A 216723-nucleotide genomic window follows, 5' to 3' on the forward strand; every position below is an offset into this window, starting at 1 on the left:
TAGACTTTTTTTCACTTGCTCATGTGTACCTGGGAGCGTGTCCCTCATGTCTCTGCAGTGAGACTCTCTCCTTAGCCCACAGGTTATCAGGAGGGTAACACCTAAGGCACAACAGCAGTGTATGCACGGGGCTACAGCTCAGGGGAAGATTTCCCCAGCCCTGTGCCCGATGCCCCTAAACATACAGAGACACCTTTTTCTTCTTCCTTCTGTTAGCTGCCTGTCCTTCTTCCTTTCCCCACACCATTTCATGCTCCCCTTGCTCTTTGGGGCAATTAGCTTGTTGGGCGATGGGGCCAGCAGCTACAAATATTGTTTGACCCCTGGAAAGAGTAAGAAGGAAATAGAGTTACGGGATGTGCTGCAAAAGGGCAGCCTTAGGGGCCTCCTCTGCCTGTCAGAAAACCTCCAAATCTTGTTTTCCCTGCAGCCTTGAGTGCTTAAAATTTGGCAGACTGGCCTGGAGCAGTGGGAGCAGAGCTGTCTGCCAGGCGCCCCATCCCGGGGCCGCTTCTGGCAGCCAGCAGCAATGTGAGCAGTGGCTCACAAGAGGGCACTGCGCGGCCAGCATTGCGTCGATCTGCGCTGGAAGGAAAACGGAAGGTGATTTTGGATGTCAGGAAGATACCCGACGCTAGCTACTTAAACAGACTTCCCACTCCTGACCCGCTTGGCCCTGGCACACGGGCTGTAACACTTCTCCGATGAAGGAAGCTGGATTCTTGCTCGTTACATAGTGAAAACTACCTGAATGCACCCAACCATCTCAAGCAAAGCCCCAGGGAAAGCCACCTTTCCTTGCAACGTCTCAGGGACTCTAGCCTGAACGCAATTGCTTTGATCCTTTACTATTTATGCTCAATTAGCTTCATTGGTCTACGGTTCCCCTTCGCAAAGAGGACAGTGAGGAAGAGAGGTCACAGGGCCCGCACAATCCAACACCGAAAACATTTCACAGCTTACCATAAGATATAAAGACAGCACTTTTTTCTTTGAGTCGACACGGTGCAAACAGCCTAGGACCCACTTTGTGCTTGCAGAATGATTTTCCAAGGGGAATGTTTTCTCACCCAAGGAATGGGTTTCTCACTTGAAGAGTGGCAGACCTCTAATGTACAAAGTGATAGTAGTCCTATGGCAGACTCCTGAGGTTCACAGCGATCTCCAGCTTACTGCGTCGGCCTCAGAGCCTCTGAACAATTTCAGGCTGAGTTCAGTTTAAGCAAAACTACTGCAAAATTCAGTCCATTCTTCTCCCAGACACCCACCTTTCAACTTTGCCCTTCTCCCTAGGCATCCCGCACTTGCGCTGGGCCCCATTTGTCTCCAGTTGACTGGAAGCCATGGAAAGACAGGACGTGCACGGGCCCCCTGAGCCGTTCGGGAAGGCGGTCGGGCTGGAGATTTATCACGGGTCCATTGTCACGTTCTTTAACTTCCCTCCGCCCTGCGCACCCAGTGACCCCTAAATTAGCTCTGAAAGGGGAGATGTGCTTTTCAGTGCTCAGAGGCGCCTAGCACAGCAGCCTCGCACCCCTCCCTCTGCCCAGACCGCTTTGAAGGGCCAGGCGGAGGAGGAAAGAGCGTGACAGTCAGCAGATGGTCTCGCGGTGGGAAGCTGGCGCTGGGCACGGGGGAGGCCTGGCCCTGCAGAGCACCCCTTCGGAGGCGGCCGGCCTGACCTGCCACGACTTTGCTGGGTCACCTCCCTGCTTCCCAGCAGGACAAAACGAGAAGGACCTGGGTCTGCTGAAAGCGCCCAAATGCCTTCGTCCTGCCAGATGTCCTGCCTTGATGCCCTCTCACAAAGGGCCTGTGTCCTTACTGAACCTACTTTACCAAGCAAGCCAAGCACTTGCAGGACCAAGCACCTTTGGAACTGAAAAAGTAGGTGCTTCCCTCAGGACTTGTCCCAGCTCCCCAGCCAAAAATACCTGCGTAACAGTTCCCCGTAGGCACCGGGCATCTGGCCTCTAAGGAATGGTTGCTGCAAGGCAATTTCCACGTCACCATGCTTTGCAGCCAAAGCAATCTACCAATGGCTTATTTAAAATTCAGGCCCTTTGCAACCTCCTCTTTTACCCTCCCAACTGCAAGTAAAGGCTCCAGGTAGCCCTTCCGTGCTCCGGCCCTGCTGAAGCCTGACCCACTTGCACAAACCCAGAGGCAGAAGGAGAAGAGGCTTTGCCTGGGGCATGGATATATCTGGTTTCTTCTCCCTTTCTGACTAGGTGGCCAAGGCAGCTCTTCCTGCTAACACACTGGGACTGGCCGGTAACTTTGCAACATGCTGGACAGACAAGCCCTACCAAAGAGCATGTTTCAGTGGACACTGAAGGCATCGGGGTAGCGTAGGCTTAAAAGATTGATTTACTAAAGATGCTTTAAAGTTTGGATGTTTTAAGTGTTTGGATTTCAATCCCAGCAGCCAGCTTTAAACATGCAGCCCGTCTGTCCCACCTAGTTTTCACTACCGGAGTAGCTGAGCGCCTGACACACACCACTGCACTTCTCAGCCTTAGAGGACTGTGCTGCGCGTCCTCCTATTACGTATTAGGAGCGGGGTTTCCCAGCACATCTCCGTCAAAGTGCTTCGGACTTGCAATTGGGAAAGATTGTAGGAAACCCACGGTTGATTTTGTGGCAAGCACAGAGGCCGTTTCTCCACATCTCTCTGCGTTTCTTCTGCTGGAGCTACAGAGGTCAGGGAAGCCAGTGGCAGTTCTGTCAACAGTGAGGCGCAACTTGAAGGGAGGTCACTCGCTGTAAAGACAGGCTGCATTGGGAGTCCTTTCAAAACAAAACCGCTAACCAAGGCTTATCTTCCTTTCTCCTGAGAGCTGGAGGAAAGGAAAGAGCGGAGCAGCTCAGAGCGAAAAAGCGTGCAGGGGCGAGGGATGAAAAGGCGCAGGGAGTGGAACCGAACGCAGCGGCAAGGCGGCAACAACAGAAACTCGGGGAAAAGGGAACAAAGGCGAAAGAAAGTAAAGGGAGTCGGGAGGGTAGGAGGGGAAGCAAGAAAGGGAGAACTACTTAAAGTTTGCCGTGAATGCAACAGTGTCACGGTCTTTTGCCTGGGCCACAGCGCCTGCTGGGAAGCATGCAGCTCCATTATCACACGCCGAGGAGAGGTGACAAATGGTCACCCCGTAGCATTGAAGCCGGCTGATGAACGTCCAGCTCCTTGGGGAGGAGCAGCCCGGGGTCCCCCCTCCGCCGTCACCATTCGCCTGCTGACAATAGCAGAAAATCACAATGCCTCTGCTTTGAGGGTGCTCAGGCAAGGGCGAGTTAGGAGGAGGGCACAGCGGGGGGAGAGGCGCCGATGGGCTCAGCCCTCTCCTCCGCTTCCTCCTCCCTCCCACTCCAACGCAGTCTCGCCCCTCTCTGCTCAGATGATGAAGTCCTTGCTGGGATTGCACGCCTGCCACGTCCAGCTGCTCCTGCTCTAAGGATGATGCACGCGCGGTGCCTTCCCCTTCCCCTTCCCCCAGCACGCTCCGCTTTCTTCCACCCTTAGCCCAAAGCTATGGAGAACAAAGAGCTCAGTGCAGACTGGCTCTGTTAGCAGAGGCAAAAAGAGCCCCAGCAGAACCCAGCACTAACTAAAAATAGCGTTACTGGATGAAGCAGCTTTGGTTGGCCCGAAAAAAGGCTGGGGTCCAAAGCTGGCCATTCCTACGGTTCTTCAGTATCTGCATACAGAGCGTTTCCATCCCAGCAGTGCTTTCTTTGGAAGACCCAGAGCAGACCAGAATAGACAGGAAAGTCTCAGACAAGTATTGGCAAGGTCTTCTTGCTTACAATTCATTCCGGGAAGTGGGAAAAAGAATCTGAAAGGAGGCATATACTCGTAAAGCTGTGTTCAAAAAGTGTATTTTTTCCAGATTTGCACCTGTATTCAATTAGAAGTGCAAACGCCGCATTTCCAAATTAAGGAAGATATATATCAGTGGCCTATCACTGGCCCTGCAAGTCTGCAGGGCAAAGCTTGTCTTATCCTCGGTGTTTATCCATCATCTTGTCTAGTACATCCCTTGAAGGTAGATTCTAGGTAGCTCCGTAATAAAAGTAATAACATTAATTATTATAATTAAGAGTAAACAGGACATATTCACTTTAGAGACAGAGGGGTAGGCAAAGTTTTCAGGTCCACAGGGGAGCACACAGGTCATAAATTAAAGAAGTAAAAAGGCAGCAGAGGCTATGGCAATGCGGCAAGGTACGGGAGTGCTTTGCAGCTCAGGGTGCCGGGAGGTGCTCCAGCCACCCCGCTCCCCCAGAGGGGACACATCCTTGATCTTTAAGCTTAGGGCAAGTGTATCTATGCACTGCATGGAGTACAGAAGCTCTGGAAAGTTGGTCTTTTCTATGAAGAACCCATGTTTGCTGAAAAACACCCCTGTAACACAAGTACAACCCCTTTCTCCTCATATACTGCCACTGTTTATACCTGAGCAATCCTCAGTCTGTCCCCACTGACAGTAACATAAGCTCGCTGCTTGATCCATGAGATGGGGTGACACCCAAAGGTGCTGCCTTTGCAAGGCTAAGGGGAGTGAAATGCCACTGCCACTAAAGTGCACGGACATGACTTCGACAAACAGAGGCAGACGGACCTGCAGCTTAAGAGGTTTCCGTCTGCACCAGCCACTTTGCAGGGGAGAGCTGTAGCTGAAAGATGAAACCCTTTGAACTCCGAGGAGGATGGGAGAAGGGTGAAGAGGAGGGAGATACAGATTTCACCGCTGAAGGAGGGTTAATTGCTGACGGCAAAGCACAAAGCAACCCTGCTCAGAACAAAACCCCTTTTTCTTTCCCTCCTTTCCTTATCTCTCCAAGCCCTCCAAGTCCATCTGATCAGGAAGCCAGGATGCACAGGGGAAGGCTCTCCTAGGCACCCATCTAGAAGTCCTCTTGGGAGAAAGGGACCTCACCGCCCTCTTGAAAGCTATTCCCCGAGTGCTTTCCCTCATCGAGCCTGGCTCCATAGGACCGGGGAGGGCAGCTGGGCCGGCATGGGGCGAAAGGGCCGGCAACAGCAAGGCACCGCACTGCTTGCAGCCTGCATGTCTGGGCTCTCTGGGGCCATGGAGGCGTGTGGGGACTTGCCTTGCATAAGACTGCCATCCACGTGGAGGCAGATGCTCAAGTGTAGGAGCTATCTGTCTCAGTTCCCTTAAGGGCCATAGGAAGCAGGTATCCTGCACCATCAAGCTTTCTGCAGTCTGAGCATCTTTCCAGCACAGCTCTGACCTTGCTCCAGCAGACACCCTCCATCTCTTCACAATGACATGTGCTCATGTCAGCCTTTGTACATGAGCCAGGGCAAACGACAAAAAGGGCAGGAGGACTTCTCCTGCCCAGCACACACTGGCCGTATCATCCTCACTGGAAAAGTCTTTCTGGTAGGATTTCTTCAGCGTTTGCAAAGATGCCAGGCCCTGAGTGCCATTTCTGTAGATTGCCCAAGCAGATGCTGTCTGTAACAGCCTCTTCTACATTAAAATAGCATACTCCGTCACTGCTTCTAGGCTTGTCCGGAAGGAGTCATGCTTCCAGGTCATCTGGCAGACCTTTGGGCTTCAAGAATTTCTGCTGATAATGTACACATTGCACAAGAGCAAACCCAGCTGCAAGACCAATGGGGTACTAGTAGCTGGTTACGTCTTCTCAGCACATCTAGTACCTGCCATCCAGCAGACAGAAAATAAAATATGTGTTCCTGAATCTGTAAGTTCATTTTAGCTTTCTCTTCCACAACACCGCTTGACTCCTTTGCCCACCTTCAGGTAGCTCCTGAGAACAGCGAAGATTTAAGAACACTTAGTTTCTACTTCCCCTGGCCCTAAAACTGAGCTAAATTAGGAGTCGCTTCCTTTCAATCAGTGTCTCCACCCTCCCACTGCTTTCTCCTTTGCCCCAAGAGGATTTCCTTGAGGACTTTCTTCCCTTCTCTCAGTGCTCTCCCTCCTCCTTCAAGGGGAACTTTATGCAACTAAACTGCAAAAGTAGCACCAGCACCGGCGGCCTCTGAAAGGAGCTTCACCTCAAAATATTTTTTAGCATCTAAGTGGTTAAGCTTGGAAACAGCTTGCGGACTCGCCTGTAGAGCTGCTCGCACAAAATACCATTAAAAGAGCAAAATGACAGCTTGGTACTGGAGGGCTTCATAAACCAGAAGGAACGATTAAAAAAAAAAAAAGACGTAGATCCATGAGAAAGTTCTCAGAGTGACTCAGAGTGAAAACCTGATTTGCTTGCAGGTGGGATCTTCTTCTTCCCCCTCCCCGCTGTCCCCCCCAGCTCCGCGTTTCTGGTGGCCGAGTCCGAGAGACTGCCTGCTGCCGGGCTCAGAGGCAGCGGCAGCCACCGGTGCCCTCTGAAATGCCACGGGCGACCGGGAGCTTGGCAGCTCCTCGGCTGTGCTCCAAAGTGACACTTGGAGAAGGCGAGAGGAGGGGGGACACTGCCGCGCAGGGCTCGGGGGCCCGTCAGCCAGCCCGGCGCTAATCCGGAGGCACAGCTCGCTGCCCCGGGGACGGACAGCGGGACGCAGGGCGGCAGCCTCGTCTCCGCTCGCTCTTTTGGTGGCCACGGCCTGCAGCAGCTGAGAAACGCTCCTCAGCCGCCAAGCTCACGCTGAAAAAGGCAGCGGGAGACTTGCCTTCCCGTCCTACTTGTGCTAACTTCTTCCTCTCGTTGGCTCCATCCATTGGGACCAGAGGGACATTTCAGTGTCTCGCACCTGCCAGCCCCTTAGCGAGCTGCTTCAAATCAGCACTTCAAGGCAGACATTAAAATGCCCCCAGATCTGGAGCTCCTGTTAGTGGCCACCCGTGTTTCCGTCTCTGAGCACCAAGCAGCCCCGAGGACTGCGTACCTCTTACCTGCCCTGCATCGCTTACTTTCTTGCTGTCGTGCACTTCACCTCTGTAAACTAGCGGAAACATCGGGTTCTCCTGTAAAGCTGCACATTTAATCTCAAGGGAGGCCTCCTCTCAGTTTTATGGAAAAATAGTGCTGCTGGAATATAACAGGTGCTTCTTGTGGTCTGCAAAACACGCATGCTTAGGGCTTATTCTTGTCCCCAAAAGCTGCTTTTTTTCCTTTCTTTCTCGCCCCTAGGCAGTGTGGTCAGGTTCCCCACTATAGCAGTGTCCAAGTCACTGGACGTGTGCTCCTACCAGCTGGCGGTTTGGACTCTGCTATTCCCAGGGTGTCTTTTCCAGGCTGTTTTGGAGCCCAAAGAGTTCTTGTAAAACCAGGAGGATGAACCCTGGTCCAGGGCGGGCGAGAGCGGCTCGCACCCGGCCGGGAGCGCTCCTGCAGGCTGAGCCGGGACGAAGCCCCAGCCGCGGCCGCTCCGATTGTGGGGAGATAAAAAGCGTGCTGGGGGGCAATGCGTTTTCAGCTCCGGCTGCAGGTTGCCTTGAGTAATGGGCCTCGCATCTGCCGAGGTACGGCACTTGGCAAAGTCTCGGCAGGAGAAAGGTGGGTGGGGAAAGTGGAGTTTGGTTTGTTTGTTCTTTTTTTTTTTTCCTCAGGGCCACCTCCTCTCCCAGATTTTGGAGAAATTGTGTGTATGTTTTAAATTCGAAAGCATCCACTCCCCTTTTCCAGGGGCCTAAAGTGCCCCTGCATTAACCTCTCCCGCGTAAGGAACCCCCCTGGTTTTGAAACTTTAATGTCATAACCTGTTTGTCCTGTTTAAAAGTGCAGGGCAGGGCTGGGGAGTTGACAGATTCTGAGTAAGCTAAGCCTGCAGCTACCCGGCGGCTTTGTGGCTCAGCAAGGGAGCAGGAGGGGGAAAAACAACCCTTGGAGCCTCACATTTTTCTGCCTCGATTTTTTTTTTTTTTTTGCCTTCACAAGTTGTGCCGCGACGCTTTGCCTGCGTGCTGGCTGGCATCCGCCTCAGCGCGGGGAGTGCAGCTCTGTGATTTGTTCGGTAATGAGCATATTGGGGGGGGGGGGTCTGCCGGCTCAGAGAGCGTGTGCGAAGGCTGGTAGCAAACGTTCCCCGAGATGAAAAGGCTCCCTCCGCTATCTCCAAAATCAGACTAGCTTGGATCTCTCATCCCAACCGGCAGCGGCGGCTTGTGCGAGTGTTTACGCGCCTCGGCAGCCAGGCTGCTGGGCACCGCGGTGCGTGCCTGCCCGGGCAGGAAGCACGGGCCAGCGGTCAGGGCACCGGCAGCGCCCGCTGGATACCAAAAATCCCACCCTCGCGTCACCTACCGGCTTCGCATCCCCGGGCCTCCGCTCCTCAAACCACGCTAACCGTAGCGATCTGCCGCTCAAGCGTGTTTGTCACGCTACATAGCTTAGAGACTGCGCGTTTCTGTGCTTGTGCAAGTGCCGGGGATGCAAACACGCTGTGGATGCGGGGGCTGGATCACTTTTTTGGAGGGGATGAAGCATTGCTGCTTAGCGAACGCACAACTGAACGCCCAACTGCACAACTGAAAAGGTGTCCGGGTGCTTTCTGCTCCCACTAGGCAAACCACCGATCCCTCCTTCAGGCCTCTGCTGGTGGCATCCACACGATAAGCAGGAGAAAGGCAGATGAAACCCACGTTTTGCCAGGTGCCCCATGTCCAGCATTGCATCTTCTCTCAAGTTTCCAGCACTCCAGACAGCTGAAACATTTTATGCAACTTATCACTTGGGAAGAAAAACAGGGTTCGCTAAATAAGGCGATTCAAAGCATTCTGGAAAAGTAGAATCTTCGTCTGTTTAAAGCATTAGAGAATAGGCTAAGGATGCTTTAAAATTCCTTAGGGTGCTACAGATTCATAGTATATTTTTTGAAACAAGTGATTTATGCTTTGCTCTGTTTTTGATGATGATGATGATGATGATGCCAATTTAGCGTTTTCTGCCTGGATCTAATAAAGGCTATGCCAGGCGAAAAGACAAATGCCCTCTGACAGCAATGAACTCCTGTAAGGTGCATTGGCTCCCAGGTTGCACTAGTTCGGGAGCCCGTGGGCGAAGTGGCCACGTGTAAATTCTCTGTCAGTACTCAAGACCAGGTCTAAACAATGAGTAAGGTGTCTGAGCAGTTGGCCAGCACATAGGTAAAAACCCACTTGAAGTGGCAGCGGGCAGTCATGCGTTACCACCATCCCTCGCTTCCTTCTCCTGCTTTCCTTTGGGAAACGTTTTATTTTGCCCGCGTGCAGACAGAAAAGTCCTTTTCACACAGGCGCCCGCACACGTAGGGAGGTGAAGCGACAGGACTTGGCACCTCCTCACGAGGCAGCTTGCAAGCGCTGGTGGCCCAACAGTTGCTCGACACGTGCCCAAAGCAGCGCCAGCGCCTTTGCCTTCGGGTAGTTGCAAACAGAGAGCCGAGCACCCCAGCTACCCGACAGGAAACATCTGCAATCAGTGAATCATAAAGCGAGCCGGTCGCGTTTTATCCCTTATTTTATGGCAAAAATAAAACGATAAGTTCACTTTGAAACCCGTTCTTGCCTTTGGTGCATAGGAACGTAAAACAAATGGGTTTATGGCCCCCCCCCCATCCAATATCTCTGCTTGCAGGTGGCAGAGGCAGGCTCAGCCCGATAAGGCTGCTGATAGGGAACAAAATTGCTGCGCTGAGCAAACGCGCTCATTAAGCAGGAATCTTAAGCTGTTGGGGATATTTGCCTAATGTCCTCCTCCTCCCCTGCTTGAGGAGGGAGGAGCAGAGGGGACATCCGCCAGACTCGGCTCCAGAGCAGGCGTGACGGCGGCAGGATCAACCAGGTGGCTCCTCACCCAAGGGGGATTGCAGGTGCACCCCGAGGGATGGCAGCGGGGGACAAGCGTGCCCAAAAAGCCATCGGTACCTTCCAGTGAGCCACAGCCAGCTACCTACATGAGGCTCGGTTGGGATTTCAGGTCTACTGAGCCCGTCACTAATTACCTCCAGATTTAGGGTCATCTTTGCACACAGGGAGCCGTAATTGTCCTGTGGTTGCTGGATGATGAACAACTTAGTCATCCCGAGCAAAGATTAGGAGAACAGGCCTATGACAAGTACGGCTCTGTTCCACCTTTATTTGAAGACAAGCTGTTAAGCAACCACTTTTTGTTGGCCCTGTTAGTGGTTTAGCGGTTGCATTAGGCATGTTTCGCTTTTGCCTTTTCCTTTTCAGGAGGGGATAAAACTGTCACCATGAAAGGAAATAAGTTCCTCGAGCTCGCTTCACTGTGTTTTCTGCTTTTTGGCCAAGGATTTTTATATGCCTGGATTCCAAACTTCCTTGTTCCTTATTTATTGTTAATTGAAATAATAGTAACTTCTCGTTGAAGGGGTGGAAATCAGCAGGGGGGAGGACAACGAGCCCCCAGGGCTGGGTCTCCTGCCTAGGCTGGCTCCCGCCACGGCGGTGGCCATGCTCCCGCAGCACGCTCTTTCCTCCAGTGCCTCCATCCCTCACGAGGTGGAGCAGGTGAGACACCACGGGCCCCCGGGGGTCCCTGGAGGCTGCGCAGCCTCTCAGGTGCTGGGCTGGCATTTTATGTGTTCTTGATAAAATATAACCCTGAAGAGTGCAATGAGTAATGTTTCAGCTGAGCTAAAAGAATGGAAAGGAGAATGGCTGCCATTCAGAGGGGAGATGAAGTTAAGAAACTCAAAGTGCTTCTTGAAAGAGACCTTCTGGTGGCTACAGGAGTTTATTCGCTACCGAACAGCGGTGACATCACCGAGAAAGAAATAACAGCTGGAAATTTAAAATGCAGCTGCTATAATTTGGTTTGATTATGCTTTCTAGTTTGGCTGCAAATGTCTTTTAGAACTTACCAAAAGGTAAGGAGGAGGCCTGATATCCACGGCCTGCAGCACCCCTCCTCGGCCTCGCTGGCAGGAGGTGCTGTGGGCTCCATACCTCTCCATGCAGCACGTCCTCTCAGCAGGGGAACTTTCTCTCTCCAGGTTTGTGTTTTGTCTGTCAGATCCATTGCAATTACTTAGGGCAAAGATAACAGGAAAACGTGTTGTTAGTATTCAAAGCACCCTGCAATATGAGCTCACATAGTCACGCTATAACAAAGCACAAAGATCGCAGATTATCGCTGGTGACACCAGGCTTTACCAAGCCCTGGGTAGTGATACGAGATGTTAACACGAAGGCAGCGCAATCTCGGCTGCACGTTAACCGAGCGGCCAGGGGAATCACAGACCTGGGCATACTGGCTCCGCTTCAGTGAGTCTTCTGCTTTGCTCCAGCAGCTGGCTCTGAAAGATGTTTTGCCTCCGAGTCCGCCAGACTTGGGAGGCTTTTTCTCATTTTGGTCCAGGTATTTCTCCTCCTTTCATTCTCTCCCGCACAATCAAAACTACAAAGATTATTCCCATCACCCATCTGTCAGTTCAACACGCTGCAAAAGTCACATCCACCAGCAAGACCTGACTGGAGCGGACAGGCGGGATGGGATGTTGGAAGGACCCTTTACCAAAAAAGAGAGGCATGTCTTTATATGCCGGGCTGAGCACTTAATAGCGGTGTTGCAAAGTTACAAGGCAAGATGTCACCTAGCATGGTAAATCACAACTCCAGAAAGGTTTAAGCCAAATAGAGAAGAAGGACATAGAGAAGCAGAGCACACGAGTAAGGAAAGGGAAACGGGGCTGATGTGGCCTAGAGAGGCAAAGGACCAGAACGGGGAAAGTGCTGAGAGGTGGATAAGACAGGACAGGACAGAAAGTGCAGGGGAGGAGGAATGACAGAAACAGACTCCTTTCCTTGCTAGAGACAGTCGTTTCCTCCACATATAAGGGCAAATGAGGGAAAAGATGTACCTCCGTGAGCAATGGAGAAGTGGGAGAGATTACTGCAGAAAGACCCGTTTTGCTAAAAAGAACATGTTGTGCTGGCTATAAACATGGTATCAGTTGGGCTTTTTTAGAAAACAAACAAAACAAAAAAAACACCCCGACTGAAACTCTTCGACATTCCAGAAATAACAAAACTGCATCCCTCAGTGTCTAAATCACAAAGGCCAGAGCTCAAGCTGTAACACGCTGGCTGGTTTCTGCTCCGCGCTGCATTTTAGCCAGCTCTCCAAAGCAAACTGAAAGCCCCAGCTCCTCCTCCCAAGGAGCCAAACATCTAGCAATAAAGCCGCCCTAAATTTCGGAGAGGAGAGGAAGCCTTGCTCAAGGCTGTGCAGTGCCTCGGCTGGGGTCCAGGCAAAGCAGCCAGCATGAGGGGACGTGACACAACCTGCCGCAGGAATTGTACTGAAACTCCGAGCGTGTCAGAGCAGGAGAGCATCAGGGCAATGACTGATGAAGATTAGTCCAGATAGCGAGGAGGAATGGTATGCGGGAGAAGGAGGGGGGAAGCGATATGGCTAAGGGGAAGGAAAGGCAGGGTGGAGCCAGCGGTTCTCCTTGGTGCCCTGCCAAGGTACATATATGTTAATTGAGCAATCCTGTTTCTCTGCTTTTCCTCGCAGGTAACAAAAGGCGAGCGGGCGCGCGCCTCTGCGTAGGAAGGGCGGATTAGCAACGCTCTACCGGTCGTGTGGAGCTGTCTCCTAGCAAAGCCCTCGCCCGGCGGAGGCCCCCCTGCCCTGCCATGTGCCAGAGTTCATCGCAGTTGCCTCCAAACAGTGGTTTATCCGCTCAGAATTTTAAAAAAGGACCTGTATGCCAACGGTGGGTGTAAACGGGAAGGGCTTGCAGCCACCTGCAGAGACGGAGCTGCAACGGCACACTGACCAACAGGAGTTTCCTGGGCACTTCTCCGAGAGCGGCTCGTTGCACGTACGCTGCAAGGGAAGGATGCCCTGCCCTGAGGAGAGGCTGGCCACCATCCCCGAAAGGGCCACCATCTTGCCCAGAAACCTTTATGGTCTTCACCTTTCCGCTTGCAAGAGCAAACGTGTGTCGTGACTGTCCCCATCGCTATTGCCCATGCACACGGTCCCATCCTCTTCCCCAGCAGCCTTCAGGCTCTGCACTGCTGCCTCGACATACTAGGTGTTGCTCCCCAGTCCACTGTCTACACCGAGCGAGGGCTGTAATTTTGCTTCTGCAGGGTGAAGAGACGCTCAGGAATATGCCCTCTCTCAACAGGAGCCTTACTCTGCTGAAAAGGTGCACTAGATGCTGTGCTTTGACATAAGGAGTATCATCCCTCCATATCTTTATTTGTTACCTTGCGAACCTAATGATATGATCAAAATAACTGGCATCTTTCTACTAGTCCTCCATCATAGTTTTCCCAGCTACAGCTTTCAAAGCCTTTTAAGCTTTGCCTTAGGTTTATATAGAAGGGCACAGGGAAAAGCAAAGACAGCTTCGTCGACAGCTGTCGCCTACCTAGCCGAGGAAACCCTCCCCACCGCCGCTCGGTCTGCTAGGCTGCAATGTCCCTCTTCCATCACACACCTCTCTCTGTAGGTTGGCTGATGAAATGTGGTTAGGTGAAGTTGAAATCAGTTTTGGGGCCATGCCAGTGTGGGTAAAGCAAAGCTGCTTGAATTTCCACCTAAGATTTGGGCTTGGGAAGAGACCAAATTCTCTGAACATGTCTGCGTAAGTGAGTAGCTGAAGGCCGCTGTTTTAATGCTGCTTTCATCTGGTTTGTATAAAGGACATACACACAGCCTATGTGCTGGTTCATCCAAAGCAGAAATGGGGAAAGCAGCTGCAACTGCAGCGATTTAATGGGGCAAAGTGCCTTGTCAGTTCAGGCTGCAGACTCAAGGGAAAGGAAAGCCTAGACAAAGGGCTGAAAATACAGGGCAGACTGCAAGGCACAGCCTAATACTGCTTTCAAATTTATGATCCAACAAGCTAAAATTAGGGTTTTATTGATACTAGCACAGGCCATTACAATCAGTTATATTAATCGCCTGCACATCATCCAAACAGCTAACCCAGGCTCATCAACTAACATATAAAAAAGATAATTTTTTGATAAAATCATGAGACTGAGAGCCCACATATTAATGAAGGAACCCCTTCCGGCCTTCACAACTTCAGCATCTTTCCACACACTCAAATCTTACTTTTAAAGTCTTTCTCCATAACAGCTGTGGTTTGAGCAGGTCTTCATATGGCCCTAAAGGTGGAAAGTGTGAGGCTGGAGGGTCTCAGAGCCAGCCCACACTTCTCAGTCACAGAGCTGCGCTGCTCTCCAGGCTTTGCCAGCCCTTAGAAATTAGACAGGCTTGTTGTAACACCAACGCCATGTGCACTCAGCTGGCAGCCAAACAGCGTTTCAGTACCCACAGGTTATAGAGACAGCGCTACGCTAAAATCCCACATCTTACGTCCCCTTGGCTGGCCAGATGATGTCCCGAGCTCCCCACCTGTTTGCTCAGACTTCCCAAGAAACGTTTGGAGACCGCTCCTGATGCTTGCCTGGCTTCCCAGGAACTGACCCAGATTTAGTTTTCTGCTGGTGAAAAACAAGAAGTGTTTCCGCTTTGTGGAACAGGGGAAAACATCCCCGGCAATAAGCAGCAAAGACAAAGATGCAGCTGCACAGCCACGTTCCAGCCCTTACGAGCTTTGAGAGCTATTGCTCTGCCCCTTCACGCACTGTCGGTGCTTGCTGGTGCTTACGTGCCTTTTTGGGGACACGAGCCATTACCTTCCACAGGTTAATAAAAAGATACAATTCCTTGTCAGTGGACACAGGCAAAGAATCAGACAAGCCCGTGAGCGGTAAGTCCCTCTTCTCTCTCCTCCTCTTCCAGCCAGCCCTCCTCATTCAATCCCACCATGCTGCCAAAGCGCAAATTTTAAGAGCAGCAGCCAGACACGTCCTCTCCCCAGGACTGCCGCCTCCTAACGCACCGTGGCCTCACCACCGGGCTCCTCGCCTCGTCCGCTGAGATGCTAGGAAACGCTCACCCCTTCCCGGCGAGGAGCAGAGGGGAGAGAAGAGAAAAGGTATTATTAATTCACTGTGTTATCCGCCGGCAGCGCACACATCACAGATGATCGTTTCTGATAGAAATGCGGTCCTCAGGGCTGTGGAGCAAATCTGGGGCAGGTCATCCCGCTGGGCAATGGCCCTATCCACACGCCCAGCGAGCGCAGGGTGCATACCACCCCGGGCCAGCGCGCCGGGCCAGCGCGGGCCACCACAGCTCCCGGGGAGGGCTGGCTGAGCGGGGAGGTGCACCACGAAGCATAAATTCATCCCAGATAGTAGGAGTTTGGGTAGCAATCCCCTCCCCGTCCTTCCAAGGTTTGCCATGGAGGTCTGCTAGGTCTAATCAGCTCTGAAGGGCACTTATCGAATAGGAAGCACTTGTACCTCTCCACAGAAGTACCCAAGGAGCAGATGCACTCATGCACTCCTTAAGAGAGGTGTGAAGCGCTTTGCAGGACTTGCAGCCTTGTGCTGGTGGTGAGTAACCCTAGCATGGCTTTCAAGGTCCCGCCAGGCTCAGCCTTCGACTGCTGTTCACCCTGCCAAATGAGGGCTAAAATCGAAATATGGCACCTAGAAAAAGGGCATGGGCAGGCTTGCGCTGCTCCATTTCTAGGAATAGTGCAGCAGTACAAATCACTGCCTTGTCTCTGGGCCTCTCTCCTAGGGAGATGGAAACAGGCAGTATGTTGCAGCAGAGCTCTCCTTGCTAGTTCCCCTACTCTACATTTGCACGCTCTCTCGGGCAGTGGGGGCTCTTCTAGGACATGGCCAGAGCATCCATAGTCATGATAAACCCCTGGTGCTCTGTACCCTGCCTGGATTATGTACTGCTCACCATCTAAGTGTAAGATAACTGCAAGAGCAAAGCAGAGACCCTGGTACATTTGTCTCTAAATGGGGTAGGTGTTTGTGGCGAGTACTACACCGTCTCACCAGAAACATGAGAATTATCATGCGCACCCCAGTTAGAGTTCAGCCCAGCCACACACACAGCTTCTGCTTGAGTCCCAAAGGCTTTGAGGAGATGTAGGCATGCATTCAAAAGGGAACACAGTGCATCGCTGAGTCTCAGCCTTACTTCTGACAGAGGGGCATACGGTGTTGCAGAAACTGCTGATTGAACTCTGGTTACCACTGTAGCTTTAATTTTGCAATGGGGAGTTTATAGATCTCTAGCTATATGTGTATAAAATAGGTAGATAGAAAGGTAGATAGATAGGTAAGTGGGAAGGTCTAAAAGACACAGTTACTGACCCCAGAGGCACTGGGGCTGTGGTCCATACTGTGAGCACTCCAGGCACTCCACAGGTTATGGCGTACAGGTGCTGATGCACGCTTCAGCCAATGTTGCCTTGTCTTTCTACGAAACAGCCACCAGTACATGCAGCTGATTCACAGCATTTGCATGGATTTGATTAAGTGGCAGGGCAGGGTTGAACCTTTCTGTTGGGCAGCAATAACAAGAACATCTCATTTGCCTTGTTCTCCTGTTCACTTCCTGGCCTGGTGCAAACTTAGATTTTGACCGCTGAAATACCCCTCTTGCAAAGCAAAGCCCAAAGGGAATTAAGACTAGGCAAAATCACCATTTTGTAATTTGTGCTATCTCTTTACGCTAGTGTGCTGTGCTCAGCTCCTTGGCAAGGCTCATGAGGCAGCGCAGCCCCCAGCCCAGCACCCCAGGCTCCCAGGGTCCCTGCAGTCGGGCAAAGCACCTCCCAGCCACCAGCATTTCTACGCCCTCCAGACCCTAAAGCAAAATGGTAAGCGATGACTTGCCGAGACATAATTGTATGAATTTTCATGAGTCCAGTTTTCCTTCTATTCATGCCTAGCCCCTTCAGTTAACCCTTGGGGAAGAGCCATAAATGACGCTCCTTAAGACACTTCTGTCATGCTGATGGATCTGTTTTGCTATTTGAATGCAGCTCATGCTTCTGCACTAACGGGGTGAAATATGCCCTCTTTCTTGAAGACTGATGCAAGAGCTGAACCTCTGAGCTTTCTATTTTGAAATGAACCAGTAAGGTGGCAAGGGAGAAGGAGAGAGATGCGCACACTCCTGGGTATTAACAGTATTAGCATGAAGGATCTTTTATGGTGTAAAAGATGCCATTACAGATCCAAGAAAGGGAAGTCACACGGTGGGCCCTGTGTAGGTCTGGAGAAAACTGCTTCCAGCATCAGTGCTTTTGTCATCCCCATGAATCCTGTAGATGGAGAAATAGAGTGGAATGAGATATTAGCAGGTCCCAAATATTCCTTACAGCTTGGGGAAAAAAAACAGAGAAATTGCGAAGTTCACGCAAAGAGTGGGAAAACATTTTGCCCAAGGCTGATCAGAGCAGGGCTCGCACAAAGCTGGGCACTGGCCTGTGTGAATGCTAACCCTTAAATTTGGATTCAGTTGGCCTGCTGCTGCTGCCCTGACTCCTTGCGCCCTGCGCCAGAACAAATGATGATCATCCCCGTCTTCATCCAGGGACACAAAGCCTGTGAGTCATCCATAAACCAAGGGTAATAGAGAAATAGAAGCTGTGAGGGAGCCGTTAGAGCTCTTATGAAAATAACTTTGACAAAACTACATTGCAGAGAGAAGCTGGGCTCCGAAGTGTTGACTTGATAAGTGGCAACAGAGTTTGGGCAGTTGAGGCCTTAAGGAGCACCCTCAACGTACATGTGCCCCTGAGCACCTGCAGAAATGTGTCCTGCTCAAGGAGAACGTGTAACATGAGCACAGATCCCATTTCTTGGTGCACAGCTACGTTTTGCGAGGTGCATATTTTGTGACCATGTTTGAGGCACCTGTTTTTGAAAACGTAGCCTCAGGCCTTTATTTTATAGCTGCGCTCAGGGATAAACACTACCTTTAAGCAGCTGAAGAATGCAGCTATCAGTGTCGCCAGCCACTAGCAGAGTAATAACTAGTGAACTCTTTTTATAGAGTACGCTCTACCCAAAGATCTCCAGGTATTTTGCAAAAGATCAGTCCCGGGTGCCCTCTTTCACAAATGGGGAAGACAAGGCGGCGGAAGGTGGAATGATGCACCAGAGGTTATGCAGTAAGTCGGTGGCATAGCGTGGCAGATTTCGGGGTCCAAATCCGGGGCTCTGGCTGGTAAATTGCAAGGCTTTGCCATGCAAGTGTGTGCACCAGCCACCCAGCGATTAGGTTAACACTGCAGTTACCATGGTCAGTAAGACAGTATAACATGCCCAAAGATACATTTGCATCCATGTTACACTCAGGGAAATGTTATGTATCAGTATAGCTCCTTCTGAGATCGTTCAAGGAAAATAAGGCAAGTAATATGAGAATCGGAAAATATATCAGTTACTGGAGAAAGAAAAATACTACACGAGAAAGAAATGACAGTCTCACATTGGTGAGGCTCTGCTGGGGCGATGAGCCATAATGTGGGGTGAACGTATTTCTCTTCTCTGAATCGCTCCTGTGTCTTGTTTGTTGCGTTCTCAAATTAATGAACAATGGTCAAATACCTCCCGTTTCTTTGGTCTGCCCCACTAACAAACTATTTTACAATCAAAATTTCAGCCTTTCTTCTCCTTTTAATGTGACTCAAGAGGAAATAGAGAATTCAGCCTCCTGTGCCATGGCTGTTGTTTCTCCTTGAAAGCTGTTGTCCGTGGCAAGATCCTGCTGGTCCGTGTGGTAGAAGACACCCAGGGCTGGTCTCTGAGCGGAAATGCTCAGAGTCGCTCTCCTGGAAGACTTGCATGCTCTATTGTGAGATAAAAGCGTTTCTCATGAGTAAGCTAAATTTTGGAAATGGGGATAAAATGCATGCTTATTCTGGTTTCAGTGCAGTCAAAGCTGAATAATTATTTCAGAGCAGTTATTACAGTAAATTTGTAAATGCAATGGAAGGAGGTATTTTGAATGAGTAGCCTACGGGTTTTGTGCTGTCAACAGGGCTTTCCACTTGTGCTTTCTCCAGACAGGTCAAGATCTGGCATTTTTCAGGTTCAGGCTATGTCATTCGTCCCAGAGGGTTACACCAGGCTTGTAACGAGCCACTTACACACATTCCCCAGGTAAAGCCAGGGCTGATGACAATGGGGACTGCGGAGGCCCAGCGCCCCCTCAGCTGCCACCACTGCGAGCGGACGAGCAGTCAGAAGGTCCAGTCTCCGAGTTAAAAATATAGGCGCTCTCTCCTGGCCAACGCTGTTTCCTGGAAGAAGTTTTATTGCCACTGAAATGCTTAAAGCTCTGTGAAGCCTTTGCCAGCTGGAATAGTCTCTTTGCACCTGTCTTTTTGTTGACACAAATCCCTTCTCTAATAGAGCTAATCACTCCGCTTTGATAAATCTGCCAGGGCCCCCGATACAGGCTCCTTCCTAGCCCTTGGCGCTAAACAAACAGACCATTGTCTCCACGGGGCTGGCCAGCTTGTTAATGGTTAAACTGGGCCGCGGGGCAGGAGGGGCGCAGGAGGCTGTGCGCGGGCTGCCCGGGGCCGCGCTGCTGCTGCAGCTCTACTGCAATGCGTTAAGGTCCTCGAAGGCTCCTGCGAGCCCGCAGCATTCGTGCCGGGAGCGCAGAGGGATTACGTTGGCATCCTACATCCTCTCTCTTTCCACACAAACCTTCCCGCTTTGCCTCCCTCCCTATGGCACCATACGCTCCCTCCTTCATCACTCCCGGGAGCAGGGGCACCTCGTTTCACAGCTAATTGCATGAACTCTGCCACGGCATCAGGAGCATCTCTCCTGGGCCTTTTTCTTCCTAGCATTTTGCCCGCACTTCTGACCCTGAGAAGGTCAAAACTGGGGAGATGGCTAGCCATCCTCCTGGATCCGTGGTGGGACAGCACCCCGGGCCAGCACACACACCAAACAGTCGATGGCTCGCTGCTCAGCAATAGCCCATAGCTACCACTCGTTTTCTGCTAACACAAGAGGACTGTTCTTCTTAAGGCTTCTTATTTTGCCTTACTTGATAGCACCTTCAGCAATCTTTTCCCTTTGGGCAGGTAGGAGAAGGTAAGGTGATCTTTCACATAACTATTCAGGACACAGTCTCCATCTTCTCTCGCATCTGCTGCATATTTCTCTGCTCCTTTTCCCTGGAAAGAAACAGTTGCAGGCCACAGTCTGTCCAGAGCTTCTCTGCTCATCTCTGGTGGCTTTAGGACATGCGATTCATTTGGAGCATCTAGCACCAGCAAGTGTGGTGGAAAGGCCGTCCCTCATGGAGGGCTGATGGAGAGGGAGGAAGCACTTTTAGGAAAACACAGAGAACATTAGCCAGGAGAGAAAAATGCTAAAGCAGACTGAGGAACAGGTCAAGAAAGCGATGCTTAAGAATGTTGTAAGCAAGGCTGGGTAAAGAGCAAGAGGAAGAGATGGGATTTAGAAAACTGGAAGTTTGGCCATAAAATACTAAAAGCTAGTTTTGAAGTGAGGGACAGGAGACATTGGACATCAGCAGTGCATTCCTCCAGCAGCTCTCCTCCCGGGTTAAGAGAGCAGGCCAGTGCCAAAACCTACGGCACTAGGGAATTGCCTTGTTCTCTACACTCTGCTGTAACCACATAACCCTAGTTTAAAGCTGGTAACGCCACCACAAATGAAATACTGCAACAGATTTCCTTCACTTGAAGAAGCAATATAAGACTTGTTCTGTACCTCAAGGCCTTTGCTGGTAGAGTTTTTCAGCTAATCTTGGCAAAATAGATGTTTTGGGCAGTTAGCCACTTCCAGGCATGACGTAGGCTACCCAAATTCCTCTGCATCTATAAGATGGGCAAACGCAGAGGTCTTGAGGGGTTGCTTCATGGCGGTGTAGTTATGGCTACAAAACTCTGCAGTGCAGTCCAACCACATGGCACAGCAGCAAACGAGGATGAGCCGCCTACCCTTCACTGGTATTCACTGCCTCTGTAAGAAAATCTTTGCCTGTATTACCTAGACCAGCTCTCTAGCAAGCTGTAATCATCCCCACACTGTTCAGATTAAAGGCGGTGTACCATTTGTACCAGCTCACAGATCTCTCAGCACCAGTGGCTGATTTTTCGATTGCTTTGCTCAGGCCTGCTCTCTGCCTCAGGCAAGCGTTATGCGTGTAACCAGCGAGACAGGAGGGTGCCTTCAGAGGCATCTCTGTCACTCTCGCTTAGGCTCCAGCACTGATTCTCCCTGCGAGCCTTCAGCCCGGCGCCCAAGCTTCGTTTCGCAGCGTGGTGTGGTCAGTGGGGCAGAGCCCCAGCGTGCGGGTGAAGATGGACCAGTCCTCCCCTCTGCTCAGCCCCCCGTGCCTGCAGCAGCCACGTATCCCTCCACGCTGTGCTTTCCTTGGCTGCCAAATAGAAACAATTGTGCTTCAGCCTCTGTGTAGCACAGCTTGAAATCGCAGACCCTGAGAGGTTTCCACTGGACCTTCTTCCAGGGCCCTGGTCTCCAACCACATTTAGTAACTGCAACATCCCCACCATGATGCATGTCACCTAGCTGCCTGCCAGTGCCACTCCTCCTAAAGCTGCCAGGGTCTCAGGTCCACGCGGTGGACTTCTGTCATTCAGCAGATGATCTTGGCTGTTGGTTGCACTGCTGAGCAGTCCCTTCTCGGCCTGCCACTTTGTTACAGGCTTTTGAACATAGGCTGACTGTCTGAAACAGCACATCAGGCATCCACACAGCACAGAAAAACAGTGGAATTAAGAGTTGTGTCCATATTTGATCTTACCCCTTCCCGAAACATCTGCTTTCCTATCGGCAGTCAAACCGACGTGAAAGGAGCTCATCATCTCCTGCTGCAGGAGCCATGACTTCATCTGAGTCCTTCGCTCCCCACCCTGAAGTCCCAGAAGTGACCTTCTTTGGGCCTCAGCTAGGGGAATGACCTTTCATGGCTAGTGCCCATGATTGCTCCTGAGATAAAGCCAGCAGGAAAAGCAGCTCCCAAATTATTATTGCTTGGAGATGCTGTGTGTAACTGGGGCCCTTAGGGCCTAAATTCTTGAGTGAAGAAATGTGGATGCTTTCATCCCTCCCAGAGAAGTGCATCACAGATAATCAGGGCCTGAGGTGTTAATTACAGCTCCTGAAGTCCTTCTGCCCTTCTCTACCTTCCTCCCTTGATTTACTGAAGCTTCTTTCATTATATCAAAGCCGTTAGGCCTCTTACTCAGAACAGATACCGTATCTCAGCCTCGCAACGGAAAGCTGGCTCTCAAAGGGCTTGCTGAAGAGCTATCCACAAAGAGCACCTTACGCTTCGCCTATACTGGAAAAATACGTATGTGCTGGTATGTCAACACTTTTGTTCCTCGAGCCGTGTTGAAGAGAAGCTGAGAGCTCTTCGGATGCTGTCAGCCGCTCAGCAGTGGCCAGGAAAGATTTGCAGGGTGTCTTCTCCATGCTGTGGAGGAAACTGGTTATTCCCCGAAGAGATGGGTGGAAAGACTAGGGTCAAACCAGTAGGCAAAGTAATTTATAGCTGAAAGTGCCACAGACTTTGCATGCGGAGGCCCAAAGAATAATTGCCCTCCTCAGAGGCAGCCTGGAGGAGTGAGGTGGCTCGCCCGGAGACTGCCAAACTGGACGATTTGGGACTTGTTCATGCACAGTCTAGTTCTTCTTTGCTGCTCGCGAGGGTGCAAGAGCCTTCCAGCTCCTTTACATCCTCCCTGAGAACAGGAAAAAACTGGCACCTGAGGAACTCAGCGACGCAGGGGAGCCTCCAGGTTTGCACACGGATTACACACGGCCCACGGAGGAAAACGCAATAGCGGGGAGGAAGAGTGATATGAATAGCTAAGACATTTAAACTGCCAAAGGTTTATAAACCTTCATGCACCATCCAGGAATTAAGCAGCAGGGAGAAGGGGAAAACGGCCGCGAGGGCAGCACCCAGCGAGGTCGGGTTCAAGCCCCAGCTCCCTGCACGGCCGCCGCTCTCCGCCTCACGTGCTCGCAACCAAAGGGATTTTTCTTTTGCTTCTCCTTCCCCAAACAATTAATGTCAGCGCGGAGAGGCAGGTGCTCCTGGCGTGATGCCCTCCTTTTTTGTTTACAGAGCACTCCTTGAAGGTTATTTGTGTTGAAATCTTTTGGCGTTTCTCTCTCTGCTGCTCTCTTCCCCGCGCTCCGTCTTGGCGCCGGTTTTCGTGCCCCGCGGGCCCCGGGTGGCAAAGCCACGGGGAGCCCGGTCCCGCTGCCCAGCGGCCGCCCGGCAGCCCTGCGAAGCCGCCCTTGGTCCGAGCCTGCTGCTGACCCCCATTTCCATCTGAAAAGCAGCATTCCTGCAAAAGGCTCTCTGGGGAGGCACCTCTAATAACTCTTTGCCGGCAGACCCCGGGCCCCCCGCGCCAGCCGTTGCCTCTCTTTCCCCCCCCCCCCCCCGTTGTCTCACCACGGGCAGGTGAAAGAGAGGAGCAAGGTGGGAGCAAAGCAGGCAGCTCCAACCAAAACCCCTGGGGGAGAGATCAGGGGCTCGTCTCTCCCGGCTCCGGGGCTTTTCCCTGGAGCATGAAAAATCCCACCAGTGGCTCTGCTCAGCCTTTCGTTTGTCTTTGTTACCCATCTCAGTAATAGAAATCTTTCGGCAATGTTTACAAAGTGATAGCACGAGCATCTCCTCTGCTTTTTTTTTTTTAAACCTCATGAATGCATGCCTTTTTAGTGCCTGCAAAATTAGAGTTGACTCTACTCCATTTCCGGAGAGGTATGTACAGCAAGAGCACAGATTTACCGAAAAAATGGTCACAACAAGTCCCTACACTAAAGGCTCTATCTCCCTGAAAATCTGCTTTCGCTTCAGTGCAAATTTGTCCTCCTTGCTCCCACCAGCCCCAAGCCTGGACCGCTAAAAGGGGCCCGGGAAAGTGCGTCTGCCTGGTTTTTCGCTCCGTGTCACTCTCGGAGAGGAGGGAGGCACAGACGCGGGACCATGGCCTTTGCGAGTGAGTCACGCAGGTGGGACAGACAGATTATAGAGAGCTTTATAGTCTTCCCCAGCCGTTTCAAAATGCAAAGCAGCCGGAACAGGTTTGAGGCAGCATTTGAAGGTTGCAAAAGATTCGGACAAAAGGCAAAAGTGCATTCATTTTTTAAGGGGCGGGGGGGAAGAAGACATTTTGGCCTCACTGCAGTGTCTGTAGTAAAACCCCCTCCTGCCTTCACGAAGCCCCAAATTTCACCCCGCGTGCTGGCGACCCCTCTGCCAGCTCCTGACTCAGCAGCAGCCCGTGTTCGCTCTTGCAGCGGAGAGGGGGGTTTCCAGCGGCTTCGCGTCTGAACGGGGCCATGGCAAAGCACTGAACAAGTGCCACCAACATCCACTCGGAGGGAAAAAAACAACCTTGAATGGCATCTGCCTCCATTCAGCTTTTGCCCAACGGTGCTTTTTCCCAAACAGCCCTCGTCACACTGAACTCTTGTTCCGCTGAACTGCTCCTTTCTGGTAAACAAAGAATAAATTCTCTGAATAAACTGTTACAGCAATGTGCCTTGGCCAAATATTTTTGTGCCTATAAAATAAGCAAACAAACAAATGTTTAAACCGCTCAGAAGAGGAACTGGCACATCCCAGGATAAACTCCCGGGCATTAAGAAATCGTGGGGGGAAACCGCGCAGCCAGACGGCGATGCGCAGGCTTCTGGGCTTTACGGTGCACAAACGCTGCGTTAGCAACACGGCTGGACGTGGTGCTGGTGGAGAGGACATACACATGAAACAGCGTATCTCCAGCTGGGTCCTTAGCGCAAGGCTAGGTGGACGAATCTTTATCTAGAAACGACAGGCCCAAAGGTTTTCTGTCCGTTGAGGTTCACGCTGCCGTCTCCGCTGCTGATGCTGGCGCTGGTCCGGGAGCCGGATTTTCCGTCGACGAAAATAGGCCGAGCTCTGGCTGATTTCGGTAGCGTTTCGTCCCCTTTGCTCTGTTGAACTTGGTCCAGCGTCTCCAGGGCGTTTGCCAGGGCCACCCAGGGAGCGAGCGCAAAGGACCCGCTCGCCACCGGCCAGCAACGCCGCAGACGGGAGCTCCGGGAGCTCCCCAGCTCGCTCTGCCCTGAGCCTGTCGTTCCCCGGGTCAGACTATTTTTTAGGCATGAGTCCCATTCCTGAGGACGGGGGACCCTGCGTTGGGGGAGGATTAGCGCGCGCCTCGGATGCGCCGAGCCGCCCCCTCCAGCACGCCCGGCGGCACGGCACGCTCCTCCGGCAGCGCGCCGCTTACCAGGTCGCGCCGCTCACGCAGAACACGGCCCCATCTCCTCCGGCGAGAGCGGCCGCGCTCCGACGCCCCGCGCTCCAGGCGCAGCATCCCTCCGCCCGCCGGCGGCCCCGGCCAGTCCTCCGGTTAGCTTTCTTCTTGCTTTCTTTCGGCAGTGAGACGGGCTTGGAAACAGCCCTTTGACGCCAGGGGGACGTGCAGTATACATAAAATGCACGCACCCGTATCTGCTGTCTCCGGCGGGCGTCCCCACGCTACGGACAAAGAGAGGTGCCCGTGCTGTTACTGGGCTCTCTCAAACTAGGGGAATGACTGAAGTATTTCAACAGTGCTTTTGTTTTCAAACTCCATACAAAACAGAAACCCCAGCAAGCAGTTTAACTAGTCTTTCCCTCTGTGTGTATGTGGTTTGTGTGCGTGCACGGCTGGCTCTCTACCCCTACGCGCGTGGGGGAATGTTACACCCAAAAAAAAGAAGAAAAAAAGAAAAAAAAAAGAAAAAGAAAGCCAGACAGAAACACAGTCCCCCAAAGAACAACTGGAATTGGTGGATGGTTGCTTTGCTGGCAGCATGTTTCTTACCCCAGCGAGGCGGCTTTGCAAAGGACTTTCGAACTCGTCGGCTAGTCCCAAGGCTTCCTCGCAAAAGGCTGCTGGGCTTGTTGCAACATATCCCAGGTGTGTAAGCGGTGCCCTGCCTTGTGCCTTTCGCAGCGCCGAGCCCGGGGCCTCGAAGTGAGCAGGGAGGAGGAGAGAGGCAGAGCTGCGCGTGTTCGCCTTAAATGAAGCAGAAAGAGAAAGCTGGAATCTGCCGCCCCCGGGGCACTGCTATTGAGCAGGTTGAACCTGATAGCAGGACAAGAGAGGCAGCAGGAGGGAGCAGAGCCATCTTCCAGCGTCCAGCCGGCGGTGCGGACCTGGCCGGCCGGAGAGGCCGGGGACGGGTCAAGAAGCCAAGCTTGGTAAGCTGAGGAGTTAGGAGAAGGGGGCCAAGGTGAGGAGAAGTGGGGGAGTGGGAGGGAGACTTCAGAAGAAAGAGCTAACTCATCATTAGCACGAAAAAGGAAGGCAAAACAGAAGGAGGGCAGGCATCCCCACACCCCCCCCCACCGTCTGTGTGTAGGTTAAATGGGGGAAAAAAGATCATTCCTGTCCATTCATGTCCTGTCCTGTCCTGTTATAGCCTAAGGCCACAGCCCAATGGTGCAGTAAATGTGGCTTTAGGGCTCCTACACGCTCAGCCACATGGCACCAAGCTGACTCTGGCTAGGACCCTCTGCCCGTCCACCGTCGCTCAAAATAGGTCAAGTGGCTAAATTTGTTCCGACGGCCTTGTGCTGTACCTATGCCCGTGCCACTCCAGCTTCACGGCAATGAGGTGCCATCCGTCCTCCCACACCTGGCACACCCGCGCCAAGTGTTGCGTCCTCTGGCTGCTGGGACAAAAAGGCGAGTGGTGCCCACCTAGGCTGGGACCAGACGTGTCCTGCTGGGTGACCTGATGCGCTGCAGACCCCGTGAATGACTGGACCCACTTGGGAGCACAGTGCTCAGGAGGCCCTGGCCCCATCCTCAGCAGGCCACAGTTGCAAGAAAGTTGTCTAAAAGCCAGGGCATAGGGAGAGCTATGCTGAGGGGGGGGTCACTCGTGTTCCTCCTCCCAGTCTTAAATGAAAAAAAGCACCCCAAAACATGAAAATACTGACTTTCAGACTTCTTTCAAAGCTGACCTCGCTACACAACTGCCTGAGGCTTGCCAGCTCCTCATTCCAGAAGCCCTCAAGCTGTAGGCTGCACGTTGTCTCTGCGTAGAGGCTTCCTGCTAAAGGATCAGGGCTTTCTTTCCCAACTCCAGTGACCAAGGAGGATAACATTTTCCTCCTGGCTCTGATTTGAAGAGTCCGCCTAAGGGGCCAGAGGGACCCTCTGGGACAGAGCCGTCCTGGGGCAGGGGCAGCCCAGCTGCCTCGGTGGCCCTTGTATTTCCTCCATCGGGAAGCAGGGAGACAAGGAAGAGACAGTGAGAAACACGAGAGCTTTGCAATTCAACGGCACTTCTTTAGCAGTGCCAACCTCATCCCAAGAGCTTGCCCTCCACTGCCACGGGGATGGACCCAAACCCCCCTCGTGCCAAGAGCAAGCTCAGCTGCAAGGTGTCTGCGGCAGCTGCTGCTGCTGTAGCCCCATGCCGGCTAGCACCTTGGGGGTGAACAGATCGCACTCTGCAAGCCCTCCCCGAGAAGACATCTTCACTGATGACAGCCTGCTGAAAGTGGCCCAGGGTGGTCCTCACTCACCAAAGTGAGCCTCTGAACTGTAACGAAACACACTTCTGAGGAGCGTGCAGAAACCCTGCCCTTCGTTATTACTCTTCATCTCCAAGTCTGCCAGCTGCGACCGTGCCCAGCACATCTAATTAACAGGGTTTTCTTTCCTTTACGCCCAACACAAACTCCGTGGAGCTGGCATGAAAGCCCCTGGAAGGGATCCAGAGAGCAACGCAGCCACCAGCCGCGTAACGGCTCGGGGCCTGGCAGCCGGACAGCCTCGAGAGATCGTCTTTGCGGGCCAGGTGGAGGCACGGCCGCAGGGCAGCGGTGAGCCAGCTGCCCGGCATCTGGGCCTGAAGGCTGGGCTTAGCCCCAGGGGGGGCTGAGGCTGCCCACAGCAAAGGTCTCCTTGCACGGACACAGAGATGGTGTCCTTGGCTGCTCTGTATTTCAGGGAGTTGCAGGGACGTACTTCTGCCCCCCGCTGCTTAAAACAGCCCCTTAGCATGCTCCTGCAAGGTGGGAAGAGCAGTTTGCAGGGGGTTTGCGGGGATCTGGGACGAAGACGGGTGCTAGCCTTGCCGCGGTGGCAAGGGTGAGCTCCTCGGGGCCGGCGCTCTGCCCGCGTGTGTGCTTGTTCACCGTAGAGCCCAATGACTCCGCGTCACCGATTCACGCCTGTAGGCGCTACTGCAATACAAACGGGGGAACAGTCATAATAACAATTAATAAACATGCCGAAACAGAAATGCTCTGCTCGTTTAATTAACGTTGGTCTTCAGCAGCTTTATCTTTGGGCGAGCGGCTACTTTCTCAGGGCTCTGCCTTCGCGCCGTGCCTGACCCACCGCGGCGGAGGCGTGCAAGTCTTTCCCGTGCAAACTGGAAGGCCCCTCAGAAAGTGGGGCTGAAGGCCCGGTCCTTGACCCCGCGCCGGCACACGAGCCCGAAAGGCTCCTCGCTGGCTCCGGGCAGCCGCGGCAGGAGCGGGACGGCCGGGCGGCCTCCCCGCGCTCCAATCTCTGCGGCTTTGAAGAAGTGCTGCCGCAATCTTTACAAGGCCGCGGAGATAGGAGCGCGCTGGGCACGCTCCAAGCAGAGCCGGCCATCTGCTCCGGTTTTAATGTGCTTTCCCGCCAAAGCCCTGCGCGCCCCCCCCCTTCCTCCTCACCCCATCCGAGTTAAAGTCGTTTCCTTCACAGTAAAGATTTATAGAGCTGTACCTGCAGCCAGCAAGCCAGGTAAATTCAAGGTCCTGGGCTGCTTCCAAAAGCAATTGGGAGGGAGCTGATGGGGGGAGGAGAGCCAGAGGGAAGACCGCTCGCCAGCACCCGGCAAGCAGCCACGGCCGCAATGTCACCGGAGCTGCTAGCTGGGCAGGAGAGGAGAGATGGGCCTGAAAGGCAGAGAGGGGATGGTGCTCGGCTTTCACAGAAGTCACAGAACGGCTGAGGGACCTCTGGAGATCATCTAGTCCAACCCCCCTGCTCAAGCAGGGTCAGTAGACCATGTTGCCCAGGACTTCGTCCAGACGGCTTTGAGTAGCTCCAAGGATGGAGACTCCACAACCTCCCTGGGCAACCTGTTCCCGTGCTCTGTCACCCTCACAGCAAAGTTTTTGCTTTCGCACACTTTGTCTCACCCTGTCGCCCAAACACTTCATGCCACCAAGATTAGCCCCCTCTCCGTGCAAGCGTGCATGCACGCTCGCGCACGCTCCAGCTTCCCGATGCCAGTCTGCTGTCCTCCCTTTTTTTGCTTTTTAATGAGAACTACTTGCAATCTTCCCAGTCAGCCTGGGCTGAGGAGCTGTTACTTATTAATGGAGTCGTCCCTGCGGGAAGCGGGACAGGGGAGCTGCTGAAAACCTCAGCACCTCACACGCGCGTACACATACACGCGTGTTATTCCTCCTTGGGGTCTCAGGCCCCACCACCAACCCTCCTCTGCAACCCGCTCCTTGGGCTTCTGCTGGTCCTTTAAGTGCCGGTGCCTGGCCAGTAAAGCAGGCACGATAGCAGAGGTGCAAAAGTCCTTTCTGGTGATTAATGCGTCGTGTGTACAAAGAAGGTCTGTGGTGAATGGAGGCTGGAGCCGGGATTAATTGCATACCTTGAAGTGGAGAGATTTATGTAAGGAAGCAGACTTGGCGGGCTGCCTCGCTGAGGGCTGTGTTTACCTGCCCGAGCCTCCACACCTGTCGTGCCGCGGCAGCAAAATATCGTTTAATAACATTTGAAGGCAGATCTTAATAGCCGTGCTCGCTCCCCGCCTCGCCCCACCTTGCCGGGTGCCGCGGCAAAGCCCGGCCTCCCTCTTCCCGGCCCTTTGCAGGGCTCTCGCAGGGCGCGTGTCTCAGCCGTGAGTCACCCCGCCGCGTTTGGCCGGGCCGGAGGCACCCGCGCGCCGCAGCGCTGGAGCCCGCCGGGGCTGGAAAACAAGGTGCATCGGCAGAGCTCGATAAATCGCAAACCATGTTAAGTCAAAATTGAGCCAAGTGGGAGGAAAGGAGCCCTGCGTTATTACAGCGGAGATGTGCATTTGGCTCGTGAAATCGTTAGCAGAAAATGCAACAAAAAAGGATCATGTTGCAGGCCAGCCCTTGAACTGGTGCTAACGGACACGGCTCCACTAAAATTCATGAGCAAAGGGAGTCTTCCCCTTGGGGAGCTTAAAACCAGTCTTCCCACACAAATATTTGCATGTACGCAGAAGTGACTGCGTGTAGACAGATATGAATGGCACGGTTCAAAATGCTCATAAAGTCCATTCAAATAAGAGACAAATATTGGGCAAAATCCTGTTCAGAAACACTTTGAGCATGAGGCTGTTTCTTGAAAGTGATTTGGGTATTAATTGAAGTTCGTTGGCTAATTTGCATACTTATCAATGGGCTACGGGACCAAACAGAGCCCCACAGGCATCGGACGGGGGCACTTCAAGCTTATTTCTTGCAGACAAAGCCTCTTGGCGATGATAATTAAATGAGCGAGTGCTAAAGACTTTTGGAGGACTGTTGGAGGACTGTTGTCCTTGCCTGAAGAGCAGATTCCCACCACTCCATGTGTCATTTATCCTCAATATTTCCCTTCTGCCAGGAATGCTCTGGAGCTTGATTTGAGTTTGGCATCTGCTTCTGAACTTGGGTTGAAACCAAGGCAGATCACAGGTAGCCTGGATGTAAGGAGGGGCTTGGCCCTGCCTCTGATGGACGCTGTAACAAATGCGGGGTTGCTTAAGGACTATATTTCATCGTCCGTTTGTACAGGGGCTCCTGGCCATATCGTAATGCAAGCAATAACGGGGAGAGATCAAATGAAACTCTGTCCCCTGGGATAACTGCCCCAAGGATTGCACTTTCTCTTCTCAGAACAAGTCACATGTCCGGCATGAGGCAGATGAACTGACCCCTTTTGGCACCACAGTTTCCACCAACCCAAACTGTGCTGTAGCTGGCTCTCTTCTACATTATCTAGCGAAAGCTTTTTTTTTTTTTTTTAACCCTGCAGAACTTCAAAGGAGCAATGGAGATCTCCCCATTTCAATATGAAAAGCCCGGGAGACCTGTTCCCCAGGGCTCCTGTAGGCATCCTGCCTTATTTCATGTGATAATCGCAGCATGGGGTCCCAAGGGGGAGCAGGGGCAAGGTTGCCAAAGGTTAATCGCCAACTGCCTGCCGCGTGCATCGCAGCAATGGCTGATTGATGGGCGCCATTAATCACTGCCCAGAGAGGCTGGAGGTACTCAGGAGCACCCAGGGGGAGGGAGGGCTGCAGGGATGGCGAGAAGGTGCCAGGACAGGAGCCGGTGCCCGGTGGGCAGGGACACAGAGCCAGCGAGGGCTGGGAGCCGCAGGGCTGCCACATCTGCTCTCCGCTGGAGGCTCCAGGAGCCGAAGGAGAGCATTTATCATAGGGTTTTTCTAAAGGTAGCCCTCCCGCAATGCAAATGGCAGGCGCTTGGTCAGCGCGGAGCAGGTCTCTCTTCCCGTTGGCAGTTCCCTGTGGCTTTCAGCGGGGGATGCGAGTTGGGGGTTGCAGCAGGAGGAGGGGCCGGGGGGAGGCAGGGGGTGGGCCTGTCTCACAGCTTTAAGGCAATTCATTGAGTTTCCATCTTCTTAATGGACTGAAATCCCTCGGAGTTTTTTGCAGGAACAATGCAGGCAGTGAAAGCCACCCAACAGAGGAGGTCAGGTGACCTGCTTGTGTGGGGTAGGGACTCCATTTAGAGACTGGATACAAGCATGGGCATTTTCTGTCATTCCTGACAATTTAATACACTTCTTCCGTTCTTGTCCTAGCCGATGCTCAGATTTCTGGGCATGCAGGGACTCTGCCTGTAGTCATAATATTTGCATCATCCTTAACTACCTGTGGTGGTTTGCTTGTCCCCATGCAATTCCTTCTAACGTGGGCTGATGAACATCGTTCGTGTTACTAAGTTACCTGGCAGGGCTCTCACTTACATCGATGGGCGAGCTGGGTGCAGCACCACGACAAATGCAATCGAATTTGAATCCTACATGACTACTAGGACATAAAAAACATATCGCCCAGCCTTTGCTGAATGCATTTAGTGCCATTTAAAGATGCAGGCTTGACAGCCAGAGGAATGGGGTCTGAGGTTTTTTGTTCTGGCCTGTTTTGTGGATCGGGAACAGCAACCACCAGCAATAAGGCAGGGTCACTTTCTGATCCTGCCTCAGACCCGTTACTATGGACTTGATCCAGAAGCCGCAGAAAGCTCTACCAGCCTGGACTTCAGCGGACCATAAGTGTTATCTCAGAGATGATGCCTTGGATGGGGGAGAAGCGTTTCACAAGCATTCAGCTACATCAGGCGGGAGGCAGCTCACCTATCTGTGACCACCTAAAATGGGTTACAACTGATGCATCTACTCACCTCGGATCCTCCCACAGCCATCCTGTGGGATGACCAAACAGTCGCTGTATGCTTTGAAATGGAGTTTCTGCAAGATCCACTGGTGGGGAAGAATTCATTACAAAATGTGGTTTGGTTTGATTTTTCAATACTTTTTCAGTAGCCAAGGCTATCAGGCTTGTGGGCATGGTAGGTTTTATTCAGAATAGCTGCCTCTGATCCCTCTGTGGGACTCTCTGATTCAAGAATTATTCTGAATTAACTTAATCTATGTTGGTTATCTCTTCCCTGAACGATTTGTTCCCATCTCTTTGCTCCTGTCCAGAAATGGATTTAATTCTTTCACAATAAGGAACTTTCAGCATTAGAGTTTTCACCCCGAGAGTTAATCATCAATAGCTACCTTACTTTAAGTTCCTTTTTTTAGTCTGAATCACATTCCCTGTGTGACCAGAATTAAAAAAAAAAAAAAAAAGCATAAGAGATGTAAATCTGCTTCACAGGCTGGAGTTAATGGAAGAGGAGCGATGCGAAGCTCCAGCTGGACCCTGCGCATCCGCTTGCTCCTGCTCCGAGCTGCCCCGTCTCACCAGTTCGGGCTGCTGGGGTGAACCGAAATCTTTTATCATCACTGCCTGGCTTTTACTTCTGGATATTATCCCTGCCTTGCGAAATCTGAGAGCTGGACTGAATCAACAGGGATGAGGGTGGCCCGGGCATCTTGGAGCAGGCGGCTTCTTTTTAAAAAAAGGAAGGCACGGTCCTTGGGCCTGGAAACATCTTTAGGTAAGGGTTGTTTTGCCATCCCGGGTGCATGTTTCAACGGCAACATTATTGTAAAACAGCTTTGTGTTTACTTTGTGTACAGAAAAGATAAAATCAGCATTTATATGCAAACATGAACCAACAAGGAATTTCAAAATCCTGCCGTTTCACTCTGCCGAGAAGGAGAGCCAGGGTTATTGTGTAACCAGAAACATCTGAAAGTAGGGGATTTTCTGGGTCTAAATTCGACTTAGATTATAAGCGCCTAATTTAGGATCTGAGCGTATAACCCTTGGGCAGCCAAAATAAGATTTGAAACACACCGAGACAAGGACTTTGGCATGGAGACTTCTCCATCTCGGACAACCTGGGGCACCCTGCGGATCCGAGCTCTCCCTTTACAAATAACGAAAGGAAGGAGTGATCCCTGGAGAGAAATGAGCCAGAAGCTTGGCCAGGGCAGGTCTGAAGTACCAGCTCGCCCCAGCCGAGGACTGGCCAGAGAAGCATATTCACGCGCTGACCTCGATCCTGATTTTCCGAAGCCGCGAGCACGCACAGCTGCAAGAGAAGTCAACAGAAGCGCGGCCGTTTGAATGTCAAGGCCCAAAAGCACAGAATCTGCAGAATAAGGGTTTTTCCTTGGTTTTGCTGTTTGAAGCGCCGTGCGTGTGTTTAGGATTGGTCAGGGACACATGCCGGGCTGGAGGAGGCGGAGGCAACGCCGGGTCCAAAGCAGAGAGCTGTCTCCCGGCAGGACGGATAACTTGCGGGGCTTCGGTTTAAAGGTGATGAGGAGCTTTCCAGCCAGTCCTTGTCGGTTTTTAAGTATGCTCAGACCATCAGGCCTGGGTTTTCTTATAAAGGAATGGAAAACATTGTGACGGACAGCGGAGGAACATTTATGCTGGATGCAGGGAACAGTGATGTTATGGTTTCGGCATAAGCTCAGACACTCAGAGCCACGTCTTCCTCCGCTCCCCATCCTTGCGTTTCTAAAGACACCTGTTGCATTGGTTGCATTTTTCCAGCGCCCCTCTTAGTCCCATCACACATCTTCCCTCGCTTTCAGTCCTATACCCCACGATAACCAGCGTAAGACCAGCTTCTCGGCTGCACAAGCTGCATGATACACAGCTGCGAGTAGATTATTCCAGGCATGCCTACAGTTTTCTGAAAGAAAATACCTACCATAAAAACGTCAGGGTGCAGGTGTTATCCATCTCCTGGAGGCCTTGATGTTTGTTCAGTGCCCTGGAGAAAAAGACTTAATCCATTTAAAGCAGAGCCTGAGCTCTATATACTAATTCAGTCTTATCAGAAGTGAGTTTGGCCCTGTCTCTCGTGATAAGGCCAATGTGCCTCTTACTCCTCCAGTGCAGGCACACGAAACTCAGTTCAGCGCTTCTAAATATCGGGCTGGCTTTAAAAATCATATACCAGCAGAGCCCAGCATGACAGATGCTTAAACCCTGTTTGAGGAGAAAAATAACCCAGTGGAAACCATTGCAAGCAAGGTGGCCTTCCTTGCAGAGATGCCTGCAAGCGCAGCGGGGTGGCCTGAAGGCATCTTCACCCCAGCCAGCAAATGTGGGTTTTTTTTTCCCAGTGAACGTTCCCAGGTGGGATATTTGCTCTTGGTAGGCCCCGGGGCCAGATCCACCCAATGTCTCTGTCCCTTCCCTGCTGCCCCGGCTCGCTGCAGGACACGGGGGTGTATTTACGCAGGGGATGTCCGCAACAGGAACGGCGATGCACAAAAAGCAGCGGCCACAAAAGGGGGCCTTGTGCCGCGGGGAGGAGGTGGACAGACTTGGGACGGGGGTGGACAGACCCAAGGACGGGCTATTTTGATCCGGGTTGGGAGAAAAAAGAGACAAAGGGTGGGCATGTGGGGGGACAGGGGGCGACACCAAAACCGGGCAAATCGAAATTTTAAATAGCAAGTTGACCCAAAGGGAAGGCTTTGCTTCGGCAGATGTCCTGCTTCCTACTTCCACCACGCAGAGCTTTGGCATGGTTGAAGGAGAACGTCCACTCCATGCCCCCCAAAACACCCCCAAAAACAGATAGTTCAGAAACCAGAACTTTGCATTTATACAACAGAGGAGCCGGTGCAGACCCCGGCACGCTGCGGGCCTGCCCGCGCTGCCCTTCGAATCGGCTGTAACACCCCCGGCACAAACGCAGCGGAGCTGGGCCCCGGTTAACGGGGAGGTGAAAATAGATGGAGTCACTCATTCCCATAATTTGCAAACTTAAATCCGCCTGAAGCGTGCTGGCCCCCTGCGCTTTGCTCCGGTGCTGGACATCTCGCAGCTGAGCGGGGTGGCAGCGAACGGCCACGCACATGTGTGCCTTGCTGGGGGAAGCAGCCACTGCCAATTACCGCAATTAGCTGTCCTCATATTTAAGCAAGCCCTCCCTGCCCCCAGGTTGATGTCAGGAAGATGGAAAGAAACCTTTGCTGTCCTGGTAAGAGGAAGATTGTATTTGCTATTGCTTCTTAAATCACTTCTATTTACCCAATGGGTTTCACCTGTTCTTTTTCATACATAGCTTTGCTAAAGGGGATCTAACTCCTTTGTAAAATCTTCCAGGAGTTTGGTTTATGCAACTGGGAAATGGAGAGAAAGGGAAAATGTGTAGTGGGTATTACAACACTTTTTCCTAGTGCTTGCTATCCTGACAAAGTGCATTTCTTATAAAAGAAGAACTTGAAGTGTTTTGCTCTAAAGAAAGATATTTGCTGTGTTATAAAAGTGTCAATGTCTTGCTTACAAATTGGTCATTTTTTTTGGCAGTGACTTGAACAGAAAATTCCCCTTGGGGCTATAATGCCTCTCTCTGTTGGTTTTTCTTCCCCTTTAGGAAAGAAAACTTAAAGCCAGCACCATTTACAGTGTCTGGTGCCTGGCTTGCTGTTGCAGTGCACCCCTGAAGTGGAGGGGCTGAGGCCAGCAGATGAAAGGAGACCAAGGGGGAGGTGGCTGCTTCCAGGCTGGGGCTTTGCTGTGATTAAAGTGCTACCTCTGGTCCTGACAGCAAAGCAGTCATGTTGTTGGGGCTTTCTTTTATGATGCTTATGTACAAGCAGAAGCATTTATGGGATTGAGGTCAATGTTATTTTCTTTCCTGCTGCCTGCATGCCACACTGTATGAAGAGAGACATGATTGAAGCCACTAGGGTTAGCCTGCTGCTGCAGGTCACTTCTCTGTGGCTACAGCCCTGATTTAATGCACCTGACACTGCTAACCAGCTTCTCTTGCATTTGTTTCTCCTCTTGGCCTCCATGTTACTCTGCATGATTGTTTCTCCTTCTCCTCCCTTGAAGAGCAAGCCTGATATCCTGGGCAGGTATTGAATGTCTGCTTTGTCTGTTTTTTTTCAAATCAACCTTTTGCTTGGTAGATGCTTACTATGGGGAAGTAATGCCTGGAAGGAATAACTTAAATATAATAAAGATTGAGCTCTGATAGGTGGACAATCTCTTCACCTACTTGGTCACAGGAGTAGCAACTTGCTTCTCCAAAAAGCAACCTCCAGGGACCTACCTGAGGTGCCCTGCACTGAGGTCCCAGTGAATATCTGCTGCAAGTACCCTGAAGAGCTGCTCTATTACTGGCAGGTGGATAATGCATGAAGCTCTAAGGGAGCCATGGCTCTGTGGTGTTCCCAGAATTTTTAATTCATCTGTTAGGGCTGCCTTTTCTGCAAGGGTGTAGCATTAGCTTGTGGCTGTAGCTGATGCTGCTTTAAGGCTGTTAATTCTACTACTTCCAGATATGGTCTCTGCTGAAGCCTTTGCTGGAAGTGGTGCAGGCAGCTTCTGGGGAGCAGACCATGTCCCCAGTGCAGGATAACTGCTCAAGGCCAGTCTGGCTCTGCCTGCTGTTGAGTGTTGGAGGGGCTGCCTTGCTGTTAACAACCTCCGCTCCCAGGGGCCCGGTTTAATTCTGGTCCAGGTAAGAAATGACTGAAAACTGTTACTGTTATCTGGCTCTTCTGTGACCTGCATGAGAAGAGTGAAATGGCCTTGGTAGTAGTTGGGGTATACAGGTGTCTGCCCACAAACCATCACCAGTGAAAAGCCTGGGTGTACAGACTGAAGGCTGAAAAGATGAGTATTTTCCTGGAGGGAAGGTAAAACAAGTTGATATGCAGCAGCTTGCCTGGCTGCTTGCTGTGCTCTGCTGCTTCTGCAACAAGATCTTCCTGAGGCGCTCATGTAAAAGTGAGTTGTTAAAGTGCAAACAACAGTTGGTGGCTCTCTATGGGAGGACCTGTGGTAAACCTGGTTGTTTGCAGCAGTATCATGAGGTGCATGGGAATACTGCAAGCCTGATTCCTGTGGACTCTTGGTCCTTCGATATACTCCAGGATGGCTCTTGCCCCAAAGCAGTCACTGAGCCACTGGGGCTGGGTGCTCCGTGTGAACAATGTGCTTGGCTGGGAAGCACCATCTGCATCTGTGTGGAGAAACTGCAGGGGCTCTGACACACCTTCCTGGTGCCACATGTAATGTACAAGTCTTGGAGCAGCCTATGTAACTTTGCAAGCAAGGCAACTGTCTTAATTTCATTCAAGTAAGAAAGTTGGAAAGAGCGTGGTCATGAAGCCCAACCTCAGGTTGTCCATGAGGTGCAAGAATATTGCTCAAACTCTATAATGCTGTAATGCACAGGTGGCTGTGGGGATCTATTTTAGCATGTGCTAGACTTGATTGTCTTTGGGTGACAAAGATGCTTCAGGCTGAGCAACTCAAAATGCCAAAGGAAAAGAACCTGGCCAGAAACAAGTGTGCTTTCAGCCCAGGGAAATGCCAGCTAGTCCTGACACCATCTTGCAATCTGTTTCTGCTTCATTAGAAATGTCTGTCCTGCCTGAAGAGCCAGACAGGAAAATGGGAACTCTGAGCAGCTTTGGTATGTGAGAGGAGCTGGAGGCAGATTAGGAAGTGACATATAAGCCCTAAAGATCATGCTGAGAGGAATAACAGCATAAGTGAGAGCAGTAGGCTGCAGGACCAAGTGGTTGGAGAGCCTGTTAGCAAATTGTTCAGGTTTGGTTTCCTCCCTGTATTTGTGCAGGGGTGACTACTGGTGGATGTAAATATCTGAGGCTTACAGCAGTGTATGTTTTGTAGCCACATATTGACAAGCCTGTGCCTCCTGGCTCCCTTGGCTTGCTGCTGCTCAGCTCTCTGCTTAATCCCTGGAAATCCTCAGCACTTTTTTCTTCTGTCTGAATCTGACTGTCCTGCCTTCAGCCTTGTACCTTAGGGTTGGGCTCCTATCTCCCTGGGGAGTTAGATTTGTCACTTTAGGCACTGAATTTCTATTTATACATCTGAACAGAAGTGATCTGCTCATCAGATGTTCTCTGTTCCTGCCCAAGCATTTTTGCATAACTGTTCAGAGGGGTTTTCAGGAAGCCTGGGTGCCTAGCTCCAGCCCTCAGTTAAAAGCAGCTAACCTGGACACCAAATTTCCCACCACCACTTGGAGGTGGCTCCTCCAGGCTGGTGAGAAGTCTGGCTGAGGTGGACCTTGTGTTGCTCTTGCTGCTCACAGGTGACTTCAATGGTCAGAGGACTCATTTCTGAGGCTTTGCTCTGGCACTTTCTCCTTTGTGTGCAGCAGGGGCCCAGGGGTGAACTTGTAGGACCAGAAGTATTTTGGGGTGATTCTCAGCTGGCTGGAGCAGAATAAGGGCTGGAAGGGTTGACTAAAGGCACCTGCTGCCCCTGTGACTGTCACAAGAGCAGCCTTGATCTCTTTCCTGCAATGTGAGCTGAAAGACTTGAAGTGTTTTCTAGATGCATATATGCAGTGTCTGAATTTCTAAGCTATAGATAATAAACTGAGGCTAAAGAGCTTTTGCTCCTCTTAGTTTCTCTAAACTGTCACAAGCTGGTTTCATGGACTTAAATGTGTCATTAGGCATGTTTCTTTTATGCTGGCTGGTGAAGAAGGATGGAATTGATATAACCAGGTTAACGTGTACAGTTCCCAATGATGCTTTAATACTCCAAAGTACTAATAGAAGCTTTTTAAAAAGCTAACATTCTCCATAATGCTTTTGAAATAGGGCAGCATGATCCAATACTCACCTTTCTGGAGTAGCCTTTTTAGCAACTTGATCTGGGAATCTGTCAGTGACTTGTGGTCACCATGACTGAGGAGTCCCTCTGTCCATCTTGCCTTTCTAAAACAGCAATATGTCCTTTTCTTCCCCCTGCTCCCCTCCAGCCTCCAAAGCATTGAGAAGTCTTGTGACCACCTTGGTTCTTCCAAGCAGATTGCATTTGGACATTCCCAGGGCAACCAGAACACAGTAAAGCTTATTAACTTCAAAATTGGAAACATTTACTCTTCACTTATTTGATATTCCCAGCAAGACTTCTGTTTGAGACACGTGATGCAAATCTTGATGCTTCATCTGCAGCTTCTTCATAGGACTCCACCCACATTTGTGTACTACTGAAGCACTGGCTGACAACATCAAGGTAGTTTGTGATGCTCTGAGCTGTTCTTTCTCCTCATCCATGTTAATACTATGTTCCTCAGGTGAAAACTAGTCACAGCAACTTCTTGCTTGTACTGCTCTAACACCCACTGCAACAGTAGGTGATTCAGTGAACCTAGCAATAATGTTGGGAGTGGCTTGACTTAGTGTTTCCAAAGGGGATATTTGACTCCAAAATAACTAATCTTCTGAAGGAAGAAAAGTAACCTGCTAGGCAGTAAAATTCTCTGCATAAATGACCCCTGGCTTCTGCCATAATGGGACACTTTTAAAGATAAATACAACAGTCTTTCTCTCTAAATCTCTTGGAAAAGAGGGCGTGCAGTTTTAGGCTGAGAATAAGTATATGGGAATCTGTTGGTTTATGCTGGACTGAAGTTTTGGAGGTGCTCAGAGCAATGCTCCTAACACCACAGCAGGTATGTCCCCCCCACACACCCTACCACTCCTGAGCGTACCAGATTATTGAACTTGCAGGTCAGCTTGCAGCTTCCACTTGTACCCTGCTGCTGTGCTGCTGTTAAAGCTATACAGGGCAAAACCTTTGGGTGCTTTATTAAGTGCTTAGACTTCAATTCCCATAGGTCCTCCAAAAGGCCTGTTATTAGAGCTAACTTTGATTAAGGCACAGATGGAATATTGTTTTTATAGATCTGAGTTCTAAAGCACCTGCTCTAATTCCCAAACTTGGGACTGAGTGTGACCATGCCCCTCAAAATATAAAGTGGGGGAAGAACTCTAGCTTCCTCTTCTTTAAGAAGCAGAGAGGTTATACGGAGTCCCTGCAGAGTAGGTTGATTTTAATAAGCTGCTTTGTGTTGTGTTCACTCAGCATGTTCTACTGCCTGGCCCATCTTGCTCTGTTCAACTAATGAAGTTAACTAGAGCTATGTAAGGGAAGTAGCAACCTCTCTCGCTTCCCCTGCCATCATCACTGTACTTCAGTTCACTGCAATCTTCCTTACCTCTGGCTCACCTCTAGTGAGGCAGGCCTTCAGCATGGACCCAGGAGTAATAGATAGAGATCAGGAGTCTCTGACAACTGTTTGCAAGTAATTCATGCTTTCTCACTGTCTCTAGATACTAATAAATCATGTCTGGCTGCATGCACATGCAGTTAACAGGGCCTTAAAGTTAGGAACTGCTCTTGCTTTTTGAGTAACCAGTTTTCAGAGACCTTGTTTCTCTGAACAAGGGCACCCCAACCTGGCCTGTTGACTGCTCCTGGGGGTTAAATAAACCCCAAATACCCCTTCTCCCTCCTTGCTGTTCCTGGCAGGGCTGTACAGCTCACAGCACCTTCTGCACCCTGCAGAAGCAGGAGGCCAGCTGGAGGGAGGTATCTGTGCTGGACCCACCTTGTCTCTCCTACCCACACCTGCTTCTCCCTGTGCCTTGAGCCAGCTGAATCGGAAATCTGAATGGAAAAAGAGTAAGCCTCAGGTGGTTATGCTTTACTGCTCCTCACTCCCTTCTGCACATGAAGGCTGGTCCAGCAGAGCTCTGTTTCATTCATCGTTGTCCCTTTCACATGCATACACCATGTAACTTCTGCCTGAGGCAGCGCTGGTGCCTTACATACTTCTGGCAAATATATGCACCTTACCATCCAGAAGCCATTTATAAATAGATTTTTTTATTTATAAAGTCCATTTACATAAAATATGATACTCTTTAAAAACTGCATATGTACAACTTATGAAATCTTAGCAAGTGCATAGAAAAAATGCCTTCAATACATTAAAAAACTTCAGTTTTCAGAGATGTGAACCTTCACACCAGGCAAACTTGGACACCGCAGTGAGACCCAATGTAACTTTAGTAAAAGCTCCTGGCAACACTTTACAGCCCTTTATCTAAAGGGCGTTCGTTCCCGAAACGCTCCAGCCGGCAGTGGCTGCGACCAGCTAAAAACAATGTGCTCTCCTCACCCCTTTTCCCTTTTTTTAAAAAAAAAAAAAAAAGTCCCCGTACAAAAATAAGTCTTCATAGGCCAGTTTTTTCCTCCTAGGCAGTTCAAGTTGGGTATAAAATAGTTTGTTTGACGTTATAAAAACTCCCTACCCTGCTTCCCTTCCCCCCCCCCCCCACCCCGGTCCAGAAATAAGGAAGCATCAAGTGTGCGGGTCTCCTCAGCCCCCTCCCCGCGGGGCGGCAGCCGCCGAGCCGGGCGCCCCTCACCTCCCGTCGGGTCAGTAGGCACCGAGCCAGCCGCTGAGGTCCAGCAGGTCCCGCTCGTCGGGGCTGAGCACCGCGTCGTAGCCGCTCTCCTCGGAGGAGCAAGGCGAGCCGGGCGCCGAGGAGCCGAAGGAGGGCGAGGAAGAGGAGGAGGCGGCGGCGGGGGCGGCGGCGTCGTGCTCGGCGAGGAGGCGCTGCAAGGCGCGGATGTACTCGACGGCGGAGCGGAGGGTCTCCACTTTGCTCATCTTCTTGCTGGCGGCGCCGTGCGGGACGTGCTGCCGCAGCGCCGCGAAACCCAGGTTGACCAGCCGCACGCGGTTCCGCTCCCGCTCGTTGCGCCGCGCTACCGCCGCGGCTGCCGCCGCCGGTGCGTGTCCCGCTGCCGGGGCGCGTCCGGGTCCCGGGGCCGGCCCCGGTGCCGGTAGGGCGGCGAAGGCCAAGCGCCGCTTGCAGCGCAGCAGCTCGGGCGAGGCGGGTCGCCGCCGGCCGCCGCGGGGCGGGGGAGGGGGGGCGGGGGGCGGCTGGTGCCGGGAGCCGCCGTTCATCGCCGCGCAGCCACGGCGGCGGCACCACGGGGCGAGCGGGGAAAGGGGGAGGGAAAAATAAAAAAGCAACAGCCCCAGAAATGCAAAAGCGAGGGGCGGAAAAACCCGCGTGTAATAACAGCAATAATTATTATTGATGATAATAGCGAGGAAGGGAGAGCGGCGCTGGCGGTGCCCGCTCCCCCCCGCCGGGAGCGTGCCCGGCGCGTGGGGGCCGCCTCGCTGCGCGCCGCTCCGCGCCTCTGCCGCCGCCGCCGCCGCCGCCCGCCCCTTATCAACACGCGCCGCCGCGCGCCGGGGCCCCGCCGGCCGCACGCGCCGCGCCACGCGCGCCGGCCCCGCGGGTGGGGGGGGAGCGGCGGGGGGGGAGCGGCCGGCGCGTGCCGCCAGCCCCCGCCCCGCCCCGCGGGGGCGGGAGGAGATGCGCGCCTGCCGGCCTCGCCGCTGCTTTGCTTTGGGGTGGGGTTTCTTTTTTACGGATTTTTGTTTGTTTGTTTTGGGGGGGTTTTTTCCCTCCCCTCCTTCCTTTTGCTTCCTAATTTTGTTTTTTTTTTTTTTGTTGTTTTTTATTTCTTTCCTTTTGCGAGGGGAGGGGCCGCCCCCTTCCCACACCCAGCCCTCTCCCTTCCCTCAGGTAACTCCTAGCGCTGAGGGGGGAGGCCACCCCCTTTTCTAAATTGTGCCCCCCTCCAAAAAAAAAAAAACCAAGGGGGGCTGCGGGCCCACGGCGCTGACTGACACGCCGCCAGCAGTGAGATGAGCCGAGGGGGCTCAGCGCGGCCGGCCGGCCCCCCACTGCCACCCCAGGGTGCTCGCAGGCCGCGGCCCCGGGTTAGTCCTCCGGCAGGGCCCGAGCCCTTCGCGCCCAAAAAAGCGAGCTGAGAGGAATTTCTGGGGTGAAGGGTGGCGCTGGGTCGGGGGGGGCGTCCCCGACCGCCCGGCGGCGGCGGCTTGCTTGGGGCAGGGAGGTGGCGCAGGGGGAGCGGGGGGGGGGGAGGCAGCTACGGAGTTGCCTCGTGAAGGGCTCTTCGCCGCCGGCCAACTTGTCAGGGTTAAACGATGGTTTCAAGGATAGAGGGAGGTGGAGGGAGAGAAAAACGTGAAGCTTTCCCGGCTCAAACGTCCTGTCGAGCGAGCCTGCGGGCGTCCAGCGCTCGGGACGAGAGCGGGCCGGAAGAGATGCTTTTGGATACCCGAATTTAACAGATAGGACCGAGGGAGCTTCTTTCGGAGATCCCGGGCGCTTGCAGTGAGAAACTCCCTGCGTGGTGTTTGGCTAAATAAGCCAGGAGGAGGGAGGCGGGCGTTGTACCCGCCGCCCCAGCGGCTGTCTTCCTGCCCCTCTGTAAAAAAGAGAGGGAGATGGTACAGCAGCCCTGCTTCTCCGCACGTGACTGAAAGCCCGCTGCTGGATACTCTTTTAGCAGCCTCCGGGATCAGGCCGGCTCCTTTCTGCCTTGTCCCAAGCCACCTGCCCCCCTCCACGTTGATTTTCAGGTGGTCCCTAGGTTGAAACGCCCGCCGGCCACGGCAGGAGGTGCAGGGAGCCCGTTCCCTGGAGGGTGGCAGAAGGTAAGAGAGGCGCTGCCCTCCGAAGAAACCGTGGCTGGAGGGATGGACTTCGGCTATCTCCTTTCACTTTTTTGGCAGGGAGCTTAACTGCTTCGTGGGGAGGCGGCTCCTCGCGGCGGGGACGTCACCCTGCGGACGGGCGGCAGCGAGGCGCTGGGCAGCTCTGCAGCGGGAGTCCAGGTACCGAGGTAAGGATCCCTGTCCCCTTGAACGTCGCTGCTGCTGGTTTTAGGTTATGCCTAAGCTTTTGCCTAAAGGTGAGTCACAAGAGAAAGGCGTTTCCTCCTCCTTCCCTTCATCCCCGCTCCGCGTCCCTGACGCTCCCCTAGCGTTGGGGGTAGCCGTGGCGCAGCCAGAGGAGGGAGGCTGAGCTGGCTGATCCGGCAGAAAACAAAGCCTCCAAAAACAGGAACAAAAAGGGATATCCGTGCTCTCTAGGTGTGATGCAGAGGAGCAGGGGCCTGCCGAGCGGGAGGGAAGAGAGCCGACCCTTTCAGCTGGGCCCACCCTGCCCTGGTGTGGGCCCCCAGGCACCCAGGCCCCGGTTCCCCACCGCTCTGGGTCCAGCGCCCTCGCCCGCCCTGTGAGAAGGGATGCGCGGTGCATGCTGTCTCCTTGCTTCAGGCTCCCGGATGCCGCCGCGGCACAAAGACACCAAAGCCACTTGCTGGTGCTCTAGGTGTGTCTTTGTAAATCTCTGTTGATTGTTTTGCAGGGGTGTTCGGGGAGCTCCGTCTCACAGCAAGGTAATGTTTCTTCTTTTTTTTTTCCTTAATTGTTTTTAACAGTGTCTGCTTAAATGGCTGACAGTGAGTTGTGTGGCAGGACGCTGCTGCAGCCCAGTAGGCGTCTAGGCTGAAACGCTTGAAAGTGAGAGTCAGTAGCTCCTCTCAGTGGGAGCTTGCAAGAGCTTCGCATTTCTGCAAGTCCCACTCAAACGCGCATCAAACACAGAACCCAAATTCAGTATCTACCTAGACTTCTCTCTCCACGCCGTTGACCTGGGGAAAAATGTGCGCAGCAGCATGGCGGGTTTAAAAGGTTTGGCCCACGTAGAATAGCTTGCGACGTGCAGAGGAACCTTGCGAAAGCCAGTGCCTAGCAGTATTTTATCTTGCGCTAACTAGCAATTGTAGCTAGACAGAAAGTGTATTACAGCAACGGAGCAATACTGATGTTCTTTTATTACACAGCCTTGAAAAGAAATTCTGATCCAAGTCTCTCTCTGAGGAAAGAGGAAGCTCCTTTCTCTGAAGATGTGCGAGAGGAAGCCTTCTATACCGATGCGTAATACTCAAGAGTAGTAACTGGATTTTTGTCATACAAAAATAACTCCAGGGAATTTTTTAAAATTAATAACATACAGTTCAAACATCAGTAGATCCAGTCTGAAGGGAGAACATGCAGCCTCCAGCTCAAATGCTTCCACAGTTAATGCTTACGCGCAAGCTCAGCTACAAACTTGGCTAGCGCAAATTGGCTTCGGGGCTACTGATCACAACGCGTATCGCTAGCCAGGTGCGTGTTTGTAGGATCTGGGCCTGCATAAAGCACAAAGGAACTGTGTATGCTTTCTTAACAATAAAGCTAGTTTCCTGATGGTCTGAAGGAAGGTACATCTAGTACTCTGAGAAATGTAATCTTACATAAAAATCTCTTTATAAAGTTAATGACTATATAAGCTCCAGTAAAACAAGATGTCATTAAACACTGTGTATGTTCATAATCAACTTCCTGATCATAATCTGGGGAGAGAGCGCCCAGAGACACCCTATCCATTTCCAGAGAGGCAGAGGGCAGGGAGAAGAAATTCTCCTCTACTGGCAAGCGTATGGCCAAAGTAATAAATGCGGTATTTGAGCAGACACCTCACAGCACTGCATGGTGCAAGGTACAGCAAAACTGTACCTGGAGAGAAGGTAACTCTCCTAGCGAAGGTCCTCCAACCCCCAAAATCAGTGTTATTTCTTGCACCTGCCAAAGGTGAGTGCAAAGTGCTGCCACCTGGTTTGCACACGTGTAGGTGGGATGAGGACAGATGAGGTGCTGGGACCCATCTGCAGGGACCCTGTTCCTTAGACCCAGCTGGCTTGAGCATGATTACTGCAGGTGGCCAAAGCTTTCTGGAGCTCAGGGGGAAGCAATAAAGAGACCTGAGAGGGAAAGTGGGGGGAGGAAATGGTGAGGAGTGGTTGAGTGGCCATGTTCTCCTAGGTGAGTAGCTGTATTTTTTTTTTTTTTCTCCTTCCAAAGAGGGCTCCTCTTCTGCTCCTTTTGCTGGGAGTGGGGCTCAAGTTGTGTGTTTAAGTCTATCGCTTGCAAAACTTGACTTCTGAGCAGGTATGGTTTGTAATTAGAATACCATTTGGGCAGGGGGGAAAGCTTTTTAATTTAAGTAGGGTTACATGCTTTTGGTGGGGAAGAAAGGTATTTGAGTTTATTCTTTAAAGGGAACTCTCTGCCTTCAGCTTGTGCTCCTTTCAAATGTAATGTTTCTTGGAATTGATGAGCTCTTAAATAAGTCTCCTGGTATTTGGTGTTTTTTTTTTCCCCCTCGCTCATCTGAAATTCATGTGAAAATGCCTGAGAATCATTGTAGGGTTTCTAAGCATTCTAAGACACACTCTAGAAATTTAAAAAAAAAAAAAAAGTCCTTTGGGGGTTGTGTGATTTCTTTCTGATTTTGTTTCTTTCAAGGATTTTGTTTCTTTCTCTTCTTCCTTCCTTAAAAAGAGACAGCCTTGGGTTTAAAAGTTTATTTTAGCTTTGATGGTGTGTATGTGCTATATGAATGTTAAGTAGCCTTTACAATGCGTCCCTGTGATGAGCCGAAGAATGCAGACTTTGGCTGCGCGTTCTCTTTCTGTTTTTCTTCTTCTTTATAGCTTTTTTTTTTCTAGTTTGCTTTCCGTAATTAACGTAGCTTGTGTGTGTTTTGGTGAGAGGGGGGTCTAGTGATTTACTTCAAGGATGTTGTTATTTACAAGCAAGCTCAGAAGCAAATGTAACTGTGCTATAGGCAGCAGATGAAAGAGTTGATGCCCCCTGTAACTCTGTCGCATTTGGAGCTAGTTCCTGCTGCAAAGAAGAGGTATTCTGTGAAAACAACATGCTGGTTATTTGGCCACCTGCAGTTGGATGCGTGAAGGACTTCACTGCAGCCATGAAATTATTTTTCTCCTTGTTCTTAAGCCTGCTATGGAAGGAGCTCTATAGCGGTGGTTTCCTATGGCGAAAAACTCCTCAATTCAGTGGGTTAGAGTGAGTTTGTCCCCAGTCAGGACTTTGGGTTGTGCGAGTCTGAGCAGTCCTCAAGCAGGCCCACGGCAGCCTGCCCTGCCATGCTTGACCATGGCTCGGGTTAGCAGCAGAGGCTGAGGGTGTCAGCACGTCGAGTGCTCGGCCTCTTTTAGGAGGGACGTCTGACGGTGCCCCAGCAGGGTGGGCAGGGGCCAGCTTCCTCAAACACTGAGGAAGGCTGGAGGTTTCTGGCTCAGCAAAACGTAATTTGGTTTTGTTCCCTTTTTAGATAAATCCTTTCCTTTTGGACAAGGTGGCACGTGCTTCTGATTTCAGCGCAGCTGGGAGTGGTGTTATGTATTTCCAAAACTGAACAGAAGATTGGAAGCTGCTATGAGGCCTGAGGAAGAGGGCACCTGCAGACCGCTTGTGGTATTTTCAGCCTCAGACCCCCCTCCTGTGCTCTGGCCGAGTCGGCAGTGCAGCTGTGTCCTGGCTTGCCTTGTGTGGGAAGAGGTGAGGTGGCACGTTGCATCGAGGCAAAGCGTAGGAAGGGCTGGATGGGGTGTTTGTGGCTGCTACTGCTGCTGGGTTGGAGGCATCTGTGCGTGCTGTGAGAGCACAGCTCCGGGCTACAGGGGCGACCCAAGTTTTACCGCTCGCCTGCGTTTCCAATATCTCGCTGTACTTCCATCTGTGCCTCTTTTTCCATTTGGGTCAGGATAGTGGTGTTTTCTTTTTTGCCTCTGCAGCTGAAGCAGGATCTCCCAGAGGCCTTGAAACTGGAAATGTATGTCAGGAGCAATCTGTGTTTTGGAGGTCTTTGAGAAACGTAGCCGTTTTTCCACAAGCGCACTTTGAGAGCGCTGTGTCTCCCCAACAAACGCTGAATGTCAGAGGCCCCTCTGACACAGCAAGGCTTCAGGGTGCCGAGGCTGTGATGTGCACCTGGGTGTCTGTCTCCTGGTTAGGTGGAAAAATCACGATTCTTCCTGCTACAGCTACGAAAAATTCCTTAGCTCTTCCTGCTGTTGTGTTGGTGCAGGCAAACGCCGTGGCCGGGTTGTGACTGCTTTGCTTGAACGGGATGTGCAAAGCAGCGCTTGACAGGGAAGGGGAGGGAAGGGACCATCTTTTTTGTGAAGAAGGCCTGAAAAGTCAGCTTTAACGTTAGGAATCTTTTTCTTCTGTCCTTAACCTAAACAATCAGATGCCCTCTGTTTTGTGGGAGAACTTCTTGGGTGGTAGGATGGCCTCAAAGTATATGTTGGGAGCAGTCCCCCTTCAAAGCAGTAGGGGTGTTCACTCTTTGACAAAGACTTGATTTTTGCCCCAAAGTTTTCCTGAGGCCATGGAGTTAAATAAGTGTTGTAAACCCCCCTCCTTCTCCTTTTAATTGCAGCAATTAAGACCAGCACATATGCTTCCGATTCCATTCACTCTGGTAGCACTCGGACATGTGCTGAATGTACCTCCCTGAATTGAGGTCCAACCTCTTAACGTCACAGGTTTACTGTTTCTCTGACTATGGATTTCCTTCTTTGTGGAGGAAGTAACTTCCTTTGCTCTTTATTATCTTGTTTTCCTGTGTTGGGAATTGGCATATGCTCTGTCCCAAACAGAAGTCTTTCAAGTCATACCCGCACCTGAAAAAGCGGGTGGCAGGAGGGAGAGAAGAGAATAGCTACTCAAGGAAGCAGGCATAAAACGGAGCGTCCCTAGCGCTGAACGCTGGCAGCAGCATTTCTGCTATGGCAGGATCGAGTGTATGTGCTTGTCGGCTGGCGTTCGCTGGCGCGCCTGCTGGCTTCGGTCAGGTGTTTGCACTAATATGTTGGGGCATGAATGCCAGTTTTTGTATCTCTCTTTTTTCAGATGAAGTTACCCCACCCTGTGTTAACCCTGAAAGTTTGTCTTGGTTATTTTCAGTAGCCATTACAACTCCTATTTGGTTTATTAATCTCAAAAAATGTGTATGTATGAAGAATTTGATGTTTTTAGGAGGTATCTGTTCTAGTGCCTTGTAGAATATTATAGTAGCACATGAGAGAGGGAAAAACAGATGTATGCTCCCTTTCATAAGGCAAACAACTGCACCGTGGGAGGAAGGGCACATCTGAAGCAGCAGAGGACATGGGCCAAGCTATACTGTCACTTGCAACCAAATCAGATACTTTATCTGTTTAAATCCAGGTGTTTAAAGTTACAGACCTGCTTTGAAAGCTTTGTGAGGCACTTAATGTGACCGTTATTATGGTTGGAGATGAAAGGAAATGGAGCATCCTCTGTGGAGAGAATAGGTGCACCTCAAAGGTGAGTAGACAGTGATTTAGTGACCCCTCAGGTGGTCCTGCAGCGAGGTGTGAGGCTCCCAGAGGAACAGAGGAGGTCTTTGTGGAACAAAAGGTGTTGTAGAACAGGGAAGAGACTGCCTATCTCTTCCATATAGCAATGAGCCTCTCTGGGTACTGTGCAGGGCTTTTTGGCTAAAATCAGTTTCTCTACTCTTTTCCTGAAAGAAGAAATGTGTTCAGTATTGAACATGCTTTGCAATTTCTCTTGCTTACTATAAGTAGTCATGTATACCTGTTAGTCAGATATGATACTTGGAGGTCACAGAAATGTGTCTTGCACCCACTGCAGAATGTGGCAGCTTGTGACAAGCTGGGATGTGTGGTAGTGGAAGTACTTGGTGGGGCGGGGGGACTGTTAGTGAGCCTGGAGCTGTCTGTGAGCCTTCTCTGGCAATAGAGAAAGCCTTGTGGAATTGCACTGAAGAATTAGCACCTGTGTGCTGCTACTGGAGAATCTCCTAACTCTTGGTGGTGAGTCTCATCCTCCAGTGGGAGGAGAGACAGAGCCTTGAGCTCTTATTTCTTATTTTTATTATTATTTTCAGGGAGGGAAGGAAAATCCTGCTTCTAGCTTCCTTTCCTTTAACTCGAATCCCAAAATATCGTGCATTTTTCTGGGCTGTGGGAAAATGGCTCTGTCCCCTGTCTCTGCAGAAAGAGAACCTGAGGGGATGAAGTGAAACCTGATGCAGGGCGAGCAGCATGGGAACTTGTCTGCTGTGAAGGGCAGGAACTGGCCCCTGGCACTGGATGCATCCCTGCACATGGTCTGCTGCCTGGGGACACTGGTGGCGAGGTCCTCGCCTCCTTTTCCTTCTCTGCCCTTTTGGGGGCCGCAACACTTTGAATGGCTTGGGTCAACTTTTATTTCCAGTTTGTCCCCAGGTGCAGGCTGGGTGCGATGAGCGTGCATGGCTGCAGGGTTTGAAGACCCGGAGACCTGCAGGTGGACACTGCCGCCGTCCCCAGCCGGCAAGGTGTGACACCCCAGCAGCCGTGTAGTACAAGTCGGGCAGACCTGCTTCAGAAAGTGTACTTGAATCACCCAGGCCAACACAAAATGGGTTGTGCTAGCCTGTGGGGACCTCTAGCGTGAGATGTGGATTCTCGCAGGTCTCTCTGGCGCTGTGCGTTACAGCTTCTTGCAAACTTTCTAGTTTCAGTTCATGACCTTAAGTACCCATATGGATCGGCTCTACTGCCTTTATATGGGGGACTCTTCAGTGGTCGTTCACCTTGAAAACATAGGTGAGAATGCAACTAGGCCAAACGTCCTGTAGCACTGGAAGAAATGGCTAGTGGTAACAGCGTTATGTTGGGGTGCAGTCTTAATTCCCTACCTGCATGCAGATACGTCTTTCTCACCGTGCTTGGCGTCCGTGTGGGCTGCCCCACTGGGGCAGGGACCTGGGAGCCACTGGTGAAAGCGATTTTGAAAGAGGTCTCATTTGTGTCTCGGGAGCTTGAGACCAAGACGTTTTGCAAGAAAGCTCATTCTTTCCTGGATAATGATATAGTAAGAATATCATGTCATGCTTCTTCCTGTGCACGTGGCTTTGTGCAGCTCACTTTCTCTTGCTTCTCTGTGCTCTACAAAATGCCTCTTCCTTCCTATTTTCACTCCCCTGCTCTTTCTTCTTTGACACTTTATCATAGCTACTGTTATTGCTGTGGGATGGTTTTACTTTTTATTTACTTATTTTTCCCTCTCTCCTGTCTTTGTCATGTTGGGAGGTGTGGCTTGTTCTCCATTACTCTATCTCTTTTCTATTGATCTAGCTCTGAAACTAAGGATTATTGAGGCACTTGGTCATTTGGTGGTCTTCTGTACTGGAGGCTTGTTTGAGATCTGCGTTAGGGAAATGTACATTCAGCAGGCTGTTGTATTTGAAGTGCACATCTCTACTGAAAGGCATCTCCATGAAGATGGCATTGTAATGTTCAAGGCTGTGTTTTCACGTTTTCTCTGTTTTCAAGGAACAACCCTATTCCATGGGGTATTTTGTTTTCTGTGGATTTTGTTTTGTTTTTTTCTCCTCTTCTCACCCAGCTCCAAAGGCAGCTGGAAACTTCAGTCAAGCTGGGCTCTTATCCCCTGAGATGTTCCTGCTTCAGCGGTAACATGCTGCCCTTGGTTGCTGCTGTGCAGGTCTGGGCTTCTCATGACCTGTTCCCAGTGATGCTGCTTTGCTGCTCGTGGCCCTCAGAAAGGCATGTGGGCATGGAGAAAAAAGAGGAATTTGGCAGTTTTGTTCGTGATGCCCAAGATACACCAGAAGTCACCCTAGTCTTCTGAGGCCGTAGGCCCTTTGGGCCTTCAGTGCCAAGAGACAGGAAAGAAGGGAGTCAACACATGCATGCACAGAGTCATCTTGCATCAGGAGGTTAGATTTTCTTATAACCATTTTCAACACTATGTAAGTAACTTTTTTTTTTCCTCCCTTATCTGAAAGTATAAGTCTTCTGTAGAGTCTCAGCCAAATATTATTACCATTTGTATGTGGTGTTTTTTTGTTTGTTTATCTTATGGAGAGGGTAGGATCTCATGCAGATCAGGTTGGGCTTTTTTAACATATTCTTTAAACAACAGGTTAATTTTTAAGATTTGCCTAAACTTTCCCCTAGAAAATTGTTATCTAAATTAAAGAAAAAAAGTTATCAACAATGTTCGCTAAGCAAAACCGCTTCTCAGTGAAAATGGGGCATTTTGGTATTGACTTTTGATTTAGAAGCCTCACACAGGCTTCCCTCCCCCCCTTTCTTTTTTTGAGGTTTACTCTGAACTTTGAAAAGCCGTTTTCCTGCCTGCTTTTCTGTTATTTCCCAGCTGGCTGTATGGCTGTGTTTCACAGCTGCTGGTAGACCATGGAGAACCTGGGAAGAGGACAGCCACCCGCAGTAGGATTTACTCCTCCAGCTGGAGGAGGTGTGTCTGTGCGTAGGTGGAGACTACACTTCCCAAGAGGCCCTGCTGCGAGCAAGCCCCAGTTGGGCTGAAGCTCTGGCTTTATCAAGAGTTGTGGGGACCAGCAGCCGGCCACGGAGGGAGCGAGGCAGGCCGTGGGACCGAGGTGTGGGATGAGGACCACCAAGTGCCAGCTGCTGGCCACCAGCCTATGTGTCATGGTAACCCGCCGGGGCGAGAGGGTGGATCTTCACGCGACCGGGAACCCCTTGTGCCCAAAGGGTTAGATTTTTTTTTTTTCCCACGTTATGTTTTTTAACATGTGGAAGGCAAGCAAAGCCAGCTGCCCGCGCTATCGTCGCGGCCCGAGTGGTTATCACTGGCTGCCGGCGTTGCCGCCTCTCCCTGATAGACTTCTGGTTTCTCAAGGCTGTTGCTCTAGCACAACTGTTTCGCAACCTGGGGACAGCCTTTAAGGAGGGGGGAAGAAAGGTTGCGGCCGTCTGACTTGGCCGTTTTTAACGAGAGGAACAGGGACGCTTGCTTGTGTCTCTTCGGGTTTAAAAGAGCAAAAGAGGGAGGCTGATCTTGCTGTAATCGCACTCGTTTCTTGTGCGCTTTTCTCCTGGTCAGTTATAAACGTGATCGATAACAATATGAAACCATAGGACTCGATGGAAATATATGTGAAAGAGTGCCCCCTTTGAGGGCTTGTGTACCTGTACTGCAAAACAAAAGTAATCCTAGGGATCTTTTTAATTAGTGTTTGAAGCAAATTTAGTGGGAGTTTCTTGACATCTCACAAGGAATTCGGGGAAAACCATGCTGCTGTTAAGAGCTGGTGGGAAATAATGGAAACTTGTGAATGCTTCTGGGCATTTTTTGAGTTGTCTCCTTATTGTGTTTTAACTTGATCAAAACTTACTCCCCCTTCCCTTCCCCCCAAGTTTGAAAGCTCAATTTTTAGTCCAAGGAAGGATGGAGACTTGGAAAGAGTATAACTGAAAGGTAATGCCTTATTTTGAAAGTTATAGTTTGTCAAAATTTCAGTGTTTCAAAACTGTTGGCTGCCTGTAGTTGCTGTATATTGCTCACTCTTCCAAGAGAGGCTGTTAATGTATCTATGGAATATGTCCTTTGGAGAAAGTCAAAGGAGGGGTATTACCAAACATGTTTTAAGGAGATGCTAAAACACAGTGGCTGTGGATGGCTACGATCGTTTCATTGCTATTCTGTGGATTTACTTAGACTGGTGTTTCTCAGAAATCTGAGCTGACCAGTGTTGTACTGAGTGTTTTGGTGGGTGTGGATAGAGATATCCAATAATGCACAGTAATAAAGGAACAGTAGTTGCCATAAATTAGAATATCTGTAACCAGGATATGCTACAATTTGGATACACTTAGTCTTTAAAACTATAAGTCTCCAGCAGGAGCTATTAGTTGAGTCTAGAAGAAAATGTCGCACAGTGATACCTAGAGGGAAGTGAGAATGATATATACACCCCTGACTATAATGTTTTACATAAACATAGCTGCCTTGTGTTTCTATACCTTAAAGACCAACAGATGAAAACTTGTCTTAGGAGATGGACGTGAACTCGCATCTTTTTATCTTTGGGGTCTGTTACATTAGAGTTTGAGCTCTTTTTTTTACCTCACCTGCTGTTTCTGTCTTGGCTCCGTCGCTGGTTGTGTGGCAAAGAGCTACCATAGATCAGGATGCCATCAGAGATGTTGCCTCTCTGTCCCCTGGACTTGCTGAGGGCAACACAGAGGGTTACGTGCTGGTAGCCACCCGGGGGTCACCCTCAAATTCACGTGTGTAGCCTACAGAGTAGGAGGTGACTACCTGGGTGTGTTGCAAAAGCATGGATCCTCTGGCTTTTTCTTCACATAGCTGGGACTTTTTTTGGCTAACAGTGGCCAAGAGACTGCAGGTGGCAGTGTCACATGTACTCATTATGCAGGGCAGAAAAAGTTTTAGTATACTTAAGCGTCCAGGGTTTGTCCTTTGATGTGTGTTTTGGGTTACGTGCAGTGTTCAGTAAGTCAAGTTATATGCCCCTCAGTAGGACTCCAGAGTATCAGATACACCTTAAAGCTTTATGTACGCTCAGCAGGAGCTGCTGCCTTGTAACTCCCTTCATAAAAATCTTCTCTTTTAGCTGCTGGGGCTGTCGATTGCTGCACTGAGCACAGTTACTCGCTGCGGGCTCCATTTCACCCTCATCAGCAACATTGCTTTCGAGAGCAACTCCTACAGAGTCATCCACAACGCAGGTATGTTGCAGTCGCGTCCCAGTGAGATGTTCCGTGAGCCCAGGATCTGCAAAACATCGCAGGCTCCTAGGAGGAAAATCCCATGAAGAGGCAGGGAGTGGTTTTTGGAGGAGACCCTAGGGCTAGCATAGTCACGCAGAAAACTTTTTCTGTATTGGACCTGGCATCGAAGGGTGTTGTGGCCCTGCCTTGTTTTCTTGGCCATGTTTACACTGCCCTGATTGAAAGAAGATAATGAAAATGGAAGGATGGTATCAGGACCACAGCCCTGGTCCTCCAGCTGTAAGTGTTGAGGTGGGTTAGGGTGACAGAAGGGAAAATGGTGAGAAATGCAAGGGAGCAGGAGTATGAGCAGAGAGGTGGTTATAGAGGCTGCAAGAGAGCATAAAGAAATGAGAGGGGACAAGGAGAAAGGCAAGGAAATGCCCCTTCCTGGAGGAGATGGGGTGTTTTTTGGCTTGATTCATGCTCTGAAACATACAGAGGTTGCAAGAGGAAGACTACCCAAGTTAGCCAAGGGAGAAACAGAAACCGAGTCTCAGGTAAAAGGCTAGCCAAGAGCAAAGACTTGAGAACAGCCCAAATACTAAAATACTCTGCTTATGGCTGCTGCACTAGCATCTGCTGCTTCTCCAAAACTACACTTTGGGCTTAAGCATCCTCACACCCTCCCTAGATCCTGGTTACCAGCTCCACCTTGACATAAAATAGAAAGATGTAGAGACCGTTGTCTCCCAGAGCGTTGGACCAAAGCTAAGGTACAGCCCTCCTCCCTCTTCTGTACGCATCAGGGGTTATGTAAGTTGACGCTTAATTCGGCCTTGTAGGCTTTCCCTTTCTAGCCACCTCTCTGCTGCTTGGGGTCAAGGCTTTGAGTGGTCTTTCTGCTTGCTTTGCTTGCAAGTACGAATTTTCTGAACTGCTAGCCTGTGCTGTGGGTTACAACATCCTGGGCACCACTCTGTTCCCTGAGCCCTCCCATGGGGTATGGTTGTGACCCTGCTTTAGTCAGGAAACCAGAGAACGACTGTTGCCTGAGATTAGCAATGCATGAACTCCAGATAGGGGCTGTGCAATAGCCACTCCTGTTCTGCCCTGCCTGATTTGGGAGGATCTTTATCAGGCTGCTGAAATAATTGACAGCTTGTGGTCTATGGTGGGGGGGGGGGGGGATTGGTATGTTTCCAGGGTGCCTCGCTCTGCTGGAGTCAGGGGAAATTATTCGGAGGCTTACAGTTTTACAGGAGAAGTAAGCCATAGGCAGATAAGGAGTACTGAATAAGTTGCGGGACAACTGAGTTCTTCTGCAACCAGTCCTCTTATGTCAGGCCCCCAAATACGCTTTTTGGCCCCTATTTGGGTGAAAGCATCAGACTGCTTCCCTTAGTGGTGGTGCTAAAGTCTTGGTATCTGACTGCAGCTCCCGTGTCCGACTTCCTTCCAGCTTTCTACATCGGGATCTGTCTCAGCATGGTGCTGATCCTTGCTGCCCTCCTGAGCTCTGTTGCCACGGTGCGGGAATCGGAGCATCTCACAGCGATGGTACGTAGCTGGACTGACTAGCCAGGAGCAGCTCTTTGTAGCCTTCAGCTAATACCATGATAGAGAGAGACACAGAAGAGGCTCTTCGCCTCTGCTCTCTTCCAATCAACAGTAAAGTGTGATGTCTGTAGCGCTAGATCCTTGTTTTGTACCCTGGAGCATGCATCCGTGGAGAAAGACAAGAAGTTGTTCTGCACTGTGCTGCAGGGAGACTTTTTTTCTTTCTTTTTTGGCACAACGGAGCCTCGCCCTGCAAAGCTGCTCCAACTGGTGAATGTATCCTTATGTGCCTTGCTTCTCTTCCCAAGGTGCTTTGTACGCATACTTCAGCATGGGGTCAAAGCGAAGTGCTTACCCACCAAAGCAACTGTAGTGGTGATAATACTCGGTGTGTTTTTTTTTTTCCTCACAGTTGACACTCCTTGTGTGGTTAGTGTGGGGAAACCTTAACAGTGCAATTTTGAGGCAGAAGTTGAAGTCCAGTGTTGCTCTCCAGACATGAGACAGCAATGCCAACCCCTTCCACTTCCCTCTTGCTGGAGCATTTCTGTGAACATCCGCTGCAGTGAATGATGACGGGCTTACAAAGTATGCCAGAAGGCACATGGGCTTTTGACTCAATTGTCAGTTTTAGCCTCAATGGAAACAGTGGAGGGTCCCCTCAAGAGCTGAAATGCCGGCTGCATTGTGTGCAGTGAAATGCCTGTTTGGGCCCAGATCATGCCGGCATTAGCAAACTGGGCTATGAGTCCTTCAGCCAAAAAAAAGGCATTTGCAGAGAGGTTAGTCTGAACAGAGCAACTTCTGGGATCGGAGTCAGAGGAATGAGTGAAAAAGTGCTGTTCATTGCATGCTTGCTCATGCTCTGTTGCTGCAGCAGGAGTTGATAGGTGGTTGCTTTCTATAAAGCCATGCTATTCCTTTCTTTAACCACAGGTTAGTTCTGGGGAGAAGCACTTGCTATTTGGGTCTCTGAGACCTGCTGTTCCAAACATTGTTTCTGTCTTGTGTAGGGAAGAAGACTTCTTCCCCAACTCCTTTCTGGCATTCATACATGCCACTTCACTGTTTTTCTGAATGCCAAAAAACCAACTACGGAAAGACTCTGCCTTTCTAAGCCTGCCAGAAATACCACTGTGATTTTTGCCAGTTGTGTACTGGTGAAAGAACACAATCCCAGTTTAATATGAAATAATTGTATTGCTGTCATAAAAAATTAAAGAGGTTTTTCTAATATTTTTAATAGGAAAGAAACTGATTAAAGAAATGTGAAACTGACGCCTTAAAACTTAGTGCAAAGCAGCAACTGAACTGTTGCTGTTTCACCTTCTCAGTATGCAGTCTTTCTCTGTCTGAGATATTCATAAAGTTTGGGGGAGTCAGTGACACAATACCCATGGATATTGCTAGCAAAATACATATAATTACTCCCTCTTACTCTAAAATGGACTTTAGAGTGGCCTCTAACTGCGTGCCTGCAATTACCATCTCTGCAACAATAGATTGTGTGTTTGCATCTAATGGCAATTAGTTCAGGGCTGCCTGAAAATGCAGTTGAATTTTTTTTTTTGTAGTGTTTATTCAGTTTCCTTACCCTGTATGCTGCATGGTTTGGGACATGCCAATAGATAAAACAGGCTGTTAAAACTATAATCATTTCCTAAATGGATAGTTTAAAACAAAAAAAACACCCCACACAGCAAACTCCACAGACCACAATTGCTGCCTCTCCTATGAGGAGCCTGTGCTCACCCCCAGTCCATCTCTCCCTTCCCTTTTCCGCTAGGGTGAGGAGGGGGACGTAGCTGCTTCCAGCTTCCCCGCAGACTCCCCAGACCCAGTCAGCTTGGTGCAGCCAACCCCTTGCACCAGAGGAGCCTTTGGCAGGTGGAAACCCTGAACTAGCTGTTGAGCTTTCTCTGAGGTTCCTAGTGCATCCTGTTTTCGCTGTTTTGTCATTTGCACTTTAAGTTTTTCAGGAGATGCGGCTGTCTTTGTTTTGGGTCTCTTATGGTTCCAGCTTCTTGAAGATGTGATATGCCCTCCTTGTGGGAAGAGGGAAGGAGAGAGGGTGTAAGGCACTCTTCCCATGGCTCTGGCAGTGTGGCGTCCTGCTTGCCCTACTTCATCAGGGGATAACAAAATGGCCTTTCTTGTTTGTTTTTTAAGCTTCATCTTTTTAGTCTGTAGGAGCCCTGCAGTGTGAGAGGCAAGAACAGCATGCAAATATCACTGGCAGGGTGTAAAGGACAAGTTAGCGCATGAGTTAGGGACAACCGCTCCTCTTGAAGTGGTTTTGCTGTTACAAGGTGGTGACATAACTCGGACTATGGCCGCAGTAGGGTAGTTATAGTATGGTTATAATGTGGCCATAATATTAACAGCAGCTGCAGAGTAGCAAACTTCCCCCAAGAAGAAAGTAGCCCAGGGTGGTTTTTCAGCCATCTGTGGGTTTGGCTGTGCAGATCTTAGAGGCAGACATGGGATGTGAGCTTGTGCCAGATGCCACCAGCCGATGAGAAATAGTAGAAGGCAGACCTTTCTCAGCCCAAGCTGGGGACCATGTGCGTGTTCATCCTCTCCTCTGTGTTTCACCACTGGAGGGGGCTGAGTCCCTGCACTGGGTGTGCAGCAGCGCTCGCCACTGCTTCCCCTCTCTCCTCGCTGGGCGATGCTGCCCCTCAGGCCGGGCCCAAGGCAGTGAGCCTGGGGGCTGGTGGACACCTGGATTTCCACAGCTCCTCTGGAACAACAGTGAGGAGGCTGTAAATGAGCAAGTAGGGTGTCTTACCCTGCGTGGTGTAATCTAGGATTTGGAGTAAGCGCGCAGGAGTGCAGGGACCTGGACTGATGGAGAAAACTGGTTGAATAAGAGGGCGATCACCATAGTCCCTAGTGCTGCGATAGTGGTCGGTACCATGGCAATGGCATGTCCCCAGCCCTTCAGAAATGAACTGGCAGCCCTGAAGAATACTCAAGTGCTGATTGCTAGCAGCTTCATTCTCCAAGACCTCTGCTTGTTCTTTGATGCATCTTTGCAGCAGGGGTTAGTAACAGATGCTTTAGAAGCAGGTGCAAGTCATCTTCCCTGGAAAACTCTGGCACCTGCAGTGTCCCTCCATGTCCAGACAACTTGGCAGCATGGTAACATCCTAAATCCTATATTTGTATAGGAAAGTTTTCCTTATTCCTATAAATTGCTCCATCTGTTATAATTGTTACAGCTAGGATCAGTCCACAGTGTGTTTTCGGCTCTTACCCTTTCATAAGGCTGGTGATCTGATCTCTGAGCTGCAGGTAGGGAATGAAGGCAAAGGGAGCCAATATCTTCTGTCTGATGTTAGATGTGGTAGTATGTAGGAGGGGGCTCGAACTCGTGGTGCTCCAAGGTTTCTTGTCAGCCCTCCCGCACTTGCAGTTTTTTTCAGCTCCTTAATAGAGAGGATTTTTCAGCTTCCCCAGCTATTGATTTTTAAAGGACTTTCCTCCTCTATGAAGTCTGTCTTGTTTTAAGACCCTTTGAATTAAAGAGAGGAAGAAGCAGCAGTGCTGGTGTCTCACATCTGGGACTGTAGGAAACCAGGCCGTGTTCTGGGCTGGCTTGGAGGAACATCATCCTAGTCATTCACCTGTTGGGCAGATCCCATCTCCCCTTTTGCTTTCGTTTCCCTGCTAACACTTTGTCCATTTAGATTATAAATGTTCACCCTGCCTGGCTATCTGGTGGTTTGTGTGAGTATGGTGTATGCAGAAGAAGGGCCTCAGACTTTCTAGGCTTTATTGGTGCTGCCCTAACAATAATGGGTAGGCAGTTTTTAAAAAAAGTCAAATTGGTTAAAGCACACGTACCTCGGAGCTTGTCTTGTAGCTATGTTAGCAGAAACTACTGTGCGTTCATTGAGGCTTGCAAGGAAGCTGGTTTCTAGAGAGCAACTGCGATCTTGAAGATTACAAACTGTTCTAAAATCCTGGACTGTTTCCCCCAAAGCTCTTCTGAAGGAGAGAGAGCAGCAACAGTTTTATTGACTGTCCTCCAACGATAGTTCTGGCAAACCTTTAAATCCCTGCTTTTCAGTGATACGTGATATATCATTCAGTCAGTCCTGAATGTAAACATCCTGTAGCTCTCTCGGTCTCCAAAGGCCATGTCGCTGTTGAAGGGGAGGAGAAGGAAGGAAAGCTGCAGTTTTGCTAGTACTGCTTGTACAAAGGAAAAGAGTCTGTCCAGATACTAGCACACAGTATCTTAAGCTCTCCTGAAGCCAGACAGATAGAAGAGGAGATAAAAAACGACAGAGGAGAAAGCAACGTGTCACTCAAAATATCCCATCTGCAATTCTTACGTCTGAGTTTTCCAAGCCTAAAATCCCTAATCTAGTGCAAAACGTGTTCGGGACAGATCTGTTCCAAGCACTGGTTCCAAACAATTACTGGGATGAAAAAGCGCTGGCAAATGCCTGATCTACCCCAGCTTCTCACTGAAACCAGGAGTGATGTGCCAGTGGAGCCAGCACTCAGCACAAGCTCTTTGCTTTACTGTTCCCAAATGCATAATTGCAGGCAAGTGTGTCAAGGGTCCTTAATAACATAGTAGTGCACTTTGGTGTCTTGCTTTTGCTATGAATCTGCCTCCTGCACTCTCCTTCGTCGTGCACCACTCCTGAGCAAGAAATCAATCTGCCGGTCTCGTTCCCTGGGGAGCAGGCGCAGGTAGAGCTGGCACGGGGCTGGATCACAGCTGCGCCCAGCTGGAGTCGTGGATGGATTCCTTGTTCAGGTGGAGACTGCTGCTCATCGTTACCTGAAGGGTAGGCATGGCAAAGGCAAATTGAAAGGTATACCCGTCAATGGCCAAGAAGTGGTTTCTGTGCATCCTGCCAAGTCTCCAGGAGACACATTATTCCTTGCAGCAAGAATGAAAACAAGGTAATTCATGAAAGAGTAATTGATGTCTGGCCAGTGACAGCAACCTGCGGGTCCGGTTATGCTGTACCTTGCAGAGAGCATCCTGTGGCAGGCTGTGAAAAGCCCTGCTACAGCCTCCAGCAGGAAGGGTCTGGGAGGTGGTAAATCAGCCTCCACCCTTTGTATTTTATATGCAAACTGAAGCGTTGCTTTTATTTATTTATTTTCTCCGAATGCCTTCTAATGTAATTAAGAAGCTGTGTTATCAAAAGCCTTCTGGCTGGGAAAGGAAAAAGCAGCCTGTAATTCATTTATAAGCCCTTCTAGGAGCCACGTAATTGCTTATCGCTGGCTGGATGGAGGGTGAGCTTCCCAAGGGTCTGCGTTTCTGTATTCCCATGGACGCTGGGTTGAAATAAAGGGAGAGCAGATATTAAAAGGTGAAGGACTGAGAGAGAACCGTCTGTAATGACGTATTATTAGCAGTTGCATCTGTTTACTGCAACTGTAGAAGGATGAGTGCCAGTAAAGGAAAGAAAAGTGACAGAGGACTTCAGTCCTCTATGTCAGCTTTAACTTTAGTTAAGAAAACGGAGGTGAAGTAGTTGGGGAACTTATATCACGTTATGTGGAAGAGTTTTCTTTTTCATCCTAATTTCTAGTTGACTTTTCTCCAGGTTTTTTGTAACCTCTTGCTTCTTATCGCTCTGAAGACTAAATTATTTTTGAAGTGTTGTTAAATGTAAAGTTAATGAAAACTTGATTTTTGTTTGATGACAAATGCTGCTTTAAAAAAAAAAAACTTCCTTTATCCTAACAAAAAAAGGGAGAGAGAGTGAACATATATAATTCAGGCTCTTTCATAAGAACCATACCACGTTTTCCCCTGGCATCTGCTACAAAGCCTGTAAACAAGACAACTGTGAGTTGTGAAACGCCAAACAATAATTTCATTCCTGGAACAAAACTTCTCTGACAGTGCCTTGTCCTAGCTTGAGCAGAAATGCAGATCAGGCAAAAAAATGGACAAGAACCACCAAAAGTTATTTTGCTGGCATGTTTACACTTGTTTCTAGGATTTGAAATAACATATTTTCCCTTTTTATTGCCCCTTTTTTAAAGCAATATGTTTAAACAAGTGTTTTTGATAAAACAGGATGAATAACAGCAATGCTCTTATTCCTGTCCTTAAGCTTGTATTTGGTAAACACTTTCACAAAACATCTAATTTTTTTAAAAAATATTTCAGTGAAGTCATACTATTAAAATACTCGTATAAAAATTAAACACAATAAACTGCAGTCAAAGGGACAACTTTCCCCAGACATATAACCCCTTTTTGGAAGGCGGGGGGTGGTTAGATGGAAACTCTTGTAAGGGCAATAGTTTTCAGCTGCTGCTTGTTCAGCATCTTTTGCTGTTCCAAGACCAAATCCTGATTTGACATCAGGATTCATAATTGATGAGCCCATTTGGCCTTAAAATGTTTTCACGCACTTTCTTCTCTCTTTTTCCAACCCCCCCCCCCATTCAATGTAAATGAAGTCCTTCGGTCCAGCTGTCTCAATAGGCAACCATCAGGTTTGTGTTGTGTGGGGTTTGGGGGGGATTTTTTTTGTTGTTGCTTTTGGATCAAATTTTTGCGAATAAAGATGCAACATTTCTAACTTCCAGTTTTGTAAGCTTAGCAAAGAGTACAAAAGTCAGGCTGCCTTCTGTGTCACTGTCGTTATTGTTTATAAAGTTCAGGGTCGGTTACTGGCCTCGGTTATATTTCTGTCTTCCTTTTGTCTAAGTGGGACAGCGCTGATTTAAGAAAGGCAACTTGGCTCTGCTGGTAGCACGTTGTTAATAGCTCCGAGGTGCGGGCTGGAGTAAAATCTAGCTCACTTTCCAGAGCAGGTTGCTTTCTGTTCTTATCATGAACTTGTTTAAAGACCAATTCATTTGTGGCTGTTTTTGTTTGTTTTCCTCTTTAAAACTGATAGCTGAGTTACAAACACGGGGGAGATTGCGTCCCTTGGATAAGGAGGTGTTATCTCTGTATGTGGTCCTGCTTCTGAATAGTAGCACGCTGTAAATGTTTTTCTTTCCATTTTTTTCAAGAGGAACTTGGACAAAATAGGTTAACTGCTCCACAGGAAGGAGAAAGCTTTTTTTCTGGTCAACCCCTGTAAGAGGCTACAGTGCAATTGGAGGGCTCCTGCAGGAGACTCGTGAAGCTGTTAGGCGCCTAATTTCTTTCAAGTAACCAGCATTATGAGGCATATTACATGAAGGTGATGTAACCAACTTTAAACAGACTTGCTCCAACGAGCATATTAAATATGTTCCTGTCACCATATTAAATATGGTGTTTTCCAATAAATATTTTTCTCTTCATACTGTAACTCGCAATACTTTCTCTTTGTCCTCAGGGATTTTTCTGTTTTGCTCTTGCGTTCTGTGGATTGATACCAGCTGCCTTCTGGAGATACACTCACAGGACAGAGGTAAGCGTTGTTTGCTAGGAAATACCAGCAAACTCTCATCCGATAGAGGTTTTGTAGTGCTGATTTCTCCTATAAAAGGAACATCTGGTGGTAATTAAGCCGTCCTTGTAGAGGCCTATCAAATACATGCTCTGTCATATCTGTCCATTGCAAGAATGGAGACCGCCTTTACCAGCTGCCTTTCTGAAAGGGGAACATGAGGTGTTTGTCACAGAAGCCCTTGGACAGAAGAACTATTTACTCCTGAAGGCAAAATGAAATGCGAGTCTTGTTTCAAATAGCTTTGTGGGGGTTTTTTTGTTTGTTTTGTTTTGGTTTTTTTGGTAAGATTAGATGCTTGACTCCTAAAGTCTTTTTCTTGTCTCATCCAGCTCTAATTCCTGCTAAAGTCAGTTAGGAGTCTTTACTCAAAGACTGTGGTAGATTGCAACAGTTCTGATTGTCTTTGTCTGTGGTGATGTCCAGGAGCTAAACATCCAGATAGTGTGTTTACTAACCATCAGCAGTGATGACAGAGTAAAAAAGCTGGTATGAGACAAGGTGTTATGAGTTGCTGTCACATTGAGATAAGTGAGCTGGAAGGAGAGGGTTGCCCAGGGCCTCATCTTGAAGGTTGAATTTGCAAGAAAGTCGGTTTTTTGAATCACTGTTGTGGAGCTTGCTGGTGGTGTAGTAGACAGTGCTGGAGATCTGGCAGCAGTCTTGTCCGCTTTTCCTCTGTGAAGGAGTTTGCTGGGTGAAGGTGGTAGAGGAGCTATGGATGCCAAGCTCCTGCTCCTTTGCCAGCTGTCTCTCCTGAAGGTGATATGGATAGAGTTGGAGAGGTGCTCAGGAAATCAAAGGTGAGGTGCTTGGCAGCAGGACCAGTGAGGGATGGACCTACGAGGGACTGGGGTCAGTGGCAGCTCTGACCTTACTGTGGGCAGCTGGGGTTGCAGGCTGCTGTGAGAAGCAGAAGTTGAACTTAATATCTTGCAGCTTAAAGAAGCCTAGACTTTTTCTTGTTCTTTCATAATCTGGTATTGTTTTCTTTTTATGTATTTAATCCTCTTCCCTTTTAGAGGAGTTTCACTGGTTTTCTTGGTATTAATTCTCCTTCCCTGCCCCCGCTCTCATAAAACATTTTGAGAGACTTAGGAGTTCAAAAAAAAATGACATCCTTTTTGAAAGCAGAACAGCACTGACATTTTAGACTAACGTTTGAATGTGACGTGGGTTGTATGCTGTTGAACAGAAGCTCTGATAAGTGTTTCACACTTGCATATATGTTTCATGCAGTGGATTATGTCTGTTTAACTCCTTATCATCCCCAGGTGTGTGCCACAATCTGAAATGATCAGTCCAGCAATGAGAATATGGGTGATGCGAAACACTGTTGGTGGGTTAGTGTCAAGTTCATCCCCTCAGCTCATCTCTTTGGGGTTATAAATGTAGTGCAGGGATCTAAGACTAGTTTTTCAGGAAAAGTGTGTCAGAGGCCTGACTGTGAAATATCTTTCTGGGCTGGGAAAGCGTAATTCCATCAAAATCCTAATCCTAAAGGTTGGGTCCATGCTAGAACTGCTGCAGTTGCACCTCTAAAGAACTAGAAATGTTAGGAGGAGAGGTCATCCTTTTTGCTCAGGTGCGGCCCCCAGAACACAGCTTGTAGAAGCCCTGTCTTATAACTGTGTTCTGCGCAGAGCGCCCTCTGCGGAAATTAAAATACCATCCTTCTGGAAGCGTAAGACTAAAGGGAGATGTCCAGGTTAAAGCGAGGGGATACGGTCCTGCTTCTGTAGAAGTATGCCCAGAGCTGACCGGTGGCCACAGTAGTTGAAAACCCTTTGGAATACCCAAATGCCTACACTGGTTCGGACCAAGGATATTCAGAGGAACACAACGGCTGTTGGCCAACGTAAGAGCGTGAGAGCAGAGCCAAGCGTAAAGCGTTATTTTAACAGATGCCAGAAGTTTGAGTTAGGGGTAAGGTGCTGGTACCTTTGTATTTGATGGTCCCCTGTGGATTTTTCCTCCTCGAATTTGTCCAGCTTCTTCAAAAATGTTTGAGTGAATGCTGCTGGCACGGCAGCATAATCCCTATCGTGACACCAGTGTCTGTGCCCAACATTTCCTCTTTTACCTGGCAGAAGCAATGTCAATCAGAGCTGAGAAGTTGTCTTTGCACAGCCTGTGGGCATATTTTCCTTGGTTTCAGGCAAAACCATTTCAATTTGTTATTTTCACACTAATATTTTGATATGGAAATAACTTTATTTTCTTGATCAGTATAGAAGGGAGGCCTAGAACATTCTTTCTCATTCTTTCTCTTTCTTATTCCTCTGCAGAAGCTTGTAATGAGAGGTTTTTTTTAAAAAAATATGTTACTAAAGGAGAAGCAGTACTGGAAAATGTCTTGACTGGTCCTATGAAATTGCCATATATAAATAGACTACTTGGTCATTCTTTTTACTCCACAAATATAGAATAGGCTGTAAAAAGACCACAAGAAAGAACAGTATATTGAATGAAAAGGATGCAGCCGTTCAACATAATTCTTTCACTGCATTTCCCTTCCCTGTTCCCCTACTCCAACCTTGATTCATTGTCTTGGTGGTTTTTGCTTTGTGTGGGGAGGGGGTGGGGGTTGCTTTCAGAGTGACTTATCCATGAAGGGACCTGTGTGTCATGGTTCACTTCAGCAGAATCTTTGATTGTTTTGGTTTTCTTTTTGAGAATGTTTTTCATTAGAGAAAACGAGGGTAGCTTTTGAGGGAGGAAAAAAAAAAAAGTTTCCAGTTAAAAAGAAAAAAGTATTTCTGACAACAGAAAGATGAAAATTTCATTAGAGATCCTTTCAGGTTTATCTTCTTCCTGCAACGCAAAGAAAAACAGGGGACGCAAATGAGGGAAGGTTTCGTTAGGACTGTCCATGACAAGCCATATGGAATTTTGGTTGACGTGAAAGGTAACCTGTCTCACCAGTAAGAAAGAAATGCAGATAAGACTCCATCTCCAGAACAGAAAGAGGGTGCAGTAATACTGGAAACTGAAGGTGGCAGCAGGGGGAGAAGACTCCTGAAATTTAATTATAGAACATCTAGTTATCTGACTCTCCCAAGGTAAAACTGGAGAGTAAAAGTAAACCAGATGTCCTCACACCGCCTGCTTTATGTTGGTATTGTCAGAAATAGCTGATTGCAGTGCTCCAGGAAATAATATAGTCAAATTTACCTGTATCTTTTAAGCCTTTTGGTGTAGGCAACTACCAAGTCAGAAACAGAATTTAGGAAAGTAACCCTGTGTCCTCACCCAATACACATGCCTGAACCAGTGCCTCTGAAAGCACTGAGGGGCTGCTGCCCTTATGTTTGGGTCTTTAAAAAAAAAAAAAAAAATTGCTTTTTTCAACACACAAAATATGTTGACTTTCCAGTGAAAAGCCAGTGTACTTTGGCAGAAAATCAACACGTTCAGTTTGGAAATGCTAGCTGGGAGCTTGCATTGGTGGTAGATTCTTCTCCCTTCTTCTCTGTGGGACAAAGTGCCATATGCAGGCACCATTAAAAGCTGTGCCCTTCCCTCTGTGCAAGGCATAAGCTGTGTAGGCTACTCATGGTGCCAAATCACGGCAGGCTGTAACAGTGTTTTAGTCTTCTTGATCAGAAAAACCTAAGTTTTTCCTTATAAAGCAGATCCCTCTTATTAAAAATAATCTAAAATGGAACACTCCATTTTTCAGTCAAAAGAATAGTTTTGATGGTTAGTTTTGAGAGGCAGTAGATAGAAATGTCATTTGAACATGATAAAAGCGAGGTGCCCCTTCTTCCTTTGTGACTCGTTTAGAGACCTATTTACAATACTTCTCATAGAGAAGCTACTCAAAACAGGAAAAAAAAAAGAGTAATTTGTAAATATTTGATATTCCTAGACCCAGGCATTGCATCCCAAACACATGAACCTTCTCATTTCCAACTCTCTTTTACTTTTATGTCTTTCTGTATCTTGAATAGCTTCTTTCGGACAGGTATCACTCATCTTAAATCAGTTACCTGCATCTCAGCTATTCGGTGTCACTAGTCTTTATTCTTAAAATAACTTATACCAGCTATGGAAAATCATGAATCTCAGATCTATCATGCTTTACCCTAAAAGGCTGAATCCCTTGTTTAGCATTTTAATTATCTTTTTTCCTCTAAGTTCTTACCATCCATGTGGCCAGTAAATGGGTTTTGTGAGATTCAGGGCTCCTTTGTACTGTGTTTTTTCAGGATGTTTCGCATCAATCTGTCTGCGTTAAAGTGCTTCTAATGAGAAAATAATGACCTGCCTATTTCCAAAGTATGTTTGTCTGCTAGGTTCTGGGGAAGAAAAAAAAATAGAGGTATGGTGAAGAAATAATTCAGAGTAACCAACCTGCTGGAACAAGCTATGCTAAGCATCCCAGTGACAGGGCCTTCAAATGCCGAGATCCTGTACTTCTATCTTGGATTTATAATGTGTCTTAGTTCTCATGCTTGTAAGACCAATAGTGGTTGGTTAATAGTAATCAGCAGTAATTAATCCACGGGCAAGCAGCATTGATTGCTGAAGAGAAGAAGGAAATGAGTGTCTGCTCAGCACCAGCTCTTGACATGTAGAAAGGATGACAGTCAAATTATGACTGATAAACCACAAAAGTATGGAAGCTTGTGTGGCTGTGAGAGGGGAGCTGTACACGCTTCTGCTGCTGCAGGTGGCCTTTTTCAGCCCATGCTGCACAAGGTGAAGGATATGGGCCAAGAGGAATGGGCTGCCTACGTGCTCCAGAAGAGCAGGTTGCTGTGCTCTACACAGTCTGCACCTAAAGCTGAAAATTGCCTGGCTTAGCCAGCTTGTCTTTGTGTTCTTCAGCCAACCTGATGATGTGACGTCCTCCATGTAACGTGCTTCCAGACGCTTTGCTGAAGTCCAAACGCCCAGGATCTGTAATTACTTTGAGGAGTACAAACCAAATGCGTACCTCCAGTGATCTGTCTTTGCATGTCACTTGCATTTTGTCCTCTCTTGTACTTTTACCTTGTGGTATACATGATTACTGTCCCATTTCTGTTCTAGTGGTTCTGTCTAGTGGTAATTGGGGCCTTTGCAGAAGCATATTGGTTCAGTGAACCTTTCCTGGTCTATGGTTGCCTGTCTGGTCAGAGCAATAGTAGCTGAACTGAGAACAGCAACTAGACTTGTGATAGGAGTGTCAGTGGCTCCAGTAGTGAAAAAGCTGGAGCAGGGGAGAATGGAAGCTTTTAATCTGTATATCAGAGTCTATCCCTAGCTTACAAAGAAATACTTTGCCTTTATCTCATAGGGCCAAGAGAAAAGGTGGTGTTCTGCCCTCATGGGAAAGTCATGCTGCTGTCACTGGGAGAGATGTCAGAAACTTCTCAGGGCAAGTTGGCCGCTCTGAGGAAAATCTGAAATGAGAATACTTGAAATCTGGAAGTTGCTGAATCAACTTTCCTCCTGCTAGCCTTACTGCTGAGCTATTCAGAGAAACTCTTTGTGTTTCAGTATGTCCTCATTCAGCTTGTTCCTGCAGCCCCGTTCCTGCCTGCTGTGCCCAACCCTACTTGTTCACCTCAGTCTCCACTGGACTCTCAGACTCACCCTTAACCCACCAGTAACAGTAACTGCTGCAATGAGGAGGGTTTCTGATGGTTTTCAGCCATGTTGGGAAGGTCTGATTCTAGAAGCCAAAGAGCTGAGTCTTATTTTCTGAAAAAGAAGTTATTTCTATGGTGACTTCTTTCCCACAAACCACTGCCTGTTTAGGTGAGGTCTGTTAACCGTTGCCTATACAGCCAGATGCAGTTGGGATCTTAAATGCAGGGAAGGGCCGAGGAGAGGCTTATGCCATGTCTGGCAAGCTAACTGGGAAGGGCACAGCTTCCTCTGGCCTCCCTCCCTGCAAACCTACAGCCGGACAGCGGTTTTTTTCCTCTGCTTACCCATTAATCTCTGTTTTAAAGCCTGTCTGTAGAAGCCTGGGGGGGAAGGATTGACTTACAGATGTAGCGTAAAAGCCAGAGCGGCCTGTGGCGTTCTTGTTAATAAACACAAAAATGGTTTTGAGGCTTTGGGTTTTGTTCTGGGCCTTCTTGTGAAACAGGCTGGAGGAATTTCAGCTTTGCATTGTGGTTCTCTTTCCCCTTCTCTGCAGCAGCAGCTTGGAAAATCCCTCCAGGAGCCCTGTGAGGGTTGGCCTCGTGAGCCTGCTGAGATGGTAGGATTGAGTCAGTGAAAAGGTCGAGGAAGGAGGGGAAAAGGAGAGAGAGGAGAGGGGAAGAAGCTGTGATGTGAAAGGAGTTTTGCAACAGGAGGAGCTTTTTAATTGTAGTGATTTATTAGTAGGTAAATCATAATTTTCTTGAGTTTAATTTAACAACTCGGAGGAAGTTCAAAATAAAGCATTGGTGCAAATAAGCATGCCAGGCTTTTGCCTGTTTTGACTGTAGTAGCAGTTCCTTTTGCTGTGGGTGGCCAGGAAAAAAGACAACTGCTGAGGTCCCCAGTCTGGCTCAGGTCTGTGCCAGGAGGAGGTTTGTTGTCAGTACAACCTGGGAGTTGCAGAGTATGAAAAGCACAGTACATGCGGTCAGGCCTCACTTTGCAGTCTGCTAACCTGTGTTTGAGTTACTTTTCCACATCTCTTTCACCATGCCCGGGCTATCTGTGCGTGTTGGTTATGTTTCTGCATGTGCTGCCAACATAAAAGAGACTGGATTTTCCATATCCTTTGATGAACAGGTTGCGTGGGTATGAACCGGCTGCAATGGCATGGCACTCTTAGTTATCAAAAAGCTTCTAAAGTTGCTAAGTAATTTTTTAGAAGTAGATTTTGCCAGCAGCTCTCAGCTTTGCGTGTGTAGAAAGGCATTAGCTTGTTTTGCGCTACGCGTACTCGGAGAATAAACATTTGGGTTTAGTTTTTTATGGAACGGGGAGCACAAGCCATCCGTGCATGCTCCTTCCCTCGTGCAGCCTTGCTCAGCCTGAAACTTTCTTCAGAGGACTCTGCTCTCTTCTCCGCGGGCTGGGAAAAGGAAACTGAGTCTTTTATGTCCTGTGAGTTACAGCTGATAGCATAAGCTTGTCCTCCCACATGTTTAAGATTTATAAATCACGGCTGAGTCTGTCCTCAGCAGAATTGCAGTCTCTTAACAGCCGGTTTCTAATCCCGCAGCTTGCGTTCCCCAGTTTCTCCAGTCTCCTGCATCCCCTTACCCAGCTCAAGGGACTGCTTAGCTTTTCCAAAGTGCAGGTTTCAATTAAGGCCTCTTACACAGAGCAACAGCTGCCTACTTTGATAGCGAGCAAGATGATCTCTTTTGAGATGGTGACTTTCTAATGGGGCCTAGGATGTTAGCACAGAGCTGCAATTCATGGTTACAGCTGTTAAATAGCAAGCAGTGATGCAGCCAGGTCCCATTCTTGCACAGCATCCCTGTTCCTCCCTGTTCCCTTCCCTGTATACAGGGTTGTCACTAGTCTTGTTTTATCTGTGACTCTTACTTATAACAAACGCGTTTTCAGAGTCAGGTGAAGTGTCGCCCATGTCTCCCATAAGTGAATCCTGGATCTGCATGCGTAAAACATGCACTTGCATGTGCATCTCTCTTTTTCTGAAGATATGTAACGAGTGACTGTGCACATCCCAGATGGTTTCTGAAGTAGGGTTGTAGAGATGCTTCTGGTGGCTAAGTCTATATTTTTTTTTCCCATGGCATGTGTGTGGGTTTTTTGTTTGTGTGGTTTGGTTTTGTTTTTTCCTCCTTTTTTTTTTTTCCATAATTTCTCCCAGTGGTGCATGTTGAGGCAAATTCTTACAGGGTCAGGTCCTGTTTATGCTGATGTTTAAGGTCCAGGGTAGCACCCTCGTTTGAGGGCAACCCCTAAACGCAAGTTTAAGTCCTAGCTATTTCAATGGGACTTAAACACAAGCTGAAGGCGGGTTCAAGTGCTTTCTGAAACCAGAACCAAAGTGTTGAGGCAGTTTCCTTTTTGATTCGGTGGGGCCTGGGTCAGGATCGCAGCCACTCGTGGGTTGCTCAGGTAAAGGGGCTTTACAAAGCAGTGATTTGGCTGTCCAAACAATGTGACTAATTTGATGTCCTCCTTGCTCTGGGTGCTATTCCTGCTGCCGGATACCATGGCTTTAGAGCAAGCACCGAGCTTTTCCCAGCCTCTGAAGTCTGGGGGGCGGGGGGAAGGAAAACCTTCCTCTTTCTTAGTCTTTTTAAATATAGTGAATCTTTCCTAGCGCTTATGTTCTCATCACATCGTAATGTCCCGCTTCCCCCAGCAAGACACTGCTCTCCTTTGTTTGACACGCTACGCAGGCATTCGCACTCATGGTTTTTTTTAATAATTTATCACCGCCCTGACTCTGAACTCGCTCGGCCCCTTTTCTGCCTCTTTCCGTGGCAGAGCGTTATTAGCTCGCTTTGGGAGCGGTCGCCGAAGCCGCGACTTTCAGCCGCGGTAGCTGTAGCGCTCTCAGTCGCTGCCCCCTCTCGGGGTGCCCGTATGGCCCCCACGGCTGCAGATCGACCCCTTCGCATGGCTGGGACCCCCACCCCGGGTTTCGGGTCACCCCAGCCTGGGGGGCTCTGGTGCATCGTGGATGTAGCGCCCTGTCCCCCAGCTTCCCACCGGTTATGTGGTCGTGGGTGATGCTGTGGTGGTGGTGGTGGTTGGTTTTTGGTTTTTTGCTGTGTGGGGGGGATTTCTTGCCACGGTTTTTGGTTCTGCCCATCCTGCTTTATTCCCAGTCCAGGTGCTGCGACTCTTTCCCTTTTTGCCTTGGAAACGACGTGCATGTTTCTGATATCGGTAGCATCTTCATTTAGGGTACGCCATTTATCACACTGGCGTTTATGCTGCTGTATGTCAGGTGGGGAGGGGGAACCTTTCCCTTGCTGTTTCATGGATGGACTTTTTTTTAATTAAAGCTGACAGTGAACATCAAGTTTTTGAAAAGTCAGTAGTCTGTTTGAGGGGGGTGGCTAGCTGTATTGCTGATAACTTGTTCTAAGCTAAGAAAGTTTTGAATATTTATCGTTACTTTCTGCTGGGAAGCAGTTCTGGCCGGCATCGGTTTCAAGCGTTATGGGCGAGGGAGCAGGGATGGCTGGGATAACTTGAGCATAAGGCTGGGAGGTTCATAAATTGCTGGGCTTGTGCATCCGAGTCACAGGAGCGCAAAGAATCGGTGCGGGCCCTTGGCAACGTGTTCTTGTTTCGGTTCTGTTATAAATTTCGGTGGAGAGAAATGCTTGGAGTTTGCTTAACCAAACCGAAAAGGCATGGATGCGCTGAGCCTAGACAAGCGGCACAGCCTCGGATGCAGAGGGCTTAGGGAAAAATCTTTGGGGTTTTTGCTAGCTGCCCGTTTGGGTTTTCCACACGGTGCTGTGAAGCATCTTGTCCTCTGCTGTGGTGGCAAGCAGATGGCTTGCGGCTGTGGAAAGCGGTTTCAGCTCGGCAGTCCTGAATTGCGTCACTGGGGAGCCAGACGTGACCGCATCTCGGGCCTTCCTTGGGCGTAGTCACTCAACCGTGTTTAAATTCATTGGGCTTGCCTGTTTTTTGACTGCCTGCCACCCCGCTAGCCGTCTCTGGAGACGGGTCCTTTTCCTGCACAGCACCGAACCAACGCTCCTGAGATGCACCTGAGTCCCTGCAGAGTGGGGGCACGGAGATGGGAAGGGAGGGGAAGGTTTGTGTGACAACAGCTTAAAGGTGGAAGAAGAAAAAGCCCGTCTGCAGCCCGCTTTCCTCAGCGGGAAGCCGGGGGGGGGGAATTGGTTTGTGCGTTAGAGACCGGCGAAGCTGCGCCTGGTCTGCAGCTTGTTTAACTCCGAGCGGTGTTCTTCCGTTTAGAAAACAGAGCTGCACCTCTCCTCGGGGAGACGCGTGAGTCATCCCTAATGGGAGCTGGCATCTGCTCGAGTGCTTTGGACAGCCCTGTGGTTCACGGATGTGTCTTGTCCCTGGAGAAGCTTTGTCCCCGTGTGCCTCTCAGGGAGAGAAGAGGAGGGCAGGTAGCACAGCGGTGGTGGGTGGAGAGTGAAACCGGTCAGCGGTTTCTCCTGTCCTTAATGTTTCACACAAGGAGGCGATGGACGCCCTGGTAACAGCTTTGTAAGGCTTGGCCAAGTTTCACGAGGGCTTTTGCTCTTTCCTTTTGTGTGCTCCCTCAATGAGCAGGCAATCCCCAAATCTCTCTGTCATTTTTGCAATCCCAAAAGGGTGCGTGTGGGGGTGTGCACGAGTTGTAAAAATGAAAATCGGAAACAAAAGGTGAAAAACACGTAGCTAAAAGCATCATTTGGATCTCTTGGCTCTTCTTCTGTCAGCCGTTTCCACCGACTACCAGCAGTCTGAGCAGAGCAGAACTGTCTTCTCCAATGCAGTTTTTCGCCAGGAGCCTCAAAGGCCGTTTTGGTTTGCAGTGGTGGCCAGACTTCTGCATCTGTTATTGATTGATTGGTCTGATGAAGCCTGAAGCAGCCAAGAGGAAGGGAACTGACATGCTAATTAAGGAAATACAAAACTGCACCGAGGCTGTGATAACTGTATTAGACACTGTAATGAAGGCCTGGCCAAGCATGTGGTAGGGGGAAACCCTTTCACCGTGTGCTTGATCCATGCGGTGGGAACTGTTCTGCTGTCTGTGGTGGGCTTCACTTTGGTTGTGTTTTCTGGGCTCGTGTGCTCTGTTCATGGCTCATTTCCATCCTGCCCACTTTCTTGTTTGCATTCTTTGCTTCGAATCGCACTTTGTCCTGCTCTCCTTGTCCCTGCCCGTGTTTCCTTCTCCCCGTCCAGCTGCTGGCAGACCCATGGGGATGAGTCAGATGTTAGAAGGGATGTGACCGGCCCCCTCCGCCCCACTTTCCCTCATGCTCTGACGTGCCGTCCTCACAGGGACGTTTCCTGGGGAGTGCTGCCAGGCGCTGTGCAAGGTGCTTGCCTGCCGGCTGCAGCTAGCGCTGTGTGCGCGCCAGAAGGGTCTATTTTCATTTTCCAAAGGGCTTCCCCCTCCCGTTCTACTATTGTTTTTGTTAGCCCCGTCAGAAACGAGGGGAGTCCTTCCATTGAATGGCTTAGCTGCTCGTTAGAGCCCTGCTCGGATGACCGGTGTTCGTTAGCCGAGATTGCCATCCTGTCTGTATGGCAGCGGTGGTGGCTGTCAGTCCCTGCTCCCAAGGTTTGTTAGCAAGGGCGTGCAGCACTACAGTGCTTCCATTGTTTACTGCTCTCTGCTAACTCCTCTTCTCCTCCCTGCGCTGTTCCCTTCTGTTTTCAATTAAACTAGGTTGCGAGCATCAGTCTCTGCTTCAGCTATTTTTTTTTTTCCCCCCTCTAGTTTCTGATGTGTTGTGAACACGTGATTCTGCGTAGTGGGGAAGAAAGGCTAGATGGAGATAGCGAAATGTAGATGTGTTTCCTTACTGGAGTGAGGGTAGGTAATGTTTAGAGTGGTTCAACCACTTTATTCCAGTTTCATATCTTGAATGACTAACAGTTCCCAGCTAAAGAAGGGAGACGGCGGAGGCGACTGCCGAAGGAACGTTTGAGTGACGCCGTAATGAATACCTCCCTCTCAGCAAGAGCACATGAATATTAAATGCTTAAGTTGCAGTTTCCTTTGAGGCTGCAGTGAATGTGCTTGGCTGTGATATCTCAAAGGCACAAAGAGCACCAGCTCCTGGAGAGCAGACTCCTCCTTCCTCGGTCCTGTTAAAAGCTTTCTTGTTAAAGGGACATGAAAAGGTGGGCTTGTCTTTAAAACAATCACTCGATTGTGAAATCTCGCTTCCTTATACTCTCCTTGAGTTCCACCTTTGCAGAGGGATTTCTGGCTACAGGGTGTTGCGGAGATTGTTTATTGCATAGGTCTAAGACCACTCTTCTTGGCGCAGGTCTATTCACATTTGTTTTCCAACTTACATCTGAGGTTGCCTACCCACGAATGTTCACTGGTGGCAGGAGGGGGATTCCTTGATGCCTTTGGATTGCAAAGGGATCAGTAAGTGAAGAATGACCTTGTCAGTCATGTTCCTAATCCAGTTAGAAGGAAAAATTTTCCTTGATAAAGAACTGCAGTAAAAAATGTGTATTTCTTTGTCTTGAAAGCGGTAAGAATGAAACTTGTTTCAGTTTCCGATAGCCAAGGACATGAGCGCTAATGGTTTAGGCAAAGCAAATGCTGCCTTATAATTGTATGTTCTGTTTCTTGGGGGGTAAAGGACTTGGAGGATGATAAATGACAGAATCCTTTTTTTTTCTTCCTTTCCCTTTTAGTGAAAGATGCTACTACATTGAGTCAGTTGCATCGATCGTGGTGATATTCCACTTGTATCCCCTAACCCATCTATCATCCCTAAATGAATGTTTCATTAGGGAATAGGTGGAAATGGGAGATGGTAATTCTTGCACTCTCAAGCCAAAGCCCCCCGGCGCTTTTTCTTTAGCTTTCAGTGTTTTTCTTAGAGACAAGGATTGGAGGCACGTTCTTGTTCCAAGGGAGAGAGCTTTGTCCAGAAGCGCTCCCCCAGCAATGGGTCACAGTTTGCAGACTGAACGGTTCTGAATCATGCACAAAATCAGCAGCTTGTCGCTAGGAACAGGGAAAAAAAATCTACTTGACCATATTTATGCTAATATGTAGGGGGGAAGTTTAAGACCTTTTGAGAAGAAGCCCAGCCACGCTCTTCCTCTTCTCCAGCTGTATCAGTCTATTATGTGCTAACTGCTGTCCAAGCTAGGCGATGGGGCACATCTGTAGTTTTCTTAAAACATGTCATTAACAGTAACAGCATAACCACTCAGAAATTTAAAAGTCATCCTGTTGCTTAACTGTGAGAGCAAGCACCCTGATTTTTTTTTTTTTCTTCCAACACCTGGCATAAAAAGGGAGGGAGACAATTATTCTAAGGGAATGGACTGAAAGTTACTCTTTAGTGGAGTGGGCGATGTCGGTCTCTTGGGGACAGCAATTTAGCACAAAACAGTGAGGAACTCCAGTTTTCCACTGGGTTATGTCCCAAATCAAAGGGAAATACAGGAGTGAATGTGTGTCTTCTGGACAAAATGTACCCTGATGCAAGTAAGGTTAGGTTATGAAACTGGGGACTGTCTCGTGTTTTCAGACTTTGTTACACTGTTAGACATGAATGAGTTGGCATGCTGTTTTTGTCTGGATAGACATTGCCATGCATGATTGCTGTTCCAGAGCCTGGTCACAGCTCTGGTTGCAAGTACACCATCCTCAGCAGAAAAGTTGTGAAGGTGGTGGTGCATTAATGCAGTTTTTTGCACTGATATGTCTCCTGTTGTTAAGCTATAACTCTCATATGCTCTGTGGCAGTCTCCTGTATGGAAGGAAACAGCCAGTGATAAATACTGAGATTTAGTGCTTTCTATCTGCCTCTGAAATATTTAAATTAGAAAGCTCTCTGCAGTAATCTTTGAAAACAAGCTGGCACATTGTATGAGGATGTGCAATTTTCTCCTGAAATTGCACAATTCTAGGAAAAATCGGAAAGATGATGTGGAGGAACTACAATCAGTGCACTTTTTTTAACTTCATGGTTTGAGATTCCTTTACCAGGATCTGAATACTCCCCTACTAAGATCTGAATAGCATATTCAGATAATAGCTGGATACAAATGCTAGATACAAATGCTGAGAACAACTAATCAGCAAATTGTACTCTTAGGCTTGCCTAGACACGCACTTTAAGAGGAAATTATTACTGTAAAACACTTCCGATTTAATCCTTTGTGCTCTCAGTTCTTGGAGGCTGCTTTGCAAAATGAAACATCAGTAAGTAACTAAGAAACCCGCTCACAAGTGCGCTCAGAAAACAGCATGTAATCCCAGTCTGTAGTAGTCATTTTGTATCTGGAGATTACATTTCTCCTACTGTCATCACCATCACTGTTTTAGAGATGATGGTGAAGTAGCTGCTCATAGTCTTCCCTTACTGTTTCCTACTGTTGAATTATTTATTTATTTTTGCTATAGCTTTATTATGTAAACCCTGTTCCTTGAACTCTTTCCTTTCCTCTCTTCCTTTATACAGGCCATGTCTAATGTTACTCCAAGGTATCTAGATCATAAGCTCCTTTGGAAATAGATTTTTGTCCTCTTGCGTTCTGTGAAGTATCACACATCGCTCGCCGTACATAATACATGGTGTATAGTACATAGTACGCTATATAATAGTGTGTGGTATATACAGATGACAGAGAGAGGGAGGGATTAAAAGCAACAAAACTATTATTTCAGGAGATAGCAGAATGAGTAACGTAATTCCCAAGGAAATTGTAAGCTTTATCCCGAGAGTCGAAAGGTTATTTAGAAGAGCAAAGATGAGGGGGCAGGTAAGCAACAAGGAGCAGAGGCAGCGTTAGCACCCCTCAGGTAGGGGACTGAACCTAGAGCCGAGATGGACAGGTCATCCCACGTCAGCTGCTTTCTGGCTAACGGCTTTAAGTATTGTTGAGTCAAGGACAGCTTTATAGTTAAAATAACACTAGTAACTTTATCCGCAGTACTCGGCGTGAGTGTCTGTCTCCCTGGTTTCCAGTGTTTTTGGAGAGGGACCTTCCCACAGATTTCTGCTGGCTGAAGCCCAGGTACATAAGTCCTTCCATCTTTCTCCAGGTTTCTGTTGCCGCGCGTTAGCTTATCTGTCAATTGGTGGATAGCTGAAAGCGATAATCCTTGCTGTCAAAGCAAGGAGCAAACATCCCTCTCCGCATCCAGCAGGGCCGAGATCCCCTTGCTGTTTCGTGCCACTGTCAGTCGTGTGGCAGCTGCTGTGGGCACTGGCCAACAGCTGTGCACATCTGTACAGCTCACACTCCCCTCTCCAGCTATTCGCATGCAGCATGAGCACCTGGGGTTTTGGGATGGACCTCAGTAGCTGGACCAAGTTTTACTATCCAGGCAAACCATAAATGGGAATCGACTTGCCTGTGCCTTCATGTCACTTGAACCCTCTTTAAAAAAACCTGCTCCAAATTAAGGCCTTTTTGAGGGAAATGAAGCATCCTGAACTAATGATAAGTAAGAAAAAAATTGTGCATGAGCAACTAGATCTGTACATATGTAGTGACAACACTGAATAGTTGTATTCCTGTATCTTACATTGGAGTTGGGCTATTCAGAAGAAGCTAATCTCTCGCATTAGGAAGTGGGCTGCTTTGTGTTCCTTCTCCTTTCTCAGAAAAACAGGACCAAAAGAGGAGGTCAAAAAATTCTTTTTTCATTATTCTCAATCCAGTTCTTCAGTGCAAATGAAAAATTTTCTTATTGAACCCATTTTTTTTAATTGCTGTTGTTGGGAAAACCTGCTTCATGGCCTAGAAGACATTAGAGAAGTTCAGATATTTTGTTTTTTGCTCATGTTTAAAGTCTGATCAGAGCAGAGGAAGGACTGTCTATGAGTCTGCTAGTCTTACTTTCCTGCTGGCTATTCCTGTTGCTGATAGACATGGGCATCGGGGGTTATAAAATGACCAGCCTTTCTCCTCACCTGTACAGGACAGCTTAACATCACAGACAGTGGTATGATAGACTTTTTTTCCTTGGATCAGAATATCCTCCTGGCGGTTCTGCGCCTCATCCTTCATCAGACCGCTTGTTAATGAGCTGCTAGGTCGCTCCTGCCTCACCTGCTGTGTAACTTCTTTGCGCTGTAAAGAGTGGCAAAGCCTCCCAGGGAGATGATGGCTTTGCTGCAGAGAAGAGTCGGTGCATCAGTCAGGGGGATTGCGGCTTGCCACCTGGTAGCTCTGGTGAACGCGTACGTGTCGGACACCCGCACCGTCACATTGCGTGCCTTCTCGCCCTCCATCGCTGCCTTCTGCATGTGAAGTCACTGCTAGACTATGAATCCGCCTAAAAAGCCTCTCGTCGTACCACTTAAACCAAACACAAAACCACTTTTATTCCAGCTTTGGAAAATCTTCTGACGTAATACTTGAAACTTGTTGTTTATTCCCGCTGACATGGAGAAAAGTAAAATTCAAGTAGTCTTTTCAGTCCCCCTCCTCTCTACCCTTCTTGGTTATTATTAACCTCTGTTAGTTCCCTGCATTTGAGATAGCTGGGCAAGATAGAATAATGTTACAGTAATGGCTATAATGACCTGTGTTTCACTTCCAAGCTGTTAAGAAGATGGCACACTTTTTCTTTTTTTCACTAGAATAATTTCTAAGTGCAGCCCCTTAAGACCTATCTGAAAAGCCTTGCTGAGAGATGGGTTTGCTCCAAGAGCACTTGTTCCTCCCCACGCTGCCACCCACTCTGTCTTATGGATTGATTTTTTTCTGTTCTAAAAGCTAAGTATCACCTTTAGACCTGCTCAGATCAATATTGGTAAGAAAGAGAGTGAAAACAGAAGAAATTTTTTTTCTTTTTGGTACCTGATGCTGAAGGCAGTTGTTACTACTTCCCTTCACCCCTTTGAAACCTGAGCAATAGTTGGCTGGGATTTATCAAGCTGCGAGTTCTCACGTTTTTGGTAAATACTTAGAATTTGATTTACCACCGGATCACTGTTACTTACTTGGCCCTTTATTCTGTAGGAGCTCCGCTCTCACTGGGAAAATGCTGTCCATCTGAGGCACTGTTACCTTTGTATTTTGGCATCTCACAGTGGCAGATGCCTGTCTTCACAGTACCTTGGCAGGAGAGAGAAATGATGTTGTCCCTGCCTTGCTAAGGGAGTCAGAGGCACGTGGGTCACCCAAGTACTACTTTGATCTAAATCCAAAACTTGGTCAAAAGCGCTGGCCCTATTCCTGCTGTCAGCTGGTGAGATCCCAGTACGATGCCAAAAGGTCTGTGGGTGGCACAAGGTGGTACGCACGCAGCCCTTGTGTAGCATCATGGGCTCTCTCGTGGGACTCTGAGTCGTGTGCACCCCTTGAAGCATGGTGGATCTTATGCCAGCTCCAACTTCTGCATGGTGGTAGTTTAATAGCACTGTGGTAGTCTCCTCTCCTGCGTGACTTGTCTCCCTTTACCTGGAAGAGCTTGTGGTGGGACGCAAGAGGACTGCGTTTCCCTACAGTGATGACTGTGGCCACTGTTTTGTGGGTACAGATCTCTGCTTTCGTCGCAGGTGGAAGACAGCATGATGGATGTGTACGACTTTGTGTATGAGGAGGCGAGGAAGAATGCCTCCAGCTTCAGGAGACAGGAACTGACTGCCATCCACGAAACAGTAAGTTGTCTTAGCTTTGGAGTTTGGAGCTTATTTGCTCTGGAGTATCTTTCTGTTGGCTTCAGTAGGTTGCGGTTCAAGCCCGTGTTCTGTTTCACAAATGCTGCAATGCTGTTTTCTCCTTGGGAGCAGGAGACCCCAGCTTGCTATCAAGTCTGCTTTTCCCTTTCTAAACTTCTTTTCCCAGGTTAGACCAAGAGGATTATCAACAGCAGGCGAGGATCATCTATTTGTGTGTCGCTTTGGTATAAGCTCTTCAAAGCTTTTGCACCGTAGCTGATATTGTCTGTCTCAGCAGGCCCTTTGCCATGCTGCGTTGCTCTGTATCTGTGGTGTGATAAAGTGGACATACACATCTCTGATTTCCCCAGTCAGGTGTAGGAAAAGGGTGAAGTTGAAATTCTACATGGTCCAGCAGAAATATTCAGACTTAATGATCTCTGTTTACCTTTGAGCATATTGCTGATGAGGACCAGAGAATACATGATTTTTGCAATGTTTTGCTGCTAGCAAGCTCCTGAGAACGATAAACTGAGGATGTTGTCTTGTAGAGGGAAGTTCTCCATAGTGCAGTAGGTGGGTCAGGGTGATGGCCCAGAGCACAGGGAGGAAGTTTCCCCTCAAAGATTGCAAGATGAAATGGCACGAGATGAGCGAGGATGTCTCCTGTGGCGAAAGACTCCTGAGTCCTCCACAGACAGCTGAGTAACGGAAATGTCCTCTCCCTGCACAGCAGGGCCTGTTTGGGTAGTGAGCTCATGTCATGCAGCAGGACTGGAAGGAAAGGTCAGATTTGCTCACTTGTTTCCAGACTCCTCCCACACAAATCCCTTTTTTTTTTTTCCTCTCTCTGTCTCTGTTTTCTTAATTCAATGCAATAAGTGCTTTCCAAAGCTGCTTTCATCTGTGCTTTTCAAAATGCAGTTAAGAGCAAATATTTTTCATTCTAATGACATCAGTGGCCTCTCAGAGATACAGCCAGGAGTGTTGGTGCTTCTTGTGGGGAAATTGAGGCCTGGGGTTATTAGTACACCTCAGTCCTCCTTTGGAAAGGAGAACTAGGCAGGGTACCCAGCTTCACCAGTTGCTTGCTTTAGCCCCTTTAATAGATGGATAAGCAGTCCTCCACTTTTTTCCCTTCCTTTTCTTTTTTTTCTCTTCCACCTCTCCATTAGAGCTACAGGCAGGCCAGCTCACCCCAAAAGCACGGCTCTAAGAAGCCAGCTTCACAGTGGGTGTTGCTGGACTCCCCCTACCCCAGCCCACAGCAAGTGCTGGAAATAGGAGCTTCTGCATTGCTGGGGTTTTTTTTTTTAGAGCTCACCCGGGAGAGGTGCTGAGTCCTGACCATTCAACTCTTCTGAATCCAACTTCTATTGCTCTGATTGAGAGTCGGGTACTTGCATTATTTGCTCTGTAGAGCCTAGGTTTTTTTTTTGTTTGTTTGTTTTAAATCCTGGCAGAAGTGAAGGGTCTCCTGTCACTGACGGCTGGCTACAGGCTGGGAAGGGAAGTGCTCAGACCATCACCTAACCAAGGGGTTGCTCTCTTTCAGTTCCTGTGCTGTGGGAAGCACTCTCCCTTCGGAGAGACGGGAGACATTGAACGTGAGACGTGCCCACTAGGCCATGCCGAGACAGCAGAAGAGGTAGGGAGAAAGTCAGTCCTTCCTTCTTACTTTCTGCACGTGCAGAGATTATGTGATATCACAGGCATGTGTCTGATCTCAAAAACCTGCTGGACTTTCCATTTGATACTAATTTCTGAGACTGAAAAAGGTATTCCCCTAACAGTGAAATGCTGGAGGCGTATATGATGATTGAAACCCCTTTTCCAAGGGTATTGAATAGGTACTTGAAGCAAAAAGAGAAACTGATAAATAAGGATTATTATGTCGAGCAGTAGCTTCAAGTGCATTTAATTCCTCTTTTTTGCAGTATCCCAGTAAAGTGACGGAGAAGCCACCAGTATTCTCTGCATTGAAGTTATAACGTAGACTTTATACAACAGATTTGCTCAGAATATGGCTCTTTCATTGGAGTAGCTAAATGAATTGAAGTAGTTAAAGCTGCTGGCTTCAACATGTATAGTCTAGGAAAAACAAAACCGTGTTGCTACAGATATACAAAAACATCCTTGTTATGCAAAGGTGTCAAGCGCTAATGTTTAAGCACATGTCAGCCTGCAGGGTAGCATTTCAAAACACTGTCTCCTGGAAAACAAATTATTGAAACAGGGTAGAATTCAGATCAAATAGCAGGAAGGAAGAGAAAAACAAACTTGGCTGCTGTGCATGTAACTCGGTTCACTACTTCTAATGGTTTGAACTTCCTCCAGTTACTAGCTGGGGGAGGTAAATGTGAAGATGCATTTTGCAGCCTGGGAAACCACAGGATTTGGTGGTTGCAACACACTTACTCTTTGGCATTCATGGTGTAGGGCCGCAAATGCTCTTACCCAGCTCAGCAAAATGCTTGATCAAGGCCATACTTTTACATTTTTGAATGGTTCTCTTGACTTAATGTTTGTCTTGGAAGCCCCACTGGACTTCAGGGGGGCCGCTAGCAGCTTAAAACTAATACCCGTTAATGTTCACAACAACCTGCAAAATTGAGCTAGCTTTGAAGAACATATGTTGCATCGTATTGTGTTGCTCTTCCATGTTTTTGTTTCACTCCTTCCATTTTCCACTAGAAGAAATGTTTGTGCATGAGCATATTTACCTGTGCATGTGCTTCCTGCCCTCAACACAGTCTGAAATGCACCATACTAAAAAAAAGGCATATTTTAGCAATGGAAGATATACTATAGACTTTTAGCTTCCTAAGCTGCAGAGCAAAGGAGTGAAGATGTCCCTCCAGTCTGCAAATGGACCAGCCCAATTCTGCAAGACCCCTCTTGCCTCTGTTTCTGTCCCACTTCATAGCCATGTCATGGTACCAAAAGTCGCATGACGCAGGGGATGATACGGAGGAGGGTGCTGCTTGTTGTTGCCTTGCTCCTCAACCAACAGTGAAAAATACCTCGCTCCCTTTTCTGTCCTCCGAACAAATGTCGTCTCTGTGATAGAGAGTTCTGGAGAGAGATTAGGGGCCTGAAAGTGCTTTTTTTTCTTGAGGTCACATTAAGCACAGTCAGGCAGTGGAGGATGAATTCCCCGTGATGCTGCTGTTCCCTCACAGAGCGTCTCTCTCATCTCAGGATTGCCTCCAAGAGATCCGGGACTTCCTGAAGAAGCACATGGACTTTGTCTCTGCGCTCCTGGCTGTCACCATCTGTTTCATGGTAGCTATGCTTATTCTTTGCTTTTCTAGCCCAGAGAGGCAGACTGCAGGCAGGAGAGTCATGTGCTAAATTAGCCTCAGGAGCCTAGAATTTGGGTGTGTGACTCGGATGGTTTCAGAGCACGGAGTTCAGTGGCAGAGAAATAAACAGTGGTGGACTTGGTCATGGAAATTAGGAAAAAGTCATTGCCTGTCTTGTGGCAGCTGGAGGGATTTTTCTGCAGAAATAGACTCTTTGGACTCTTTCTGCCAAAACTAGGCATGACGGATGGGAAGGGAGAGCAGCAAGGGAGCGGGTTGCAGCAGCATTTGAATTTCATTCATGTGGGTTTTGTCCTGCAAGCAAGGGAGGCCGTGTCACTTGACACAGATGCTTGTGGATCAGATAAAAAGTCAGTAGCAATTGTGGAAAAGGAGATGCAGAAAAGCCCAGGCTTCCAGGAAACGCGGTGCCTCCTCTTACCTAACGCAAACAGGCTGCCTCCAAGCTAAGACTGAAGCCTCTCCACGCAGCAGTAGCTCCAAGGCCTGGAAAGCTAATGAGCACTAACAGTGGAGAGCTGCACAGAAAGGAAAGGTCCCTTCCTATTAATGAATGTCAACGAACCCAGCACAGATGTCTCTTAGGCAGCTGGTGGGTGAAGTATGGGCTTGTAAGGAGCAGGCTACAAGGAAGAGCAGAGCATGTTGTCTTGGCTCCCAGGCAATACCTTTGATGTAGGATCTTGCAGAGGGTTATTTTCAGAGGCTAGCCCAGGTAGAAAGGGAATCACTCATTCTTTACTGAATTTGCTTATTTCTGGGGGGAGTGAGGGTGGAAAGGGCAATAGGAGCATTTACTTTAATGCAGAAGTCAGCGAGAGAGCTCCATGTGGGCAGTTTGTTCAAGAGCTGGAGAGCAACACTCAAAACAAGTCGCCTTTTTTTTTTTATGTCTACCTGCTACTTGGCAGATGTGTATCACATTTTAATTACCTGTCTACAAGGGCCCTATGTGTGTAGTAAAACATGCCAGAAAAGAATACTACCCAGGAGACTTGTGTTTTAAACGTGAAGGTAGGGGTTTTTTTTCCTGCTGTAGTATCTCTGGGCCAAATTTTTCTGACTAAATGTGTATTTAGAGGGTGTCTCTTTTCCTTCTAATTACTTCTGTCTATCTTGGCATAGCATGCAGGGTAGCTAAGAGTGGTAGCTTTACCCTTAATCCTGCAGGCTAATGCTCCCAAAAGGTTGTCCTAACTCTATAAATGCTGTGTGAAAGCAACGGAAAGCCTTGAGCCAATGATTCCCATCTGCTAAGTCCTTCACCAAACAGCGCTTTGTCTTTTATCCCGTTCCCATTAGAAAATGTTGGCAGGAATAACGGGTCTGAGTTGCTCCTCTCGAGTTGCTATGTCTGAAGATAGAGGTGGGTATCTGCAGAGGAATCACTGTGTTTAAACATAGCATAAGAGTAGCATGGCTGATCTATGGAGCTCAGATAGGTGAGAAGACTCGGATGAATGGAAACTTGTATTTCTTTTATACTGCTAGTAGTAAATGAGGAAAACTATGAGGCAATGCTATATGTAGTAGTCTGATCTAGCATATTTCTACTTACACAGAGTTATGTACATACACTAAAATTCAATAAAGCCTCAATACTAAAGACTTAGATGCATCTGAGCTGTTTCTCAGAAAAATCTTAGAGGCATACCTGATGCATAATGCGAAGTCACCCATGAATATCTGGTGTTGCTTTCTAATTTTCCTTGGGTATAGGAGAAATATCACTTCCACTGTGTTCAAACAAAAGTGGGAGCGTATTTTTTTCACAGCTTGATGCTATAGCCAGATAACGTGACTGTCTTTGAAGTACACATTGGAGGAAATCTCACCGAAACATTTACCATTGTGATGGCAGGATGCGAAGGAAGCGTGTGATGACTGGTATGGTTGTTCTGATGTCACTGTCCTTCCAGCTAACAATGAGCCGTTAACAGATGTGCCCAAATCATGCTGCACTCAAAGGCACTTTCACATTAAGGCAAACTTTTAAAAAGAGCGCGGCGTTACAGCCCTCACCGCGCTTCCCGCAGCAGCCTTACCTTTGATAAGTTGCCTGTGTAAATTCCCATATGGCATCAGACACTGCTGTGCAATGTGATATACCAGTCAGCAAATCAGGATATTGCAATACAAAGGAAGCGTACTGTCTTGGTGATGCTTCAGAATCGTGCACGTGCATGTTTCTTTGTAGCCCCAAACAATATATGAGATTCCCCTCCCTCCGTTTTATGTTTACAAAAGGCTATTATAAGATATATGTTTGTTTGCACAGAGGAATGTTTTGCGGCAGGAATTTGAAATCTGAATTTCCTGGCTTCTTCTCATTTTTGGTATTTTTAGGCCTGGGTTTGAGCCGTACTGTGCTAATTCTAATCAGATGCTTTAACCGCATGCTTTTTCTTTCTGTAATGCTGGAGTTATGGTGTGCGCCATTTTGTTGAAAAACAGCTCTTCTAACAAAAGTGTGACATTTTCATACATAACAAGTTCAGAAATGCCAAGTGGACTAACAGGCAATATTTATTATCTTTTTTTCAAGCAGCTGAAGCATCATAATCAGTTCAGTATTTAACTGTTTCCCTCTCATTTATTTGCTTTTAGGTTTATGGAATGATTCTGACTTCATTCCTCTGGTTCTCCATCCACTTCAGTAACAACCTGGACCGAAAAGGCAAATACACCCTGCGAGAAAGGTAGAAATTTGTTGACCTGACTTTCCCACTAGGTAGAGCCAGCTCTTGGCATAGGAAGCTGCCTGAAGTTGTCTGCAAAATCACCCGAGAAGGTGCTGCTTGGGGACAGGAGGCGGGACGGGTCGCCGTTGTTCAAGTTGCCTTTTTCCCTTTCCAGCACTACTAGCTGCTGTGCATTGCAAGCTGATCACTCAGGATGACGCTTTATGGAGTAGCAGTACCACGTCTTCTCGGAAAACGGATGAGGACTGAGGGACGCGCACACCTGGGCTCAGGGATGCAGGTTGCCTCGCTGGGAGCGTGGGAAGGACAGGTTGTAGCTCGGAAATCGGGACACAAACAGCTGCTTGAGGAGGAAAAAAAAGAAAAAAGCCTAGCAAGCCAAAATCACAGCCTAAACCAGGCTGCTTGATTCAGACTTCTCTTGCACTCTCATCTGAGCAATTGTCAGTTTCTCGTGACGCCAAAAGACGGAACGTTTCTAGGAAGATAGCTTTGGATCGTAGCCCAGGCCCTATCTTTTGTTGTCAGCAAGTATGTTTACACTAAGTGTGGCACTGCTAATAGGAAATGTGTTCTCCAACCTGGGCGCTCTTCATTATTGACTCTGAGCAGGTTTCTAATCATATATAAGTATCTAGGCATTGACGTGTTTTTTCCCCCCCCCCCCCCCAATTTCTTCCCTAATTTCAAATATTACCAGACTTAAGGAGCTCTTGCTAGAAGTTAGAATAAAAAAAAAGTAATGCATGAATTTTAAAACATACAACCAGAATACGGATGTATCCTTCTATCACTTCTCCTTTTTAATGCTATACACCATCATTTTTGATTCTTAGGATCAAAGCTCTCCTGGAGCTTGGTGTTGCATCAATTTTATACTGGTTTGTTCAACTTACTGCCTTAGTTCCATATTTATCTTCATTAACCTACCATGCTGTGAAATACAAAAGGACTTTGATATCACACATGGACAGGATTTGTGCTTAAAACGTATAAGAGAATGGGACTGATCTCCAGCCAGGTTAGCAATACAGTGTCCAACTCCACATCCTCATTACATCTTTTTATCAATAATAAGTTTAAATAGAAATTGGAAAAGTCTCAATCAACTGAAGGACTTAGCTTCTCAGTCTAGCTAATCTGATGGCTTCCTGTCATGCTTTGCCCTTCTTGCAGAGAGGCAGAGCCACTTCTGAACTGAAAACCATAGTTGCAATAGTCATAGTTTACAGCAGGGCTTTCAAACGGGAACTAAATGTATGTGAAATGGTGGCTGAAGTAACAGCAGCTTTCGGAAGCTCTCCTTCATTGCAGCTTTTACCCATGAACAATAGTAAGGGGGCAATCCTCTTTTGAAATAAATGAGGAAACCCCAATGCTGATGTTCAGGGCAACTTCTGGCCCTCAGGTGTGGACTGCTACACGTGTAAAAGCAGCAATACAGCCTACAGTACCTTCCCTAATCTGGTTAGTATTTCACCAAGGTTGCAAATATCTTGCATGGGGAAGAACTGCATTAAGGGAGAAAGGACTGTCGCTCCTAATCCTGCCCCCTTGGAACGAGCAGAGTTTCACCGCTGACTTTGCTGGAAGCAGGATCAAGTTCAACCTGCTCAGAAGTGTTACTCGGGCTACCTCCTGGCAGTCACCAACATGCCTCTGTCTAGCAGGGATTTAGTGATATGCTTACCCTAGCAGCTGCCCTTGCAAACATACCCACTTTCTAGCAGCAGGAAAAGATTCAGTTAGATATCTTATATCTTTGTCTCTGGAGAGTGATATGCTCAGTCTCCACTGTGAGCTCTAGCTGTTACTGTCAAGGCTAATGCTGCTGTTATTCCACAAGCCAGCTGGCAGCTCATGTGACTCATGGTGGTTTCAATAAAAGTGAATTTCTTGCAAAGGGCTGTCGTTCCTTCTCTTTTTCTGCAATGCACGAGGCTGTCTGGATTGCTCGGGCGTTTGAGTAACGGGCAGTTGTCAGTGATTCCCTCAGTGCTGGGAAGAGATGTTCCCCGCGCAGCTGGCACGCGCCTGTCGCAGAGGCATGCCTTCGCTGCGAGGACGGGGACGACTGCGTCGATCCCTCCGAGGAAGAGGAACCTGCCAGTTGGAGTAGCTCTCAGGCTGTTGTTTATCACAGCAACTGGCTAATGTGAGAGCAGTCCTGTCCCTCGCAAGGAATAATGCAAGCAGAGGCGGGGGGGGGAAAAAGCTTAAGGACGCGCTTAAGCAATGAAATAAGGAGTGGAGTATTTATATAAAAGGTATCTCTAAAGTTTTGCTTGGAAACTGGAAGAAAGGCTTTTGGTTTGGGGTTTTTTTGTTTAAGTTTTTAAACAGTGGATGTTCAGGTCTTATTCACCCCTTTTCCACCACGCTGTGGTGGCTGGAGGACTAATGAATTCTGCTATATCGAAACAAAAAAGAAAAAGGAGATTCAGCAAATAATAGACTGTATTTGATCAGTGTGGGTTACCTGCTTTAAACTTCATTAACTCTAAAGTCTAGTAGGAGAAAAGATATCCTTGTTAAAGCTTTAGCATTGTGATCAACAGCCACAGGTGTTCCTCTTTCCCACACCAAATTTTAATTTAAAGTGATGAGTATGGACAGGAGCAGCCTGTACATAATAAAGAAACAGGGAAGGGCTCAAATCCTCTTTTCCCCCCCTTTTACCTTGAGTCATTTGTAACCACCAGAACTGCATTTTAAAAAAAAAAAAGCAGGTAAGTTCTAGCACTTGCCATGTGTCTGTGTATATATATACAAATATGCTCACACGTTTTTACATGTATATTATTGTAAGATATATATGCACGTGTCTGTATGTAGAGCTGCAGGTTTCACACCTGTGCAGCGTGTTTTGCCGCAGAGGCAGCGAGGTCGAGAAGGTGACTTGTACCAGCCCTATTCACGGAGGGGCTGGCGTGCCTGGAGCGCGGCCGTTTCTTCCCTACTGCGGGAAACGGACTGGAAATGTGCACTTGCTTTGCCCACTGTGGCTGGAAGTTCCCTTCTTTCTAAGACACTGATAGCTGTCTGTGGGATTTTGATTTTTTTTTTTAAATGCACTTATTTGGGGGTGTGGGTGGGAAATCCTGTCCTAAATTTGTGCAAATTTTTTTTGGTTTAAAAAAAATAATTCAATCCAGTATAAACTAAAGACACTATGCTCTGTACATACGTGCTAGCTGTTTCATGATTGTTTTTATTCCTGTTTCACGTGTTTCTGAATACCCTGGAGCTCCTATGCAAGGAAAAGCATCTCTAATGAGCCCGTGACGGAGTAGCGCTCAGCAGGACGCTGTGTTTAGCCTGGTTCCCCAAGGGAAAGACGCTCGCCGCGAGATGGTCGTAGCTGCTGCTGGTGTGCCTGCGTTTGGGGAACCCGCCACCTCTGAGCTCGCTGGTCAGGATTTCCCACTGCAGCCATGGAAAGTGATTGGTGAGTAGAAAAAGGGCCCTTTGGGGGCCCTCTCCCCTACTGAAACACATGTGACTTTGTCGGTTGAGGTGGGGGCACCCCCGAAACCATGCAGCAAGCCACGCGAGGTGTTGCAGCAGACGGCACGGGTCAGCTGGCGAGGCTTGATGGTGGCAAAGTGTTTCTAGAAATTTTGCTCGCAGCTTATCGCAGAAAAGCGTAGCGTTATAATTTTCTTTTTTTAAAAAAAAAATCACGTATTAGATACTGGCTGCTCACGTAACAGCTGTAATCTTAATGCTGTGACCGGTGCTGGAAAAATGAAGGAGGAAGTTAAGGAAGGTGGTGATGCTATGCTTATGTGTTTCATGCCCCAAGAGATATAGTCGCTCCGAGAGCTCAGGAGGATGGACTAAGCCATTTTAAAACCAGCCAGAGACCAAACAGCAGTTACTTTAATTATTTTTAATAAAATAGCATTTTGACTTTGGACTCATTAAAAGCACGGAGTGTGTTTAAATGTTGTCGTTCAAAGCACTACGTGGCCCTGGCCAGAGGAGCTGAAGGCATTGCTGCAGCAGTGTTGGGGAGGTTCAGGTCCAAAAACAGCACCCAGGCTCTGCTGCTGCTGCCAAACGGCACCGCCTAGCAATACCGTGACAGAAGTCACGTGGCTGGGAAACGTCCAGCACTTTTCTACCTGCGCCAACATGAAAAAAATCATTGCCTGCTCTGTAGCCGGTGTGTTTTGCACCCACTAGTCCTTACTTCGCTACTCCCTGCGCGTGAGCTCCTGCGTAGCAAAAACAGAGCCCCAGTAGATAGATTTCATCCGAAAGCAAGCATGGACCTCCCCGGTGGGAACGCAAGGCTGGCAGCCGGGCTCGGAAACACCTGCAAACCCGCAAGAGGGGCACGGGGGAGGCCAAAGGTGCAAAGTCAAACAAAGTTGGGTTGCGAATTGGCTCCAGTGAATTGTCAGCGAAGCTGCAACAGTGGTCGATTAGTTCTGCTGAGGTCACCTGGGCGAGTGCCATTTGGGCTGTGAGCCGCGGTCTGCCCCGAGCGAGCGTGGAGGGAGCCGGGGCTCCTGGGGCGGACTCGCACGGGAGCTGCGGGCACGCGGCCCTTCTGCAACTTCCCTGACTCGAGTCCGGTACTGGAAAGACCCGAGGAGCTCGGTGCACCCCTGGAAAGCGCAGGTCAAGCAATTTGTTGAGCCTGTGGACAACTCCGTGGCAAGGAGAGCGGGGAGCTTTCAGCCTCCCCTTGAGCTGGCTTGGAGCTGAAAATGTTTTCCTCTTTCCAGCCCTGTTGGCTACATGTCTGTAGGAAACCATCTCCTGTGCAGCTAAAACTGTGTAAATTTGGAAACAGATTTTAAATCTTTTTTTGAAGAAAAGATTGACAGATTGTGATTTTTTTTTTTCCCTTAAACCAGGTGCAGAAACAACATATTTTCAAAACCAGCCTGTTATAACTTTCCTCTGGAAATTCAGCGCAAAGTAGATGTTCCACACAGGAAACTTCAGCCTGTGCCGCTGAAGATGCGCAAGGTAAAAAAACTACTTTGAAAGCACGGCCCTGTCGCGAGCACTCTCCGACTTTAATAAGAGGTGGTGTTGCTAGTCTCTTTTAGTAAAACGCTATGCGCTAGGATGAAAAGTCTTTTGTTTGTTTGTTCGTTTTTAATGTCTGACTCCTCTTCCGGGAGGATTAGCAACGGGTAGTGAGTATTAACCTCGTCCGTTGAGAGATGTTACGTCGGGTAGGATGGTAGGGGAAGGAGCAGGAGAAAGGAGGGGGAGCCGACGAGGAATGTTGGAGGCAGAGGCTGTTTTGGAAAAATCCACGTACTGCATGTTTTACAGCTTTAGGAAGTAGCTGCCAAACCCATGACTAGTTACAGGCCAGCGGATGAGGCCAGTCCCGACTGTGTTCTGGGTCGCTCCGCTCTCCGCCGCGCTTTCCCCCCTTCGCTCCCAGCACAAAGCCTGGAGGTAGCTCAGCTGGCCTGGGCTCTCCCAGCGTCATGGGGAAGAGCGCAGCCCCCTCGTGTCGACTGCTCGTCCCCTGCCCGGGACCACGAGCGCTCTGCAGAGCCAAGGTTAGACCTTGGGCCAGGAAACTCAGAAACGTTCAAAAATACCTAGTTTAAGAAGGAAGAACGGCCGCTTCCAGCCTTGTGGTGTCAATGCGGGCGTACGTTTAAATTCTGGGCTGCCTTTAGTCACCTGAAGGTCTCGGGGACGGTCGAGTAAATTAATGCTCTGAGGGAATCTGCGTAACTACCCCCACCAGGAGGGTTATCATGAGGAAAAGACCTTCTCTTTCTATGGCAGAGATACGGGGTTGTTGCTGAGCTCGCGTCAAGTTTGTACATCTTGGAAGAAATACCCTAAGCAGAGCCCTAAGCAGAGGTGACCACCTACAACTAATGTCCTCTTGTGTTCAAGGCACTGTTCTCTTAGAGCCGGGCAAGCAAAAGGGAAAGGTCCTTTCTTGCATCCTTGCTAGGAAGGAGAATATCCCAGCTTCACACTCCCAGGATTTAGCAATATCTGGGTGGCTGTGTGCCTTTACCGGTATCTGGTTGTGCTCGTGCCGCTTTGAGCAGCAAGCGCGTTAGTGGAAACGGCAAAGCCTTCGGAAGGACTCCCGCTTAATGGAAAATTGGTCCCGATATTGGGAATCCTGAAAGGGACAGGAGGGAAAGGAAGGTGCGATCCTGCCCTGCCGGCATATTTTGTGTTGCCCCTTTATTGTGGTTGTAAGTTCCTTGGGCAGAGATTGTGCCCAGCTGTGTTTTGCGTTGAACAAACTGGAATAAACCTGCGCGGTTGATATTTGCACTGACAACCTCATAGCTACGTACGGGATTAGCATCCTGCCCCTCCTGCTACTAGGAACGGCAAATCGTCTGTCTGGCACCTTCCCCGCCTCTGGGCTGACTCTCGCTTTAACCTTCCCTTAGGTTATTCACATTATTCCAAGGCAAAATCCCCCTCTCTCTCTCTCTTTAGCATAACTAAGAGCGCCTTTGTTTAACCTCTAAGTGCACCAGCTTGCTTGTGGACCTGCTCTTTTTCTTTTTAGCCGCGTGTTGTGTGTTACGTTAGCAATAAGCTATTCCCTTCTAATCTGCATTCACCTACTAATGAATTATACATTGATTATACAACAGCAGCTCTGTGGCCTTATTGGCGGGCTGGGCTGCTCCTTTCACACGGCAGAGCAAAGAATGAATCATCTGGCAAAAACGTAACTCGCCCCAGCTACAACTCGGCCTTTTCCGATGCGTTGAGAAAAACGAAGGTCGGCTTTCTGGTTAGAAAGCAGAAGCGCCCGAGTTCACCGGAGGGGAGTGTCCGCCCTGGGCTCGGAAACCGGCTTGGGAATCCCTGGAGTTTCCTCTGATCCTCCGATGTCCCCTGGTTTCCTCGCAGCCAACCTTTGCTTCTGAAGGCAGTTTTCCTACCTGTTTCAGAGGCTTCAGGAGGAGCCGGTGCTATTCCTCTTCAACATCCTCTCTCCCCTCCTCCTCCTCATTATATAACTCGATCCATCACCATAGATACGTTAATATAAATATTTAAATATGGCAAGGAGACAGGCTGCGCAGACGGGAACCGTTGGTTGAGTTTATTAGAAACAGAAACTTCAGGCACAGCTGCCGGTTTCTGCTTGCCTCGGTCCCCCCGCCCCAAAAGGCTGACAAAAAACCCACGAGCCCCTGTGCTAAGATGGTGCTTCAGCTGAATTTGCAGACTGGGGCAAGGGAACGTCCCAACCCGCCTGCCGAAGCGAAGGCGCCAGCCGCTCCCTCCGGAGCGTGGAAAGCAGATTTTGGAAGCATCTTTTCCTTAGATATGTGTATGAGACTTTTTTTTAATTCAAATGGAAACGTTCGCTGAGGAGGTAGCGACGCACACGCGTATGAAACGTTGCCTGCGTCAGCCCTCTGTTTCCCCTGCTGTAAGCAACGCCTCTGCTCCTCCACCCTCACCTCCGCCTGGCTGCTTGGGGGGTATCTGGGACAGCGTCGAGGTGGCGTTGCTGGACAGGTCGCCACCTGCAATGCCAAGGGCTGTTTTGATTTTTCTTTTCTCTTGGCTGTTTCTTCGTTGCTGCGTATACCAGTTTCTCAGGCTTCCCAGGGACGCCCAGCACGTGCTCGCTCTCTGCTGGGACTGGGGAGAGGAGGAAAGCGAGGAGGGGAAAAAACATCGTCTCCTCTCCCCTTACTTTTTTGCTTTTCTACTGTGGGAGCCAGCACAAATCAGAGCAGTGCCTGACCCTAAAACAGAGGCGAACGGGGAAAGGGAAAAGGCAGGACGCCCTCCGCAACAGGTAGCGGCGCTGCCCAGCTCCCCTAAGGAAGCACGGTGGACCGTCAGGCGAGGGCCCGCAGCAGGCACCGTCCTGCCGGGCGCGGAGAGGGGGTCGCTTTTGGAGGGGGGGCAGTGTTTCGGGCATGAGGAGCGTGGGCAAACTGCTTCTGCAGGTTGCAAAGCCTCCTACTGCCTGGCACCGGCCTTTGGGCACGCTCTGCTGCGGTCTTCTGCCGGCACCGTTGCCTGTTTGCTGGCCCGTTTGTTGCAAATTTAATTTTGTTGCGTGTCTGTGCAGCTTCGGTGCTGTTGTATTTTCTTTTTTTTCCCCCCTACGCTACTTGTTTGCCAGCGACCTTAAGCTACCTGGAACCACTAGAATATAATTAAACGCGTGGCCTCTCCTGAGGCCGTGTAGCTTTACCTTCTCGTTAACGTAGGCCGGTGTCCATGCCGTGCAGTTTGTCCCTAGCAATAATCTAAGGCCCTTTGTTCAGGTCCGTACCTTGAAAAGCAATATTGCATGTTGTTCTCTGACAAGGAAATTAGTATGTCATTTGGATCAACCAGCCTCCTGTAGGATGAATTTGTAAGTGTTTCAGTACAACCCCTCTTGATGCACCTCCAGAACGTCCTGCTTACTGATTTTTGATGGTGCAGTCGTTCTTCTTATTGTCATAGGTAAATTGGAAACCCAGGCTTTTTCTTTCATATTTTCCACTGAAAGTAAGATGCAGTGATTAAAAACTGGCTAGGATTTCACCTGCAAAATAACAGGTATTTTATTCTGGTGCTTTGTAATCAGATGTTTGGCGGTGGTATTTTCTGCGCTAGCCGGGAGGAGGATGGGAGAGAGGGAGGCTAACCGGCGGGATTGCCACGTGAAATGAAAACGTGCAACTGTAGCTCTGCATTGAATTAGGATCCCGTAAGCCCGGGCGGATGAGGCACTTCCCTCTGGCCTCTCAAATTGCCCAGCGGCACCGGGCAGGTCCTCAGTGTTACGCGTTTAGAGCCAGGCTTGATGATAATGGCTTTACACCCTTATAGCCAACTTTCCAAGTATGCTCATGAGAAGGGAGAGGAAACGGGCCTGTCCTCCCTGGGTGGTTTTGTGTTTTTCTTTTTGTTTTTAACCTGGAGCTGCTGGAAGGGCTGGAGAGCATCTGCCCTCTGCAAAGCAGGTACCCCAAAGCCACTGAGCCCTGGTGGCAAGGGACTTTGCTTTCGAAAAGCAGGACTGGGAGATAGTTCAGCTATATGTTTGTTTTAGCAGACCCTGGTGAGTCATATCCATAGATGTCAACTATGCCAAAACCCACAAGCACGACACTCGCTTTTATAAACAGCATAAAATAAAAAATAACAGCGGACCAGAGGAAAAACACTGCAAACATCTCTGGTCTCTGCTGCTTTACTCTGTTTAAAAAAGTAATTGCAAGAGCAAATTTAAATGGCTGCTCTTGGATTGGGTGTTTTTGGTTGTTATTTGCTTGTGTTTTACTTTTTAGACCCTGATTTAAGCTTCCCACAGTCTTTCAGTGGTGCGAGGCTTTGTAGATGGGTAGTTTCTCTCAGAGATTTTTCTGAACTGCCTGCAGCTGGCTTCAGTGTAGATGAGCATGCATTAGCGTAGGGTATTGCTGAAGGCTTGAACCGCAGCGAGCAGGGGCAGGGGCTGCTGTCGTCCCAAAGGAAGTCATCAACCCTATTCATAGCACTTACACCCGCTAACACCATGTGACACAGACGCATGAACTGAACTTGTGCAAATTAGTTTCTTATTTGTACGAAGGCGTTTTGAAAGAGCTGATAAAGCTGCTAAGAGTTTTTGAAATACATTTTTGGTACTGTATACACTGTACTGCAAGCATTGCAGCATGGCAGGAATATACAACAGCTGAAATCACATGTAATCGTGGGAAACAGTATATGTTATCTTGACACCGTGCCATGTTTTATTTCTGTACGTTAAGGTCAAAGTTTTCAAATGTACCCTGCTGAGCTATTTAAAAAAAAAAAACATAAATTATGCGCAAAGCTTAATCATTTTCTTCTTGCAAGTTTTGGAGAGGACTTTGGTATGGCCACACATGTGAACGCAGTTTAGACCCAGTATGTTTTTGCCCATAATCGGGGAGTTAATTGACATACGTGATCAAGGGACTGGGCTGCTTTCTCTTCCTCTGTGTCCCTGCTGTTAGGAGCTAGATCTGTTACTGGAGTCGTGGGCAACACGTGGCTTAAACACAGGACTATTTATGGGATCTTTCCTTAGTCTATGTTAACCCTAAACTGAATTATTTATTAATACATCTTTTAAAGTGCATGGAAAGGTTTATTTCACGTTTGCTAGTTTGCTGTATTTCCCTATACAAGAGAGAGAAGAAAGTGAGAGAGGAAAAGAAGAGTAACAAAGTCTAAGTTCCCTTGAAACAGTTTAAATGCAAACTTTGTGGCCGTGATTGCAGTTGGGGTTGTCACCTGTCTCATGCACAAAAGCTGATTCAAGAATCTTTTTTCCATACATACTTAACTCTTTTGCACTGTGAATGGCCTTGTTTAGTCAACTCATATCTTCAAACTCGGTGGTTTGGGGGGTATTTTTGTTTTATATTTATAGCTGGAAATGATGAAGGTGATGCAGATGGCTTAATCAGGCTAGTCTCTCTGTGTAATTTATCTTCTTGCTCACTGCTAGTGGATGTGCTGGGAAATCTGGCCTAGGGGTTGTCTTAGGAATAGCCCATGATTTAAGTCCATACCCCCATAGCTCCTTCTTAGTTTTGAAGAACGTGTTGGATATCTCATCAAAGCAATTGCTCTGATTGCTTCCTTTCTTTGCCGCTAGAGATACTTTTGTCAAATCCATGCTGGCTCCTTTCTTGACAGAGTTTGATTTGTGCAGAAAAAGGACTTTGTGGGATCCTGTGATGTAGCAAGGGAGCAACTTCAGTGTCTTGCTGCTCTGTTGCTCTTGCCAGCTCAGTTTATCCTTCGGGCTGATTAGCGGGAGCCACGCAGGATGCTGTCGCTGTAATCAGATGGATGGTACTGATAATTTGGGATAGCGGTTACATGCTTAAATAGCCTTGTGAACCTCTGGCTTCTTTGGTAGGGATGGATGAGTGCCTACAGTTTAGAGACAAAGGGTTTACGCACCCATGGCAAGCCCACAACAGGGGAGGTATTCAGCATAAGTAATTGGGGAACTGGGCCACCTTCTATTCGTCTCTGGTCCCCACCTCCGTAGAGCACTGTGGGCTATTAATGAGCAGTAAAAAGCATAAAGAAAGGCTCAATAGATGAGACGGAGTTCTGAAATAATTCAGCCATGAGGATAATAGGATGATTTGGGAACCATGCTTGACTCATCTTCAGTCCCTGTGTGTAGAAAATGTGTGCTTAATGGGTCAGATTCCAGTGTACAGGGATTACGGATGTGCTTAGAGTCTGACAGTTTCAGGCACTGACTCTGGTATCTGAAATCCTCTCGCTAGAGGAAAGCACCCAGGCAAGAAACAGGGTAGTTTTCCAGGTAAGAATTTGCAGTCGGGCACTGAGTTTGGATCCTGACAGCGACAGGCCGCCGGTGGGGCTTTGGTCAAATTGCCTCATCTCCTTGGCTGAGAAATTTGCTCAGGCATGAGAGTGCCTTCTCTGAGCATCCGAAGGCACCAGAGCTCCTTCTGCTCCGTGTATATTGAACATTTACCGTGGTAAGGCCCCAACCTTTGTTGGAGCTGCTAACTGCTGCTTCTATTAGAAGACGCGCTATGTTAAAATTTTGTGGATTACTATTCTGGCACCTAAAAGAAGCTAAAAAGCTTGCAGCCGCCGAGGTTGGAGCAAGTTATATTTCTAGGGAGGAAGAAGTGGGTCAAACTGGGTTTCAGCCAGAGGATTGGGAAATTTCATGATGCTCGTGTTGCCTGGCTTTTTGTTTTTAAACTGAAACCTCTAAGCTGTAACACTAGGCTTACTTGGGTTGTCAACCGATGTGACCCGAATCTCTTTGCTGAAAATCCCACGAACGCTGGTGTGACCCGATAACCGAGCAGACTATCCTGAGCAGTGACAAAGTTGGGTGCAGAAGGGGAGGGGAGGAGGAAAAAAAAAAAAAAACAAAAAAACAAAAAAGAAAAGCCGTTGGCAAAATCAGAGCTGAATATAAAAAAGAAGGCTTGGGAAGAAAGGCAGGAGGAAATGCTTTTCTGGATTGAAAACTGTTCTAACCTAAAAATCGATTTTTTTAATGAAAAAAATTTAAAAAAAAAAATATTTAATTATTGCTGCAGCTTGGCTGCCCGCCTGCATCCCCCCCCCCCCCCCCCCCCGCCCCGAGGAAGCGCTCGGCAGGGTCGCGGCCGGGGGGCGGCGCGCCGGGGCCGGGGGCGGGCGGCGCCGGGGCGGGGAGAGCGGCGGCGGGTTATCTCCGCCCGCGCCGCCGCCGCCGCCCCAGCCCGGCGGCAGCAGCAGCAGCAGCAGCGGGAGCAGCAGCGCCGGGAGCCGCCGCCTCGCTTCGCCTCGCCTCGCCGCCATGGGGGTGGAAGGCTGCACCAAGTGCATCAAATACCTCCTCTTCGTCTTCAACTTCATCTTCTGGGTGAGCCCCGGCTTTGGGGGGCGGGGGGGGGGGGGTGTGCCGAGCCCCCGGGATTTTTGCGTGACGGACAGGGCTGCAGCACAGCTTGCTTGGGTTTTCTGTTTTTTAAACCTTTTTTCCTTCTTTTTTTTTTTTTTCTTTTTCCTCCCCCCAGTTAAGATGTGGCCTGGGGACATGGCTTGGATTTTTTTCTGCTGCTCCTTTTAATGTATATATACGTGCGTGTGTGTCTGCATATATGTATACATTACAAAAACCTCAAAGCTACGTCCCTTTCTGAGAAGGAGGGGAGTAGCCTGCTTTTTACTGGGGGGGGGGGGTGTCTGTGTGTGTGTGTATATATATATTTATATATGTGCCTATGTATTTTGCTATAGGTAGATTTTTCATTTTTCATCTCCTGTTTCCAAATCCACTTGCCGGTGCTGGTCGCCCCACCGTGAAGGGCCGAGTTGCAAGCCCGGCAGCCCCGCTCCCCTTCCCCGCGGGGGGCTTTTCTGCCGCACTGTGCGTGGAGCTGGGGGGGGGGGTATACGGAAGGGGGGACGCGGCTTGTGTCACCTCCTTGGGATGCGACCCCGCGAGTCCCTGTTGCTGCCAGGGCTGTGCCGGCAGAGCTTATGAAATCAGCGTGTGTTAGAGAGCGAGGGATAACCCGAGGCGAAGGGAGGAGAGGTGCCGGACAAATCTTGCGTCGCGGATGAGCTGGAGAAGCGAGAGCGTATAAAACCTGAGCGACTCGGGCTGTTTCTTCTCCTCACAGCCGGGAGAGCCTGCAGGGACCGCGGCACCGGCTCCCAGCCCCACCGGGAGCGGGGCTCGGGGGGCAGTGTTGAACCCCGGCTGGGAACACCTGTGTGCCCTGCCTGAGAAGTTACTCTGGTCTGAAAATTTTACCTGGGTTGAAGAGGTTTGCTTTCCTGGGAAAGTTTTTCATGAAATAATTCATCGAGATATGTGGCTAATATAGCAAAAAACTGTGTATCCCGGTTCCTCGGGCGCTTTCTGTAAGCGATCAGGTCGGTAGGTCTGTCCCAGCTGTAAACACCCTCCAGCAAAGCGGAGCCTGTGTAAAAAGAAATGTCCTCTCTTTATGCGCTTGCTGTTTTCTTCACGGCCCCCTTCCTGGAGAAGTTCTGAGTTAAAATGAAAATAGTAAACAGTGTTTTCTCTTGCACGTTTGGAGACAAACTGTCATTTCCCATATGCAGTTGGGCGTCTAGTTACTGTACCGTTCTTACCGCTCCATCTGACCACAGTGGTTGTTCAACACCCTCTTGCTGTGTTTTGTTAGAGGTTTTCTCTGCTGGAAAGTGTTGGCCACCCAAGGCGGCCTCGCGCTCTTCAGCCTGCTCGTGGGTGGGTTTCGCTGCCGGCAGCAGGCTGACCCGATCCGGCCGGATCGCAGTGGAGCAGCGCGGCTTTGGAGGTGGTGGATCCTTCGAGTTAGGAAGAAGGTTATGGACTTGTGGTTTCTTTGAGTGTTTCACGGTTCTAGGTCAGCAACATCTGGTTCTGCTGACAAAGACGTCAGAAAGAGCGCTCCGAGTCTCTGTATCTGGGAGCACTGAAAAGCAGCAATGTGATTTTTAAGAGGCTGATTTTTTTTTTTCCCTAAAAGGGTATTTGCCATTACCAAAAATGTTATCTCATATATATATATAAGCAATGGTAGAGGAGGGAGTCAGTCGGCTCAGGAGCGAGCCCCGGCCCCACCCAGTGACAGCTGAGACCCGAGAAAACACACTGCTCTCTGATTTGCTGCTTGCATAGACAAGATATGCCCGTTTGGCCAATGCCCGGTTCTGTTTATGAGGAATTTGTCTGAGTTTTTTGTGTTTGCGTTGAGGAACGCAGCCAGGAGGATTAGGGAAGCGAACAACGAGGCGCCGATGCCTGGTGGAAGGAATATGGTGCCTTGCCGGAGCGAAACGCGGCCCGGGACGCGGCTGTGTTAAGCGCTGGCAGCTCTGCTCGGCTGTAGGCTCCAGCTGCTGTAGTCTTTCCGTGGGTAAATGAAACAACCCTAGAGTCGCACAGCGACCCTCCCACGGAAACCCTCGCTTCCGAAACATGTAGAGCTTTTTGCTTCGTGTCATCAAGCACTGTCAAATCCAGTCTGATTTCAGGCTCACCTGAAGCCGCCTTTGCTGCTTTGCTGTTTTCCTCAGAATAGTATGGAGCAAGGGGAAGACGATGAGCTCTGGTGACAGTGATGTTAACTGATACCTGATGTATTGCCAGGTACAAGGTGAATGCAAAACAATCCTTTTTTTTTTTAACCATTTCTTCCTTCCTTAAAATGACAGGATAGACATCTGTAGTCTCTTCTCTAAAGTGCCTGACTGCGACCTCGCAGCGTTCTCCTTATGTTTTTCCTTCCAAGTTATCATGCTTATCCAGGGGCTTTTTCTTTCCTTCTTGTCCTCACTTCCTGTCATTCTTGTTGCTGAAGTCATGTAGTATAGATGCAAGGGAAGAATAGTCTTCCAGGTGACAGCAGGGCTGGCCGGAAGGATGTACGAGGACTTTGCATAGCTATTGTTCCTGAGCAAGTTTGCTTGTTCGCCGCAATGTATGTATGTTGCATTTACAAAACAGCTAATCATTTATAAACCTACCCTTGGTGACCAAGAGGAATACCAGGTTTCAGCTGTGACTTCTGACGCTTGCCCCTACCCTACGGGGAGAAGGGAGCCTGTTGACATTAATTCACTGGAAACATCAGCTTTTCAAGCTTCTTTCAAGGAGAGGTAGGGAGCTTTTTTTGCATCATACGTGGTCTTCTCTTGACCACCTTCTCGCAGTGTGAGAGAGCAGAGAGCTGGGCATCTGCTTTTACCTGAGTTTTAAAGGGGCATTTTGTACAAAGGATCCTTCTCTAAGGCAGATGCTGCCGGTACTCTTAAGAGTCTAATTTTCCCAGGATATTTCTGGAAGGTGGCTGTACTTTTCTCTCAAAAAAGCTTCAGCCTAGGTTTGCAAATTTCCAGTTGCATCAGAAGATGTAGACCATGCTGTAGGAGAAGGACTGGAGACCCAGCGCAGTTGTGCAGGTAACATGCATGGTCAGATCTGTGCTCTTCAGCTGCAGCAAGGTGAGCTGGCAAGGGCGAGCTGTGCAGCGCAGCGTTGGGCTCCTGGTCGCTGAGGAGGCAGCTCAGTGCATCAAGCTGTCTCCTGAACTGGTCTGTCACCAGTGACATGGCAGGTTGAGCGGCTCCCTGCAGTGCTCTCCAGCGCTGGCCAAGCAAGCTGCTTGCAGCCATGAGGTGCCTTCTGTGCAGACAGCAAGTTTGGACGATCCTGCGTGTCCATCCATCCACGTGTCCAGGAAGGGTTTGAGGATGAATCCTCCCATCGTTCTTAAGGGCTGAGGTGGTGTCTTTCCATGACTATCCTGTTCTTGCAGAGCTGTGTTTTCCATTTACTGTAGTTTTTAAGACTTAATTTTCTAGTAGTTGCTTTGTTACAATTAATTATGTTTTCTGAGAGACTGTGAAGCTCAGCAGTTGTTAAACAATGGCTTTCATGGTTTTCATATCTTTTTTCTTTTTCTTTTTTTTTTTTTTAAACTTGTGGTCCAGGCCAGGGCAATTTTAGATCTAACAGTTAGCAGATGTGGTGTACAGAAAAATCTAAGATTTTCATTTAGGGAAGACTGCATTGCTCCCTGACTTAACCTAAGGATCCTTTTGTAGTTGGCGCTTAAGAAGTTGCACGGAAAATACTTGCTGCAGGCAGTTGAGCACTTTGCAGGCTAGTGGTGCAGGTGTTCTAGCTTGCAGGTAGCCTTTAAACAGAGGAGAACGCACAGCGTGGGATGGGATTCACAGCGATGTGGTCGTTCCAGCTGGTTAGTATGCAAGGGTCGTTCAGCTCCTCAGACTCATTTGCTTATCACTTGCTTTGCACTGAATTGAGGTCGGTGGTGTTGGCAAAAACAAGTGCGAGGCAGAAGCAAAAGTTTGGCAGGCGCTGCGCTTTCCTAGCATGCTGAAAAGCAGCTTACTCCCATGCTCAAGAGGAAGAAAGGAAGCAATTCTAAGCCTTAACTGTGTTAACAAATAAGTAAGAAACTATGATAAGGTTTTAAAGTAGTTCTGTTGTCCTGCTGGAGTGTAAATAAACTGACACCCCACTGGCTTCCTCCCCCTTTCCTACTCCTGGCAATGCAGTGGGGAAGCTTAGCAAGGCGGTTGTGTTGGAAAGTGAAGGGAAAAAAGTCTGCCCTGGTGCTAGTTCCCCAGGGTGCCGAAGCAGTAACCTCTGCGGGAGGTTTTGGGAGGTTGGTAGTTTTTTTTCTTTTTCTTCCGCCGCCCCCCCCCCCCCCCCCCCCCCGTGGTCCTTGTCCCATGTATCTGAAACAGAAGATGCTGGACTTGCTGGAGGATTAAGGAAGAACGGCTCCTCTGAAGCGAGCAAAGTCGCATCGGGTTGTGTCGAGGCAATGTTCGGGAAACGTTCTGCCTTGTTGCAGGAAAGAAGTGATCCCTGTGGGTTATACAGCAACATCCGTTGACCAAGGTAGTGGGGGAAGCTAAAGGTAGCAACAGGAACTGAAACGTGGGGTGGGAGGGCTTCTGTGCTACACTACGTACGTGTCTGGCAACCTTAAAGCTTGACCCCTGCACTATTTTTGTTTTAATATAGCATCTTGCATGGCTGAATTAAACAGTGTCTTTGAAATATTTTGAGAGGTGTGGAGGGACAAAGGTTTTCTGGATATCAGCAGAGGCTGAGTGAGTGCCTTTGGGTTGGATGATTAGGTTCCTGCTGGCCGGAGTGCCGAATGCAGAGCGTGTGAAACAGTTCAGTGGCTGAAGGCATGTGGGCACCTGCTCTTGCACCGCTAAGGAGGAGGTTTTTCAGAGAACCTCTGCGCTGTGGGCGCAGAGTTCTGCAGAAATAAGCCTTCCAGTCTCACCCTGTGAAACCAGGGTGGCTGGTGCCCAGTCGAGCAGCCTTTGAAGGAGGCATTTCACTTCTCTACCTTGCAAGATGGAGAATGAATAGTACCAGGTTATATAATGGCTGCTTTGAAACGCCACCAGCTCTTGCGGTTTTATTGTGGAGTGGGCGATCTCTGTTCATCAATCTGGAGCTGGTTTGGGCTGGACGTTTGGTGGGGTTGAGCTGTGTTTCTACCTGGCGCTCTTTGCTGTGCCCTGGGCAGGGTCTCATGCAGATGAGTCGGACTTCATCTGGTTTCCTAAGTTAGTTGAATCCGCTCTCCAGAGTTCAGCGTGTGGGGCTGTCCACAGCCCTGGCTGAACTGACTGCTGCTGAGAGAGAGTCCCTGGAGAGGCTGAAGAAAGCCAGAAGCCAGAGAGCTATTTTAAGATATAATTAAGCATAACCAAGGAGAAATTGACTGGCTGTGAAAAGGATCACCCAGCTTATTATCTAGTACAGCCTGTGGCGGCTTTGCAGATATAGAGCGCTGCTGCTGCGCTGCCAGAGAGGTGTCTAATTAAAAGGGAGAGCTTGCTTCTAATTCCATTTTCCAGACAACACGTAACTATTGTCTGTTGCTTGTGTTGAGTGTGTGCGCTATGGTTAGAGTCCAAAGGGAAGGACAGAGAAGAGCAGAAAGAACATGAGAATGAAACATCATTTCTATTTTGGAGGCAGTGACTTTAAGGGAATGCATCGGGATAATCGATTGAAAAGTTGAGCATTTCCTTGTTCTGTGCAGCTTTGGGAAATCTGGTAATTCCCCTCTGGCCTTTAGAAAGGATACACTGAGGTATCTGGGTTTGGTGAATGGGAGGTGATATCGGAAGGAGGTAGCAAACCCTGAACTTCTGAACCCTCTGTGAATGGTGGTAGTCCCATGGTGATAATTGCTTAAAAGCTCATGACCTCCCAGCTGTCTTGATGTGACAAGGAGGGAAGATGGGCGCTACTGCTCACAAGTCCTAAAAGAGGTCACGACAACAAAATGGAAGAACTGGTGGTTAATGTGGTTTGCAGATCTAAAGCACAATTTTGAAACCACTCTATAGATTCATAGAACAGCTCGAATTCGGTTTAGCAGCCTCTCGTACAGGCCCTATGTTGGAAGTAGTAGAAATCATGTTAGTCATAGTGCATAGCAGGCCTCTCTAGTGCAGAGTGTAGGGTGTTTGTTTTGATTATTGCTCTCCCTGGGAATTGCACAGAGCATTGCAAACACCAGTAATATGACACTTTTCCAGTACTGTGTGCCAGTGACTTTGGTATATTTGGGTAATATACAGCCAAATGTATTTCCACATGTATTTGAACATGCAGCTACTTAATGCCTGCCTTTGAAGGTCGAGGGAAACGTTTTCTTGGCGGGTGATCGTCAGGAATAGGCTCAGTACCAAGATCTAAGTTTTCCTGATGATGGCTCACTTTGTGTTTCTGGGCTTTGCAGCCAGTGAACGCAGTTCTACCATCAGCCTATGAAACCTTTTCTTAGATCTCTGCATGGAGAAGGCTATTTGACCTGGTCTTTTGAAGAGGTTGGTTCCCTGGTATATGCGGGTGCATGGTTTCATTTAACAAGCTGTGTTGGACTCGGAGAAGGAACGTCACTGGTGGCTGAAAGGAGGAATAATTCTGCGTTCCTGAGGCGGTGGTTCTACCAACTGGTGTAACGCTATCTCCTGCAAGAGCATTAACGTGTGTTTAATACCTGGAGAAACACTTTGATCCTGCGATGAAAGGTACTGTATAAGTGCCTTTCACTATATTATTAAAAAGGGAAATCAGTTGTATTACCGTTGTCGTTAAATGCTTATGTGTAGGGCCAAGTTCATTTTAAAGCAGGATCTGAAACTGTTTTCCTCTCTACTACTGAGGTGGTTAAACCTTGGTGGAAGATCTCAGTATATAGTAACGCTTCCTGTCAGAGGTGCTTTATGAAGTGGGGATAAGGCATGGGGAATACAGCTCCCAGTTGAATGCCTGAGAGGAAGGAATTTTTTGGGAGGAGCAAAAACATCATCGCTTCGTATCTGACGTGAGGGCCCGGGGCGGTGAGCGACAGGCCGTTTGGAGTGATGTTGCCCAGCCTTTTTGGCTGATCGGGCCGCATCCTCGTAGCGGGAAAGGGCTGCGCTGTGATCGTCCTGCTACTGCCTGGCTGGGCTGCTGGAGGTGCGCCACCATCTCCTGCTGCCGACCGGGTCCGGGGGGACCTGGCAGGTGGGCGAGGACATGCTCTCTCATGCTCGCTCCCTCTCCTCGGGATGCAGGTAAACGAGGAGCAGCGCACAGGCTGGATGAAGCGTGCTCCTCCTGCAGAGGAGGGTGAATGGGCCCCACTAGTAGCTCTAGATAACGGGTCATGCTCTATTCCTGGTCTCCTCCTCTTCATCAAGCTTTATTTGGCATCTGGCTTGCTGCTTCTCTGTGCTTTACAGGAGGGTGGAGAAGGGAGGTTGTTTTTATTTCTTTGAACTGTTTTGAAAACCACTTCAGTGTTGTGGGGCTGGTAACTATAGGTACCAGCTAAGAATTTTGTCCTGATCTGTGGCTCTATTAATAGCTGATATTGGAAGCTGGCCATGAGCTGAGTTTCTCAAAGCAGAGCATGTACTAACTAAATGCAGCCCTTCTTCCTCTTTCGTGAAGGGGGGGAAAAAAAAAAAAAGGGTCTCTTCACAAATGGTCTTTCCTCAATGTGTGGACGGGCTTTGCCTGCAAATGCTTAATTCAGTGGCTGGACTTCAGTCAGCCTTCAAGTGCGATAGTTGCAGAAGACAGTGAAAATGCTGTCTCTGTGTTTTCCAAGAAAAGTCATTTCTGTTGTTGTGGTTCACAGGTGCCTGTATCTAGTTCAAAGAAGAAGCTTTTACGACGTGTGGCTGTCTTCACTCAAATAGCATTCAGATGTGTCTGATCTAAGTCACTTCCACTTCCTCCCCCCTCCCTCTCCCCTCCCCCTCCGAAGTCTCGCATGAATCTTGGTGGGTTTGGCTCAACTTCCCTCCTAACTGAGAACTCCAGGAAGCTGTGGCCAGGTGAAACAGTGGGAAGGCTGGGCAGATCTGGAGAGCCTGGGCTTTGTGCACGTTGTGTCCTCCCATAACGGAGTGATTTTTCTTAGTCTCTGGTCCAGAGAGCGCAGGCGCGGCGCGTAGGGTTCTGCAAAAGCATGCCCATGCGCCCCAGCGGCACAAGCTGCGAAAGCAATTCCCTTTGCGCTGCGACCGAAGCCAACGTCCCCGTACCTCTTGGGCTTCCCTCGGCCCACCCCGTGCCTCCCTTGCATCGACGGAGAGTCCGTTACTAAAACAAACAGCGAGGAGGCGATTCCGTCGCGCTCTTCCAGGAGTGCACGTGAGGTCCCTCGGGCTTCCCCCGCTGCCTATCTCCGTGGGCCAGAAGATTTTGCCGTTAGCTGCGTGGTGTGCTTGCCAAAGGTTGCCTGCTGGCTTCTCCCAGCAGTGGATGCTGTTTCACCCCGAGACAGTCGTCTTTTGTCATGCAGGTAGAGCGATGGAAAAAAATAAGCTTTTGTGAACTTCTCTTCCTTCTGTTAATGGCATAGTTAAGTGATAACGTTCCTATTTAAAAGTTTAAGTGAACCTCTGGCATGATCTTCTGCTGTCTTAATGTGAAGACTGCCATGACTTCATAGCTCTAAGTTCCTTGGGTCATAGGCTTAGTTTTTGGCGTTTAGCTCCTAGCATAGAGATTACTGTACTTGGAGTCTCTTACGTGCTTCCACAGAACTAATCTTGTCGCCTTGGATGAGATTTTTAACTTCTGCTCTCCAACAAAAGAGGTGCAGAGCATGTGTGCTGGCTTGTCCCTGCCTTTAATGCAGCCTGCCTCTAGGTGTGCACAGTACCACGAATGATCACGTGCTGTTGTTCCTGGCTCGGTCTTCTAGACACCAGTGCAAAGCTTGTAACGTCCTAGTACATGTTTTGCAAGCTGCTTAAACATGTATGTGTTGCCTCTTCCAATGATAATTTTCATCAAGGTGCAGAATCTCTAGCTCCTTATTTTTTTTCTTCATGCTGGATCTGAGATAAGTAACAAAATGTTTTTTTTCATTATTTATGCTGCACATGTTGCAGCTGATAATATGATATCTGCTCTTCTGGCTAGAGAGCAATAAATGACCTGGGAGTAAAGTATTCAACCCCAATTTAGCAATTAATTCCTGGCTGTGTGACAGGCTTCTTGTGTGACAAGATACTGCAGCCCTTTCTGTGCCTCAGTTGCCCATGCATAGAAAGGGGGATATGGTTTTACTTTGTCTTGGCTACTTTGCAAGCAGTTTTGGAGAGGACATGGGCGCCGTGAGCCCTTGGCGGGTGCTCAGGGTGCTGTCCCGTTGCTGCCCTCCGCCAAAGGGCTCAGTTTCCCGGGCAGCAGAAAGGAGGCTGTGAGGGGCAGGTGTAAACTTTGCGAAACCTGATAAAAATCTTTAATCCTGAACCTGAATCTTAGAGCATGTGAAAATCTGTGACGGCTTCCCGGCAGCATTGTTTTTGCCAGTGACCGCGGTATTTACGGGGCTTCTTGCGGCAGGTGGAAACTGTGTGCACCCGTGCCACAGCAGCAATTTTGTACTGCTGTATTTTGAGCGGTAAAGGGGATGTATTCCTCGCCAAAACATTCATTGTGCGGGTGCTTCATTCCTCTGATCTAGGAGGTGGTTTAGGGTTACTGTGGTGACTTTGTCCCCAAGCAATACCCAGCACGTGTAAGAGGGAAGGGAGGCGGCGTGGCTATCTTGGCAGCTATACGCAAAGTCTCATTCATACGTATTTTTGCAGCTAGGCAGGAACTTCTTCTGGCTCTCGGGAAGGTGCAAGGCTGGAGTAGAGCCTGGGCAGTGCCTCGCTTTTGGGTCAGAAGAGCTCGGAAAGGGGAGTCCCAGGGGAGGACTGGTCACCTCCATGGGAAGCTGTGAAATCTGTGCTTCTGAAAATATGGTGTTGTGAGACTGCTGGCACCTCGCCTTCCCTCCTCCTCCTGATTTAGCTGCAGGATGTCGGCTTTGCGGTGACATGTCTGTGGGGCCGGCAGCGGCTGGTACTTCTTCCTCCTTCCCCCTCCTCGCCAGGAAACCTATTTAGAAGGGGGAGGAGGAGAAGGGAGCCGGAGGAAAAGGGGTGGTGACAGCGGAAGGGACCAAGGGATGATGCACATCCTGGCGTACCGGCGCGTCTGGGAAGCAGCAGCCGTGCTAGTGCTGCGGCCAGCCCCCGAAGGCCCTCCTGCTCCGGAGGGGCTGCTGTGGTGATGTCCTGTCAAAGCAGGGAAAAGGGCCGTTTCTTACAGCCCCGAATTATGGGCTTGCCTGGGGCAAGGCAGGAGCTGGAAGGGACGCCACAAGTGAAAGGGGCTCCTGGAGACCCTGTGCAGGGATTCGTGCTTAATCATGATTTTTCAAACTGTGATAAGTCCTCTGGAAACAGGGCAGGGCTTGCTGGGTTGCCTGGTAGTTGCTGGGTTGCCCTGTGCCACTTTCTGCTGCAGCAAGGAGCAGTTTTCTTGAACCTTGGAGAAAACCATCCTGGTGGGAGAGATGGGATCCAAGCTGGAAGCAGCCGGGCAGAGCGCCGTTTCAGTTCCTCCGAGGAGGAGGGAAATCGGACCATTTGCAGGATGATGAAATGAAGTGCTTCTTGCTGTGCCACGTTCTGTTTCAGTTGCGCAAAAATGCGTTCACGCTGTCGCCCTCTGATCTCCCTTCACGGGGGTTGTTGCATCTCGGGGGCTTCTTCCTCTTCCCTTAGGCAGGGTCTAATCGGAACCTCCTATTGCATTTTTATGCATCACGCAGAGCAGGAATGTCTGCCCTTGTTGAAAACAAGTCCTACATACAGCCTCGGCAGGCAAGATCCAGCTGGAAAAGGCTGGCCGGCTGTGGGAGAGGCAATAAATCTTTGGAAGCTGGAAAACTGCAGTCAAGAGGAAATGCTGAGAGCCTGCGCTGAGCCACCTCCCCTACTCTGGGAAACGTGCTCGTGGCTGCATTGTTTGGGCATGGTTTGTAGGGTCTGCCACATCCTTGCCCTGGACAGCCCTAACAAGGCAGTACAGGTAGCATGCCCTAGACTGGATTCCCGTCTAGGTTTATGGTGAATTTTTGAAGGGGCAGGGAAGACAGAGGAGGTGTTAGTTTGGTTTGGGGGATGTATCTCAATGCAGCACAACAGCTGGCGATGGGAAGAGGGCCGGCTTTGTGCAAACCATGGGGTTTGGGGGGGTTAAATCTTATCATCACCTGATTAAATCTTCAGCGGTGTTCATAGGACGGAGAGGAAAGGAAATACCTAGCTTATATCTGGAACGCATCGACGCTGCGTTTAAAAACTAGATTCCTCTAGCAACGTGCGAGATGCCACACAGGAAGCGAAGCAGACTGACATTTGTGCTGATGGTGCCCGTCGGGGCGAAGCTCCATTTTTAGGCAGGCATCCGAGCGGCCGCTCCGGCACTGGGTGCTGCCGGCTGGTCCGGGTTGGGAGGCAGAGGCGGCTCTCCCGGACCGGCCGCCCCTGCGTCCCGCCGGAGGGGCAGAACAGCGCTCCAGCGCCGGGCGGTTTTCCCGGATGGCACGCGGATGTCCTGGAAGGGGAGCCTAAAAGTAGTTGTCTCTGGGTGGCACAGCGCTGGGGTTTGCATCCCGATGGGGTCGTCCCCGCTGGCGCGCGGCTGCATGGGCAAGGGAGGGAGGCTCGTGGCAAAGCCGAAGAGGGTTTCTCCCCCTTGTCGTCTTTCCTTTGGAAAGAAAGATGCTGTAATTATATTCAGGGCTTTTCTGGTGGTGGAAGGATGTATGGAAAAAGTTATTCATCACTGACTGAACCCTATTTTCATTAGTAAGCTAACATCATTTTCTGTTAAGAAATCCAGCTGCTATTGGATTAAAACTTCCATTCGAAGGTCCTCTGTGCTCTGTTAAAAAATCAAATAAAGTCAGGTGGTGAGGGAGTTGTGGTGTTTCTACAGCAGACTTGGGCTGAAACCTAGAGTATTTGGGGATGGTTCAGATGCTTCCTTAGTCAGGTAGACCTAACTGTTGGGGTGGATTGGACAATCAGAAGAGACTCTCTCTGAGACTTCTCTGCTCCCAAATGATTTAAAAATAAATAAATTTAGAGAACAGCTTGCAGTTTGCTGATATTCTGGTTCTGTATCAGGCACTTTAATGTGCATTTGCATTTAAATCAGCTGCTGCTCCTCTTATTCATTTCGGAGCAAACAGCACTTAGTCCAGCTTTGCTGCTGGCATTTTGCACAAAGCTGGTATCAAATCCTTGTCCTCTGCATACTGGTTTAGATACTAGTATCTGCTGAGCACAGAGGGCAACATGGCAGGGGAAAGAGCAATGCACATGCATTTGTTTTTTGTTCTGACCAAATTTTTCATGCTCAGAAGAAGAAAGTGACTAAGAAAAACCGCTGTCTGTGTGGAAGCATCTAGCTTTCCTTTCACGTTTTTGCAAGCCACCTCTGGGTTGTTCTCTTTAAAATAGAGTTATTCTCCTGGAAGCCAGGGTTACTATGGCAATTTGATGAGGAGTTTTTTCCTTCCCTTCTTTCCTTCTCTCCGTCTTGGTTCCTTCCTTGCAGAATCCCAAGTGGCCAAATTCCTTGGTGCTTTCAAGATATATGACGTTTCTGATGGTGAAAGGCACATGTCTTTTTATACATACCACTGACTGCACACTCTTCGTTATGAATGACTTCTGAAAAAGCGTTAAAAGGAGTCCCTTTTCTCAGCCCTTCAAAACTGTGGGCTGTTGCATGGTGTTGGCGCTATTCCAAGCCTGTCACCTTTTTGTAACAGCAGTAACGTATGCAATCTCTTCTTCACCTCTCCCGACCAGTGTAGAAACCCAAATCTTCTTGGGATCTCGTTTCCCATGGGAGCCACAGAAAGACTTTTACTTTAAAAATGGCACTGATTAATTTTGGGACAGTCTTTATTCCAAGAGGATAAATAAACATGGGTTTTATTATGTTCTTAGACAATGAATGAGAAATACCAGGCTGGATTGGGGTAGGTTTCTGCTAAGCCACTAGCTACCTTATTTGGAGCTGAGTTTGAGCAGGGACCGACTTTCACTACTTTTTCTATAGCAAGTATGCGGAGGACCCTGGGCGCTCCGAGGCAGGCGAGATAAGGCAATGTCCAGGCAGGACGGTGGCACTGACTCCTAAAGAGGAAGTGTTAAAGCTGATTGCTTTGGAGGCAAAGGAGCATGAAAGGCTGGCAAAATCCCCTTCTTCCTCCCCAAAGAGCCAGGCAGGATGGTAGGTGCTGGTGGGGATTTTTTCATTCCATTAACTGGATGTGGCAGCTCAAAGCCACTAAGTCAACCTGCCCTGTGAATTTTGCACAAATTGTGTGTTTTCATCAAAGTGGTTTGCTTTTTTTTTTTGATGGTGCCCCCACAAGAATCTCTTAGCTGGGTTTGCAGAAGTTTGCAAGGAAGAAAACCACCAACTGACCCCAGAAGGGGCAAAGTTAGGCTACCACTGAGAATCTTTTCTGGGAATCCTAGTCCGTATATTCATTTAGGCTCTGCTGCAATTGCTCAGTTGTAGACTTTGTGCTGTTACTGAACCAGCTCTTTTTTTTTTTTTAAATGCAATCTTTGTAGTGCCTTGCATGCTTGTAGCTGACCTGCCTCAAAGACACTTTTGAAAAAAGCTTCTTTCCTCCTCTATACTGTTCAGTAGTTATCTTTCCTTTATATATGTGCGCTTTTTTTAGATGAGTTGTTTTTTAAAAAAAAAAAAGACATTCAAAATTAAATTGGCATTTGAAAACGATTCTTCCAGCATTTCTTAGAAGTGATCTTGAATTCTTAAGGCGTTTCTTCTTTCACGTATGGTTTTTCTTCCCCTCCCGCAATGGTTTCGGTTGAAGGGGGTGGATATGTAATGGATTAGCACAGTGAGCCCTACTAGAAATGCCTTGGATCTGCTGAAAAGTCTGTTCAGGCTAGGCCGTGTTTTCTACTTAGTCAGCTAGTGGAGCTGCTCAGCTCTGCCAAACGCATCTGTAGTAGCCTCCAAAAGTGGTATGTTGTGCCAGGGCTTGAACCAAGGCACGTGTCTCGCTGGGTGGGACAAAGAGAAAAACCCAAATAACCTTGAAAAAGGGAATTATGTCTTGCTATGCCCTGTCATGTTTGCCAGCCACCGAAGCTGGTGAACACGTAGCGCTGGAGGAGCGGGAAGGAAAGGGTTATCCCCATTTACTGCTCAGAATCCACCTTTCCTCCTGTGCGGGCCTACAGTAAGATTTCTCTTTTGTACTATGTTACGAAATTAAACGGTCAGTCAACCGAGCAGTACAAGCTGAGAGCCCCAGGGGTTGGCATACTCATGGGATACCTTGGGAAAAAGACTGTAGATAGTAGTCAAAGAGATGCAGCAAGGACAGCCAGTGCAAATAACGGGCTATCCCCTTTGGACGTTGAACATCCCAGAGATCTGTGGGGAGGGAAATAATAGGATATAACTAAAGGATGCTTCTGAAAACGTTGCTGGCTCCTGTTAAATTAGGCTTCTTAAGTCATTCCTGTGCTCTTAAACGCTGTGCTAAACGTCAAGATACGGACATCCTGGGGAACTGTGTTTTGTGGGGGGTTTTGAAGTCGTTTTGGATTCCCCGCTAACAGGTGTTGCAGCAGTTCAAAGTGCTGCAAAGATTTTTTTGCTATTACTCTGCATTGCTCTGTTGCTATTCATCTGCATTTAAATGAATGCATTTCTGTCATTTTGATTGATCTAGTCTACTCCAAGGCAGAACAGCTTTTAAGGGTGTAGAAAGCTCTATCCCATTAAGTCCGCTCAAACTTGAAACCTAAACCTAGAGAGGAAGTAGCGTACTTGGGGTCTGACGAGAGACTCAGGGCAGAGAGAAAAGCTGACAGTTCTCCCAAACACTTTCTTATCCCTACTCTGGCCTTTCCTTTCTACGCAGTTTCTAAAAAGTACAAATGGAAGGGTGAAATGAGATGTGCACTACCTCATTGTAAATACAATGCTGTTTGAGGGACTTAAGCTATACACTCGAGGTTTTATAATCTAATGGTATCAAAAAAAAAAAAAAAACCCACACAGGAATGTGTGTGTCCATAATGGATAAATGAAATTACCAGATAACGGCCCACTGAGAACTGAAGGTTAAAAAAAAAAAAAAAGGCTCCTAAAGGCTTCGTTCGTAGGTCTCTTGGCGCTTAGGGAAGACTTAATATTCCATTTTAACAGATATAAAATAACTCGTAGGAAAGAAGTCACCTACGGGAACTGGAAAGCACATTGCACAGGCTCAGAGTGAAAGGTCCTCTAATAAATCCATGAAGAGTATGGGAATCATGCGATCCATGCGACCTGGAAAAAGTTGTAAGCTGCGTATGGTTCAAAACACGTTGCAGAGGTGGGACAAGGCTAAATGAAAAGGATAATCTGTAAGTTAAAGGTCTCCCTAATGGATCTAAGGGTTGCACTTATCTGGAAAGGCTAATGCTCCTGGAAAATATAAGGGGAACCACTAATAGCAAGCAGCCAACAGGTGGGATGAGAGCTGGGAGAAGTGAAGATGTTTCCCGTCAATAACTGAATGTAGGTGAGGGTAGCGCTGTGGGCTTTTTTGCAGGGGGGAAGGAGGGTTGGGAGACTTGACTGTGTTTACCGCAGCCGCGAGCAGGAGCGGGCGCTTCTGCAAGCGTGGTGTGAGCGGCGCGGGCAGGAGAGGGCGGGAGTCCTGCCTGGCTCTCCGCTGTGGCAGCCCGTGGCCCTTGTGGCAAACCAGCAGGCACGTTAAGTGCTCCCTGGCACACGTTCAGGGTATCGCTGGTTTGAAACTGGGCCCGTTTTCCATGGCGGGAGGGAAACTTTTTTTTTTTTTTTTTTTAAATAACTGCAGGCCTACAAGAGAAAACAAGAACTTGTAGCAAGCTGAAAGGGAAGCTCAGATTATCTCGCAACTACGAGCTGAGAAATGGACCACGACGGGTATTTAGGGCCTCTCTTGTGCCTGAGACGGTTCCTTAGAAGCAGTCCTCGTGCTCTTTGTGCCGCTCCTCGCAGGGGCATCCTGGCAGGGTTTGCTGAGGCTGCTGGAAAGGGAGGGGTTCGGGAGAGCGAGGCACTCCCTTGGGAGCAGACCACCTCTGGTGTCGGGGACACAAGTCTTTTGCCCCCGCGTGAAAACTAAGAGTAGCGGCAAAGCTGTTTCTCCGCGCTCCCGTGCCTGCCAACCTATCTCGGAGCAGCTTCATGGAGCGAGACCTCTTTCCCCAGTCTGTGCCGCCCGAGAGGTGTGGACCAAGGCCTCTCCAGCAGCGTGGTGGACGGAGCAGTGCTTAATGTGTGGTTCCCCTCTTCTTTCTCCCTAGTTGGCCGGAGGAATCATCCTGGGAGTGGCCCTATGGCTCCGTCATGATTCACAGACTACGAATATCCTCTACCTGCAGCTGGGGGACAAGCAAGCCCCCAACACCTTCTACGTTGGTAAGTAGCCTCCAAGGAGAAGGGTGGGGAGAGCTGGCCCTGCTCTGTCGGTGGTTCACCCCTGGGTGATTTGTTGGGGTGGACCACGATGTGCCCAGAAGCACAACAGAAAGGATGATATTGTACAGAGAGGTTTGTAGTGGGAGAGGAACAGACTCAGCAAGATGCAGCATAAGGTAGAACTTAAAACATCTATTGCTTCCCCAGTGTTCCCCAAAACATCTACCACATGCAAATCAAAATGTTTGTTAGATGTCACCTGTGCCATGTCCGAAACGTAGAGGCCAAAGTCCCAGGGGCTACAAGTGCAAAAGACCTTTAGTTCTGGTCAGTGTTTCTGTGTAACAGATTTTCTTTGACGTTATTCTTGCTTATGGTCTCCTCTACAACGCGTTGGCTTCAGCAGAGGGTGCGTGATTGATCTGGAAAGATGGGGGATTTGGATGCATGTCTTGTTTCCTCGTCCCTCTCCCGAAGGGATATAAAAGTAGCTGAAGGAACAGTTGGCAATGGAAAGTACAACTCAGAGGAGCGTGACTCATGTTCTCCAGGAGGGGCCGGTGGAGCGTCTGTATGTATGTTTAAGCTTAGTATGATTTTATTTGATTTGACAGCAGGCTGACTGGCTGGAAGAAGAAAGCCCATATTTTGTCCTGCTGTCCAGCAGTCTAGCTTGCGAGCCGCTTCCAGGCGGTCTCCGGCCTCCGCTTTGGGGCCGATGCCGGCTGGCCAGGGTGCGAGCTGCCAGGCGCCGGGCGAGGACCGCTCGCTCGCTCCTGAATTCCTCAGATAAGAGGCAGGGGTGCGGAGAGCACCTGCACGGTGTACGCCTGGGCCTTGCAGAAGAAGGAGGGAGGTTCGAGAGTCTCGCCTGTCTCGTGTGGACCAAGCTCTCCTCTTGGCAATCCCGTTGGAGATTTACAGACTTCGAGCAAAAATTGACCCCAGCGTGCTGGGATGAGAGGAGCGTCCACCCCGCGCAACGACGCTCGCCGCAGCCCTGCCCTCCCGTTCCTAGAGGGCTAATTATCTCCTGAGAAAAGTCTTATCTGTTATTTTCATGTGCGATGCCTCTGCCTGATAGGACGTCATCTCTTCTGATTTTGTGCGAGGCAGGAAAGCCCCAAATCTCTCCCCTCTGTAAGGTACTGGGAGAGTGGGGGAATTGGTCAGATGGAAAGAAACCCCCTCTCGCCCCAAGGATGGGATAGTTGTAGGAAATGCGTGGAGCTGGACCAGTCTAATCCTATGTCCTGTTCTCATCTGTAGGAGAAAATTACCTTCCTTAAAGGATTTGTCTTCAGTTTCCTTTCCTCGCTTGCTAAATAACACGCTCAAGTCCTTTTTCCCCAGCTGCAAGCAGTTACAGTAGGTGCTCCTGCTGTCGCCAACGGCCGGCTTTCCACTGTTGTGCTCTGTCCCCCTCCTGCCTCACACAGAGTTGCATTTAGAGCATTTTGCCTTTGCATGTTTTCCATCTTAAAAAGAGAGAGGGAGAGAAAAAAGGGAGCTCTAAGAAATTAAATTCTCATCCCTTCCCAGGATCTGGCCCAAATGTCTCCTTTCTTTCTTGGGGCAAGCGGCTGATGTCTCTCTGGTTAACAAACTTCTTCCACAATCTGGGGGACCTGGAGGTGCGGTTGCCAAGTCCTCTTCTCCTGCATGTTGTGCGTCCTTTGCTTTTCGACCCCTTTTGGTTCTCCGCTGTTTTAAAGGCCAGTGGGGAGCAGACCACTGAAGCAGGAAGGGTGCCACCTTGCTGGGCTTTCCGATGCCCGTGAGCGGCCTGTGGTTGGAGGCTGGCTGTCTTTTTAAAGTTATATTGAGCAACAGAGCTGCCTGGATTCCTTCTGGTGGCTGTAATTTCCATTCAGTAATAATAGCAGAGCGTTTCTTTCAGCTGCCGTCTCTCCCGGCCAGGCCTCTTGAGTCTGAAGTCTGGGATTCCTGGGTTGGTTTTTTTTTTTTTCCTTTTCTTTTTTCTTTTTCTTCCCCCCCCCCCGCCCCTCGCAGCTGACGTTCCCATCGCGGCGGCGCACGCCCTGCTTTTCCTCCTCTGGCGTCCAACATCCACACGCACACAGCGTTCCCACTTCGCGAGCGGGAACCTCTCGCTCATGTGCTTGGGCTTGGCCTCCGGCGCTGTTTTTCCTTGCAAACCGCTTTTTGGTGTCTGGCGCGGGGCGCTTGTCCCGGGACCTGTCCAGGAGGCTGGTGCCGCGGGAAGCAATAAAACTGTTGGAGGAAGCAAGCTCGCGCTGTGGGCTCTGCCCCTTGTCGGGAGGGGGGAAAAAGTGGGGAAAGCGGCAGCGTGGGGACACCCTGTGCTCCTTCCTCCTGTCCCAAAGTTAAAGCCGTTTCGTAAAGGCTGGTTTAGTGGCGCGCTTGGGTGCGCTGCAGGGGAGGTAAAATACTAAACAGTTGCAGCCTGCGTGGAGGACTGGACAGCACGTGGGAAGCGAGAGGAGGAGGAGGACGTGGTGGGGAGCAGGACAGCGACCGAGGGGGTTTATCTGGCCTGGCCTGCCGGCGGGCCCAGGAACGCAGCAGGTTTTCACCGCCGAGAGCCGAGGCGGGTTTGCTCCCCGTCGCGTTGCGCGCCGGGTCTCCGCGCTCCGGCAGGTGGCCGCCAACTGGACGCCCCTCTGATGCCAAGCGGGGAGGGAGGTGCTTTTGTGCTTGCTCCCTCCCCCCTAATCACCACCACTTTCTCGTTTGCTGGTGTGGGCCTCCCCGCTCGCTGGGAAGGGAGCGGGGAGGAGAGGAGGCGGCGTTCCCGCCTGCGCTCGCCTTGGCCACCTGTTGTTGCAGATTCCTGCGGCGGCCAGCCATGGCCCTCCAGGAGCAGCCCGGGAGGTTGGGGGGTTTCTGCAAGAAATACCCTCCCCCTGGGGCTTTGATTTTCCTTCGTGTCCAGCTAGTCGTGTTTCAGGCCAGCTGTAAAGGTTGCAAACGAGCTCTTGCTCATGGGCTTCTTCTTAGTGCAGCTCGAGAAGCATCTGATCGTGGCCGCTCCTCGCAGTCTTTGCTTTTGGCACTTCCAGTTTGGCTGTGGACGTAATGCTCCAGAAAATGGCATGTTAGCTGCTTTGCTGCTTCAAAGATGAATCGAAACCGAGTTGAGAATAGCTGGAATGGCATAGTTTCATGCTGTTTTGATTGTAAAGGAAAATACTTGCTCTTCGTCTGAGCTAGGATTATGGTGTAATAGGCATGCAGTTTTAAAGGCCGTTTTACTTGCAAAGGGTGTCTTGCCTAGCTCTGAATGTTTTGCTGTGCTGAAGAGAGAGCCTGTGCCCTCCCTCAAACACACGCAACTTATCAGGACCCCCTGCGTAAGTCACCTTCCAGAAATCCGGTGTGAACCTCAATAAGGTACCCGACTCCCATTGATGGTCTTTGCCAGTAGCCGAGCTTCAGGGAGTGACTGGGTTGTCTTGCTGTCAGTGCTTCTCTTTAGCTTTCTTTGCAGCTGCAAAACCAGAAGTCTTCCTGCCCCTTACCCTTGGGTAAGGCTGCATCTGAAGAGCCCAGCTTATGTCAGAAAACGTCATTCAAAGACACTGTAGATTATAAGCAGTGTTGCCAAGTTAGATACTAGCAACTGGTTAACCGGTTATTTCTTTAAATATCTATTAATAGTCAAGTTAAACTAACGGGGGTTTGGAAAGCCAGGAAACGCATCCTTCAAGCATTTGCTTATGTGATGCCCAGAAACAGCCACTGAAGGTAGTGGTACTATGCGGAAAAGAGGAAGGCAAAATGTTTGGGGTCTGTGTTGACTAGATGGCTACAGCAATGCATGTGTGAGTTTTTCCTCCTGCTTTTTTTTGCCAGGCCGTTCAGGAACCATGGCGATGTGATTCCTAGCCCCAAACTGGCAGGGGGAGAGAGGAGAGTGGATGAAGGCAATGTTGCCTACTAATGGCAATAGTTATTTTGAGAGGTTACAAGACAAATTGCAGGGTGAGGAGTGATCTGCTGTTTTGCACCAGATGTGTGGTGAGGGGCTGTATTGCAATATTGCAGCTCCTGCGTGAGCTGGATGATGTGTTGATGAGGCAGGCAGGTAGCTACGCTGCTGGGGAAGCGCAGGTGAGGGCCACCAGTGTTGCTGAGTTACAGCCATACGACAGAAAAAGGGTTCAGTGGGTTTAGGAGGGGCTGAAGGTCAGCAGGGATCCTCTGAACTTACAGGACAAGCCTCGGGAGCTCAAGTCGTTGCAAACTGTACGTTCATGGTAGCGATGACTCTTGGAGATAATCTTTGTACAGCATGCTGTGCAGGGCGCTGTCAGCGCGCGCTCGATAGACGTGTGGATGCTGTACGTCCGCAGGGAAGGGCAGAGAAGATGAACCTTTAGCTCTTACCAACCACGAGGTCGCTTCCTCACTGGTTTCATACTAGGTGCCCTCCTACCTGAGGTAGCTTCGAAGGAGCTGCCAGGGCCTGGTTTGCGGATGCTCGTGTGTCTTGCTGCGATAGCGTGCCCAGCTGCCTTGCCAAGCGCAGAGATCGGCTCTGCGCTGCGTGCCCAGCCTGCCCGGGAGTTTGCCTTCGTGATGTCCAGCGCTGTGTTTTCGCTGCCTGAAGGTGTGGTTTGCTTATGCCGATGTCAGTGGAGTCTGGTTGCCACCAGCCGCTGTCCTTGCCCTCCGGCTCGTGCCGGCAGCCGTGCAGTGAGCTGGCTCTGCAAGCAGATCTGGGTGGAAAGTTCACCCAGCAGCAAGTCTCTCTCCTCCTAGAGCTGATCCCTTACTTAAATCCCCCCCCCTCCCCTAGTTTGCCCTTTTTGTGAGTCTTCTGGGTTGCCCGGTCTCGTGGCAGACAGCTGGGGATGAGGGCAGGGTTGTCGGGCGAACCAGCAGCTCTGTAACTCTGTTCTTGGCGTTTCGCTCCTGGCTTTCTCTGCTCCCCGGCGTCTCGGGGAGGGGAAGGGAGCTGCGGGCTGATGAGGGGGCGACGGCAGGAAGAACAGGAAAGAGTTGGGCTCTACTTTAACTGCTCCGGCGTACGAGATTTGTACAGAGTCCACGCTCCGTTTTGATGCCAGCAGCATCGTTCGCGGGGCTTTTGGCTGGGAGCGCCCCAGCCCTTTCCCCAGCCGGGGAGACGCGGCTCGTGCCGGGGAAGGGAGGACTCCCTCCCGCGCGGCTGGGTGGTTCGCGCGCCCTGGGTTGCCTCCGCGAAGGTGCTGGAGCGGCCAAGAGGAGCGAGCCGGGCTGGTGCGAGGGGGCGTCCGGTCGCAGGGGGGCCGAGGGGGACCAGCAGCGGGCACCTAGCGCATGAGGAAGAGTTCAGGCGTCTGGATGCTCAAAACGTTTTCAGCAGGGTGGGGGAACCCGCAGCTTGTTGTTGTTCTCCTCAAAGGCCCGACTCAAGCGGAGAAACCCTCGTTTTTCCCTCGTTTCCCCTCTCGCTGGGTTGCCCGGTCCCCGCGCTCTGCCCCGGCTGGCCGCGGGGAGGGAGCGCGCCGCCTCTGCCCCCCTCGTCCCCCGTTCGCTCGGTCTGCCTGAAGAGACCTGAGCGCCGCGGTCGGAGGGTTTTTGGCCTCGCTCTAACTCGGCAGGTCCAAAATAGGAAATCTGTATCCAGCTGTTAATAGCAAGTGATGGAACAGCGCTCCCCGGCGCGCTGATCGTCCCCGGGAGCGGGGCCAGCTGCGAGCAGGGGCGCGCGAGCCGGCGGAGGGGGCGAGAGGTTTTCTGCGTAGTTCTGGGAGTTGTTTGGGGGAGGGAGGGGCGGTGATTTTTTTTCTCTTCTGTTCCCTGACTTTTGCTTTTTAATAATAATTCCTCTCCTGGCTAGTGACTCCCTCTTTTTGGTTGTTTTGGGTTTTTTTTTTTTTATTTTGTTTTGGTTTGTTTTTCTCCCCCAGAGTGCTGTGGCACCGGCGCTCCTTGGGAGGAGTGTAAAATTTCGGACAGGCACGTGATGGCGAATTAAATTTGGACGCTGAAGCTGTTGCTGCCGCTCCCTTTCTGCCCTGTCCTTCTGGATATTGCTGCCCCAATTAAAAGGCACCTTCCCCCTCCCCACTCCCCTGCCCCAAAGCAAGGAGACCGAAAACGGTGGCGATTCTGGGACTAGCTCACGAGCAGATCAGGCAGCCGGGAGCGAGGGGGAGACACTGGGGGCAGCAGTAGCCTCAGGCGAATTTTAACCCCGTGCCTCGTGTCTTGTTTAAGCCACGCTCGGCGTTAAAACTCCAGGTGAGGTTGGAGACTCTCTTTTTCACAGTCCTGCTCCGTGCAAACACGATTCAATTTCTTTGCTTGGAAATGAGTTCAAGCTGCCTTTCACAGAGACCGGACTGTTAAGAATTGGGCCAAAAAAGCAGGGGGGCACTTCTAAGTCTGTCTGGGTTCCAGGCTGATGTTGCAGTGCAATTGCATCTGCAGACTTGTCCTTGACGTCGGTGGGGCGCTGCCCCTCTTCCTATGGGTCTCGCTCTGTCCCAGATCCGGCTAGTGGCACATAACATCCTAGCTGGCCCACCGTGGGCCAAGTAGCGTTGCGTCATCTGAACAGGGGTATGTTGGCTAAGCAACGGTTGAGGATCGGTTTCTCCTAGCTCTAAAAGCAGCTCTTTCACCCTTAGCCTTCTTGGGACTGGCTTGGACAAAGCAGCATTTCCAGGATTTCACCGAGATGAGATTTTCATTGCAGAGGCATGGACGGGGGCTGAGCTGTGAACTTGGATATGTTGTCCAGGCTCTGGAAACCGGCAGCCCTAACCTCTAAAGTGAGTGCCGACCTCGCGTGAGCAACACCGAGTTACTTTAAAGGGCTGATTCTGTGTTTCCCGCTGCTGCTCCTTTCTCACCCCCTTTCCTCGGGAAATATCAGGCATCTTTTAAAGGTGGCCAACTCCTTTATATCATGGGATTAGACTCCACAGCCCAGGAAACCTTCTGCTGAACTTTCCATGGAAAGATTTCTAGGTCCTGTAGTAAACACTAGCGAAAAGCCACCTTCTGCCTTGGCGTAACGCTGCGCCGTGATCCGTGCGGGCACACGCAGCTGGTCCAGGCCCACTTTCTTCCATCACCTGCTTGCGCTGTACTTCTTCAAGCCCTGGTTAGTCTGTGGCTTACCAGTAGGCATGCCAACTGTAACGGGCTTGCAAGCGTAAACCGTAGTGTGTCTGGCCCTGAATCACAGTGAACAAAATGAAAGATCTTTGATCTTAAATATATTTACATATATATATATATGTGCAGATTTTGTTAGTAGAAGTAAATGCATTTTTCTTTTTTGAAGATGAGCCTTTTTACGGTTGAAGACAATCTAATTCTGTGTAGTCCCTTAAAGGAAACTTTGAGGCGGTATGGGTTGGCTGCTCAGTTTTTAAAGGAAGGAGCTGCGTGTCTAGGCACCTAAATGCATTTTGGTTAGCAAGAGCTCTGGACAGTTACGTACTACTCTGCAGATGCAGAATGAAAATGTACTTCAGTTTGCTTGGACCAGTTATTTTACAATCTCAATAGATCCTGGAGTTACGGAGAACCAAGAAAATCGGAGAAATAATTTTTATTCAAACGTTTGAAAAAGAGGAGGTAAAAAAGGCTGAGATGTACTGGTTCTGTTTTGGTTCTAATCACTGTAGATCAACTTCAGTAACAAAAGAAGTGTTAAAATAGTAGTTTGAATGCAAAACATGTTGTCAATACCTTCCTCTAAGTACCCAGGCTGCACAGTATATTTAACAGTATTAAAATATCCTCTTTCTATATTTTTATCATAGAATTCAGTTTCTCTCAAACGAGCAACTTGTCGCAAGTCAAGTGTGCAAATAAAAGAGGAAATGTCATCCTGGTGATGGAGCTCTGCGCTAACTCGAATTAGCTCTTAGGTGATGGCTTTAGTATGAGAGTTGCGTATAGCAAAAGGAAGTGTTAAACTTAGCAGGCAAGCTGTATTGAGTTGTAATTCAGTGTACGTATGTATATGTGTAATTCAGTTGTAACCAACTCCTGAGTATCGTTTACTCTGCAAACTAAAATTGTAATGTGTGTCCTCCTCCTTCACCCACTGTCCCCCTCCAGTTGTTGCTGCGGTGGAGGACCTGTGCCAAATGTGGCTTCTGCCAGACTTAAAACTTCCGACAGTTTAAACCAGTAGCTTCGAGAGCTATGCCGTGTGTTGAGGCATTAAAGAGTACACAAGAAGTCCTTCAACTGGATTTGGGTTCTGCCAGCGGGTAGAAGCTCAGGGCGTATACAGACGTCCGTAGATGTGGTAGTCTGGAGCAGCAGGGAGTGGTCTGGCATGTTCCAGCCTGGGTCTTCTGGATGCTTGGCGTGTGTTACCATCATCCATCCTCATTATGGAAACATGTAGCAGACCTCTTCCCAGCTCTTCCTCCCACCCCCGCATGCACCCTGATATTTGGAAACTAAAGTCTCCTCCTTGCGTGTTTCAGCTAGGAAAAATAGAGAAAATCTGCGTGGCATCTCTGTTTGTGGAAGCTTTTTGGGTAAGGATATGTGTATTCGCACGCATGGGGATATTGTTTTGGGTTTTCTCCGCACCTCCCTTTTGCTTTTTCAACTGAGGTGCCCTTTGCTTCCTTCTTCCTTTCCTCCTCCAGACGAGGGGCCTTTCATCTCCCTGTGCATGCCACATGCCCCCAGGAGAGCTCTCTGTGCCTCAGGATGCTGTAGCTCCATCTGGAAGTCATTAGCAGCCACAGAGCAGCAATGTTTTCCTTAGGAAGGGGAATGGAGGGAGGTGGAGGGGAAAGAAGGGCTTCCCAGTTGTTGTCTTCCAGCATTCCTGCTCTTTTTTCCTTTTTTTTTTTTTCCCCCCCATACGCCCAAGGAATCGCTGTCAGCGCTGCAGGAGCTGGGTGAGTTGAGGGACTTGGAAGTGGGAGGACATTAGGGGCCACTTCCACCGGGCCACCAGACAAAAATACCGTGGAGGCCCTCCCTCTCCGGCCCTTCCCCCTCCCACCTGGGACTTCCCGCTCCCTGCAAATATCTTGCCCTTAAGTCCAAAGGAAGTGTGTTGTGGTCAGGGCGCTTTGCCCTTGCTGGTGGCCGCCTTCCAAGATTGGTCCTGGAGGATGCAGAGGAGTCTCCCTCCCACCTCCCCCTTCCCTGCTGCGGAGGTGACGGCAAGTCCCTGGATTTTCAACCTCTGCAGACCACCAGGCACAGCAGGATTTTTCTTTATCCCTCGGAGGCTTACAAAGCCTTGGATAGGATTCATAGCATATTTCCCCCCCAGGAGCCTGTCTGTCGGGATGAGAAACCAGATGATGTCCCCTACCTTGCCCAGCAGCTCGGCCAGCCCAGGCCCTGCAGCACGCCGCAGAAGCGCCGCTGCGCTCTCCCTGGTTTTAAAGGGCATCCCAAGGGGCAGCCCACACACAGCAGGCAGCCGAGGCTTGGAGTGCTGCCCAGGCTTCCCGCGACGGGTGGTGTGATGCTGGGGCTGTGTGTGTGTGTTTTGGTTTTTGGGGTTTTTTTTTGTTTTTGTTTGGGTTTGTGGGGGTTTTTTGTTTGTTTTTTGAAACATTGCCATGGTGACCTGAGCGGGGGGGAAAGGGTTCCATTAGCTTAACAAGTTAAAGCTGCTGAGGAAGAAACAAAATGGGGGGAGTGGTAGGTGGGAGCAGGAAGGCCTGCTGCTGGGAGCTGTGCAGCCTCTGGTGGACCATGGGGCTGCCTTGCGCAAGACGGAGCAAGCCCAGCGTGGCACAAGAGCAGGGCTGTCCTGCTCTGACCAGCTCCCCGCTCATTTTAGAGGGACCATGCTGTTCTTGTTCCTCTTTTTATTTGTTTAAAAAAAAAAAGTGCGTGTTCTTTCTATTTCTTTTTCTTTTTATTTCTCAGTGAACTCAGCAGGAGCAGGACATGGGTTTTACAACCCTGCAGGCAAACAGCTATGTGGCTGTAATGCTAGAATGAGTAATGACATTGAATACTATCTTCTACTGTCCCTTCCCTGTCCCTGCTTCTTAGCGTCCTGCTTCTTAGCGTCCTGCTCCTTCCTGGCCTAGAAGGAGAGGGCCCTCCAGGGAAGCATTGGGAGCTAAGCTGGCCTCTTTGCTGCTTTTTTTTTTTTTTTTTTTTTTTCCCTAACACCATCCAGAAGGAGGGGCATAATGACTTTGGTCTTTTGGGTGTGAGGTTCAGGGTCTTTTCACATAGCTAAAGCTTTAGGAGGTCTGTTGCTATCAGGGCGAATGCCTTTCTCTTTGTGCAAAAGTACTTGGAAGCTGGACCTGTGCAGCAGCAACAACCTCTATGAAGAGGGAGAGATGGACAAATCTGAGGTTCAGTTGCTGCAGTGATGCAATCTCTAATATGCATTTTTTGTTTTCCATAAGGATACTGTGAGGCCACATCACAATTACTCTGTCTGTTCTTTGAACTATGACAGGACCCTAAATTGCTCTGTAATGAAGAAAATTAAAAAAGCCTGCGTGACCCTCACTCCCAAAGCTTTCTGCTGTACGTCTTGATCTTGAAATGAGATAGGGGACTGTGGGCAAGATTGACACCACCTGTCTCGAGTCTTCCCACGAGTTCCCCAAGTATATGATGTGGGTCTTGTGGCTCATGGTTTTCTTTCATGAGTGGTTTGTTGCGTGTTGAGACTTTAGCAGTCTTGCTTGCCACTGTGTTGTCTGATAGCTGTGCCTTGGGGTAGAGATGACACCGATGGCGTTGTCTGAGGACGCAGAGGTGCGTTGGCATCATGCACATCTATAAATCACTTGTTCACTGTAACTGTTGCTGCAGCTCTGGCACCTGGGGCCACATTTGGAGCTTTGTTTGGAGGGAGCAGGATTACTGTAGGCACTACACTTTGTTTTCCATACCTCCCTGGTTTTACTTTCTGTTTATGATAAACAGTATTTCTTATTTTAAAAAACCTGGAAAAGCTGTCATGCAAATAAACTAGGAAGTGCCATGTGATGGGCAGATGGGGCTTTGCTTGTGCAGAGCCGTGCCAGCTAGAAAAGAGCCCTGAAGAAGCGGGTGCTGCTTCAGTGCCACAAAGAGTTTCCGATCCACCCCAGGATAACAGTGTTGATCCCACCTCTGATGTTTGTATAGCAAGCAGGGTTGGGGTGGAAGAGTCGTGTCTGGCCTTCAGGAAGGTATAGCGTGCTGTTCAGGAGGAGCGCAGCAGGTGTCTTGCTGGCAGTTGTCATCGCTGTCTGCCAGGAATGAAAGCTCAGCTGGCCCTTTTCTGGGAAGAGGGCTGGTTGTTCTCAGATAGGCTGTAACTGCTGTGAAATAGTCCCTCAGCTGCCTGGCACGCAGGCTGGAGAGCCAGGCAGGGCACCAGCCCTTCTGCCTTGAGGGGATGGATGGGCATGGGAAGCGCGCACCGTCCAAAGGGCACGGTTGGAAGTTTGGGTTGTTTTTTGTTCTCTGTTGCAACCTTCGACATGGCATTTCCATAGAGATGCTCCTATCTGTGGTGCCCTCATTGTACAAGACTGTATTGTTGCATTAAATATTTTGTGTTGGCTTTTAAATAAACTCTAGAGAAGAGCCCCACTCTGTTGCCTCCCTGCAGGCAGCAGTGCTCTGCCTGGCTCTGATAAAGGGAGACTCTATAAAGGCTTCTTGTTTGTGCCTCCAAATGAAGCTGGCTTTGATCCCGAAAGCCTTCCAGGCTTTCTATGGGTTTCTGAGTTCAGGCCAGTTGTCACAGCCCTCTCCCCCGCTTGGCTACGCATTCCTGTTTCTCCCACAGAACGACTTCCATCCGCCGGGCTCGGGTCAGGAAACGCCAAGTGGGACGTGGGGTTAGTCGTGCTGGAAACCAGCTCGGCCAGAACTGGAGCTTTTCCGCTGCCCGCTCGGCCAGGCCAGAGCATGGTCTTTGGGGCTCCTCTGTCTTCCTCGCCTGCTCCTTCTCTTCCGATCTCCTGGTTTGTTGTGTTTCTTTCACAGTATGATTTAGCAGGCTTTGTCTTCCCAGAAAATGTTGTGTGTTCCTTCCAGTCGGCAAGCTCGCAAACAGCTACGTTGGGAACAGAGATTTGCTCCCCTGCTTTGACATAACGTTTCCATGAGAGTCTCCCCTGGTCTTTTCCTCCCCTCCTGGGCTACACTTGTGTTTTTGCTGGAGTAGGAGGAAAGCAAAATCAATCTTGATTCTTTCAGGAGAAGAATTTGTCTGGGCAGCTTGGCAAACGTTAAAGTCCTCTTCCCTTCCTTCCTTCATTAAGTCATATTTTTTCAGTGATGTTCACTAATGTTCGGTGTTGGCTCTGGCAAGGAGTTGGCAAAGCACTTGCAGAGAGATAATTAGGATGCTAGGACTTTGGTTGTCAGGGGTCTGGACAGCCTGTCTGGAATGGGATTTCAGCAGATGCTTTTTGTTTTTGCTTTTCTTCTTAAGGCTGCACAAACATCAACAAAAAGCAAGTACAGAGGCATCTAAAAGACTTCTATAGCACAGCAGCTGTCTGTTTCCTCTTAGTCACCTCCCTCAGTTGAGGTTTTTGCTGGGCTTTGTATCTCCCAGTTTTCAGGCAGAAACTTTCCTAGTCCCTTAGCTGTCTTGGTGATCTCCTGGCTACTTGTGCAGTCTTAGAAGTTGTCTTCAACGTTTCTTTTGAAGAATTTGAGAATCAAATCTTCTGTCAATCCATGGAAGTGACCCAGTTGTTGGAGTACCTGCATAATCATGTTGCTCTGTCTCAAGATCTGTTGCATCTACTTGTCACCCCTCTACCAGTATGAACGTTGACTTCTCCAGCCATTGAAGCCCCCTTGTTCCCAGCCCAGCTTTCTGTCCTCTCTCTGCTGGTGTAATGGGAGGAGAACTTGGAACCTGCTGCACTCAGGGGTGATTAAAATTGAGATTCCTGGAGAGATCTCTTGTGATCAAAACTCTTCAGTAGAGCCACCCAGGGCTGTAAGATTCAACATCTTGACCTGTTTTGGGGTTGAAAACTTAAAACCAGCAGCAATGCTGGTAAAAGTCAGAGAGGGAAGAGAGCTGGTTCTTGGGCGTTTGTGATAACAAGCAGACGTTTTTCTGAGAAATCACTGATTATATGCTGTTCTTCTTGAAACAGCAATTATGTAGCTTCTTAAAACTCTTGATCGGTGTCTGAGGAGCTTGGCATTTGTCCAGCAGACAGCCTTCACTTTACAGGATGCGTTAATGCCTTCCCACCACCCCGGCCCTTCAGGGGCCTCCTTTCCCCATGCGGCCAGCTGGCTGCCTGGCTGCACTGGCTTTCGGCCAGCCTGCCACTGCCGGTCCCTTGACAGATGCCTTCTCTCACTGCCTCTCCTTCTCTGGTCAGCAACAGCGGGTTTTTAGCCATTAGGGCAAAATCATCTAAATCCAGTTCAGGCAGGTCCACAAAACTTTCACTGCTGACCTCTCCTTTCCGAGAAACTCTCCCTAAGTTTCTTCAGTTTATTTTTTTCCCCTCTTCATCCACCTCCGAACAAGGCACTTTTTGTCCCTCTTTGCCTTCATGACCAGCTGGTTTCTCCAAGTAAGAGCTCCCAAGCTGCTGTTTGGATTTGTGGACACCACGTGCATCATGATGAAGCCCCTTTGGTAGTCACCAGAAGGTGCAGCTAGTCCCTTTTGCTGACGGTGGCTAGATGGGTGGTGGGAAGATGTCGCTGGCTACAAGTGCCGTCAGGTTTCGTGAAGTGGAAGTTCCTCCTGGGTCACTCTGCTCCATTGTGTCTTCGTTTCCCCTCCATCTGGTTTCCTCCCTCTTGCCAGCAGCTAAATATAGTAGGAGGTATTGTATAAATGCAGTGCTGGTGAGAAGCATTGTCCCCTCGCCCTGGTGTTAGCAGAGTCCCAATGCGAAAAGCTGCTCGCGCAGTATTTCCCTTGCTGCGTTTTGCCAAATGGGCTGCTGCCTTTGTGCTTGCGCTACAGTGTTGAGGTGCTGATGACTTTTGTTTTTAAAAGAGAAGAATTGAAGGAGCAAAAGTTGAACCTTTCCCAAGTTTGACATATCCGTAAGGGTTTTTCAAACAAGTTGAAATTATTATTACATGTCTGTTTTTTTTAGAGGAAAGTTTGCATTGGCTTAACTTTGCTCTCAGTGAAGTCAGTACGGCAGTCATGTCAATGTTGCATGCTCTTTAGACTTTACACTTCAGTTATCAGATGATGGATTAAAAGCTACAAAGATAAGAAATCTTAAACAATAAACATGATAGGCATGTAAAAGCAGTTTTAATCTTGGGCTGTGTTTGTACTTTATTTTAGTTCTATTCCTAAAGGGGAGTTGACTGACTGATAACTACAAAAAACATTTTGACTTGTAGGTAAATAAAACCTTTAATTGAAGGCATGTAGCTCTTAGGAAGATTCACTGAATTGCTATTAAATACAAGATGCTTACTATATGTTTATTCAAATTCTTTTTTTTTTTTCCTCATTGTATTTTGAAAACGGTGATTGCAGTCTTGCCTCATTTTTTAATCGGTTGTTTCCTTTGATTTTTCTGTTGCATGTCAAGTCGCTTTTGAATGTGAAGTAGAATTCACTTACAAAATAGTAGAACCCCGATACTTAAGAACGTTAATTAACTGAAAATACACTACAAGTGTGTGGTGCGGTTTTATTTTTAAAAAAAAAAAAAAAGCAAGCTGTATTTTCAGAAGAGGAAACAAACTGAACTGAGCTACTGGCATTTGGCCACTAAGATTGGTCAGGGACTAGAACTAGCAGATCTGAGCCTCTTGCTAAGTTCTTATTTCCTGATGGAGTAAACTTTCATTCCCTTGGGGTTTTTTTCTTTTGTCTTCCCCAAATGCTCGGTTTCCAAGCTTTGAACTAGTTAACGGAGTAAGTTGACTGAACAGTTCTAACAAGTTGGAAAAAAAAATCTTGTCTGTAGAAGAAGCTATAACAAACAAAAGCTAGATTATATTTAATAAGAAGCTTAAGCCGTGCTTTTCCCTTAGTTTTGTCGCTTATCTGTCTTTAAAACATTTGCAGGAAAAATGTCGGTATGTTATTTAATATAAATAAACCGTATGCCTTATTGTTAATTTAAATAGATATATTAACTGACTGCTTTTATCTCCTCTGCTCAAACATTTAAAATGGTATGCCATGGGAACTGCCGTAGTACAGCATTCAGGACACTGTAAAGCTTTTGTCTTCCTTGCTACACCCTTTTCCTATTATTGATCCAGCTCTGTGGATTTCCTGTGATCTGGGGGGGGAGGATGGGCTTTGGGTGGTAGTTGTTATTAAGTTTCAGTAGGTTCCTTAAAAGCTTGACACAAGTCTTAAATTCCTGGTTTTGGAGGCTTTGAGATCTGAGTTGTGTGTGTTGTGTAGTTTGCATAGGTGCTCTGTTTCAACAGCAGAACGATCGGTCAGGTGTTGGCTTATGCAGAGAGAAGACCTATGAGCAAGTTCACTCCAAAATGAATTTGCTTAAGGTGATAATACTTACCTTAAAGGGAAGGATAATAGGAGTGCCCTAAAGTACAGCCTGAACTTAACTAACAATTGATCGCTTCTGTCAATGACATTTGTGCGTTATCCAAGAACGTTAGTGTTAGCAGAAGAGGACAGGAGCCAAGAAATAGAGCAAGATGTGGTGGTTTTCTCTGCTGGTGGAAGCCCACACTAGGTCCGCAGCCACCTCTGCTTCTGTATCTCTTAGGCCTTAATTATGCACACCTGTAATTAGCTGTCGCAGGGAGCCAGCATGTCTGGCCGGATGCTCGGATGTGTCCACATACAGCTCTGCAGTAACCTGTTTGTTTCTTGCTTCCCCTTGCAGGCATCTACATCCTGATTGCGGTTGGTGCTGTCATGATGTTTGTGGGGTTCCTGGGATGCTACGGTGCTATTCAGGAGTCGCAGTGCCTTCTGGGAACGGTAAGAGGTGCAAAACGTTGCTTGGCACCGCGCTGCCCCTGCGGCGTCTCTGCCCCGTGGCGTGCTGCGATGCCATCCTTGCTGGAGATGGTCGAGGTGAACAGAGCACAGGAGAAAGCGGATGGGAACCGGCTTGTGCCTGCGTTTGGTTGCGAGGGGCGATGCAGAGCTGTTTGGCCGACTGCATCTCTGCCTCCGTGCTGCAGCTCTGGATGAGCTGGTGCATGTGACATAAGCTCCCGCGCATACCTGGCCACCAGACAGAGGTGGAAGCCAGCAGCGTAGCAGGAGAGGCGCGAATAGCAGGTTTCGTGATGATTTCCGCTCTGCGTTGTATACGCACCCCCCGCAGTCACTTTTTCCATGGTCTGGCTGTCTTGTTGAGCGGTCACAAAAACCTCTCTGTCTCTTACTGTCCCCTGCCACTTCCCATGACCCTTCATTGGAAATTGGTCTCTGTTTCCAAGCTACCCGTGGAGGCTCCAGTTCTTTTAAGGAATCATTCAGTTTTGATCTAGTTAAAAAAGGAAGCAGGAAGGCTTTCCTACAATATCTTAGTGAGGATGCCAAGGTAAACCCTGGAGCACCCGTCACCAAGGTGCTGCAGGGCACCCCTGACGGGAGGCAACAGCTTGGGTTCCCCAGCATATGATGGTCTTCACAATTGCACAAACTGTAGCCACGCCAAAAGCCTTTGCCTCGGAGGTGAGGGAGACCCACTCACTTAAAGCAAGTTCCCGCGTGTGGTCCAGCTTTAAACTCGATTCCAGTCTCTTCTGGCTTTCCATAACCACCTCCAGGCAGGGACTGCCAGGCTTGAGGAGAAGTCAGCGAGAAGGGGCGCCCTCGGTGTGGGCTTTGTGCCATCCGCCCCGTGGGTGCTTGCGTTCTGCCGCCCTTGGAACAAGCCTGTTTCTGTGGTTTCTGGGACTTTGGTTTGTTTTTGTTTTTTCCTCCCCCTGCCACCTCCCATAGTGGAGCTGCCTGCAGAACTGCCGCTCCTCAGCGGAGCAGCGCAGGCGTGCAGCAGATGTGTTCACGGGCTCTTCAGGTGTGTCAGTTTTTGGCATGTCGTGCTTGGGAAGGACAGAAATTGGAGAGAAAGGGGGAGGGGGAAAGAGGGTAAATTTAAAAAAAAAAAAAAAAAAAAAAAACATTGGATTTGGGGACAAAGGAATAGAGCTTCTTTCTCTGGCTCTTGTTCTCACCACGTGCAAACTGCTTCCCTTCTAGGTTCTTCTGTTTTCATATCAGCAATAAGAAAGTGGTGTTTCTGAGCAGCTTTTATAAAGCACTTTTGAGCATTAGTGGGTGAAAGCTGCTGCAAGAGTTTGCTGGCGTTACCACTGCTGCTGAGCTGGGAGGAGCCCCTGCACAAATCTGACAGGGGCTGCTGTAGTGAAGGCCTGGCAGCGTTGGGTGTTTTTTTTTTTGTTAACGCAAGTGATTACAGAACCTGAACTACCCTTCATTCCCTCTTGAAGTTGGAAGGAGGATTGGAAGGGCAGATGGTACAACGTACCCGAGGCCCAACAGTGAAACTGGCTGCTTTGGCTAAAATTAGCAGTTGTAGTGCTGTGCGCTACCCGTGTCTGTTCGCACCTCGGCTTGCCAAGAGCAGGCTCGAGACACCTTCTCCTGTCCGCCCTTGCGTTAGGAGGCCAACGCTCCTGCTGTGCATCAAGGACATTTCTAGGCAGTGTACACAACGTGGCGCAGGAAAGCAGCGGCTTTCCGCTGTGACCTTTCGTGCAGGCAGCTGCAGGAGTAAATATTTACAGGGGAATGGGCTTGTTGCAAAGGGGGGAAAACACCAGGACCTTCACAGTAGCCAGTCATCTGCAGAAGCCTATGTGCAAGCTGAGCGGCGAGATCCAGAGCGACGCTCAGCCTGCGACGGGCGGTTTTCATCCTGGGACAGATCCAAATGCCTGGCCAGGAGCACAGCAGTGTTTCTGCCATGTAAAACTGCATCTTGGGTGTGTTGCAACTAACTAGCAAAACTAAATCCCTGCAAAATTGTGTCTCCAAATCTGGAATAAACAAGCCATTCTTTGCCAGAGGGTAACCATTGCAAGAGTGTGCCCTAGTGCTTAACCAGGGAATTACACTGGCCTTGCACCCGCTGGGTAAGGGTGACATGCTTCCTTGGAGGGAAGTGGGACCCGGTTCCCCAAAGATGCCCACAGAAAGGCAGGGATATATAGGTGTTTAAACAGGACTTAGTTGCTCTGGGACTAGATAAGGATGTCTAAAGTCCTTTTCTTCCAGGAGGTCTGTAGTCCTGTTCCCATTTTTTTTTGATATCCCTTGCTCTCGCACACCAGAGTCTAGGCTCTGGAGAGCTAGAAGTAAGGCCACACAAAGCCAGCTTGCAGCATAGTCCTGGAAACTCCCATTTCCTCTGTTGTTGAAGAAAATGTCCTGAGTGTGCCTGAAGCACAGGAGCCAGGGGCTATCGTCCTGCCCCGTATCATGTTCTTATGTCTTCCCCAGACCGTATCCACCTCTTTTGTTTCTTTACTTCTGTGGCAACTTGGGAGTTTTCCCAAAAAGAAATCATTGAAGGTGACGTTTAGTCCGTGTTACCTCAGTGACATATGTGGAGCTCACCTGTCCTTGCTTTCCCATTTGACTCTGATGTAGCTTTAAAGCTTTCAATTTCCAGGTGAACAGACTGGCCACGCCAGAAAATTTTTCCCAGGATATGAACAGAAAGATGGGGGAAGGCTTTGGGGTGGCAGGGGGGAGGAGGAGGGGTTTTGTAATTGTACCAACAGGGTGGGGGCTGTGGGAAAGCATCAGTGTTAGTATTTATGCAAAAAACTGCAGTAGCCTTGCAGGGCTGTGAATGCCAAGAGAGCTGGCTGTAAATCATACCCTGATGCCCTGCTGCTGCTCCTCAGCTGAAATGTGCTTTTAACCCTGCACTGGCAGCTCCCATCCCTGGAGCATCTGTGGAAGAGCAGGAAGCTTGCCTGCATGTTCCTGTAGCCACATGAAGAGAAGCAATTTGTCTTTTGGTGCAGGCTGTCCTCATACCTGCTAGTCCCTGCGTTGGGAATGATTCTGCTAATTCCCCTGTTATGTTTAAACATAACAGCAGGAAGTTTGGATATGGAAAGGCAGTAGATGACTTTTAGGAAAATGCATTTGGGTGAAGCGTGTCTGCATGAGAGAGAAAACAGTTTGAAGTCGGGCAATACCTTGCTCTGATCTCCTCCATCATTAGAAACGCTGCTCCACGCCCCTGCCCACCTCATCACTTCTTTTACCCGTAGCCAAATATGTTAAATGTCTGTCTCCTGATTTGTTTTCACAGTTCTTTACTTGCCTGGTGATCTTGTTTGCCTGCGAAGTTGCGGCTGGAATTTGGGGATTTGTCAACAAAGACCAGGTAAGATGGCTCCAAAACCTGAATTTGTGGGACTGGGAGGCTGGACACAGCTGTAGTGGATCCTTGTATGAGTTGTAGTTAAGGTCCGAAACTGAGACATGGGAGCTTGGACTAGCTGTGTGACCTGGGCAGGTCACTTAACTCTTCTTGGCCTCTCTGATGAACCCTAAACGTGAACGCTTGATGGCAGAGACTGCCCCTTATGGACTATAGTGCAATTTCTGGAGTAAAGGTCCCCAGGTCTCACCTGGGTCTCCTAGTTCCAACCATGCTGTCAGTCACAGCATGGGTTGCTTCTTGTATGATGTGGTGAAGTAAAGCTATCTGCACGTCCTAGGTGCCAAAGAGAAGAGAGAAGGGGGTTTCTGGTGCTCAAAGCCAACGTTAGGCTATCCGGCAGAGTAGGAAATGTTGGCTTTGTTAAGGAACATGAGTCGGCTTCATCTGTAGGTGGTGGCCTGCTCTGCTTTCAAATACATCTAGGCACCAGATGACCAGCTCAGTTGGGAATGGAAACACCCGTGTACTGATTCGCAGGGGAGAACCTGACTTCTGCAGAATAAACTCTTCTGTGGCTAAGCGTATTACTATGTAGGCAGAGAGCTGTTTCCTAGCAACTTTGGTGAGATAATTAACCTTTCTAGAGGGGTGTGTGCCTCATGCAGATGTTAGTTTGTCAGTCCTGAAGAGTCCATGATGTGTGATCAAGCTGGCACACAAAAATGAAGACCCCAAGTGAGAAGGAATTCTCTGTGGAGGTTGCTCTCGAGTCTGGGGAGAAGGCACTTGGATGCCAGAGCGTAAAGCTGAGAAGTTTAGGATTTGTCAAGATGAGAGCAATGACCCAAGCCACTTAAAGTTAATTTTGCAGTTTAAAATAAATGGTGGCAGTCTGCTGGCCTCATCTGCTTTTGCAGCCTTGTCAAATGGGCTGTTTGGAAGTCCCGCTAACGGGGCTTGCTTCTCCCCTGCCTCTGCTGGATGCATCCTGTTGAGCAATAAGGGAGGAAAAGCAAACGTTGGGCGCTCAAAGCCGAGGAGAGTCAGCAGTTGCTCACGGAGGTGTGATGAACCACCATGCGCGGGGAGAGGACAGCTTACTGATAGTGTTCCCCCACCAGGCAGGCCCTGATGGTGGTGGATAAAGTGGAAATTACACGTGCCCTCACAACCCTTAATGATACTCCTTGGGGGGCAGTTGTCTCCTGATGAAATAGGCATGGGATGCTGCTTCATGAAACTGGAGGCAGTCTCGCTCTTTCCCTGGTTTGCCCGAGCTAGTTGAGATGCAGGGAGCGAAGCAAGAAGTAGGATTCCTTTGTTCCTGTACCAGAATCAAATGGTTTGAGCAGAGAATATTGCCCTCCAAAACAAAACTTTCGAGCAAAATTGGAGAAAGTGTGGGATAATTGAAATCGGTCTCCTTTTTATTGCAGTTTCTTTTTCGTTTGCTAATCTAGCATGCACTGCCAAGAGCAGATGTTCTGGAAAGCACTTTCCCTTTTGTACTTACTCATATTTTTTCATCTGCTTCTCATGCATGCCTCCTTTCCTCCATCTTTCCCTAATCATTGGAAGCTGTTAGAGGAGAAGCCACAAGTTCAGCCTCCCTGAACACGATGGTTCCTTTTGCTCTTTGGAGCAGAGGCTGCTGCTACGTTCCCCCACGAGCGGCTGTGGTTCATGGGAGCAGGTGGCAGAGTAAGAGCATGGTCAAGGTTACTAATAAAACCATTTACAGGACAGGGGTGCCTAGACCCATCTAGGGACCGAGCAGGATTGATAGCTGTCCAAAGCACCTAAACTTCCTGACCCAGGTGAGCTGCCTACCTAGGCTCAGTGTGCAACCTCTCTTAAATTCCTACCATCCCCTCCAAGCCAGGCTGTAAACTGAGGTGCCTTTATCTACAGACTTCCTTGCTTGCCCACCCCAGCTCCTCCCGACTTCCCTTCTGTGTCATTTCACTGCATCCTCAGTGGGAAACCTAATGCCTGCTTGCTTCATTTCCAGGTATACTGTAGGTCAGAACAAGCTGTTTCTGCGTTCCTGGTAGCAGTAACAGTCTCGGATCTTGTGGTTCACCATCCATGGCTTGGCTGGCTTTGCCTGCTATAGAGAGCTCAAAGCATTTGAATAATGTTGGCTGAAACCTCTTAGCTGGTGAATTAGGTTCTTAATAGTTGCTCTTCATAATCCTGGAAGGATTTGATCCCTGTGAAAGAGAGGCCTTTTTTACTCACCTGTGTGAATAATCAGGGTCCAAATCCATTAAAAACTGCTTATCTACTTGTGGGTGACCTTAGGGAGAACCTGCCACGTTCAGGTACATTTGCTAGATGAGTTTGCTTGTTGTCCTCCGGCTGAAAGGGATTTTTTCCTGCCCTCCGTAGATAGCCAAAGATGTGAAGCAGTTCTATGACCAAGCGTTTCAACAAGCACTCATGGCAGAATCGGAGACAAACAACGGGAAGGCCGTAGTGAAGACCTTTCATGAAACGGTAAGATGTTTGAGGCCTTGTTGCACACTTTGCTTAGGTTATATGCCGTGGGTCACTGACGAGCAGGATCCCATGTGTTGTGAAGGGGCATGCAAAGTAGCAGGCCCCACAAAACTACTTCCTGCGTGCAGTTATGTCATCTTGTAAGGGCTGAGAAACGACCATCACCATGCATAGACTGCTCCCCGCGGAGGAGGAGGAGGAGGAAGCAAGGTGAACTACAAGTTCTTGGGCTAGGAAGGAAGGAAGACAACACTGAAACTTTTGACGCTTAGGATTGAACTGGAACAAAAGTATTCGCAGCACAGGGCTTTTGCTGCCTGTTTTCCAGGCTCTGTGTAAAAATCTTCTCTTTATAGGAATTATCTGTAGCAAGAGAAAATGAGAATGTGGGAGAAAAGAGAAGAAGTGGGGGTCAGGAAAATAAACAGGAAAACCATGGTCTAAGGCAGATGATGTTACATTCGAGTTAGCCTGTGGAGTTTGCTGTTCTTAGATGTCAAGTAAGAGTTGCATCGCCTTAAATATTGTCCTTTTTGTGCTGTGCTAGGAAGTCTGGCCTGAGCTTTAATTAAGTTGCTTTTCATTTACCTCAGTACCCCTGATTAAGTAAAATGCAGCAGCAGAAAAACATTGCTCTGAGGAACTAATTCCAAGAGTACTTCCTCTCCTCAGCAGGAAGCAAATCTCTGGAGAGGGTTGTGTTCTTTCTTTTCCAGGATCTCAAGCCCAGATATAAGTATCTGCAGTTATTGCAGGAAGCAGCTGCGTTGCATGCAAATACAAAATTGAATTTGGAGAGTTAATTCCCCTACTCACCCCCCTTTTTTTTTTTTTTTTCCCCCTCCAAGATGACTCCTAGGTCATGGGTGGCTTCTGGGATGTTTAGTGGTGGGGAAAGCATTGAAGGAGAGTGCTTGCAAGTCTACTAATGCTGTTTCCTCTCTCTCTGTGTAGCTGGACTGCTGTGGTCCTGATGCTGCAATAGGAGTAATCACTCCCTTATGGAGAGAGGACCTCTGCCCAAAGAAGGACTCCTTCCTGAAAAGCCTTTCTCAGGTAGGCATGGCTGCTTTTTCCTTGGCACAGCTCCGGTGAGGAAACTTGCCTGCCAGGGAAATCAATCCGGTCGCCTTGTTGAGGAGGAAGAGGGGAAAATGACAGCTTTTGAAATTTTTGTGCCTATGTCTTCTGTCTTGGCGCATCCCTGAGGAAGCAGCTCTGTGTTTTCCAGCTCTCACGTGGCACTGCTTGATGGAGGGATGGTGCGGAAAGAGCAAAAGAGTGGGGTAGAAGAGCCCTCCCCACAGCGTTGGAGCTGCTGGAAATGGAGGGGCTGTCCCAAAGCAGTGGAGACCTCCACAGGGAGCCAGGGCTCAGGAAAGGGCACTGGTCTTCCTCGCTAGCATGGTGAAAGTACCAGCTAGCGCTCTCTCCTCCTTTGTGTAGCGGGTCGTCAGAAGTTCCCCATTGGTCCTTCCCTTGCTGTTCGAGTTTTTGGGGGTGAAGGCATGGAGGGGTGAAATCCCCTGCCTCTGGCAAACTGGCACGAATTCCTAAAGCCAGGTGTTCCCCCCCCCCCCCCCCCCAAAACATGAACAGGACAAAGGGGAAAGCAAGGATCTCAAACCTGTCTTTCGTTCAGCGTGGGTGTCTGTGGAGGGTAAGAGAAAAATAGGCTGCCTGACATTGGTTGTTCTCTGCTTCAGATGACCACGAGCTGTCACAAAAAAATTGATGAGCTGTTCTCTGGGAAGCTGTACCTGATCGGTATTGCTGCCATCGTGGTTGCTGTGATCATGGTAAGTGCGAGCGTATGGCAGCGCACTGATGTGCGACAGGAGCTCTGCGGCTTCAAAAGCCCAGATGACCCTAAAGGCAAGCAGGGAGCTGTGAACAGTGGCTGGGCTAGTACCAGGCTGGTCCTCCTTCGCCCCGCTGGTCCGAACCTCTCCTCTTCCCCACGTCCAAACTGCTCGTTTCTCAAGCTGGGACGTTTGGTCTCTGCCACGGGAAGGGGTTTGCTTTCTTCCCCACAAGGTATTCCCCTGCTCCCCAGCAGTTTGTGGCATTCGCTGGTAACCCCGTGCCTCCTTCAGTGCTAAAGGCTGAGCTGAAATGTGAGAGAGATCTTGGAGCATTTGCTGCGTATCTGGCAGGCAGGAGGCTTATGACGTACCATCACTGCTGCCAGAAAGAGGGGAGAACATGATCTTATCTTGAATTGGCCAGCTCCTAATAAAAACGGCATCTCTGCCTTTATCACTGGTACAAGAGTGTTTGGAAGAAAAAGGAGGCCAGGGGAACAGTGCAGGACCATGGGACGTCCTAATCTGTAGCTGGGAAGAGGAGGTGGGCTTCCCTTGTGTCACAAACCAAAGCCTCACAGGTGGCCTTGTGTCTCCTTGCAGATCTTCGAAATGATCCTGAGCATGGTGTTGTGCTGTGGCATCAGGAACAGCTCTGTGTACTGAGATGTGAGAGCTGGGGAGGGGACGGGACGGGGGGAGCAGGGCGGACGGCGCTAGAGGGAACCCCAAGTGCCACCAAGTGACCAGGAGACATTTCAACAAAAGACAAAGAAAACTATGTATATAAATACTTCCAATATTACCATTCAGTACTTATCATTTTTATTTTGAAGTACTTTTTTTTTTTTTAATAAATAAAACTTTCCCATATCCTTCTGGCTGAGTTAGTTACACATCAGTTTTGTGTGATAGGGAAAGCTGCTGTAGCAGGAGTTTTAGTCCTTCCTACCCCTTCCCACCCCAGTAATTCAGAGATAATGTTCATGGAAGATGTACAGAGCAAAAGGCTGCAGCCTATTATCAGAAATCTTTGCCTTGGTTTTTACTCTCTTTTTCGATACTGACTTTTGTTTTTTATATATACGTAATTGGATGCTGAAGCAGGATTTAGCATTCGTTCATTGGTTCTCATCTTTTCCACCCGTCACCCCAACTCCCTGGTGTTTCCAAGTCTGGCTGTAACTGCCTGAAGCCTGGTAGAAAGGAGAGGAAGCGGCCCCAGTCGCCTAGGTGAGATGTACCCAGGGGGATATGGGGGATGGATTGTTCCTATCGAACCTGTTTGCGTTGCTAGATAAACTATTAACAGAACATTTAAATTTTTCAGCCTCTGAAGAGTGGGGATGTTTATGGCTTTTTGCTTTCTTCTGGGGGCTGTAAATTTGTAAATTGACTCATTTACGTTGACTCATTACATTGAAGGGTCAGTGCCTGGGGTGAATTTAGTCTTAGTTTTTCAGATTTAACAAACTGAAAATTAAGTCACTTTTTTTTTTTTTTAAACTTCCTTGAATGTTTCTTTATAGACATATAATGTTTTGGGGAGAGTCTAGTGCTGTACTTAGTTTTTAGTGTTATGCTAATGCTTACATACAAATGATATTGGAAAAAAAACTTGAAAAAAAAATCCTTAACTTTAAAAATCATACATTTATATTATACAGGATAACTTTGGGGGGCTCCCTGCCATATACATACACATTTGAAATTTAATCTTTGTATCACTTTCTTGTTCAACAAAATTGTCCTTGCTTGTAGCATATTGTCACACACATTAACATTGCTAGGAAGCTTTCCTAACTTGGACAAAATGTTTATTTTTAAGACCTTCCATTTCCGATGATATTAACAGTAGGAAATCAGCTTATCAAAGCAAGGGAATTCAGGAATTTCGATGGCACCAGTTGAAACACTTTCTTGTGACCTGCTATGCTTTGATTGCCAATGAGATGTATGTGGCTTCTAGCGTGCGCCACCCTGGCGAGGTAGCGGGACAGCTGCTACCGTGTACATAGAGGGGTAGGGTGACCCAGGTTCTATGTAATTAAAATTAGAGTGTCTCTAAAAAGATGATCTATATGTATAGTTCTATAGATATATATTTTTAAGCAAAGCCTTTTCCTTATATTATGGGCACTTGAGCTGGAAATGGTAGCCTCTTTCAGCTCTTTGCCACATTGAAGCAGATAAGAGGAGGAGTTAAAATTTGTCATCACCTTCCTCGCTTCAGGAATATTTCTATTTCTAAAGTGTTTTGCTCTCCCCTTCACCTTGAAGCTGTGACGAACGCCAAATCAGATCGGGAGAGAGAGACCTGTGTTCATTTTAAGGTAGTACCTTGTCCATGGCACTTGGGTACCATAGCCTTTGCCAAAACAGGAGAGGAAATGCCTGCACTGGGGCAAACTGATCCATTCAGAAGCTTTTCTCCCCTTCCACTCACCCCTTTTCTGTTCTTGCCTTTTAGTATAGGGCCTTTAAAAAGTATATACCTATATATATCAAGTTGTGCTAGGTAAGAGGAGGAAGTGCTTCAACAGACCTTCAGTTTGAGGGGGTTGGACAAGAAATGATTCAGCCTTAGAAACAGCCTTAAAGCAACACTGCCCTGAACGTCCACTTTGTGCACATTGAGAACGAGACTAGATTTCGCAGTAGGTAGCCCTTTCCCCTACTCCCCAGCATAGATCCTTCAGGTATCTACTCTGTTATGTGGCTATATGTATATGCATCACCCGAGCATGTGTGTTTACATATACGTGCATCAGGATTGTTAGTATACAGAATGGATGTGTAACTTGCCGCCTTTTTTGTTGACTGTTGATAAATGTGTATAAATATGCCATTAAGCATTTTGATTCTGTTTTCTTTCCTTATACTGTATTTTTGATATTGTTCAGTATTCAGTCGATGCTGTGTAAGTAGCTGAAGCTCTGTTTGAAAACGGACGGGGTCTCCCTGCAAAGAACTCGATGCAGGTCAGGCATGTCCTTGGGCACTATAGCTTTGGGGGTTTGGGTTGTCCCGTGCAGGAGCGATTGGGAGAGAGTGGTACTTTGAGAGGGCGGACAGCCGTGGGAGGAAGAACGGCAGGATGTTTGCTCAGCCCGTGTCCCTCCTGGATGGGATTCACTCTCTGGCTCCTATTAAGAGGTGACTGGTGGCGACTGCAGTGAGCTGCAGCAGCAGCTACCTCCTCCTCCAGCGGGGACGTGCTGTGGGCACCCGGCAGCGTGGGAGCCGGGAGAGGGCCTGCTGAGGTGGGAGGATCGCGGGAGGGGATGGAGGAGGAGTTTTGCAACGGGAGGGTCATGCTGTCTTCGAGGTTGTTAGCTGAGAGTCCCTGGGTTGGACTGTGTGGTCATTAGCCAGAGCAGGAGCAGGTCACCAAGGGGAGAAGGGGGAGCTGGTTTGCTTAAGAGTGATGAAGTAGCTGAGAAACCAGCATGGAGAAACTACTCACATGGGTCTTCTCTAGGCTGACCTCCTGTGATGATGGAACAGAGTTAAAACAAACACAACGGGGGCTTGCCTGTTAGCAAGTACTTGAGATCCAAAAGTGACAGAGCTCTGCAGCCAGTCAGTCCCAAAGCTGGCCAAGGTGAAGGGGAAAAACACTGAGTGGGTAGCGCTCCTAAATCTTTTTCAGATACTGTCCCGCATAATTGTGTGTTTGCGTGCGCAACGTGGGGCTCCATCTTGCTCTCCCTGTCCCGTTTGTGGACTGAGTTAAATTGTGGGCTGTAAATACAAACCCTCACTCTGCAGGAAGCATCTTCCCAGAGCAAGTGACACCTGAGAAAATGGTTGTAAGCCTGAGCGGGGAGGATGAGAGTGAGGGGTTGGGAGAGAGTGAACTGGCCAGGTCTGAGTTCAAAGACCACAGCACAAGGTCAAACAGAGCTGAGCTGCTGACAGCTTAACTGAATGCTTGGGATTCTTTCCGAATGTGGAGCATGCCACAAAGCAGTGTGTTTAACTTCTTTCTGCCTTTCTTTTTTTTTGTTTTTTAAAGAAACAAAACAAAAGTCAATTTAATAAACGTTTCTCATAGTGTGCATAGCGTGATAAACCACTGCAGTCTACAACCAATTAACCTTAACACCAGGATGCTTTGTGAACCAGGCTTCAACAGCACAGGCTTAGCAGCCTCTGGGACGGGGTAGGCGGGCAGGCTGGGGGGGCGTCTGCAGCGGTGCCAAGGGGAGGCAGATGCTGTTCGCTGGCAGCAGCGGCTGCTGCAGTTGTGCCCCCCTTGAGCTGGGGGGGGGGGGCACAGCTGTGGGGGAGCTAATACATATTGCAAAATCTGATGACTGTGTTGAAATTTAGGGGGGCAGAGGTGGCAATACTGTGCATGCTCAAGGGGCTTCTCCTAAAGTGACGGGGAACAGCCCTAAACACCCTCTGCTGACACTGTTTCTGCCACTGCCTGCCCCTCTGCACCATCGGGGAGAGCCCTGCTGAGAGGAGAGCCAGGGAGGAGCCCTAGCGCTGTGATCCCACAACTGCCTGCCTTTCTTTGCCCCATCTTGGGACTTTTCACTGCTTTTGTAGCACGGATGTCCGGAGGCAGCCCCCAGCCCTTGCTGCTGCTGGTACAGAGAGGGAGAGAGCGCGGGGCGAGGGAGAGCTATGTTCAGCTGCCTCCAAAGAAAGGCAAAAAGCCCTGCTCCCGGCAGCTGTGCCCGTGCTAAGAGATCATGCCCATCTGTTGTTCTTTCACTTGTTTACCTGAATGTTAATGGAGTCGGACATAATGACTTCTAGAAAGAAAAAAAAATTGATATTTAAAAACAATAAAAAGAAACAACACAAAAACCTTTGTTAGTGGATTTTTAATGATGTGTTGTCAGAGCTTGTTTCTTTCCAATGCGTGCAGACTTCTGCCACGTCTTCCAAGAGAACAGCGTTGCTGGTTCTTGTATTCAAGCAAAATTTAGGCTTTAGGGAATGCAGTCCTTGGATGACCCTTGAGGTGGTTTCCCATGAATAGGATGTTCTTTGCTTCCTGCCTTAAAACATTTGGGTTGTGGTGCTGTATTGTTGCTCCAGATGGGGATAAAATTATTCCTGCCTCTTTGGAGCTAGGATTAACCTGATATGAGTCACTGTCAGACTCAGGCTGGTGTTCAACAGAGACAAATGATAGTGGAAACAAACTGGCAAAGCACAGTATGTATTTGGCATCGGAGCTACGTGCAGGAACAGCAGCGCCTTGGGATGTTAGCCCTGAAGCATAGCTGGGTTCTTAAACCTCCCCTGGCTAAATGTGATCCCCTCTGCTGGCTCCTTAGGTCTGAATATTAACACTGATGTGCTCAAAACAAATGAGTCATATGCAGTGCTTGATCTGAGATGCTGAGAGAAGAATCAGCCTACCAGGCCCCTTTAAGGTGCTGTTAAGCAAAAACACTAGTTATTCTTGGAAAATAGCAGCCCTGCTGGGTAGGAGCATGTGAGGCCGCACGGATAAAGCCACTATGAAGGGAAGGGGTGGGTGGAAAACTTGCAGCTTGCTTGTTCTCATGTTACACTGACAAGGACAACTTACACTTTTTTTTTCTTTTTTTAAACTTTCATCTTCGGAGGCCTGCAGAGCTTAGAAAGGAAGGAATAGTCAGAATAGTCACTAGAGACATTACTGTGGGCTTTGACTCCTATGAATATTTTTGTGCATCCTTTTCTGTCAAAGAACAATTTTCACAGATAATGTAAGTATGAATTTTTCTAAGCTATAGCAAGTTGGGACTTTTTTCACTGAAATTCTGTCTCCCCTCCCCAACTGTTTTTTTTAAAAATGTCTAAACTGTTTCCCTTTTCAACTGGAAGTTTGGAGGTTATTTTTGCTTTGGCCAGCTCTATTTCATAAGTGGATTCTAGGCTTTTAAAAGTAGCAACGTGCCTAATTGTTTCCCACTAAGACAGTTGGGACCAACAGGGAAGGCATAAATTGCTATGTCCCTTCCTTAAGAGGTTGTTTAAGCTCTAATCAGGTCTCGCAACATTCCCACAGAGGGAAAATCGAGCCAGTCCTCCCATAGGAGAGCTGTTCAAGGCAGAGGTTGCTTTGTAGAACAAGGGAGGGCAGCACCCTCCCTGCTGGATGCTGGCTGTATGGTTCCCCCCTTCCCTGGCTGTCAGCTCCACTTTCCAGGGTGGGTGATGAAGAGCCTGTTACACAGTGGCTGTGCCCAAATTCCTGCTCTGAAGTGTTTCCTTTGCTGGGCGTGGCTGTGTGGTTCTTCCAACTGCAGGAGAAGAGGGAATTTCAGTTCCAGGGCAAGCTCAAGCTGAGGGAAACGTGACGGTGCAGGCATCAGGACGTTGGCTCTGTGGTGGGATCAAAGCTCTGGCGCTCACGAGAGTCAGTCTCGCTGAGGACGCAGACAGTGGTCTATCTCCTGCCAGTTGCCAGCTCGCGCTGTGTCTTGGTGGAGGTTCAAGCTAGGTGAGAGTTCACTGGAGGCTGTCTCAGCAGGGCATGAGCTCTGGCATCCAGCTGGTGGATGGCTATGCGTTACCACCACTGTTAAAACACATCCACTCTAGCTGTCTTAGCAGGGTGGAGACAAAACGCCAAAGTTGTGAGGATGTAGGGAGGTAACTTGCCGTTTGGAGAGCCCCCAAAAAAGAAACTTGCTTGCCTGTGAAGCTATTGTCAGGGCTAGGTGAGCTGCTGACAGTCAAGGAGGCCTTCAGAAAAAAGCAATCATTTCAACAAGCTTGTTTGCTAGCAGGGCTAGGAACCAGTGGCTGCGCAGATGAGGTGAATGGGAATGCGGCCCTGAGCGAGGGAACATCTGCTCTCAGTGAATGCTGAAGGGGAGATGCAAACATAACTACGTGACTAGGTCTGCATTAAGTGGTAAAGACACAGACTAGAAACCAAAATCTCTAAGCACAGAACTGCACAGTTTAGCAAAAGGTGAGGTGTTAATCCAGTACGTTTTTGCCTGACCATTCCTACCAATTTCAACACAGCATCAGATTACCTGGCACAGGGCATACCCTAAGCAGGAGGCTCCATAGGCAAAAGTGTACTATTTCAATGTAAATGCTTTGGCCAGCCTCTGGCACTTGGTGCGTATGAAGTAGGCAGCTGGATGCTTTCACTTCAGAGCCCAGGGAGCTTGAGCAAAAAGAAAACAGCACGCAGCCAACTAAGCATGGTGTGTATATGTTTTCACATTTGCAGATGCGTTACAGAGAGTATCTTTGCAGCTGGGCATGAGAATGTGGATTGACTGGTGTTTCCCCACTAGTTTTAGATGAGCCAATGAGCCAGCTCAAATGCCAGTGGTTGCAAGTAATATTTCTAATTAAAAGCTAATTACTTTTTTTTTTTTTAAGTATTTCTTGGCCCTGTGTTTCTAGGGCACTAACTCATGTTAGAACACAGCTTTGCTGAGTACCAGTGAGGTGTTGGTGTTAGGTAGGCAAGACAGCTTGTGTATAACACTGTGCCTGCAGGCTGGGAGTAAGCTGGGGAGTTTCCCTCTGGCAAGGTTTAGAGGTGTTAAACACAAATCTCTGTGTTGACTATAAAGTCACATCAGTTAATGAAGTGTCTACAGGTTATGTTCTAACAGGAGGTGTGGGGAGTTTTAGGGGGTTTGTGTTTTTTTTTTTTTTTAATATTAACTTCAAGGCACTCGACTAGTTCAAACGCTCTCTTTCAGCCCTGCTCAACTGCAGTATTAAACACACTGGGGCCAATGATAGGAAAGAAAAAAAAAAGAGGTGAGAATTAGGAGAAAGCTTTTTAGTAAAAATATGCTGTAGCTAAATCAAAATGAACAGAGGGTCCCCCAACTATTTGGGGTTTTGTTTTGTTGTTTTTTTAAATTTGAAACAACAATTGCACAGCACATTAATTTGGTCCTAAACAATTTCAGCTCCTGCTCCCCCTCAGATGTCGTGTGTGGCATCTCCTACACATACATGGTCTCTAACAGAGCAAGGGATGCAGGTTCTCAGCACAGGTCCTCTCCAGGTCAAGCAATAACATTGGTATTTGAAAGAACAGGTTGATGGAAACTGGGGTTTGGAGCTTCATGGCCTGCCTGTATTAAGACTAACGTCACAGTAACTACTTTGATAATAGTTACCTTAGGGGAAAAAAAGCACCAACATGGATAAACAGCACTGAAATAAATCAAAACTGCTTGCAGGTGAACCAGGACCAAATAAAAATACTAAGCAAAACTAGTGAGCAAAACTCTGTGTAGAAGAGAGTGTCAAACATTGAGCTCCTGGAAACTCACCCAACAGGATTTCATGGCCACTTGTAGACTTTCCTTCCTGCAAATGGGAGAGGGCAAATCTGATTATTTCCTTCAGCCACTACCTTTACCCCATTCTGCCCTGGTGCAGCTGCATCCTCCCAGCAGAGGACAATATGGTCTTTATTACTGTGCTATTACTGATTTTGGCTATAGGAAAATACTCCTTTCCCTCCCTACTTCCTTTCAGGACCTACAGCATCAGCTAAGCATAGCCAGGTCAGACTCACTTCCATCCTCACTCCAGATGCATAACGAGGTGAAAAAAAATGCATCTGCTTGCTCTCTCTGGCTTGCAGGATCTCAGTGGCTCACTTGTGTCCGACAGATACCGTGCCACTATTGCTTCCTAGTCCCCCACTGCAGAGACCTATGGCAACCGTTGCAGTCCCACCATAAGGAGCTTCCCCCATTTCTGAGGAATTGCCCCTTTCCAATAGCCATGAGGACAGGGGCAGGAACTGCCTGCCAGCGTCTACCCTGGCCTCTGACAGCAGAAGCAGCAGGAACCTGCCGGCTGAGTAGCAGAACCTGTTACCAGATGGGCACCAACTGACAGATGCGTTTGCAAGAAAGGAGCATGAAGCTCCCACCAGCAGGGCTGTGATGTGTATGCATTCGCACAGGCCACCCCCGCATGCAGGGAGGTGCTGGCTTCCTGCAGGCGCACAGGGCCACCTCCTCCAAGAAGCCCACGCCGTGGTGGAGCTGGCTCCTTGGAGCTTGCACACAGAACACGCCGCCCTCATTTGGATGATTTCCCGCACCACAGTTAGAGCCGCGATCCAGCCCCTCATCCCTCTTCAAGCCACCTTAGTTCATATTGGCTAGCGGAAAACGCTTTACCATCTGTTCATCTTCAGGGCCTGACTCATTATTTTTATTTCAGCTGTCACCAAGCAATAGCAAAAAAATCCCAACACACCAGTATATCCACCACTACAAACTGCCTTGTCCTCAGTCACCAGAAAAAAGTAGCTCATCCCCGGATTGCTGCAGTGTGTGGTACTGATCTTCTGCAAAAAGGCAGGAAGGAGAAAATGGGTACAGCCAGCTTCTGAAGGTGACTTTGGCCATTAACAGACATAGCTTCCAGGTGAAAACTGAGCAGTGACTAAGCCTAGCAATGCCAGTGGCCTCCACAAATCTAGGAATGGGGCTTGTCCCTGAAGGCACCCGGATTCGTGGATGATGGAGAGACTGGAGGTGGCGTAGCCCTTTTCTGCCCTCCTGAGCTCCTAACTAACGTAGCATTACAACCAGGTTTTAAACCATTTCATCCATTTGCACCAGACCTTCTTTGTCTCCACCCTTACAAAAAAAAGGGATATGCCACTGCCTACTCCACATCCTTTCCTTGCCTCCTCCTTTTTACTCTCCGAGATTCACTCCTGGTACGTCCCTGACATGCTACACAGTGTTACACAGACTTTACCTGTGTTTTAGTCTTATTTCCCCTTTCAGATGGTTTCCTTGCCTGTTTACTACCCTCCCCATACCTGCTCCTGCTGATGTACCAGAGAACTCTTCCGCTCTTCCTCCCTCCAGCCAGGAACCCATTTTAATGGCTGTGATCACACTATTTTCAAAAAGGATCACCAAATGGGGAAACACCTCTAGAACTGTTGATTTAAAACTGCAGCACAGCTCCGGCCAGACGAAAGACATTTTGTGCTAACCTTGTTACTGCTGCCAAACGTATTCCAAACACAGCTCTCATCTCATAAATTACTCATCTCATAAATTACTGTAGTGAGCAACACTCCAGAAGGCAAAAGTGTATATATATTTTAAAACTCACAATACAAATGGCTGCAGCTTATATTACAGATGACTCACAGCGAGGCCCCTCTTGAAGGGCTTCTGTGAAGTCTTTTAGGACACAGACACAAACTTACCTTTTGGCAAAGAAACCGAGATGAAACAGGGTTTGGATGCTGTGGAAAAAAAGGTGCCACCAAAATCCAAAATGGTAGGACTCCACCAACAGTTCTGTCTTTTGTTGCAAAACGATGATATAAATCATCTACAAGGCCTGGACTAAGTCCTATGTTTCTCTTAATCCTTCACTGCTGGGCAACCCGATTAAGTAAAGGCCTGACCTTTAGCAGCTCAGACCCTTTGTAGGCATTAATTTAATTCCATTTAATGACGAAGCCCCCACAATCATGCGACGCAGTAAGGGTGCGTGACCCTGCGGAAGGGTGGAGGGAAAAAGGAAAATCCTGCAAACTTCTGTACCGCATGCTGCGTGTATGGCACTCAAAGAACAAACCTTGCTCTTTTTTTTCCTGAACACACTGTAAATGAGCTAAATATTGAAGTCACTTGAGAAGTCTATTTTCACTGGAAATTTAAACTTTTCACTGAACGAGGGGAAAAAAAAAATCAAGCACCTTTGGCCAAAACCAATAAAACATTTTTAGAAAGAATTCCACTTTTCCAAGCATACACATTATGTTCTTCTGGGACAGAAAATGGAAACTTTCTTTTTTTGGCTGGACACTGGTTTTATGCCTCTAGTGACTTGGAAGTCTTCTGGTTGAAAAATAAATACATACAAATTAAAAAAAAAAACCAAAAACAAAACAAACACCAGACACTTCCTCTGACATTTTCACTGTGGCCAAACGCCTACTTTTCCGATGAGAAAAAAGGCTCTGCTGGACGTGTTTCTGCCAGGCGGCTGCGGGGATGCTCGGGAGGCGGCGGCGGTGCCCTCCGAGGGGCCGGCTCGCCGCGGGGCCGTTAGGCGGCGAGCTCGACGCTTGCCGGGCAGGCGGGGGCGGCCGGGACCCCGCTCCGGCCCCGCACACCGCGACGGCGGGGCCGGCCCTGCCATTGCTGCCCGGGCCGCAGGGCACTGCGCCAGCAGCGCGCCCGCCTCCCCACAGCCTGCAAAATGGCGGCGGAGAGCAGCGGGCGCCGCTCGCGGTGCACCCCGGGAGCCGTAGTCCCGCCGCGCCGCGTCCCGCGGAGGGCCCCAGCTCGCAAAATGTCCCCCACCTGGGGGCAAGCGGGCGAACTACAGCTCCCAGCATGCAAAGGGGCGAGGGGCGGGTGAGGCCTGGGTGGTGCCTTCCCGCCTTCCCCCCCCCCGCTCCGCTTTGCCTGCTGGGGGTTGTAGTCCCAGCGCCGCCCGCCGCCGCGCCGCCTCACGCGGCAGGGACTCGGTGTCCCAGCGTGCGCCGCGCGGGCAGGACGCGGGCGGTTGCTGCGAGGAGCCGTTGGGGTGGCGGCGGGTTGTGGTAGGGGGCTGCGGGCCCGGCGGGAGAGGCAACGGCGAAGGGCGGGGAGGGCTGCCGGCCACGGCGTGGGGGTGATGGCGTGTGTGTTCTGCCTTGGCTGCAGGGGGAGAGGCCTGCGGCCGCATGGAGGAGCGTGAGGGGGCCCTTCCCGGCCAGGGAGCCGCCGGGCTGCGGCGGGCTGACGCCGCCCTCGCCGACCGGTGGGTAGCTGACCTCGGCTAGGAGGTACCGTGACTCCCCCGACGCGCACGGTGCCGCCTGCAAGCAGTCGTTTCAGTCGCTCCTGCCTTTTCCTGGGCTCTCCTGGGTGGCAGCCGCTTCTCTCACGTGCTACGGCAGCTGAACCGGAAGGGCGTAAGGGGTTTCAGCCGGCCGTTGGCCATGTAGCAGTGGCAGCAGGGGCCGTGCTTTTAAAAGCAGTCATCCGCTCGCCTTGCCCAAGGCAGCTGGGCTGCGTGTGCAACGCACCGCTCGGGCTGCTGCCTTCTTGAGAAGTTGCTCTGTGTTTTAACGCCTGGTAGAAATCTGGCCCAGATTGTGAATACGGCCTTGCTTTGAAAACACAGGCCTGGGCTAGCCTGGGTCTCTGCTGTGTGGGCCTGGGCTAGCCTTGGTCTCTCTCTTTTTTCTTTTTTTTTTCTTTTTGCAGCGTTTAAGTGCTCGTAACGCATAAGCGTCCATTTGATATTTTTCTTGGCCGTATGTAACATAGTTCACCTCTTGACGGTTTACTGCTCGTGCAAATGACAGTGTTATTTTTTTTAAAAGGCTGTCTCCCGTTCTACAGACTCTTAAGGCGGGCAGCGTGAGCGTGGAGACTGAGTAAATGTAGCGGTGCCAGCCTTATTAGGGAGCGCGTTGTTCTTTTGCCAAGAATCCGGGAATATCTGCAGACTTGTATATTAGCGTGAGCTTATGTCAGATTTAGAAATCAGTTCTGCAGTTTTGGATGATTCAGAGAGAAGGAATTATTTTTAAAGCTCATGCTAAAACTACATTTCCAATATTGTAATGGAAATGTTTGTTTTCTAGGGTGGAAGTGCTTGTATCGTTGATGGCTTTAACTGACCCTCAGGAGGGGAAGCTGACTCAGTCTCAAGAGAAAGTGAGTGACTAACAGACTTTCTATGTCTGTTTACTGCATTGTTTGAAAATAACCCATAATTATGTAGTTGAGCTTATTCTAGTAATATACTAGAACTATTTCCTTATCTCATGTTTTTGTGAGCTGAACTGAGGTGCATATTCACCAGCTCCGCTTCTTATTGCCCAGCAAGTGGCAGCGTGAACAGCAACCATCTCCGGTTATGGAGAGTTCCCTTCTGTCGGAAGACAGAGCGAATCTGGTATTCCAGCCTGTACTGGAACTCAGGCTTCGGTTTCACAGTTTGTTTTTACTGAGTGAAGGGCCAGCTCTTGTTGAGCCTCAGTTGCAGGCTCCCCTTGCTTCCACTGTGTTAGCACAAGCAAGGCATGTGTGATTAGTTTTCCTAATCCAATTAGATTAAGTCCTTGAGCTGGCTCATCACATGATCCCTGAAACCTAGTAATGACGTGACAGAGCTTAAAGTCAGGGAAGGAATGAAGCCTGTGCTTTATATCAGTAAAGAAAAAATGAAGCTATAGCCGTGCTGTTTTATAAACTTCTCTCTCACTGACCTTGATCAGTGAGAGTGTTCTTTGTAACAGACAGTATAATGAATACACTGCTTATTGGCACAAGGCGTAGTGCTAGTGCAGCAAAGGAAAATAGCAGCCAAAGTAAGTGAGAGATTAGGGTATATTTCTGTTGGATTTATACAGTACGGTAAACATAGGGTGTAGTCTGGACAGGTCATTGCTGGAAGTAGCGTATAAGACAGTCATGTGGATTTGCTCAAAAACTTGATGCTGATAACCTGTGCCATGTAAACAATGGTTACAGCAGGACCGATTATTAAGTTAAGAGTGATACGTATGGTACTTGTATCACAGTTGAATTTTTGAACTCCTTGCATTCTAGGCGTTACATTCGTTGGGTATTTGGAAAACCATATTTGCTGGTGTTCCTGGACCTACATCATAGACATCAGTGGAGTGACAGCCCAAAGATGGGAGATCAAGATGCAGGTGAACCCTTTCTGGGTATAGTGGCTGGTGGTACCACAGACTACGAAGGAGTTCTGCCCTCTGACACAGTATCACTCAGCGATTCTGATTCCGATGACTTTGGGTTAGCGGATGAAGCTGAAGTTGATACAATATCTCCTGAGGAGCCATCTGTAGATGATGGGGGTTACCAATCAGGGGAGACCTCCGACTCTTCAAACAGCCGTTGTAAATCTCCCATCCAGCCATTCCACTTGAGAGGCATGAGTTCTACATTCTCTCTCCGTAGCCAGAGCATTTTTGATTGCTTGGAAGAGGCAGCCAAACTGTCTGTGCCCTCATTGCCTGAAGATAATGTTGTTGATGGTAGGTTTAAACGTCCTTTGCCTCCAACTACTGTTTCAAGTAACATGGTTCCAGAAAGCCCTGGAAAACAAACCAAACCAGTGCAGGCTCCCAAAATTTCTGCTGCAGTTCCTGACTATGTGGCACACCCAGAGCGCTGGACCAAGTATAGCCTAGATGGCGTTTCAGAGTCTAATGACAAGACTAACAGGGCAGTGGCCATGGAGTTTCTAGAGGGTTTGAAGAAAAGAGGAGAGGAACAAAGCTCAGCTGCCCACGATAGCTACACCCCATACTTCAACCAGGACCCCTCCAGCTGTGGTGCTGGAAGGATTATCTTCACCAAACCAACAAAAAGGGGCGTTGATGGACTGGAAAAGAAAGTGTCAGCAGGGGAGGATCATAAGAAACACACAAAAACAGATCTGAGAGGAAAATCTCCTAAGAAGACTGATGACTTGAGGGAGGAAGATAAGATAGAGTTGGGGCATTTAGACGATGCAAGTGGGAAGGCAACAGAGGAAGAGGGGTGCCTGATGATGGGGGACCTAAACAGAGAAGGTAAACTTAGTGCAAGGTTTAGTGATGCAGATGAAGAGCCACTGGTGGAAACGGTTGGATTCCATTGCAGTAAGAAGAGGAACAGGAAAAATTTCCGACCTAAAGTAGACCATGAAGAGGAAGAGGAGTCCTGAAGGGTGGAGCAAAACTAGAGACATCCAAGGACTTGTATTGTTCTAGGAGATCACCTCTGGATATGTTTGCTTTTTCTTAGCCCCCTTTTTTTTTTTTTTTTTTTTTGATCAGGAAACCAGGTGATAGCTAACAGTTTGCATCATAGCATCCAAGTCCATTTTATATTGTTAGAAATTAAGCTACCCAAAGTTCATTCCATACTTTTTGTTCTTGACCCTGGGCACAGGATAACTGCACCTTAGCAGGAGAGAAAGTAGCATGCTTTCTTTACTTGAACAGCTCCCTGGGGCTTGCTCTGGAGCTGTGGTAGTCCTGAACACCAAAGAGAAAGTTGTTAGCTTAAAGGCTGTAAGGAGGATAATGAAATAAAGTCATTCTACTCGGTCACAAATTTGAACTTGTCCCCTAGTCCTGTAGACTCCTGGAACAAATGTGACGAGCTCATTATGTAGAGATTTTTAAAGAATGGGAAGGGGAAAAAAAAAACAAACCCTAGTCTTCCACTGGATTCGATTTCTCTTGGCCCTGTCCCAGGAAGGAACCCCCCCCCCACACACACACACACTTTTTTTTTTTTTTTAAATACATTCTAGGACACAGGTGGGAACTGGCAAACTGAATTTTTTTAAGGTTGTCTTACTACTTGACTTATTTCAGTAGTGTTATATGATAAACATATAAAGAAACTCAGTGTCTCCTGGGGACAGGAACAACTTTGGAAACATCCTGGTGAAAGCAGATTCAGGATGACTTTGGTCAAGTCCCACCACGTTGAATAGGTTAGACTTTGCAACAACTTTTCCTCTTGGTGGTATGGTGTGATGTGATGATTTTTGGCCTGCACATTAGTATATCTATTCCAGGTGACGCTGCTTACACATTGATTCGTTGTGTGGATTGGAATGGAATGAAGTACTCATTATCAGAGCTGGATACTTTTTTTTGTTCTCTGGATGTCAATAAACTTTCAGTTGTAGCTTGATTTCTGCATCTCATTGAACCGTATTGATATTCATGCAGCTACAGGAGCTTTAACAAACTCAGTTCGTTTGATTTGAAAATTGCCTTGAAAATCTTCTACAGTGTTACTCTTATGCTCTGGTAACTTTTCCCTAAACTTCTTAAATTTGAGATTGAAATTGATATTTTTAACATTGAGATGATTTTGCAGTGTACAAAAAAAACAGCTTCACTGAATCACTGCCATAATGAATATCAAATGTAGTAGCTTTTCCCCACAGAATGTTAGTAAATTGTTAAGATTTTTTTCCTTTTATATATAAGAGGTTGAAAGATTACATTTTTTTGAAAGGTTACATTATTTGAAACTCAGATTAATTCAGGATTCAGTTAGGTCTGGGGTTTTTTTTTTTGTTTTTTTTTTTTTTTGCCAGTATATTAAATTAACCAGCCCCAGTGCTAACACCTGTAATAGCATAATGAAAGACTACTTCTTTGGAATTTGATTTCTCTTGCTAGGTTACGCTTGCTCACACTCCTGAGGATATTTGGGGAAGTTATTTTCTCCACGGGGATGCCAGCATCTTACCAGTAACAGATTTGCAGGTCAGAATCATCTGGGGTTTTGTGTTTGAACAGGTGCATCATCTATCAGCAGAAAATAATGGAAAATGAGCCTGAGTGATGTTGCTCCATCTTTTGAAATTTACTTTTTAATTTTAAAAACAGAATATGTTTGATTATTAGAATATTTTTTCATGCACATTAATTAATGGGCCATTCCTAAGTACATCAGTTGTACCAGCTCCTATGAATGGGACATACCAAAAACGCAAATAGGTCATTTTGATTTCCAGTGGATAATGAGAATGCTGATCACAGTAGAAATAGTAGTAGTTTTGGAAGGGAAGTAATTGTGAAGAGCGTGTGTGCTGATTGTAAGATATGTATTTAATCTTAAATGTAGCTTGCTACAAATTTACTGGTTCTGTAACTTTTCCTTCCCAAGGTGAAGAACAGCACAGCACAGTACCAAAATTCTATCAAAATTCTATCATTGTTAATGGGACCACAGAGGTCTGTGGCACAGCTGAACAAACACTTGTTTTATGAAGACATCACTGAAATATTAATTTATATGAATGAGAGACTCATGACTGAAAGGCTTTTTGACCAGATCTGATACCCACCTCCCCCATCTCTGTATTGAGATACCCGGTAATGGAGAGAGCAAGTTTTAGTGCAGTCTTGTGTTGAGTAGGAGTGGTGTTATGATATGCATCAGCAAATCAAGTTCAGTTGAAGCTTACTGTAAGAAAGACCATAATCCAGTGTTTCCCCCTTCCAACACTATTTATGCTAGTCCAAAGAAATTTCCCTATAAAGGACAGTAATCATATTCATTTTATTTGTGTATCTTCTCAAAATTATAATAAAGCCAGCTAACTTCTCTATGCTAATAAGGACGTGCTAGTTATAGTAATACAGAAAATGATAAACAATCCACGTTCCTAGTTTCTGGGAAAGTTCTTGCTACACATTCTTGTTTGAAAATCTGTTTTAGTGATTTTGCTGAGTCTTTGAAAGAGAAAAATAGAATGAAATCAGAAAACTGCATAAGATGTCGTTGTGCTGTTTCATGCATTGCGTTACACATATAGCAAAGTCTCTTTAATAGCAGCAAGCTGATAGCGGATATGATCTGGCATTAAAACAAAAAGGCAAGTAACAGAGGATGGAGGGCCTGACCGTGGGAGGGTCACCTGCTTTGGATTTGGAAACTGAGAGCAAGCCACCAAAGGCTTGAGGATCATGTGGCCAGAGTCCAGTTTCTGGGGATGTGTGAAAAACCCTCATTAAGGAACAGCCATAAAAGGAATACAGTACAGAAGGCAAAGTGGGAAGAGAAGACGGTGAGTGCAGTCATTTGAGGATTATGAGAACTCTAGGAACTGTATGAATTGCAATAGTTCAGAATCCCAGGCCCCTTCCTGCAGAAACTATTTCCTGAATTCCGTTTTAAAGAACCCAGAAACATGAGTTCGCTTTCTCGGCCAAGGAGGTGACGTCTGTTTTTTAATGAGGAAATGATCACTTTTCATCGGGGAAATTCCCTTGGATAGAAAACAGAAATGTGAGAATTGGTGATGGAATTTGATTGAGGGTACAGTATTTGGAGAAATAAAGGCAGATAGTGTTTAGAGCAAAAGGTGGTAGCTTCACTCTGGAGAGGAAAGTTGTTAGTGGGATTTGTGGCAGTTTTGGAGAAAGGACCGACCAACCAGCATAGGAGTAGGAGGGAAGAAAGGCAAAAAGAAATTGGCGTATGAAGACTTGAGAAGTCCTCAGTAGTGTCAAACATGAACAGTTCTTAACATTAAGCTGAAGATATGGTTGTGTCTCCATCGAGGGCTTTGGGAGCTGGGTCTTTGACCTTCACGAGACTAGAATTTTAGTTCTACAGCAATTCAGTAGGACAAAAAGCTTAATCTGGGAAAAATGAGAACATCTAATTATCGATGTACATGATGTCAGTCTCGGACTGATCCGCATGCTCTTCTCTTTCACCTCTTTCTGGCAAAGGCACTTCAATATTGGCATTCATCAAACCTAATCGGATTGTAAAAGCCATGTGTGTGTTAAAAGTGCTAGGACAAGGGGCACAAAACAGTAATTACTTAGGAAACTTAAACATGATGAAAATAATCCACAGCAAAAAGTCAACAGTTGTACTAATTTGCATTTGCTCAGTGAAGTCAATAAAACAGGTTTCTTTATTTTTCAGCTATTTAAGTTTCTGATTATCATGCAATTACAGTATTAAAATGTCTGGACAGCATATGCTGCAGGAAGGTTTTTCTTACTGGAATTTTTATAATGGAGCAATTTACATATGTGTACATAAACATGTTTACTTAAGCTTCTAACATAATTAAGTTTGGGAGTCAAATTTGAGGTTAATTCTAGTCTGAGAAGATAGCTACTGCAAATTCCGTTGTAGGATAAAGATGCAGTTAGGATCAACTACCTGCTTGTGTTTATCGGCGATCTTCACTTCCCTATAAACTAAACACTGCTAACTCCTTTCACTATTTACAGAATATAATAGTGTGCTATGTGTACTGAGTTAGGATGAAATAAAATGTCTTTCTAGCTTGGTTTTGCTATGACTAAAGTTTACAGTTAACATTTTATGCCTCCTTAAGGTTGTTTGTATTTCCTCTTATGCGGCTGGGAAAATATCAAAGTATTTGTGTTTGTATCGTATCATCGTGATTTGCTATAGTAAACTCTGACATGGCTCATTCCACCCCCACCCCAACACTGAAATCATTGCAAACGGACAGGGTAAAACAGACATATTTCATGATACTGCCTTTGCAGACCTCAGTCTCTAATAGGGCTTTGAGCTTGTCACGTCAAGGCTTTGCTGAGTTTTCAGCAACTTCTTTTCCCCATACAGTACCTATTTGTTTAGTTTACAGTTTTTTGAGGGCTTTTTGTGTAATGAATATTAGATAGATATTGGAACAGATCATTAAGAAAAATACCCTCAATATTGAGTCAGATATCCTGCAATGGCTGAGAAGTAGTCTTTCTGTCTCTAATGTTTAAACCTCAACTAATGGGGCTTTGGGACCTGGGAGAAGATTTTTAACTGATGTAAATAGTTGCAGCTCCAAAGGCATATGAGCTGTGTTGATTAAATGAAAGTAGGAGGCTTGCTCAATTTTTTATTATTGTTATCCTTGTTAAATAAAAGTTCTGACAGTAGCTGGTGCCTTTCTCATTGACTCAAGAACTCATCAAGAAACAACCTCAAGAAACCCAGTGGCATATAGATTCTTGTTTACATGCTTAAAGTTAGGTGAGATCATTCTAACTCACAATAAGCAATGGTCCTTTTCATAAAGCTTTTCTTAAATATATTTTGCAAAAGGTTTTTTCTTTTTTCCAGCTCTGAAGTATGAATACTCTGTTTCTTATTTATGTTTCTATTACTTCTAGGTATACCCCTCCATACCCTCTTATATGTTTCATTTTCAATCTTATTTTTTTCTCTCTCTCTTGTTTTTTTTTTTTTTTTTAAACTAGATCATTTAGCTGGATTAATTAGCTTTTCCATGGTTATTTTCAATACTTACCTTTATAGTTTGGAGCTGGTTGGTTGCACAAGAGGTTATTTTTGGTTAAAACATCTGCCATTGAGGAGATGACAGCTGTACAGTAACAAATCTACAAAATAAGTAGTGGTTTCTCCATCAGTTCATCTTTATGGTATTTCAAATTATCCATTCTTAAACTTGCAAGAAAGATAATCTAGGCAGTAGCTTGATGCACCATCAGAAATAACATGTATGATATTTTCTTTTAAGAAATAGTTGTACAATCTGTATTAAATAGCCTCCCTTTTTTGTGAGTATATTACATTATCTCTAGCTGGCACAATGCACTTAAGGCATTTCTTGTGTATTGCTGCAGGATTTGTATTTGGTTGTCAACATTGTTCTTTGAATAGCATGGCTTTTTTCAGGAAACCATAAAATGCGTTAAGAAGGGAAGGGGAAACTGCAATGGGAGCATTAAGATAAGCAATTTTCAGCAAGGTCAGAATTACATCGGAGAGTTCTAGGAACAAAGAAAACAATAACAATTGTACATAGCATATGGTAAGGCTGAGCATTTTCATGCTGTTTAACAAATGTGTGTTTATATTCCATGGGTTTGTCATCAAAAGCTCAAGATGGGATTTCCTTCTATTATTTATGTTGCACATTTATATGGTAGACACTTCCCTTTGAAATCTTGGCATCTGATATCCAAAAAAATCAGAAAATATGGTGTACAAGAAAACTAGAAAATCCAAAAAAGTCTATGTATGTCATATCAGATTAGACAGAACATGGGTATTTTCTAAACTGTCATTTTTAAGAAATAAAAGGTTAGGTGAAGGAAAAGAATGGAGGGGAAAGATCAAGCATTCGGCTCCAGAAAGAACCTCACTGAAAGAAACAGACAGTGTTCGAGCAGACTAGCAAAGGGAACAAGAAATGCTCTCTTACCCTTTCTCCTTTTTTAATGGGAGATCAGAAAAGCTTCTTTTCATCATTGTCACCAGGGATAAAGCAATAAGGAAGCCATAATATAGATCAATTTTTCCTTACCTTTATCCTTAAAGGATTCAATAGTGTCAGCCAAACCACCCTCATATACTACCATCACTGTTTAAAAATAGTCTAGGCTGCATAGTAAATGAAAGAAACATGGTGAAAGCTCAAAGCTTATAAAACTATTACTTACCTGGGATTCTATGACTTTAAATCGCTTTTCCTGTTCTTTCAATCCACTAAAATATTTAGACAAACTATCCACCCTGTGCAAGCATAAGAGACACAGTGAGCAAAAGGGAAAATCTTTAAAAGATACCCTAAAACATGAAAACTAAATAGAACAATGACCTGCAGCTGGCAGTTTTGCACTTCTGAGACTTCACAGAGCCATGCACCCATTGCCCAGGGAATTGTTATAAGCTCGCAGAGATGAGAAAGCCCCCATGCAGCTTGCGGCGTGGGCCACTTAGCCCCAGCTGCCATGGACGTCAACAACTAGAGAGAGGAGCCATAGATGAAGCTCTCTCTCTCTCTCCAGCCACTGATATCTGTGCCACATATAAATTGATCCCAGTGCGAGAACTGAGGCCACAGTATTTGTTCCATCAAGCCAGGGATATAAACCACTAAAAAAATGTATTCAAGGTCTCATTTTCAGAAACTAGTTTGACGTTCAAATCCCTTTCTCCATGCAGTTCAAAGGGACTGTGTATAGAACTCATCTGGTGCCTCCAAATCATGGTATCCCTCCCTGTCCATACATTTTCTGCATCCTTCTCCTCTTCTCCTATCAACTCCTTTTTCCTAGCACCTGATTCCTCATAAGGTCCTTAAATCCCTCTCTGCCTCGCCTTAACCACAGCTGTTTCAGAATTGCCCTCTGATTGATTATATTCCATTCAGACGTAAGTAAAAAGGCTGCTGTTGTGGGGTGGAGCTGTGTTTGTGGGGTTGTTTCAGTTCAAAGTTTAAAGAATCACTTTCTGAAGGCTTCGTAAGATTGCAAATGCACAGGCAGTTCTGCTGCCACTAAAGAGCTAAGACAAAAAGCCGCAGGTTTAGTGGCGTTTATCTGAACCTTTTCTAGTCTCTTGGTGGCTCTGCTATATCTGAGGTACTGTGAAGCTAGACTGCTTGCTTACTTTGCCCCTCCAAGCGGTAACTTCATCTTCAGTTTACCATCTTTAAAGCTAGAGAATGTCATTGTGCCCTCTCCTTGAAAACAGTTATACATATATTTATTGTTTGATCTTATAGCTATGGAGCTCTCACTTACTCTCAGTGCCAAAACACTGAAGTTTGTCAGTGACTTGCTTATGGGAATAAAGTTAAAACCAATACAATAATTCTAAATTACTATGAATTAAGAATCTATGTAGATTTGAGGGAGGAGTAATTTCAAAGTACATATTCAGGTAGGCTGGTCTGGACTCCAACTGTTCTATGAATTAGAAAGGTGAAAGCTTGTTTTGAAAGACTATGCACAATGGAAACATCAGACAGCACAGGAGCATTTGTATTTCTTTATGTCAGAACTAAAATTTCCATTGAATTTTCTTATTGTAATAACTGTGTTCCATACCCATTGTGTCTCTGGATTTGAAGGCAGTTTCATCACAAGAAGAAACACCTGAGATAGGTATTAAAAGCTTCTTTAAAGAAGGCTCTGCCATCTGGCTGTCAACATTGCCTTAGATGTTTCAGCTTTCCAGGCCCATCCCCGCCTTGTCTTTCACTTAAAGGGGTAAACCTGTGAGTAATAATTTAGCACTTTTGTTCTTCAGAATGCTAAACCAGTTTAACTGATACTCCTAGAGGGGAGACAGTTTACAGAAGTACTTAAATGGAGATTCAGTTAATTGATTTATGCCAAGACTACAAATTTAGAGTCCACATTAGGAATTTCTTGTGAAAAGCTGTAGTCTTATGCCATTAAGTCATAAATAGTAGTTCTTCTACATCTGTGACCTGGGGATAATTCAAGAGATCATAAACCCCCATTCAAAAGACTAAGCCTCCTTCTGGTTTGGAAAAGATAGTTTAGCTGGATTTTGATCGGTGCTTTGTTTCTAGGTATGTTATAATTCTTGTAAGAGATGGAAGTACATGTGTACGTGTACTGCTGTAGAGCAAAAGAGCTATGCTTCCACCATTTCTTCATAAATGTGATTTTAATTTGAGCTTGACTGCAGGTTTGGCTGGAGCTAACAGGTCTGTAATTGTGCATACGTCAAGAATGCTGGAAGCTCGTCCAGTATTGTAGTGAGGCTATCTGCTCTCATTTTTAATGGAATGTGTGTTTCCTAACTGCATTCTAGTTAGACTCCTCATATAAGCTTTACAAGCACCTGAATGTTTATGTCATTCAAACCTGAAGACTTGCAAGGTTCATTAATGTGGGTCAGAAATGTTGAAAATTAACATACTTATTAGATGTGACCTTCAGCCTTTCTTCATTGCTTTCTTTCCTCTCTTGTTCCAAGTTCACAAGATAATTTTCTTTTTGCACCAGCTCCCATGTTATGATTTTTTGATCTAGGCCATCTGGAAGATCTCTTTCTGTAAGAAAAGAAAGATACTAAGAATCATATTTTTCTCACTTTTCCCCTATGCTGGTTTGAATAATGGGAGGCTGCTATGCCAAAGAAAAATTAAATAGTCTTGTTTTGCCATTGCAGAAGAGTGAGGTTATGAAAATTTAGTGTAAAACAAGTATTTGCTGCAAGTTTTTTTCCAGTAATGGAAGTCAAGAGACCTTGGGTGTGAGTCCTGAATTTTCTAAAGAACTGCCCAGACCTATTTCAGTGATTCAATTTAAGCTTATTTAGAACCTTATTGAACTACTACTTATATATTGTAGACCCAAAGTATCTTTCTTTATTAGACCAGTTATAAATAGGAAGTAAAAACTGTGAATAAATCCGTTGCCCTTAAAGGCTTGTCTTAGGAGAAAAACAGGTGGCCTGGCCAACAACAGAGCTCAATTTCACAGAGATATTTTAAATGTAACACACTAATCTTGTACCTTCCTAAAACGTGGTAAAAGGGCACACTTGCTGCATGCTCCCCAAACCACTGAAACTAGGACCTGACCAGCCAGGTTCTTGCTTTCTTGTAAAAAAAAAAAAAAAAAAAATCACCCCTATTATTATTTATATATTTGCTTATTTATTTTTGGAGATGCCTCAGCAGCATGCCTTGATAGCCAGGAGGAGTGAGTGTAAGTGTAAATGTTCTGTCACCCTCTCTCTGTAATGGGATATTCCACAGATCCTAGCAGAGCTTTATTTACCAGACTTGGTACATGTTTTTAGGGTTTTCCATGCTTGATAATTACTACAATTCAGGAGCAAATGGCAATAACAATTATTCATTAAACCTATCCATTGTTCTCTCTTCAGAAATTGAGTCACTTTACCTAGTTTTATATCAACACTTTTGTCCTTATAACTCTATTGCACAAAGAAATGCATTGTGGAAAACTCTGTATATAGTACAGGCTACATTATAAGCCCTAATTTTTTATGTGCATTCCTCTGGTGCTCTTTGTTAAAAATAATAAACTAGGGCCATTGGCTTATTGAAATTCTATTTGCTCTTCTGTGTTGCCTACTATGAGAGTATCAGGGTCTCCAGTGGCTAGACCTTTGTTAACAGCTCACCCAGATGTTCCTTTGTGTGTTCCATTTTTTTGAAGATTTTCCTGAGAACCAGAGTTATGTGGCTAATAATGATAAATGGCGGTGCTAACGCAGGCCGTCCATGATATTCAACAATCAGGTTGTAGCGCTGAAGTTTCCAGAAGATGTCTGCATTTCCCTGAACAACTTGAAAAGTGTAACTGTAATTGGGGGAGGGGGGAAAAAAGTTGTTATCTAATTGTTTTTATCTCAAGAAGATAAAGTTGATCATTACAAAATATAGCCCTATGTTTACTTTAAATTAACACCACCTGCTGAACCTTGCTGTTCCTTTTTTTTTAACTGAAGTACATGCAAATTCTCAGATATTAAAAGAATTGCAGTTGCAGCCTTAAATGGTTTTAAAAAAAAGATTTATATATATATATTTTTTTTTTTTTTAAAGAAGGGTAATTCCACTTTGCCCATGCAAGATGGGCAAACATGCCAGCTCTGTTCTTCAGCCAAATAAATCATTATCAGCTGTGCTGACATCAAGCAGCTCCCCTACGTGCAGATCATGCACTGTTTAGTCTGCCAAGTTTACAGCTGCTTTGCACCTGCAGACTTGTGCTGCAGCATAGCTGGGCATCCAGACCCTTCTATGTATGTTTGTTGAATTTTCACTAGTAAAAAAAGGCTTTTTTTTCTTCTTCTTTTTCATGTGGCTACAGTAAGGGTGGTGAGAACTTAAGAACTATATGATCATGAAATCTACCTATCAACCCCCAATTAACATTCATTAGCAAAATTACTGATGAATTCCACATTGACTAGCCAAGACCCATGTAGTATATGCTGGCATTCAGTTAAGTCTTTGCAGTCTCCCTCTTGATACTTATTGAAATGGCACTTGCCTGAACATTGCAATCAGGAGATTCATAAGGAGAACATTCGTGACTAGTAGGAAAATAACCAATAGAAGTATGACAAGCCAGTTTGCATAACTGTTAGGACATGATGCTGAATTCTCCTGCAGACTCTGCAGTGGATTAAATGTGCAATTCCTAGGATACATTCGTGATGCTGCAAAGGAAGACAGGAAAATAAAACAATAGTTTTGACATATCCTGCCACCCCATGTATTTATTAGAGTTGTGACAACAACTTTGTATTTTGATGAACAAAAACTTGTACTTTCAACACAGAATCACAAGAATTAGAAATTGTTCCCGGGGGTTGAGGTACTGCGTTTCATAGCTAAGTAAAATGCAAAGAAAAGCTGAATTAATATCTCTAAACCTGTTATCTCATAATAAGAACTAGTGACATGGATGGATGCAAATATTTAATACCCTTTCTATTAAGATACAAATTGAGGACAATGATGGTACTGATTACTAAAATGAGATTTAATCTTGGCTGTATATAGACAGCAGCATAATTTTATTCTGAATATTTTACAATTATTAGAATTCAAGACCAATAGTGTGGTAATATGCAACTTTCATACTGACCTTGCTTATGATTAGCAGCAGGATTTTAAGTGCAAGACTCTCTTAACACCAATAGGACAGCTCTCTTGACTACTTGAACTACCCAGCTAATTCTTGCGGTTGAAAGATCATTCATGTGAACTAATATCCAATATGTCTTTAGTTTTATGAAAATGCACATATTCGGGTTGTACACATGAAGAGATATTGCTTTAGTGTGCAAGAGGTTTGCAACTTTAGCAGGACAATGCAGACCTCCAGAACTTGGAGGAGATTTTGACATACCTGGATGGGACTCCTCACTCCAAGTTTAAACAACTACTTTGTACATCTGAGCTAGCAGTTGAGATTAATAAGAATAGTGACACTGAGTCAGACTAGAGGTCCAGCTAGCCCTGTATCCGGTCTCCTCCATCTATCGCCACAGCACGTTCATAGAGCCATGCATGTATAAGAACAGGAAAAGCACACAGTGACATTTCCCTGGGACGTTCTTCCAGGTCCAGTAATTTATGGGTAAAGGACTTGCCTAGGCAGCAGTGGTATATTTAATAACCTTGCGGGGAAATGGAAAGGGGTGTTCCTCCATGAATTCATCCAACTGATTTCTGAGTCCATGTAAATTTTTAGCATTCAAAGCATCATATAGAAATTAACTGGCCACCACTTAATTATATGTGTGAAAAATTATCCCCTTTTGTTTCATTTGAAATCTTTTACTACTTTAACAGTTGAAAAAATGAAAATGAAAATTGTTCTCCGTTTGCTTTACTCATGTCATTCATCTCAATCTTTTTTTTCTGACCTTAAGAAGTTTATTTAATTTCTTTGTTCCTAGAAGTTGGGTCATGTCATGGATTAAATCCACATATTTACAGAGTGGCATAAAAATATTTAATTTTTGGTTCTCCTAATGATTCCTCTGCTTTTCCCACCACTGAGTGGTTATATCTGTTATAACCCCAAGATCTTATTCTTTAGTGTGAGCAGTTATCTCAAAGCTCACCACAACTGCGAATGCTTTCACCAATTGTATTACTTTATATTTGTCTAGACTGAATTCTCTTTGATGTTTTATCACTCATGAGGGTCTTCTGCAATGCTTAGATGTCAGCTTTAGTCTTCACTACTCAGTAATGTAGTTTCATCCGCAAACGTTGTCACCTTTGTTACTCATCTCTCTTCCCGTTCTGTTCACAGAGATGCTGAAGAGAACATGCCCCAGAGGAGACCCTGGCTAACTGGCTCCCTTCTGGAAGTTGTCCATGCAATTCAATTTTTTTCCTATCTTTTAGCCAGGAGAAGCCAGGAAAGCCAGGAAGCTTTCCTTATTTATCCAGGTGAGGATTCCCTTTGGAGTCTCAAGAGACAGAAATAGACATGTCTAAAGAATGCTGCTTCTGACCTATTTCCAAATGAGATGAATCCTATTCCAGAAATATTTATTCCTTTCCAATTACTTCAGTGGGAATCACGGCAATTGGTTATGCTATATACACTTACACTGTAAGCATTTAAAGTTAAGTGAGATGAATCCCATCCCTGCTCTCTTGCTTCATTCAGACTTCTTTAGTTTTTCTAAGGCATATGCTTTTTCTTATTAAGCAGAGTGAAGATGAAAGAACACTTTCTCATTTGCTTCTGTCTATGGGATTTTCTGGTTCCATCTATGTTACTTCAAGTTTAAACCCCGCTTCAGTATTGTCACTGATATTTAGCATAGTTACTGTGGTTAGATCCTGTGGCATTATATCAGATATATCAATATATCAATTATATCATTCTATTCTTTGGGAAATGGCCTATTCTGTATTTTACCAGCGTCTCTATCAGAAATGTCACCTCTAAATCTTTGTGGCTAAGTATCTCCATGACTTATGATTATTTTTATTTTGTTTGGTTTGAAATGTGTCACATATGCAATTACTAGCTTTATTTAATTTGGACAGCTTTACTTCCAAAGTAAACACTCCAGAGAAATATTTATTCTAAAATATGAGTGTTTGCTTATGCACAGAGCTGTACTGCTTTAACACTGTCATGTTAAACTACTGCCAAAATGTTTGTAGGTCCCATTATTTCAGTTTACCCAAAGCTTATTTAGGTCTAGGTTAAGTTGACCAGAAATGGATTCAACTGAAACAAAGTATGCCAGCCTTTAAAGCTGCAAATCATTGTTTGACTGTTTCTTTTCACAGTTTGCCTAAACAGGGCCAGCCCTGATGCTCTAGTGTAATTCCATACTGTACGTTATCTCTCAGTGCAAAAAAAAAAAAAATTGTCACATCATTGTAATGTGAAAGCTTTGGCCTGCAGGACAAAGTTTTTTAAAAAAAAAAAAAAAAGACAATAGTGGGAAGGAATTCCATGTCTTGATTGGAAGACTGTATTCTAAAATGGCCAGGTTAGGGGTGAAAAGAAAATGTTCTCACTGTCTATTTCATCCAGGGGAATCTGGCCAAATATCTGAAGGTAGGGACGATAAAGCACCCTTCTGAATATCCATTCCACTCGGCCGTCATCAGGATGAAGCAGAGCTTGAGTTGTCACACCATAGGCAATGAGCCACACACTCAAGAAAAACAGAAAGAAGAAAACATCCTTCATCTAAAAGAGAGGCAAGAGGGGGAAAAAAGGGAAGAGGTGACTGTAATACAGTAGGCAAAGGATAGCAGTCTTTCCAAATGAAAACTGTTCTGATCATTCTGTTTCTTTACAAGCTTATTTAGAATCCAATATGTTGCGCAGGATACAATTCCGTGCACAAAATTTCTTGACTTTGCTGCTATCATATAATTCTCATTCCGTAAGCAGCATTTTTCTTTGCTAGCTCATTTAGATAAAGGCATGTTTTAAATTAAAACCTGTAAATGCTTTTCGGTCAGGTAGCATTTAAAAATGAAAATCATTTAACCTTTTAGTGATGAATGAATCTCATGAACCAATGAATCTTATTCTACCTTTTAAATGCAGGTTTTCTATGAGATCTCCCAGGACCACTGACTGCTTTCCTCTGAATTATGAGAGTTCTGCTACAATGGCGAATCCTAGATGACACTGCTCGTTCATGAAATCTGATCCCCTGTTAGAGCAGACATTGAAGACTGCAAGGATAAGGTAGCTTCTCTCTTAGGTTTCCAAGCCAAATAATGCATTTGGGGGATTGTTTTCAGGACTTCCTGCTTTTAAATGTTGTGTTTATCTACAGAAACAGAAGTAATTGAATCCTAAAACACTTACTCAAAAAAAAAAAAAATCAAATATATATTTCAAGTGCAGTAATTTTTCCCCAGTGGAAGAGGAACAATTCATCATCTTCCCATCTAATTTGGCAGAGTTCATTACTGACTGTAGATCAGATTAATTAGATTATGACTGTGCAGCTATCCAATGCATAGGTATTTCAGTCCTGCAGGAGGTTACTTGAAGTTCCATTTGGTAACATGGCATCTAAGCCAGGAGAAAGGAAACAATGGGTGCATCTCTGACTTCCACCCATTTATTTTGTTTTCCAGATGATTTCAAATTTGGCAGTGTTGCAGGTCTGTAGTAGGGTCATAGTTAAGAGAGAGCAGTGGCAAGTCTGGAAATACTTCTTTCCAGTCTGTAGCCTCTCTGCAAGCTCTTTTAACTGGTATCATCCCATTTTAGCAGCTACCAAAGTTGTTTCAGCAATTCTTTAGCAAGGTTAAAAAGGAGAAAGGCAGTAAGAGCCAATTTTGACTTGCTTCTCAATTCAAGTGAAATGATCTCACTTGAACCCACACGATGAAGCTTTCAAGGAAATATCATTTGCTGAAGTAAATTTCACTGTTGTTCTTTCCTTTGATGTAAGGTTCAATCTTGTACCACCAGAGCCACAGCATTGAGTTGGCTTGGATGGGGAGAAGATGAAAGGTCCCATTTTATCATTTTGTCTAGACTGCTTTTTTTGTCCTTATTTGCATCTTAATCTCTCTGTTGTCTCATATGACTTCTGATGCTAACATAGTAGTCACATAACCATATTTGTTCAGGGTCCTGGTTTAGTTTGGTACAGAGCCAGGAGGTGTTAGGAACTGCAGATCTGACTTGTTCTCTTACAGTAAAAGTCTGCTACTACTGTATGTTAGATAATGAACAAGAACAAATGTTTATTTGCCATTTTGCTTTTGCTACTCCAAGCAAATGTCATGTCAGAGTTCAAGTTATAGCATTTGTAGACAGAACCAAATAGCTTAGTAGTTGTGTTTATTCAATGTATAGGCTTGTTTAGACTGTAGGGCTTTTACTGAGCTCTGCTGTGAGTCATAACTCAAAGATTTGTAGATTCCATGATAGCATTTGCAATTAGATGAACTCCTATTAATCAGTTATCATGAGCTAATTGGCCTAGAGGATTAACACACCCAAATAAAAAGCTACTTGAACGTACCGACACATACCCGAGCCTAACAACCGTAGTTCTAATGTCTCATTTTCTTCAGGAGCGTGGTAATAAATAAAAATCTTTTATCAACATCTTCCAACACATGTTGTTCACAAAGCACTGATATGTTTTCATGATAACTTAGAGTTACAAAATACAAGTGAGAACAACTCCTGTAGGCAACTTATAACTATCCTAGGCACTGAACCAGATTTTTTTTTCATGCCTCTTGCAAATAATGTAATCTGTTTCCCCCAGTGGAATAGTGTGTGGGGGGGGGTAAATGCCTTGTCCTTCAGTAAATGACTTGTCATCTGTCTGAACTGTGTCCAGCTGCACACAGCTTCTGAAGAAGGAGGAATAGCAGTGCATAAGGCAAAGCTCCTGTAGCCCTGATTTGCCAGATCTGGGGGTTAATGATTATTTAAGGTTTAAGGAATAGTAAATCTGGCTCAAGTTATTACACTGCAGAGCTCTTTGGCAAGATTTATATTGAGCGTATCATACCTATTGCTAACGATAAAAAGGCAGTATATGCAAAATTTCAAACTTAAAAATATAAAAATAAAAAAAGATTATAAACTGATTTCCTTTGTAAGGGCAAAGAAGAGATTTCCTGCTCTCTGTTTTTTAGAAGCACCAGTATTTGTCTTAGAGGGACTGCACACTTACCATCCTTTCCACAATTATGATCTTTGGTCCAAGTTGTTTGTGAATGGCAAAAATATGTATAAGTCTAAGTGTAAACACCATGAAATCAATGGCAAGTATTGTACGGCCAGCTTGAAAAGTTGAGTTCAGCATCCTGCAAAACACCTCAAATGAAATATAAAATCTCAGCAAATACTGCTGGGAAGTCTTTTCTCAATTACACTCAGTTTCCATGCATAGCCTCGTTTGGAAAGGGCAGGTACTTCAAGGTTGTAACTGCATGAACCGCAGTCATCAGAACTGTAAAGAATATAACATATCTGTATTTTGGTGAGAGATAACCAGAAGATGGAGGAACACTGAATTCTCCTTCTCAGCTTCAATGAGACCTTAAAAAAAAGGTATTATACAGTTGACTAAATGTGAATTCAGAAAAAGAGAGAAAAAGTAAAACTTCTCTGTATAAGTGTTTGAATATACCAGAAAGTCTTTTTGTGATCTCTGGAGCAATATTTATGGTTCAATAGAAATTCAGAGGCTTTCATTGTAGAAACATGTCTCAAAACTTGTAAAAGTAAATGCCACAGCCTGCCCTCATGTGCACACGAGAGACTCTTATCAACTGCCATACGTAACCCATGCTACTGATGCTGACTGCATCACATGCAACAGGTACATACCGGCAGGCCACTCCAATTATGAAGAGGAAAATGGTCACCATGTCACATTTATTCCAGTTATCTTCTACATACAGTTTAAATTTTTTCATTAAATTTGTATCTTTATTTGTAAAGAAACTCTGTAAAAGAGAAATGAACATCGTTATTGTTCTATTTCACTATTTCATTGTTTTAACATAATCCCCATTTCTCTTTACCTATTTCATTGCAAAAAGCAAAACCAAATTCCTAGGGTAATAGAAGGAAAAAACTTGAAAGCATGAGCTCAGCTTTTCGTCTTAAAATCCAGAAGCTGGATAAAAAGAAAAAATCCAAACTTGTTTGTAATCTTTTGATATTAACCTTATGAATTTTTAGGTCTGATTTAAGATTCTGTCAGAGCTCTGGCTGCTTAAAAAAAAAAAAGGCAAAAATTCCAGAAGGAGTTCAGTTTCTGGACACCGCTATTTAAACAGCACATACAATTTCAGCATTCATATACTTGAATTGTCAGTGAGTGCACATTTGAGGATCTAGGCAAAGGATCGTCTTAATTGGGTTTCAGCCTGGCACTCTTCATGCTTTACAGGTTTATAATGAAGTGTTCTTTGATCCAGATTTTTTCCCCTGTGCTCCTGTTTACAGCCTTGCTGCAAAATTTCAAATAATTTGTAACAAACTGAGATCCCCTTCACTGTCCCAGTTGTTTAAATAAAGAACACATATTTAGTCTTCCAGAATAAATTTTTATAACCGCTTTAGCGTAAAGAGCGCAAATAGTTCTATGCAGCTACAGTTGGCAACGTACCACAGCACGTGGTTTCAGTAGCTGAATTGAGGACATTCCAAACCCAATAACTAGAAAAGCAATGGAGAAATCCTAAACCCACCTCTTCCCCCCCCCCCCCCCCCCCAAAGTAAAAAAGATCCATTAATGTTTTGAGTTGGGAAGCATTTTTGGAAAAATATAAATAGTCTCAATTCATCAACTCTTTTTTTTTTTTTTTTTAAACAGACCCAAGCAGGGGATGTTCCTTCTAAAAGGATGTGAGGTTAACTGCTGCACTTTCAAGTGCAGAAGATAAGTTCCAGGTTATCTTAATAGTAGTGGGAGAACCTGGTTCTGGGGAGTGAAATCAAACTACTTGGCAAAGTAAAGGATATCTGAGTCTTAGCAGCCTGTTTGACTGTTGACTACAGCTGGAGCAGGATGGAAAAACAGAGGTGGAGCTACAGATATATGGTGGAAGAAGAGCTTGCTGTGGGAGAGATGAGTGGAGTGTTCTGGATAATGTAAGTTCTGTGTTGTTTTTCTATGCAAAACTACTCCTGGCATTCAATATCTCCATGCCTACAATATTATATAGATTATAAACCCACTCAAAATATTACCTCAAGTTTTATTGTGTTACTGCTGAGATTTATAGTAGGGTACTGACCTGTCGGATTTCTTCTAAGACGAGAGTAAAAACCCAGAAGTAAAGTATAATTTCTTTAATGGATGGACCCTCTGGTGGAGGTGGCTTAAAGTCCAGTAAAAGGACATAAGTAAATAGAAACAGAAAGGTGAAGTACATTATAACATTCCCCATAAATACAGTTACAGGGGCACTCCAGAATTTTTTCCAGCGAGTAAACATGAATGTCACCCACGCTATGTTTTCAGAAAGGTTCTGCTTTTCTAATTTACCATTTCCTCTGTAAAACAAAAAGAATATAGTTTTGGTGACAATTTTCTAAAATTAGTTCATGGGAACAGACCCAGTGTTATTCAATATAATGCTGCTTATAAGACAGTAACAGGCAGATGCGGGGGGGGGGGTGGAGGAAGGCTCTAGAAGTCAGAGAGATCACGTTAGCATAGCAGAACTATTTATAGTCAAAAAGAACAGTTTTGTAAAACAAAATCATATCAGGTTTAAATGTATGTTCTTGTTGTTTCAGTTTTGTTCTGTTATTTTGATTTACAACTTCAGTGTGTTCCTGCGTGTAGTACAAACACTGTGCAAGTACACAAGGAGAGGGAGAAATCTGGTTAACTGCTATTTATCATCCAAAGTAATAGGCAAGAAAAACAAATTGCCAGCTTAAGTTTGCAAGTCAGCTCCTAAAATTATTTTGGTACTACACATTCTTTTGGTTCTAAATGCTTCTTGTAACATTTTCATAGAGAGATCCTTGTTGTTGCTATGCCCTTAAAGCATTTCTCTTTAGACCCAGACTGAAAGGTGCTGGATCACACTAAGTATGTATTTCTTGATTAGCCTTGCTGAAGTCTGTAAGAGCTGCTGAAGGGATACTTTAGTCTTTGACACAATTATTGGCATTGCAGTCTTGCTCTTTATAGTTAAATTAGAGTGAATTGCAAAAAAAGAGTATTGAGGAAGCCATTTAGTAAAAAGTTGAGCTCATAAATTATTCATTAATGTAGTCTTTGACTACTGTGGAATTTCACGAGTATTTTGGTAACTGAAGGGAAATTTGGCCTGTAGATCTGCAGTGGCTTTTGCGGCATTTTAGAATTTGAAGTGCTATCTACTGGAAATGGAAATTAGCCTGTGCAGAAAATGCGAGTTCCCTCAATTTGGCAGCAATCTGATCTTAGTGTGAGGCTTTGTTTCCATGTAAACTGCTTGGCTGTATAAGCTAAGAATGTTATTGGATCTTTAATTTTGTCATTCTGACACTGAGAGTTACGCTCTCTAAGGAAGGATGTCTACTCTAGGGTATGTTTTCACAAAAAATCAAGCAATGACTCTTTATAAGTGTTTCATTTCCCTTGATATTCTTGCTAATTATTAACTATATTTGTTGTAAAGAGGAATTTCCCCAACAGCCAGCCTTGTCTCTGTGCTTGATTCTGCACTACCTCTCCATTTATGATGCCATCAGAAATATTCCCATGGTAACAGACTAATATCATAAACAGATAATTGCAGCTTTACTGTAAGATTCAGAAGGCAAATTATATCTGGGAGGGAGAGAGCCATTTGCTAAAATAAATCTCTGAGATAATAGCAAGTGGAACACACGATATACTGACCAAGAGCCTTAAACCACACCTCATTCAGGATATGAAAGCATTTTATGGCATTATTTACAAATAGCCTCCAAGAGGCAAATGCTCTTAGACCTATTTTATAGGTTAGGGAGTGAGAGAGAATAACTAATGATTTTTGTCTGACACACCAGTAGTTAAACACCAGAGTGTGTTTGATCCAGCACTCTGTACTGTGGATGACACTACCCCACTACTGTTCAGATATTTCAGTAGGATTCTCTTTAAATCAATGAAAAGTACATGTCTAATACAAGTGGCTACTTAGCACTCGTTATCCAGTAAGAGAATTTTGTGCCAATCAAAAGTCTTCCTGTTCTGACTTAAATCCTTGTGACCTTCCAGGTCTTGGTGAAGAGTGTGTGGTAGTGTGATGGGGTGGGATTTAGGAATTCTGAACCATAGATCTGTGAATGACCACAAACAAGTGACAATATTTGTGCTCACTTCCCTCTTTCTGTAATGTTCCCGCTTAACTCATAAATCTGTTGCTATTCTTCATGTTCCTCAGGGTCTATCTTTCAAAATACATATGAAGAGCACTAGCATGGTGGGAAAATGGCTTAACGTAAAATTCCCAAGTGCTGTTTGCAACTATTATTTCTGGTGCAGCCTTCACAGAAGGTGTGGAGTGGTAGACTCAAATAATGTAAGGTTTAGCTGAGTATTCCTTTGTGGAAGTACAGTGGGTTAGATCTTAAAATCCAAAGTATATCAGCCATCACCAGTTGAAAGGAACGTCAGGAAATGACTTCTGATTCCCTAGGTAATAACCAGATTCACTTTTGTGTAGAAATGACGTGTTCAGAACAAGTGAAGTTCTTGTATCCCTTTTAAAAATGGTGCTATATCCCTGTTTATCGTCTATACTCCTTTTAGAGAGTAACAACAGTAATTAGAGGGCACAGCACTTTATGAAGAGTAATGACCTTCGGTCCTTCAACTGCTCCTTAGATCATTAGCTGGTCACTAATCCTCAAGAAGTGTCCTGTTCTTTGGGTTGTTTTTTTTTTTTTTGGTCACAGAAGTTGTGGTAATTGATGGTTTTAAACTTACCTAGCTTCTTCCTTGGGAAAAAAAAAAGTCCTCTCTGTATCTAAACTGTCCAGCTCTCTAAATGGCTCTGGTTCATTCTTTGATTGTTTTTCTTCCCTGTAAGGAAATAATCTCATTAGCTGAAAGATGATCGGTAGCAATTCTTCACTACTGAATTGGCATTCATACAGAACTGTTTGCACATACTTGTCTTGGACTTGCTCTACTGAGAAGCAATCAAATAAACAAAATTTATAGGGCTAAAGTTTATGTATATTTCTAAGCAGAAAACTGAAGTCCGCCACGAGATTCAAAGGAGAAGTGGTAACTGACATCTGCTTCACAAAAGTAGAGTAGGATGCTCAATTTCCTCAAAATATTTAGGACAGAATTTGAGCAGAAATAAACTCCTCTGTCAGTCCTAGAAAACAATACCCCAGTGCTCCATTCCTGGCCACTCTTATAAGTAATTAAGAAAGGAAATGCCAGAAGCAGGAGGGAATGCGGTGGCCAGGTCTTGCATTTCTAGGGAAAGGAGGCAAAAATGTCTTCAAAAGAGCAAACCTGGAACAGCTTTGCTCTGCGCAAATCATAAACTCTTCTATGAGAACTTTGCTGAAATTTCACGTTAAATTACTTAGATTTGTGAAGCTGGCAGCCACTATGCCAAGAAGCAGCCATCTTTAGTGATACCGGCAGAATGAGAGTCTTGAGTCAGTGATGGCAAACAAGTTTTCCTCTTGCTTTATAATTGGTTTAAGAGTTGAAAGAAACATATGTTGCACAATAGCATGTTATTAACCTCACAATATTTGAAGGTTTTCTTAAAGTTTCAGTTCCTGGAATCTTATGATTGCCTGAGCATCTTGGCTTTTTTTTTTTTTGTTTGTTTCTGTGGGTTTTTTTTTTTTTAAGAAAGTCTAAGAGTCTAGCCATCTTTGTTGTGACAAAAGCAGAAAAGTATGAACTGCAAAAGCTATGCCTGTAGAAGACTAACAAAGGTATCTCATAGGATACTGACTTTTGAAATCTTAATTGATTTCATGTCAGTCCTGTGTTTTTAAGCCCACTGTATGGTTCCAAAGGCTTATGGCTGATAATCGGTTGTTTTCCTTGCTAAGGTACTGAGGTTTGAACCAGGCATCTTGAAACCTAGAAGTAGAGGGTGCTATACCTGGAGCTAAAGCTGACAGAACTCCAACAGGCTTTTCTTTGAACTGGGCACAACAGAAGTGATTCTACAGTGATTCTCTATCACTAATAGAAGGGATAGAAGTTTCTGTGTGAAATTGTGTAGTGCTCATGTTTTAAGCATTAGAATAGGCATTAGCACAGGATGCACAAATTGCTAAGTCCCATATAAAAATGATTTGGTTAGTAGTTGTGCAATCCTCCTTTTGATCCTCAGAGGTGACTTTATGATTCTTATGACTTACATGTGAAATTTTGAGGTTAGATATTTTTCATGACTTATTTTTCTTCCTTTAGTCATCTTTTGCACGCAAATATTGAGGTTTGTACCTGAATGCTATTAAGTTTGTGTAGATTAGGAGAGGACACCAGAATCCACAGATTAACTTCAAGATCTCTGTACTTGTAGACATGTCTCCCCACCATATTTTTGTCAGGAAAGCCTGAAAGTCAAGAAAATAGAGTGCAGACATGGGTTTGACACCGCAAAAACACACACGCAGCTCAAATACACCTATGTTCTGAGGCTCCGAAGGCAGTGAACATCAGGTAGTGCTTTGAAAACCTAGACAGCAGGTGCATCTTCAGAGCAAACAGGCACTTTGTGCATCCTTCTGTAGATTTTTTTGCATATCCAAATGTTAGGAGAGTACAGTGGAAAGACAGCAATTCAAGTAGAATTAAGCATCATCTGTACTACTGAGAAATCTGTACTCATCTGTACTCATCTACTACTGAGAAAGTGTGAGCCGGCCATTGAGAGAGAAAAACACCACCACTCTTAATTTAGCTCTGTGAATCTGGACAGATCTCAGCATGTCTGGGCAAGGCTAAATAGTAGTTTGATTTAACTTTTATCAGTGAGCAATTCTTTGGATCTAAATAAGCTCTGTAAAGGAGTTACCTAACGTTTTGGAGCAGCTTCATTATGCCTAAGGCAAATTCAAAGTGCTTTCCTGATGCTTCTCTGTGAGCAAGGAAGGAGAAAAAGCACAGGATGGAATGAGGGCTGTATCTTTTTCTCCACGCACTTTCCTCTGTGCTAGTTGCATGAAAGGGAGGGGAAACGGGGAACTGTGGTGATTTGCCAGGGACGTAGCAGAATGCCCTCTTTGCCTGGTGCTAGCGAGAGGAAAGAATTCCTTCTCAGAAGAATGTCTCTGAGGGGAATACGTTTCATGGGGTCTTCAGTTGCTGCGCCACCCTCTTCTGTGTCCAACATCATGCTTCAAAGCCCTGGGGGGCGGAGATGGTGAGGAAAGTATCTGTGGAGCTTACCTGGACACCGTCATGTGCAAAGAAAGACTTTGCGTCTGCTTCTGTAGCCAGGTGAAGGCAGGTGGTTTTGCTCCAGTGTTGATTTTTCCTCACCAATAGAGCAAATGCTCTCTCCTCACTGTTGCGGTAGCATTCACTAAACAGTTCTGCCAAATGGAAAAAATGGAAATGTAGACAAATGGATCTTGTCATGGAAGATGAACATGAGGCAAGAGGATGGTGTGTGTAGGGCACAATATGGTGGCACCCAAGCCTGAGCATTGCCAGATGCTGCTTGCTCTCCCAGAGAGTTCTGTGAGTCTGCAGTAGTTGAAAAGAGCCTGAGAAAGCTAAGAGGAGGAGGAGGGAGAGAGAAATCATTCTGGACTCAAGAATAACTTTATATGGCTGTATGCATGTGTGTACATGTGTTGGGGCAGAGAGCAGATAAAATAGATTTGCCTAGGTGAAAGAATCGCTGGAATTGTGTTTTTTAAATTCTCACTGCTTGCAGAAAGGTATGGAGTGAATTTGTCAGTACCTCCCTCTTGCCTCTTTCTATCTGCATGCTCCCTTCTCAGCTCCGGGGCACACACGCTTGCTCTCTCTCTTTTTTTTTTTTCCCACCCCTCCTACTGTTAAGTATTTCCTTCTCAGTTCTCCTACAGGCATGTCAATATGTTACAGTCCCTCTTCTAGAGCTGCCTTATGTGCAGTTTTAGGAAAAAGCAAATCTCTTGGGAGATTCCCTTACACTTTGAAGGATGAGTTGCCAAGCTGCCCTCATTCACCTGAATAGACTAAACAAAAGGAGTAGCTCAGCTTTTGCTTGTAGCCAACAAATGCTTGGTTTTAAGTCATAGATGTTAGACATAAAATAATGTTAGACTTTGTAGAGTGATGTGGCATAGTTCTTTCTTTCTATTTCAAGAAAAGCTGGTGGTGGAGCTCAGAAATTGGGATGAACAGTGTGCCAAAAAGCCAAGGTTTGATCATTAGATCTGATCTCTTGGGTCAGTTTGTTTCTCTGCGCTGATTCACTCGATTATCTCAGTACCTTTCCTAGTCCAGTCTACACTTTGTTTTTGCACTATGACAACTGGGGGAAGGATCAAGATCACTTACGATAGGCTGATACACAGATTTCTTTTGCAGTTGACATGGTATTTATCATTTCTAATTAATATTGACAGTGTTAAGCAGGCCAGAAACGAAAACTGAGGACCTGAGCTAATGCTTACCAAAGCCAAGGAGCAGACTTCTGTGTGTTGGATTAGGCCCTGTAATGACCCGTGACTAAATTGCTAGAGCCCTACGATTATACAAGAACTTGACTTTTATATTTCACAAATAATAACGACACTGTGAGAAGAGGGGAAAAAATGTGATCTGTGTATAAATAACATAACAAAGTCTGCATGAGCATTCAGCAGCTTGATATATTAGGTCTAATGGGAGAGAAGTATCCTTTGCATTTCTACATGTGGTGTATTCTAAAGTCTTCTGTTCACTGCACCGTTACCTTGAGGTACAAATTGGACTTGATGTCAGATTAGCAGAGAAACTCATGTGCAAACATCTGTTTTTACATTGAGCAAAGGAGGGAAGGCTTCTCATTCCAGTGCTGCTGCTGTCTGAATGCCTGGTGCTGCAGGGAGGGGCAGCTTGTCAACTGCCAAGCCAGCGAGTCTCACTTGGGAGTTTTGCAGTGTTTTGCAGTGCAGCTAGCCCTCCTTTGGGTGATCTAATCTTGAATTATCTTTAGCAGTGAAAACAAGCCTTAAAATCTGTTGCTCTAACGGCTGTTACAGAATGAGCTTAATAGCGTGGGAAAACCAGAGGGTTGTGAGCCTGAAGTATTTTGGTTATTCTATCTTGCCTATCCTTTTAATATACCTTGTTTTAAGATGAGAAACTTAAAATACCAACATGTAGATTCTTCCATGCATTCCAGGGTCCAATCTTAGAACACTCTCCCCGTCCCCAAAATCAGCATTTGGAGTTTGTTTTTTTAAGTCCTACTTCTGTGGTGTTTGAATGTTTGGAACTGGCTGTGTTGCAATAGTGTTAAATTATTCACAACAGTTGACCTTTTACAACTTGAAGATAATTTTTTTTTATTTGCTTTCCTTTCAACAGCCATCACCTCTTAAATTTTTGATGCTGTTAAAAAGCTGCTGTTACTTACCAACAGCGAGCTGCTCATATTTGGCCTCTTTCATTATACGTGCTACTTCAGTCTCTGTCTCCAGGCGGGACATTTCTTTAAGGATCTTGCAGGCTGCCAGAGCTGAAGCTACACCCTCCTGACCCTGTAAAGTTGAAAGGGGGGGTAGGTGTTACTATACACAGGAGGGCATTTCTGAACTGGTGCAGACTTCACTAACGAACGCAGCTAACCAAAAAAAAGTTATGTATCTCTTCCCCTCCAAAAGCCTTCCCTTAAATATGAACTTGAAAGTTTAAAACACTGATCGAAATGACAGCTTTGGTGATATCTGAGAGTCGAACCACTTATTGATAGTTCTTGTTGGGTATTCTGCTTACGATTCACATTAGAAGGGCCTGATTTTAGGTAGCAGTCAAGGACAGAGTAGAAAAATGGCCTGGGGAAATAGAGAAAAACATTCTCACAGTTTCCAGATCTCTCGAGCATGGTTGTGTTGAGACCATGCATAAGGACTTAGGGGAAAGGAGGGAGCACAGCTGGCAGAGGTATAAAAGCATGGAGCTGAGAGACGTGCCTTCTAGTAGTAGGGCTGTGTTAAAGATGAGACCATGCAAGGCGCAGATGTGTCTGTATGCACACACACACTGGCTAAAGAGCCATGCTGCAGTTTATCTCCCTTTCCATGACCCCCCCGTGCCAGATGGAGCTGGCTGGAAGCTCACAGATGGAGCCTTATAGCAGTGTCTGGCCTTTGTAGAGGGAAGCTACGACATTGCACTGCAGATGGTTGAGGCTGCAGAGGAGTGTAAAGCAGGCACCAGTTACGCCAGTTTGAAGCTCAGCCCCTCAGACTTTGACACTGGTGTTCTCTGCAGATACTGCACTTAAACTAGATACATGACTGCAGTGTCTCCCTTCCTGACTGCCCTAAAACCCAAACAAACAATTGACCTATTTTAGAAGATGCAAAATCTGAGATTGAGAGCTGAGTCATCAGCGGCAAGGAAGACAAAGGCTCAGCTCTGCAGCTGACAGTTAATCAGCAGAGCTTCAGGCTGTGCTGATTTACACCCGCTGCTGCTCTGCCCTCCCTCTCTGTCAGGGCCTTTGGCCCCTACTGGCATGAGCCACTCTGAGATGAAAGGCCCTATAAATGCTACATCTAGCATTTTAAGACCAAATATATGTCATTTTAACTGCAAGAGTGAGCAAAAAAAAACCCCTCATATATATGAAATATGCCAATACTTCACCTGAGGCAGCTATAGCTCAAAGCTTACCATAGCCCAGAAATAGTTTGCCATCTTGTGCCGGTTTTGAAGTACTGCCCATAAAAATAAATCCCTCCAAGGATTTTGGCTTTTCTGGTTCATATCCAATGGCCCAGGTAAGTGCTTTGTATTTGTTTTATCCTGAAATATGGTTTTGCAAAATTAAAACCTGCTTTGCAGTCTTTTTCCATGCAAATGACATGATCTAAGCAGCTCTCAGCCTTGCCAACTACATATTCTTCCCCCCCCTCGCCCCCTTTAGGACTAAGAGGTAATTAGTTCATTCTGTACAGTATCAAAAGACTCTTGTATCCCTCATATAACTTAATATGTGTGAGAACGTTCTGGATGAAATCATGACTCCATTGAAGTCAATGGCAAAGCTCTCATTGACTTTACTAAGGCCAGAGTTTCACCAGTAGTGTGTAGTATCATACAAGACAAACCTGTGATTAACTAATCTGAGCTGGCCTTCAATTACATCAGATTCTGCTTAACTGTAGCAGAGGACATGGCTTCAGAGGAAGGGAACAAAAGGCATTTTATTTAAACACAAATAAGCCTCAGCAAGGCCCTGTACATGACAAGGATTGAGCACATCAATGCCCTCTTTTTAGTCTTTCCTCTGAGAAATCTCTCCCTCATGCAGGGAGTATTTTAAGTAGAACACTGCTTGTTCCTTTAACATACAATAAAAACCTCTCTAGAGCAAGTATGGCAACTTAGGTCAAGTTCTGAGTTTTAAGTATAGTTAAACTGCCTTTATATCCATTGTGTTAATTAAAAGCAGCCAGAGTGTGCATGTGGGGATGGGTTATAAAACAAGTTTTCATGAGGATATTTTTGTAAATCACTTAAACTGTGGGGTTCTGTTCAAATGTATTTTTATGGATTTTTGGGGGGGGGGGTTAGTGAGCTATTCAATCTACTACACTGCATTGAAAACCTTGCAGGAAACAAAGGTCTCCCAAAAGTCTCATCCATCTTAGAGCAGTCTGGGTAACCACCAGACCCTAACCTAAAAAAAGATCATGGGATTGAGCCATGGGTGGCAACTGTGGGAAGAAGCTTTTAAAGGAAAAGAGCTAGTAGGCAGTGCGATCTTGTATCTGTACTGGGCCTTATTTACACCACCTGCTTTCAGCTAAGTTACTGACAAATTCCACAAAGCACCCTGAGATTTCAGGGTGCTTTCAGGGAATTGTCAGGCATTCAGGGAGACTGCAGGGGCAGGTTTTTATTTCTGTAAAGTTTGTAAGTCTGGAGTCTGCCTGTTGACTTCAAAGGTATTGCCCCAAATTGTCTGTGCTTGCAAAAAAAGAAATCCTGCCCAGAGTCAAACTTCAGGTTTTCACGCTACCAATTTGTTCAACTAAGCTTTATGAAAGCAAAAGTCATTGACGTTCTCATGTGGTGATTTATTTTGGAGTTTAAACAGTTTTAAGATGAAACTAGAATCTGGAAAATATCAAAAGATTTATGTGTTCAGTTACTCTAAAACTCTGTGACCTTATCCAGGCTTCTCTGTACTTCTCTGTTTAGAAATAAGTTTAGACATGCGAATTCAAACGTGCTTGCAAGAATTTTGGTACTTCTGAGTTTCAGTGTGTTAAATATTCTGTCAGAATGCAAAAGTGATGAAACATTTATTGTAAAAATGCAGACAGTTCACTAGAGACATTCTACAGTGGTGCCCGTCACATGTTTTCATTCTCATGTGTTGCTCAGGGTGCTTACCCAGGCCACTTCACACAGTTGTTCTTATTTTTTGGTGTGTATTATGTCACTCAATAAGAAGATTAAAATGACCTAAAGGCAGCTACCATGCACTCTGCACATTATTGAATATCCAGTCTGCTCCTGTACAATATAAACCTATGAAAACTTCAATCTATAATAACGGTTACCATTTTCAGGGTTTAATTTACGTAAGTAATGCAGGCTCAGACCTGGGACTGAAAGTGGCTATCACCTGCTTCTGTCCTCTCCCTAGAAAATATTGTCTTTCAAGTACGTCTGCTTGAAATTCCATTGGAGGACTGCAGATTACTATTTCTATGTCCTAATTACTCCTTAGTAAACCTAAATCTATCTCTTCATACTCCCCATATTTCTTTCATAGAATTTGTTCTTACGCGTCAGGCTAATAAGCTCAATCTGCTCTGCATGTGTAAGGTGCCGGAATGAGAAGCAGCCTACGGAAATTGCACTACAAGGCCTCTCTGCAAAAGGTCCTGAAACGGGAGCCATCTTTTAACTCTAGGTCAAGCTACAGTAAAACCCTTAGTTTATTGGAAAAGCATGGCAGAGGGGGAGAGATAGAAATCACAATCTGTAAATCGTAGAAATTCTTTCATTTTCTTTTTCTTTTTATCTCTGAAATTAAAAAGATCAGAACATTTTTAACTGAAATAAAAATGAGCTGAAAAAAGAGGAATGAGAAACTGAAGTAATTGTTTCTCATATTTTTCTTTCTCTCCCCACTCCCTCCCCTCAAAGATTAGACCAGATCAGAATTTTTGATATTAGAAATTGCAGAAGAGTAGGACTATGATGGAGAGTTGTAACTTACAGATTTCTTCCTGCCTCCATGTCTTAGCTCTTGATAGAAACCTTTGCATGCATCATGGAGAAAATCCTTGAGAACTCTAGAGACCTCATTGAGACTGAAGAGTGGGCATGTCTCTCTCAGCTCCTTTTGCTGTTGACCAGTTAGCCCTGCCAAGGTTAGCTTGCCTTCCTCGTGTTTCCTCAGTAGAAGCTCGTAGAGCAGACACTTCTGAGAAATGGAACAGTAGAGTCTCTGTAGCCGACTATACGTCAGGAAGTCGGACATGTTGGCCCCGTTGTCAATAAATAATTTTACGAATTCTGGCTTGTCATTGACCAGAGCATCCATCATAACTTCCTCCAGGTCACAGGACTGTATTGGCACACAAAAAAATGTTTTTGGGTGGAGGGGTAATCATGGATTGCTCAGGAGGAGAGGTAGGATTTAGCATTAGGACATGCATGTTTTGCCTGCTACCAGGTCAAGAGTGAGTGGAATAAGGAAGAGGGCTAGGCCTCTTCTAATTTCTCTGTGGCAAACGTCTACGTAAGTGCTAAAGTTAACACAAATAGCATGCTGTAGGTGTTGTGGTGATATTCAGGTACCCACTGCGCTGGGTACTATACAGCAGCTAGAAAGAGTGACATTCTTCCTACCATCTTTCCATAGTAACAGCTGCATGCTTCTTTTGCTTTGTACACTCAGCTTTGCACATATGTACTTTAAAAGTCTGTACAAAAGGAGAATAATAAGAATGGCATTCGCTCCAATGAGCTCAAGAGAGACACCAATGACCACTGAATTATTCCTCTAATGTTAGCCATTATCATCTGGGGACTCCAGAGAGACAAATGCCACTGCCTAATCTCTCAGTGGAGAAAGCAGGTACTGCTAAAAACTGAAGCTTTCTGTCAAGATGTTTCAGGGGCAATGTCCTCAAAAAATTGTATTACGTGCCGACTGTCCTTTAGACCAATAAAACCTAGTACCTTCCACTCGACATCACCATTGAATATTTCACTTTTAGCTATGTCCACTCTATTCCAGGCCACTGCCAGCTTCAGTTCATCCAGATATTCCTGAGCCTCCTGACTGTGGCTTTTACAAGCTGCAAAAAATAAGAAATAAAAGTAAACTCAGTACTTAATACTGTATTAAATTAGACATAATGTGTATGCAATCTGATTATCAAAATGAGCTCTCTTATCTGGTTATCTCAGATTTGTGGGTCATTTATCCAGAAATCCTTCACAGTCATTTTTGTTTCTCCTAACTTAAGAAACAGTAACCTAAACGTTTGTTAATTTTATTTTTTGAATATTGTTTGCTAGCAGAATTCTGTATTAAAAGATTAAGTTGTAACGTCTGTCTTCTTTTAAGATGGATCCTGTTCTGCAGAAAGAGGTAGCTCCCATTGTTTTTGTCTTGTTTTAATCAGCACACTAGATAAGGAATGTCTTTTCCCCATGCTAAAATCAGTCTGGTCCAACACAAACTGAAACGGATGGCAGAGTAACTCAAGTCATCTTTCAGGAGACACGGTGAAGGCTTTTTATATGAGAACTGGACTGTTTCTGGAGCTAAAGCAGTTCAGGTCTATTTGTGGCTTTTTAAAAAGGCTTATAATTGGAACAACTGTTCCAGCATGTTTCAGTTTCTTCTATTACTAGTAAGAGAAGCAAGTAGTGAAATAAAGGAGCTATTAAAATAGTACTATATGACAGCATTAGATTAAAAAGCAAACATTATACTAATTTGATGCAAGGTTACAGGAGCTGTGGTAATTGCCCCAGTTACTTTATCAATGAGCAAGTATAAGAATTCTGCATCAGAAATGAAATCTGATCCAACGGCTAACCAAGCTTGCTCTGATCATCATGAATAAAATACAGCTGTGGCATAGAATTCATCAAATAAGACAAGTATTGCATTGTGCTATGTTTATTGTTCTTACCTTTTACTAAAGCTTTTAAAATGACTGTGTCCAGTTCTTCTGAACCTTCTTGCTCAAAGTTGTGCAGAGTTAGAAGATGTTGCTGTGAAATAATGTACCGAATCTATTGGGAGATGAAACAAAAATTGTTTTCTTCATTGTCTTACTGCTATACATCAATGACTAAAACTCCAGTGAGATCACACCTACAGCGTGTCCCAAATAACTTATGTTCTAACTGTAAAACTGATTTGGCAAGAAGGTTTGGCAAGAAGACAAACATTATTAGTTTCCCATATGCAAACAAGCCCTAAGGCAAGGCAGGAGTAACTGCCTTGTCCAAAATCACATAGCAGGATGGTCAGAATAGAACTCGGATATCCTGAGAACCAGATCAGTGTTTTAATTAAAAGATCCTTTCTTATCTTCCATTCTTATTTGACTCAGTCATACTGGGGCTAGCATGCCACTAGTTCTGTTTTACCCTTTCCTGTTTTGACATTTAACTTTTCCCCTTGGAGCTGTTTATTTAAAAGTGTGGTCTGTAAGTCTTCTTTGAGTAAAAGTCATCAAATATTGATGTATACAGTATTTTTTTTTTTCCTTCTGCTTCTCTAATGAATTTTCTTCCTCCTAGTATGGCTGCACCAAGACTTTGTGAGCATCTTACAATATTGCTTCTAGATGTCCTTCCATCCCCTGGTGTCAATGATTTGGCAAAGTTCTCCCTAATGGAATTACAAGTGGAGTAGATTACACTGGGGACTGCAAGGAAGTCCACTGCTGGGTGGACTTCATTTGTCTCAGAGGCACCCAGTGCTCCTCAATCTTTACATGAGGACAATATCAGAGGTGGGTTTTTTTTCTTAAACATTTATGCTTAGTGGTTTAAGTCCAGTGAATGTGCCTCAAGACAAACAGTGAGGAAACTATGAATCTGTTCTTTTGTTCTCTTTTTTAAAGAGGAACATTTATGACTCAGAATAGTTAGGATAACAGGAATGAAGGGTGTTTAGAAATTAATCTATTCATGCACATCCACAATTAGGTTTCCATTTAACAGCTGTAGATCATGAATTAGGTCTCTTCTTCACAGCTGCAGAAGCTCCACAGCTGTGGAGGATGAATAATGCTTCACGTCCTCCAGAAGAACTGCGAGGTTCCTGGGAGCTGGCTGTTACTTGAGGAAATAATTGAGGGAGGACTGAGCCCTAAGTGTTCAGCTGAATCACTAGGACAAAGTAGTTTGTATGATCTACTGAACACTTGATTTTAATATCAGATAGGTCTATGGCACTAGTGTTAGAGCACTGGTGTATCCAAAATTTTTGAGCAGCTTCCTGGCAAACCTGTACTGAATGGACTACTTAAGCTAGTAATGGTAGGAAAGAGCTTGTGAACACGATGCATGTAATTATCGAATGTATGAGCTCACTGTTGCTGTCCATTGGAGAATGTCCTTCCATGAGAAGTTTTCTGCAGGGAATTTCTCTTTGAATTGCTTTTCAACAACTTCTGGCATGATAAGCTCCGGCTCGTTCATGAATGCAGCTAAGATGTCAGCTGTACCTCCAGATCCTGCTAAGATAAGCCAGGGAGCAGAATTTTCCAAACCCCTGCAAATTCTCTGTAGTTTAAAAAATACAATTTTAGAATTCATATATGGAAAGAAAATATTAATTGAGAGGAGGATTCCTTGCAAACTAGGAATAAATGTATACCTAAACTAGATTCATTCTGGAGTCAGTCCAGACTTCAGGCTATTGGGATTGCTCAATTTCTGTAGCAGATCATCCAGGTATAGGCCCCTGACTATACTGCTTTCCACAGCACATCTGCCCTGCAGCTAAGCAGCCTGATTTGTTCAGACAGTGCTTAAAATCTGTTCGTCCCTGACTCACCCCTCTCTCTCCCCACCCCCAGCACTCTACAGTTCAGCATAATCAAGTCAAAGAGGAGCACTGTGCAGAAATTCTCAGCAGGCTTTTCTAGCTCACTAAAGCTGACTGCATGTTCTGAAAATCTCAAATTTACCTGGGGGAATACAGCACTGGGCCATGGAAAAAAAAATATGCTGAGGCATGGCAACTCAAAGAGTTAAACACTGCTGATCCCATTACTTATGCAGCTGGAAAGAGCAAGGCAGGTTGTTGGAAGGGAGGAAAGCAGAGGCATTGTAACTGCAATAATGACTATTTGCTGCCAGTCTTTTTTTTACCCTGGGGGAATGCAAGAAGCTGATGAGACTCTTAAAATCTCACTGTTTTAATTCTGTTGCTGAAGTTCTTTCTTCTTTCATAAATCTTACAGTCCTTACAGTATGTATTATCAAATTTGTCTTTAAGAAATGGAGATTCTGAGAAAGCACAAGCAGCTATTCATTGCAGCACATATGTGAACTTAGCTCCAGACATTTATTTTTGGTCTCCAAGTCACCTTGTACTCTAGAACTTTGGAAAGAAAATTAATAGGTTGTGATACGTGATTTTTAACACCAAAGATATAGAAATTGCTGCCATATTTAGCCTCTAAAAGGAAAGCTCAAGAGGTGATATCATTATAGTTTAGATGGTAAGAAGGTTTCTAATACCAGAAGATGTTTTAATCTAGCTGACAAAGATATGACAGGATGCAGTGACTGGAAACTGAAACTAGAAAATGTAACCAGAAATGAGTCACTATTCTGAAAAAGAAAACAGATTACTAGATTGTGTAGCAGAGTCTTGTCACATGGAACCTTTAAATTAAGGTTAAATGTCTTTCTAAAGATAAGGTGCTCTCCTTTCAACACAGTCAGTCAGTCTCAAATTTAGAAATAACTAGCTGAAAGTTCTTGTCTTTACAGTTTATAGGTCAGATTAGATATTCTATAGTGCTTTAAGGCCTTGAAATTCTACTATAGTGTACTCCTGTTCATCTGAAAATATTACCCCCAAAAATGCCATTCAGACACACAGGCTGCTACAAAGTATCAAAATAAAACACCAGAAAAGGTAAAACACAAATCAAAGAGCGTCTCTTCATCAACAGATTCCAGTTAACAGGTTCTTTAAGATGCAGAAGTGCTCAAGCAGATCAAAACCGATCCTTCGCTGAAAAAAGTGTTTGGAGTATTAGCAGACAACTCCAAAGAATCTTCTATCCTACAAGGTATTTGCTCTGTCGAGCTATGACACTATAGTTTACAAATGGCTTATCTAGCAAACCTGGCTTTGTGTTTCCTTGGGGCTCTGTGACAGAGACAATTGTCTTGCCGTTGCTGGACAGCCCTGAATGATTAACCTCCTTGTCTGTGATCTTGAGTAGTAACACAGTATTACACGTTAGATTTTGAGCTGGCTTCTGTGGGTTTGTTTTGTTTTTAGATTCTTCCTTCCCACTGTACTAGCTTGCAATGGAAGCTTTCGTGATCTGGTGATGCCTATTCAAAACGAAGCATTTCTCACAAATATTAGCAATTTTAATATTAACAGAATTTAATTCTTAAGTGGTATACAGGTCTGAGTTTTTACTTTATGTAAAGTGCCAATGCATGTATTTATCCATCAGTGTTACATCAATCGTTTCATACTTTGCTCCAGCTAATTTTCCTTTTATAGTATGACAAGCAGCTTCTTACCTCAAGTGTGCTTGGTCCTCCATTTACTAGTAAGCAGAGCACAGGGATCTCAATACTACCTGTTCCTGTAAAATAGAGGATTTTAAAAAAAGTTAACAATTCTCACAAAACTATGGTGTTTCTGCTGCGTCCTTGAAATATTTCTCCTGTTATGTGCTGTTTCAGTACCTACCAGAACTTGAACCTGCAGAATTCAGGCATTTGCAGAAGCAGGCAGCAAAGTAAGAGGATAACACTATAACCTAGCAGATAAAGTCTTACTCTCAAGTTCAGGACCAAGGCACCTTTGCCACGTGTCCTGCGTGATCTTTTGGCAAGTAATTCAGCATCTTCTCACCTCAGAACACCTCAGCGGCAAAATAGGGATAGTGGCACTTCTGTATATCATAGCAATGTAGTATTTAACCTATTCATTTATCAGAAGGTGATCAGATAGTGGGGAAATTGGGTAACATTAAAAGAAATTCACAGTAATTTGGATGTGTATGCAAGACAAGACTGTTGGGTTTTTAGAGAGACAGCTGGCATTATTTATATTCAGATGCAGTTAGAAGTGACGAGCTTCCAGTTTGGCCCAGATGTCTCTATGTGCCCCCATTTTATGAATGTACCTAGCATGTGCAGGAAGGTATAGCGGAATTCAGGGAGAAAAGGTTAATAAAATAAGAATTTAAAAATATCAAGAACCTGTCTGTGAGACCAGTTAGGGAGAAATAGCCAAGATGTGAGTTGACAGGAACCATATACTCTTTATTATTCTGCTTGATCAGCCTAAAATGTGATTCAGTGCAGTCTAATGTGATGATTATTAATAGCATAATCTTACATTTTTTCAGTAATTCTACATTTGAAAGAAACGCTTATGAAATAAATATTTAACTTCTGCAATGGCAGCAGGGAAAGAAATGATGTAAGCATCCCTGCTTTTAGACATCTTCCCACAGAGGTCCACTTATTCCTAGACGGTTTATACTGTGAAAGTTGAACTCTGTATTCCAGAGATGACTATACATGGCCTAAAAAGCTCCATCAAAATAGTAGCAGCATGAGATGAATGCTTCTTATAGTTGGAAGATAAAAGGCATTTGATTCAAATAGTTTTTTTCCTATTTCCCTTTCTAGGTCTCCAGAAGCAGCGTGTAGGTCACCAGTTGCTACTTTTTGGATCTGCAGTGGGACAGCTACAGAAATAACGTAGAACTGAGCTGTAGCATGGAGATGATTGGTAAGTAACTTCATTTGTTTTCAGCGAATGGCACAGCACTGCCAGACTTCTTTAAGGTGATGTTCTAGTTTGAAGAGTGACCTCTGCAACTATGAGATCCTAAGGATACGCGTTTATGGTTTCAAATCTTAATTTACCTAGAGTCAGATGAAGTTTAGCCTGTTTTTTTGTTTTGTTGCATGAAATTCTGACTTTATGGGGGGAAGGGGAGAAGCCTCTAATTACAAAGAATATTGAAAATATCAAAAATTTCATCTGAATACCTTCTAAGTATTACTTTTTTTTTACATGGAAATTCTGCATGACCTTATCGAAGTGTTTTACTTCAGTAAGGCTGAACAGGTTTGTTCAACTTGAATATAAATTAATTTAAATGGAGGACATAGGCTTTGTTTATAGAAGATCTTGGTGAGCTCAGTATGTTCAATTGAAATATTTGTCAAATGAATCAGCATTTTTGATGGAAAATTGTGCCACTGGGTTTTTTAAGTCCAGTTTGGTTTGCAAGCAGAAACGGGCTATTTTCCAGCTGTCAGCACTGCAATCTCAGCCTAGTGTTACAGTTCAACTATGGTCTTTCCTGTCTGAGTCACCAGTAATAAGCATTCTTTGGGTACATTCATGCTCTCAGGTACATCTGTGCAAGCACAGTATGGGTTATAAAACTGAATACTCCACTGATGCATAAGTGTATGAATAAGTGAGTTCTCTCTCTGCTTTAGCTGTGATAGCACTGCAGATATAGGAGCAAAGGGAAGCTAAAAGTAACTGCATCAGCACTACAGCTGAACTGTTTCCACAAATAGCAGTAGGAGGCCTGTGCAACACTCATTTTCTTTATAAAATAAAGCTCATATAGCTTTAGATGGCCATTAGATGCTATATTGTTTACTGAGGATCAAATTTTGTCTTGAAATAAATATGGCTCAAAATATTTCGTAAGACTTTGTAACAAATCCTTTCCGTCAATGTGGGAACAATTCAAGACTTTGTGTGCAAGAGGGGATGAAAGTATACAACAGTGAACGTTCCTCCCTTAGAGCCACTGGTTAGGGCATTTAAAGCTGAATTTACTTTCCATTTGTTGTGTTTTAATGCAATCGGAACTATGTTTTGAAGGTCAGCTTTGAGCTATGTTTAAGGAGATGCGATACACATCAGGATTTTTGGTTCAAAAAGCTTTCTCAACTTGAGAAGTCATTTTAGTCCCACGCCTTACACAATGACAAGCATTTACTCAATTTTGCCTATGCGGATGGTAAAATGAGAATTGTACTTACCTTTGCTAAGACCAGGAACCCACAAAAAGTTGGGCCCACGGGTATTTCTGTAATATAACTATTCAAGTTAACATGCTTATATTGAGTCTACTTACCACCATACCCTGTACGCTGCTCTGAAATATGCTTTTCCAAAGTGAGACGTAGTTTAGTGGTTCCATCTGGCTCATCTGGTGCTATGTGATCCACCAAAATAAAATGGGAATGATTGTGGTCCAGGGAATACAATGGGCCTTGGATGTTATCGTCTGATTGGTAGTGCACAGGATTTTCATTCTAGAGAGAGAAGGAGAGATGTTGGTGTTTTCTGCAAAACACATTCCATATTTTTGTATGTGCTTCATCTCCATTTTCAATGTTCTTTATGCCATGACACAGAATACAACCTTTCAGACACTTCAACAGACCCTTTGAAAAGGGAGAAGAAGAATGTATTCCTTGTGAAAGGTGTCAGATTTGACAGGTCTGAAAGCCGAAGCTCTTGAAGTCTCCTTTTGGGGCTCTGCAAAATACACTGACACCAAACATCTCTGGAACTTAGGCATTCATTCCGAGGTTTTCAAATTGTTTGTTGGACAAAAGGAAAAGGGAGCACAAAACCTGATAATTGTGAACAAAACCTGAATGTCTGAGGGCTAAAGTTTCTGCTGGTACAAATGGCAGCAAATCTATTGATTTCAGTAGCATTTTGGCTATGTTTAGACCAGTAGATAAGTTAGCCTGCTGTATGTCCATATCAATTTAAATGTAGCTTTATTTAGTTGGCAAGGTTATATGAGCTCTAGTGGTTATTCTCAATTTGGAAGTTGAATTCTAAAAGACTGAGTAACAGGTAGGTTTTAGAAAGTGCAACCTCGTTATTTTAGTTTTATGGCAGGGTTGTGTCTTGAAATTATTTATTCATAAATTTTTGCATAAAACCACTGTCTGGGTAAAAAAGAACCCCACTTCCAGTCTTTTGCTTTAAGGATTGCACTTAATACGAACTTCCACGCACACTCTTTTTCAAGCTCCCCTTGCTTCCTTAATAAAACTTTCCTTCCCACTGCTGCGTGTCCGCTTTGGTCTATCATTGCTATCTGCAAGCCAGGCCATAAATGCCTGATGATTCTTCTTTTTCTTCCTCATAATCACTGTTCTGTTCCAAAGGAAGTTGGATCAAAGTAATAGTTCAAAATCTGTATTTCCTTTCATCGTGTCACTTTCCCAGTCCCTGCAGCCTTTGAGTTGACAAGGAAAGTTTGGACTGTCAGCTTGGCTATTCTGCCTGTATATTGTGTTATTCCTCCCCCTAATTGTGTGTATGAAGACTGATGTTAAAGCCCTTCTACACCTAGCAGTGCAACTACTGCAAATACCTTAGTTGTAGTTCAGAGATGGCAGGGAGATTTACATTCTGTCTTTTAAGATTCAGATCTGATATGGAGCCTTTCTGAATCTCAGTTTTTGCCAGTGTCCGCTAGGAAGAGCAGGTGCCCAGGGGAATCCTGGGGGAAATTCAGCCCTGGGATTGTCCTTCTTCACAGGCAAAGCTAAGGCTGATGTTAGGGAGGCACTGAACATGCCACCAGGAGCTCATTTGTGGCACTACTAATGCATGAAAACATGAAGTAATTCGGAGGACAAGCACCTTTTTTGCTGCTGGTAGAAGGGCTGAGCACACTGCAGACCACGCTTCTAGCTGGCTTTCTGAAATGAAGCTGCATACAATCAAACTGGAGAAGAGAAATATCCTTCAAGCAAGGTGAAAAAGGCCAAAATCAGGCTTGCCCTCTGGCTTTTGGCCCTGTCAGCAGCTCTGGGAAGAGTAGGAACCTCAGGGGCTGTTCCAGGGAAAAAGCAATGAATTTGCATGTGCTTTACAAACAGCTAGTACCTCAAGTTCCTTTTATCTCCTTTCCTCACCCTGTTTCTCATTTATCAGGAAAAGTGTCTTGACAAATTTTGTTTTGGCGGACGGCTTGCGTATCTTTTGCTGCTGTGTAACCGTAAGCCTACTTGCCTGAGATTTGGCCTTTGATTAGGACCCTGAGCCTCAGTAACCAATGAAAAAAGGTTCTGAGGGATTTTCCTCTTTATCCACTGAAGATGTGGACGTGATCGTTCAAGGATGTTTAAAGTGTGCCATTAACAGAGAAGAGATGGAGGGATTCACTGATTCAGGGTTTGTTTTGCTCATTGTTAGTGTGGATTGTCAGCTCCATTTTATACAACAAGCTGCTTGTGTTAGTGCCAAGTATAAAGAGAATTGGGTTTAGATCAACATCGCTGTCTACAGTTCCTTTGTCTTAAAGTTACTGACTAAAACCCAAAACGTTTTTGGGTGGAAGCAGTGCCAGAAGCCATAGGGTCAGGAATGCTCTACATGAAATATTCCTTGTCAAAAGTTCAGACTTTAGTTAAGAGAGAGCAGTGTAAATCTGATGCAATAAAAAGTGCACTTGTTTTGTAGCTATTATAGAGGAAAGACACAGATGAATTTTGATAACTTAAACTGGGAGGGAGGTGAAAGCAGTTGCTCTTCGTTTGCTAAAACAACTTCCCTGAACAAAATTTCCAAACGTTCTGAAAAAAATTCTTTCCTCTGAAGTCCTATCGGACCACTGCAGGCACACAAATAGGTTAAAGTTTTCCAGTTAGAGTCCCATCTAGCAGAACATACAGGTAGCTGTCCTCAGCGAAAGGACTGGGAAAAGGGGAAGCCCAATCACAATAAAATGCTGAAGCAGTCTGGCAGTCTCCCAGCTAATTAGTTGGTCTTTGCCAGCCTGTCTGAGAGAAGAACTAGGTGCCAGTTCAAAGAGCTGTGGTTGTCATCTCTTCCCCAGCCTCTCCATGAAAGTAAAATAGGATAGAGAAACTGTTCTTCATTATCACTACACATCTGTTTTATAATATTCTGCTTATGATAAGACAGTATATCCAGCAACCAGACTGCCATAGCACAATTCTTTTCTCCACCTTCAGGTCAATTCAGCATCAACATGTCTCAACATTTTCAATAACTGTTTTGTTGAATGGGTTTTTTGTTTGTTTGTTCTTTGCACAGATTTTGATTGCTTTCACCTGAATCATCAACTCCCTAGAACTCACGCTAACAAGATGAAATTCTGCATGGTTAGCACTTCTGGCCCAGTGTGTCAAGCAGTTTTTGCACATTAGACACCAATTCAACAACTATTTTGGAAAACCTGATCTTGAAAAATTTATGGCTCATGTTCCACACTAGGAAATACACTTTTTAAAGTATTTTTGAAATAGCTTGAGATTCTGCAATTAGTGGATGGCAGGGGGGAAGGGTGGGTATTCATGGTACCCTATGACGTACAAATACTGTTTTCCTCAAGTTCACCTTCCTACTTGCTAGTATCTAATACTGCCACCTGATGGATATTTGCAGAATTGCTGCAAAGGGAGACTTCACTTAGTGGCACAAAATCTTCAGCATCTAACAATTCTTCTTGCTCTTTATCTTCCCTAAAAATATATATTAAAACCCACTTTTGTTTTTAAGATGGATAAATGTTTTGCTGCCTACTGCTTCCGATTTTTTTTAAATGTGCAGCTGACTTCTGAACAATCCTGTATTGTAAGTATAATGAGTAAAAAATACCTTTACGTTGTCCAGAATTTCTCGGTGCTGAATTTTTCTCAGGGAAGTTATTCCAATTGCAATCACTCTTACTTTGGATGAAGTACTAGCCAGTGCGTGATCTCGGACTGCTTGCCCTAAGTGCCTTGTTATTCCAACACGTAAAGCACTGGTAAAAATCCAAGCACCTGAAATAGTTTTTTCAAAAGTGGTTAGAAAATGTCTTTATAACTGAATTCGTGTGTGTATGTCAACTAACATCACTTGCAGTACTGGATTAAAGTTTTGTTTGGATAGGAAGACACATCTTGAGAGACTGTAACTTCTAGAGTTAAAATGTTTATACAATATGTAGGACTTCAATAAGGAAAATGATGGGAAACGATACGCCCAAGCAAAGATTCTTCACATATCACGTGACACAACATTTTTGGCTTTGCTTTAATGTCAATACGTCCATCCAGAATGTTGTTTCCATCCCAGAGCCACCCACTGTCCAAATACAAGCAGAAACATCACTATACCAAACAGATCTGACTGTTGCATGAGGAAGGAGAGAGGGATGGGGAGGAGGAAGTTGTTGGCTTGAACAAGGCTTACACAGGGAGACCTAACTGTGCAACCCTGGGACTGCCTGGTAGTGGAAGAGCTTGGGCATAACCTCTCTAATCTCGTCTCTCTCCCTCTTGTTCTCGTACGTTGGAGAGTGAATTCCTCAGGAGAGTAGGATTTATTGCGTAAAGTTATGATGGCAAACAATTTGGAAAACCATAGCTGATTAGCCAACCAAACTTCGTCAAATGTGTAGCAAAGCAACAGGAGATCTTGATACTCCCAAGTAGTAGGTACTGAAGGCAGCTGGCGATAGAAAATAACTGTATGGTACAAAAGCACCAGAATGAGCTTTGGTACTTGGCTTTTTCATGATAAAAAGCAAAACGGTTACTATGTTGTTTGAACCAGTGAAGTTAAAACAAGAGCTTCCTGTGGAATGTTCACAGATATTTTGACTTCATTGTGCAGGAATTTTTCATAAAACTACAGGAAAATATGCCATCTTAAATGAAAGTCATTTTTATGTATATTCCTAGGAGTTTTTTTGTTTGTTTGTTTTAATGCCTTTCACTACTCTTATCATTCATGTGAACAAGCCAGGGAGAAAGTGAACTGATTTATTTTCTGCTAAATGTTAGACATCTGTGTTAAACACTGAAGTTTAAACAAAAGACCTTGTTAGTCTAATCACAGAGTCTGTTTTATTAACAATGTCTGTTCAAGATGTGGTTCAATTCTTAGATTTACAGTAAACAATCTTCAAAAAATAAAAATGATTGTAACATTATTTTGACTGTTAGCTAAAAAGTGAGAATAGGGAAAACAAGAATTCTTGTTTTGACCTAAATTCACTCTTGTTGAAGTCAAGTTGCTAAGCTCTCTGAAGAATTTTTTTTACTATCGCATCAAAGAGGGACAACATATTTGGTCCCATCTCATGCCATCTTTCCATTGGCATCGTTGAGGGTATAACCTCAAGTCATTCTACACTTCAGGAATGACTGTTTAGAGTAATTTGGTTAGAAATAAGTTATTTTTGCTGTTTGTAATACAATAGCTTTCATTTTCAAAGCTAGCTAAATGCAATTTGTAGACTACATTCAGCAAAGCCTTGTACTTCTAAAGTAACCATGTGAGTAGTCCCATTGATATTAAAAGATCATTAGATGCCATGTGAGAATCCAGTAGGAATATAAATTCCTCCTTCAATGCCTACAGCACTAACCTGTGCTTTGAGCTGCCTTTATAAGTCCTTTTTTTAAGGTGTCCCGTAGCCAAGGTTTCATCTGGAAATTTTCTTCTTCCCCCACTAAAGAGACAACCAAATTGGGAGCAGGTAGCTTCCACTTGTTGAGCATAACTTCGAATATAATGCCAGGATGAATGGTACACAGGACCTTAATAAACTTCAATAAGCAAAACAAAAAGTAGTGAATAACAATATGATGGTAGGATAAGGTAGAGATGTCATTCACGGTGAATACAAAGACAAACTTATAATCATAACAATTAAATGCTTATCGAAACTCCTTGATAATTTGAGAAAAATTTCTTTGAGCAAGACTCGACAGAGAAATAAATATCAGGATGAACTTAGCAGGCACCACTGGTTAATTCACTGTGTTAAAAGACTGATACATCGCTCTCTCTTTTGATGCTGCTACTTCTCCTGAATCGCTTTCAATTCCATGGTAGTCTAGTGAAGCCAATAAATCTCTTAGGCGTTTCTTGTTTCTGCACTAGCTAAAATATTTGTCTGATTTCATGCCTCTTTCACCATATGGGCTGGGTTTCCATTTTCCAAATAATAACCCTTTAGCTAAAATAAATGCTTAAATTTTTGATTATTGTACCACCCGTAGGCAGCCTCAAAGCCTTCTGACGTGACCTTTCTGATGCTTATTATATGTTACATGAATTGTATGTTATACTTCTTTATGTTCTGTATGTTTTTGGCTTTGTGCTTAGAAGGCCATACAATGAAAATAAATCTCAAGGCAGATTTCTGATCCTAGGAATTCCTTCTGCTCTAGGACAAACCTATATAAAGGACTAGTGAGGAACTGGGGCTGTCCACAGATACCCTTCTCTGTATACTAGCAGAACAGAGAGAGGACTTTAAGGAAAGCCTTGAAATAGCTCAAAAGTATGTTTAAAAAGTTGAAATCCATAGTACTTAATTACTTGGTAGTAAGTGGTTAAAGCAAGGAAATGATGCAAAACGAAGGAAGCTGGGAACTTTTTTTTTTTTTTCAAAAAAAGGAAAAAAGCGTGATCAGCTGTACTTGTAGCAGGTCTGTGTCAGTCAAATGATTGACTTCTGTTTATTAGGTCTTATTTAAAATTACATTGCTATTTATGAAGGTATGGTGCCTATTTGAATACAATGTGGTGCTTTGCACTATGGCACACTGACCCTGACTATTACTATAATCTCTACGTGACTTGCTTAGCATTAAACAACCAAACAACAGCAATGGTGTTAAAGGGCTAGAAACTCCTCAGTGCTATACCTTTCCATGTTTCTTCCCAGAAGCTGTGAAGTCGATTTCTCCTATGCAGTATGGCAGATCTCTTTTGAAAGCTGCTTCTTTGTCACTACTGCAGTGCTTGGATTCTGTTTCCTCCATTGAATTTGTAGGGTGATCACTAGTAGACCAGGGTTCACTGAGACGATGGAAAACTGGAAACATGAGAATTCAAATATTCTTGCTTAAACTGGAGAGGCCACAAAATCCAGGAATTTACATCTAGTTGAGTTTTTAGGCAAATATTTTACTCTTCTACTATTATGCTTATAAGCCTTAACTAAAATTGTAGGGCTCTGTTCCAAGTACCGGATGTATACAGAGGAGAAGGTGGATTCTACACCAAAGCTATGTAACGTAAGTTATAGAAGAACATGAAGGACTAAGGCATCTTGACTCTCATTTAGAAGAAAGAAAACTGAGTCACAAGGTGCAAGATCCTGCAGTCTGTTCAAAGTCACATAGGGTATCTCAGACCCAGGACGTGAACCCTAATTCTACAAGAGATAAAGAGGTGCCTCAGCCACAAACTGTTGCAAGCCGGAGCGGAGCTGTGTCAGTGAATGTCTGAGTCACAGTTTCTTGATGTCATTATCCATCATGCTACTGTGACTTCTGTTATCCAACACAAACACTAAATAACTAATTGATGACATTGTGCTTGTCTGAAGATGAGTTAGGAGATGTGTTTATTCTGTTTGCTGTAAAAATGGGATACTTGCCCATTAGCCAAAGTATTTTAGAACAGGTTGTACCTGACAACAACATACGGTTCAAAAAGGCCCATGGTTTCCACTATATGTGGCTATATGAAGCTTAAGATGGCAAGTTATGCATCCTCTTAGAGCAAGAGAGTCATATAACAAGAGTCTTTCTACTGCATTACACGAGACACTGACAAAGTTTGCTTGCTCTCTCTCCGTCCCAGTTTGACTCAACTGATCTAATTATGATTTGAAAAATACAGGTTTCAACTTGTATGTCTTAATTTGTTTCTTTACAAAATTAGAGCAAAGAAATAACTCTTCTCCCTCTGCTCCGTGCCTTCATTTGCATATTCAGTGTGTCCTTCGAAAAAATCCATGTAATAGTAAACCAGCGCTGGTAATCATCCCTGCATTAATGAGATTGTGCTCATAAAATCTTTATTTCCTAGTTGAACAGAATGTTGTAGATTTAAAAGTGGGTCAAAACAGTGAATATTTTGTGGGTCTATTATGATGATCCAGTAGAGGGAGCAAGCCTTCAAGTTGTTTCCTTGGGCTGGCAAGTCGCCAGGGAGTCTGTACCCTGGCTGGTTCACCAGTACTGTCTTTGTATATTCTTCTTTCTTTTTTTTCCTTTTTTTTTCCCCATACAAAGACTGTTTGGAGTTGCCCTTTTCTCAGGTTTTCATCATTTCAGTTTCTCATACAGCTATTTCACATCATCTCCTCCTGCCTGTCTTCTGTCACAGATCATTGCTTTAAAGATACTGTTCTCATTCTTTCCCCTGCCTCTGGAGAGAATTAAGTGTTTATTCTGAATAGTGGAATGCCAGATTTGTTCAGGTAAGAGTTACCTAGAATATCCTCTTTCGGATTATCAGTAATGGCAGTTATAACAAAGTCTACCTTTTTTTCAGTCTACTTTGCCACTGGAGATGCAGCTCTATCTCCTAATAGCCTAGAGGACAATATTTTTAGGGAGAAAAAAAGAGTTAATGCATAGTGTTAAAAACACATTTTGACTGTTCTAAAGTATAGAAATAATTTCCTGGAAATCACTACCAGGACAAAGGATTTGGTTGGAAAAAAGTATCCAAGATTGAATTCACAGGGTACACTTAGTCACCGTTCATCACTGTCCTAGGTGCCACAGCCAAAGGAACTCATAATAGACAGCAATTTACAAAGTAATCTGACAGTTAGTCTGGCCTCATGGGTAGGACCCAAGCAGTTAATTTTAAGCCTAGCTCTAGACCCTCGCTTACAAAATTTGAGCCTATGGTTATCCAGGATTTCTCTTCTGGAACAAAGACACTGAGTTACTGAGCTTTATAAAGAACCTTTCTGTATTCGGATAATTAAATTTTCCAGAAATAGCATGTAATTTGATTTTTAGTTTAGCAGTTCTGGAGGGTAGTGGGCAATAGTAAAGGAGACAAAGCTTCTGCATCTTATCTATTTTTGTGCAGAAGGTTGTGTAAGACTAGCAAGTGAGGAAGGCAGCTGGTAACTGGGCAGGGCACTATTTTTTATCAAGTTGTTTCTGAATCATGACACTAGCGACAGTGTATTTTGGGGAAGTATTACTTCATCTTTCCATCCCATTCTTATACCTCTCCTTCAGCATCCACTGCAGGCCACTGCCAGTGATGGGATATAGAGCTAGATGGAATTTGATATGAGCTTGAACAGCTGTTCTTGTGTTCCTATTCTAAGTCAGGAAGGCATCCAGCATCAAGAGAAGTAGAAAAGTGGTACTGACAGAAAGGCAAAACATAAGTCTGGAAATTATGCAAGATTCTGAATCGTATCCAAAAAAGAATCTAGTATAGTCCTTTATGTAGTTGAGAAACGACATTGGATGGGACATTAGACTATTATGGAGTGCTATTTCCCAAGTTTCTGCAGGCAGCCGTCAGGAGCCTTTACAGACAAGGCCAACATGCAATGTCAGTATCTTTTTTTCAGTGCGAACTGATGCTTTGACAGTTTTACTTGTTTTCTCTTTGTAATTCCTTTGTCAGGAATAACTATTGTGCCTTTCAGTATGACTGCAGTAATGTACAGGTGTAAATGTTCCATGTTGGTACAATGTTCCACTGAACGTAGCTCCTGGAGCAAGGAATGTTGCTTTGGTATTTAAGGGGGTGAGGAAGATGATTTTAAAGGTTGTTTCTACATTAACTGAAGGGGGGGGGGGGAGAAACAGGAGTTCCTTAGATTACAAATGTTGCAAAGTCACCAGAAAGAACTGCTGCATAGAATTTGCAGATGTGGTTCTTAAGCACAAAGGCTAACCCCATTAAATGCCTCGTTACCTCTCTCTATCTGTCTCAGCTGCTGCAATGTAGCCCCTCCACTGTTATGATCAGAATCACAGAACAGAGTATTTGTGTTCAGTGCCACGTTTCCCCTTGCTATTTTGCACTTCACTACATACTGATCAGTCAACACGCAGACTGCATTCTGTCCCTAATATGTGAACATATATTCAGAGAAGGATATAGTTAACTATGTTACTTCCCCTTGAATTGTTAAGACTTCTGTTTTTAAAAAGCAAACAGACATCTCACCCAGTGTTTTCCAGCAAAAAAAAGCGGCACTAAACAGGTATTAACCAACTATGTAATATAACTACTTTTTTTTTTGGAGTGCCTTTCTTTTGGGTATAATTTTGTCTTATTCTGCTTGGTTCCAGCTTTCATGTTAAGTCTCTTTAATGGTTTCAAGGGCTATTGCTTTGAAACTTCTGGCTGTACTGAACTGCAAGTGTGTCAGGTCACAGCAATCGGGTCAAATCTTTGTGGTCGAAGTCACGACATTCCTCTCAAGTCAGTTTAACTATGGTCAGCTTGCATCAGCATAACATCAGGGACCATTGTTTAATTATAAGGGTCTGGAATAAGTCCGTCCCTTGGGAAAGAAGAGGAAGATAGCCAGTAAGAGGAGCATAGTCCAAGCACTTTTAGATGAGAGGAAAGGGAGGGAGGAAAGCAAAGAACAGGCAAAGGCTATAAGCAGAGTTGCCTGAAAAATCAAGGAGAGGATGACCAGTACTTCATTATTTTCTCTCTCTCCAAATACTAAGAAATTTTCTGGTAAACTCTTTTAGAAAATTCTAGTTTTTTTTTTTTGTTCCTAATTTTAAAGTTTTTTCCCTCCATTATTTGTGAGAATACCATTGTATTAACTCTGATGAAAAATTTACTTCAAGGCAAGCGGTAGGAAATACCTGAGGAACGAAAAAAATGCCACAAAAATCCTACCTGTCTCAATCTGTCCGTTGATATTTTATATACATATGTACACACAATGTATTAATCAGGCAACCTTACTTTAGCTCTGGTTCAGGCTTAAGTAGAGAATTTCTATCTAGGCTGCTGCTGCGTATTAAAATTTGTAGGTCAACTTCTGTCCTAGATGTTCCCATTGACTATAAACACAAACATCTATGGCAAGAATGTACCTCTAATCATTTCCAGATTTGAAATATAACCTAGAAAACTATTTCTAACTAGCAAAGCAGTTAAGACAATTATGAGAAAAGACAACTGTCAGTTCCACCTACATCTGGAAATGTGAGTCAATGTCATTTACATTAGGGATGGCCTGATTAAGTCATTCCAGGTGTCAGCCAGCCTCATGAGTCATTATTTCTGTAACCTCATAAATGGGAGCTGTTAGAATTGCACCACTGTACAACCAGGGCTCGTAATGCTGGCATTTACATGTCCGAATGCTGTTGCATATGTGGTCCTTAATTTTGGATGGTCCTAACTTCTTACTTGGGAATTCTGGATTTTTGGGGACGTAGGAAATGGGCAGGGAGAAATAACTTTAGGGGATGATTGTTGTGATTGTGGGGAAACTCTAGAAGGGGGATCCCTATAGGAATTATTTCCTGAAGGATTTATCTAGAAGAAGTGATAAGATCAGCGCCACAGTGAGACTTTTGACACCTATGTGTGCCCCTCTGTGGATGGTTCTTCCTTCTACCTCTGGTTCCTGACTCCCACCTCCTCTTCCCCTACCACTTCTCTCCCAGTTCCCCCTAGTTTTTCCACAGGCTCTTTGCAACTGTTGTCACTGCCCACTTAGCGTACTGTTTATCTACAGCTTTTCTTCCAGGTGTGGTAACAGCAAATGACAGATCATTCACCTCTAGAAGGGTGACAAGAACGTGGGTCCCTTTCACCTTGCTTTGCTGTGCCTTTAGATGTTACACAGGGTTGGGCTTGTCCATAGTAGGAATAGAGAGGCCAAGTTTGAGCCTTTCAAACACATCTAGTAAAAATGGGCCCAGTCAAGTGATGACAAGGCCTGCAGATATTGCCTAGGGAACTATTGCCTATATATTACACAGTCTGCTTGACCTCAGTTGTTGTCTTCAAGGGTAATAGTTGATTAAGAGAGTAGGAGTATGGTAGTCATTAGCCCTCGGGGCTTAAGAGTAGCAAGAATTCTCCTTCATACCAGTAGGCTGATCAGCAGGCTAGGACACACCCTGATTTAATCACCATTAAGATTCCCCCACCCACTCAAGGAGTACAATTGAATGTGCAGGTGAAATGATACAGATACAGTAATACAGTAGGCCCAGTATTGCTGATGTTAAATCAGTCACAAAACTCCAGCTTCAGTAGCAAATAGACCGAATCCATGATTTGTTCTTGACTTATAAACTTTAAAAGGGAAGCTTTCATATGAAGCAAAGGAAACTACATCAATTACTTGTGCCCATATTGGTGCAGAGGAAGCTAGCAATCTGAACAAAAAGTGAGCCTTAGCAATTGCTCAGAAGAAAAGAAGGCTCACAGTAAAGATGCAAGTTAATAGTAAGGGTGAAAAAACAAGGTGCTCTGCAATTGAGACAAATACAGTGAACTTCACTTGAGCAGGAACAGTCAGCTTGAACAAACAGACTGGGATACAAATGGCTAGACTGCAGTCCTACAGAATAGGATCTAAAGGGTTACAGGCAGACTAAACCTAAGTGAGCAGTGTCATACTAGGGAGAGAAATGCCATAGAGGACAGCATAAACAGGAGAGTCTGTGAGTGAAGCCGCTCAGCTGTGCTCCAGAAAGGCTTCAGCTGGAATATTCTCTTTGGTTTTGGGAGCCATATTTCAAGAAAATTATGGACTAGTTGGAGGACGTTTGAGCAGGAGCAACAAGAATAGATAAGAGACCTAGCACTAGAAAACAAGGAAAAGCTTGAGCAAATTAGAATTGTGTAACCAAAAGCCGTGAAGACTGCAGGGAGGGATAAGGAGATTGTAATAACGTAGCAGTGCAAAATGATGAAGGGAACGATGTGTTCTTTATACTTGTGGCAAGGACAACAAGTAATGGGCCTCCAGGGAAGAACGGTAGCGGGGCTGCCCAAGGATACAATAGTAATTACATTCAGGGAGATACTTGCTTGGGAAGAACGAAAACCCTTGTACTACTGTTTAGGGGCTACTAAAGGCCCTCAAGTATTAGGCCACAATCCTTGATTGTGGTGGATTCTATACATTCTGGCTTAAAGGACTTGACGATAACTTGCATGCCATCACAACTCTAAGAGCTGGACATGCCCTCTTAGATCTGATCCTGAAGATATATATACGCTTATGTAACTTTCCTCAAGGAAGTGCTCCTATTGACTTTAGTGCAAGTACTCAAGGAAAATTGCATCAGTGAGTTTACTGGGTCACGGCCAGCAACAGCGTAATGGAATTATTTGCTTCCAATGGTAGCCACATTTTCATTCCTGTTCTGAATTAAAATATAGTCAATAAATACGAAGACCAAAGCAGACACAGGGAATCAGAATAAAGAAAACGAAAGAGAGGTGAAGGGCAGAGTAAAGTCTGCAAAATAAATACTCAAGGAAGTATTTCAGCATATGCTGTAAAGATGAATTGATTGAACTCTAATTGGTATGTATGTTTCAGTGTGAAGAAACAAAAATCAATGTTAAGCAAGCATGAACACAGTGGAGAAGGGGATGCATGAGAAGGCATTACTTAGAATCCAGGAGGAAAAAAATAACTAAAGCAAGGCCATGGGAATTTAAATATATAAGGTGCAAGACAAAAAGAGGAATTGGTTAGAGGAAACACATGCATATGTGTCTGGGTAAGAGAATGATGTACATGCATGATATGTAATTATACACATTATGTTGTTTAAGTTGCAGCTTTAGAAAATGGTAGTCACAAATCAGCATATTCAAATTCTGGTAACAATGTATGCCATGTTTCTGTATCACAACCTAATGACAAAGTATGGTTCTTGGTATGGTTGCCAAGAAATTGCTAAACAAAGCATAAAGACCTAAGGATGATGAAATACTTTGGCAAAAATCATGGCCAGCCCTCCTGCATAGTGCTTTATCATGCCTATAGCAAATAAATCTTTGAGAACTGCACAAACAGAAAAAGGGAACAAAACAATTTTGACTGTCACAACAAACTAAGTGCTACTATAACTGTAGTACTCAAGATTTCTCTCACTTTCAGACAGGACAGCTGAGAAAGTACAAGAACTGAAGGGATGCAAAAAGTATGCAGAAAATAAACTTATGGGAAGGTTTCTCCATACTTCCACTAGGATGGAGGGACAGCGGCTATAGTGAAGGCCGACAAGCACGTTGGGAATGTGTTTTCTAACTGGAGTTTTTATGAATTTGCAGAGACAGGGGCAGATCATGGCAAACATTAATAGGAACAAGAAACTTTAAAGAAAACCATGCAAAGAAGAACAGCATAAAGGTGGCCTAGTAAAATAAAAATTTGGATTAAATTTTCAGATGTATTCATGTGAATTGGCCCCATAAGAAGCTTTCAAAAAAATCAGCCTATGTTGTCAGTTTCCTTTCTAGAAAGGCAGTTGTTATAGAGTGTCAAGTCAGGTAATTTGTATTTATATTGTACACATGCATAGTTAATAATCAGAACAAAAAGATGAGGGAAAAATAATTTTAAAAAATCATCAACAACAAGAAGCTAAAAAAAGATGTGTGTGAAGAGAGGCTTGTTACCGAACCAAAGTAGGCTTTGTTTTAATGTTTGCTAAAGTATGTCTTTCCAGCCTGATCCTTCCCGAAACTGCGAGAACAAGGATGCCCAGGCAAATCAAGTATTCACAGGAGTGTTCCCAGTTTTTAAGGAGTATGTATTGTGCTTTGGACAAGGTAAGCACTAACTCTTTAAAGTTCCACTTCCTGTTGCACAAATGAATGTGCAAAACGCTAATGCAAATATAGGTGCTTGGTCTTTTTTGTTTCTGACTTTACCTGCTTAACACAGTAAACCACGCCAGAAGCTATTTGCATAATGTACTTCCAGTGAGTTTGCAGAAATTTGCATATGGATATCAGCCTGTGAGTTTCACAGAAGCTGATCTATGCTGGCGGGGTGAAACCTGGCAGAGTGGAAAGGAGAAAAGGGAAATTAAGACATCAGGGAAGTAAACAACGGAAGGAGCATCTGGAATAGAAGAGGGAAAACTTACAGCAGCATTGCTCAATTAAAATAAGATCATTGGCTGTGCTTACATAGCACACTGTGTATAGCAGGTGAGAGGAGGTTGACACCAGGTTCAGGTACTCCTGCCTCTTCACTACTTTGTTCCCACAGCAGGGCATGCCACCTGGAAGCTGTGCCAACACAACTCTTTGTGGGACCTCACAGTGAATCAGATTAAGCTTAAAAGAATATATTTTTGCCTGGTAATTTTTCAGCAAAATCAATTCACTAATATGGTACACAGCATAACACATCAACAGTTGTGCCAGTACAACCTGAAGGAGTGGCATATTCTGGGACAAGGACAGAAACAAAAGATGGGCTGTAGAAGGAGGCTGACTTAAGCCAGTGGTTCTGCTGAAAATAATGTACTGCAAAACCACAGCCATAGTTCATGCTGGAAGAAAACATCGGAATATTTCCAATGCAAAAAAAAAGGTGCATCAGGAAAGGTGTTATACAGACCCAACCCTTCACCTTGTTTCCTTTTTGGACTGCTTTCATTACCTCCTATTTATATCAGCTTGTTCAGTGCTTTAGGCAAATTTTGTAAACTCAAAGGGGAAGTATATTCAAAACTAAGAACCTCTTTTGCATAAGACATATGTAATTTGTATTTTGAGAATTAACACGCTTTAGGAAAATAGTTTCCTTCTGTTTTGTTTCTAAAATAAAACAAAATTTTAGATACAATTTCCTTCCTGATAACGTTATGAACTTAATACATTGTGCAAAAATGCTAGTGGCAAACTTGTTCATTTTCTGTTACAATTTTTTCCTTGATAAGACTGAATCCCTCACACACTACAAGGAATTCTGCACTTTTTTTTCCCCTGTAGATAATATTGATTTTTAATTCACAGTTGCAGCAAATCATAGCCAATTTGCCCTTTGGCACTCTTCCTCAGGCTACTTATTAGATGAGTTCAGACCAGATCCAAATAAATGAGGAGATTATAAAACTGCGAGGCACAGAAGAAAGCATTTGAAGATGGCAGACAGATGAAAATGGTTGACCTGGGGTTGGTAAGGATGACTTTAGTGTCTAGCAAGCAGAAGGAGAGACCTGACTTGGTCTTACACTTTTGGGATACTCAAGAACATCTCTGCCTGCAGGGCTAGTCTGATGTCTTTGGAATCCCCTGCAGGTGGACCAGAGGCCTGTGTCAGCAGGCACAGGGATTCCAGGTCTGTCAAATTCACTCTGCACTAAAAGCCTTTGCTCCTTCCCCTTGCATGCATGTTTTCCCTTTGCCTATAAGAGTTCTGCTGGCAGGTGTACTCACAGCAATATCCAGTTAATAGCAGAGGTAAGTCTTCAAATGAGGTGAATTCTGAGCTTGGCAGAGGTTAATGTGCTGTAGGAGAGAAATGGAATAACAGATGCTTCCTTTAACTTGATGTTTATACATTTTCAAAGTTTTGCCTTGCTCAATTTTTTCCTGCTTGCAATGTCTGTTTTGTATTGAAAATGAAAGTTGCAGTTGAAGGAATGAACAAGAACACCTATAAAAAAACCTGTCTTCTCTCAATATCTGCTCCAAAACTGACTGAATTAGTTTGTAAACCGTAAGTGAATTTCACTGTTCTCAGATGGCTGCAAATAAGCTATATGCAACTAAAGATTTCCTCTCTGAGACAGTAGGCAGTGTTTTTCTTTGTTTGCATTTCATCTCCGCTTGCTTAAATTATGGTCCAGCCTGCCTTTAAACTGTTAGGCTTTATATGCCTCCTGGCTACTCTAGAAATACCACTTCAGCAGCCAAACTTTCTCAGTTACGTTGAATTGGCTTTTGTCTTGCCCACTGTAACCTTGTGCTGAAAAGAACAATTACAGAGCAAACTTGCTATTATAAAATATGCTTTTTCTTTCTTTTACATTTCTATAGTGCATGACACCTGCAAATCCAAGGTGCTGTGACAGAAAAAGCCTACCTTGGTTTAAAAAAAGTCAACACATGTAGATGAACATGTAACTTCTAGCTAATTATGGAAAGCAAGTCTAGAAAAGTTTAAAAAGCCATTCCATCATTTGCCACAAATCTCATGAAAACTGCTAAAAACTAGAACTCTCTAGAATTTTTAGCAAAGTTGAAATGTAACTGTAGAAACACATAACATTTTTTATTACTATCAATATTTTGTGTCCTTATTCCACCTTGTTTATGATTATGATATGCATGAAATAAACATATGAAGTGTAGAATGCTGGCTAATATTCAATATAAAACTGAAGCAGGGAACATCTGGGATGATACTAAATAGCAGATACATAGGCACTTTAGTTCCTTGATGATCTCGAAAAGCCTATTTTGAAGATGATAGATTTTCTAGTGCTTCAAGAACATATGTCTGTGCCTAATTTTATTAACATGACCAATTCCCTTGAGCTATCTATCAGAATTAAAAGAATTCAAAAGGTTCAAAGGATTGGTCCAAGACAAAGATGACTTTCATTATTATTATTTTTTATTGATTTGTTTCTTTTTCTTGGACAATGATGGAAAGGGATGCTCAGTAAGAAAATGAAGGTATGAGTTGTAAGATTTAGTAAGAATGTTATTCTTACTAAATCTTAACATGTTTTTCTACTGTTCATTTAACCAGTCTCTGGCCTGTCAACATTCCTGGCTCTATTCCCTGGGATCTTATCTGAATGCAGGAGTCTTCACAGACAGTTAACTGCCTTTTATTAGAAATCTTCAAATAGAGAGGGCTTTTTCTGCCTTACTTTTGTCACCTAACATTTGGATAACCAAGCTTGTTCTGAATGCAATCTTGTAAAATAAAAATGGCATGAAAAGCTCACAATAGCAAATACAAAAATAGACGTAGAGCTGAGCCACGAGCTGTGCGCCAAGATGATACTGGTGAGAATTGTCTCCATGGGCTGAGGATGAGAAGGGGAGAGAACAGTATACCTGTGAAAGAGGAGAACTGAGCAGCACAGTGTACTGTTAGCAAGTGTCCGTGTCATACACTGATGGGGATGGCAGAAGAATCCCCACAGAGCAGATGCCTACAGAGCAGCATTTGGAAGGCTTGGTGTGCCTTTGTACTTCCCTGTCTCAGAGATAGCTACTATAAAGCAGACAATTGCCAGATTCCAATATAGTCTGTAATAGTTCTGCAGTATGCTAGTATCAGGCCCAAACAGCAGCCAAGGATCAGTCAGATACAAGAGCCTATGAAGATCCAGAAGCTTAGTCCTAGTGCAAGCTAAAATGTTGTTTACACAGAGGAGAGTGCAACAGTAAAACATTACTGAGACCTAATGCAGAACAGGATAAATACAGTAAATTAGCTACTAGTCATACAAGAAACCCAAAGTAGTTTGAGCGAGTGAACAGAAAAAAACTGATGAAAAGTATATATCTGTAGGACATGAAAAGTGATATAGAACCTGGACAAAGAAAGGCGACAAATAGCTTTTGAGATTCCTGATCCGAGAAACCTAGAAGTATTACATATATTTCTAAAGGCTAGAGGTAAATACCAGCAATGCACACCACCCTTGCAGTGCCTGTATAAATAATTTCTAGTAGTAGAGCTGGTGATCCTACCTGCCAGCTGCCTTCTGCAACAGGCATGACTGTTCATCTGCAGTGTTGAAGTTGCATTGATGTTGCTGTTGTTAAAGTATTTGCTGCTGCTCCTGTTTCCTGTTGGGAAGGGAGAGATGTTAACAGATTAGTTTGCACACCTATCCCCCTGGACCTATAGCAATAAAAGTAAACATTACTAGTGCCTAATGATATCAATGGTTGTTCTCCAGGATGAAAATGAGCCCTGTCAAACAAATGGATATGCAAATAATAGACATTTCTCTGCACCAGTAATGGGGCAAGTAGTCATCAGAAACAGACAACTAGCAGGAATGGACTTTAGATGTGAGTATATTTTCTAAATTAAGCTTTCAATAATTGCAATAACACAGATGTTGAGTAACTGCCTCTAACTAACCTTTCATTCTCCTTGCAAAAGTCATTAGTGCCTAATACACGTTTTCCCAAAGTATAAAAATCCTTTAACCAACTTTTCAGAGCACAAATGTGCAGTCCAAGTGCTCTCTTAATGATTACATTTTCAAATATATCCCGTCCAGTAATCTTCACGGATAGCTTCAAATTTTGGTGCACAGCATGTCAGCCTTAACATTATAATAATTTATGGGATTTATTCTATATTTAGAACATAGATATTGTACCGTTGTGCTAGGTAACTTGCATGTGGGGTTTGCGTGATATATAACAGACCTTACTTGGTAGAAATTATGGCAGCTCAACTGACTGCTGCGGAGCTAAGCTACTTTAAACCGGAAGAAGATATGCCCCAGCTTTTCAATTTTTTCATGATCCACAGCCATGTATTTCTTTAAATGTTTTTTATCCTTCAGTATCAAAATAAGTGGTCTGATTTCTTTTTTTTTTTTTTCATATTGAGCTTTAGGCTTTTTTGGCATAAGTTGATGTACGTCATAAATATTTGGTGTCCTTGATAGAGACTTTGTTATTTTTCCAGGCTTTAAATTCACCTTTCTTCTTCAAATCTGGTTTCTTTTGTGTTTTGTTTTTAGAAACTTTAGAAAATATATCTCTGACACATCCCTTTGAGTTTGATTAGGATATAAAATGACATAAAATCAGTGAGATATCCAAATTCTATCTGCTCGAGAGAACAGCAGACTTTGTTTCTCTCATGGTGACCTGTGTAATTACTTTGGATTGCTTTAAAATTTCCTTTATATGTCCATAGGTGTCACTATTTTTAACTTTCTATATTTCTCTTAATGCTTAAAATCCTATACTATGAATCATTTTAAATTCCATTACAACACAGTCACAAAAAGTCCTTTATCTTCAGTCTTTGTCATAACACTGAGAGTTGCTTGAAGTAGAAAAACCTGAAACTAAGCAGAAGCTTAGTCAAAAAAAGGTATCTGAGAGCTTAGCCAAATTATAACATATGGTGTTGAAGATAACGGTCATTTTTGTCCAAACTTGACTAGTTGTTTTGTCAGAAAGCAGTAGGTGCTAAGACTACGGAAGTTGGAGCCTAAGGACAATTTCATCTTTAATGTGGAACTGAGTGGTTTCTTCAGCTTAATCTACAATTACAGAGCAATACTGGAGGATGAATTCTCCATGCAGCAGGTATATAGATCCTGAGTAAGATCATCCCAGTCACTCCTGGACTATTCTTTTGCAGGTCTCTTCTCTGTTGAAGTCCTGTATGTTTCATCTTCCTAAGTACTTTTTAAACTGATGTATTCTGTCAGCCAAACCTTTTTGGCATGTTCTTCCTGCTGTTTAAAGCAGATACCTTTATTACTAACATATTACTATAATATAGACATTTCCATCACCTTTTCTAGAGTGTTCTAGGAATAAGGTTTGCTGGTCATTCTGATCAGTCATTGCAGCTGTGTGTTTGTTTCTCTCTCTGGTAGTTTTCCAGCTTTCACATCAAACTGTTAAGAGAGAAATAACACTTGAGTATGAAGATTCATAATTGGTCACTATCTTACAGATGTTTGAGACTGAAAGTTTTGTAAGCTGGTGAATGCAGCTGCTATACTGCTAATTCATGACACCATTTATTCTGCCCTTCCTACTGACTTGCTCATTCTGCCAGTGCATGTGTAATGAGTTATTGCTTACATTCTTTTGTTTGATAATGTACAACTTACATCTGAATGTTGATTTTGAGTTGAACTGCATCTTCTAATGTAACATTTGAGTTGCTGCCTCCCCAAGCAGATTCCCATTTCTCCGCCTCTAGTTATTAACCCCAGCCATTCATGCAGTGATGGGCTGTGTTCATTTTCTCTTTGTGCAGTGGTTGGCCTGTTACTTAAAAGATCAGTATTATCAGTGACAGCTAAGTCTGTTATCATGTGGTTGGTAAGCCAGGTTATGTCCATATCCATGTTTGTTCACATGTTTGTTTCATGGTGATGGGAAATGCAAGGCAGAGGAAGCATCTTTGTATGACATCAACAACTGTTAAAGCATTCACCCGATCTGTGTTTTTATTCAAACCACACAGTGTCTTCAGATAAAATCCAAATGTTGTTAGCTGTGTCTGCACACCACAACTTTATAGTGTATTCTAGAGCATCTTTTGCTACTGACTCATCCTGTTTCCCCTTGTCAGCAGCAAATGTGGGGTTCTAGCATCCAAGTACATTTATCATCACAGCTACGAAGGAGGACAGTGCTATTATCCCATTTACAGTTTAAGAACCTGGGGCACAAATAAGAACACTGACTCACCAGAGGTCACAGGAAGTCTGTGGGAGAACTGGGAGCTGAACTCTGGTTGTTTGAGTCCAGGGCTAGAGACCTGAACTTGCCTCTTTGATGGCGGACTGAAAATATTCTCATGAACTCAGAACAGGAATTTTGGTGCCCTCTTTGATAATTTCTATGAGATTGCAAATCTTGGAGACATATCAAGTTAAAGTCCAGCCTATTTTTCTGTTTCCTTTTTTCCTCAGCTTTGACAGCTACTCATTATCACTGAAAGGAGAAAACTTCCTTGACATATTTGCAGTTGCTTGCTTACCTTTCCTTCCTATTTCAATTTTATAATTATATTTCTGTAATTTTTTTCTGAGCTTTTCTTGGCCCTGTATTTTATAGAAAAGTTAGATTGCACTGATATATTAATATTTGATGGTTGATATAATTTAGTTCTTCCCATCAAACTACATTCACTAGGTTTTAATTTCTAAATGTCACTGTCTGTACTGCTGAATATTAAATATTATCCTATTTTCTTTTTTTAAGTATTTGCCTAGATTTGTTTTTAACAGAAGTCCACACATAGATATGTTTTCAATGGGAAACATAGGCTAACCCATCAGCCTTTTTTCTTAGAAAATGCTCTTATGCGCTCAACACTGTTATCAGTGTTTTGAGAATGTTAAACTACTAGTCCACTAGTAGAAGACCACTGTCCACAGTGGGAAGACCACTGTTTTATAGGTAGTGTAAAAAGATACATCTGCTGTTAAGCATAATCTAGAACATCATTTAAAAACTGTACTCAGAGGCCCTTAATATTGAAAAGACTCTGGAAAGATCATGTAACTAGGTTATTGAAAAGATGTTTGGTCAGATCCCCAGCTGCATCAAAGAACCATTTTATGACTCAATTTATAGCAGGTAAGTAACTGAGTAGTATTTTGGTTTTGTTGCATCAAGAGAAGTCATTAAATCACCTTCCCTTTACTTTCCAACTCTGTTGTATTCAGAAATAAGACAATTTCCTTTAGCTACTTTGTTCCTTCTCTTCTCTAGATGAAAATGTAAGACTTTAATGAACAATTCTATTGCTGGTATTTATCTGATTGTAATAAAGCAGCATGCCCCTTTAAGGACCAGTGAGCCCATGGCCAGCTAGCTCTGCCCCTAGTATCAAGCACATATGCCAGTAGCCAATTAAGATTAAATGGGTGCAGCTGAAAGTGGGGACAGTAGGTAAAGAGTTCCTCAGGTGAGAGAGGGGAAAAGAGAAAAAGGAGCTAGAAGATCCTCTGAGGGGTGATGGGGAGGTCTATGGAAGTAGCATTAGGGACAGTATTTCTGTACCAGGCATGGGGCAAACAGCAAGTAGGTGATTCAAGTTCTTTCTTTGTAGGTGCTTCTGGGGTTGTGAGAGGAGTAGGCGTGGCTCTTATTACTGCAGAATAAAGGTGACTGGGAGAGTAATGAGAAGCAGTGTTGCTTGGGATGTTATTTCTCTCTTTCTCTCTTTTTTTCTTCTTCTTTTTTTTTTTTTTTAAAAGTATATAGATGCTTCTAGTCACCTCTGAAGGCATTTTTAACTAGAATCTAGCCTGGAGCTCACATGGAGATTGCCTGTTATTCATGTATGTATCTCCAGTTTAAAAACAAAATCAAATGTCTCTGTCTGCTACAAACTTTTGTATTCTCTTTGGCCTATAATTACATTTGTCGATGTCCTAAAAAACTCTGAATTCTAAATGCAGGTTTATTTTTTCAGAGAGTATCTCAACCTCTCTTTAAAAACATATATACCCTGAAAAGAACATACTGATCAGATTATTCAATCTATTGCCCTACCAAAACAGGACAGAGTCCTCAAGTAAAAACCTGAATGTCTTCCAATACAGTAAGTCAACAGAGCTCTCGCTCATTATCTTAAAATAGACCTGTAAAATAAAAACTAAAACTGAAAGGAACAGTGGCAGTTATTTACATGGCAAGTTGAGCAAGCTTGCAAACAGTAACACAATTTTCTGAACTATATGAACTAACTTCTTTATTCTTAACATAGTGATTCTTTTTCCGTATTCTTAATGGCGCAATACTTTTTATTTCGCTTTTTGGTTTATTTAGAGGGGGAAATTCTCAATTTTAAGAAAGTATTCAGCCATAGTTTATTATCAGAAACATCTGCAAAAATGAGTCACCTGTAGCCTATCAAGCCAGATCACGTAAATTTGTTAATTTAGCCACTAGAGGGACCTCCAGGAATAGGATATAGAAAAACATTTGCAACGGCTATTGCAAAGGAAAAACCAAGAGTTATGCAGGTCAAACACTGTCACTTGTTTATAATGAGCTCTGAAATAATAAGAAATATGAGTTAACTAATTATCTGATATATTTCATCAAGAAAAAGCAATTTATTTTGCTGGTTGGTTATGAATTTGGAAGTTTGTTTCTTTTTCACTGAGTTAGTGAAATTAGAATGTCTGATTTCAAGAGACATTATTTACTAGTAAGGTTATGTGTTGCTCTTTTGTGGGGTAGGAAGCAAATACAATGATGCTCTTTAGAGTTGCTGAGAACTAGGAGTTAGGTTTGTTGCAGATAGCCTGCAACAAATAAGCTTTGTTTCCTACTGAATGGTATTTTAGCATAACCCTCAGTTTATTTCAAACTTTAACAGCAACTTAATAAACAAATGAACACACGTTAGTGCCTCATCATGCACATACATACTTACTCAAAAGCATTTATACTACAACTTGGATCACTGGATCTGTAATTGGTAATCAGTCAAGGAGATGAAAAGGGTGCCCTTACATTCCCTCTTACGTTTTTGCACTATAAAAGAAGATATGACATTATTGACACATGAGGTTTCGGGGCTTACCCTCTGCTAAGAAGAAACGCAGCAGGCCTATTCCCATCTTTCTGCTGTAAAACATGAAATCATGCTAACGTAAGTGACTGTGCTTCTGAAGAACTGCAGATGGGGACGTGAAGAGCAAAACTGCAATTAATCCCATTAAGATAGAGTCGGGGGGGGGGTGGGGGGAACTAAAATTTGAGATAAAATGACAAGTAGGCAACACGTACAGAGAATTTTTCCAAGACCCTTTATTATGTCACACTACATTGTTTGGCTTTACCTGTGAGAATGGTGCTATAGAAATAAAATCTTGTATTTTGTGAGATGAAAGCAACTTGAAATTCCAGTTTGGCAAAGCTGATTCTTGCATAGGTCTCCTGTGGCCTATTCACTGGGTTTTACAGTTCTCATTTTGTTTGCATTGAGAGGTTTGCTGGGGAAAGGTGTAAGGGGGAAAGAGACAGTGCTAGTTACTTTTCTATTATTCCTTGGTATTTTGGGGGGGCATTAGAAAGCTGTTTACTGAATTTTTGTTTGGAAAATCATTTGGTACAGATTTGTCTACATCTTCGGCTCTGACACGGAGTGTTACATCGCTTGAATCGCATGTGTATAGCCTGCCACTTTATTACCTGGTGAACTGCCTGAAATTTGAAGATGGAATCAATTACAGTTGCACTTAACTGTTAAGACTGATGATTTCTAGCATTGAAAATGGGCTGTGGAGTCTGCTGAGGAAGAGTATTTATTTATCCCATGTTTCTTGACAATTGTCAGTACTTCAGAACCACTTTGGGTCCTTCCTGTTTAACATGCCTGCAGGATGAAAATTCTTAGGATTTCTGAAAGGCCAGCCCTTTCTGTCTTTCAGCTCTTCTGTCTGTAAAATAGAAATAAGAAATTGAAGAGTCGTGGTGAAACTTAATTTGAGATAACCAGACTGGAGTCACTCTATTCACTCTATACGTGCAAAGTATGATATTAGATGTTACAGATTAACATGATTGCTGGCAAGAAGTGTTTCTTGATCTGAGATTTCAGGAAGAGATTTAGTGATAATTAATGACTCCTCTACTTGCTTCAGCCACTAAGAGTGAAACTATTCCTGAAATATCCAGACTTCCTTTTTACCATGCACAGGTACCTCCACAAGCAACTGTAGAGTTACAATGTTTGGAGCATTTCAGAATTTCGGTTCGTTTAATTTATTTGGAGCTTATTCAACCATGTCATTTGATACCGATTTCAGTCTAACGAAGAGAGGGTTTGTGACTAATCCAAGGAGGAGAATTTTCTTGTGATGCAAGAATATG

The 216723-nt window shown here is 45.9% G+C and overlaps 5 protein-coding genes and 2 long non-coding RNA genes across 12 annotated transcripts; 4 read left to right on the top strand and 3 right to left on the bottom strand.

Moving 5' to 3' along the window:
- Window positions 1-41496: 41496 nt before the first annotated feature.
- ASCL2 (achaete-scute family bHLH transcription factor 2) lies at window positions 41497-42270 on the bottom strand. Its single transcript, XM_068944826.1, has one exon. It carries the CDS (start codon window positions 42268-42270, stop codon window positions 41737-41739), a length of 534 nt encoding a protein of 177 aa, XP_068800927.1. The 3' UTR covers window positions 41497-41736.
- On the top strand, window positions 41734-88754 carry TSPAN32 (tetraspanin 32). Of its 4 annotated transcripts, none has more exons than XM_068944821.1 (12): window positions 41734-42024; window positions 43921-44030; window positions 44558-44588; window positions 47372-47598; window positions 54509-54623; window positions 56068-56165; window positions 63488-63562; window positions 80722-80823; window positions 82379-82471; window positions 84025-84108; window positions 86757-86848; window positions 87006-88754. In XM_068944821.1, the coding sequence occupies exons 4-12, from the start codon at window positions 47476-47478 to the stop codon at window positions 87046-87048; spliced, it is 825 nt and encodes a 274-aa protein (XP_068800922.1). In that variant the 5' UTR covers window positions 41734-42024; window positions 43921-44030; window positions 44558-44588; window positions 47372-47475; the 3' UTR covers window positions 87049-88754. The 4 variants fall into 4 exon arrangements, with proteins under 4 accessions (XP_068800922.1, XP_068800923.1, XP_068800925.1 ...); XM_068944822.1 differs by lacking the exon at window positions 41734-42024 and adding an exon at window positions 43256-43842; XM_068944824.1 differs by lacking the exons at window positions 41734-42024; window positions 43921-44030; window positions 44558-44588; window positions 47372-47598 and adding exons at window positions 51057-51853; window positions 52264-52562.
- Window positions 88755-90144: 1390 nt separating this feature from the next.
- On the top strand, window positions 90145-143306 carry CD81 (CD81 molecule). Of its 2 annotated transcripts, XM_068944825.1 has the most exons (9): window positions 90145-90299; window positions 91720-91834; window positions 115571-115685; window positions 131444-131541; window positions 134864-134938; window positions 137330-137437; window positions 138395-138496; window positions 139147-139239; window positions 139849-143306. In XM_068944825.1, the coding sequence occupies exons 1-9, from the start codon at window positions 90286-90288 to the stop codon at window positions 139909-139911; spliced, it is 783 nt and encodes a 260-aa protein (XP_068800926.1). In that variant the 5' UTR covers window positions 90145-90285; the 3' UTR covers window positions 139912-143306. The 2 variants fall into 2 exon arrangements, with proteins under 2 accessions (XP_068800926.1, XP_009672732.1); XM_009674437.2 differs by lacking the exons at window positions 90145-90299; window positions 91720-91834 and adding an exon at window positions 99006-99215.
- LOC104143752 (uncharacterized) lies at window positions 140701-150536 on the bottom strand. The gene is made up of 3 exons (XR_693965.2): window positions 149432-150536; window positions 147516-147552; window positions 140701-146067 (listed from the first exon to the last, which is right to left on the bottom strand). It is a non-coding gene; the product is annotated as an uncharacterized lncRNA (long non-coding RNA).
- Window positions 150537-150657: 121 nt separating this feature from the next.
- On the top strand, window positions 150658-154892 carry TSSC4 (tumor suppressing subtransferable candidate 4). 2 transcript variants are annotated; one of them, XM_068944819.1, is made up of 4 exons: window positions 150658-150781; window positions 150885-150981; window positions 151814-151886; window positions 152784-154892. In XM_068944819.1, the coding sequence occupies exon 4, from the start codon at window positions 152872-152874 to the stop codon at window positions 153907-153909; it is 1038 nt and encodes a 345-aa protein (XP_068800920.1). In that variant the 5' UTR covers window positions 150658-150781; window positions 150885-150981; window positions 151814-151886; window positions 152784-152871; the 3' UTR covers window positions 153910-154892. The 2 variants fall into 2 exon arrangements, with proteins under 2 accessions (XP_068800920.1, XP_068800921.1); XM_068944820.1 differs by having other exon boundaries at window positions 150674-150781; window positions 150885-151006.
- Window positions 153991-210182, bottom strand: TRPM5 (transient receptor potential cation channel subfamily M member 5). Its single transcript, XM_068944827.1, has 25 exons — window positions 209866-210182; window positions 198066-198235; window positions 196778-196958; window positions 195019-195185; window positions 191501-191681; window positions 188901-188965; window positions 186717-186908; window positions 185303-185405; window positions 184338-184456; window positions 183370-183720; window positions 180807-180938; window positions 179545-179668; window positions 177378-177523; window positions 176430-176542; window positions 174930-175025; window positions 172255-172513; window positions 170837-170955; window positions 170178-170310; window positions 167530-167704; window positions 164519-164687; window positions 163644-163822; window positions 162408-162540; window positions 160172-160244; window positions 159016-159106; window positions 153991-157480 (listed from the first exon to the last, which is right to left on the bottom strand). Exons 1-25 carry the CDS (start codon window positions 209900-209902, stop codon window positions 157380-157382), a joined length of 3609 nt encoding a protein of 1202 aa, XP_068800928.1. The 5' UTR covers window positions 209903-210182; the 3' UTR covers window positions 153991-157379.
- On the top strand, window positions 166300-172063 carry LOC138067430 (uncharacterized). The gene is made up of 3 exons (XR_011141324.1): window positions 166300-166437; window positions 168071-168214; window positions 171831-172063. It is a non-coding gene; the product is annotated as an uncharacterized lncRNA (long non-coding RNA).
- Window positions 210183-216723: the final 6541 nt, after the last annotated feature.

Source organism: Struthio camelus, chromosome 5 (assembly GCF_040807025.1).
Source record: "Struthio camelus isolate bStrCam1 chromosome 5, bStrCam1.hap1, whole genome shotgun sequence".
Classification (NCBI taxonomy): Eukaryota; Metazoa; Chordata; class Aves; order Struthioniformes; family Struthionidae; genus Struthio; species Struthio camelus.

Coding starts and splice junctions, on each gene's coding strand:
- CD81 (XM_068944825.1), top strand. Junction 115,686..131,443: donor CCCCAACACCTTCTACGTTG/GTAAGTAGCCTC, acceptor TTCCCCTTGCAG/GCATCTACATCCTGATTGCG. Junction 131,542..134,863: donor CGCAGTGCCTTCTGGGAACG/GTAAGAGGTGCA, acceptor TTGTTTTCACAG/TTCTTTACTTGCCTGGTGAT.
- ASCL2 (XM_068944826.1), bottom strand. CDS start 42,270: ATGAACGGCGGCTCCCGGCACCAGCCGCCCCCCGCCCCCCCTCCCCCG.
- TSSC4 (XM_068944819.1), top strand. CDS start 152,872: ATGGGAGATCAAGATGCAGGTGAACCCTTTCTGGGTATAGTGGCTGGT.
- TRPM5 (XM_068944827.1), bottom strand. CDS start 209,902: ATGAACAGTCATGCCTGTTGCAGAAGGCAGCTGGCAG. Junction 183,721..184,337: donor ATGGTGATGTCGAGTGGAAG/GTACTAGGTTTT, acceptor GTGCCAATACAG/TCCTGTGACCTGGAGGAAGT. Junction 160,245..162,407: donor CTGAAGGTCACATCTAATAA/GTATGTTAATTT, acceptor ATGCTTGCACAG/GGTGGATAGTTTGTCTAAAT.
- TSPAN32 (XM_068944821.1), top strand. CDS start 47,476: ATGAGGCCTGAGGAAGAGGGCACCTGCAGACCGCTTGTGGTATTTTCA. Junction 54,624..56,067: donor CAGAGTCATCCACAACGCAG/GTATGTTGCAGT, acceptor ACTTCCTTCCAG/CTTTCTACATCGGGATCTGT. Junction 82,472..84,024: donor ATGCCGAGACAGCAGAAGAG/GTAGGGAGAAAG, acceptor CTCTCATCTCAG/GATTGCCTCCAAGAGATCCG.